This window comes from Lissotriton helveticus, chromosome 8 (genome assembly GCF_964261635.1).
Source record: "Lissotriton helveticus chromosome 8, aLisHel1.1, whole genome shotgun sequence".
Classification (NCBI taxonomy): Eukaryota; Metazoa; Chordata; class Amphibia; order Caudata; family Salamandridae; genus Lissotriton; species Lissotriton helveticus.
Window position 1 is genome coordinate 1,725,985,759 of NC_136069.1, and position 243,793 is coordinate 1,726,229,551.

At 46.3% G+C, this 243,793-nt stretch overlaps 1 pseudogene; it reads right to left on the reverse strand.

Annotated features, from left to right (window-relative positions):
- Positions 1-85,635: 85,635 nt before the first annotated feature.
- On the reverse strand, positions 85,636-241,334 carry LOC144772190 (TRPM8 channel-associated factor homolog; annotated as a pseudogene).
- Positions 241,335-243,793: the final 2,459 nt, after the last annotated feature.

Sequence of the window (243,793 nt, forward strand, 5' to 3'; positions counted from 1 at the left end):
ACTACCGCATTTCCCTCAGGATGGAATGGACTAGAGTACCACAATGCAATGGCCATGCTGGCCATGGCCTCCTTGTAAGCTCGAGAGCTAAACGCAGGACCCTGGTCAGAATGTAGCATGCCAATTGCGTATATGCCGATAAAGACTCGCAGATCTTTTATAACGGTTTTGGCGTCAGCCGAGCGCTGGGGCCACATCCAAATAAATCTCGTACAGGAATCCACTGCGACCATGATATATTTATAGTTGCCATCCCTTTGTAAGGGACCACAGTGGTCCAGGTAAACACACGCTAATGATTTATCTGAGATTAGAGGGGCATCTGTGCAGGTCGTTTCACTGTTGATACTTTCATTCTATGGCATATTTCACATTCTAGAACATAGGTTCTAGTTTGTTTTCTCATGCGTGGCCACCAATATCTCTGTTTTAATAACGATACTGTGGCGGAAACACCTGCATGTGCAGAGGCTAGCCCTTCATGTGCCGCTAAAATTAGTCCTAACCTGTGTTCCATGTTTGGAATTGCTCTATCCCCCACTCCAGGGATTACAGCAAAAGGAACATTATTCGCATCAGTTTTGTATGAGTACTTTACAGGAAAGCCTTTCGGGAGTGTCTTACCACTGTCTTTTACTGAAGCACTGACAGCCTGCATTATTTCGCTGTCTATTTTTGTTTTTGACCGGGTGATGGCAGCTACGGAAGCCGTTTGCACAGCTGCTTTCGCGGCCTCATCAGCCAATGAATTCCCTGCAACGTGAACCCCATCACGTTGATGACTCAGTGTATGTATCACGTGAGTCTTTTGTAGTTCTTTCTGCAAAAGAACTACTTGTTCCCAAAGCATTTTATGCCTGATTGTGCCAACTTTTGCATCTTTAAAACCGTTTTCAACCCAGTTCTGCAAGTATTCATTGTAAGACTGAACGCAGTAATATGAATCGCACACTATTAGTGTGGGAAATTCGCGATCGGTATTTTCAAGCGCCATCTTAAAAGCCTGTAGTTCAGCTCGCTGATCTGTACAATTTCCGAGTGATTGAGTTTTAGTGACCAATGGTCTAAATTTTCCTTCGTGCCAACGACCTTTGACAATCGCGCACGCAGCACTATATGCTTGTTTACCCCCAACTGCGGGTTATGCTTAACCGTCTGTATATATTATACATCCGTAATGTTCGAGAGGCAGGATTTCGGTCGGTAGAGGAAATTCATATTCGTATTGGAGAAATTCTTGTGTTTTTAAGTTAGGATCAAATTTGTATATTACGTCTGATGCAGCAAGAGAATTAACCCATTGTATCCATCTCGGATGTAGAGCTTTAGCATTTGGATGCTTGCTCTTGTTACCGCTTCTAGGGCAGGTACCGGTGTAATGATTATTATTCGTTTACCTTGTGCGAGGGCTCTTTCTTTTGCTACAGCAGTTTGAACCGCAGTCAGAATTTTCTCAGTAGAACTGAATTTCATTTCAGCTTGTGTGTACAAGTGTGATTTGTAAGCTATTGGTACCGTTTCTCCCTCATTAGAGGTTAGGTACGTGAATCTGCATCTTCCTGGGATGACTCGGATTACAAGGTTGCGTTCATTTGCGCGTGTTTGAAGTTTTGTTTTAGTTAACATATCTGTTTGTAATAAACGTAAAATTTCTGTGTGTTTCTGAGTCCAATTAATTTGTTTGAAATTAGGTTTTATTAATTCGTAGAGAGGTTTAACCCTCTCAGCATAATTTAGAATGTATGTTCTTCCGAAATTCAGGAAACCTAGAATTGATTGTAAGTTCTTCGGCGTTTTTGGAGCTTGGAGTACTGCACATTTCTCTAAGAAGTTGTCTGCTAGGCTTTTGCCTTCACTTGATAATTCATATCCTAAAAACAGGACAGTTAGGTGGGCAATTCGTGATTTTTTAAAGGTGAATTTGTACCCTTCAGCTGCGAACCCAAGTATTATGGTGTTCACTCTTTTCAAGTGTGTCTCCAGGTTGTCGTCTGTAAGATAGAAGTCATCGACATAAGATAATGCCTCATCTTCATACACTTGTAGTAACTCGGTTACCCTTGCTGAGAATAATCCTGGACTATTCTTGAATCCCTGTGAGAGACGGCAAAATTGTTTTTGCGCCCCCATTGTGAGAAAGCGGTCAAATACCTGCTTTCAGGTGCAATGTTTTGAGATATCTAATGTTGTTTTATATTTTTTGCGCACAATGTTATTCATTAGTGCTGCACTGTGTGAGTTTTGTACTGCAAATGTTTTGCAGCATGAGTTTAGATGTCTGTAATCCAAAACTAGACGATATGAATTGTCTGGCTTGGAGACAGGAAACAGAGGATTGTTCATTTGTGAGGTGCATGTTTCAATCACCTTGATATTCAAGTTGATCTAAGATCTCCCTGACTTGTTTTTTAGCTTCCTGCTTAACTGGATACTGCCTCTGTGCAGTAGGTTGGTTTTTTAACTGGATTTTATGGTGAGGAGAATCCTCATCCCATCCTACCTGATTTTTATATAATGCAGGTGCTTGGGTCACTGCCCATTTTCTTGCAAATGTGTATTTTTATGAATTGGGATTTGATTTGAGAAGGCAGGCATAATAATTTCTTCGCCACGTGGGCACTCCCTGACAAACTCTGGTGGCCAGTCTTTTTCTGCTAGAAGGAAATCATAGCCTTTAGATAGGTTCTCCCAAAAGAGACCTCTTATTTTCCTAGTTTTGTCCCCTTCTATACGTAATGTTATTTCATATATTTTATGAGGCACGCTAACTCTGGTGTCTGCAGTTTCCACTTGAATGTATTCATTCAAGTCCACTGTCTCCAGAAGATTCATCAGGATCTTGCGAGCTATGGTCACTTCTGCTGCGCTGTCTTGCATTGTCTGGGCCCACTCTCTTTTTTTAAGTTGTGTCCTCAGTATCCTCGGCATGTTTAATTATTTTAATACTGGCTACCTTCTTTCTTGGAAATTGTAATTTTTTACTTTGATGAGCAGGTTCCTTGTCTTTGGACTTGACGTGCTCTTCCTTGTGTTCTGACCGTTCATTTCTTTCCGATTTCTGTGAGGAAATCTGAAAAGACCGAGAGGGACGTGTATCAATATTTTAATATCTGTCAGGTTTTCTTAATTTATCCCTATCTCTAAGGTTGTATCTTTTCTCAGAGGGCTCCCTCTGGGGAGACTTGCCTCCTTGTTCTGGAGATCTGTCTCTCCGTCGACCTTCCTCTGGGCTGAAATTGTTTTTCTCTGGGAGTGGTTTGTTTATTACCCTCCCACCTCTTTTTTGGAGTGTTGAGATTATTTTTGATAAATGTTTTTTCAGGATTTTCAGTTAGTTGGGGTTTTACTGGTTTCCCACCCAAACTATCTCTACCTAGTTCTTCATAGGATTTTTCTAGGATTCTGGCAAGTTCAAAAGGTTGTTCTGCTATATCTGTTTCTTTCAATTTCTGTCGGATCGCCACAGATGCTGCTTCTCCTTTTATGTTGGCTAGTAATATAGCCGAGACCTGTTTGAAGTCTTTCAGCAATTTCATACCTAGAGTTAAAGCAGGTTCTGGACCGTATTCATTTTGAATCTGTCGTAGTACATCTGGTATAACCGCCATAGACGGAACACCATGTGTTTTCGTGTAAATCGAAGCAAAGACTGTGCCCCAAGTGTCACAGTCCTCCACATGTGGTGCGATCCCCATTGGAAGACAGATAGTCAGAATTCTGTGTTTGTCATGAGGTGTAGTTTCAGGAAATACTGCCTCTTTTTGAGTTATTTTCTGAGCTAACCAGAATGGAATTTGTTCCCATTTTGCGGGTATTTTGCCAATCACTGATTGTATATTCTGTGGTGTGATTTTATTTGTGTTCCCCTGGTGAGGGGTCTGTTGTGGAATTCTTATTGCTGGTTGGACTGTTGAAGTCCGCATGACATATTGGACCAATTGTCTATGTATTTTAATTAGTTGTTTTAGTTGAGCTAAAAGTTCTCGATCTGACATTTTTTCAATGTCAGGATGTGGTGTGTAGCTGGCTAGAACCGGCCATGTGGCTCCTGGTCTACCTAGTGGACCGAGCCTGGTGATGTGATTTTGATGTTTTAGGGCGCCATTAAACCAGAGCTCATGCTCTTGGTATGATAGTGGAATTTCAACGTCCTCGAAAGGAGCGTATTCCTCTGGAGATTCCTCTATTTTGTAAGTTCATTCTGTACTTCAGGAGTTCTTGTTCAAATCAAAACAAAAGCAGGGGGAATTCCCAGGCTGCTGGAGGCTTGGTTTGTTTAAAGAACACGTTGTACTTTCTAGGAGTCTATGTGAGTAGCCTTGCCGTATTTGGACTGCATTGACTATGACTAAATATGGATATGATTCTTATGCCTTTATAAGGATATTATTTGTTATAACCACATAAGGGCATAAATCGGGAATATTTAATTAGGGTCCTAGATACGTTCACAACAGTGTAAGGTGTCATACGCTTTGGAACACTACCCCTTCGCCAGTCCTGGCGACGGGGGCAGCATTCCACCCTTCTAGAGGGATAAGACATGTGGGTAACAGTAAACGCGGTTAAAACTAACCAGAGCCTCAGCATCACAAAATGGATGCTGCTGCCACAGACACATGTCTGGCCTCCTGCTGCTGACCAAAACTCGGGCAGGGGAGGCCTGGACAAATGGTATCCTGTCACAGGGAGGTGTTACACCAACCCAGACAGGAGATAGTGGATTGAGGCAGGCAGGGCGAGTGAAACTAGACAGTGCCTGGGGGGCACAAGGCTCCCCATGCATAGCCCAGTTCAAACCGGTGCTGGGGCACTCCAGCCTCAGCGCGAAACTGGACAAGAAGAAAGGGGTGTAACCACCCTCTTCCTGGGTCCCACCCATAGGAGGGACCTAGCAGGTAATCCAGCCCCTTGATTTGGAATAAAGGTAGGAGCTGTTCCCATAGGCTTTAGACTTATCCTTACTGGAACTTGGAAATGAAACTCTGGACCCTTCGACATCCTACTCGACGTAGAAGACTGAGGAATCTCCCTTGTGGTCAAGGAGTGACCACCCTGTGCAAACAGGCACCATCCAGCGCCAAACAGTTTGCTTTGTTGCAGTTCCCGCCGGAACTCGAGCGACAGAGATTGACAAGAACCAGCTTCCCTGACTTCCAACAGCCCGATCCACAGTCCCAGCAAGTCTGAGACCCGTAGAGGCGACGTGAGGCCGGCCATCTTTAAAAGACTGCGAAGTGCTGACCGTGCAGCTCCCGAGGCCCCCTCGAAGCTGTGCATTGGGGTTTGAGAAGCCACAGCCCCGAGCAGCTTGTGCACCAAAGATCTCCCCTCCACACTCACCGAGTGCTGCGTGGGGCCCTTTTGCATTTTCCTGATCGACGCGTCTGTCTGGTCACTTGCTCGTTAGGTAGTGGCCCCTACAGCGACGAACTTTTGAAACTACACTGCTGGTCTGGTTGCGCCACACTGGCCCTCGCTCCCCTAAAAAGGAGCCACCTCTCTGAACTTGCTGGTCCGAGTAAGAAGCGATCTTCCAATCCTGTGTGGGTTGCCTTTGCCAAGGCTTGTTGCCTCCAATCCGGAAGCCGACACCGCCGAGAGCGAGAGCCTTCGTGAGACAGCTCGTGATCCACTCCTGGACATCGTCGATGCCCCAGAGTCCACGTGGCAGCGGAGTCAAGCTTCATGACAACCACCTAATAGCGCCCGACAACGCCTGGTTCCTTCCTGGTGCCATCCTGGTCACTGGCTAGTGACCCAGACTCTGTCCCCTCTGCTTTCAGGTACTCTACATCTTCGATCCACCCTTGGATCTAACCGGACTCTTCTCTTCTGGCCGCCTGCAGCATCTTTATCTCCAGGCTCCATAGATCTTCACGACGAAACCCGACACGCTTTTGCACCTGTGCACCCGCTTCCTGTGGGTGAGGTAACGATCAAACACCGGTGCTCCTGTAGTGGTTTACACCTCTAGTGTCCTAGTTTAAAGTGACTAAGTTCTAGTCCAGTCGGAAGACTTCCAAAACAGTAACATTTTAACTTTAACACACCATTGACTTTGCACTGGTGCATGCTTGTGCTTTAGGCGCTGCACCCGAATCCCGCAGGCTACTCCCGTCCTAACTATTGTTAGTCCAGTGTAGTCCCAGCGATTCCCAAGGCCCTAGGTCTTACCATTGTTCGCAAAGTGATTCTTATACCACTTATTTAGTATATGGTTTGAGCGACCCCCGGGCGTATCCATAATCGTGCAACTTCTGTATGTTTATTTGTGCTTTTGTTTAAACGCTTGTGCCTCTGGCCTCAAAGAGTACAGAGGATTATTCTAGTAATAAATACATAGATTTTTATAATATATAACGTGTGTGGTTTTCGGTTCATTTGGTATTACAGGATTGCATATGGTAAAACAGCTTGCTTCACATGTCCTCTTGAGTTAAGCTTTTAAGGCTGCTTAGTCCATGCTACCCCTAGGATAGCTTGTCTTTTAAGGTTGACTTACAACCACCACCATGAGGGTTTGGACTGATACAGGGTGCCCACAGAACTGTGGACATCATACATCAGGCCAACTTCTCACAAACACCAAACACAATGTTCTACGCGTCACCTCAACCGAAAATAGCTCCACATACTCAGCCTAAAGTAATGCAACTCAGCCTAAAGTAATGCAACTCAGCCTAAAGTAAAGCAACTCAGCCTAAAGTAATGCAACTCAGCCTAAAGTAAAGCAACTCGGCCTAAAGTAATGCAACTCAGCCTAAAGTAATGCAACTCAGCCTAAAGTAATGCAACTCAGCCTAAAGTAATGCAACTCAGCCCAAAGTAATGCAACTCAGCCCAAAGTAAAGCAACTCAGCCCAAAGTAAAGCAACTCAGCCTAAAGTAAAGCAACTCAGCCTAAAGTAATGCAACTCAGCCCAAAGTAAAGCAACTCAGCCCAAAGTAAAGCAACTCAGCCTAAAGTAATGCAACTCAGCCCAAAGTAAAGCAACTCAGCCTAAAGTAAAGCAACTCGGCCTAAAGTAATGCAACTCGGCCTAAAGTAATGCAACTCGGCCTAAAGTAATGCAACTCAGCCTAAAGTAATGCAAGTCAGCCTAAAGTAATGCAACTCGGCCTAAAGTAATGCAACTCAGCCTAAAGTAATGCAACTCAGCCTAAAGTAAAGCAACTCGGCCTAAAGTAATGCAACTCGGCCTAAAGTAATGCAACTCGGCCTAAAGTAATGCAACTCGGCCTAAAGTAATGCAACTCGGCCTAAAGTAATGCAACTCAGCCTAAAGTAATGCAACTCAGCCTAAAGTAAAGCAACTCAGCCTAAAGTAAAGCAACTCAGCCTAAAGTAAAGCAACTCGGCCTAAAGTAATGCAACTCAGCCTAAAGTAATGCAACTCAGCCTAAAGTAATGCAACTCAGCCTAAAGTAAAGCAACTCAGCCTAAAGTAATGCAACTCAGCCTAAAGTAATGCAACTCAGCCTAAAGTAATGCAACTCAGCCTAAAGTAAAGCAACTCAGCCTAAAGTAAAGCAACTCAGCCTAAAGTAATGCAACTCAGCCTAAAGTAATGCAACTCAGCCTAAAGTAATGCAACTCGGCCTAAAGTAATGCAACTCAGCCTAAAGTAAAGCAACTCGGCCTAAAGTAATGCAACTCAGCCTAAAGTAAAGCAACTCGGCCTAAAGTAATGCAACTCAGCCTAAAGTAAAGCAACTCAGCCTAAAGTAATGCAACTCAGCCTAAAGTAATGCAACTCAGCCTAAAGTAATGCAACTCAGCCTAAAGTAATGCAACTCAGCCTAAAGTAAAGCAACTCAGCCTAAAGTAAAGCAACTCAGCCTAAAGTAATGCAACTCAGCCTAAAGTAATGCAACTCAGCCTAAAGTAAAGCAACTCAGCCTAAAGTAAAGCAACTCAGCCTAAAGTAATGCAACTCAGCCTAAAGTAAACCAACTCAACCTAAAGTAAAGCAACTCAGCCTAAAGTAAAGCAACTCAGCCTAAAGTAATGCAACTCAGCCTAAAGTAAACCAACTCAACCTAAAGTAAAGCAACTCAGCCTAAAGTAATGCAACTCAGCCTAAAGTAAAGCAACTCAGCCTAAAGTAAAGCAACTCAGCCTAAAGTAATGCAACTCAGCCTAAAGTAAACCAACTCAACCTAAAGTAAAGCAACTCAGCCTAAAGTAAAGCAACTCAGCCTAAAGTAATGCAACTCAGCCTAAAGTAAACCAACTCAACCTAAAGTAAAGCAACTCAGCCTAAAGTAATGCAACTCAGCCTAAAGTAAACCAACTCAACCTAAAGTAATGCAACTCAGCCTAAAGTAAAGCAACTCAGCCTAAAGTAAAGCAACTCAGCCTAAAGTAATGCAACTCAGCCTAAAGTAATGCAACTCAGCCCAAAGTAAAGCAACTCAGCCCAAAGTAAAGCAACTCAGCCTAAAGTAATGCAACTCAGCCTAAAGTAAAGCAACTCAGCCTAAAGTAAAGCAACTCAGCCTAAAGTAAAGCAACTCAGCCTAAAGTAAAGCAACTCAGCCTAAAGTAATGCAACTCAGCCTAAAGTAAAGCAACTCAGCCTAAAGTAAAGCAACTCAGCCTAAAGTAAAGCAACTCAGCCTAAAGTAAAGCAACTCAGCCTAAAGTAAAGCAACTCAGCCTAAAGTAAAGCAACTCAGCCTAAAGTAATGCAACTCAGCCTAAAGTAAAGCAACTCAGCCTAAAGTAAACCAACTCAACCTAAAGTAAAGCAACTCAGCCTAAAGTAATGCAACTCAGCCTAAAGTAAACCAACTCAACCTAAAGTAATGCAACTCAGCCTAAAGTAAAGCAACTCAGCCTAAAGTAAAGCAACTCAGCCTAAAGTAATGCAACTCAGCCTAAAGTAATGCAACTCAGCCCAAAGTAAAGCAACTCAGCCCAAAGTAAAGCAACTCAGCCTAAAGTAATGCAACTCAGCCTAAAGTAAAGCAACTCAGCCTAAAGTAAAGCAACTCAGCCTAAAGTAAAGCAACTCAGCCTAAAGTAAAGCAACTCAGCCTAAAGTAATGCAACTCAGCCTAAAGTAAAGCAACTCAGCCTAAAGTAAAGCAACTCAGCCTAAAGTAATGCAACTCAGCCTAAAGTAAAGCAACTCGGCCTAAAGTAATGCAACTCAGCCTAAAGTAAAGCAACTCAGCCTAAAGTAAAGCAACTCAGCCCAAAGTAAAGCAACTCAGCCTAAAGTAAAGCAACTCAGCCTAAAGTAAAGCAACTCAGCCTAAAGTAAAGCAACTCAGCCTAAAGTAATGCAACTCAGCCTAAAGTAAAGCAACTCGGCCTAAAGTAATGCAACTCAGCCTAAAGTAAAGCAACTCAGCCTAAAGTAAAGCAACTCAGCCTAAAGTAAAGCAACTCAGCCTAAAGTAAAGCAACTCAGCCTAAAGTAAAGCAACTCAGCCTAAAGTAAAGCAACTCGGCCTAAAGTAATGCAACTCGGACTAAAGTAATGCAACTCAGCCTAAAGTAAAGCAACTCAGCCTAAAGTAATGCAACTCAGCCTAAAGTAATGCAACTCAGCCTAAAGTAATGCAACTCAGCCCTCAGGTAAGCACAATGTAAGGAGTTTAACACATCATGCACGGAACACACAACGCAACACAAGACTGTGAGCGGAGAGTCCGCCGTAAGTCTGAAGGGGAGTCGCGGCCTTTGTAAAACTGCAATGTGGGAGGAGAGAAAGAGACTGGGAGGGGGGGGGGGGGCTTCCTTGAGTGTATTCCAACAGGGAAGAGATAAGGAAAGTGCGTGTAACTACAGACATGTGATTTCAAGTCTGAAAGTGAAATAAAGCTGGTTTAATTAGGGAATGAATAAAGACGGCCCCAGAGATGTTGCTGTTGAAGACAATAAAATGGTCGTGCAATGAGAAAGCTGTGTCTTAGGAGGCAAAGGCATCCTGCCAATGTTTATTTAAAGCGTTCTATAGCGCTAGCTCGAGCCGTAGGTGTCAGAGCGCTTTACATACCCGCAGTACACAGCAGGAGGCCAATGCACCCACAGTATTTTATAAACATCCGATTATACATTTAAGAATCCAAAATAAAAGACAAACGCTGAAATATGCAAATAAAAGCGGCACCGAACCTTCAGTTTAATGGGGATTTCTACAGTGTTGTTCCTTAAATCACCGGCCGCCGGCACAGGAAGTGTCTGCGGTGACGGGGAGAGCCAGGCCGAGTCTGAGGGTGTCAACGCTTTTATGAAACTTGAGCAAACGTGGGAGGAGAGAGGCCGCGAGCGAGGGGACTCCGCGCACTTGTGTTTAAGTTTAACAAAGGCCGCGATTGTTGGCGCTACTTCTGTACCTTTCTCTCATGTATCGTGGCTGGTTCTACTGCGCAGCGCTCCGACGCCTTCGAGTAAAGCGCGCGCTTTACAAAGATGCATTCAATAAATAAATAGACACAAATGAAAGGCGTCACCCACCGGCGGTCAAGTGACGGACGAGGGGTGTCCGTCAAAGAATCCTTGGATGACGAGCTTTACGGAGCGCCGGTCACCGCCGGGAGGGTCCGCTCCGCCGCTCGCAGCGCCCACACAGCCGCGCAGAGCCGCTTCAAGGCGCCTTGAGAGAGCGGGAGCTGCAGTCACAGCGGAACCAGCCGCGCCCACATCTGGAAGAGGCGGGGGGGGGGAGAGGCGCTTCCTGCAGCACTATAGACTGCAAGCGTAGAGGGGAGGAAACGAGAGAGCCCGCAGGGGGCCGCCTCTCTCGCTCCATCGGGCCCCAGGCACCGCCTTTGGTGCAAATATAGCTAGGCAGCTTCGAAAGTGCAAGCACAGGGGCTGAAGTACACAGAGCACGTCCTCCAGACTCGAGCAGGACACACGGAATAAAAGTACTAATGCCAGTCGGGGTTATCCATGCAACAGCATGCGTGATTGTATACATTTTATGGAATAAAAAACGAAAAAGTACTTTACTAAATATTTGAAAGAGTTCTCTTTTTTGTAAGTGAGCAGAAAAACAAAACTGGGATAAAAAATATTTGGCCCAAAAAAATCGAGCCACCGGCACCCGCCAGATCCAGCAGCAGATTCTCAGAAGTGACACTTACCTGCGTCGCTTCGACTCTAGGGCGCTACTTTCGTTTCCTCCATTTCAGTGCCGGTCCTAGGCCTTCTGAGGCCCCAGGCGAAAGGGAAGATGTGAGGCCCCTCTAAGTGACATCACAGAAAGTGACGCAACGGCGGCGTAAAAGAGGCGCAAGGGGCTTTTAAATCTGCCACTTAGTCTCTAGTAAGTGGGCTCCTTGGCTTCTTCCGTTTATAGGTGGAAATGAGTCATATTTGGGAGCAGCAAGCATTTAGCTCACAGATCCATACAGCTGGTTTTTGGGCGCTTGGCAGTCCAGGTGCTCAGCGAGTAGTGTCTGCTGTCAGAAGCGAGAGATTGCAGGTTCTTCTTCAGGTTGTTTCCATCCTGGTGGATGTGACAACCCACATGTGGCTTCCCTCTGTGGGACACTGTAACCAGCTCTTGGAAAAATATTGTTGTGGAAGTTCAATATACTCTTAAGGGTTCACACTCAAAATTATACTTTTAAACCAAGGCATAATCCATGGAGGTTTCTGGTTTACTGACTTCAATTTGGCGAACTGAGGGCTTTTTGCGGTCCAAGAAAAATAAAAGAGCAGACTCCCCTCTGTCCCTCTACTAATGGTCACACATTAATATATTCATTTAATCTCCAACAAAGATACTGGTATAAATCATGGAATGGTGCCCTTGCGAGCACATTGCTAACCCAAATAATCAACAATAATCAATAGCACTAGACTAACCACTACGCTTGGATTCCAGAACAGAGTTTTTTCCCAATTAAAACGCTTCAACACCTCTTCAGGGGAAGAAAGCACTACATGAATGCACTTGCAATACAGTACGATAACCAAAGCATTCTGTTTGTGCTCTCTTCACTACTTTTTCTGAACAGAATTCATGTCTGCTTGTTGTGAATTAATTCCTAAATCTACATATCAATCAAATCAATAAAACATATATTTATTTACATCACTGGCCTTTAAACAACACAACATAACATTTATATCCATTACATTACACTATATAAATACCTTATAAAACATTATTTTTATAAGAAGAGAGCAAATACATATATAAAATTCCATCTAATAAGACCATAAACAACTACCCATGTAAAATACATTTTCCAATAACGGTGAGTTAAATAAGTGTCACCCCTCCCCGCAGTCTCGTCCAGAGAGATCTGAGTTGCTTTCCCTCGAGAGGATTTCTAGTGCAGGCCTGTGCCCTCTCTGTCGCTCAACTCCGCTCTGGGATGTGTTGAATGGTCCCTTCGGGTCACACAGCCATAGCTACCTCGAACGACATGAAGTACAATGAGCTAGAGCGGCCTGCCGAAGATCACACAAAGTGTGTGCATGCCACGATAACATCTAGCTCGCTCGTCTAAATGCCACAGACCCAGGGTGGTAATTTCAGGATTACAGGATGCCAGCGAGGGGTCAGGGGTGAATAGGAACTCTACCCATCGACCAGTGATGCCCAGCTTCCACACGTGACAAAGGCTTGGGAGATTTCTCCAGCCGGCCGGTGTTTTTGCATCGGGAAAGGAGGGGCCAGGGGGCGGGCGTTCCCCGGTGGGGAGATGGCATTGAACCCCAGGCTCTTCTCTGCTCTCAATTACCCTCTTTCTGTTGTGTACCCCCTTTCAGGATGCCCCCCCCCTGCTTGCAGGTGTCTCTCAGCAGGAGCGGCGGATAATTTGGGAGGGGATTAGTGTGTGAAGGGGGTGTCCTGGTTGCTATTAACATGATAATTCTGGGAGGAAATGGCACCTTAGGTAGACGAGAGGAGAAGACGTGTCTGCAGAGCTTCGCGCTGCACGTGACGTCCAGGTCAGGAAATCAGGGTCTCTAGGCCAGGGGGGCATTTCTCGGTTTTATACTTGCACTTTAGTGCTTCTCGTCGGTCCTGGTCATACACCTCAGATCTCACACTGCAGAGTAGCCCTGGATAAAGTGCTGAGCGGGGGCTGGCCATAAAATCATGTCCAGGGCTTTCGCGCGCTACCAATGACGGCCCTGGGACCCACTGTCACTCACTCACCCGCATCATGAGCAAGGCCGGCCGGCGTCACGTCACCACCACCAAGCTAGGTGGCGGGGTGCATGCGTCACGGTGCGTGCAGTGCTTGCGCAGTCGCAGACAGTGTTTTTCCCCTGCCTCCTTCCCTGCCTTACTTTTACTGCCTGCTGCGGCCCGGCCCCTGCGCGAGCGCGACAAGAGTCCAGCAGCGCTTATTGCTCCTGCCCATGATTATAATTTATTTATTCCCGCTGGCGCTGCCCGCAACTACGGGGCCCCCCTGAGCGCGAGGCCCTGGGCAGCTGCCCATAGCGCCCATGGCTAGGACCGGCCCTGCCTGTAACAGTTCCCTCTTGTAAGGTATCTGCCTCTATTGTACAACACTCTCACAACTTCGGGTAAAGTCCGCGCTTTATAAAAATGCATTAAATAAAATAAATAAATAAGAAACGTACCTGGCCTCCGGCAATCATACAGGGCAGATTTACAATTACTGGCGCATCCCTGCAAATTAGCAGGGATGCGTCAGTGATTGTGCGCCATGCCTCCGCCACCATTGTTGCGCCGCATTAACAATGCGGCGCACCATGGGGCAAAAACGGACAGATGCGTGACGCATCTGTGCCATAAAGGCGGCACATTGCTGGAGTTGCGTCACGAGCACAACGCAGCTCCAGCAATGCTCTGGGGGGCTCTATCTCCACAATGCTGCGTCAATCCTTACGCCTGCTTCAAGCAGGCGCAGGGTTTTGACACAGCATGGGCCCAAAAGTGACTGAGCCAATTTTAGGAGACGTTCCTGCTCCGGAACGCCCTCCCCTGCTCCGGAACGTCTCCTGATGGCGCAGGGCTTTACAACGTGACACATCTCCCAGATGCATCACGTTGTTAATACCCCGCACCATGACGCATCTTTTGCGCTGCCGCTGCGTCACAAAAGTAATGCAACGGCGGCGCAAAAGAGGCGCAAGGGGCTTGTAAATCTGCCTCAGACGGTCGAACACAGCACTTATTCATTGTGACTGACACGTGTTGGAAAAGTAAACATTCCCTCCGGAAGAAATGAAAGTGGAAGTCTATTTCCCCAGATGCAGGCAGACAGATGTGTCTGGGTGCAATACCAGGGAAGCCTAAAGATATATATGATCAGACTCAAGGGTGAAGTGAGTGCTGCTGAGATGAGGTCAGTACCAACGCTCCAGGGAATGTCCCGCCACCAGAGCGGTCACAAGAACTGGCTGAATGTTGATTGGAGGTGTCTTTTTTGTGACAGTGATTCTTTGGTGAAAGGTGCATGTTCAACAGAAGTGCGGTGCCCTCACGCCTGTCCATCATGACTGCTCAGTCAAGTCACAGGCAGTTCTGGCTGCTCACGGCCGATGTTGTGACTGTTAATCCACACCCAAGCCTGGCATCCCACCACAGCTTCTCCTGTACACACACCCAGTCAAGTCACAGATCACGAAACCCCACTAGAGCGACAGAACCATTCAGAAGAGTGAACGGACTGTGGCGGTCACTTGTGCAGCAGGTGCAGTGGCACCGGGGCGATGGCGTGTGAGGAGACCACTGCTCTCTAATCAGGCCTGTTTTAGGACTAAGACACGCAGTAGGAGGAATTTTCCTTGCTATGGGACTGTTTACAGCGTTATAATGAACAAAGGTCCTTAGCTTATTTGAGAATCAAGAAAACAATACTGTATACAGAAACACAATGGAAAGCTATACGTTATAAAGTTTCCAAACCCAGCCGGGAAAGGAGTTTATTTATCAAGAAACAATGTTCAATCCTACAATACAAACGTAATAACAAGACACAAGCCTGTGCCGTACAAAAAAGAGGGAAAGGAAAAATAGGATAAAGGTGAAAGCGGTGTCTATCAGGAAAAGGAAGAGAGCAAGGACAGGGCACTGTAAATAGGTAAAAGATCAATAACAGTGTCGCCTGGAGTGGAGTATACACAATCTTATTTGACAATATTGTAAATGTAAACCCACTCATGGGTGTCGACGTTTCGATCCCTATTGCTCAACTAGATACATGGGATCATCATCAGGACTTTTGTATGAACAAAACATGCCTGATTGTGAGAAAGCCTGTTAGGAGAAACGAAGAGAAAAAGGATTTTTCAAACACTTAAGAGTAGTTTGCAGATGTATGCCAACTATGTAACGAATCCGCAGTGTGTGACCAAGTGCACGGTGTTTGTGACCTAATCAAACACATAATAACAACATTTACATACTCCTCGGAATCGCAGTGACGTGCGTGAAGAGCTGCGACGACCAGTTGTGCCGTGATAGTGATCAATTCAGTTTGTAGTATACTGGGGAACCGGGATTTCCATCGTGAAGTGACGGTGCAGGTTCAGTAGTTGCGTGGCTAAGGGTGAATGTGTGATTGGGGATAGCCCTGTGGATTCTAAGTAACAATAAGTGTAATCATACCTCAGTAAATCTATGCTTGAAGCCTCACATGGGAGGTGTACTTCACTTCAAGGTTTATGGCCGAAGAGATCGTGCTAAAATAGGGGTAGATTTAAACACAAGGTTACGAATTCAATGGTGAACCGTGATGTAAATTTAAACACATACCACGTAGTAAAATGTCGTGGAGGTCTTTTCTGGGGGTCCAGACGAATTGTTCGTTAAAGAATTACTGGTACAATTCGTAGTTCGTTTCCAACTGCATACGATGGCAGCGCTGAAAACAAAGCGGGAATTCTGTGTCAAGGTGCAAGGGGGCTACGAACTAAGGTGGTAAATTATAGAAGGACCTTCCTTACCTTACTTAGCTCATCAGGGGAGCGGGGTAAAGATTTTACGTGTAGGCAGCAGTGGCCATACACGGGGGTTGCCAACAATGTGGCGTTCAGACGCTGTAATAAAAAGGAGGGTGCATATCAGCACATAGCCTAAGAACGGGCCATAACCGGACAGGATTGATATTTGAGAGTTACTTACAAAGTCAAGGTGAAGACTCGTCTCTCCCGTGGCTTCTCGGTCAATGCCGGTTGCAAGTCAGCGGACTGAGAGTACGCGCGGAGTTGTCTACAGCCACGCTGGTCACGTGACCGTCATTGCGGGTGCCATTGTAGAACGGCGAATTGTCTTGGTAGGGGCCATCTTGGAGTGGATGGCTGTGCGGGCTAATGCTACCAGTGTGGGGGAGTGCACGGACAAATAGGCAGTGATGGTGACAATGTGACATTAAAAACGATGGCAAGTATAAAAATTAATAAATAAAACACATAACGTTTTGCTCCCAAGCGACCAGATTTCATGTCTTCCAGCCAGTTATGCATTCCATCATAGAGTATTTATCTGGGACCACAACCCTTTTGAACAAAGCGCTCATTCCGTTACTGTTTCATGATATAGTCTCATTGGTCATAGGTTCAATCACAGTAGCGTAGTCCAGTCCTCACTGCGATTGAGCCCTGTGTGAATGGTATTGAATTGAATGATGGATTTCAATTCCTCACGGTTTAGTAACTGCTGTAAGTTGCCACCTCTCTGTGGTAATTTGATGGATTTCAGGACGGTCCATTGGAGGTCATCAGCTGTATGGTTCATGCTGGCATAATGTTCAACCAAAGGGCGTTGGGAGTACCGCACCTTATGCGACTCCGATGTTGACTTATTCTGGTCTTTATTTTTTGTGTAGTTTGTCCCACATACATCAGAGGGCAAGGACATAGAATTGCATAAATCACATTGTGACTGTTACAGTTTGTGAAATCTCTCATATCAATTGTGATGTTATTGTGACTAAACGTGCGCCCCTCAAGTGTCAGATCACAAACAATACAATGTCCACATTTAACGTGACCTCTCAGCGGGGGCAAGCCCCAGTTTGACTCAATCGTATTTGTGGGAGGTGGTGGGGGTAGGGCAGCTCGAACCAGATGGTCTTTTATATTTCTACTTTTTTTGAAAGCAAACAAGGGTTTGTCAAAAGTTAGTTGGCCTGAATTTAGGGTTGGCCAGTGCCGTAAAATTGTTTTGCGGATTTTATCAGAGATTGGGGAAAAGGTTGTGACACAGGCAATTCTCTCTGAGCTGGGCCTTGTCTTGGGTTGGAGCAGGACCTCCCTAGGACAATACCATGCCCGTTTCGAGGCATTCCTCACTATTCTGCTTGGATAACCTCTTGATTTCAGTTTTGAGCACAAAATACCTGCCTCTTTGAAATAATCAGTTTTCGAGGAGCAATTCCGTCTAATCCGCAGGAACTGCGAATAGGGAAGTGAATCTTTTAGAGCTTTGGGGTGGTTACTGTTGTATCTGAGTAAAGTATTACGCTCAGTCGGTTTCCTATAGAGGCGAGTAAGTAACTCCCCTGCCTCATGATAGATCATGAGATCCAAGAATGGTATCTCTGTTTTGTGATATGAGAGAGTGAACTGCAGATTGTCGCAGTTATTGTTCAGCCAGTGTAGGAACGAATTCAGACCTTCTCTCTCCGAATTCCAAATTAGAAAAATATCATCTATGTAACGGCGCCAAACCCCAATGCTGGTTCTGAATGGATTTGTGTCAGCTAGGATTGTGCCGGTCTCAAGCGCATCCATGTACATAATGGCCAGATGGGGAGCAAAAATCGCTCCCTTCGAGCAACCTTTTATCTGTTGGTAGAAGGTCCCGTCAAAGACAAAAAAGTTTTTCGTGAGACATAGTTCTAGCAATTGCAATATGAACAATGTCGGTACTCTATGTGGTCTAGGTCTGGAATCAAGTATTCTTTCAATGACCCGTAGAGCCGCTCCCTGGGGTATATTAGTGTAGAGCGACTCTACGTCCAGTGTACATAGTGTTTGACTGTTGGGATCAAAGGGCTGGTGTTCAACAAGATTGATCATTTCCATGCTGTCACGGACATAACAGCACGTGGAAGGCACAAAGTCCTTAATGAAAAAATCCACATAGGACCCTAATGGTTCCAAAATTGAACCACAAGCCGATACTATCGGTCGGCCTGGCGGGTTCTCACTGTCTTTATGAACCTTAGGGAGGGTGTAGATGACTGGAAGGCGAGGACACTTAACATTAAGGAAATTATATTCCTTCTTGCTAAGAAAACCATCGTCCCTGGCAATCGTGGTAATCTTTTTTATCAGGGCTTGGATTTCAATCGTTGGATTGCGGCCAAGTCTCAAGTAATGTTCCCTGTTATTCAGCTGTCGGTTAATTTCGTTCTTATAGGTATCAATATTTTGCAGGACAATGCCCCCACCCTTATCCGCGCTCTTGATGATTAAGTTAGTGTTAGATTTGAGTGAGTCTATTGCCTCCTTTTCGATTTTGGAGATATTGTACGGAATGTACAATCTCTTCCTTTCGAGAATCTCAAGTTCTTTGAGAATAAGTTTCTCAAACGTGATGATCTCTGGCGGAATCATGTTCGCCGTTGGTAGGAAAGTGGAAGGGGGGGCGAAAGGGGTGTTACGATTTAGTTCAGGCGCTGGGTGCAATTGAAAGAATGCTTTCAGCCGAACCAGTCTGAAAAAACGAAGTAACTCTGTTTGTAATTCCATATAATTTGGGCGCACCGTGGGGACAAAAGAAAGTCCTTTCTTCAAAAGTTCTAATTCAGAATGCTGCAAAATATGGTTAGATAAATTAAAAATCGGTAATGTTTCAGTCAAATTCGCTGTTGTGGGTATTACCACTGATAAAAGTTGTTGCGGGTCCTCCGCTCCCCTGGAGCGTTGAACCATGTTCTGGGTTTCTTGGCCCTCCCTCTCTGCGGGATTCCTGGCTGGCCTCTGGCTAAAAAATTGCCTTGTGCACCACCACGCCCTCTTCCCCGGTTGCTACCTCCCTCACCTGGATCTGAGTTGTCAGATGAGTCTTCTGAGGTGTCTGAAAACCCCACTATGTTCTGTCGTTTGTTAAAACGACCCCAGGGTCTATTCTGCGGGTTGAAGTATGGTCTGTTAGTGTAAAAATCTTTATTCAGATATGGATAAGTAGTCTCGGCGCTATAATTTCTGATATCCTTTTTAATTTTATTGGCCTTTTTGTTCTGTTCAATACGGTAATAATCAGCTATTGTTTTCTCTACTTGTTCCAGTAATTTTTTACACTCAGCTGTGGGGTCCGAATCATTAATTTGTTTAAGCAAGTCAGCAATTTCTATCTCAAGTGTTTTTAATGTCTCTGTAGCAATATCAATGCCAAGCGCCAACCACTGCCTTGAGCATGTGGTCCCAATATGACTGAAGTTAGTGATATATTTGGGATTATCCGTAAAGATCCCGGGGATATTACGCACTTGTAAACCAAGTGGGATTACTCCGGATTTGAGATAATCAGTTAGCATTAATATCATCAATTTTAATCTAACCTGTTTTTTCTGAAGCTTTTCTAACTGTTCTGGAAAACTGGACGCTGCAGTTGTTGGAGCATCTGGGGTTTCTGATAAGAGTGACGGTAATGTGCATAAATGCTTAATATGGTCTATCGTATACAAAGGGGCATGGTCTGACATCTCCTAAGGCTAAAAAAGAGAAAAGTAATTTCGGGAATATACAAGTGTGTGTACAGAGGCACTAGGAAGGTCGACCTCGGTGCCGAGGTAAATTGAGTTTAGAACTCAATGGGGACTGTTTACAGGCAAAACAGAAATACAAGTGTAGATATCCGCGCTCAGAAGCTACTGTTTGGGTCCGTCAGGCGCTTTGCATCACACCTACAATGTGTATGACTGACGGGAGCTATCAGATGGACTTTTTTGCCTATTTGAGTGAGCAGTAGGTGAGTGTCTGGAAGGGAGGGGCCTGAGTGAGACAGGATTGGGCGTGTATATTACGAGAAAGAGCCATTGCAGCGCACATCAGCAAATGTATGAGGTTTTAGAAAAACACGAGGATGAGATGGGGTGGGGGAAAGCAGAGCAGGCAGGCCTCGAGTCGGGGTACCACACGGGTGGATGGCGTACCCCCACTTATTTTACCGGGGGGACACCGTCCCCCCTGCCAAACAGCTGGACTTAACTCTTTGGCCTCTCTGGGACGAGGAGCTCGGCACCTTTCGTGACCTCACTTCCTGCTGTGACGTCACTTCCGGTGACAGCGTCCCCCAACTTCTTTTTTTACGACTTGTGCCCCGGGAGCAGGAGGTCCCGAAAAGATGGTGAAGGGAGCCAGGGCTCCTGGGTAGGAAACGCAAGAAGAAAAAGGGGTCGAATCCGATCCGGTAAAAAGCGCTCCGAATCGTTGTACGGAGCGTTTTTTCCCCGTACGAATCGTACCCGTAAACGTCCCGTACGTACGACGAAGTACGATTCGTACCAGGAGCCGTACTCTGTACGATTCGTACAGAGACCGTACGACTCGTATCCCCGTACGAATCGCCCTCGGAACCCGCTGTACGCGACTTCTGTACGGTTCGCGGCTGCTTTTTCCGACCCGGCAAGTACGATTCGTGTTGGGTACGCTCCGTACGACCCTTTTTCTACGGGAGCTGAAAACTCCTGTAAAAGCAGAGTTCGCCCCGAAACACGCCCCCCCCCCGGGTACGGCGCGTACACCCCATGATCGCAGGGGTACGGTGCGTACCCCTGCGATCATGAGGGTACGGAACGTACACCCCAGCGTACATGGGTTACGCACCGTACCCCATGTACTGTGGGTGTACGGCGCATACCCTATGTACGCTGGGTGTACAGCGCATACCCCCCATGATCGCAGGGGTTCGTGCCGTACCCCTGCGATCATGGGGTGTACTCGCCGTACGGTGTGTATGTGATTGTGCGCTTTTCCGTACGAATCGCCCTTACCTGACGTGGACCGTACGACTCGCGTCCTGATACTCCGGTCCGGATCGTACTCTTCGAGTCGTACGGAGACGGCTCCGGATGCGAATCGTACGGATGGTAATTTTACCGGATCGGAATCGGCCCCAAAGTGTCAGTGAGAGAGGGTTGGAGAGGCAAAGGTGAAAGAATTGTATGAGAAGGAGGAGTGAAGAAAGAATGAAAGAGATGGGGAAAGTGGGCGATGGAAAGAGGTTAAAAATGAAAAAGAACAAAAATAGCGTTAATACAGAGCAAAGGCGACCATTCCTAAAACACGGGCTGAGCAGATAGCAGCTAAACGTTACCTCCTTTAATACGTGGTGGGTGAATGTTGTGAGGGGTGGAAGGGAGGGGCTCTGGAAAAGAGACTTGACGTGAGGCTCTTTAAATATAAAGTGAAACCGCTTGTCCTACACTGCTGTGTAACAAAGATAACACACTCCCTGTGTGCTCACGAGGGCTGCGGGGGATGGGGGCGCTGAGAAGCAAAAGGGAAGAAGGGGTTAAGGGTGAGTGCGTGGTGGGAGGGTGAGTGGGGGTCGGAACAGATTTAAAACCCCCAAAAAATAAAATACTGGCAGCAGAGATGGACACTGTATTTTTTTTTATTTTCTTTTTAAAGTTTTATATAGCGCTAGCTCGACCCTTAGGTATCAGCGCACATTACATACACACAGTAAACAGCACAAAGGACATTACATTACATAGCAGGCCGGCAGTAAGGAAGCAAACCAAAGAAAAAATTACAGCATGGGAAATAAATATGCAGTGCAGCGGAGCGGGAGAGGGCAATAAAAAGAAAAAGGTGTGAATGACATAGTCCGGTCACCCACTATCCTTGAATGTCCAGAGAGAGAGGAGACAACTCGGATATAGAAGACTAGGTTAGTTGACGTTGGTCATGAAAGTATTTGTTTAGGAGATGGAGTTTCAGGTCCCTTTTGAAACAGGAGAAGGTGGGGTTGCATCTGAGGACTCCAGGGAGAACGTTCCATATCCTGGGAACGTTGCCAGAAAACGATCGGTATTGGGTGGTTTTCTTTTTCAAGTTTCCGAGGAATAAGAAGGAGTGAGTTGGAGCTTCTCAGCGTTCTGGATTGACCTGCTCTTACCAGTTTGTTATTTAGGTAGTTGGGGCAGGAGAGTGAAGGGTTTTGTGTGTGATGCAGGCCAGTTTATAGATACATCTCCCTTCCATGGGAAGCCTTTTGAGGGAGTTGAGAGCTGGAGTGATGTGTTCAAATCTTTTAACTCCAGATACGAGTCGAGCGGACATGTTCAACACTGTCCTTAGAGGGGCTAGGTGAGCTTTTGGAATCCCTGTAAGGATGGCGCTCCCATCGTCGATCTTAGAGAGAACTAGGGATTGGACTACTGTCTTGAGGTCATCGTGGGGAAGAAAAGGTTTCAATTTTTTGAGGTGTTTTAGAGAGAAAAGAACACTTTTTGCAGAGTTTTTGATGTGGGCCTCCATTGATAAGTTCTTGTCAAGCATGATGCCTAGAGACTTAACTGAGTTGGATAGAATGAGGGGGCAGTTTAGGGCAACGAGATTCTTGCGCCACTCTTGGATTGGACGATGGTTACTTTTTGGAAAGAATAGGATTAGTTCAGTTTTGTCTGGGTTGAGCTTTAAGCGGTTAACATAGAACCAAGATTGGATCTCGGTTAGGGTGGTATTGAGGAGTTGGATGTCGCTGGGAGACTTGATCCTGAAATAGATTTGGGTGTCGTCCGTGTAAAGGTGGTAATTCACTCCAGCTTTTTTCAATATGATTGTGAGGGGCTCCATGAAGAGATTGAAGAGGGACGGGGAGAGGATCGAGCCTTGTGGGACCCCAAGTGTAACTTTAGCTGGCTTTGAGAGACAGGAGTTGGTTTTAATTTGTTGCGAGCGGTGTTGAAGGAAGGAGGCAACCCCTTTTAGTACTGTGCCATTTATGCCGGAACATTTCGACAGGGTCTCCAGAAGGGCTGGATGGTTTACTGTGTCGAATGCCGCAGAAAGGTCAATAAGGATGAGTAGGGAGGCATCACCTTCATCTAGGGCCTTGTGAATGTCGTCAGAGACGTTGAACATAGCTGTTTCCATGCTACAGCCTTTTCTGAAACCAGATTGAAAGGCGTCAAGGAGGTTGCACTCATCAATGTGTTTATTGAGTTGGAGGAGAACACATTTCTCCAATTTTTTTGCGAAGAATGTGAAAGGAGGTAAGTCACCACACAGTAGTTCGTGAGGAGGATACTTTATTAGCTCCAGCCATAGGAACTCCCCGGCAGCAACTGCCGATGTAAGAACACACCACACAGTATGTTCCACGCAGGGAACGTTCATGTACTAGGGTTCCCAGATAAAGGACCAGATGCCAACACACCTCCCCTCCTTCAATTAAATGACCAAAGACAGAGAAAAAAGAAAAGAAAAGATAAAAGAAACAGAAAAAGATGAAAATGGAAAATGGAGAAAACAAAGATTCATAAAAAAGGGAGAAAGACAGAAATATCAAAACCACAGACTATTGCATATTATATTGCATATTATAATCACGAAACTTGACAGGTAAACGCTTTGTCCTGGATGGCCTGGATGACACACATTTAGGAGGAGCACGACCTGAAAGAACAACATCATCCCTACCAAGAACATCAGAGGACAGCTCAACGGCGGGGGAATGTGTGCCCAATCTTCTGTTGACCTAATCAACCATAGATTTAGGAACAATGTAAATGCAAGACTTATTCCACACTCTACCATCCATCAGCACCACCACCCATTCTTTTGCCACAGACACCCTTTTAGGAGAGGAAAAACGAGATTCACCTTTGCGGAGAAAACCAGGTTTTTTTAATCTCACCCAATCACCCACCTTAACATCCAGGGAATAACTCGCACCAGGCCTAGTATCATACTTCAACTGTACAGCAGCTCTGACATCAGTTACACCAAACAATTTACTAGAATCGACGATTCTCCTAGACATCCACTCTTTATTAAGTTTGGAACCAGCCACCCTACCACGAAGCAAAGTGAACGGGGCAACACCAGTGCTAACATGAGGAGTAGTTCTCACAGCCCACATCATATCACATAGTGCCTCGCGCCAATGCAACCCATTCACCAAAGCAAGTTGCACATGTTCCTTGATGACACGGTTGAACCGTTCAACCAAACCATTGCTGCGTGGGTGATAAAGAGATGAACAAACATGCTTAATTCCAGCATCCTTGAAAAAACCCTGCATTTCAAATGACGTTAATTGAGTGCCATTATCAGAAACCAATTCTTCCGGAAAACCCTCCCTAAGAAAAACATCAAGAAAGAAACCAATGATGGATGACGAGTTGGCATTATCAACAAACCTCACTTCAGGCCATTTAGACATATAATCAATGAGAACAAGAGCATATTTAGGAGAGCAACCAATGAGACCAAAAGGACCAGCAATATCAAAAGCAAGTTTAGTCCAAGGTATATTCTTTACAACAATAGGTTCAACAGGAGAAGGTCTTGTCACTTGACACTTGTCACTAGTGACACATGTACAACAGTCACGTACAAAATGTTCCACACCCTTATCAATTGCCGGCCACCAAACATCCTGTCTAACCCTACGCTTCATAGCACGAATGCCAGGATGGCCCTCGTGAGCCAAATCAAGAATTCAGCAATGAATGGAAAAAGGAACCACAAGTAAACCACCCCTACGTAACATACCATCCACAACAGACACTTTGTCTTTGACTCTTTTATAAGGAACCAATTCAGAAGGACAATCCCTGTCACACGGCCACACACCAGATAAACAGTCAATGACCTTCAAAACTACCTCATCTTCAGTTACCCCATTCAACCACTCTCATTCAGAAAGAGCACAACCAACAGTGTCATTTAAAGAACACACTATCTCCAAATCATCACGCACAGGAACATTATTCTGAGAACAAAGAGGCAACCTTGACAGGCAATCCGCAACATGATTTTTAATACCCGGCACATACTCAAGACGATAGCGGAACTCTTGCAACCTAAACTGCCATTTGTCAAACCGTGGTGCGGCCCTACCACTTCCCCTTGTAGTGAATAAGTCAACTAAAGGTTTATGGTCGGTCCTCAAAATGAATTCATTACCCCAAAGAAAGTTTTTTAAATGCTGTACACCCCACCACAAATCCAAAGCTTCCTTTTCAATGGTGGAAAAAGTGCCCTCTGCACCCCTCAAGGTTCTAGAAGCGAAAGCAATTGTTTCCTCACGACCATCACTTCTTTTTTGAAGAAGAACAGCACCTAGACCCACGTTGCTAGTATCAGTTGAAATAATGCATAAGTCATTAATATTGAACAGTTTGAGAGGGCCAGCTTGTGGTTGAGTTCTTTTATGATTGCGGAAGGGAGGGGGTCCATAGTGTGGGAGGAAGGTTTTAGATTGGAAATGATATTGAAGACCTCGTTTGCTGACATTAGCTCAAAGTCGGACCAATGCGCATTGTTTTTTAGCTGGAGGTAGGTCTGATTGTCCTTGTTAAGAGCTCTTTCCGAGAGGTCAAGGGAGGTTGAAGGGGGGCAGGTTAAGGGGGAGGGAGGGTTAGCAGTTTGTAAGAAGGATTGATCAATTTTAGAGACTTTATTGGTGAAGAAGGTGGCAATTTCTTCTCATCGCTCATTGGTGGCTTCGATTTCTTGACAGGGAGTGCAGTTAGTTTGGCTTTTAGCAATGTTGAAGAGTTCTTGTGGTCTGTTTTTCACCAGATCTAGTTGGCTGTGGAAAAAAGATGCCTTTTCACTGAAGATGTGTTTTTTGTATGACTGTCGAGCAGATCTAAGATGTGTTAGGTGCAGGGATGATGGGTTTTGTCTCCAAGACCTTTCCGTTTGTCTGAGTTGACGCCGTTCATCTTTCAGCTCCACCTTAAACCAGGGTTTTGATTTGGTTTTCCTCAGTTGTTTGAGTTTGCGAAGAGCTACTTGGTCAAAAACCTCTGTCATTCTTGAGTTGAAGTGAGAAGTGAGGTCATCAGCCGTCCATGATGAGGGATGGAGTTGAAGATGGGGATGAATCTTGGCTTCAAGTTCGGATAAAGGTATTTCTTTGATGTTTCTGGTTAAGAGTTTAGGTTTGACAACACAAATAGGTTGGAGGCTGGCAGGTGTGTCGAACAGAATGAGGTGGTGGTCGGACCAGTCTATGGGAGTAATCTCTCTCAAGGAGAGCAGATCGTTGTTTGTTATGATCGCGTCTAGTGTTGCACCTTTGATGTGAGTTGGTTAATGGCAGAGTTGCTTGAGGTTATATATTTCCAGAAGGTTGGAAAGGTTCAGGACAGTGGAGTCTTCTCGGTCGTTCCAGTGGATATTGAGGTCACCCAAGAACACGTCTTTGGTGTCTTTCAAGGAGAATTGTGTTATTAGATCTGTTAGTTCTTCGAGGAAAAGGGTACGCTCTCCAGGATGGTGGATGGTGTGGGATTTGATGGGTGGGGTGCCTTTGGTGGTGAGTTTGACGCCTAGGTATTCAAACGATAGGTATTCTGCAGGTTTGAGTTTGGTACTCTGTATTCCATCTCTATGAATGGTAGCTAGTCCTCCCTCAGTTTTGATCGGCCTATTTTATCTGATGAAGTTGTACCCTGGAGGGGTGAGAATGTGCAGGCACACAGTATGAGTCCAGATTCCATTCCATAAGCTTTTATACACAGCATCGGTGGAGGTGTGGGGTTTTGATGAGTACTGCCTCACTGGGGAAAAGATAGACTCACTTCGCAGAGTGCCGGAGCAGCCTAACACACGAAAAAAGGTGCCGGGTGTGAAGAAATTGGTGGGGGTTGGATGCCTAGCTGGGGAAAAGGAAGGCTCATGTTGGCAGCGCGCTGTTAAAAAAGAAGTCCTCAGTTAAAGACATCAACACCTACGGCGTAACAATATAGTACTTAGGAAGTGCTGCATTGAGCCGAAACGGAAACGAAAAGGAGGGACATAAAGGGAGGATTACCCATTGGCAAACAAGTTTTTGTGAAGGACAGTAACAGAGCTAAATAAAAAAATCATCTGGCAGCAATGAGAGGAGTTTATCTGCTAAAGCATACACAACAGGTCAGTCGCTAAGGGACAGCGCAAGTGCTGTCTACGCTCGACCTAAAAATGGCAATTCAGTGAACAATCATGACACAGACATGCGTTAACTGGTACTCTGGTTTATTCTATTGAAGGCTCCCGGTTTTTCGTTGAAACAGATTATTACATATAAATAGAGACTGATAACGTTTTGTTTTTGGTCTGTATTTATAAGTAGAAATGGGAAAATACTGACAAAACAAATTCTCCTACCTCCTCTCTGCTTCTCTAAGAAACCTGTGTTGAGGCGCACAGCGGCTGCACAAGAAATCTGAAACTGCGGCCCACAAACTGCTGCTCTGGAGAGGGGTGAACAAGTGCAGCTGGGAGCGCCGTGTCTGCAGAGACCCTCCAGGACCCCTCGCGACAGCGGTGGTCAGGCAAGGTGCAGTGTGGGAGCAGTGCAAGCAGCCGATGTCCATTAAGAGGAGTGAAAACATCCCACGATGCCGGCTGCAGCCCAGCAGCATTCTGTTGTATGAGAGGGGGAGAGGTTTATGGGGTAGGACACGGGGCAGACGCGCCTCCAGCCGCCACCAGTGTAAAGCCGGGGTGCATTGAGACTGGGTGACAGGGGTGATGATTTAATTTGACTTAGCAAGTGTTGAGTAAATGATTTCAAGAACTGATCTCTGGCAATCAATGTAACAGACTGATGGCATTTGTGGTGATATTTGAGACATCTTTTTAAATGGAGCGGGCTTTACTTTAGGGAAGGTTTGTCAGGAATGTCAAGCAGCATCTGGAAGCAACGACACCGGTTGATCTGACGCGGGGGTTTAAGGCTTCGTTTAGGAACCAGAAAGGTCAGACATGGAAATTACAGAACACGGGAAGCTGGAGCCTGTCATACTTAGTAGCCATTCTACCACTTCCGGGTTAGAGGTGGAACATACGAGGAAGCAAGGCAGAGCTAGAATGTATACATCTTGCATTCACCCCGCAGGGGCTGGTAACGGGGCTTGTTGTTTTGTCTTTCTGCTTCCGTATCCATCTGTCAGGGGCCTTCCGTTCCCTACATTTTGTTGTGTTCCTCTTTCCTGGTTCCCCATCCCCTTTTCTTCCTTCTCACCACATTGGGCTTCTGTATGGTCCTTGGTGTGACTTCTATTGAGTTCTTGGTGGATCTTCAATGCTGCCACCTACTGCTCAATGCCGTCCAACCTACGGCCTCCAGTTATTGCGCCGTCCATCCGCGTGGTACCCCGACTCGAGCGAGCCCTGCATTTAAGACACATCAGTCCTGCGCTTCACCCTCCAGTCGGTACACAAAGTTGGTAATGAGCCCCAGTATTACCAGAACTCTGAGGAGAAGGAGCATCAAAGGAGCCACACATTCACTCTTTGGCTTCTCTTGTGCAATCGGATCTAAGGGGTGAACGCGGGGAGGCGATGAGTCTGATGGTGCACGCCACCTTTCGTGACGTCACTTTCTGCTGTGACGTCAGTGTCCGCCCTCTTCTTTTTTTAGGACTTGTGTCCTGGTTAAATGCTTTACATTTGTTATAGAAGAAACGTTTTCTAAAGACAATGCGCATTATTCTTGCTTTGTCAATATTTGCAAGCAGTAGTTCTGTGACGAGCCGAAGCTGTGGTCTTTGCCGCCCCAAAACGGTGTCCTTTGTACCTTACCCTTTACCCCGGTTCCTGACAGGGATATTGCTCTTAATGGCCTTGACTGGGAAGGGAAGACACCTGAGCTTTCAACTATATCCCAGGGGCCGAACATATCCCCACAAAACTGCCAGTTCGCCAGGCTGCGTATTCTTCCCCACTATGGATGCATGTCAATTCAAATAAATGAGGAAAAATGCGAGCTGCAGGGTCTTTTTTTGCTTGTGCCAAAAATAAATGTGGATAAATAAAGATCAAATGACGAAAAAATAAATATGCATCAATACCGACAGATATGGTAAAAAAAAAAATTGATTACCATAAAACTCGGAGCCCTAATTATAATATTGTTGGAAGCTTTGGAATTCGCTCCCGCTTCAGTTACGAAAGGAACCCAACTCCACGGCCTTCCGTAAAGTTGCTCAAAACTCGGCTCTTCCGCAATGATCCTCAGTTGGTTCTGCCCATAACACTGGGATGCCTCCGGGTAACCACGCGCTTTACAAATGTTGTTTTATTCATTCATTTCATTATCAGGATGCTATGCTATATAATTTCATTTTGCTATTTCTATATTATTTGTTGTCACTTCCCGCCAATATTGACAGAATATGTCTACGCTGCAAGTTTAAGTGGCACATCTCTTGCCACACCACTGTAACACTTTCTTTTTGAGTTTAAACGCATGTATCTGTTTTATGCAATGGAACTGGTTCTATTGTAAAGCGCTCTGATACCTTTGGGTAAAGTATGCGCTATATTAAAACGTATAAATAAATACATTAAAATCGTAGTTGCTCTGTGCACCTTTGTATATCGACACATAGCCGAGGAAAGGAGTGTGTGGCTTCCCTGACATGGGACGCTATCATTGTTGTTACTCATTAATCCTAAACAGCTAACAACCATTTACAGAGCCAAATGTACTGACAGGTTGTGGGTGTATGTCAGTTGTTTTGTTGTATATCTGGATGCAATAACATATCATAAAGAAACCAAAATACTGGTCAGGTGGCTCACTATGGGAACCAGGGAAATGTCATTTACATGTTCCCTTTTGGAGAGCCCCCACTTTCTTCATCCCACTTACAGACCTATTGACTTCAAAAAGATGACCAATTGAGTCAGTTGAGACAGGATTGCAACATGCGTCCTACCTGTTATAACAGGTTATAACAGGATACAGTTTATAACAGGGTACAGATAAAACAGGATACAGGATACAGGTTATAACAGGATACAGGTTATAACAGGATACAGGTTATAACAGAGTACAGATTATAACAGTATACAGGTTATAACAGGATACAGGTTATAACAGGATACAGATAAAACAGGATACAGGTTATAACAGGGTACATGTTATAACAGGATACATGTTATAACAGGGTACAGGTTATAACAGGATACAGATTATAACGGGATACAGGTTATAACAGGATACAGGTTATAATAGGTTACAGATTATAACGGGATACAGGTTATAACAGGATACAGTTTATAACAGGATACAGATAAAACAGGATACAGGTTATAACAGGATACAGGTTATAACAGGATACAGGTTATAACAGGGTACAGATTATAACAGTATACAGGTTATAACAGGATACAGGTTATAACAGGATACAGATAAAACAGGATACAGGTTATAACAGGGTACATGTTATAACAGGATACATGTTATAACAGGGTACAGGTTATAACAGGATACAGATTATAACGGGATACAGGTTATAACAGGATACAGGTTATAATAGGTTACAGATTATAACGGGATACAGGTTATAACAGGATACAGTTTATAACAGGATACAGATAAAACAGGATACAGGATACAGGTTATAACAGGATACAGGTTATAACAGGATACAGGTTATAACAGGGTACAGATTATAACAGTATACAGGTTATAACAGGATACAGGTTATAACAGGATACAGATAAAACAGGATACAGGTTATAACAGGGTACATGTTATAACAGGATACATGTTATAACAGGGTACAGGTTATAACAGGATACAGATTATAACGGGATACAGGTTATAACAGGATACAGGTTATAACAGGATTCAGATTATAACGGGATACAGGTTATAACAGGATACAGGTTATAACAGGATTCAGATTATAACAAGATACAGATTATAACAGGATACAGGTTATAACAGGATACAGGTTATAACAGGATACAGTGTATAACAGGATACAGATAAAACAGGATACAGGTTATAACAGGGTACACGTTATAACGGGATACAGGTTATAACAGGGTACAGGTTATAACAGGATACAGGTTATAACAAGATACAGATTATAACGGGATACAGGTTATAACAGGATACAGGTTATAATAGGTTACAGATTATAACGGGATACAGATTATAACAGGATACAGGTTATAATAGGTTACAGGTTATAACGGGATACAGGTTATAATAGGTTACAGATTATAACAGGATACAGGTTATAACAGGATACGGGTTATAACAGGATTCAGATTATAACAGGATACAGATTATAACAGGATACAGGTTATAACGGGATACAGGTTATAACAGGGTACAGGTTATAACAGGATACAGGTTATAACAAGATACAGATTATAACGGGATACAGGTTATAACAGGATACAGGTTATAATAGGTTACAGATTATAACGGGATACAGATTATAACAGGATACAGGTTATAATAGGTTACAGGTTATAACGGGATACAGGTTATAATAGGTTACAGATTATAACGGGATACAGGTTATAACAGGATACAGGTTATAACAGGATTCAGATTATAACAAGATACAGATTATAACAGGATACAGGTTATAACAGGATACAGGTTATAACAGGATACAGTGTATAACAGGATACAGATAAAACAGGATACAGGTTATAACAGGGTACACGTTATAACGGGATACAGGTTATAACAGGGTACAGGTTATAACAGGATACAGGTTATAACAAGATACAGATTATAACGGGATACAGGTTATAACAGGATACAGGTTATAATAGGTTACAGATTATAACGGGATACAGATTATAACAGGATACAGGTTATAATAGGTTACAGGTTATAACGGGATACAGGTTATAATAGGTTACAGATTATAACAGGATACAGGTTATAACAGGATACGGGTTATAACAGGATTCAGATTATAACAGGATACAGATTATAACAGGATACAGGTTATAACGGGATACAGGTTATAACAGGGTACAGGTTATAACAGGATACAGGTTATAACAAGATACAGATTATAACGGGATACAGGTTATAACAGGATACAGGTTATAATAGGTTACAGATTATAACGGGATACAGATTATAACAGGATACAGGTTATAATAGGTTACAGGTTATAACGGGATACAGGTTATAATAGGTTACAGATTATAACGGGATACAGGTTATAACAGGATACAGGTTATAACAGGATTCAGATTATAACAAGATACAGATTATAACAGGATACAGGTTATAACAGGATACAGGTTATAACAGGATACAGTGTATAACAGGATACAGATAAAACAGGATACAGGTTATAACAGGGTACACGTTATAACGGGATACAGGTTATAACAGGGTACAGGTTATAACAGGATACAGGTTATAACAAGATACAGATTATAACGGGATACAGGTTATAACAGGATACAGGTTATAATAGGTTACAGATTATAACGGGATACAGATTATAACAGGATACAGGTTATAATAGGTTACAGGTTATAACGGGATACAGGTTATAATAGGTTACAGATTATAACAGGATACAGGTTATAACAGGATACGGGTTATAACAGGATTCAGATTATAACAGGATACAGATTATAACAGGATACAGGTTATAACGGGATACAGGTTATAACAGGGTACAGGTTATAACAGGATACAGGTTATAACAAGATACAGATTATAACGGGATACAGGTTATAACAGGATACAGGTTATAATAGGTTACAGATTATAACGGGATACAGATTATAACAGGATACAGGTTATAATAGGTTACAGGTTATAACGGGATACAGGTTATAATAGGTTACAGATTATAACGGGATACAGGTTATAACAGGATACAGGTTATAACAGGATTCAGATTATAACAAGATACAGATTATAACAGGATACAGGTTATAACAGGATACAGGTTATAACAGGATACAGATAAAACAGGATACAGGTTATAACAGGGTACACGTTATAACGGGATACAGGTTATAACAGGGTACAGGTTATAACAGGATACAGGTTATAACAAGATACAGATTATAACGGGATACAGGTTATAACAGGATACAGGTTATAATAGGTTACAGATTATAACGGGATACAGATTATAACAGGATACAGGTTATAATAGGTTACAGGTTATAACGGGATACAGGTTATAATAGGTTACAGATTATAACAGGATACAGGTTATAACAGGATACGGGTTATAACAGGATTCAGATTATAACAGGATACAGATTATAACAGGATACAGGTTATAACGGGATACAGGTTATAACAGGGTACAGGTTATAACAGGATACAGGTTATAACAAGATACAGATTATAACGGGATACAGGTTATAACAGGATACAGGTTATAATAGGTTACAGATTATAACGGGATACAGATTATAACAGGATACAGGTTATAATAGGTTACAGGTTATAACGGGATACAGGTTATAATAGGTTACAGATTATAACGGGATACAGGTTATAACAGGATACAGGTTATAACAGGATTCAGATTATAACAAGATACAGATTATAACAGGATACAGGTTATAACAGGATACAGGTTATAACAGGATACAGTGTATAACAGGATACAGATAAAACAGGATACAGGTTATAACAGGGTACACGTTATAACGGGATACAGGTTATAACAGGGTACAGGTTATAACAGGATACAGGTTATAACAAGATACAGATTATAACGGGATACAGGTTATAACAGGATACAGGTTATAATAGGTTACAGATTATAACGGGATACAGATTATAACAGGATACAGGTTATAATAGGTTACAGGTTATAACGGGATACAGGTTATAATAGGTTACAGATTATAACAGGATACAGGTTATAACAGGATACGGGTTATAACAGGATTCAGATTATAACAGGATACAGATTATAACAGGATACAGGTTACAACAGGATACAGATAAAACAGGATTCAGGTTATAACAGGATACAGGTTATAAAAGGATACAGGTTATAATAGGTTACAGATTATAACAGGATACAGATAAAACAGGATACAGGTTATAACAGGGTACAGGTTATAGCAGAATACAGTTTATAACACAATACAGGTTATAACAGGATACAGAATATAACAGGGTACAGGTTATAGCAGAATACAGTTTATAACACGATACAGGATACAGATTATAACAGGATACCAGTTATAACAGGATACAGGTTATAGCAGGATACAGGTTATAACAGGATACAGGTTACAACAGGATACAGATTATAACAGGATACAGATTATAACCGGATACAGGTTATAACAGGATACAGATTATAACAGGACACCTGTGACAGGCAGGTTACACCTTCAGAGGTGCGCACTTCGTTTTGTCGCCCCTGGAGCAACACACCAATGATCACCTGGGGTGCTACGGCCTCCATCTTGAGGCTCACGCCTCCATTTGCTAAAAGAATGCAGTGGGTTTTCATATGGTTTATTTATATTGAGCATCAAGTGGACTTTGTTCATTTAAAATCTCCCTGGCCTCCTGTAGGTATGACGCTCTATGCACACTGCCCTGGGCCCGCTCCGCCTCATCGTCGTTGATGAAACCAGCTCAACATTGAACCTTTGCATTTCTAATAAAAATTGTAAAAAGCCAACTTAATAAACATAAGTCTCTGTTGGTCGATTCTTGTGGCCTTGCATTCGGTTTGTCTTATACTAAGTAAGGCAAACAGTACATATGATGCACATTTTAGGGTTCGGTCAGAGTGGCAATAGCAGTACCAGGGGGTTAAACTAGTGCTGGCCCCGTCAGCAGCTGGCACCACTTGCAAGAGTAACGAAGAAACGATAGATCAGCGCTGCGCGTCCCGGGAGGTGAGCCATCAGCCCCCCCATTCCCCCGCTCCCCCCTACCCCCCGGCCCTGTCCGGCCCGAGCCCCCTCTGTGCCCAGAGGCCTCGGTGGATCCCACGAGGGCGCACAGCACCGGCACTTCCAGTCTCGGGGCCGTGGGCAGCATCATAAGGGGGCAGGGAAGAGGGGGCATCATTTGGGGCACATTCATCACACCGGTGCGAGAAAGGTGAGAGTGCTGTCACCGTCAAGAAATGAAAGCCTGCCGCCCATTGTGCGCCGCCTGCTGTGATAGGTTGGAATCATTGCAGGGCCGGGCCTGCCCTTCATGCCTCCGGCGTCGATAGCGTTATTATGGCTTCGTCGCGTGACACAAATACCGATCAAAAAAGCACCGGAGCAGAGAAAGGTAGAGCATACGAAAGGGTGGATGGATAGATTATTTTATAAACTGTATATCATGGAATATTCTGGATATAATGGAGACCGAGGCAGATCACACCCATTGATAACTACCACCCCTTCTCAGACCGCCCCCCCCGCCATGGCTCCTCAGACCGCCCCCCCGCCATGGCTCCTCAGACCGCCCGCACCCCCCCTCCGCCATGGCTCCTCAGACCGCCCCCGCCATGGCTCCTCAGACCGCCCACCCCCCGCCATAGCTCCTCAGACCACCCCCCCGCCATGACTCCTCAGACCGCCCCCCCCGCCATGACTCCTCAGACCGCCCCCCCCGCCATGACTCCTCAGACCACCCCCGCCATGGCTTCTCAGACCGCCCCCCCGCCATGCCTCCTCAGACCGCCCCCCCCGCCATGCCTCCTCAGACTGCCCCCCCGCCATGGCTCCTCAGACCGCCCCCCCGCCATGGCTCCTCAGACCGCCCCCCCCCGCCATGACTCCTCAGACCATCCCCCCGCCATGGCTCCTCAGACCGCCCCCCCGCCATGCCTCCTCAGACCGCCCCCCCGCCATGCCTCCTCAGACCGCCCCCCCCGCCATGACTCCTCAGACGGCCCCCCCGCCATGGCTCCTCAGACCGCCCCCCCGCCATAACTCCTCAGACCACCCCCCCGCCATGGCTCCTCAGACCGCCCCCCCGCCATGGCTCCTCAGACCGCCCCCCCCGCCATGACTCCTCAGACCGCCCCCCGCCATGGCTCCTCAGACCGCCCCCCCGCCATGCCTCCTCAGACCGCCCCCCCGCCATGACTCCTCAGACCGCCGCCCCCGCCATGGCTCCTCAGACGGCCCCCCCGCCATGGCTCCTCAGACCGCCCCCCCCGCCATAATTCCTCAGACCACCCCCCCGCCATGGCTCCTCAGACCGCCCCCCCCGCCATGGCTCCTCAGACCGCCCCCCCGCCATGACTCCTCAGACCGCCCCCCCGCCATGACTCCTCAGACCGCCCCCCGCCATGACTCCTCAGACCGCCCCCCCCGCCATGACTCCTCAGACCGCCGCCCCCGCCATGGCTCCTCAGACCGCCCCCCTGCCATGACTCCTCAGACCACCCCCCCGCCATGACTCCTCAGACCGCCCCCCCCGCCATGACTCCTCAGACCGACCCCCCACCATGACTCCTCAGACCGCCCCCCCGCCATGGCTCCTCAGACCGCCCCCCCGTCATGCCTCCTCAGACCGCCCCCCCGCCATGGCTCCTCAGACCGCCCCCCCCGCCATGACTCCTCAGACCACCCCCCGCCATGGCTCCTCAGACCGCCCCCCCGCCATGCCTCCTCAGACCGCCCCCCCCGCCATGGCTCCTCAGACCGCCCCCCCCGCCATGCCTCCTCAGACCGCCCCCCCCGCCATGGCTCCTCAGACCGCCCCCCCGCCATGCCTCCTCAGACCGCAACCCCCGCCATGGCTCCTCAGACCGCCCCCCCCGCCATGCCTCCTCAGACCGCCTCCCCCGCCATGGCTCCTCAGACCGCCCCCCCGCCATGACTCCTCAGACCACCCCCCGCCATGGCTCCTCAGACCGCCCCCCCGGCATGACTCCTCAGACCGCCCCCCGCCATGGCTCCTCAGACCGCCCCCCCGCCATGCCTCCTCAGACCGCCCCCCCCGCCATGACTCCTCAGACGGCCCCCCCGCCATGGCTCCTCAGACCGCCCCCCCGCCATGGCTCCTCAGACCGCCCCCCCGCCATGACTCCTCAGACCGCCCCCCCCGCCATGACTCCTCAGACCGCCCCCCGCCATGACTCCTCAGACCGCCCCCCGCCATGACTCCTCAGACCGCCCCCCGCCATGACTCCTCAGACCGCCCCCCCGCCATGACTCCTCAGACCGCCGCCCCCGCCATGGCTCCTCAGACCGCCCCCCCGCCATGACTCCTCAGACCACCCCCCCGCCATGACTCCTCAGACCGCCCCCCCCGCCATGACTCCTCAGACCGACCCCCCACCATGACTCCTCAGACCGCCCCCCCGCCATGGCTCCTCAGACCGCCCCCCCGCCATGCCTCCTCAGACCGCCCCCCCGCCATGGCTCCTCAGACCGCCCCCCCCCGCCATGACTCCTCAGACCACCCCCCGCCATGGCTCCTCAGACCGCCCCCCCGCCATGCCTCCTCAGACCGCCCCCCCGCCATGGCTCCTCAGACCGCCCCCCCCGCCATGCCTCCTCAGACCGCCCCCCCCGCCATGGCTCCTCAGACCGCCCCCCCGCCATGCCTCCTCAGACCGCCCCCCCCGCCATGGCTCCTCAGACCGCCCCCCCGCCATGCCTCCTCAGACCGCCTCCCCCGCCATGGCTCCTCAGACCGCCCCCCCGCCATGACTCCTCAGACCACCCCCCGCCATGGCTCCTCAGACCGCCCCCCCGCCATGACTCCTCAGACCGCCCCCCGCCATGGCTCCTCAGACCGCCCCCCCGCGATGGCTCCTCAGACCGCCCCCCCCGCCATGCCTCCTCAGACCGCCTCCCCCGCCATGGCTCCTCAGACCGCCCCCCGCCATGACTCCTCAGACCACCCCCCGCCATGGCTCCTCAGACCGCCCCCCCCGCCATGACTCCTCAGACCGCCCCCCGCCATGACTCCTCAGACCGCCCCCCCCGCCATGGCTCCTCAGACCGCCCCCCCCGCCATGGCTCCTCAGACCGCCCCCCCACCATGGCTCCTCAGACCGCCCCCCCGCCATGACTCCTCAGACCACCCCCCCGCCATGACTCCTCAGACCGCCCCCCCCGCCATGACTCCTCAGACCGCCCCCCCGCCATGACTCCTCAGACCACCCCCCCGCCATGGCTCCTCAGACCGCCCCCCCCGCCATGACTCCTCAGACCACCCCCCCCGCCATGGCTCCTCAGACCGCCCCCCCCGCCATGGCTCCTCAGACCGCCCCCCCACCATGACTCCTCAGACCGCCCCCCCCGCCATGACTCCTCAGACCGCCCCCCCCGCCATGACTCCTCAGACCGCCCCCCCCGCCATGGCTCCTCAGACCGCCCCCCCCGCCATGACTCCTCAGACCACCCCCCCGCCATGACTCCTCAGACCGCCCCCCCCGCCATGACTCCTCAGACCGACCCCCCGCCATGACTCCTCAGACCACCCCCCCGCCATGGCTCCTCAGACCGCCCCCCCCGCCATGCCTCCTCAGACCGCCCCCCCGCCATGGCTCCTCAGGCCGCCCACCCCCCCACCATGGCTCCTCAGACCACCCCCCCGCCATGACTCCTCAGACCGCCCCCCCCCCGCCATGGATCCTCAGACCGCCCCCCCGACCATGGCTCCTCAGACCGCCCCCCCCCATGACTCCTCAGACCGCCCCCCCCGCCATGGCTCCTCAGACCGCCCCCCCCCGCCATGACTCCTCAGACCACCCGCCCGCCATGGCTCCTCAGATCGCCCCCCCCCGCCATGACTCCTCAGACCGCCCCCCGCCATGACTCCTCAGACCACCCCCCCGCCATGGCTCCTCAGACCGCCCCCCCCGCCATGACTCCTCAGACCACCCCCCCGCCATGACTCCTCAGACCGCCCCCCCCCCGCCATGGATCCTCAGACCGCCCCCCCGCCATGGCTCCTCAGACCGCCCCCCCGCCATGGCTCCTCAAACCGCCCCCCCCGCCATGGCTCCTCTGACCGCCCCCCCGCCATGGCTCCTCAGACCGCCCCCCCCGCCATGGCTCCTCAAACCGCCCCCCCGCCATGGCTCCTCAGACCGCCCCCCTACCCTCCCCCCCGCCATGGCTCCTCAGACCGCCCCCCCCCACCATGGCTCCTCAGACACAATGGGCCTCATTTATGAAAAGTGACGCATGGCTGCGTGAAATCAGCGATGCGTCACTTTTCACTGCGCTCTCCCTGCGACATGATTGATGCGTCATATTTATAATATGACGCATCATGTCGCAAGGAGCATTTCTGACATATCTGTAGGCGCAAAAGTGGCGCATTGCTGGAGTGTGTCACAAAAGTGATGCAACTGCAGCAATGCGTCCTTTCACAGGGGGCAAGCCCCATGTGAAAGGGCAGGCGTCAGTCTTACGCCTGCTGTGAGGCAGGCGCAAGATTTTGACGCAATGGCGTCCTAAAAGGGACGCAGTGAAATCCAATAGATTTCACTGCGTCACTATTACGAGGCTTCTTGCGGGGGAACGCCCCCTCTGCATACATTATACCTGACGCAGGTATAATGTAGCTGTGAGAAGTTGGCCTGATAGGTGATGTTTCCAATTCTGGAACCACCGATTATCAGACCAAACAATCCCTTATGGTGTCTGGTTGTAAGTCAACCTTATTAGACAAGCTATCCTAGGGGTAGCATGGACTAAGCAGCCTAAAGGCTTAACTTAAGAGGTCGTGTTAAGCGAGCTGTTTTACCACATACAATCCTGTAATATCAAATGAAAGGACACCACACAAGTATATATTATAAAAATATATGTGTTTATTACTAAAAACAATCCCCAGTATTCTTTATGAATAAAGGGGCACAAGCGTTAAATCAAAAGCACTGTTTAAACATATAAAGTTGCACGATTATGGATGAGGGCGGGGGCCACTCAAACCATATACTAAACAAGTGGTATAAGAGATACCAATCGAACAGTGGTTAGGCCTAGGGCCTAGGGAATCGCTGGGAGCAGTCAGGACAAGCAATGCTGAAGTCGGGAATAGCCCACGGGATTCGGGTGCAGTGCGGAAAGCGCACGCGTGCACCAATGTTAACCAATGGTGCGTAAAAGTTGTAAAGTTAAAGTTTAAGGACACTTCCGCTGAACCTAGAGGAACAAAACTTCAGACACAGACCCTAGAGATGTGCACCAGTGTGGGAACATCGGCGGAGCAAAGTTACCTCACCCACAGGAAGCGGGTGCATAGGGTCGAAGTCGAGTCGGGTTTCGTCACGCAGGCTCTTGGTGCTTGAAGCTGAAAGGGCTGCAGGCGGGGTGAAAGAGAAGTGTCCGGTGGAGTCCAAGGGTGGACTCAAGTCGAAGGGTACCTGAAAGCAGAGGGGACAGAGTCTGGGTCACTCAGCAGTGACCAGGGTGGAACCAGGACGTAACCAGGCAATGTCGGGCGCAATCAGGTGGTCGTCGAGGCGCTTCTCTCCGCTGTCACGTGGGCTCTGGGGCATCTGCGACGTCCAGGAGCAGGTCACGATCTGTCCCACGCAGGTTCTCACCATCGGCGCTGTCGGCTTCAGGATTGGAGCAAACAACACTTGGCAAAAGCAATCCACGCGGAACCGGGAGATTGCTTCTCACTCAAACCAGGAAGGTCAGAGTGGGGCCTCCTTTTCAGGGGAGCTGGTGCAAATCTGGAGCAACCAGATTCACAAGTCGTTTTTGTAGTTTCGTCGGCACAGGGCCCACTAGCCGGCTGGCAAGTGACCGGGCCAACGCGTTGAGCCAAATGGAGCAGAAGGGCCCCACGCAGCACTTGTCAAATGTGGAGGGCTGAACTTCGTTGCAAGAGTGGCTCAGGGTGGGGGCTTCTCAAACCCCGGTGTACAGCTTCGAGGGTCACTCGTGGGCTGCACGGTCAGCGTCTCGTGGTCAATTCAAGATGGCGTGCCCCACGCTTCCGGTCGCCTCCACGGGTCTCAGCTCTGCAGGGACTGTGGATCGGGCTGTAGGAAAGCAGGCAAGCTTGATCTCGTCGATCTCTGTCGCTCGAGTTCCGGCGGGAACTGCAACAAAGTAGACGTTGAGGGCTGGAGGGTGCCTGTTTTCACAGGGTGGTCACTCCTTGACCACAAGTGAGATTCTTCGGGCTTCCACGTTGAGTAGGAGGTCCAAGGGTCCAGAGTTTCGTTTCTTATGTTTCGTTCGGGAAATCTAAAGTGCATTGGCACTGCTCCCACTCTTATTCGGATCTGGGGGGCGTGATTACCTGCTAGGTCCCCCCCTATGAGTGGGACCCAGGAAGTGGGTGGATACACCCCCTTCCTTTGATCCAGGCCGCCCTGGCACGAGGGCTGGAGTGCCCCAGAACCGGTTTGGCCGGATTATGCAAGGGGCAGCCTTGTGCGCCCCAAGCAGTGTCTGGTTTCTTTCAGACCTCCCTGCTACAATCCACTATCTCCTGTCTGGAGGGTGGTAAAACCCCCCTGCGACAGGAAACCCTTTGTCCAGGCCCCATTTGGCTGAGTTTCGGTCAGCTGCAGGGGTCCAGACCCGTGTCTGTGGCAGAGGCATCCATTTTGTGGATCTAAGGCCCTTTTAGAAATTAACCGCATTTAAGTAAAGTAACATGTCTTACCCCTCTAGAGGGGTGGAATGCTATCCCTGTCGCCAGAACTGGCGAGGGGATAGTATTCCAAATCGTATGACACCTTACACGACATGTTTTGATAAAGCCAAACCAAAGAAGCTATATAACCGCGAGGATTATAAGGCACTTAAGAGTATATGGTATGGCGTTACCCTGAAACAGCTTAGGGAGTTGTTCCCGACGGCTGCAGACAGGCTCAGCTCGTGCTAGAGCTCCATCTCACATAAAACCACGCACTCTGCCTCCAGGATTGATGAGGCCTTCCATAGGAGTGGCTCACAGGTTTATATGTGTCCAGATATAGGTTTAGACATAGGTATACTATATCTAAGTAAGGGGTGCTTACACCACCTTACCCCAGCTGAGTGATCAGCCAGTTGTGTCAATCTAAGAACCAGCCAGGGGTGGCAAAAGATATGCTGCAGCCCCTGGTAGGCCTTGGTGGCCCCTATGCCCTGGGCACCTATAGTGCATTATACAGGGGCTGACAAGGAGTCCATTTCCAATTGTGGTATGTACCTAGGGTACATGGAATCCATTTTACAGAGAGAGCAGATGGCCTGGGGCCCTGATTAGCAGGGAACCAGGTCAACTAAGTCAAAAACCAGCTAAACACAAGGCAAAAAATCGGGGGTAACCATAGTCAGGTAGCCACCTTCCTACACAACCCCCCCCCCAAACGAAAGGAGATAAGGCTATCCTTGGCCAGGTAAGCCTATATTGCCTGAGTGGCCATATAAGGAAGTACCTGCACTAGCATGGGTACCCCCTGTCTCATGGTCCACTAAGCAGTTCCTCACCCTTGGGTTATTAGAGGGTCTCCACCATAGGGAATCACTACCTTGGGTGTGTTTATGCAAAGTCAAAGGCTGGTTTGCATATGGAGTATTGAAGTGAGGCTCTACTAATTTAGGGCTTAGCTTCCTCCAATTATCTTCCACCATGTGTGCCTTTCTTTCTTTAACTGAGTTGCACTGTGCTCTCAGGGTCAACCTCTGGCTACCTAAAGCTGGAGGCTGGGTCCCTCTGTTTGGCTTGCTGGAGGGACAGTTCAGGTTTGGGCCCTTTGGGTCCCAGGTTTGGCTGTGCCCAACAGAATCCATCTGTGGGAGGTCCCTAACTACTTTTAAGGGGGCTCGCTCAGGAGTTTTTAAAGTTTTCACCTCACTAGGGCTACTAGTTTTGGTGCCCCTAATCTGTTGATGGGGGTGCTTTATTTGACAGGGGGCCCACTGGGTCTCACTGTCCTTCTTGTCATCTGCAGCCCTGGGCTGGCTAAGGCAAGGGAGAGAGGGGCAGGTTACCTGCTCCAGACTGGGTCCCACCTGAGAAGGGTCCACTGACATCAGGGGTTCTGTCAGGCTAGGCCCAACCACCTCTGGGGCAGTTCCTTCATCAGGGGTAAGATCAGTTCCCTGAGGAGGCTGATCCTGTCCTAAAGTCTGGTGAGGGGGAGATTTCTCTTCCTCCTCCATGCTCTCAGTTTGTGTGGAGTTATCCATCTTTTCAGGTTTCACAACACACATATCAGTTTGAGTTTGGGCTGTGGCCATCACAGCCCCACCAACCTTTTCAGGAGGAGACTCAGTTTGGGTTTCTGCTGTTATCATAACTGCTTTGCTATTCTGTTCAGGAAGAGCTTTTGCTAAAGATGGGGCAGAGAGTTTCTCAGCCCTACCAACCTTTTCAGGAAGGACATCTTTGATTGGGGCTGTTGCCATTACAGCCCCACTAATCTTTCCATTGGAATTCACCATTCTAGAATGGGTTTCCTGTTCAACCTCAGCCCAGGCTGAGATTTCCAAATCATTACCAAGTAGGCAGTCTACAGGCAAGTTTGATGACACTGCCACTCTCTTTGGGCCAATGACACCTCCCCAGCTGAGACTTACTACTGCCATGGGATGATTGGTTTTGACGCCATCAATGTTTGTTACCTGGTATGTGGCACCTGGTAAAAGTTGTTTAGAGGGGACTATACAGTCAGCCACCATGGTGATGCTAGCCCCTGTGTCTCTAAAAGCTTCAACTTTCAAACCATTGATGATGGGTTCTTGTCTATACTTGCTCAAGGTATTTGGGCAATCAGAGAAGTTGGCAAACCCCCTGCCAGTCTCATAAACAAGATCATTGGGTGATGGGGACCTGGATATGCCAGGGTCCACCTGAGCTCCAAAAGTAAACCCACCCAGATTCCTGGGTGTGCTTCCACTTCCTGGGGGATTACTGCTGACAGTAACAGGAGGTGTTGAAGCTGGCTTTGGAGGTATATTTTCTTTATTGTTATTCTTGGGACAACAGTTGTCTGTTTTGTAATGCCCAACCTGTTTACAGGCATAACAATAAGGCTTTTTCTCTGTTGAAGAAGTGTCTTGGGACCCACCCCCATTCTTGGAGTTTTGGGGCCCTGGGGAAGTCTTTTCTTTATTTTTATCCCCACCCTTATCTTGAGGCTTGGTAGACTCCTTCTTCTGGTTACTATCCTGATTCTTAGGCCTAATCCTGGTTCTGACCCACTTGTCTGCCTTCTTTCCCAATTCTTGGGGAGAGGTCAGATCAGAGTCCACCAGGTGCTGGTGTAAGAGCTGGTTCTGACAATTACTTAGGATCTGCTCCCTCATAATCAAATTATACAATCCTGTAAAGTCATGTACTTTGCTGCCATGTAGCCAACCCTCCAGAGCCTTAGTTGCACAATCAACAAAATCAGTCCAGTCCTGTGTCTGTGTCTTCTGGGTGTCTCTGAACTTCAACCTGTACTGTTCAGTGGTTAAGCCAAATCCATCTATCAGAACATTCTTCAGGACTTTGTAATTGTTTGCATCCTCATGTCTAACAGTGAGGAGCTTATCTCTCCCTTTCTCTGAAAAGGAGTACCATAAGATTGCTGCCCACTGTTCCTCAGGAACCTGCTGTACCATGCAGGCTCTCTCAAGAGCAGTTATCCACTTGTGGATGTCATCCCCTTCCTTGTAGGGGGGCACAATCTTTGTCAGGTTTCTACTATCATAGGACCTGGGTTTCTCTTTAGGAATATTGCTGCCACCAGTGGCATCTAAGCCACTCAATTTCTGCTCTCTTGCCAAGGTAAGTCTAGCTTGAGCCAAGGTAAGTTTAGCTTGAGCCAGGGCTACCTCCTCCCTCTCTATTTGGAGTTTGACAGCCCTCATTCTGGCCCTATGCTCAGTCTTTTGAGAGGCAGTCATACCTCTCCCAGATTCTCTTGAGGCACTAGAAATATGAGAGTCCCCTGAGGGAGATCTCACTCTTCTGTTGCCTGGGAGAATGTTATAGGGTCTGGGGAGGTGCTGGCCCTCTCCATTCCCCAGTAGGTCTAAGTTGGCCTGGTTAAGCCTGGCAACTTGGACCTGGCTACCCCTCTGATCCTGATCTTCTGTGTCCTCAACATCTGAGTCCTCATCCCCCTCCTCTCCTTCTTCCTCCTGAGGGGTACCAGTTACAGAGGGGTTCTCTCCATCTCCTGACTCTAAGGGAACTTCATTCGCCTTCTCTAAGTCATCCTGTTCTAGAATGGCTATCAGGATAGGACAGGTGGGACTTCTGCCCCTTTTTAACCCTCTTGAAATGCACAAGGCAATCAAGTCCTTTCGGGTTAATTTGTCATAGCTGGAAGTTGCCTTGGTAAGGTCAACTGTCACAGGGGTAGACCCTGAGGCCACTCCTGTGTCAGACATGACTCTAGTGTGGTGTAAGTGGTGCACTTACCTACACTAAGTGTTTTCCTACTGTACCTTACTAGTGAGTTGTAGTCAGGGTGTGCTAATCCCTTTAATCTACAACTACTAAGTTCAGTAGAACTTAATATGCTAAGCTTTTGATTTATATGTACCTAGAGGTACTTGATGTGATCTTTCAATTTGATAAAAAGATTGCAATGGTAAAACAACAGCAAGCTCAAATCCGCACCGCTGCTCACCAATGTGAGAAGTTGGCCTGATAGGTGATGTTTCCAATTCTGGAACCACCGATTATCAGACCAAACAATCCCTTATGGTGTCTGGTTGTAAGTCAACCTTATTAGACAAGCTATCCTAGGGGTAGCATGGACTAAGCAGCCTAAAGGCTTAACTTAAGAGGTCGTGTTAAGCGAGCTGTTTTACCACATACAATCCTGTAATATCAAATGAAAGGACACCACACAAGTATATATTATAAAAATATGTGTGTTTATTACTAAAAACAATCCCCAGTATTCTTTATGAATAAAGGGGCACAAGCGTTAAATCAAAAGCACTGTTTAAACATACAAAGTTGCACGATTATGGATGAGGGCGGGGGCCACTCAAACCATATACTAAACAAGTGGTATAAGAGATACCAATCGAGCAGTGGTTAGGCCTAGGGCCTAGGGAATCGCTGGGAGCAGTCAGGACAAGCAATGCTGAAGTCGGGAATGGCCCACGGGATTCGGGTGCAGTGCGGAAAGCGCACGCGTGCACCAATGTTAACCAATGGGGCGTAAAAGTTGTAAAGTTAGAGTTTAAGGACACTTCCGCTGAACCTAGAGGAACAAAACTTAAGACACAGACCCTAGAGATGTGTACCAGTGTGGGAACACCGGCAGAGCAAAGTTACCTCACCCACAGGAAGCGGGTGCATAGGGTCGAAGTTGAGTCGGGTTTCGTCACGCAGGCTCTTGGAGCTTGAAGCTGAAAGGGCTGCAGGCGGGGTGATAGAGAAGTGTCCGGTGGAGTCCAAGGGTGGACTCAAGTCGAAAAGTACCTGAAAGCAGAGGGGACAGAGTCTGGGTCACTCAGCAGTGACCAGGATGGAACCAGGACGGAACCAGGCAATGTCGGGCGCAATCAGGTGGTCGTCGAGGCGCTTCTCTCCGCTGTCACGTGGGCTCTGGGGCATCTGCGACGTCCAGGAGCGGGTCACGATCTGTTCCACGCAGGCTCTCGCCGTCGGCGCTGTCGGCTTCAGGATTGGAGCAAACAACACTTGGCAAAAGCAATCCACGCGGAACCGGGAGATTGCTTCTCACTCGAACCAGGAAGGTCAGAGTGGGGCCTCCTTTTCAGGGGAGCTGGTGCAAATCTGGAGCAACCAGATTCACAAGTCGTTTTTGTAGTTTCGTCGGCACAGGGGCCACTAGCCGGCTGGCAAGTGACCGGGCCAACGCGTTGAGCCAAATGGAGCAGAAGGGCCCCACGCAGCACTCGTCGAGTGTGGAGGGCTGAACTTCGTTGCAAGAGTGGCTCAGGGTGGGGGCTTCTCAAACCCCGGTGTACAGCTTCGAGGGTCACTCGTGGGCTGCACGGTCAGCGTCTCGTGGTCAATTCAAGATGGCGTGCCCCACGCTTCCGGTCGCCTCCACGGGTCTCAGCTCTGCAGGGACTGTGGATCGGGCTGTAGGAAGGCAGGCAAGCTTGATCTCGTCGATCTCTGTCGCTCGAGTTCCGGCGGGAACTGCAACAAAGTAGACGTCGAGGGCTGGATGGTGCCTGTTTTCACAGGGTGGTCACTCCTTGACCACAAGGGAGATTCCTCGGGCTTCCACGTTGAGTAGGAGGTCCAAGGGTCCAGAGTTTCGTTTCTTATGTTTCGTTCGGGAAATCTAAAGTGCATTGGCACTGCTCCCACTCTTATTCGAATCTGGGGGGCGTGATTACCTGCTAGGTCCCCCCCTATGAGTGGGACCCAGGAAGTGGGTGGATACACCCCCTTCCTTTGATCCAGGCCGCCCTGGCACGAGGGCTGGAGTGCCCCAGAACCGGTTTGGCCGGATTATGCAAGGGGCAGCCTTGTGCGCCCCAAGCAGTGTCTGGTTTCTTTCAGACCTCCCTGCTACAATCCACTATCTCCTGTCTGGAGGGTGGTAAAACCCCCCTGCGACAGGAAACCCTTTGTCCAGGCCCCATTTGGCTGAGTTTCGGCCAGCTGCAGGGGTCCAGACCCGTGTCTGTGGCAGAGGCATCCATTTTGTGGATCTAAGGCCCTTTTAGAAATTAACCGCATTTAAGTAAAGTAACATGTCTTACCCCTCTAGAGGGGTGGAATGCTATCCCCGTCGCCAGAACTGGCGAGGGGATAGTATTCCAAATCGTATGACACCTTACACGACATGTTTTGATAAAGCCAAACCAAAGATGTTATATAACCGCGAGGATTATAAGGCACTTAAGAGTATATGGTATGGCGTTACCCTGAAACAGCTTAGGGAGTTGTTCCCGACGGCTGCAGACAGGCTCAGCTCGTGCTAGAGCTCCATCTCACATAAAACCACGCACTCTGCCTCCAGGATTGATGAGGCCTTCCATAGGAGTGGCTCACAGGTTTACATGTGTCCAGATATAGGTTTAGACATAGGTATACTATATCTAAGTAAGGGGTGCTTACACCACCTTACCCCAGCTGAGTGATCAGCCAGTTGTGTCAATCTAAGAACCAGCCAGGGGTGGCAAAAGATATGCTGCAGCCCCTGGTAGGCCTTGGTGGCCCCTATGCCCTGGGCACCTATAGTGCATTATACAGGGGCTGACAAGGAGTCCATTTCCAATTGTGGTATGTACCTAGGGTACATGGAATCCATTTTACAGAGAGAGCAGATGGCCTGGGGCCCTGATTAGCAGGGAACCAGGTCAACTAAGTCAAAAACCAGCTAAACACAGGCAAAAAATCGGGGGTAACCATAGTCAGGTAGCCACCTTCCTACATGGGCACTTTTAGTTAACCTATACATAACTATAATAACCGAGCGTTAGCAATGCCGATAGTTTTGGCTTTTGTGTAGTGAAAGAATCTTACCAGGGTTCATCAACTTGTAAAGAGGAATCCATTCACACCCTCAAAGAACTGTAATGGAAGCTTCCCTCACATGCAAAAGGAAGTCTCTGCTGCTCCCATCACCTTCCTCAAGTGCCTTTTGCTCTAGAAAAGGAGCAATGTGATGTGATTGGGATGTTTGGGTAGCGTCTGGTGGACTGGTTGTAAATGTATTCATAGTTTACAGTGCGTGTCTGGTTAGGGCTTACAGAAGCAGTGACACCACCCTTGTGCAATAGGAAATCTGGCCCTTTTGCGAGCGCATTTACCTTCATGAATCAGGCTGTTAGTTACAAGCTCCGTGCGCTGCTGGACGTCATTTTTTGTGACGTTCTGGTGGCGCACAGGGCTCAGCCATATCTACAAGGCCACGTAGAGCCGACCTGTGTGACTTATCATGGATTTACGGATTAGGAATGACGCCACGCGGCGCAAAAGCTGCATTTCCTCACTTTGCATGGGGGAGGCGTGCCATGAGCGTTGCAGTGAGTGTTCCAATGCAACAACCATAGGTTTTGATGCTCTCCCAGATTTACAAGATGGCGTAGATCTGGGAGTGCGTCAAAACCGTGCGCATCCCCAATGCGTTTGGCGTAATGAAGAGAAATAACATTATATCTCCTCGTTTTTTTCCTATTTCCATGGAAAGAGGGAAACTCCTCCAATGATTGTTTTTGTGCAGGAAGGTGTCCCTTCCTGCACTAAGACAATCATGCCAACAATGCAGGCATCCGTGCACCATGGTGCAAGGGTGCCTGCGTTACTGCACAGCTGTAAGTTGTGCACTGGCAGAAAGGACAGGAATGCAGCGTATCTTGTACATACAATGCATTCCTGCTATTTTGCATCTGTGTAGGGCAGCGCAGCAAAGATACCTGCACGCTGCCCTAAGCCAATCCTTTGTGAATGAGACCCTCAGACTCCTGCGGTGTGAAGCATGATGGCGATTGTGCAGGACACCTACCCCGGGAATTATGACGCGGCCTTTGTAAGCTGATAGGGAGAGTCCCATCTCCCTTGGTGTCTTTTGCAGAGCTGATAGTCTTGCTAAAAATGTGCATGATATGACCTTGGCAGATCTGGTTTACAATCAAAGGTTTCAGAGTTATGGAGTTCAAGAGGAAAGAGAGCTGCATTGGGCGCTCAATTCTTGCAAGAGTAAGTGATCTGCTCTGCCGAGGGTTGAATTGTCCACTTTATGGATCAGTGGTGGTTTGACATTTTCACCTGATGTAAGAGGGAACTGGTGGACTCTCAGTGTTGCCGCTTTATAAATGCTTTACATTGCCATTCTTCCAAACTTTCCATATGACGTGTTGTAGGAAAATGTTCAATGCTATTTATTTACCTGTGTAAAGGTTTTAAATAGCGCTAGCTAGACCTGAAGGTTTCAGAGCGCTTTACATAAGATGAAGATCGTTCAATTTAAGTAAATACATATATACAGATCACGATAAACTTTGTGCAGTAAAGGTAAATACAATATGAGGACAATTAGCGCATCACAAGATAGTGGTAAAAATGAAATAGAAGAAGATTCAGCAATCAAATGCCCTCCTTAATGGGTCAGGAAGGATTGAGAGTGATCTCTGGGAACATTACTTAGATTGTTTGGGATTTAAGGGATTTCTTTAGCGGTAGGTATTGAAGGTCCTGTTTGAAGCAGGAAAAGGATGGGTTGCAGCGGAGATCTCTAGGGAGTGAGTTCCAGATCCTGGGAACATTACCAGAGAAAGAGCAAGTACACAAAGATTTCTTTTTCAGTTTGGGAGGAATGAGAAAAAGTGTGTTGGAGCTTCTCAAAGCCTTGACTCTTCCTGCTTTGGAAACTTTGGCACCAAGGTATATTGGGTTGTGAGTGTGCAGGGCTTCATGTGTAATGCAAGCATTTTTGTAGATACGTCGTCCTTCAATGGGGAGCCGATTGAGGCTCTTGAGGCCCGGTGAGATGTGCTCAAATAGTTTAACACCTGTTAGTAGCAATGCAGCTGTGTTGAGAACAGTTGTAAGGGGGAACGGTGGGATTTCGGAGTTCCTGTGAGTATAGCGTTGCCATAATCCGATTTTGAGAGGACAAGTGACTGCACTACTAACTTAAAATCATTGGACGGAATAAAAGGTTTGATTTTCTTGAGGTATTTAATAGTGTACAGCACTACTTTGGCAAAGTTGTTGATGTGGTCCTTCAAAGACAAGTTTTGTCCAGAGTGATCCCCAAGGACTTTACATAGTTGGGTAGTGTAAGAGAACAGTTTAGGGCATCGAGGTTCGTGAGCCAGTCTTTTATTGGTAGAGGGTTGGTTTTCGGTGAGAAAAGCAGTATTTCAGTTTTGTTGGAGTTCAACTTTAAGTGGTTGTTGTTAAGCCAGGTTTGTATCTTGATTAGTGTTTCGTTCAGATGTATGATGTCACTCAGTGATTTAATATTAAGTACAGTTGAGTGTCATCGGCATATAGGTGATATTTGATAATGCTATAATGGGGAGACGATTCTCTCCTTGGAAATATAATGTATGCATCTTGAGTTTGTGTCAGTTGCACCTGTCCCAGGTGGTGCCCCAGAGCTCTACGGTAAGCCTCACGCTATTTTACATCTATATGTGGCCCCTGGCAGATGTCATCGACAAAGACAATGTCAAAATGGTGTCTTATGTAGATGACACAGAGTTGGTCGCCACTCATGCTCAGGACGAAGGAGGATCTGCGATGTATTTTAGGTCCTGCCTGATAGAACTGGCTCACAGGATGAACTCTAGTTGCCTGAAGCTTAATGCCAACTAAACATAGGTTCTCATCGTCGACAAGTAACCCTCTGTGTGGTCCTCAGCGTAGTGGCTGAAGGTATTAGGTCCCACTCTTAGCCCAGAGCTTAAGGTAAAAGACCAAGGCATACGGTTTGATAAAAACCTCTTTCGACAGCCAAATAGCCAGCCTGGCCAGAAGATGGTGCACCATTCTTAAGAAATGTTAGCCAAGATCTCTGATCTTTTTCACTTGGCAGCTAGGAACTCTGTAGTGCAGGCCCTCGTAATCTCAAGACTAGAGTCCTGTCACAGCCTCTACATCGAAGCCAGCCAGGGTAGGACCCAGAAGCTTCAGAGTGTGTAAAATGCATCTGCCCAACTTCTTTTGAAGCTCCAGAGACGGGCACATGTGTCCCCGGCCTTGGATGAACTACACTGGCTCCCACTGGAAACATGTATTATCTTTTAGGCTATGTGCCTCTGTCAAAGAGGGCCGCACTATCTTTCCAAATTGGTTAAACCCTACTCACCTGTCCGTAGCCTCAGATCCGATGGAATAGCAGTTGCAGTGATTCCTTGTGCTAATAAAGCCCGGATGTGTGGTTTTTCTTTTGGATTACGAGCCTCCAAGCTTTGGAACACTCTTCCACCCTACTTGAGACTAGAACCTGCTTCCGCAACCTTCAGAAAAAATGAAACACCTGACTGTTTAGACAGTTAAAACCCTATCAGTCTTATGCCTTGGGTGCCTCATTATTCATTTTAGGGTCTCAGGTCGCTTATTGCCACATTCTTTTCCTGCCCCTTTCGGGTACCAATCCTAGTGTGTGGACATTCCAGCTGGAGTAATCTGAGCACTTTAAAAACTGCTATCATAGGAGCGCCACGTATCTGGTGCCAGCTGAAAGTGGATAGAATGCAGCTCACTGCCATAGATCGAGACAACGCAAAATAAGCGGCTCTCCGTTGCGCCACTCATTTTTTGTTGGTGGTGACAAATGCTTACGGCTCCTAGCACACAAACTACGGGAATCACGGCTGAACGATGGGGTACAAGAGATTATTGATGAAACAGGCCAGGTACACACTGACGACACTGACATTGCTGAGACTTTCCGTGACTTTTACACCCATCTCTACGATGCACAGTGTTTAAAGTCGACAGCCATAGACTCCTATTTGAATTGGGTTGTGTTCTCCTGCTTGTCCCAGGTGCATGCTGGAACGGGAGATCCGCCAAGAGGAAGTCATCTCAGCCATCTCGCGCCTAAAAATAGCTAGATCACCGGGCCCTGATGGGTACACGGCAGCCTTTTATAAACAATTCTGCCCCACACTCACCCATCTTCTCACGCGCCTCTTCAATTCCTTTGCTTCTTCAGGGGCGATTCCCCCCCTCCATGTTACAAGCAGACATAGTAGTTATCCACATGCCCGGTAAGGACAAGAAGCTTTGCGCGGCATAGCGGCCTATCTCTCTTTTAAATATCGACCTAAAGCTGTACACCAGCATCCTTGCGACTCGCCTAGCTCCCCACTTACCTGGGTTGATCGACCCGACCAAGCCGGGTTCATCCCCCAGAGACGGACCAGCTACAACACAAAGCGGGTGCTTCACCTCATCGAAAAAGCCTCCCGAATTCCAGGTGATTACATACTCCTGGCCGTCGATGCTGAAAAAGCATTTGATTGAGTACACTGGACCTACTTGGAGCAAGTGCTGTCCCGTTTCGGCTTGGGGGAAAAGATGAGGAACCGTATCCTTAACTGCTACCGGAGCCCTGCGGCTGTGGTGAGAGTGAACGGACACTCGTCTACACCCTTCCCCATCCACAGAGGCACTATTCAGGGGTGCCCTCTGTCACCCCTGCTCTTTCCCTTATATATGGAACCCCTGTAGCAACGAGTCCGTGAGCATCCTGGAATTCCAGGAATACGCTTTGGCAGTGACACCCACACCATTAGTTTGTCCACGGATGACGTTCTGGTCACTTTGACAGAACTGGCAACGGCTTTGGTCGCCTTCCTGCAGGAGCTGGACTTCTTCGGGGAGGCGTCAGGTTTAAAGTTAATATTACCAAGTCCACGTCCCTCAACCTTTCTATGCCTCCCCCGATGCTAGCGGACCTACAGGCTCGCCATTCCCTACAGAGGTCTGTCGATACGGTCTCCTATTTGGGGATCCAGCTGGCCCCCACACTTCAGGCGATGAGGGTGGCCAACTATACCATCCTGCAGTCCCGCATCCGCGCGGATCTTCGACGATGGAAACATTACCCGATCTCTTAGCTTGGCCGTGTTGCTGAAGTCAAGATGACGTTTCTCTCCAAACTTCTCTATCTATTTCAAATGCTCCCCCAGCAACCCCTCACCGGCTGGCTTCAGCGGGTGCAGTCAGAACTCTCTCAATTTATCTGGCAGGGTCGCAAACCGAGGATCAAGCAGACGGTCAGCTTCCTCCCCCCAGATGAGGGGGTTATAGGATCCCGCATCTTGTGTTGTATTATAGGTGGAGTGGAGCCGAGCCGAGTCTGAAAAACACTGGCTCTTTCAGGACCGGACTATATTGGGCACCTCCCTGATGAAGATCCCTTTCCTTTGAAAGGCCCAACGCCCCCCAAACCTCTATGCTTCTCATATCACCCGCACGACCCTGTTGGTCTGGTACCAGACAAACAGGTGACATGGACTGACAACCTTCCCTTCCCCGCTCACTCCTCTCTTTGGACCGGAGATGGGGGAGACCTCCTTCCCCCATTGGAGAACCACCAGATGTCGTGCACTTGGTTCACTCTATGACGCCAAAGGAGTGGTACCCTTTACACAGCTGCATGCAGATTACGGCCTCTTGGAATCTGAGCACTTGCATTATTTGCAGTTCTGACATTGGGGTTTGCTTCCAGAGGTTAAATCACGGGTCCACAGACACCTCACCCAGTTTGAGCGTTGGCTGATCACACGCACTTCCGACAAGAAGCTCATATCAGACCTATATAGGATGCTCCTATCTCGTTACATTCACACCTACCATGCAGTGCGGGCCCAATGGGAGAGGGACCTTGTTCGTGATTTCACTAGCAAAGAATGGGAGGGGATTTGCTATAGGGCGCGACACACTGCGACTCATGTAGGCCTCAGCGAAACTTTCACGAAACTTGCGTACTATTGGTATTATACTCCTAAGCGCATGCATCGCATTGACAGAGGGGATGCTGGAGGGGATGTGGGAAGGTGGGGAATCTTGTCCACACTCCTCTGGGAATGCGAACACCTGACACACTATTGGACCCAGGTGCTCGACAACATCGACAACATCGACGATCGTTTAGATACGGAGATCCTCCGACTTCCAGAGTATGTACTTCTGGGAGTTCCCAACCTGCTCACTTATCCGCTGAAATCCATGAGGGGAAACAAATGTGCCTTGCATTGGGCTCTGCCACACAAAACATTCTCTCCCACTGGAAATCTACACGTACTCCAACACTCACAGGGTGGCTCCACCATTTATGGAACATTTTGGGTATGGAGAAGATCTCGCTTACTGCGGCCGGCAAGGGCTCAAGCTTTAACAACTTATGGCAGCCTTTCCTGACTCTACTAGCACAGGACTTGAGGGAGCTCTCATGCCAGAGATACTTGCGCCTTCTGCTCATGGTGCCAGTGGACACTCCTGCGCCGAACCCTGCAGTTTAATCACCACCTGTCTTTGGCCGGGCGAGGGTAGGGCTATGCGGGTGGCGGGGAGGGAGCGCACATTCTTATTTTTCACCCTTTTCTTCTTCTATTCCAAGGTTAGGGTGGGAGGGGGTTAAGTATATTGGTATTACTTCATTGTTTAATTTTTTGGTAACATTCTTTGTCATTCGTTGGCATTGGAGCCCTGCGTGGCCCAACTGATTGTATTGCAGTTTTGCAAATTTGCAGTATTTTACATTTATTTCAGTAAAAAGATTTAAACCTAAAAACAGCTATCATAACATTGTGAGTAGTTTCCTAATATAAACCTATGCATTAATCTGCTTTAAAATACATGGTGGGACATTCATTAAATTACCTCCCTAAAGGTTGCAGAGGTCAAGTATTGCACATGGGTGCATTTTATGGTGTGTGTAAAGTTCCACCATGTTTGCTTGTGCTAGGGCTATTATCACAGCAGTTCAGATGGTGCAGGAAGTTTGGGCAGATTCCAAGCATTAAGTATGGAGATAAGTCTAGCACCTCAATGTTGTAGGAGAGGTGCTTTTGTAGGTTGTACTGCTGCTGGTTTGAGACAGCAGTGTTGTTCTGGGGATGGTATGGTGATTGCAAATAAGCTGTCACCAGGCAGGTCGCTCCCCTCACCGCCGCACAGCCCCCCTGTGTGCCAGTGCCCCGCCACTGCTGCCGCTCGTTTCTGGAGTGTGCCACTTGTTGGGTTTGTGCCTGCTTCCTCCTCTGCCATAACTGTGTAATCTGTGCTGTTGTTACTGTTTTGTTGTATTTCTTGCTGCCTTGCCCCCTTTATTTTCTGTCCCTCTTTCGCCTCTGTGACCCCTGTTCACCCCTCCGTGGTTCCCTCCGCTGCATCCCCTGTGGCCCCGCCCCCCTGTATTCCCATTGGCCACCCCGCTTCCACTTCCCAGCTGCTCCTCCCTCCCATATTCCCTCATATGGAGGCCGCGCAGCGATAGAGAGAGCAACCCTTGAGCCTGTCACCAGGCAGGTCGCTCCCCTCACCGCCGCACAGCCCCCTGTGTGCCCTGTGCCCTGCCACTGCTGCCGCTCGTTTCTGTAGTGTGCCGCTTCTTAGCTTTGTGCATGCTTCCTCCTCTGCCATAACTGTGTAATCTGTGCTGTTGTCACTGTTTTGTTGTATTTCTTGTTGCCTTGCCCCCTTTTATTTTGTGTCCCCCTTTTGCCTCTGTGACCCCCGCTCGCCCACTCACCCCGCCGTGGTTCCCGCTGCTGCGTCCCCTGTGGCCCGCCCCACTGTATTCCCATTGGCCACCCCGCTCCTGCCTCCCAGCTGCTCCTCCCTCCCACATCCCCTCATATGGAGGCCGCGCAGAGGCCGCGCCGCTGGAAAGGCAAGCCCGTCTGCGCCCATCCGCATCTGGACCGCGCCCTGCGCCAGAACACCTGGACCCCGGAGACGCCACGACGCCCTTCTGCGCTACAAAGCCAGCACCCTCCATGCACTCAACCCTGGCCGAGAACACACCTGCTACCGGGCAACCCCAAAGCGCACCCAAGACCCCTTCACCTGCCGGATCTGCAACTTCACCAGCATCCGGCCAGCCAAACTGCCCACCAAGGAACCCAACTACCTCAGATGCATCCTCCTCAACACCCGCTCCACCCGCAAACACGTGGTCGAGCTCTGGGACCTCCTCGACTCTACCTCCCCTGACGTCGCCTTCCTGACAGAGACCTGGCTGAACCCTGCCTCCACACCCGACATCGCCATTGCCATTCCGGAAGGATACAAGATCACGCGCAGGGACCACACCAACGGAACAGGAGGAGGAATCGCCATCGTCCACAGGAAAAACCCTCAGAGTATCGACCAACACCGACGACACCATCAGCACCGCTGAACACATGCACTTCCAGATCCACACCGATCCCAACACCACCCTCAGAGTAACCCTCATCTACAGACCCCCCAGACCCCGACCATAGTTCAGCGACTCCATCGCCGACTTTGTCAGCATGCACACCCTCACCTCCATGAACTACATCCTCCTAGGAGACCTGAACTTCCATCTCGAGAACAACAACAACACCAACTCCACCGCCCTGCTCACCAACCTCAGACTCAGACAACTCGTGACAACACCCACCGACACCGCCGGCCACACACTCGACCCCATCTTCACCGCAAGTGCCCAGGTCTCCTTCAACTGCATCACCAAACCCTACTGGACCGACCACCACTGCATGCACTTCACCTTCAGGAACCCCATCACGCACCACTGCACCCAACTGCTGCCCCGACAATGCTGGAGCAAAGTCACCGAGGACCAGCTCACCACCACCCTCGCCCAGAACCCACCCACCGACTCCACCGACCCTGACACTGCCGCCCACAACCTCAGACAGTGGATCGACGACTGCCCCAGCACTCTTGCCCGCTCAAGACACCCTCCAACAACCACACCAGCAAGAAAGTCACCTGGTTCACCGGAGACCTCCAGGCCTCCAAAAGAATATGCTGAAAACTGGAGAAAAACTGGTTCTGAGAACGATCATCGGTCTGCTACACAGCCCACAAGAACGCCGCCCGCAGCCATCACAAACTCATCAGAGCCGCTGAAAGGACCTCATTCAAGGACCGCCTTGACAACTGCACACACAATAGTAAGGAGCTCTTCAACATCGTGAAGGAACTCTCCAACCCCAGCTCCAACGCCAACGACATCCCACCTTTGCAAGACCTATGCGACTCACTGGCTACATTCTTCCACCTCAAGATCACCGACATCCACGACAGCTTCAAAGCCACAACCGCACCGAAGACCACCACACGCACCAACCATCTACTCTCCTGGACAAGCGCCAACAACAAGGACAACAGCAAGATCATGAAGATCATCCACTTCTGCTCACCGCTAGACCCATGCCCCAACCACATCTTCAACAAAGCCAGCGCATCCATAGCACCCCATCTCAGCAAGGCCATCAACATCTTCTTCAAGATAGCAACCTTTCCGTAAGCTGGAAACACGCCGAGATCAGCGCCTTACTCAAGAAACCAAAGGTGGACCCCAAGGACTTCCAAGAACCTCCGGCCCATCTCCCTGCTCCCATTTCCAGCTAAGGTCATAAATAAAATTGTCAACAAACAGATGACCCGCTACCTCGAAGACAACAAAATCCTGGACCCATCCCAGTCTGGTTTCCGCAGCAACCAAAGCACCGAGACTGCTCTCACCTCCACCACAGATGACATCAGGACCCTACTAGACAACGGATAAACAGCAGCCCTCATCCTCCTGGAACTGTCAGCCGCCTTTGACACGGTCTCCCACCACACCCTACGCACACGCCTACATGACGCCGGAATCCGAGGGAAGGCCCTGGACTGGGCCACATCCTTCCTCTCCGGCAGAACTCAGAGCGTCCGCCTCCCCCCTTTCACTCCAATGCCACCGAGATCAGCCCGACATTATTCAATATCTACATGGCACCCCTCGCTTACGTCGCCCATAACACAACCTCAGCATAATTTCCTACGCCAACGGCACCCAGCTGATCATCTCCCTCACCAACGACCCCCCACACTGCCAAAACCAACCTCCACAAAGAAATGAAGGCCATCGCCGACTGGATGAGGAACAGCCGACTGAAACTGAACTCTGACAAAATGGAGGTCCTCATTCTTGGGTCCACTCCTTCGGCCTGGGATGACTCCTGGTGGCCGAACACACTGGGAACTACTCCGAAACCCATAGACCACGCACGCAACCTAGGGGTCATCCTCGACTCCACCCTCACCATGACTAAGCAGGTCAACACCGTCTCCTCCTCCTGCTTCAACATCCTCCGAATGCTCTGTAGGATCTTCAAGTCGATCCCTATTGAGACAAGAAGAACAGTCACCCAGGCCCTCGTCACCAGCAGGATGGACTACGGTAACGCCCTCTACGCAGGAGCTTCGGCCAAGCTCCTGAGATGGCTGCAACATATCCAGAACACCTCTACACGTCTGATCCTCAACATCACCCGACAAAGTCACATCACTCTCCACCTGAGAGACCTACACTGGCTCCCCGTCAACAAGAGGATAACTTTCAGGCTCCTCATCCACACACACAAAGCCCTCCACGTCAACGGCCCAGGGTACCTCAACAGACGACTCAGCTTCTACACCCCCACCCGCAAGCTCCGCTCTGCCGACCTTGACCTCGCCGCTGTTCCCCGCATCTGAAGAATGACAGCCGGAGGCAGATCCTTCTCCCACCTCGCTGCCAAGTCCTGGAACACCCTCCCCACCAACCTACGGCAGACCCAAGGCCTACTGGCCTTCAGAAGACTAATCAAGACCTGGCTCTTCGATCAGTAGCAGCAACCCTCCTGCCCCCCAGCGCCTTGAGACCCTCGAGGGTATGTAGAGCGCTCTACAAGTGTCCTGATTGATTGATTAGATGTGTTGTATGCATAGAGTTTGCTCATTAGCTGTCTTAGATGTGGTGTATATATGGCGCTCGTGTACTAGCTGTCTTAGATGTGGTGTATGCATGGAGCTTGCATACCACCTGCCTTAGATGTGATGAATGTATTGTGCTCATGTACTAGCTGTCTTAGATGTGGTGTATGGATGGAGCTGGCATACTAGCTGTCTTAAATATTGTGTATGTATGAAGCTTGTGTAATATCTGTCTTAGAAGTGGTTTGCATCTATGGAGCTTGCGTGATAGCTGTCTTAGATGTAGTGTATGTTTGGAGCTTGCATACTATGGCGCTTATTTACAAGCCCCTTGTGTCACCAGCACATCACTATTTATGTGATAAAAAGAGATGCACTGGTGGCCTGGGGAACTTGCAAATAAGTCTTAGATGTGGTGTATATGTGAAGTTATTGTACTGTATTAAATGTGTGTGTATGGAGCTTGTGTAATATCTGCCTTAGAAAGGGTATGCATCCATGAAGCTTGCGCACTAGGGAGCATATTTGCAAGCTCCTATCACCACCACATCACTTTTCTGTACGCTGTGGAGGCGTTAGGGGCTTTGCCTTATTGACAAGGCGGGGTTGAGCTACTTACTTAGCGTGAAAGGGGTGGGTAATGGAAGTTGTGGTAGGCGTACCACGGCGACACCCAATGATTTTGCCGCCTCCCCGTATTTACATGGGTTGCGTAACTATGGGGCAGCACCAAAATGAATACAAGGGTAAACCTGGTCTTACCCTTGTGCCACGCAGAGAAATGTGTAATTTCTCTTCATTTTTGCTGTTTCCATGTGTGCTGTGTTGTGCAGCACACATGGAAACAGCAAAATGCCATTGATTGTTTATGTGCAGCAAAGTGTTCCTTCCTGCACTTAAACAATCATTAAAAGAAATGATGTTTTGCAACTTCTATGTGTGCTGCATTAAGCAGCACACATAGAAGTGTCAAAACACCATTTCAGATTGTTTATGTGCAAGAAGGGACAGCTTCCTGTACATAAGCAATCATTTCCCTCAATGCAGACACTCTTGCTCTATGGTGCAAGGGTGCCTGCGTTGGCGCTACCCAGGTAAATTAGCGACAGCGTAGGGGGACCCACGGGCAGCGCAAGGGGCTTGTATATAAGCTCATATCTGTCTGAGATGTGGTGTATGTATGGAGCTTGTGTACTAGCTGTCTTAGATGTGGTGTATGTATGAAGCTTGCGTACTATTTATCTCCGATGTGGTGTATGTTTAGAGCTTGTGTACTAGTTGTCTTAGATGTGGTGTATGTATGGCACTTGCGTACTATTTATCTCCGATGTGGTGTATGTTTAGAGCTTGTGTACTAGCTGTCTTAGATGTGGTGTATGTATGAAGCTTGCGTACTAGCCTTCTTAGATTTGTTGTATCTATGAAGCTTGTGTACTAGCTGTCTTCAATGTCATGCTATGTGTTTTAGATGTGGTGTATGTATCAATCTTGCGTACTAGCTGTCTTCAATGTGGTGAATGTATGATCCTTGGTACTAGCTGTCTTAGATGTGTTTATCTATGAAGCTTGTGTAGTAGCTGTCTTCAGTGTCATGCTATGGGTTTTAGATGTGGTGTATGTATCAGTCTTGCGTACTAGCTGTCTTCAATGTGGTGTATGTATGATTCTTGGTAGTAGCTTTCTTAGATGTGTTGTATCTATGAAGCTTGTGTACTAGCTGTCTTAGGTGTGATGTATGTATAGAACCTGCACTCTGACAGTCTTTGTCTTCCTACTGTACATATAAAATGTGTGTGGTGTAACATGTGGAACGATACGCCCTCAGTCTGAGGTGGCTGCAACATTTGCAGGTCTTGGGCAGTTTCAGTGTGAGATATGGGACTGGATGTTGTCTTGTGGTTTCTGTTGGATGTGAGGCTTGGGGAGCCTCATGTCATGAAGTGTTGAGAAGTTTCCTTGACCCGTCAGGGAGTGACTGATTTGTTGCCTTTCTGTGTCTGCGTGAGTGTTGTTGCATATACCATGGTTAGTTGGTCTGTTGTCTTTGAGATCTGTTGGATCTGAGCTGTTTCGTCAATCTAAAATCAGCTTTGGACATGGTCCCGAGAGGCCTTTTACGGGCAAAACTGGCCAAATGGGGAGCGCCCCCAAACCTGCTCAAAGCAATTATTAATCTATACTCGGATACCTGGGTACAAATCAAAATAGGTAAGGGTGACAGGAAGACATGAAAGATTCCCACATCCATTGGCCTTAAACAGGGATGCGTCCTAGCCCCGTTCCTTTTTAATATTTATATAGCAGACCTGGACACCCTGTTATCTGAAGTTTCGAGTGACCCTCCAAAACACGGACTAGGACCAGTGCACAGCTTACAATATGCAGATGACATTGCTTTATGTAGCCGGACCTCCATCGGCTTGCAGCACCAAATCACCATTCTACATAGTGTAACTGAATTCCTAGGCCTGAATCTAAACTACAGGAAAACCAAAGTCCTCTGCATCTTGCCAAAAAATAGACAGCAAGACTGCAAAATTCAAATGGAATGTCACTGGCAATAAGATCAAACGGGTGAACACCTACAAATATCTAGCGGTGGAACTGGATTCCAGACTAAACTTCAAAAAGTATTTTGCACAACGAAGGACCTTGGCAAACAAATTGTTTTTTGCACTCAATCTAATAAACAAAACAATGGGCAGTTCGTCTCAGTCATAACTATTGTAAATTATCAGTGCTAAATTTTTACCGTCTTTGACTTATGGCTCGGCACCCCTCAAGGGCAAAGACAAACGATCCTCAACACTCTACAGTTTGTCCTGTTCAAAAGGATTTACCGCGTACCACGACACACCTGCCAAGCACACGTACGCTTGGAATTCAGACTTAAGCATCAGTTCCCGGTGAGAATGGCTTCTCTAATCAAATTGTGCTGGAAATTGAGAGCCGCCGCTCCGGAGTCCTTGGCCGCTTTGTGTTGGTCTGAAATGGAAAGCTATGGGCAATATCTTCGCATCCGGCGCAATTGCACTGAAAAAGAAGAATATTTAAGGCATGCGGAAGTTTTGACAAACAATTTAAAACAACGAGGATACCCGAAGAAACTTCTGAGGAAATCATGTAAAAGAGCTTGGTGGACACCAAGAGAATGCCTGCTTGAAAGGAGACCAAAAAAGACGACAGACAGAATGGTATTTGTATCCACGTTCTGTCCCAATTCAAATAAATTGAAAAAATTAGTCAAACAGAATTGGCACCTATTAAAAAATCTAGATCAAGCCTTCAAAAGCGAGCCGCTGTTCGCATTTAGGAAGAACTACAGCATTTCAAACCATTTGGTAAGAGCAGCATTGCCAACAACTAAGAGACCGGATTTACGTTCCATGTTGTGTTTGCCTCCGCTTCAGGGGCACCATAAATGTGGCAACTGCTCGTGTTGTGACTCCACCAAGGAAGGTAAAGTGTTTACACATAATTCAATCAATTGGAGACACAATACTTTTTCAAACTGCAAGACCCGGTATGTGGTTTATGGAATCTGGTGTCCATGCAACCTCTTATATATTGGTAAAACCAACCAAGAGGTACGCGTCAGGATACAGCAACACAAGTCCAGAATTAAGAACAATGTCGCCAATGCTCCCCTGGTCAATCATTGGAAAGAGAAAAATCACCAAGAAAGTGAATTGACTTGGACAGTCATCTCCAAAGTGGAAAATGACATTAGAGGAGGCGACTTGGATGCCAAATTGATTAAACGTGAGGCCATGCTCATTGTCAAATTCAATACTGTATTTCTGGGATTAAACGAACTGACGGAAATCTTTAAACTGTAAGCCTATGAACATGTCAAGCAATCATCCAAACCTTGTTCCAAAATCAAGGCAACCACATATTCACCACTAAACCTTTTCAAGCAGTGAATCCCGCTAATTCTGTCATGTCTCACCAGCAAAAAACAACAATAAAGTTTGTTCATCCAACAAACTCCCATAAGACTACAATTCCCAGCATCCAATGCTAACCAGGAAGTGCAAACAACCATTGTAGCGTTTGGATGGCCTTGGAGTAAGATGTGCACACACGACGATCTCCCAAGTAAGTTGGACTTCTTCATTCCAAATATTCACGTTAGCAGAATCGGTTTCATTACATTAAAACCGCTAAGACTCCGTTATTTCTTTGAACAGCATACTGACTGGCAACGGGAGTCCGTCGCTTTCAAAAATTACATCGCGCCTTAACTGCCGACTGAGGTAAGCGGCAATCCTTTAATCCTTCAAGCCTTAACTGTTTGACTAATGGCAACATGAAAGGTTAGACGCTAAATGGGTTTTTCCTTTCACGCAGCACATTTACCGACACCGGCAATCCTCTCTAAAAATACAACGCGCCCGACTTGCCAACAGAGGTAAGCGGCTCGTTTTTCAACTTTTCATGTGCACCCCTAACAAGTTCAACGGGTTGTGTATAATGACAGAGCCACCCTTGTACCCTTTTCATTTAGATAGGCGGGACGGGCAGAATCCAAACGCCATGGAATAATTAGAAGTAAGTGCGAGACACAAATGGTTCATTTTGGTGGATTGTATGCTTGATATGCTTCATTGCTGATTGGCTTCTCTTGACAAACTCTCTTTAGACCAAGATTTCACCAAACTTCCCAGCTTTTGTAGCCAAGTGCAAGGTAGGTGAGGTTACTTGAGTATTGGGGTAAGGCAGCATAGAGACGCGGTTTCCCCCCCCTCCAAAAAACTTTTGTTCTTCTATTACAGATTGGTCCTGATGAGAACTACGCAATAATGTTAGTTCGAAATGCGTAGACCTTCTAGTAGCCAAATTGGTTCAATAATAATTGACGCAGAAAAATTTGTTTATATCAAATTTATTGTGAAGTAAACATTGACTTTTGTTGCTGTTTATGTTAACAGCATTTATTGAATCATTCACGTTTTCATAGTAAATTGTTGTTTTGTTGTGGGATGAGTGAGGTATGAATGATGATTGAATGGCAAACAATGAGTTTGTAATCACTGTAAATATTTATTGTTGTGCACTCCAGGTTTTTAATATTTGTATCAGATTGTGGAAATCACTATCAAAATAGAAGTGAAAAATTGAAAAAATATATAAAAATTGGTTTGGATTCATTCAATAAACATATTGTTCAAGTCGTATGTTTATACAAACAAATGTGTACTTTTGAATTTTGCGGCATTTGCACTGTTTTTGTTCATTAGACGCTTGTGGCAAGCGATGCCGGTGGGAGCCCAGACCCAGTGGTTTTGTTTTCATTTATAATTGCAGACAATTGTCTGTGAGGTCCCTCATTCCCAGTGGAACTATCAGAATAGGGATTGTGAGCCGTAGTGCCAGTGATAGACCAGGCAGCAAACCTATAGGTGCTACATTGGTTTTTCGTCATTTGTGGTGTGTGTGTAATCTGGTTGTGTGAGCCTGTGTGAATTCGTCAGAGTATGTCTGAAAATGAAACATTTGCGTACAGCGAAGAACACATAAGAAACCTTTTAGCCGCCCCCCCTTTATTCGTTTCCGCATCGCTGAGCGTCTCGGCGCAAAACCAAAATGAGATAGACAAACTCACAAGGTTAAAAAAGAAGCAAATTCGGACAGATTTGCATGGCCATTTCCTCCTACAGCACTTGAGGAGTGGAACAATCCCAGGAGGATTACAGGTAAAAAATATTCCAGTTATTTTCACGGAAGACCCGATATACAAAAAAGGTTATAGTTATATAGAAACAAAGTGCAGCAGGGACCTCATGGTACTAACCATAGAAACGGCCCAAAGATTGTCGAAAACACAATTGGAAGAAATTCAAGCACTAGAAAATGCGATTTCTACCAATCAACTAATCACGGATGCCAAAACTTTATTGGAAAAAGTCCAGAAGGAAATAGGAGAATTCAAAGACTACACTGTGAATCAAAAAACAGCACAATTTGAAAAGGACAAACTGAATTTCAATTTAGAAAAAGTGTACCCTTTCCTCCAAACTGACTTTTATTCAAGACCTGAATCAAGAAAACACCTACAACAATACCAGGGTAGATCCTACAATAAATTCATAACCTTTTCGGATACATCATCCTCGGGAAGCTCAAACGAAGGGGATAATTCTACCTACCAAAGTAATTACAACAAAAGAGGTGGCCATCAACAACAACAGCAAGGATTTAATCAACAACATCAAGGGCCTTTTTTAGGCAGAGGCCAGTCAAAACAACGAGGCAAGACACGGAATACCCCTCAACCATGGGAGATGTCAACGAGACGGCAAAATTACAAAAATTGATGCCTTCGCCCATATTCAATCTATCAGGGAAAATTCTGACGAAGGATGAAGAATCTATTTTGAGCAAAGGACTAACATTCGTTCCTTCCAAACAGACGGACTTCATTAAACTAAAAACGGAAGTGATTGAATTTTGCCGCAAACTAAGGTTAAAAATATTTTTCTCAGAAAATACGTACCAACCCACAACGGAGACAACAGGCCTACGAAACAAATCGACATTTTGTCCACCCACAAATAAAGTCCCAAAAGAACTGATCACATTTGAGCGTACCGTACTATCAGCCATAGCGCAAATGGAAAATAACAAGAATTGGATAAAATATAACATCTCAAAAGAAGAATCTGTTGCTCTGTCCAATCTCAAATCTGATACGTCGGTCATCATTAAACAGGCCGATAAAGGTGGCTCAATAGTCATCTGGGATAAAGACCTTTATATCAAGGAGGTGACCAGACAATTTGAGGACATTTCATGCTACCGCAAAATTCAAAAAGACCCCACATCTGACCTGAAAAATGAACTTTTCGCTCTGCTGGACGAATGTGAAACTCAGGGATTCCTAGGCAAGAAAGAATTAGAATTCTTGAAAACAAAACATCCCAGAACACCTCTTTTATATGTCTTGCCCAAAATACATAAGGATGCAGCTGCACCCCCTGGCCGTCCAATAGTATCTGGATGCGGTTCCTTGCTGGAACCTATTTCCAAATTTGTGGATTTTTTTCTAAAACCTTTCGTACATCAAGTGAAATCCTACTTACAGGATACAACTGACTTCCTAAATAAACTTTCTAACATCCAGTTTGACAGAAATACTGATATAATGGTCTCTATGGACATTACATCCCTCTACACGAAAATACCACAGGAAGAAGGGATTAATGTCCTAGAAGCATATCTTGAGGAAAGGGAACGACCACATAAAGTTCCAACGTGGTTTATAAAGAAACTTGCGGAGTTTGCCCTCAAGAAAAATTATTTCAACTTCAATGGAGAATTTTTCTTCCAAATAGGAGGAGTAGCCATGGGTTGTCCTTTTGCCCCAGAACTGGCAATTCTTTTCATGGCCAAATACGAGGAAGCATTCATTTATGCCAACAATCCGTTCTCACAATGGATAACCAATTGGTATCGTTTTATTGACGACGTGTTTTTTGTGTGGACTGGGTCAGAAGAGAACCTAAAAAACTTTCACCAATGGATCAACACCAGGGTGCCATCCATTCATTTCAGTTTAGATTATTCACGGGACAAAATGCCATTCCTAGACGTGGAGGTTTACCCCTCAATGGGGGGTCTAGTGACTACACTGTATAAAAAGCCCACTGACCGGAACAAAGCTTTACATTTTGGGAGCAACCATCCGCGGAGCTTAAAAGATAATTTGCCCTATGGGCAATATCTTCGCATCTGGCGCAATTGCACTGAAAAAGAAGAATATTTAAGGCATGCAGAAGTTTTGACAAACAATTTAAAACAACGAGGATACCCGAAGAAACTTCTGAGGAAATCATGTAAAAGAGCTTGGTGGACACCAAGAGAATGCCTGCTTGAAAGGAGACCAAAAAAGACGACAGACAGAATGTTATTTGTATCCACGTTCTGTCCCAATTCAAATAAATTGAAAAAATTAGTCAAACAGAATTGGCACCTATTAAAAAATCTAGATCAAGCCTTCAAAAGCGAGCCGCTGTTCGCATTTAGGAAGAACTACAGCATTTCAAACCATTTGGTAAGAGCAGCATTGCCAACAACTAAGAGACCGGATTTACGTTCCATGTTGTGTTTGCCTCCGCTTCAGGGGCACCATAAATGTGGCAACTGCTTGTGTTGTGACTCCACCAAGGAAGGTAAAGTGTTTACACATAATTCAATCAATTGGAGACACAATACTTTTTCAAACTGCAAGACCCGGTATGTGGTTTATGGAATCTGGTGTCCATGCAACCTCTTATATATTGGTAAAACCAACCAAGAGGTACGCGTCAGGATACAGCAACACAAGTCCAGAATTAAGAACAATGTCGCCAATGCTCCCCTGGTCAATCATTGGAAAGAGAAAAATCACCAAGAAAGTGAATTGACTTGGACAGTCATCTCCAAAGTGGAAAATGACATTAGAGGAGGCGACTTGGATGCCAAATTGATTAAACGTGAGGCCATGCTCATTGTCAAATCCAATACTGTATTTCTGGGATTAAACGAACTGACGGAAATCTTTAAACTGTAAGCCTATGAACATGTCAAGCAATCATCCAAACCTTGTTCCAAAATCAAGGCAACCACATATTCACCACTAAACCTTTTCAAGCAGTGAATCCCGCTAATTCTGTCATGTCTCACCAGCAAAAAACAACAATAAAGTTTGTTCATCCAACAAACTCCCATAAGACTACAATTCCCAGCATCCAATGCTAACCAGGAAGTGCAAACAACCATTGTAGCGTTTGGATGGCCTTGGAGTAAGATGTGCACACACGACGATCTCCCAAGTAAGTTGGACTTCTTCATTCCAAATATTCACGTTAGCAGAATCGGTTTCATTACATTAAAACCGCTAAGACTCCGTTATTTCTTTGAACAGCATACTGACTGGCAACGGGAGTCCGTCGCTTTCAAAAATTACATCGCGCCTTAACTGCCGACTGAGGTAAGCGGCAATCCTTTAATCCTTCAAGCCTTAACTGTTTGACTAATGGCAACATGAAAGGTTAGACGCTAAATGGGTTTTTCCTTTCACGCAGCACATTTACCGACACCGGCAATCCTCTCTAAAAATACAACGCGCCCGACTTGCCAACAGAGGTAAGCGGCTCGTTTTTCAACTTTTCATGTGCACCCCTAACAAGTTCAACGGGTTGTGTATAATGACAGAGCCACCCTTGTACCCTTTTCATTTAGATAGGCGGGACGGGCAGAATCCAAACGCCATGGAATAATTAGAAGTAAGTGCGAGACACAAATGGTTCATTTTGGTGGATTGTATGCTTGATATGCTTCATTGCTGATTGGCTTCTCTTGACAAACTCTCTTTAGACCAAGATTTCACCAAACTTCCCAGCTTTTGTAGCCAAGTGCAAGGTAGGTGAGGTTACTTGAGTTTTGGGGTAAGGCAGCATAGAGACGCGGTTTCCCTCCCCTCAAAAAAACTTTTGTTCTTCTATTACAGATTGGTCCTGATGAGAACTACGCAATAATGTTAGTTCGAAACGCGTAGACCTTCTAGTAGCCAAATTGGTTCAATAATAATTGACGCAGAAACATTTGTTTATATCAAATTTATTGTGAAGTAAACATTGGCTTTTGTTGCTGTTTATGTTAACAGCATTTATTGAATCATTCACGTTTTCATAGTAAATTGTTGTTTTGTTGTGGGATGAGTGAGGTATGAATGATGATTGAATGGCAAACAATGAGTTTGTAATCACTGTAAATATTTATTGTTGTGCACTCCAGGTTTTTAATATTTGTATCAGATTGTGGAAATCACTATCAAAATAGAAGTGAAAAATTTTAAAAATATATAAAAATTGGTTTGGATTCATTCAATAAACATATTGTTCAAGTCGTATGTTTATACAAACAAATGTGTACTTTTGAATTTTGCGGCATTTGCACTGTTTTTGTTCATTGAAATGGAAAGCCAGCATACGATCAAACACAGCTGGCCAACAGTGCTCCACCAAGCTTTGTCATCCCTCAATCTACACGAGACCAGGAAGCTAAACTTTAGCCACGCGGCATTTCAAAAACTCACCAACAAAGCCGCCAAATTAAAATCATGGTCGATGGATAAAGGAGAACTGGTAGGAAAAGAACACAGCTGGTCAGTCTTACAGTCTTACAACAGCTGGGGGCCCCAACCATACCTTATGTGCCACATCTCTCAAACGATCCAGCACCTGTATTTAAAAACAAGAATGGGTGCCTTTCCCTCAAAAGACCCGGTGCCGCCCTGGGAACAAAGATGGTCGAACTCTCTCGGTCGACCTCTCTCGGTCGACTTTGCGGTCGATTTGATAAAAACTTGTTACATTTTCTGTGCATCTGCCCGGCAGTTGACTCTTTAAGACCCACATTACTCTGCCCTGCATTTCGGGCACTCAATATACGATCATACCGCTTTGCAGTGCTGACTTTACTAAACGATTCAGAAAAGGGGGTGGTGATGGACAGCTTGTTTCCTTTCCAGTAAAGAATTGGCTTGGTAGTTTGGTCTGCCCTGTTCCCATGATGCACTGGGCCAGGGACAGACTAATTTGCATATAGCCAGGTTCTGAACTGGGATGGTGCAGTGAGCTAAAAAACGGTGATGGATCAAGCCCTGATCTGTTGACTGGGTAGGAGTGTTCTGATTAACTCAGATACTCTGTCCATCACCACCCCCCCTTTTTGAATCGACTTTACTAAACAGCAAATCAATTCAGTTTTCTTGTAGTGCTGCCAAGTTCCTGCTACAAGTGATTACTTTACTTCTACCAAATGGGCCGAGCATCTTGAAAGCTGTCAGTTGAACCGAGGGTCAATTTCTTCCTATTGCTAAATAAATAACCCTTGTCGTCAAAATTCTTAGAGCACTTAATGGACTATCACCTCTTTTAGACTACAGTATTTTGTAAAGTGCAAGTACAAACAACAAAGTATTATATTTGCACAATTAATTAAAATCATTGCAATTCAGACAAAACAAATTTAAAAACACTGTCCATATTCTAGTTAAAAATAAAGGTATTTGTGAGAGCAAGGGGGGGGTCATAGCTGGTAGGGCAAAGATTCTTGGTAATCATCTTCTGGTAACAGGGAATTATTCTCAGACATGAATCTTACAATATGGGTGGCCATCTGAGCTCATACACTCATCTAGAGCTTCTTGGCATGTCCTGACGTTCAGGATCCGCCAAATTGGATCCAGCACAAAAGTTCGTAAAGGGAGTAAAGTTCTGCAGATGCACAGGATGTGGATTAAGTTTTCTTCCCCGCTCTTACAGAATCTGCACTGTGTGGGCACATTTTCCTTGAATCTCCGGCCATACTTATACGCCCTCAACGGGATTAGACCAAAACATAATCTCATTAGATGGTGTTTGACACGTGGTTTCATGGATGATGACAAATAGTGTGGTAGGATTTTAGGGCCATAGAGTTTTGACGCCCAACTGCCGTGGGAGAGATTCTTCACGTTTAGAGCATCATGTGTGAGTGGCAAGATCTTTGCTTGTTTGGCCATGATTTTTGTGATCGGCCCTATGGGCAGTGAGCTTGTCTATATGTTGAACCTCGAGTGCGTCCAGGCAGAATGTTAAAAATTGGTTCCAGGGAGTGCTAAGGAAATCTAACAAAGACCATATGCAGATCTTTAATGTGAAGTCACAAGCCTTTTTGTTTTTTAAACAATAGGCAATGAATCTTGCTTTCATTACCCAATGTTGGGATGACAAAGAGAACTCCATGCGGATTTGGGCATGAGAGGTCGAGTTGGGTAGGTGGAACACTCTGCGAAAGCACATTGACTGTGCTCTGTCAAGCCAGGTGAGCATTTTGTCTATAAAGGTTATGGCGCCAAAGGCTATTGTCGGCAAAAGTTGGGCGCCTATCCCCTTAATTAGCAGTGAAAAATCTGGAAAGTGAAGGGCTTTCTTGGTTCTTACAAAAGTCCCCTGCAAGCTACGGGCCACTCCCTGCATTGTGGTGATATGCTGAGCCGTTCTCACTTTGTGGTCCATCCAAACTCCCAGATACTTGCATGCAGTCACTATCTCTATTGACTTCCCTTCAATGTACCAAGAGTGCTATCTGGCTCGTGAGTGCGAGACTATCATTGCCTTCGTTTTGGTGATGTTGATCTCCAAAGCATTTGCTTTGCAATACAGGGCCAGAGAATCAAATAGTCTTTGAAGGCCCATCTGGGTTTGATCGAGGAGGATCGTGTTGTCTGCATCGATTGAATTTTAGTGGATTCAATTTGTATTGGGAATGCTCAGGAGACGGCCAGCCACTCGGGCAGGTCTACTAGATATAGATTGAAGAGTAAAGGAGCCAATATGCATCCCTGCTTTAAGCCTCTGTTAGTCATGATTTTATTGGTCGTTGACCGTCTCGAGGAAACTCTTTATGAGAGCTTTCAGGAGGGGCTGCGGTGTAGGAGAGTAGGATGTATGACGTTACAACGCATGCTTTTACCACGCATGCTGTTACAACACAGTTTTTACAACGCAAACCTTTACAACGCATAGTGCTTTGGGGTGCTGGATAGTGAATAGTTTATTTACTATTCCAACTCCAGTCCCCGTGGACACTAGGGAAGGTGTTGGATAGTAAATTAAATCTATTCCCTATCCTCGAGCGCCCCCCAGCGCTATGCGTTGTAATGGTTTTCGTTGTAAAACCAGCGTTGTAAAAGCACTGCGTTGTAAAAGTTTCGTTATAAAGGATGTTTCCCAGGAGAGTAGGGTCTGCTTCCTATGGTCACCCCATTTTTTTGCTTTTTGCTTCACTGGTTTTCGACTTAATGTGGCTGTGGGCCTGCTAATCAGACCCACAGCCCTGCTCTTCTCTCTCTAAATTCACAACCATGTACTTTAGGTACATCACCAATTGGGATTGGGACACCTTATCAGCCCCTGTACAGTGTACTATAGGTACCCAGGGCATAGGTGCATCCAAGGCCTACCAGGGGCTGCAGCATATCTTTTGCCACCCCTGGCTGGCTATCCAAACTGACACAACTGGCTGATCACTCAGCTGGGGCAAGGTCGTGTAATCACCCCTTGCTTAGATATAGTATACCTATGCCTAACCTTATAATCTGGACACATATACACCTATAAGTCACTCCTATGGCAGGCCTTTACAATCCTGAAGGCAGAGTGCTTAGTTTTATCTGAAATGGTGCTCTAGCATGAGCTGAGCCTGTCTGCAGATTTCGGAACCATGTCCTTATAGCTGTTCCAGGATATTGCCATACCATATACTCTTAAGTGCATTATGTACCTCGCGGTCAGTTGCTAACTTTGGTTTGGCTTTATTAAAACATGTCGTGTAAGGTGTCATACGGTTTGGAATACTACCCCCTCGACAGTTCTGGCGACGAGGGTAGCATTCCACCCCTCTAGAGGGAGAAGACATGTTACTTCCATTAATCCCGGTTAAAGTTAACCAGAGCCTCAGCATCACAAAATGGATGCTGCTGCCACAGACACGAGTCTGACCTCCTGCTGCTGGGATTCCTTCCAGCTTGGGGGGCTTGGACAATAGGTTTCCTGTCACAGGGAGGTGCTGATACCACCCCAGACAGGTGATAGTGGATTGGGGCAGGGAGGGTTGAATGAAACTAGAGACTGCCTGGGGCACACAAGGTGTCCCATGCATAGTCCAGTTCAAACCGTTGCCGGGGCACTCCAGCCCCAGCTCTGGCGCAAAACTGGACAAAGGGAAAGGGGTGTAACCACCCCCTTCCTGGGTCCCACCCATAGGAGGGACCTAGCAGGTAATCCAGCCCCTAGATTTGGTATATAGGTAGGAGCTGAGTCCCAAGACTTTAGATAATCCTGACTGAAACTCGGATATGAAACTCTGGACCCTTCGACATCCTACTCGACGTAAAAGACTGAAGAATCTCCCTTGTTGTCAAGTAGTGACCACCCGGTGCAAGCAGGCACCATCAAGAGCTCAACGGTTTGCTTTGTTGTTGCTCCCGCCGTAGCTCGAACTTCAGAGCATGACAAGACCCGGACTTCCAGACATCCAACAGCCCGATCCACAGCCACAGCAAAGCTGAGACCCGTGGAGGCGACGAGAGACGTGGGACCGGCCATCTTGGAAAGCCAGCAAATCGCTTCCCGTGCAGCTTCTGAGGCACCCTCGAAGTTGTGCATTGGGGATTGAGAAACCCCAGCCTCGAGCATCTATTGCATCGAAGATCACCTCTCCACACTCACCGAGTGCTGTGTGGGGCCCTTTTGCATTTTCCTGCTCGGCGCGTCTGTCCGGTCACTTGCCCGTTGGCTAGTGGCCTCTGCGACAACGAATCTTTGAATTTTGAACGCTGGTCTGGTTGCTCCAGACTGGCCCTTGCTCCCCTGAAAAAGAGCAGCCCATCAGACCTTGCTGGTCTGATCCAGAAGCCATCTTCGATTCCGGCGTGGGTGGCATTTGCCAAGGCCTGTTGATTCCGAATTGAGAACCGACACCGCTGACAGCGAGAGCCTTCGTGGGACAGTCCGTTCCCAGCTCCTGGTCGTCGCCGACACCTCCTGGTCCACGTGGCAGCAGAGACAAGCTACAAAACAGCACCTGATCGCATCCCGACAACGCCTGGTTCCATCCTGGTCACTGGCTAGTGACCAGACTCTGTCCCCTCTGCATTCAGGTACTCTTCATCCTCGATCCGCCCTTGGATCCAACCGGACTCTTCTGTCCTGGTCGCCTGCAGCATCTTTTCTCCAAGCCTCCATAGAACTCCACGACGAAACCCGACACACTTTCACACCTATGCACCCGCTTCCTGTGGGTGAGGTAACGCGAGTACTGCGGTGCTCCTGTAAAGGTTTACACTCCTAGTGTCCTAGTTTCAAGTGGTTAGGTTCTAGTCCAGTCGGAAGACTCCTAAATCTTTAACTTTCTAACTTTACGCACCCATTGACTTCTATGTGTGCACGCGTGTGCATTTAGACACTGCACCCGCATCCCGTGGGCCTCCTGCTCCCTAACTACTGTTAGTCCAGTGTAGCCCCAGCGATTCCCAAGGCCCTAGGCCTTACCATTGTTCGTGACGTGGTTCTTATACCACTATTTTAGTATATGGTTTAGCGGGTCACCAGGGCCTATCCATATTTGTGCAACTTTTGTATGTTGTATTAAGATACTTGTTATGCGCTTGTGCTCCTGTGCTCATAAAGAGTCCAGGGGGTTGTTTAGAAATAAATACATATATATTTTGAATATATAACCTGTGTGGTGTCCTTTCATTTGATATTAAAAGGTTTGCATATGGTAAAACAGCTGGCTTCACATGCCCTCTTGAGTTTAGCCTAAGACTGATTGTCCATGCTACCCCTAGGATAGCTGGTCTATAAGGTTGACTTTACAACCATCACCATAAGGGTTGTTTGGACTGGTGCAAGGTGCTCACTGGAATAGTGAACATCATATACCAGGCCAACTTCTCACATGCGGGATGCCCCATTTTGTTAATTTTTCCCAAAGTTTGGGGCGAACAACGCTGTCAAAGGCTTTTCGGAAATCAATGAAGCCCAGATATAGCGATTTTCCTTTGGTAGCGAGTGTACTCTCCATCATGTGAACTAGGCAGATCAAATTATCTTCGATGTGGCAGCCCTTTTGGAATCCTGTTTGTGGGAAAGGTATTAATTTACGATCTTCCACCCAGGAAGTCAGTTCTTGCAGTAGGACACTTGCATGTGCCTTCCCTTCAACATCAAGAAGGGCAATCATCCGGTAATTTTTTAGTAGAGATACACGCCAGGAGTCCAGAATGAGCCCTCCCATTCTAGTTGCCTCCAATAGGGTGGCCAGCAGTGTGGCCCATTTGTGTAGACATTTTGTATATCTGTGTTGGTATGCCATTTGGGCCTGTGCTCCTCCTGGGGGCATTCTCTTTATTATAAGTGCAAAATGGTTTGAAGTTATCTTAATAGTAGATTCTATTTTGTAAAGTGATGAAATCTTAAGAATGCATCAATTATTTTCACTTGTAAATGTGTTTTTTTACCCAGCCATTTTATGTGCATTGCAATGATTTTAATTAATCTGCAAATAAATATTAAACATAGGCGGGACTAGGCCCTGTAAATTCAGTAAGCTTCGGTGTGACTTGTGTGGTAAGCACGACCCTTCAGGGGATATCCGGGGGGGGGGAGTTGTTGTTGTGGGGATATAAAATGCGGAAACAGGTGTATATTTGTGACCAGTCACCCCTACGTAACATACTAGGAACCTTGTTGGACATTGACCTTGCGCCGCCCGGCCTCCGGGATGTGGGCTGATGGGCTGTGTACATTCCAGGAAACATGTGGTACCTTGTGTGGAGGGGGTGCTAATGGTTGCTTTTCTCGATGTTTTGTTCGTAATTCTTGGAGAATGTGCAATCAAAAAGAACTTTGATGACATCCCTTAGGCACTCAAAACAGGTGAAATCCTCCAACAAATTCAATGGGAAATAAGTTCTTTCAATTGAGTTTAATTTTCATTTTTCATTTTTCAGTTTTTCATTATTTTCATTTCAAAAGAAAATATCCACTGCCAAATGCATATTAATATTCAAAATCCATATTAATGTTGCTGCTCCAATGCATTTCGGGCTAACAGCCCTTCATCGGGGAGCCTATACAAACAAAAGACGAACATATCTGTCATATGGTGGTAATTGATTGTCAATTGAGATTAAAAAACGGTGATTGTAAAATGATAGTGATAGTGAAGATAAAACCTTATTTCCAGGTGTTCACCAGGTAACGTGAAAGAAATGGTGTCAGCTACGCGATGCTAGATCTGAGGGTAACTAATGGGTGAGTTCGGCAGAGCGTTAAAATAACGTGGTTCACCGGTGGCTTGTAATGGAACTAACTTGAAATACTACTCAATGCGGAGAAAGTGAAACCCCAAAGGTAAAGGCGTGCTATACTAGCAATGCAGAAATTCTAAAGTGGCGTGCAAAACTTACTTTTCTAGCAGGGTTCACAGCGTTTCTGGAAACGCTGACCGCAGATCGGCGTGTTAGTCCGGAAATGCGGTGAAAGTAAATAAATGGCCGTGAGTGGTTAGTGCTAGGGCACGTGATCGCGACTAATGAAAACAGAAAATGGACTAATGGTAAACATGTCGAACAATAAAGAACACAGTGAGATGCGCCTAAACAATGTATAAAATAAAATAAAATAAAATAAAAAACTGGCTAAACTGAATTAGTAAAATAGTAAATTAGTAAAATGGTAAATTGACAAACGTCTGTGATGAAACCACACTGTGGATTTGGGATCAGAACAGATGCACCCACATGGTGCATTATATACAGTAAACATTGTTACAAATAACACGAAAATTCGATCCGTTCATTTAAACCGAAGGGCTTGATCGAATTTAATTTGTAAATCCAAAAGTTTTCTCTTTGTAGCAATGCCCTGTTGTTGTCTCTTCCTTCCGATTTAGGGACAATTTCCAGTGCCATGAATTTCAGTTGGGCTATGGTATGGTTAGAGTCCAAAAAGTGTGATGCTATGGACGATTTAAGATTTTTAGTTCGAATGTTCGATTTGTGTTCGTTGACACGGGTTTTTAACTTGCGCTCCGTCTTGCCCACGTATACCTTCCCACACGGGCATTTGAGGAGGTAAATTAAATTGGTGGAATCGCATGTAGCCGTGACTTTCAAGTTGATGTTGTAACCTTTCATAGGATGTGATAGTTTGTTGCCTGTAATTACATTATGACAATTATTGCAATTATTGCATGGTCTGGTGCCTTTGTGGATCACTATTTGTTCTGTCGGTTGTTTGAGAATTTCTCCTAGGTTTTTGCCCCTTGTGTGAGCAAATATGGGTTTGGCTTCAAACATATTATTGAAGTCTGTCTCTAACTGTAACATTGGCCAATGTCTTAGGATGATCTTTTTGTACTTCGAGCTGGCATTGGAATATTTGGAGACAACGACCATCCGGTCTTCATCTTTTTCCTTTTTTGAAGGTAGTAGAAGTTTCTCTCTGGGTATTTTGTTGACCTCTTTTTTGGTTTTTACTAAGAGATCATCTGGGTATTCTCTAGCTTTGAAGCGGTTAATCATTTCCTCCATTCTGTTTTCCAAGACAGTTGGATCCGAGGTGATTCTTTTAACTCTCAACAGTTGAGATTTGGGTAGGTGATTTTTTAGAGATGGCTGATGTAAACTCGAATAATGCAACATATTGTTGCGGTCGGTGGATTTTCTGAAAATATCTGTCGTAATTTGGTGGTCTTTTATGGTGATGCGAACATCCAAAAAGGTTATGGTGTTTGAGTCAATGGTCCAAGTAAGTTGGATGCGTTGATTGACTGAGTTTAAAGTAGTTAATGCTAATTCCAAGTTAGCGCGTGATCCTTTCCATAGGATAAACAAATCGTCTATATAGCGTACATACATCTTTAAGTGGTTTTTCCACAACTGATTCTGCCAAATATTGTTGTCCTCAAACTCTCCCATAAAAATATTCGCGTATACTGGAGCAGCTGAATTACCCATGCTGGTGCCCACTAGTTGCAAGAACCAATTGTCTTTGTAGGAGAAGTAGCTATGGTAGAGCGTAAATAAGGTTAATTCCATCAAGAATAATTTCAATGATTCATCTATCTCCAGTTTCATGATGGCTTGTTCCATAGCTTCTATACCTTCTTGATGAGGGATAGAAGTGTATAGTGAGCTGACATCGGCTGTGCACAGCCATAATTGCTCGTTAGGGTCTATTTGAATGTCTTGTAGTCTTCTCAAAAAATCAGTAGTGTCACGAATGTAACTAGCCATTGACTGAACAGTCGGTTGGAGATGTCGATCCAAGTATTGACCTACTGGTTGGTGTATGCTGCCGCACGTTGACACGATAGGTCTGATAGGAGGGTTCATCAAGTCTTTATGAATTTTTGGTACAGCATATATTCGAGGACTTTTGGGGTGTGATTTTAATAGAAAATTCTTAGTTTTTTGGTTGATAACACCCGCTATGTGGGCTTTATTGACAATTTCTTGTAATATCCTCATGAATTGTATGGTTGGATTTCCAGTCAGTTGTGAATACGTGGTCTCATCAGATAAGTGAGCATTGATTTTTTGATGATACATTATTGAATTCATTACGACTAATCCGCCGCCCTTATCGGCTTTGATACATATTATGTCATCGTTGTTTGCGATTTTTTTGAGCGTATCACGATCTTTTTGTGTGATGTTTTTGAAAGGGCTTTTCTTGAAGTTGATGGTTTGTAGGTCTTTTTTCACCATTTGTTCAAATAGGTCGATGGTTTTGTGGCTTTGAGGAGCTTGGAACGAGCTGGTGGTTCTTAAACCCAGGAGCGGGTCAGGTTCATTATCTCCCAATGATGGTACTATGTTGGTAAAGAAGTGTCGTAATTTGAGCTTTCTAATCAATTTAAATGTGCTGATTTCTAATTCTAAGAGATCAGTTCTGGTCGTTGGTACGAAGGAAGTACCCTTTTGAAGTAGTTTAATCTCACGTGAGGAAAAGGTATAGTCAGATATGTTGATAACTAGTTGAGGTTCGTTCTCTTTTTGAGGTCCTTCTTCGGTTGTGTTGTGCTTCTTGTCTGGGGTGGTCCTGATTTTGGTTTTGCTCCTCCTGGATCGTCTGATTCTACGACCTGTTCTAAAAAATCGGTGGTGAGTGAGGAGTTTGATGTACTTGGTGTTTGTTCACTTGTGTTTGTTTGTTTAGGTGGAGCTTCAGGTCTTTTATAACGATTGGATGTGTCACTATCCGATGATGATGTTTCCGTGTTTTGTGTGTAAGGGCGATTTCTTCTTTTTTGGGCATACACCTCTGCCCAGGTGTATACCTCCCCTTGTTCGTAATTCTGCAATAAAAATATACTTTAAAAAAAAAGAAATCTGCAAATAAATATTACTTGTTGGATCTGAGTGAGTGGTAAGCAATAGGCTGCTTCCTTCATATGTATAGAAAAATGTGTTGATTTGTAAGCTAGGAAGTGTGCAGTGTCTTGTGGCCCTCTAGAGTAATTACACTATAATTACTATTGTATCCATCAGAGTTGTGTCAATTCTTTCTTTTAGGATTGCCGGTTACTTTGCCAAGGCAGTATGTCTGACCTTCCAGAATCTCCCAATTTATTTTATTTTTCATTAAGAATCAAACGTGAAGCAACTTTGAGTAAAATGCTCCCAGCTTTGAGGGTCCTTCTCCCTCAGTTTCCAAATGATCTGCGGTTAATAATGGGAGATTTTAATGCCAACCTCATAGAATCAGACTTGGATTCTCCTTTAACTTCATTGGTTGAACAAATGTGGGCCATTCCAGATATAAGTTGTCAGTATCAACAGAAAGACGGCCATGGTACAAAAGTAGCAGCTTATCTAAATCAACTAGGCTTTCACATTTTGAACTGAAGCTCTCAATCTGACTTGCCTGCTGCCTACACACACGTTTCATGGTTCAGAAGGCCACATTGGGCTATATTTGGGTCTCGGTCGCTCACTTCCAAGCAGTCCAGAAATATGCAGTAATATTTTCATTGGCAAGCGACCACGCTATCCTCACTTGCAAAGTGCTTATCTCACAATTCCTTTGCCCAGCATCCTTTCTGATTGGGAAAGAAGATAACTTAAAAATAGTATGGTGGACTATTGATCACCTGGAAGTGATCAACTAGATGGTGGACCATTTCCTCGATAAATGAATTCAAGAACAAAGCAATCCATTGACCGCAATGTCATGGGAAACGGCAGTGGAAGATCTAAGAGAAAACTTAGCAACCAGGATAGTGCCTGAGCCATATAAACCCTCATCAAAAACCCAATGTCTTTTCGGATATAAACAACCAATAGTGAAAATAAAACGCAAATTAAACAACATACTGCATAGAGGCACCCGTGATAACATTGAATACAAATCCCTCCAAGGGAAGCTATCGACTACTCGCAAGGAGTACAGGAAAGCAAGATTCACCTACTAAAGGCTGAAGGAAGAGTAGCATTGAGAATCTGCACAAGAAATCATAAAATCAAAAGACCAAAGGAAATTTTGGATTTTGATGAATAAATGTGTGAGCCTGGACCAACTGTCAACTGCCCCAAACATTGCTCCCACCTAATGGGAGGCCCACAATGAGCCCCTCATTGACAAATGGATCAGATGCCACAGTTTAAAGCATGCCAACTCTCATATAGGAACAGAGACCACCGTAAACATAACATCTACACAAGTCTCTCATACAAAAAACGCGCCCGGTTGGGGGGAGGGCGGGGGATGGCGCCCAGTCTAAATGGCATCCCATCAAAGGCGTACAAAGTCTCAGTGCAAAAATGGGCTTCAATTATGGCTTCTCTATTCAGGGAATGCAGAATGGGTGGATCTATTCCCGACTCTCGTTGAGGATCCCTGCTCGTCCCAATCCACAAAAACGGAACCCGATCCAGTCCCGAAAATTACACGATGATCGTACACCTTGATGTTGAGGGGAAGTGTTATGCCAGCACTTTATTCCAAGAACTGACCTCTTGGATGGAAGAGCATAAATTGATCCCATATACCCTCGTTTTCAAAAGTGCTGTCACTTTGAAGATAACCTGGTTTGCTTCAATCAATCAATCAGGGAATTGTAAGCGGGCTACTCACCCGTGAGGGTCTCAAGGTGCTTAACCCACATGATCGAGGATACGCTTGCAATAAAAGGAAAGTCTTTGTAATTGGGGTTTATTGACTTCCAAACAGCATTCAACAGTGTGGCCCGCCCGAGATTATGGGAAAAACTAAGCAACTGGGGCATCCCGCAATCCTTATTAAACGCTCTTATCATCTTGTACACTGATTCCTGGGTGAAAATTAGAGTTTCCCCTGGATAATCCACTACCAACAAAATCATGACCAATACAGGGCTGAAGCGAGGGTGCATCTAGCAGACCTGCCAGCGTGGCTGCAGATACTAGGACCCACTGCCTCGAGAGGGCGTTCTCGAGAGCAAGGAAAGCCTTGAGTACGCCAGAGTTATCACCGGTAATTTGTGTAATAGGTGCCAAATTCTTATTTACAGTGGCCTACGGCGCGATCATTTTTAAAAGACTTAGGGCCAGATGTAGGTATCCATATACCGGTTGGTAATGCCGAAAATACAGATTTTCGGCCGTTACCGACCGATATTTGGATACGGAGATGCAGGGCCACCAAAAATACAGATTCGGTAATTTTACCGAATCGGTAATTTTACCGATTTGGTAAAATTACCTAATCGGTAAAATTACTGAATCTGTATTTTGCGATGTAGGTAGCACTGTAATCAGTGCTACAGGGCTTTAATAATTCGTTATTTACCACCAACTAGAAGTTGGTGGTAAATAATGAAAAGCCTTGAAAAAGCATTTTTTTTGCTTTTCTAACGCTGCCATGTTGCAGACACATGCCCTTAGGGCATGTATGTCTGCAACATGTGCACCCATCCACGATTGAGGGGTGCAACAGGGTGTCAAAGTGACACCCTGCCACCCTTCAATGTTTCCCCCAATTACCGAATCGGTATTTGCCGATTCGGTAATTGAAATTCCTACAGGCCCATAGGAATGAATGGCAATTACTGAATCTGTAAATACCGATTCGGTAATTACCGAATCTTACCGATTCGGTAATTGAAAAAGAGAAATTACCTACATCCCATTTACCTACTCTTAAATACCAAATCGGTATGATTCGATATTTAAGAGTAGGTAAATCGAGATTACCTACATCTGGCTCAAAATGTCCACCTGGTTAGATAGAATGCAATCTGCCTGCTTCCGCAGAGTGTTCTGTCTCTCAAACTTGACCTCCCGTGCTCAAATCCGCATTGAATTCAACCTGTCTCCTCAACATTGGATTCTGAAAGCAAGATCTGTAGCTTGCTGCTTAAAAACTAAAAATGACAGAGACCATATGTTAAAAAGCCAAATCTGGTCACTGATCAACAACTCAGGGTCCACCTGGAACGAATTTTTAACGCACAGTCTAGATGTACTAGAAGACCATGCATGAGATTTGGTCAAGCTCGCTACCCATAGGTGTGGCTGCAAAACTGTTAATCCACCAAGCAGAGATCATTTCAGCTCTGCACGATGCACTAGCAGTGAAAAACCTCTCCCACGGCAGCTGGGAATCAAAACTTTATGACTGCATAAGGCTAACTCACTATAAAACACCCGCCTTACGCCAACATTGAAATATCACTTAATGAGATTATGATTTGCATTAATCCCTCTGATGTCATACAAGTATGATCAGAGGTACAAGACACGGAAGGCCGCTTCTGTGGTAAAGGGGAAGAAACCTTAATTCATGTCCCATGTATCTGCAACAACTTGTGCAATTGTTCTGGCTGCGCCCTATCTGGCGCATTCTCAATGTACAGACATGCCAAGAGGCCCTCGGGGTGTGCGTGGAGGGCGACTCTGCTCAGTTGGCTGCCCGCTTTGTGAAATTTATGACTGCAATGATATATGTGCTTCCTACAGATCACTCAAAAGTTTAGCCATGTCGCACAAAACTCTCTTTATAAAAAGGCAAAACATTTTTTGTTATCTTTTTTGTAAAATTGCAATGATTTTAAGTAATTTTGCAATAAAAATCTATCTATCTATCTATCTATCTATCTATCTATCTATCTATCTATCTATCTATCTATCTATCTATCTATCTATCTATCTATCTATCTATCTATCTATCTATCTCTCTATCTCTCTATCTCTCTATCTATCTATCTATCTATCTATCTATATATCTATCTATCTATCTATCTATCTCTCTATCTATCTATCTATCTATCTATCTATCTATCTATCTATCTATCTATCTATCTATCTATCTGTCTATCTATCGCCCTCACTCTATCTATCTATCTATCTATCTATCTATCTATCTATCTATCTATCTATCTATCTATCTATCTATCTATCTATCTATCTATCTATCTATATCTCTATCTATCTATCTATCTATCTATCTATATATCTATCTCAAAGCGCAAAGAAAATGGCACATGAACTTGCAGGATTTTATTTGAGCAGATCTTTGGGGAAGTCTCTTTTCTCCAGCTCTCCCTTTTAAGAGGGTTCATAAAGAATTCTGAGGTAGGTACTGAGAGATAACCTTTAGAAAGCAGAGCTGCGCGAATAAATAATGCAGTTTTTAGGCTGCATCGTGAAGACCGAAAAGAGCATTTCCTTGAACAATTACACTCATAACGAATGTATTAAATGTAAGTAGGTAAATGAAATCATTAACTAAAATCGCCCATGGTAAATTGTCTGTTGTTTCACAGTTATGTAGACATACATAAACCCTAGTCTTAATATTAGACATGATTTTAATCTGTGTCCCTGCCAACACTTTAACCAAGCAGTGACGAGCAGCGGAAAGTAAAAAAAAACAAAGAGTTCTCACACACAACAACAGAAGATCCAAAGCGTAAAGACACTGTGCTTTACCAGTGCGCCTCAGCCATGAAGGGACGTGACGTATCAGCATAACCAACCAATTAGAAAGCAGCAAAAAAGACCGACAGTGAAGTGAACCAATGGTAGGTAGCAGGCATGAAAAAAGGTGTAATATTGATCACACCAGGACTTGCAGACAGCGCATGCGTGCTGTAGCTCGACCTAAAAATGGAGGTTATAATGGGGCGTCCAAAAGGTATGTACTGGTCCAAGCAATACATTGTTGTTAAATTGTGTTAGCAATACTAGGGCGATGACATCTGTATGTAAACTCACTATGAGCATTAAGTCACTGAGGGTCAACTCACTGAGGCTTATACACAGCTTGGAAAAGACTACGTAGTGGTGACGCGTCTACCTGTTGTGTCATGAGCACGCAGATAATGATAATTTGCCCTGTAGCCACTTTCCTCCATTAGCTCCTTCAGAAGATCACCCTAGAGGACGGATCCCTGCCCGTCAGTCAGTGTGTGCGGTGTAGGCAGTGCCAGGTTTGCCATACAATATTTTAGGGCATTCAAAGGCATACTGCTGCCAGGCTGCTTTCTGGGGCGTGTATGTTTGCTTCTCTGTGTGTGACACAGGTCTTGAATTTGAAGCGTGTTAAGTTGGGGTCCAACACAGGTTTCTTGGAGTAGGCAGAATGTGAACTCTAGTGTTGGGTAAAGCTAACCCTCTCCTATTGGTTCTGAATGTCTGGAGGTTTTTTTTGAGCATTCAAGAAAACCGGTGCCCACAAAGAGGCATATTTATTAATTTTTCACGCAACACAGGGCAGCACGCAAAGTCACTGTGCTGCATCAAATGGAGAGTGCAAAAATGCTCCTTATCGTTTAAGATATGGCACACTTCTGCTCCCTCCTTGAGCTGGCACTCTTGTGGGCAATTCAGGCATCATTGCAGCTTGTTGCAAGCTCCTTACGTGGCTTTGTAATCTCTACTAACATTTTGCGTCATAGCTGCACCTGACGTAAAATGGTCGTAAATCTGCCCAAAGGTTTTTCCAAAGCAAAGGTTGGAAGCTTTGAAGGAGAGAATCAATGGGATTCCAAGGTTTCAAGTCCCACCGAGGCATGATCTTCAGCAAGCAGATGGTGCATGTGTCTGAGCTTACAACCATATTTATGAACTTGCATCAATCTATCTGAATTTACATCAATCTATCTGAACTTACATCGATCTATCTGAATGTACATCGGTCTATCTGAATTTACATCGGTCTATCTGAACTTACATCGATCTATCTGAATGTACATCGATCTATCTGAACTTACATCGATCTATCTGAATGTACATCGATCTATCTGAATGTACATCGATCTATCTGAATGTACATCAATCTATATGAACTTGCATCGATCTATCTGAATTTAAATCGTTCTATCTGAACGCTCATTGATCTATCTGAACTTACATCGATCTATCTGAACGTACATCGGTCTATCTGAACTTACATTGCTCTATCTGACTGTACATCGATCGATCTGAACATACATCAATCCAGCACTGTGCATATAAATCAGTTAATCAGTCTCTAATGTTGCCTCAGTCTCAAGCTCTCACAAACTGGTTGAACACATGGTCACCATACAGTTCCTACTCTGATGTTGGTATCGTGCACCACTCCCAAAGATCCTACCTCACAACACACGTATACTGAACTCACACATGTATGAGGGAACCTACTCCCTCCAGGGCATTACAGACACTGTTTACTGTCGAAGACCATTATTTGATCACTTACATCATTCTGGGTGCTGTAGTCTTGTTTTGCTTTTATTGAACTTATTAGACAAACACACTGAAATCAATGATTTGTAAGTGAAAAGCTCAGGACTGGAGGCTGTCGTAAGGTGGACACACCACAAATTCATGCATGCCCACAGTAGGCATATATGAAATATATGAAATCAAATTGATTATGATGCAGTCATTAAAGAAGTTGTTAAGTCACGTTGATATCTTGAAGTCAATGTGGAGTGAGATGGTGTGTTTCCATATTTATCGACTTCAAACAAACTTCTTCATTGGGTTTTCCTCCCACTCCGGCAGTGAAGACAGCTTTCCAGAGACACTGTCTTTGATTGGCCAGCCCCACATCTTGAAAAATGGGGCCAGATTCTTCTTAACCTGATTGGAGAACTTTTCTGCCCACAGGTTCATCTTGTAGGAGTTTTCATCTTTAATGTCAGTCATTTTCTGGTAGTCGGAGAAGAGCTGGATGAAGGGAGCCCACCCAAAGCATTCCTGCAGCTGGGAGACAAGAGACAGTACTTTTAAAACACGCAAAGGCAGAACAATAACTATAGAAGCAGAGAGTGAGAACCAATCAGTCTTCAGATCATGACTCAACAGTGTTTGGGGCATTTATGGAGTACAAACCTCGCTACGGAGCAACCGAGTGTTCCAGAGGTTGTTCAATTGGAAATACATGAAAAGGAAGATTTGAAAATAACAGAGCAGAGACAGGTGACTTCTTGGTGGGGTATTTGCATAAGTGACCCTACAGCAGGGAAATCTGAAGCTGGGAGACGAAAGATAGTATTTGTTTACAACACACAAAGGCAAAACAATCACTATAGCAAGGGGAGAGTGAGAATCCGGTAGTCCTCAGATCATGACTCCACAGGGTGGTATGCACTTGGGGTATTTCTAAATCACTGCCCTAAATTCAGAGCACCAGAGTGCTACAGAGGCTTGCAGATTTGATATGTATGTAGGAAGAGAGAAGACCAAAAAAGACAAAGGGTATTTACAAATAACATAGGGAAGAGAAAGGGGACCTCCTGTGAGGCTATTTGCCAAGGTGGCCCTACAGCTGGGAAGGTTGACCTAGCCTTAAGGTGCTGCTGGATGAGAACAATCTTCAGTTCCTTCTGGAAGTAAAAGAGGGTGTGAGATGCATCCGGGAAGAAGGGAGCTCCAGACCTTCCGTATGGAGCAGGAGAAGGTCTTTCATCTTCCCTGTCAATTCCTGCACATTGCATGTATAGTGTCAGAGAGACCCCCTGACATAGACTAAAGACATGGATGAAAGTCTCTGACTCTCAGCTCCTCCAAACATAGCTCAAAGATGACACAGGAGGATACAAGATCACCACTTCCAAAACCTCTCTGGAGATGGACCCGGGATCACAGCTGACTGCACATTGCTGTGAAGAAAGAACACACCATAAGAGGCATCAACAGCTTTCACACCATTAAGTATTTTGATGCTACTCTTCATTTATCACCAAGAAACTGGATGTCACATGGGGTGCAAGGGCTTCCAAAGAGTCACTGAGTCTCGGAGACTTAATATGGCTAGGGGTTGTGGTGATTGAATTTCTTAACCAACTAGTGTTTTTCTCAAAGGCCAATGTGAAAGGAGCATGTGGTCCCCTTCTAGTCGCTCATCAGTGGCGCACTCCACTCTACTGCCACCCACAGAGCCTGCGGCCGCTTCAGGGTGTAGTACTAAGGAGGATGCCCAATGCGAGGCCATTGCCCATTCTGCTGATCCGCAGATACTGTGGATTGTGGGCGGCCCCAGTGAGCGGCAAAGACTGGGCAGGACCCAAACAGTACAAGTCCTTGAGAGGGCCCAGGCCAGTTGTGGGAACAAGGTTACCCCTGGGTGGATATGTTTCGGTCATACTGGCCAGTGTTGTCAGTGTGGTTAACTGAGGGCCCTTTCAACCACATAGGCCTAATCTGTAGCCATCACTTGGGTACAGACCTCAGCATTAGAGTGAAGCCCAGAGCTAGCTGACACTGCACCCCACGGATCACAGCCGCAACAGGGAGTATCGTAAGTGCAGTTCCACGTGTCTAGCTGACCATAAAAATCCACATTTTCATCGGAGAGCTGGGTGAGGTCACAGAGCTCTGTGCTATGCAGCCATCTTGCCTGCTTGAGAAGCCACACCCCCTTGACATTTCATTCATGAAAACTAGAAACAATGGTTTCCTAGGATTCATTCAAAAACAATTAGAACCAACTAATAACTATACCTAGGACCCAACCCAAGGTATCCCCTACACACCATCGCAACAAGAGTTCCCTGGTTGTGAAGAATCACGCATGAAGGTCAATAAATAATAGACTAAAAAACCATGAGCCAAAGAGAAAGAAATATCAAAAAGTGAATATTTCAAAGTCAATCTTGGTATCAACAACATTGTATGCAGGGCTGATGGTGCAGCACACAGTGGAAGGCGAGAGACAGAAATATTTGGAAGACAAACAAGATCATACAGGGTGGGCCAGAAACCTAAACTGGTACAGAGAACAATGTCTGTGGAACCACCAGCCATTTACCAGCCAAACAATACTCGCTGAGCTGCTGACTTGATGCTCAGCCTTTAAAGGCAAAGCAAGAAGTGAAGCTGGAGAGAACCGCATTGACCCCATCCAGACTGGCAATATCTAGAGTTATCAGAATTGGACAGGAGAGCTTGACCCTTCCTATTTAAAGCATGAACGTAGTTATTTGTTTCATGAAGGTCTATCTTCTCATGGATTGCCTGCAGAACCGGAGGGTACTACTTGTTGAGTGCCCAACCTAAGTCAATGAATCAATGTCCATGATTGACTATTGTTGGGTACTAAAGGTAGATTTTAGGTTTTTTTAAGTTGCCAGACGAGGTTTCATTCTTTCAAATCAAGTGCAGTCTCCTCTCTGTCTCTCTATTGAACAATGCAGCGGCAGAAGCAGCATGAGAGGAAAGCTGGTGTTTCTGCTTTGGTTTTACTGCTCTGCAGCGGCCAAAGTGACCCATAATTCCTACATCCAGACGAAGGTAGGTCTGCCATGGAAGGGATCTGAGTCAGAAGATGCCCATGTTTCATCAAACCAGGCAGAGATATGTCTCCTAGATACACTGCAAATGTGCTTTAGTTAACCTGTGATATTGTCACAGTGTCTCCCCACTCATATAAAGGTGAATAATATCAACAAAGGGGTGATGGATATTGAAAAGTCCACTGGTCCAGCAGTCACCTGTTTAAATTGAATGGAAGAGGAGACAGAGAGGAGACTGCACTTGACTTGGAAGGATGACACCAGTGGAGGCTTGTTCCAGAGCAGAGATCCCTGCCCAGTTCAAAGAGAATTCAGATTTCTTTGTGGTCCACAACACAGGAGAACAACAGATCTTCACTAATGCCAGCAATTCCACTTTCCATCCCTTTTCCTGGTCTCAGCCCAGATTTTCTGTCCTGCTGAGTTGACTTGGACTCTTTGATCTCTTGTAAGCATGGGCGGATTTTGCGGATCCACGATTCGCGGATTTGCGTATTCACGGATCGGCGGATTTGGGGCGGGGCTTCTATGCGAGTGCACATGCCTCTTGTGTGTATAAAAGGTCAGAGACCGATCAGAGCAGCAGATGAAGATACAGAAGCTCCTGGCCACAGGAACAGCACGAGGATTGCGCTCGTGAAAGTCAAGGATGCAAAGGCCTCTGTCCAGCATCACAGCTGATTTTCGATGGTATATTTGGGAAGAAGGCACATCTGCCCAGCCTTGACAATGCTCACGATTGTTTTTTGGGCCGATGAATGAGTCACTGAATTTAAGCTTCAACTAGGGCACATGCTTAATTGATATCTGTAAGTGCTTCCGGTTGAGGTTTAATTTTTGTGCCAGGACCATCGTGCCAGAATGAACCCTGCCCTTCATATTTATTCAAGAAGACGCCACCGTTTTGTGCCATACCACTACTCAACTGGAGTACTTTCTACTGGATAATCAGTAAGTGCTACCTCGTTGGGTAAATGTATAGTGCTTTTACTACACTACAGCTGCCTAAAGTGCCAGAGAGTTGTCCACAGCGACCAGGTGTGTGTTACTATGCAATCGCGCCGAAGGGCGCAGGGGTCCCTTTTCAAATACCCAGTGTGCTTGCAGGAACTCCGACTGGCACATTGGCAGGGGTTCCCAGCGTATGACAGGAGGAGGCGGATCTGTCCTACTAGGCAGAAGCTGTACGCCACTCACTGTATCACAACCTCTGCAAGGTCTCTAACCTCCACAACCATCCAGTTGCCGCAGGACACAACCAGCTGGGCCACAGCTCCAAAACCGTTGCCTCAGGACTGCCAGCGCTCCGAACCCAGCTCACAGCTCAGCAGGCATCTCGCCAAGAGCGACGGGAGTCGGGAGGGGGCAGCCAAGACCAAGCCGACAGCATTCTTCCTACTCCAATTCAGGCTGCACCCTGGGCTCTCCCTCCCCAACCACAAGTATTCTGACCGGAATCAGCACACAGTGCAGCCAACAGCAGCGAGGTGGACCATCCTCCTCTGATCAGGCCATCTGTTCAAAGCCCCACACTGACCTCGGGCAGCAAGTAAATGTATAGTGCTTTTACTACACTACAGCTGCCTAAAGTGCCAGAGAGTTGTCTACAGCGACCAGGCGTGTGTTACTATGCAATCGCGCCGAAGGGCGCAGGGGTCCCTTGAGTGAGTTATCATAGTGGGTAAATGGCGGGAAGACGGTGCACACCGCAAGTGTGTGGGCGGGGCCAAACGGACGGGGCTTCCATGCGAGTGCACATGCCTCTTGTGTGTATAAAAGGTCAGAGACCGATCAGAGCAGCAGATGAAGATACAGAAGCTCCTGGCCACAGGAACAGCACGAGGATTGCGCTCGTGAAAGTCAAGGATATAAAGGCCTCTGTCCAGCATCACAGCTGATTTTCGATGGTATATTTGGGAAGAAGGCACACCTGCCTGGCCTGTTGTAACTATTTTACGATGGCGCCGGCAAGCTGCCAGCGCCATCCTAAAATAGTTACTAAATTAGCTTCAACAGGAAGCTCTGATAGATAAAACTAAGCAGGTGCTCGAGCACCTGCTTTATTTTATCTATTAGAGCTTCCTGTTGAAGCTAACTTAGTAACTATTTTAGGATGGCGCTGGCAGCTTGCCGGCGCCATCGTAAAATAGTTACAACAGGCCAGCAAGGCTTGAACTTTTGCCCCCGGAATCGGCCGCTCGCGGATTTGCGAATTCGCGGTAAATTCGCGGGAGTTCGCGGATCGCAAATTTACCGAAAATTCGCAAAATCCGCGAGCGTAACGGATTTTGCGCTCATGCTTAATCTCTTGTTGTTGTCAAGCAACCTCTCCTTCCCAATCATGTATTAAAAGGGGAGGTTAAAGGTAACTTTATAAATCACTGGATCCCATTGGTTGTTAATGTTTTGTTCAATTATTATAGCGGGTTAGAGCAGAGGTACCATTGGTACCATATATTGCTGTAGTGAAGCCTACGTGGTGCTTCCTATCTCAGGTAGGTTGTCAGAAGCCATCCTTCATTGTGTTGTCCCTGCAGGTCCTGAATGGAACACTAGGGTTTCAGTTTGTTGACTGCTTCACTCACTTGTCCAGGGCTTAAAACTGCAACAAGGCGGGATATTTGAAGACTCTGTCCATGTGTAAGATTATAACTCCACATTTACTGAAATCCCAACTTTATCTCCAGGATCCTGTTCTCAAAGAAGGTCATCAATTTTTCACACCACTGATCTGAGACAACTCGGGTATCTTTGGCCATCTCTGGCTTCATGACTTCTAAGAAAAACTAGAATAATTCCCTAGTTGTCTTTGACACCTGTTTGATCTGTGGCAATTGTAAGGGGGGTGTAGTGCTAAGGACGGTTGGTCCTATGTGTGCAGGGATCGCTGCTGAGCTGAGCTTGTTGAGCTGTGAGTGAGGCCTTAGGAGAGGATTGTCATGGACACCAAAGATCACCGAGAGGGTTATTCGGAGATCACTCAATTATTGCTGCTTCTCAACAGACTGCAGAAACCATAGGATTTCACCCATTTCCCCTCAAGGCTCACCTGCAGATACGTCTCCAGAGCGGCCCATAAAGTCCAGTCCTCCAGCTTGGCCCCTTTCTCGAGGTAGTTCTTGATGTGCTGCTCTCTGCACTCTGGGTGAAGGTCTCCATGAGCTCTGCTCCTTGGGATTCCCAGCACCTTCTCGCTCACGTAGACTGACCAAAGGTTGCAGGTGGCCTCCGTGGTGTTCGGACTGATGTTCCAGCCCCAGCACTGCTGATTGTGCCCCAACTCGTGGATGGGACCCCAGATCCCTCCACTAATCAAATCAAAGTTAGTCAACTCTTTAGCGGAGTCTGTGTGGGCCATGATGGGATAGCCAGCGTGCATCCAGCCTGAAAGGAGAAGAAAAAAGATGACAACTGCTGCATCCCACAGAAGAACCATCAAACACTGCACATGAACAACAGCGTTGTACACTCAGACAACAGTCTGGGTTGCTGTCTCTCTTTCTGGGACTCTCTTGAAAGTCAGAGTCAGTAGGTGTCATAAGTGGGAGATGATATCTGTGGTACCCACACATCACTTCCTCCTGTTCCAACACTCACAAGCATCACTGGTTCAGCATGGCTCATAAAAATGATTTCTTTAAACTAGTTTGATGAAAACATACTAGACAGGGGAGTCTGTGCCTATAAAAAACAAATTGACTTCATTCTTCCCTTCCGCTTTACTGATCATTAAAAAGTTACAGGGACTGTTGGCGGCTGTTGAATGGCAGAGACCAAAGTATTAATTAGAAGTGGAAGTAGCTGCATGTGGATGCAGGGAGTGAACCCCTCACCTGGTCGGCCGGCAACAAAAAGGCAGGTCTGTGTCTTGGATTCAGAAGGTTATCCTAGCCCCTGATAACGCCCAAATCCTCTGAATGAATGACCGGCACAGGGTACGGTGTAGTACTCTGGCCTGTTAGCACATCATGATCTGTCTTAATAGGAGACTGCAGAGAGTCTGGGGTAAAGGCCATGTACAGTGTAAGATGTCCCAAATGCAGTCCCCCCTCTGGTATATTAGCAGTACCGGAAGTGGGTGGCAACACATCTGTGCCAGAGGGAAGAGAAACATGAACGATGTGTCAAACTTGTTAAGATGAGGCGAGTAACATAAAGCAAGATGCAGGGGTTTGAGGCCCACTCACAGCATTCATGCAGCGGTCTAGGGTTGCGGGGAACATCCTTTTCAATGCAACTTTTACCACGCAGTGCTTTTACAATGCAGGTTTTACCACAAAAACCATTACAACGCATTGCACTGGGGGGCGCTCTAGGATAAGTAATAGTTTAATTTACTATCCAACACCTTCCCTACTATCCATGGGGACTGGAGTTGGAATAGTAAATTAAACTATTCACTATCCAGCACCCCCCAAAGCAATGCGTTGTAATGGCTTGCGTGGTAAAACTTGCGTTGTAACAGCATGCGTGGTAAAAGCATGCGTTGTAACAACGTACATCCCTAGGGTTGCATATGCACTTGTAAAGTGAAACCCATGCAATTTCACTCATCCTACCCAAACACATTAGTTGTGGATAAGTAGGAGGAAGTTATCTCCTGCCCCCCAACCCCTAGTCTTGTCTTCAGTCAGGCTACTTGAGGAACGTGCTCTAGTAATATCCTGCGAATACTAATGAATATCAGTCTTCAGCTGCCTTCCTACCTAAGTGAGCAATCACAAGGAGATGATGGACGGAGCGCGGACACTTTTCATACACTCACCCCCAGTCACAGATCTGGTTTGAACCCTTCATCGTTCTTTAGCTCACTTCGGCACCCCAGTTCAGACCCAGCCATATTCAAATCAGTCTTGACCCTGTGCCTCAAGGGAACAGTCCAGCCCGAACTGCCAAGCAATATCTGCCCTGAACCGGGAACACACATCCTGGAAAAGGTTTCAGGATAGCACCCTTCATCAGCCAGGCTAGCTTGAATCATCCTGTGGCAAAGTGAGTAAGGGACCCTTGTCTGGGCATTCCCTGCCAACTTGGGTTGAACAAAGCAAACACAAGGAGATGATGGACGGAGCTCTGAAAGTTTTTAGGCAATCACTCCTGGTCACAGATCTGGATTGAATCCATCACCATTCTTTAGCTCACTTCACCACTCCAGTTCAGACCCAGTCATATGCAAATCAGTAATCACAAAGATCTGAGAGGCAACCAGCCCAGCATACACTGAAATGACGGCAAAATTGCCAGGCATAGACAGAAGAAACAAGAGATTATCTTTGATTATTTGATCCTTTATTTCATATTCATTGGAGTACTTGAATACAGCCAACTCATTTCACCCATACCTGAGCTTCTTCAGGGCTGCAATGTATACAAATATGGCCTACATTAATCCATTCATTATTGCAAGTCATGACCACAATTTAAAATATTTACATTCAAATACAGCCTACAAAAGGAAGGATCTATCACGTATTCCAACCCATTCCATCCATCAAACACAGGGAAGTTAATCTTGCTTACCATCCAAGAGTACGAGCTCCTCAGTTTCTTGGCTATTCCCAGTGCAATATCTTTTTAATGAAACAGAAGCTACAAACAAAAAGGATGGAGTCACATATTAAGCCTCACAGATGCTACTCAAAATTCTGTGTTACTCTGTAAAGAAGTACAGGTTCTCTTGACAAGGGAGCCATAGAGAGGGAGCCTGTAACAGAAGTAGGTCATAGTTGTTATTCCCACTACTTCATGGTGTGAAAGAAGGAAAGAGGACTTTGTCCTATTCTGAACCTGCACCTTCTTAGCCTCTTCCTGAAAGAAGAGTAGTTCAAGATGCTCAGGCTCATCCAAGTTTGGTCTGCCCTAGACCTGTAAGACTGGATGGTATTGATTGACTTACAAGATATATATTTCAACATCCCCGTCCTGCCGGCACACAGATGCTACTCACGGGTCACAGTGACCAGCAGCACTCTCAGTTTGCTGTGCTATCTTTCAGCCTTACCAGCAACCCTTGTGCATTTACCAAGATGATGCCAGTGGTCCCAGCTCGTCTGTGGAGGTTGGTGGTTTCAGTCTCCCGCTACCTCGATGACTGGCTGTCGAAGGCGGGCTCTCCCCAGGATCTTGCCAGTCACCTTCAGACTACTGCAGACCTCCTGCACTCGCTGGGGTTCACTATGAACATGGTTAAGTCACACCTGACTCCCGCTCAGATGCTCACTTTCATCTGCGCTCTCCTGGAAACAGTGCAGGTTTGGGCTTATCCCCTGAGCAGGGAGTCCAGGATTTTCAGGCTATTATTCTGATGTTTCAGCTTCTATCCTGAATTTCGGAAAGACTGACCTCTAGACTACTGTTCTTCATGGCTTCCAGCATCCTGCTGGTGACACATACCTGCTGGTGTATGCGGATTCTGCAGTGGGACCTGAAGTCCCAATGGGCTCAACAACAGGGTAATCTTTCTGACATGGCCCAGATCTCAAAAGGAACTGCAAAATACCTGCAGTGATGGTGAACAAACTGCGACTGGGTCAGTGTCCCACCCCTCTCCATTCCCCAAACACATCTAACAGTAGTAACTGATTCATAATTCTTGGGCTGGGGCAGCCATCTTGGAGAGGTAGAGATCAGGGAACTCTGGTCTCCGGTGGAGCCTCAGGTTCCAAATCAGCTTGTATGAGCTTCAGGCAAATCACTTGGCATTAAAAGAATGTGTTAGTCTGATCAAGGGAAGGCTGGTGCATGTCTTCATGGACAACCCCACCGCCATTTGGTACTGCACCAAATGGGGTGGGGTGAGGAAATGGACCTTGGGTCAAGAGGCCCTGAGCCTCTGGAATTGGCTGGAATGTCAGGAAATTTCCCTGGTCGGTTCAGCATCTGGTCGTATCTCTGTACGCCAGTGCGTACAAACTCAGCTGAAGATGCCAAGTGGATTACAAATGGTGTCTCCATCCAGAAGTGATGAAAGGTCTTTTTCAGAAATGTGGAGAGCCTTGGTTAAATCTGTTTGCCACTAGGGGATAGGCGAAGAATTCCTCTCCGCCCGTAGAGTTGCAGAGTTTTATCAACTTCGCGCTCCATGCGGAGTTCATCAAAACTCTGTGAAGCGATACAGAGTGTACTTTTTTCCCTTGCACAGCTCACCAATTGTAATTTGTGAGCACTCACGAGACAAAATTATGTTGGACCTCCTCTCGGAGAGATTTCTCAATGCGGGCAGTTGCGGCAGCTTATCGGCTCGCATTGGGGAAGCTGCCACTCAAGTAGAATGTCTACTTGAGCGGCAGAAAGCAGCAGCGCCCTTCAGTGTGACGTGGAGTGCCTTTTGTGCTGATTTTGAGTGCAGGACAAACTCTCAGCACTTAAAATCAGTGCAAGCAGCACAACTTAACATACTACGCCGCTGGCGGAACTCTACGGAGTACGGAGTGTTTTTCTGTCACTTTGCGGAGTTCCATGGGGTAAAACTGCAAAATCCACCCAGGCCTATTTGCCCCAGCTAAGAATGCGCAATGTCAGCAGGTTTGTGTGCTGGAGTTTCCAAAACGGTTCTCATTCTGAGACACTTTTTGTCTCGAATGGAGCTCCGGCCTAATGTATGCCTTTCCACCAATACCCCTCTTGCCCCGAGTTCTCAAGAAAACAGGAATGAGCAGGCCAACGTCATTCTTGTGGCTCCTGATTGGACATGAGTCTGGCATCCTGAGCTGTTAAATGTGACCAGTGGTCCTCCAGTCAGTTTGCCTCTTGTGGAGGATCTTCTGTCGCAGCAAGAGGGCAGGGTCCCGCACCAAGTCTGCTTCCTCTCCCACTGCATGTGTGGAGATTGAGTGGCAACAGTTAACAGCTTTCAACCTTCCGTCTGAAGTCTGTGATGTGTTTTGGGTAGTCAGGCGTCCCTCCACCAAGCCCGCATATGCCTGCCATTTGTATAAGTCTGTGTCATGGTGTGCTTACCTCGGAGTTGAACCCCTTTCTGCACCTTCATCCAATGTCCTTTTGTTTGCCCTATCTTTGGCTCGGCATTGCTCTACTTTTGGCACTGTCAAAGGTATCTTTTGGCACTCTCTGCCTTCCTGCAGTTGCCAGAACAATGTTCTCTTTTCAAATCTCCTGTTGTAGCCAGGTTCTTTAAAAGTCTGTAGCACATGGTTCCCCCCACACCATTTATCATGCCTCCATGGGACCACAAACTTGTTCTCACTTTCTTGATGTGTGCGCCTCCTAATCTTTGAACAATTGCCATCTTCTAATGCTCACCATTAGGACTGCCCTTTTAGCGGCCATCCTCCCCACAGCTCCCTTTACCTGGAAAAACTGGTCCTCTGGACATGTGCGCCCTTCCTTCTGAAGGTTGTCACTCCCTTCCATGTAGGCCAGAGCATTTCCCTGTTTACCTTCTTTGCTCTGCTTCATTCTTCAAAGGAGGAGGTGAGACTTCACTGTCTCGACCAAAAAGAGAGTTGTTATTCTACCTTGAGCTCACAAAAGTGTTCCCGGAGGATGATCAACTCTTCATGGACTGTGGTTGAGCCAAAAAAGGGAAGGATGTGCAGAAGCAGACCATCTCGCAATGGATCGTCCAGTGCATTAAGATCTGTGACGCAATGGACAAGAAACCCCCCCCCCCCGAGGGCTTTCGGGCTCACTTCACCAGAGCCAAAGCTGCAACCACTGCGTTAGTGCACGGCATTCCTCTCCTGGACATCTGTCAGGGGGCGATGTGGGGATCACTGCATTGATAGACAAAACATTACTGCTTGCACAGTCAGGACAGTCGTGATAGGCACTTCGCCCATTTGGTCCTGCTGGCATATTTGGTCTAATTGGGTTTGCAGACCCACCTCCAGTGAGGTACTGCTTGCCTACCTATCCTAAGGTGCGGAATCTGTGACTAGAAGTCTCTATCAGATTAACAAGTTACTTACCCATCGTGACTCTCTATCTGGTGGAGAGACTTTCCAGCCCCGGATCCTTCACCAACCCTTCCATCCTCCCTGAGAACTGATTAAAGTGTCGGGGCTTTACTGTTCAGTTCTCACTGTGGTTTCTGGCTTGGAAAGTTATGAAAATAACTGACGTCAGTGCATCAAGGTGGTGCCTATATAGGTACTGCGCACGTAATTTCCAGTGAGACCGACATAAATTGAACAGCACCCCCTACTGCTGGACAAGGGTACTGCTCGAAAATCTTATGGATCCATCCTGCCACCTGGGGATATTCTAAGGTAAGGAATGTGAGGATCAATAGCGTCTCTACCAGATAAGGAATTACCAATGGTAAGTAACTTGTTCTTTAGCATCATAAAGCCCTTCCTGCAATATTCTAAAGACAAGGTCATGTTACAGACTAATCTCAAACTTATACCCAAAGTACCAAGTAAATTTCACCTCAATGAACCAAAAGTCCTTAAGACATTGTTTCTGAATCTGACAAATGTAGCAGAAAGAACTCTCCACTCACTGGAAGTTTAAAGGTGTCTGATATTTTATTAAGGCAGAACTAAACAAACTAGAAAATCCAATCAGCTTCTAGTATCATTGTTGGCACCACTGAAAGGTTTCTTGTGACAAAACAGTACATTTCGAGATGGTTAGATGCGACAATAATCTTCTGTCATACAAAAGCAGGAAGGTGTAGTAATCTAGTTTCCATATTCTATGTTTATATTATATTAGAACATTACCATGTCATGCCCATTCCTATGGATACAGAATGTTGGGCTTTGAATACTGTTCTCTGTATTCCTGTTTTGTCAGTTCCTGGGAGCTCTTGTGACTAATGGCTAATAAATGATATTTGTCCCATCATTTGTGGTTGTGTGGGCTTACTTCAGAAGGCCTTTAACGCAAGCAATACAGAAACATTCTACAAGAAGCATTGCATTTTCATCTCATCAGCACCCTCTTCAGGAGTGCCACTGATAGATATTTTAAGAGTAGTGACATGGAGCAGCAGCTACGCATTCACAAGACACTTTTCCCTAGAAGTAGTCGTAGACACAAACGCAGCAGTGGGCAGGAGGTTCTCCGTCATCTATTCAAATAAGGTGAGTCTGTTTTTTATCCCCATTCCGCTCCAAGGTATCTTTCATAGATTCCCATGCGATCTCCCCTCATCTCGACTAGAGGCTCACCTCAGATATTACATTTATGGGTTTGCATTTCTACTCTTATGCAACTAAATCTGAGTTGTGAAGTCCTCTAGAGAGGTGGCTCAAGGAGCGCTCTCATCTTATTGGCTGAAGTGAGGGTCCTTTAGAATGAGGTGAATTGTCTAACGGAGAGGGCACTGCCCGTGGCTTTTAACGCTGTCAGTGCCTGGTACTGCTATTGTAAAGTTACAGAGGGACTCCCACTTCAACGACTGGGAATGATCCAAGAATGTGAATCTATGAAAGACACCAATGCTGCAGAACCACAGTTACTGGTGAGTAACTTGTGTTTTCTATTGTTTCCTCATTGGAGAGGGATAGCCGACAGCTTCTGCTTCCAATTAGAGTGATTTTTACAATACTTCACAGTGGAAAAGAGTAATATCTGAGAGTCTAAATCTTAAAAATGCTTTTTCATATGTGAGTTAATTCTAAAATCTAAATAAAATTATTTTTCCATCACATATGTGGTTTGCAAATAACTTGAGTTTTTGTAGGTTGATGAGTGTTCAATAGTGAGAGAAAATCAGTAGTCTTTACGGATTCCTGTATTACATATTTTGCTGTGACCTGTCAATCATGGAGCTGATGCTGATTAACCGTCTATCAATTAAGGATTGTGGGAGCTCAGGCAATGAGAGAAGCCTCTTTTTTATTAAGTTTTTTAATGTCTGAAGTCATTCAGTTGCTGGTTATTACTGTTAAGTGATTTCTATATAGCACACAAATAAGTTCGTATTATTTCTACTGTAAAACTCCAAAGAGGCAAGTCCTTATTCTAATCCTAATCAACACTGAGGCAAACACATTCTTAGACTAGTACACTTTAAACATTTTTAATGAGCAAAATCTAAAGATTTTTAATAACTTGATTCAAAATCAGCATTCCGTATAAGATCAGAGGGCCTAACTTAGTAGTAGTAACTGTAGTTGATGGTCCAGTTGCTGCCCCAGGCCCATGTTTTCTAGAATAGTGTTTTAGTGACCGAGAGACTCAGAGCATCAACTTGATAAAGGGCCTGTATATGATCTTGGTGGACAGGGTTACTCCGTCACAAACGTGACAGATATCTCGTCCGCCAAATTACAATTCCATTAAATCCTATGAAACTAGTAATACAGTGATGGGATAGCCACCACATTTGTGATAGAGTATTCCATCCGCCAAGATCGTAACCATGCCCAACGTCATGATGTGGGAGTTTGAAGTAAGTTTATTGCCAATTTCAACTCCCAGGATAAGCATGTAACATGATCAAAGCTTCCGCTGTTTTTGTAATGCTCCCACAATCCTTCAAATTGAAGAAGAGGAATATATCGGAGTCCAAATTATAAAACAATTTGTTTTTCATATGCAAGTCAATTTTAGAATCTATATAAAATAATTGTTTTCATCTCAATAGGGCTTTTTGGTCCCCTCAAATTAGCTAGAATAGCGATTGATCGCCCTTGAGACGTCAGAAAGTCTACCTGATAAATTAAATATGTGGAAGTATGAAGCTGATTTCCACACAAAAGAAGTAAAAATGTGTAACATAATCCATTTTTCTGTTTTATTGGAAGCAACTGAACATAGATGTAGCACATTCAAAGCACATCATTATTGTTTCTGTGATTGGCCTTCAGTCTATTTGATATGGTGTATTCCTGAAGTCAATTTAATTATTACTGTTGACGCATTTGTGTACAAGGTATGATCATCAAACCGTCTGCACAGACTAAATGATTGAGGTGTATCTGTGGATGTTAATTAATTAATTAATGATAAGGCCACCATTAATGGTTTGTAAGGTCTCCGATAGAAAATAGATTCATAATGAGAAATTGAGAGTGACCATGCAGCGTCTTTGATTTAAGCTATTTCCAGATAAAAAAATCACTAGAAATGTTAAAAAGTTACCTGTTCAAAATGTTCCTCCCAAACTCTTTTTCCTTCTTTTTAAAGTAAGAGAATTGGATATCTATGTATTATAGGTGTACAGACTGCAGCATTGATAACAATAAGAGTAAGACACTGCGACTGAAAGGGCACCTTGACCCCCATGTCTTGTAGGTGGCATTTTACTCAGTTTTTTTCCCGGCTCCTGCTTACAGGATCCTGCAGCACATATCTGCATTTTGAGTCTTTTTTTCTCTCAGATTTTTTTAATCTGTTGTTTTAAAAAGTGATTTCCTTGACATCCTTTAGAACATAGAGTATTTTTGAAAATTTTCTGAAAAAATTCCAACTCTTTTTGCGAATTGCACCAGAATAGGGAAGAAAATTGGCACAAACAAACCAGTGCAGGATCTGTATCCTATGGTTGCCTAACTTTCATGACCCCAAGACATGCTGCCACTGCAAGAGTCTTTCCAGGCACACTTTGAGAGAGAGAGAGAGTAGATTCACCTCCATGGCAAGTGGAGCACCACGGAAGGCAGGATTCCCTGGCTGGAGCGACTTCTAAAGGGCGAGGAGAGGCTGTTCCCTATGTCGCGCTCAATGGACTCCCAAAGAGGGAGATCCAGAAGGCGAATATCTGGCAAAAAACAATGCTCCAGTTTGACTTCGAGGACATTGATATCAACTGCTTGCTCGCTGTCTGGAGCTGGTTAAGACATATGAGGTCAAGGAGTAGACCACTGTCAACATGCAGAGATACATGTCTCGACATTAATAACTTCGATGTTGAGGCATGGTTCCCCGTCGAGACACTCCTGTCACATCAGACCTCAGTCTGCAGATTGTCTTATCTCCAATTGGGGATACTCATTCTTGACTGCCTTAGGAAGCTATTACCACCGCTATGTTGGTAGCCTGAATCTTCTTGACCTTATCATTGATGTATACCTCTGTAGCGATGTATCCAACGCGGAGGATTCTATAAACCAATTGCTTCTTTCAATGTGTTAACTCACCTTAGTATCAGGACAGTTTTATTCTGCATGTCAAGCGCCATTGCCTGTAGGACAACTTTATAAACATGACGCTTCATCCTACTCAGCAATTTACTCATGTATCAGGAAAGTTTCACTCTGCAGACAAAGCATTTTTATTTGTCCATAGGCCATCCCCTGACGTAGTCCATCCTAGTGGTCCTTTTATTCTTGGATGAGACCAGGTATATATCCCAGCCATCCCCAGGTTCATTTCAATCCTGATGAGACCCTAGTATCTTGGAAAAGGATCAAAATGCCATTGACAAATAAAAAGACAGACCGGACCCATTTGCAAATCACACACTGAGAATCCTCTGTAACTGGCTGTCTTTCTAAAAAACATAATCAATATGCTATTAATGCTCACAGACTAGTTCACCTTTTTCCTTTTGGTTTTGTTTCCTTTCACTTGGGGAGTCCTTCAAAATTCAGTCAAAACATCTTTATCACTCACTCACGTTGTAATATCACGTTATTTCATTGCCTTGCATAACAATATATTTTGATTATGTTAAATTGAATTGAATTAAAAACTACTCACTGTTTTGTGAATTGATTGAATATATAGATTGAATCTAGACAGGACTTTGTAAACAAAATGTCATTACATAGATTTGGTCCGCACGGAAAAGTTTGTGCTATTCTATTGTGTTGATTTGAAATGAGTTCCATGTGAACACTTACTTCAAATTCTACACTTCATTTAGGCTGAGAAACACAGGCTTGAAACTTGAAGTCCAACGCTGAATTCTGAACCTGCCGTTCTCAGGAAACACCTTATTCCGCTGTGTCGAGTTAAATTTGAGCTCGGCACACTGAAAGAGTTCGGATTTGAGTAAAAGTGGGACTATAGAAGACATTCCAATATCCCTATGACAGCTGGTACTTCCACCAGAAGGTTCAAACCCCTCATTGGCTTCAAGGGCAATAAAAACAGTAATCATCTCAACAGTACGGAGACATCAGCATCAGCGCGGTCAATCAAGAGGCAAATGAGATCAGCAATCATCTGCCCAAGCCTCCAGATCAAACGGCGGCAAACAATGAGTCCTCTCTTTTCCCTCTTCAGTTGACCACTACAATATGGGAAAGTGTAACCTGGTATCTACAGGAGTGGCAAAGAATAACCACTGACTAATGGGTTCTGAATATTGTAGAACATGTATACTCTCTCAGATTGAAGTGTCTTACACCATCCCTTCCACCCAAGAATACATCCCTCTTCCATCTGGAAAAATGCAGCCTCGAGATTCTACCAAACAGTCACACTGGGGAATGTTCTCTTCACTGATAGGTCAGGCAAATTTCTTCACACCTTTCCTCTGATTCCTCTGCTACCATCAGTGATCATCAAGCTGTCATGCATGAAAGCCAGAATGATTCTCATTGCTCCGGAGTGGCCCAGGCGGTGATGGTTCACAGGTCTCCTTCACCTTTAAGAGTGTCAACACAGGAAATTGCAATGCACTCCAACCCTGTTCAAGCCAGATACAAACCCAAACCTTCAATTCTTGAGCTTGGCTCCTCAACGCATAAATATAATTACTTGAACCTCTCTCAGGAATGCATGGATGTGTTGAGAGAAGCTAAACTTCCTTCTACTAAAACGTTCCATTCGTTCAAATAGAAGATGTTCTGCATCTGGTGCTCTCAGAGCAACTTCAATCCTCTCACTTGTCAGGAAGAGGCGGTTCTTCCATACCTCCTCCATTTGGCTAAAGCAGAGTTACAGTTCTCCTTGATTAGAGTGCCTCTGGCAGCAATTACAGCTTACCAAAAATGTCCTTCACAAATACGCTTTTTCAGCATACCTTTCAAGAATTTTCTAGAGAGCATTAGGAAAATATATCCTACTCTCAAGAGACCTTCTCCTCCATGGGATTTAAATATTGTCCTTTCTCACCTTGTGGTTCCTCCCTTTGAACCCACTCATAGGACTTTCTTCAGCACCTTACCTGGAAGGATTCCTTCTTGGTTGCCATAACATCTGCTTGTAGAGGAAGCGACATACAGGCCCTATGTTCCCATGAGCCTTACACAATTTTTCATAGGAACAGCGTAGTGATGGGAACCCATCCTAAAATCCTCACTAAAGCAATCTCAGATGTTCATGTCAATCAAACTATTTCATTATGTAAATTTTTTCTGAATCCCTCCTATCCTGCAGAGAGATCTCTACATACTCCTTATGTTAGGAGGGTGCTGAATTTCTACCTAGACAGGACGAAACCTTTAAGGAAGTGAAAGCAACTTTTTTGTAAGCTAAGTTCCCTTATGGACAGGTATGGCCATTTTGAAACAATCCTTGTCTAGATGAATTGCCTCCCACACAATCATTTTTTTCAAAAGGCGAACAAAACTCTGCCTTAAAGACCTGAAGCCCATTCCACTAGATGTAAAACGGCTACTGCTGCATTACTTCAATTCAAATTGCTGAGATTTGTAAACTGTGACTTGGAGATCGGTTCACACCTTTACAAGGCACTACTGTCTTGATTTGGCTGCTATTGTAGCTGCCCAAGTCAGGCAAGCTTCTCTGAGCCCTGTGTTTGCTTATTTATACTGTTCACTTTTATCCCCCCGAGCTGAATTATTGGGGATGAGCTGGCTAATCTATTTAATGCATTTGATGATCAGTGGATGTTTCCTGAGAGAAGGAATGGTTTCCTACCTTTAATCCTAGCTCTTCTCGGGGGACTCTCCACTGAAACCGCAAGCAACCCTCAGTTCTCCTCGAGAGAAGACATAAAATAAGTTTCACACTCTACATTCATAAAGAGCTGGGTAGAGGTCCTCCTACAGGGCATGATGGCACACTGGATGGCACACTGGAGGTCTCGGTGCCTTAAAGGAGCAGCGGCCTAGTCTCAGTGCTTTCAACACCGCAGCCTATACAGCTACATTGACATATATTTCCTCTTCTCTTACTTTAAAAAAAAGCAAAAAGAGATTGTGAAATACTTTTTTAAAAGGTCACTTTGTAATCTTTCTAGTGAATTTTGAAGGCCTAAGCTTTTTTCTTTCAAATTTTAAAGTCAATCAATATATTTGTCAATATAGCCTGTTTTAAGACTACAAAATGTAATTTTTGTGTCCAAGGTAAGGCATAGTAAATGTGATTTCGAAAGAACTGCTCTGGTGAAAAATAAATGTAAATCCAGTACTTGTATAGCACACGAATCACCCCCGAAGGGGTATCTCGGCGCTGGGGGCCATTGGGAAGATTAAGCAAGCTATTGCCCAGAGTCGCATGGTGCTGGCCAGGCCCCTGCCATCGGAGCCGGGGATCAAACCGTGATCGCCAGCGTCCAGCGTGAGTCGCCCTGGCCGCAGCGCCACACCTGTCCCTGCACGTGGGCGGAACTATTCATTGATAATAATTTAAATGGCAATTCCCCTGGGAGAGAACTAGAATTACAGGTAAAAAACTACTCCTTTTTCCTGACCAGTTGCAGTTTAAGATTGTCATGTAAAGGAATGGAATACAGGCCATCTGGGGACTCTTCAGAACTGCCGTGTTTTAAATTTCATAGCAAATTCACAATAAATCCTCCTGTTATGTTTGTAGTACTATTAGAAACTGTTTCAGGCCCTCCAAAAAGGAAGTGATAGCTGCTGTATCACCAACAGTTGAGGGTGATCTAAAGATATTAATTATTAAATGTTGGATGCTGTTTTATCGATATAGCTAGATAGTATTTTGACTTTGTTTTAGTGTAGAGCGCACAATGTTAAGTTTAGTATTAATAGCCTGATTTCTGTGAAGTGTGGGTATCTGCTCACCTCCACCTTACAGTCACTCGCTGATGCTCTTACCACTGAACCTTCATCCAGATGTCTCTTGTCCAGTGAGACTCTCTTTATTATCATATGGCTCCTTAAACTCAAACATAAGTCTCCATTGCTTCCAAGTTTCATTGGCCTAGACCTTGTCATCTTCTCAGATCAGAAAGCTGTCTGATTCCTGTTAAAATTCCTGCGACCTGCAAAATGTGATCTGGAGATCATTTTATTTGTTGCTGCAACCTATTTGTGAAATTCTTCACATATTCCCGGGTCATGACCAACTTTTATTTCCCCGCAACTACACCAGACAAATACAACTAAACAAGTGGTAGGTAGAATGCTTGAATCATTACTCAGCCCACCTTTGAGTCTATTTATCATTTTAACCAGTCATTTCAGTTCACAATGTGTCTTGTCCACCACGCCACCGTAGACAAAGGCCAGCCCTATGGGATTCAGCCTTGGTCCTGCTCCAATAGGAAAAGTTCATCCCAAGCTGCCAGGCAGGTCCACTCCAGAGCACACGCAACCCCAGATCTTAATTGAAAGACCTCCTTGAGCACACAATAGGCTGCTTATGATTTGGTTTATCTTGGATGATAAGACACCCAATTGTTTATTTTGGATGTACTGTCAAAGGAAACTCTGCTGTACCAATTGAAGAAAATTTGATTCAAGGATAAGAAGAAATCATTTATGGACGTTGACCATTACTTTTGGGGACTATAAACAATTTGTGTACTCAGGGAGGTCTTTCATTTCTGATATGTCATCTGCATATGTGGGTAAGGGCAAAGTTGTGTAGGTAACCAACCCTTCTTCCCCTGAGAGCACCATTATAGACGAACTATATTTTGACACTTCGACCCAGATATACAGTTGTGCGACCTGTCGTTTACCTGGTTATCTAGTTTGAGTTCGTAAAAGCCCAGATCTTGCCAGAATAGTTAGCCGTGGAAAGAAGACTTCAAGTGATCCAGCCATCACCGTCTGTTGTAGTGTATCCACCTGAGACACCCTGGTAGAGGGTGGGAGGTTGGCTCTAAGATTATATAGTATCTCAGTCCTCCCACCTACATAGCAATATTTCTGTCCATGTACACATATACTAAATAATAAAATATGTTTGAAAAGGTCGGCCTCGCGATATTGATTATATATTGAGTTATACCCTTTGAATTGAAATGGAGAAGCCTGGTTTCTTTTGATATATTTTTGTTCTCCCTTACTTCTCCTAGTATCAGTTTTCAGGCACCCTTGTGTGTTGAGATCACACTGTAGGTGTACACACGAGTTTTAATGTACTTTTCTTGTGTGGTTAGAGTTTATGGATAAAAATGGACTCCTGACTGCCACAGGTTATGTCATATTGGCCTAGATGTATCAACATTAAGACTTGCAATTTCCAAATTGCCATTCTTACAGAATAACAACTTGTAAATCATAATTCCTAATGTATGATGGTCTTATTTTTAAGATACATCAAACTTAATTCTGAAGCACTCCCTCTTTTATCTTATTTTTAAGATACCAGTTCCTGGTGAGTTGCAAATTGGCCTACCTCATGAATATAAAAGGAAGGCTGCAACAGTGTGTCCCATCAGGAATCACAGCCATCACACGGATGGTGGTCTTCTAGGGTCAGCAGACCAGCATTTCTTTGATTACTTTACAAAGCAAACATTTATTTGAAATGCAGCCTGCTCCTCTCAAAGGAAACTGGACCATGTTTAGAAAGTTCAAGTTCAAGTTCAAGTTCGGGCATTTATATAGCGCACTACTCACCCAGAGGGTCTCAAGGCGCTAGAGGGAGGGGTTCACTATTTGTCGAATAGCCAGGTTTTCAGTTCTTTTCTGAAGGAGATGTGGTTCTGAGTAAGGCGGAGGTGGGTGGGGAGTGAGTTCCAGGTCTTGGCAGCCAGGAAGGAGAATGATCTGCCACCCATGGTGGTTTTTCGGATGCGCGGGACTGCAGCGAGGGCTTGGTTGGATGATCTTAGTTGGCGGGTGGGAATGTAGAAGGACAGTCGGGTGTTGAGGCATTCGGGTCCCAGATTATAAAGGGCCTTGTGTGCGTGGGTAAGAAGGCGGAAAGTAATTCTCTTGTTGACGGGAAGCCAGTGGAGGTTTTTTAGGTGTCCGGTGATGTGCTCTTGGCGCGGGATGTCTAATATGAGTCTTGCTGACGCGTTTTGGATGCGCTGGAGCTTTTTCTGCAATTTTGTTGTAATTCCGGCGTAAAGTGTGTTGCCATAGTCTAGTCGACTCGTGAACAGTGCATGGGTGACAGTCTTTCTTGTCTCGAGGGGGATCCAGCGGAAGATCTTTTTGAGAATGCGAAGGACGTTGAAGCAGGAGGACGATACGGCGTTGACTTGTCTGGACATTGAGAGAGAGGAGTCTAGAATGAAGCCAAGGTTACGTGCATGGTCTGTGGGTGTGGGTGCTGATCCCAAAGCGGAAGGCCACCAAGAGTCGTCCCAAGCTGAGGGGGAGGATCCTAGGATGAGCACCTCCGTTTTGTCTGAGTTGAGTTTTAGGCGGTTCTGTTTCATCCATTCGGCTACTTCTTTCATACCTTTGTGAAGATTGGTTTTGGCGGTGTTGGGGTCTTTGGTGAGGGAAAGGATTAGCTGGGTGTCGTCGGCGTAGGAGATGATGTTGAGGTTGTGTTGACGTGCGATGGAGGCGAGAGGACTCATGTAGACGTTGAAGAGGGTGGGACTGAGTGAGGAACCTTGAGGTACGCCGCAGATGACTTCGGTGGGCTCTGAGTAGAATGGGGGGAGTCGGACTCTCTGGGTTCTCCCAGCTAGGAAAGAGATGATCCAGTCCAAGGCTTTTCCTTGTATGCCGATGTTGTTGAGGCGTTGTATGAGGGTGCTGTGACAGACAGTGTCGAAGGCGGCGGAGAGGTCGAGTAGAATGAGGGCCACTGTGTCTCCGTTGTCAAGGAGTGCTCGCATGTCGTCGGTCGCCGCAATGAGGGCGGTTTCGGTGCTGTGTTTGGCTCGAAAGCCGTTCTGTGAGGGATCCAGGGAGTTGTTGGATTCAAGGAAGGCGGCGAGTTGGCTGTTGACTGCTTTCTCGATGACTTTGGCCGGGAAAGGGAGGAGGGATATGGGTCGGTAGTTTTTCAGTTCTGAGGGGTCTGCTGTGGGGTTTTTCAGAAGGGCGCTGAGTTCGGCGTGTTTCCAGATTTCTGGAAAGGTGGCAGAGTTGAAAGAGCAGTTGATGACATCGCGGAGTTGGGGAGCGATGATGGAGTCAGCTTTGTTGAAGATGTAGTGGGGACAGGGGTCAGAAGGCGAGCCAGAGTGGATTGAGTTCATGAGGCGAATGGTGTCTTCAATGGTGATTGGGTTCCAGGAGCTGAGGTTGTTAGTTGGAGGGGTGGGATCTGAAGGGGGTGGGGCGGGTTGGTCACTGGGAGTATTCTTGAAGCTGTTGTGGATGTCGGCAATTTTGTTGTAGAAGAAGGAGGATAGCGCATCGCAGAGGTCTTGGGAGTTAGTGATGTCGTTGGATGCTGCGGAGGGATTGGTGAATTCTTTGACGATATTGAAGAGTTCCTTGCTGTTATGAGAATTGTTGTCGAGACGGTCCTTGAATGCTGATTTCTTGGCGGATCGAATCAGTTGGTGGTGTTTGCGGGTGGCTGTCTTGAGGGAGGCCATGTTGTCTGGGGTTGGTTCTTTTCTCCAATTCTTCTCCAGGGTGCGGCATGTCTTCTTGGATTTTTTAAGGTCATCATTGAACCAGGGAGCCATTTTGCTGGATGATTTCAACTGGTGTTATTTCAGGGGTGCTAGTTCGTCCGCACTGTGGGTAATCCATTGCCTGAGGTTGGTGGCCGCTTGGTCTGGGTCCATTGCTAGGGAGGGAGGGTTTTGGTTGAGTGATGTGAGGAGTTGGTCGGTGGTAATTTTATTCCATTTTCTCCGGGGAATGGGTTGTGTACGGTTGTGGGATAGGGTGGTTTTGTAGTTGAAGTGAACACAGCTGTGATCCGTCCAGTGGAGAGCTGTAGTGCGATCGAAGGAGATGTGCTTGCTGGAGGTGAATATAGGGTCGAGCGTGTGTCCGGCTGTGTGAGTGGGGGTGTCAACAAGTTGTTTGAGTCCGAGATTGGACAGGTTGTCCAGAAGGGTGGTGGTGTTGTTGTCGAGTATGTTTTCAAGGTGGTAGTTGAAGTCTCCTAGAAGAATGTAATTCTCGGAGGCGAGGGCGTGCGGGCTGACGAAGTCTGTGATGTCGTCGCTGAATTGAGATTGGGTGCCTGGAGGCCTGTAAATGAGGGTGCCTCTAAGGGTGGTCCTAGGGTCGGTGTGGATCTGAAAGTGGAGATGTTCGGCGGTTGCAAGATTGTCGTCAGAGCTGGTTGTGATTTTGATGGTGTTTCTATGGACGATGGCGATGCCTCCTCCAGTTTGAATGGTGCGGTCTTTTCGAATGATCTTGTAAGTGTCCGGTATGGCTATGGCGATGTCGGGGGCAGAAGATGCGTTCATCCATGTTTCAGTAAGGAAGGCGATGTCAGGTGACGTAGTGTCAATTAGGTCCCAGAGTTCTGTTGCATGTCTGTGGACCGAGCGGGTGTTCAGTAGGATGCATTTCAGGCTGTTGAGTTCGGAGCTGAGTGTGGAGGAAGTGGGTTTGGTGAGGGTCCTGAGGCAGTTGAATTTGCAGGAGATGCAGGCGAATGGGCCGTGGGTACGTCCTGGGGAAGCTTCGCAGCATAGTAGGGTGCGTCCGGGGTTGAGGGCGAGGAGAGAAGCGGCATCATATGTGACTCTAGAGGGTTGGGAGCGGCGGGGACCAGGGGGTCTGGCGCTGGGCGCGGTCCAGGCGCGGACGGGCGTAGACGGGCTTACCTTTGGCGCACCTTCGGCTCGAATTGGGCGCGATCGCTGCACATGACCGCTGCGCGTAAAAGCATCTGTCATATGAGGATGGTGGAGGGGGCGGGGGCGAGGGAGAGGGAGGGTCAGCTGGGAGGCGGGCGCTGGGTGTAGGGGCGGGCTGGAAGGCACAACACACAAGATGGCGGTAACAACACGGAAACACGATATAAATGGGGTTTGCAGAGGCGCAGGCACAGACAGGAACAGACGCTATATTCGGCAATGTGGCAAATCAATTAGTACACAAAAGAGCGCAGGCACCAGAGGGCGCAATGTGGCAGCAGTAACACAGAGCAGGTAATGTGGCAAATTAAATAATACACGAAAGAGCGCAGGCACCAAAGGGTGCAATGTGGCAGCAGTAACACAGAGAAAGCAGGTAACGATACCAAATGCTGCAAGCTGAAGCCAGGGAGCGAGGGGGAGCGACCGCGTCTGACGGAGTCAGGACGGTCACGGCGCTGCGGTGAGAGGGGTCGTCGATATCTATGCTGTGGGAGGGAGGGTCAGCTGGGAGGCGGGCGCCGGGTGTAGGGGCGGGCTGGAAGGCACAACACACAAGATGGCGGTAACAACACGGAAACACGATAAAAATGGGGTTTGCAGAGGCGCAGGCACAGACAGGAACAGACGCTATATTCGGCAATGTGGCAAATCAATTAGTACACAAAAGAGCGCAGGCACCAGAGGGCGCAATGTGGCAGCAGTAACACAGAGCAGGTAATGTGGCAAATTAAATAATACACGAAAGAGCGCAGGCACCAAAGGGTGCAATGTGGCAGCAGTAACAAAGAGAAAGCAGGTAACGATACCAAATGCTGCAAGCTGAAGCCAGGGAGCGAGGGGGAGCGACCGCGTCTGACGGAGTCAGGACGGTCACGGCGCTGCGGTGAGAGGGGTCGTCGATATCTATGCTGTGGGAGGGAGGGTCAGCTGGGAGGCGGGCGCCGGGTGTAGGGGCGGGCTGGAAGGCACAACACACAAGATGGCGGTAACAACACGGAAACACGATAAAAATGGGGTTTGCACAGGCGCAGGCACACACAGGAGCAGACGCTATATTCGGCAATGTGGCAAATCAATTAGTACACAAAAGAGCGCAGGCACCAGAGGGCGCAATGTGGCAGCAGTAACACAGAGCAGGTAATGTGGCAAATTAAATAATACACGAAAGAGCGCAGGCACCAAAGGGTGCAATGTGGCAGCAGTAACACAGAGAAAGCAGGTAACGATACCAAATGCTGCAAGCTGAAGCCAGGGAGCGAGGGGGAGCGACCGCGTCTGACAGAAGCTTTGATTTATATTGTTTGTTTAAGAGGAGGCAAAAGGTTCTTTTGTCATTCACAAATGGAAAGAGAACCAATTGGGACCTTTCCCGTTTGCGAATGCATTTCCACTACACTTCTGTAGTGGGTAAACTATTAATAGTTTGGGATTTGAATTATGCCACAAAACATTAATAATTCCCATTACAATCTTGAATTTGGATGGCACACCCCTTGCAATCGTTCTGTATTCGCAATCCCAAATCCTGACTCAGTAATGTGTTACCGAACCACAGTTTGGCATTGATTCAATCCAAAATTCCTGTTTGCATTTACAAACGAACAGAGTTCGCAAAGCGGCAACTTGCAAACACAAATATGCTTGATACATCTGGCCAATGGGCTCTTGGGATCTTTCTTTGGTATGACATACCTCCTTATCTGCAGCCATGCTGACATAGGCAAGGCTTGAGTTTTGCATCCTTTAACCTTTTTGATAAATTTAGTGTCTCTTGTATTCTTCATTCGTGTCCTTCTTTGGTAGTGCATGATTCCTGCATTGCTCTAGCTAGGGGTTTACACTCTGCTTCCCACCCAGTTACCCATGTAATTCTCGTGCCACAGGAGCAGGTAGAGTGCATAGTGGCATCTAGCTGCAAGTCCCAAGATGCAGTATTTCAGGTTTGTGGTGACCTGTGATCCAAGGAAGGAGCTGTAAAAGGGAAAGAGGAAGGAGCATATTCTCAGTGAGAGGGGCATGTGATGTCAGTTGCACCATGGTGATATCAAAATGATGCCCCCAGTGCTGTCACTCCCAGACTGTACCTCTGCAACAGCATACGTGAGCTCACCGATAGCCTTCGCAGGGAAGACCTGGTACGGCAAAGACAATTTGCCAGACATATTACCAAATCTGGAAGAATGCATGATATGAGCCGTGCATCATCGTCGCACCCCCCCCAGGGAGCAACACCGACCCTTAGACACACAAGTCACAGACACAGACAGCCGGCCACCCACACGGGGGCTCTCCACCGCACACTGACCCGACTCTCGCCCTCGGCGCCACACCCCCGACACCGCCCCCACGAGTACACTCCCCCCCCTCTCTTCTTTACCCCTTACATACTCCCCCGTTTACGGTTTCAGACTCCTGCTCTTCCCAGCTGTACTTATAACCGCTATCACATTACGGTAGAAGGATGCCACTAGCTGTACACTCGGCAGCGAGCCCGGGTGCGGGCAGCGTCCATCAAAACCACAGCTAGGGCACTTTCACTGTCTGCTGCACGCGCCGCACGCTGGGTTGACAGTAGGTGAGGCACTTTCGCACACAGAGGCTGTCCCTCATCAGCTCTACAGCTATCTACACATGCGCACCACTGTCCCCACGCTACACTACCACGCTCCCAGTGCACATTGCACCGTCCACGGGGTCATTGGAGTCGTGCATGCCGGAGGGTCACGATGCAGCACTGACACAACAGAAACGCTGGGACACGCTGTTACAAACTGCTTTGTTTATATTGTTTGCAAAGTTAAAGGTTTATTCATAGTAAAATTGTAAAATGAGACGTCATTTATAGAGACGATTGTATGCTGAACAAGAATGACATGCATACACCACCCATGGTCTAGCAAAGCAGAAGGCGAGCAAAAAACCACAGGGCGCCTACTCCTGTAAACAATTGCCCCAATGACCCACCGTCCTGTTGCAGCCGGCCCACAGGGTTGTAGGCTTTGCTATATGTACTGCATTTTTTTTTAAATAATATTAAACGTCTTCAAAAAAAAAATAAAATGAGCCGTGCATCATCTTGAGTCGAGGGGGTGTTGCCAACCTGAAGTCCTGTGGCACAAAGCTTCAAAATTCAAAATATGTTTGATTTCATCACAGCTTAGACTCCATGGGACCGATTCACAGAATTAACTTTAGACAAAATCCTAAACTTACTACTTTTTGTATTCACAGAAGGCATTTAGTAGTAGTTAAGTTAGGATTTTGTCTTAAGTCTGTCTTTAGTCTGTCTTAAGTCTGTCTTAAGTTTTTCTTAAGTCTGTCTTAAGTCTGTCCTAAGTCTGTCCTAAGTCTGTCTTAAGTCTGTCTTAAGTCTGTCTTAAGTTTTTCTTAACTCTGTCTTAAGTCTGTCCTACGTCTGTCCTAAGTCTGTCTTAAGTCTGTCTTAAGTGTGTCTTAAGTCTGTCTTAAGACTGTCTTGAGTTTGTCTTAAGTTTGTCTTAAGTCAAACTTAAGACAAAATCCTAACTTTACTGCTACTAAATGCCTTCTGTGAATACCAAAAGTAGTAAATTTAGGATTTTGTCTTAAGTTAGTTCTATGAATCGGCCCCTGTGTGATCCCTTGGAACCTAAAGGATCGGCGTCATTGACACATCTACCACACAAACCCCACTTATTCAGGCTCATTGTTCTTCAGCCTGAGGAGAAATTCTTTGAAGCTGTGTGTGTCACAAACATAGGGACAATATTCACTTAATGTCCTCCAGGAACACTGGAAGCTGGTATTGTGCGAGAGACTGCTCCTGGCCTCTTGACTGATTATGTCTCACAGTGCCCACTATCCATAACATGCATTTGTAAGGCTCATATTCACCCATAGGCATCTTGGAGATGAATAACAGATGTTTATTGGTACCCCTCTCAATGGTGCTCATTTTAACGATCTTAGATGGATGGATGGCTGGGTGGCCGAGCCAGGATTTGAGCCTGTGACCATGAGGCCGAACACATGCCCCTGCAGTTGATGCGTTAACCCACTGAGCCACCAAACCGGGCCACCTTAGAGTCTTGACAGTCATTTGTGAGGCAGTCAATTCTTATCTTATAATGGAACATATATTATATTCTTGGAGATGTTACAGAGAGTGGTGGGAGTGTAGGGTGCGAGAATCGGGAGCTATGGGGAGAGATGTAAGACGTGACATAGAATAGAAGAGGCTGGAAAACAATGATGGAAATTCAGTTTGTGGCACTTGAAGAGTAGATGACCTATATGCAACTGAAAGCCTTCCATAGTGGATCCTGTATCCCAAGTTATTTACTGTGTTGGAACCCTAAGCTATTGTATTTTTATAGAACTGAATCGCCCACTATGATAATATCTCCCCCACCTAGTATGACAAGGGTCGGCTTCCACCATCAAGGTTTGAACGGGACGTCACATTTAATTATGAACCCCTGGCTGCTCTGCCTCACAGTGGGACACTGAAGTCCTAGAAGAAGTATGACGCAGTAATACAGTAGGGGGCATATGTACAAGGAAGTGACGTAGTGCGGCTTTAGCCTTTAGCCTTCTAGCCATCACTTCTGAAATTCAGGCCTGCACTGTATTTACATCAATACAGATCACCGTGCGTTTCACTATGAGCTGGCACTAAATTTAGCCACCTAGCACCAGCCCAGGCAACTTTGCACCATAGTGCAAGCGTTCCCCTAACTTGAGGGGAGTGATTGTTAGGATGTTTTGTAAATTTTATGTGTGCTGCCGAATGCAACCGTCATTTGTTTTTAAGGATTGTTTGTGTGCAGGAATGGACACCTGGTTTTCGCTGGTCCTAATTTTGGCGCTGCCCCATATTTACGCCACCCTTATAAATAAGGGGCAGCGTCAAAATCAATGGGTGTTGCGGTGAAACGCCCACCACAACACCCATTGTCCACCTCTTTCCTGCTAAGTATAGCTTGAAGAGGGGCCTTATTTACAAGGCAGCGTTCAGCCACGTTAAGTGAAAAGTGACGTTCTGGTGGTGTTAGGGGCTTGTAAATAAGCCGCCAGAGTTGTGTGCAAGGAGTGGGCTACCTCTCTGGTATCTCATTTACTAGTTCCCTGCACCTGCAAGAGTGATGAGCTAGTCTGACCCTCAGGCGCTGCTGGTCTACCCGGAAGTGATACGGAGATTGGTGGGTGAGCAGGTCGGTAAGGCATAAAGTAGAACAGAAAGAGCAGGAAAAGCAGAGATGGAGAATCAGTTTATGGGACTAAAAAGAGATGGTCTCCTTGCACCTGATGCCTTTACAACCAAACCATCCATGCAGCCTGTGTGAATAGATTCCAAAGTTTGTTCCTAGTTGTTAGACCTGTCAGCCTTAGGGTGGTCTCCCCTACATTTTTGCCCTTGTTGCCTCCCATTTTTACCTTACATTTTGTTGGACTTAGGACTCTGGGCGCCTCACCACTGCTAAACAGTGCTGAGGTGCAGGTGCTCTCCCCTAAAACATTGTGAGGCTGGCATATCTGCCACAAGCCCCTGCTACTGCAGTAAGGCTAATTCTCCATAGGCTAGTATTGGGAACCTCTCCTTATGGGATAACTTCTGACAGGGACCTAATAAATCTGTCATGTTTGGTCTTGTTGGACTCTGGGCGGGGAACCCTTTCCAATGATATATAGGGTTTGGACATTACTACGCTAGAGATCCCACTTTTATAAAGGGGATCTTTTCCTGCCTACACTGAGATTAGGGTCTGCAGACTCCCCCCTCCCCTCTGCACACTGATAGCCTGCCTGGGTTGGGAGGTGGGAGTGGTGATTCACACCTTCTTCCCTGGGATGAGCTGTGATGGGCTGCCCACTGTAGCCTTAACGGCCTGTCTCTCGTCACTGTGACAGCTAGGTCAGGGAAGGCAGGGAACATACCAGAACTCCCTGGACTCTTCCAGAAGCCCCTGCCCCCAGACCCTTCCAGAGACTTCCACCACTTTCTAGCCCTTAGAGTGAAAGATATATAAGGGAGGGTCCTGGCCTCACTTCTTTGTTACACTGCTGGACCTGGAAGAATCCCTGCTGGAGTGAGGACTGCTGCGCAAGAGGATTGCCACTGGGAAGGAGGCTGACTGCTCCAAGGAACTGCTGCCCCACAACCTGCTGAGCTGCCCTACTGTCTGCTGATCCTGCCCTGCATGGGAGACTGCAACATCACCACCAGAGTGTCTCCACAACATCCCAAAGGAACTACTTTTCTTTGAACCACATTTTAAAGAATCTTCAACCTTTTAAAGATTGCCTTTTTGGGACTGCACCCTTTTTAAGCTAAAGGAAACTACCTGTCCTTGGACCACAGCGTTTTAAAGACTGCCCTTCCGAACAGCAACAACACTCTCAAGATTTGCCCTGCAACGATGTGCCTGCCCTCAGCACTGCTTGCCCCGTGATCCTCCCGGGGGCTCTGTGATTGCCTCTGCTTCTGGCGCAAGCCGTCTGAAACTGGCCCTGAGGTCACTGCCACTGGGACCGGAGCACGCTGTGTAGCGCTGAGAAGTGAAGCACTGTGTGGCAGGAGGCTCCGTCGTTGCCCCGGACTTGGAGGCACAGTTAAGCGCTGTGCTAAAGGAGCGCTGTGTGGCCGTGACCCCCACCCGTGCAGCACCTGCTGAGCCCGAGGCCCCAGGGGGAGAGGAGCCTCGCACCCGCGCCCGCAACCACCACCCCAGGTAACGCCTCAGTGCAACCAGGCTACTGCGAGGGGGCGGGGTGCGGGTTGGCCGGGTACCTGGAGTGTGAGCTTTGTGCTTGGCTGGGAACCGTCCTTCACTGACCGGCCTACGGGGGCATAATTACTTGGTAATTGACACTGGGGCATTTTTTAAGCATCACCAGCAGCGCCTGGGCAGTCGCACTTCCTACGCTGGGAGCATCATTTCTATGAGAGGCACACTTATTACGCTACAAGGGAACTTTGGCCATCCAAAGACACTGTGAGAAAGACATTACCAGCAGGAGCCCTTGGCAAACATGAGCTTTTGGTGATTTGATCAGGCCTGGGAACTGGATTCATTCTTATTGATTATTGATCTTGCTTGGAAACTGGGATCCTTTTTATTATTGATCAGGCCTGGGAACTGGATTCATTCTTATTGATTATTGATCTTGCTTGGAAACTGGAATTCTTTTCATTTTTGATCTTGCCTGGAGCTGGATTTACCTGCTTTTGGTTCTCGCATAATTTTTAGATAAAGAAATTCTTATTCTTATACAAAACTGGTGTGGTGTTCCTTTTATGAGTGTTCTTATTGCGTCACTGCTGCTGCGTGTTGCACAAATACTTTACACATTGCCTCAGAAGTTACGCCTTTGCTGCTCTGCGCCAAGCTACCAGGTCGGAAGCGGTGGTCCCTACTTGGACTAGGGTGCATACCCCTGCCAACTAGAGACCCCGGTTCTAACACTAGTCACGTACAAGACCTTTGCAGCCTCAAATGCGTTGTCGGGATAGCACAGATGTAGCTGCATTCTGTGGTCTTGGGTGGAGGGCCATTTTATAATTTGAAATAATCGAAGTGATTGTTGAGCTGTTCCTCAAACTTATCCTCAAACTAGACATTCCTCCAACCCCACGGACTGGGAATTAAAACCAGCTCCTGCAAGCTGGAGGTTGCCTAGTTTATACTTAGGTCTAAATATTATGAATGTTTGATTGCTGTCTCTAATAATTTATTCCAAAGTCCCCTTCAAATCAGAGAATGTGTCAGGAGGCAAGTGAAATGTGGAGAAGCGTGGCTCAATGGTTAGATCGGCAGACCCTGATGCAGAGGTCTGGCCCGGGACCAGGGTTCAATTCCCGCCTCGGCGGCTCTTGGACTCAATTTCCCCGGACCTGATAATTCTCGCCTCGGTGCCTAGTCTAATCATGGGTCCCACTCTGTGACTCTGGGTAATAGCTTGCTTAATCTCCACAACGGCCCCAGCAGCGCTTGGATGCCTGGCGTCACCTTGGGGGTGCCCAGGAGTGGACATTTCACAGGATGTCAGGATGGGTTCCACAGCGGTATGAATACAGCGCTACAAGACCTCAGGGTAGAAGTGCGCTATATCAATACAAACACATTTACATTTACAAGTGAAATGTGTCCCATCGAATAGCCTAAGCGCACAGCGAGTGAACTCTCGACTCACCCTCCTGTGTAGCATGCACTGGTGCCACCTGTGAGAGAATTGAAGCTGGAAGTGTGCAGGGCAGATGTATGTGATTGCAGTACTTACCTCCTGATATTTGGACATCTGTCACAATTCTCTCCGGCCTCAAGAAGGGGAAAGGGATGGCGGCCAGCTCAGCAACGGCTGCCATCATGCGGTCCCACAAGGACATCAAGGAGCTGGGCTTCTCCACTGCAAGGGCACACTCTGCAGGGACGGTGAGGATGATGTTCTCTGTGGCAAACTCTGCCCAAGGGGCAGGGTAGTGCCGTACAGTTTCCAGCCAGTCAGAATCAGTGGTTTCTCCTGTAGAAGATTCAAAGATGACATCATGTACTTGTTACCCAATCAGAACACCAGGGCTACCTTGTGCAATAGACAGCACCACAGTTCAAATCTCCATGCATCCAGAGGACTTCAGATCTTCTAAATAGGTGCTGGAACTCTCACATAAAGATGGCAACAAACTGTGAGTAGAGTAGCCCTTTTTCCCTGCGGGCGTGTCTTTTCAACCAGCGCCTCCACGAGCGCACACAGGACACGATTTTGATGCGCATTATCCATTCTTGCCCGCATTAACAGCCTCTTTTAAAATACCATTCTTTTACAGAATACGTTTTTCACGAGGGTAACCTCCCCTGTCCCATGAAGTCCTTGAACACTCCACTGAGAGTGAGCCTTGGTTGTATATTCTTTGTCTGTCTTATGTCTGTGTTGTGTTTGTTTTATTTCGTGTTATACAGTTTACATTGACAATGCATGCACTATCCAAATGGATATAGCCTCGCACTAACTAGTCAGTATGCGAGCTAGTAACACGCGGTGATGATTTTATGTACTGCGTGAGAGTTGTGAATAGAAAAATAATCACAATACTCCCTCTGTGTGCAAGTTGCGGGTAATTTTCACCGCCCCACATTGTGCACCAACACTACCCTCCTCTAGAAGTATGCTGGAGTAGAGTTCAACACCGGTAACGCTAGACGTATGATGCTACCACTGAATTCACCATGTAACTGGGTGTGACAGCATGCTGACACAACGTTGAAGCACTGCACTACGTTACAGGCTTGTAAATATGCTCAATATTGTGACAAATGTCCGTATTTTCTTTTACAGGTGTTTTGATTTTTTTAGCTCACCCATTGTGGAGCGAGCTAATACCACGGGCACATTTTCGCCATTCAGTGGTCCCATGTGGTAGGATTGGGTGCGTCTTTTAGGGGACGCAGACCATCCACCAACTTGGTTTTGAGGTCCTGACGAAAACCTGGTTCACTATAACCGCTAAGGTTGAAACATGTAGACCCAACACATAGACCCAATCAATTACAGAGATACACGGGCTCATCACTGCCCTTATTTTATCTCGCCACGATTTTAACATTGTCCAGTTGCTTGCCAATAAAAAATCTTTATTTTACAAGTTCAAACCAGGACAATTTTTAACACACTGATTTTTTCATTTTTCACGCACCACCACTCACAACCTGCTCCACTGCAATCAGGTGTTGAAGCACACCCTGATGACGCTAGGTCATTAGGGTGGACCCCGATGATGAAGCATGTCATCACTAGGTGATGAGTGAGGGGTTTTTAATAAAAAGAGTTTTCCTCCACCTTGTGAAAACCGTCCTCCCATACAGCGACTTGTGAATTCTCACTGGTGGTACTCCTCCATTTTGTTTTTTCTACTATTGTATCCAGGGGTACAGGAGTACTCCCTGTTCACTCTGGTGAACATAACCCTTGCTCTCTCCATTGTTTTTGTAGGAAATGCCATTTAGCCAGGTCTCCCTAACTCCAGAGTCTCACCCATCAAAGCGAACCTTCATGCGACACTCCCTTCTTCTAGTAAATAAATAAGTAATCAAACCATATAACCACCACTTGTTGAGCTGAGTAGAGGTGCTTATGCTTTATGTCCTACTCAAGGTGTTCGTACCGTACTCACCATGCTTGTAGAAGGGTGCACACACTGCCCCTATGACAGTGATTGACAAAAGTCCAAGCTGGCATCTGCCTGGCACCAGGATATAGATGAGGCCGCCCCACAGGGTGGAGATGGTCAACTTCTCGCTCTTAACCTGGTAGACTTTGGTGACCGTTGGCGGCCTGAAGAGCTGCTGTCTCTTGCTGAGGTCATCCTCTTTACCACTGAGGTTATCCGTATGGCATCCAATCTGCACCTGTGAGGTCAGATAGGTGCAGTCAGCATGTGTGAAAAAGACATTATTATCATGTTTGTCAATCATCCAGAGTGGAGACCAGTGGACTACATTATTAGGTCTCGCCTGTCGATGCGCATGCGCATCGAGCTTGCGAGCCTATTGCGGCTTAAACAAGCTTTAACTAAGAAGCAAGGAATCGTGGCGATTCCTTGCAGTGCCCGTGACTTTTAAGCTCAATGCGCATGTGCATTGAGCTTAAAAGCGCGTGCACAGCCGCCCGCATTCCTCCGACACCTTTGAAGTGAAGCTTAGCTTCACTTCAAAGGCCCGGCTTCTTCACACCCACATGCCGCTCTGCCCCGCTCCGCCCCCTCCCCTGAGTCATCCTGCCTGCCCAGACTTCTCCTCCCCCCTAATTACATCCCGCTTTCACTTGTTTTTTGTTCCGACTCGACGTGCACAGCTACCCTCCCCCCGCCCCCTCCCGCCACGCAATGCCGAGAGCTTGTTTTCCTTCTCGCCCCTCATGCTCAACCTCGTTGTCCCTTGTCCTACCCCTCTCATCTTTTTCTTCAATTCTAATTTATTGAGTGCCCTCCCCGCTGTCATGTTTTATAATTATATCTATCAGAGCCCAGGCCTCTTCTTTTACGTCCTCCCTCCTCTTGCCTCTACCCTCCTTTCCTCATCTCGCTTTCCCTGCAACATTCGTCTACCCTTTTCATTCTTCCTCATTTATTTTGTCTCCCATTTCCCAGTCTTTCCCTTCTCTACTGTCTTTCACTATTCTCTTCTCCCATTCGGTTTTCTCAATTCTTTTCTCCCGTATCATTCACATTCACTTTCTTTTTTCTCTCCATTCTTTCTCACACCTACCCTTTCTCCGCTTTTTTCCTTCTCACCATCGAATTCTTCTGAATATTTCGCTCCTCTTTTCTTTTTCCCTTCTCTCGGACTGTATTTTCTGCACTCAATCCCCTCCTTTCTTCCTCTCTTCTCTCTCTATTCCTCATTTTTTGTGCTCCCTTCTCCAGTCACTCGTCCTTTCACGGCGTCTCCCTTTATTTTACTTTTCTTGTTTTAATTCCGCCCTAAAACACGCAGATATCAGCGTAGGCCTGACAGGGAAATAAATCATAAGCATTTTTTGCCAGTGTATTATGCGCCTTTCTGCAGGCCCTTCCAAACCTAACGATGCCACTTATTAAAAGACTTGCGGTGACGCAGCACAGATGTTTCCTTCCACGAGATTTTAAGTAGCAGGACGTGAGTTCCTAAAACTGGCATACAGGGCATGTCCATTTAGTAAAATGTTCGTTAGCAGGTTGCATCGTTTGCTTTAACCATCAAAAGGTTCGTGTGAGGTTGCAGCCCGGTGTCCGTCATCCTCCCATCAGTGTCCCTGGGTGCATTCACGGCAGTTTTTGGTATTCTTTTACACGCTTTAACGAGCAGTGTTTTTCACCTTTTAAGCCCTCAGTGCTATGTGTGTGACTCTGCTCGGGTTCACCGTATGTGGAGCTGGCATCCCATGACACCTCGGGCCTGGAGTGATTTGCAGTGACGCCATTACATTTACAGTTGGTTCTGGTCTGCTTTATCTGTATGGGGAGGGGAGACATCAAAGGTGTGCAGTGGCTCCCAGCCCCCGAGAGACTGGGCGGGGCAGCTACCTCTTATCTCTCCATCTTTTCACAGGGCACACTGTCTCTGATAGCATCCCGACCTCGGACCCTTTAAAGACGGTCACGTGGTTCGGCTGGACAAAGGGGCCTGAATGTATCTGCCGCCAGCAGCTTCACTTGCGCTCTGCATCAAAGGCTGTCGTCTTCTCTTTTCGAGAGCCTGCGCTGTGCCTCATGATCTGCTAAATCTAGGCAGAATGGCTAGGTTGGAACCGGAATCTGGAAGGGGGCATGGCCGAATCAAGGGCTTGAGGCTTGCATCATACTTTCTATCACACTTGTTTAATTTCCGGAAGACTGTGTGTTCCGTAAACTCCCTTATTAGGTGACTGGATTAAACACTGTCACGCAGTATTTATTAAATGAAGTCTGTTCACGAGCTGCGTGCGCACCAGAGCACAACTCACAAAGAGATGGAATGAAACAATGCAGAAGTTGTTCCAAAAAACAAAAGGGGAGTTAGCGGCTCAACTTTTCAGCTTCTTTCTAACCAGGCCCGCAGGCGCCGCAACACGGCGCTGAAACCTCCAGGGCACAACTAAATACATTTAGGGCAAGCACCCTTTTATCTATGTAGGTGTTTGTACATGAGGCATAGGCGAGTGAAGTGTTGGTAAGTAAGGCATTAGATCCCTTAGGCCCTTATCCTGGTCGTCAAGGTAATACTGGTTCAAGATCGAGCTCCCTTGTAATGTGCATTTACTGGGTGCACAGTGCGTCACCCTCACTCACCCTCAACCCCTCACCCTCACCCTCACTCACCCTCAACCCCTCACCCTCACTCACCCTCAACCCCTCACCCTCACCCACCCTCAACCCTTCACCCTCAACCCACCACTCACCCTCACTCTCACTCACCCTCACTCACCCTCAACCCCTCAGCCTCACCCTAACTCACCCTCAACCCCTCACCCTCAACCCCTCACCCTCACTCACCCTCAACCCCTCACACTCACTCACCCTCACCCACCCTCAACCCCTCACCCTCACTCACCCTCACTCACCCTCACTCACTCACCCTCACTCACTCACCCTCACTCACCCTCACTCACCCTCACTCACCCTCACTCACCCTCACCCTCACTCACCATCAACCCCTCACCCACCCTCACTCACCCTCAACCCCTCACCCTCACTCACCCTCACTCACCCTCAACCCCTCACCCACCCTCACCCACCCTCACCCACCCTCACCCACCCTCACCCTCACTCACCCTCAACCCTTCACCCTCACTCACCCTCAACCCCTCACCCACCCTCAACCCCTCACCCTCACTCACCCTCAACACCTCACCCTCACTCACCCTCAACACCTCACCCTCACTCACCCTCAACCCCTCACCCTCACCCACCCTCAACCCCTCACCCACCCTCAACCCCTCACACTCACTCACCCTCACTCACCCTCAACCCCTCACCCTCAACCCCTCACCCTCAACCCCTCACCCTCAACCCCTCACCCTCACTCACCCTCACAACACATATTGTGTTACAATAGGTGTCACATTTGCGAAAGATAAAACTATCTAGAGATGTAGCATAACGACCAGAGCTGCCATATAAGTCACGTAAATACAAAACATGTTGCATTCCAAATGCTATAGGTGTCACATTCGCAAAAGTTATAACTATTGGCATTGTAAATGACAAAGCCATCAATTTAGCAATTTTAACAACAAAAAAATAAATAAATTATGTCATTTACAAGACCAATAACTACAACTTTTCTAATGCGAAACCTATTGCATTCCAACCCCACTCACCCACGCAACGCCACTCACACACGCAACGCCACTCACACACGCAACGCCACTCACACACGCAACGCCACTCACACACGCAACGCCACTCACACACGCAACGCCACTCACACTCCACTCATCCACGCAACGCCACTCATCCACGCAACGCCACTCATCCATTTGCAAAACGAAAAAAGTTAAACTCTTCTATTGCGAGACCTATTGCATTTTCAATGCTTGTTTTTTGATAGTCAACTCTATAAAGAAATGTTGTCATTGTATAGGAATCATATATGGATACAATTTACATCAGTCAACGCAAAAGGGGACCTGTGGATCACAGACACATTAAGGCAAATGAATGGAATGCACACATTTGGGAGCCATGTGTATGGTACTGTTGGACTTGGCCCTTTTTGCAGGGTCATCCCTGAACTTTTTGCCTTCCTTCTATATTTTGTCTGACCTGTTTTTGTTGGTTTTATGATTTTGGGTACTTTACCTCTGCTGACCAGTGCTATGCTCTCCCTATTATAAATTGATGTGTGAATTAGTGGTTCCATGATTGGCTAATTTGGTTTACTGGTCAGACCCTAGTACAGTGCACTGAGTGTGTCCAGGGTGTGTAAATCCAAATGCTGCTGGTAGGCTTGCAGCACTGATTGTGCCACCCGCAGAAGCAGCTTTGTAAAATGTGTCTAAGGTCTACCAATGCAGAGCCTGCGTGCAGTCTCGTACTGTCATGCTGACTGGGCAAGTGCTCCCACTTGCCAGTCCCTAAACCTTCCCCTTTCTTCATGTCAGACACCCCTATGGTAGGCCCAAGGGCAGGGCGCATTGTAAGTATAAGGTAGGACAAACCCTGATGTGTGTGGCATGTCCTAATATTGAATTACAACCATTTTCGCTTTTTACTATGGCAAGGCTATCTGTTCTCCATAGGCCAGAATGGGTTGTTAGAATTATTACATCTTATAATCCTAACTGACTCAGGGAACATGGTAGAAATTCGAGCTTAGTATGTCTGGACTCAGAATAATAAAATACATCTTTTAGTGAAGTTGGTTTTAACATTCTGTGTTTACAAACACCACTTTTAGAAAGTAGGTATTTGCTTGCCTAACCTTTCAAGCCTGCCTCTGCTAGGTTGTGTATTCCTTGTCTCGAGTTTGAGTGACAGGGCTGGGGGATTCCAGGAGACAGAATGAGTCCACCCAGTGGTGAATAGAGAGATCTTCATCTAGATGGGAGGGAGGGGTTGCACCTGGGACCTGAATAGGACTGTGCCTGCCCCCTACAGTGCTGGCACCACCCCCTGTGGTGCGTCTGATGACTCTGCCCTGCACAGTGAAAGAAGAGAAGGAATCATGTCAACAAAGTCCTCCAGGGCTGTGCTTTCCCTCCACAATGCTGGCTCCACCTCCTGTGGGGCATCTGATATTTCTGCTCTGCACTGTGAAAGGAAAGAAGGAGTCATGTAAACAGAGTGCTCCAGAACTGGGTTGGACTGGACAAAGGCCCCTCTGCCCTCAGAGGACAAAGATTTTTGGGGTATAAATATTGGGACCCTGATCCCAAGAAAGTAGGTCACTTTTGGACTACAAGAAGAAACCTTTACTGAGGAGAGGAACCTGAAGAAACTGAGGAGAGACTATTCCCAAGCTGAAGTGCTGCTTGGGAGATTGGCCTGCAGTAGTTGCCTTACTGCCAAAGGAAGGAGAAAGGAACTTTGTGTACTTTGCTTTCAACTTGCGAAGGATCTCCAAGGGCTTGGAAAAGATCTTGCCTCCTGCTGAAGTCTCAGGGACTATTTACAACAAGGGGTGGTGAGGGACAGAGTCTCTGAATTAAGCAGAATACTCTCACCCAGTCAAGAGATCTGGGCTAGATCCAACACAGTTTTTTAGCTCATTGCACCATCCCAGTTTCGAATGGTGTCGCAAGGAGCTGGAAGTGTGATTCAACGAAATGAAGCGTGTTGCTGCTGCTGCTGCCGTTGCACTTCTGAACAAGGGTGTTGCCGCTGGAGTTGTCGCACTGCACCACATCGAGGGAAGCGTGCCGCAACAAAGAGGAAGCTTGTCGCCGTCGCTGCTGCCTGCCGTCACACTTCTGAACAAGGCTGTCACCGCTGGCGTTGTCGCACTGCACCGAGAAGAGTCTCGCCATGAGGAAGAAGCGTGTTGCCATCGCTGTTGCTGAAGTCGCACTTCTGAACAAGGGTGTCACCGCTGGAACTGTCGCATTGCACCGCATCGAGGAAAGCGCCTCGCATCCCCAAGGAGCGCGCTGTCGTCGGAGCTGTTGCATTTCTGAACAAGGATGTCACCGCTGTAGTTGTTGCATCGTGCGGAAGCTTCACGCATCGTGGGAGAAGAGTGTCACAGCTGAAGCTGTTGTCGTCACACTTCTGAACATGGGTGTCGCTGCTGCAGTCCACGCATCGAACCGAGAACTTCTCGCATCCCCAGAGAAGCGTGACGCATCTGTAAGATCTTCGCGTCTTTATTTCTTTGCACCCAAACTTTGCCGCATTCCCATCGCTGCGACATTGCTTGTCGTGGAAGCGCAACGCATCGTTAGGTACATTGACGCAAAGTGTTGCATCTTAAGAACTGAAATGAACTAAGCTAAATCTACCATCTTAAAGTAACAGTATTGTGTATTTAGTCGTTTATGGTCTTGTGGTAAATCTATATAAATTATACTTATTTTTGTCACTGGGTTACTGTATGTGGTCACAAATGCTTTATACACTGCCTCTGAGATAAGCCTGTCTGCTCGTGCCAAGCTACCAAGTGGGTGAGCAGGGGTTATTTAGGAGTGTAATCCCCTTATCTTGACTAGAGGCAAGGGTCCCTATTTGTCACAAGTACCTACCTGGGCCAACTAGAGACCCCCAAATCTAATGAATGTTATGTTATATTATGACATGTAGATTTGTAGAGCCCACAATTACATAGAAGGGTACCTACTCAAAAGTTAGGTCTTCTGGTTCTTGCAGAATCCAAGAAGTAAGAAGGAGGCTCTTATGTGTGTTGCCAGGTCATTCCATGCATTAGGAGCGATGTAGGAAAAGATTCAACTTAAGGATCTGGTTTTCTGTATTGGAGGCATGTGTGCAAGAAGGAGTTCAGACGAGCGGAGGTGTCTGGGAGTTTTCCGAAAGCAGATGTGATTGTAGAGGTATACTGGGCCAGTGTTATGCTCTGCATTGAAAGTGTGGATGAGGAGTTTGAATTGTACTTGTTTGAGTATGGAGAGCCAGTGGAGCTGCTGCAGCTGTTGTAGTGATGCAAGTGCATCATGGAAGGTTGGGTTAATCTGGCTGAAGATTTCTGAATAGTCTGAAAACAGTTTTTTTGTGATCACTACAAAGAAGTGTGTTCGAATATCCTGTTCCCATGGCGTGAGTGATGGTTTTCCGGATGCTGATTGGGAGCTATTTGAAAATCTTCCTTTGCATCCTCAGGGCATGGAAGCATGAAGCCGTGACAGCTTTGACTAGGGTGGTCAAGTCAAGTTTGCGGAAGATTATGTGCCTGAGGTTCTTGGCATGCATTGTGAGGAATGAATAGTTCTTAGCTCTGTTGGCCACCGAGTGGAGTCCATGTAAAGTGGTCTTCCCAAAGATTACAATTGCACTCGTGTCATTTTTCAGGTTCAGACAATTAACCCACTGGACAATTTCATTCATGCAGGCATTGAACTTGATCCGGGTACTGGGCATCTTATCTGTGAGGGAGTAGGAGAGGACGTTCATGTTGTGAAAGTGGATGATGCTGGCTAGAGGGATCATGTCTGCGTTAAAGATGGTCAGGCTTAGGGGAAGTTCCTTGCAGAACCCAGAAGATGAGGTCACACGCGTCCAAGGTGTATGGTTCCAGGCTGACTGACTGGGTCCTTCCAGTCAGGAAGGAGCGTATCCATTGAGTATGTGTTCTTGGATTCTGATGGTGTGTAGGAGTTGGACCGGGTGGGATGAGCTGGGAGACTGTGGCAAACGCTGCAGAGTAAAGGAGGATGAGGGTCGCCATTCCTCCTCCAACCAGAATAATGTGGATGTCATCTGTGGTGGCGATGAGGGTATTTTCCATGCTGTGGTTGGGTCTGAAACAAGATTGAGTGGAGCTGAGAAGTTGGTGGCCATTGAGGTATTCGGTAAAGCATCTGTTGATGATTTTCCCCAAGATGGTTCATCAGATCACACACAGATTATCTTAGCTCAACTGGGCTTCTACGGCCATGTGAATCCAAGACTCTGCTCTCAGCTGAGTCAGAGCAGCATCCTCATAGCAGTTTGATGGACTTCTCAATGGGTTTAACTAACCCAGCAGGGGCACAATATGTTCTTCACAGACCTCACAGTTAACACGCAGTGGCAGCTCTTTCCATGACAAGCGGTGTCTTACCTTCAGCTGTGCTCCGATGGCTGACTGTGGGAATACCATGGATGCTTTCTGCTTTGGGTAGAGGTAAAGGCCGGTGCTTCTCCAAGCTCCGGCTCCTGCAAGAGGTCGCACATGGTTAGAAGATACATCATGAAGAAATGCCTAATAATACCCACATTCAGTTGAGTGCAAAATGTATGAATTGCAAATGTTCATGATTTGTGAGTCACAGATTTGACGTACACCTCATGCACCGCGCTGAGGACGGGCTGCGGGACGGACTGGACTCTGGTGCCCCTGATAGGTCCCACGCTTTGCTCCGGAGTTACTCATCACTGCAATTATTGTCTCTCAGACCCCCAATACTACCATGTCACTTTCGACTCTCACCTGATGGTCTGTGTCAGTCTCAGGTATGCCATTCGTGTGAAACATCTTTTAATTTGACCTCACAGTCGGTTAGGAAACCCTGTCCTCCCTCTTCGCGACAGACGACTTCACAACCTAGAAAGGCCTACCTGATCAACGCGCGATCTCTAATTAAGCACAATATTTCATTCCACGATTTTGTGAGTATGAGGCAACCAGACTGGGTTTTCGTGACCGAGACGTGGGCCTCTGAGTCCTCAGGTCATGATCTCCTTCTGGCTATACCTGATGGTTACATGCTTCATAGACAGGATAGGGTGCGACGTAGAGGAGGAGGGCTGGCAATCTTCTTTAAGGCGACACTCTCCTGTATGGTGAAGTCTCTATCGGCTCATTCGGATCCTTTTGAGGCTCTATATTTCTGTATTGTCTGCTCTCCTTCGGTTTCCTTCTCAGGAATTCTTGTCTATAGACCCCCAGGACCGAGAACCAATTTTTGTTCCGAGCTCTTTAGGATCTTGGAGCCCTATTTTGGGAGATCTCATTTCACTATTCTTGGTGATTTTAACTTTCATCTAGATGACCTGGAAGCTAAAGATACTTCTACTCTGATTAACGCATTGGAAGCTTGTGACTTCGTCCAAATGGTGCACGGCCCGACCCATAGGGCCGGTCATACCCTGGACGGGGTATTTTCCAATGATGCGAGACTAACAGTTGGCCTGCCCCTTCCGCTGGTATGGTCGGATCATTTAGCAGTACCACTGGAATTAGAATCTTCCCTCGCCGAGGTTAATTACGCTGCCACTAATAAATGCCTTAAAAGAAGCTTTAGAAACTTTTCCAACGATGCTCTGGCCCCCTATATCCAAGCCACTAGCATATCATCCCTGAGGGAGGTGGATGAGGCGGCACATGAACTTGCCGACTCCATCACCAGGGCGGTTGAAGAGTTAGCCCCTACCTCACTTAGATATGTGGCACGACAGAAACCTACAGCCCCCTGGTTCTCGGATTCTCTGAGGCTTCTGAGGCAAAAATGTAGAAGGAAAGAGAGAAGTTGGCGCAAATCCTGGGATCCTACAGAACGGGAGGTATATAAGTGCCAGTTGCGAGAATATAAAGGCAGAGTTATTAAGGAGAAACAGGAATATTTTACCAACCTGACTAGCTCTCTAACTTCATCTAAAGAGCTTTTTAAGATCGTGGACTCCCTTTGCTCTCTTCAGGCACCGGACCCCGTGGTAGGCTCACAGGAGTTGTGCAACAATATCTCGGATTTCTTCTACAAAAAAATAGATGATATCTATATTGCTTTACAATCCCAGAGGAATTCTCTGAATGACAATAATTCCTCTGGAATTATGCATCTTGAATCTTGGACTGGAGATCCTTCCTACACCCTTACTCACTTTCCAGCGCTTTCCCTGGAGGGTCTTAATCGATTGCTTGATAGAACTAAATCAGCTTCTCCTTTGGACCCTGTCCCTCTGAAAGTACTTAAGGAATGTAGGAATATTATTTTACCCCCCCTGTTGGCGATAATGAATGGGGCTATGGAACAGGGCACCTTTCCTATGGTCTGGAAGAAGGCGATAGTAAAGCCTCTTCTTAAAAAGCCCTCACTGGACCCCGGCCTTCTTAAAAATTTCAGACCAATTTCCCTTCTGCCAGCCCCTGCAAAGATATTGGAAGCTCATATGAACTCTCACCTAGCCATCTTCTTGGACTCCTCTGGGTTCTTGGACGGGTCCCAACATGGCTTTAGAAAGTCCCACAGCACAGAGTCTGCTTCGACTAAGGTGGTAGATAACATTCGCCGAAAAGTAGATCTTGGGCAAACTACCGTGTTAGTGCTGTTGGACCTTACTGCGGCGTTTGACACCCTGTCTCCCTCAACTTTAACATCTCGGTTGAGGGAGGCAGGGGTAACTGGGCCAGCCCTGAGTCTCCTGAACTCTTTTTTACAGCAGAGAGAACAGCGAGTGATGCTCGGAGATTTCCTCTCTCCTGCTAAATCTATGCTATGTGGGGTGCCACAGGGGTCGGCCTTGAGCCCGACCCTGTTTAATATCTACGTGGCCCCCCTCGCGAGATTAGTAAGATCACAGGGGATGGAGGTGGTGTCGTACGCCGATGACACGCAGATCATTGTGTCCCTGGCCCACTCTGTGAGTACATCCGCGTCCAACTTTAGGTCCTGCATGCAGCTTGTTGCAGAGTGGATGATTCTTAACTCCCTAAAGTTGAACGGCGACAAAACGGAGGTCCTGGTCTTTGGTAAGGACCAGGACGTGTGGTCAAGTGAGTGGTGGCCCTCATCTCTTGGCACCTGCCCCACTCCTACCCAATCTGCCAGGAATCTCGGCGTCATCTTCGACACCTCGCTCTCTATGGAGTTTCAGGTAAACAGGACAGTTGCCACCTGTTGGGGTGTTATCAGGACCCTTAAAAGAATCCTTCACTACCTTTCCCCCAGGCACGCAAGCAGATTGTGACTGCTCTTGTTGGCTCCAGGTTGGATTATTGTAATTCTCTTTACGCTGGGACCAACAAGAGCCTTCTGCAACGTTTATAGGTGGTGCAAAACGCTGCTGCGCGATTTGTACTGGCCCTTCCATGGCTTGCATCTGCTACTATGGCAAGGAAGAGCCTCCACTGGCTCCCTATCTCCTTTAGGGTGTCCTTTAAACTTCTTTGCCTTACCTACAGTGCCCTCATGGCAGGCCCTTCTGATGCTCTCGGGTCTCTGCTTACTCGCTATGTACCCAGCAGATGTCTTCGCTCTCTAGGAAGGTTAGATGGGGTAGTAGGGCATTCTCCATCTTAGCACCCCAATTATGGAACACACTTCCTTTGGAGATCAAATCTCAGCCCTCATTGGATCTCTTTAAGAAGGCCCTTAAAACCTGGTGCTTCACTAAAGCCTACCAGTAAGTTCCTGCCACCTGCTGACTCAGCTAGACATTGAGCTAGGCGCCTTGTCGCCCATTGGGCTAAGTTGCGCGTTTACAAATCACATTTCATTCATTCATGAGAAAAACTCATTGATGCAAGGCAGGGACTATATATGTATAGTATCACAGAAATGTCTAATAAATCATCAGAGCCGTTTGTCCCGACTTCCTCTGGGTTGCCTTGGGTCCCTTGTGATACAGGTTCGCTTTGGGTTGGTGTGGCCGCATTATCTCCTGAGCGTTCCTCCTCGTCGGGGTTGTCTCTTTCGGCCGCTTCTCTTGAGTCCTGGGATGGTCCTGGGCCGGGCTCTAGTGGTTCGAAGAACTCCTCCTCCTCTCCATTCGGGACTCTCTTAAAGAATGATACATTCCTTGTGACTCTCTCTCTTCCCTTGGCAGCCGTGACCATTGTGCCATTGACGTTGGTAACAGTCCATGGGTCCAGTTCGAACGGTAGACGAAACTTCCCACCTGGGTGGCGGTCTTTCACGATCACTTGGTCACCAACTTGGATGGGGCTGTCGGCAGCTCTTCTCCTTCGGGACGCCTCATAGTTAGTCTTTGTTCGCTGTTCCATAGATCGGTTGTGAGGAGCTAGTGACGACGCCCACGAGCAGTGGTGTGGGATAGTGTCCATGTCGGCCCTGAAAAAACACAGGCGGCTTGGAGGAACCCCAGTGGTGCAGTGGGGTGTCAGCCTGTATTCCCGTAGGAGCTGGTAGAGGGCTAGTTCCAGGTTTTGGCCGTCTGCCAGCGCGATTTGGACTGTCTTGTTCAGAGTCCTCATTAGCCTCTCGACCTCCCCGTTGGCTTGAGGCCATCTCGGAGTTACCCGGCGGTGCTTGATGCGGTGTGACTGCAGGTACTCAGCTAGTTCACTGCTGTTGAAGGGAGGACCATTGTCTGTGCGTAGTTCTGCAAGAAGGCCATGGGTGGCAATTATTTTTTCTAGCTTGGGGATCACCTCGGATGCCGCTGTGGAGGACAGGATTTCTATTTCCGGATATCGTGAGAAATCGTCCACTACCACGAACATGTACTTTCCTCCGGGGAGGCTGCCAATGTCTGCGCTGGTGCGCACCCATGGGGACGTCGGTCCTTCCTCCGTAATCACCGGCGCCGGAGGGTTTGGCAAACTTGTCGCTAAACACACGGGGCATCGCTGGACGACCTCCTCCACAACTTTGTCGAGGCCTGGAAACCAAAGTTTGCTTCGGAGGCGGCTTTTTGATTTTACAATGCCCTGGTGTGCGCCATGGGCTAGGAGAGCTTCTTGTTGGGTGAGACCGTCGGGCAAAATTAGGCAAGGGCCCCTCAGGAGACATCCTTCCGGAGATATGGACAGTTCATCTCAGACTTGGTGGAGTGCCCTTAGCGTCGTTTGGGCATCCAGGGTGCGGTAGGATGCTGGACTCTGGAGTGGCTTCCAGTTGCCGGACGTGATGGCCTGGATGGCGATTTGCAGCCAGTCGTCGTCTTTGGTGGCTTGTACCACGTCTTCCAGGGAGATTGGCAGGGGCCTGGATCTTTCCACGATCAACCGGACATACTCTTCAGTGACATCGGCTTCCGCCGCTTCCGCCTCGTTGACTGGGCGGGCATGCCTTGACAGGTAGTCGGCTGGGTTGCGAGTGCCAGGCCGGTACTCCACTGTGAAATGGAATTCTTGGAGCTGGAGCACCCACTTCTCAATGCGAGGGGGGGGCCGTGAGGAGGTTCCCTGGAAGAGTGGGACGAGAGGTTTGTGGTCCGTAATCACCACGAATGGGTGTCCGTACAAGTAGATGTGGAAATGGCTGCATCCCCACAAGATGGCGATGGCCTCCCTTTCGATCTGCGAGTACCGCTGTTCCGTTGGCGTGAGGGTTCTACTCGCATATGCGACGGGGACCCATTCCCCGCATGCTTGTTGTTGAGTCAGTACGGCTCCTAGGCCTGTTGGGCTGGCGTCCACCACAAGTTGTGATTCGTTGCGGGTTCGAAGTAGGCTAGGGTCGTGTTGGCAGAGAGTGCCGCTTTGGTTTTCTCGAAAGACTCTTGCTGTTCTAACCCCCACTCCCAAGTGGCTGTGGACTTTGTGAGATCGCGGAGAGGGCCGGTGAGGTCTGACAGATCTTTGATGAACCGCCCGCAGTATGTAACCATCCCGAGGAAACTGCGGACGGAGGTTACTGATGTTGGGGCGGGAGCCTCGTGGATGTCCTTGACCTTTTCGGGGTCCGGTCCTACGCCCTGGTCGGAGAATCTGTAGCCAAAAAAACGAATGTCTTTTCGTAGGAATTTGCACTTCTCCCTGTGAAGGGTTAGACCCCGTTCCTGTAGTCTGGCGAACACAGCTTGGAGGCGCCGGATGTGCTCATCCAGGGTCGGCGCGTGAACCAGAATGTCGTCGCTTACATTTAGCATGCCGTCTAGTCCTTGCAGGACATTCTGAATGATGTTCTGGAACACCTCTGCTGCGCTCGATATCCCAAAGTTGAGTCGGGTATACCTCCATAGGCCTGCGTGTGTGGAGAAGGTGGTAATTGGGCGCGAGTCCGGGTGTAGTGGGATTTGGTGGTACCCGGACCTCATGTCCATTTTCGAGAACCACTTTGAGCCCGACAACTCTCCAATGATGTCGTCTATGGTTGGCGTCAGATGGCGCTCCCGCTTGATGGCGAGGTTGGGGATGCGCATGTCAACGCAGATCCGCACGGCGTCGGGCTGCTTCGGTTTCTTGGCTACCACGATGGGTGACACCCATGGAGTGGGCCCGCTCACTCTTTCGATGATTCCAGCTCTCTCGAGTACCCGCAATTCCGCTTCTACCTTGGGTCATAGGTGGAATGCGATAGGTCGGTGCCGGAGGGCCACTGGGGTGACCGATTGGTCTATGTGGAGATGGATGGCGGGTCCTTTCAAACAGCCGATCCCCTCAAACAGCGAGGTGTGTTCTAGCACGAGATGGTCGAGGCTGTGAGCTTGGACTGTGAGTGCGAAGTGTATAAGCCCTAGGTCTTGGGCCGTTCTGCACCCAAGTAGGAATCCTGATCCCTCTTGCGACACGTAGACTTTGGTGTGCAGGTGGGTGGAGTCGTGTGACAAGGCCGTCCGGAAGACCCCACACAAGCGTAGCGGGCGACTGGTGCCGTAGGCATATACTTGTACGCTCGTGGGGTGGAGCACTGGTGGATTGTCCATTGTCCGGTATACACTGGCCGCCATTAGGTTAATCGTTGCTCCGGTGTCAATCAGGGCCGCCACGGCTTGATCCTGCACGTTGACCGTGCACATGGGTTCTGCGGATGGAGTGGATGCCAGGGTGTTGAGCATTCGCACGACGTGGACGGAGGCCGCGTCAGCTTCATCATCGTCCATGTCGCTGCTGGTGGAGGTGTTGGGCCGTGGTTCCAGCTGTCTCACTCTCCAGGGTGGGCCACCTTGTTTTTTCCTCTGTGTCGACAGACATACGCTTGCAAAGTGGTTGGCTTTTCCACAGGCGCTGCAGATCTTGCCCTGTGCCGGACATGTTCCGTTGTGGGGTGTCGCTCCTCCGCACCATGCGCAGGCGCGGTCGTGGGAGGAATGAGTTGGTCTTGGCCGTTCTCGCCGGGAGGGCTTCGTGCGGTTCTCGGCGGCACTGGTTGAGATGGCGCATACCGGTTCCACTTTGACTGCGACCGCTGGTTTCGGTTCCATGTGCGCCGCTCTCGCTTTTGACAACTCCTTGGACCGCCCTAGCGACAGGATGTCGCGCATGGGCATGTTGTCCGTTTCCAGGACTCTTTCCCGCAGTTTCGACGACGCACAGCCTTGAATGAACTGGGCGCGGATCTCGTCGTCTGCATCCGGGAGGGTGCACGTGCTGGCCAGTTTCTTTAGTCTCACGTAAAAGACATTGTCAGAAGGCTCAGGAATCCACTGGAGTCGACGATGGTCCCAATGCCCCACTACCTCAGGAATGACCAGTAGGAAACTATTGGTAACCCCTAAAACAGCGGGGAAAGGGGAAGTGGAAGAGAAAGAGAGAAAACAGTCGCAGGTTGGTGGGTAGTGCTTCTCCGGTATAACTTCTAACTGGATGCGCCAACCCCTGGAAAGAATAACTTAATGCATTCAACAGCTCTATAACATCATTATAGATATTGACAGTTGTAATTATGCAAAATCTCTCACCCCAAAGAAACCTGGACTATGCTTCTCTCTTGTAGGTAGCTGTTGTATGTTCGTCACAGCTCCTGCACATATAACACAATTAGAACACCGTTCTTCCTGTGCATTACTTGATAACCTTTGAATATTTTAAGGGAATTACCTGGGTTTTTAATTAGTCCCTTGTTATATTTTATTCTGGAAAAACTTGAGTGCTGTAATCCTTGGATAAACCTAACCCTCACTATTAGTAAGCTAAGACTCTAAAACCTAATGCTACGCTGCCCTCTAATGAGTGAACTAAACCTACTCTAAGTCATTTGAATGGCAAACTTGAATTCAAAATGAAGAGACTCGAAACGGTGCTTCATACACAAGTCTCTCTCAAAAGTCACTTGCCAGAATCCCTCGTTGAGCATGCGAGTGTTTTCTCAGCCATAAAACATGAAGCGCTGACAGGAACTTCAGGAAAAGGCTTCACACGAGAGCCGCGCTGTGTCTCCGGTGAAGAAGTCAGTTGAAGTGCGCAGATTTCTGAACGAACGTGCGCTTCATTGCCACTGCCGCTCGCGAGCCCAAGAAGACTAGAACTGTCACTCTGCGCAGTTTGCGGGCTTCCTCTGCGGCCATGTTGAAATACACGCTCTCTGAGGTGCTGAAAGCAGTGCTGCATGAACAGAGTAGACACTCGGTGTTGTCTCCTCCAATGCGGGTATTTGGAGGCTTTTTTAAGAGATCGCTGAGTTTTTTCTTGAACTGCTCTAATGCTTGCTATCGTGCCTGGAGTCTTGACAGTACCCCCCCTTCAAGGAAGATCCCCCCAGAGTGGGTTTGTAGGGGAAAGTCCTATGAAATGCCTTAACTAGTCGAGGGGCATGCACATTGACAGATGGTTCCCATGACCGCTCCTCTGGCCCGTAACCTTTCCATTCTATCAAATAAAATAGTTTATTCTTGGTGAATTTTGAATCTAAGATCCTGCTAACCTCATATTCTTCACTGGACTCAACCATGATGGATGGTGGTGTGTTTTTTAATCTGGCCTGGTCTGGGTTCTTCTTTAGTAGGGAAATGTGGAAAGTAGGATGAATTTTCAATAATTTGGGTAGTTGTAGTTTAACTACTACTGGGTTTATGATTTTTACGATTTTGAATGGTCCTATGAATTTAGGCTGGAACTTCCGATTACCCTTTAATCTTAAGTGTTTCGTGGATAGCCATACTTGTTCACCTACTTCAAACTGGGGACCCTGTCTTCTTTTTTTATCTGCCTGTTTCTTATAGGATTGTTTTGCCTTTTTTAAATTCCTCAACGCTCTTTTGTATGAACCCTGTAACTCTTTCATCACACAAGTAATGGCTGGGACCTCTCCATTCTGTTTTCCCAGTGTGATTGTCGGATGTCTGCCTGTATTCAGATAAAATGGCGTAAACCCTGTGGAGTCATGGATTGCATTATTATATGCGAATTCTGCGGTCCACAGTAATTCAGACCATTCAACATCCTGTTCCAACAGATAGAGGCGCAAATATTGCTCCAAATCTTGGTTCAGCCTCTCAGTCTGACCATCTGTTTCAGGATGATAACTGGTTGAATAACGTGTATCAATGCCTAGGTTATGCATAAAAGCCTTCCAAAATTTAGACATGAACTGTGAACCTCTGTCTGATATGATTACCTGTGGAACCCCGTGAGCCCGAATTATGTGCTGGTTAAATGTCTGCACTAATTGAAAAGCTGTGGGTACTGCCTTAAAGGGAATGAAGTGGCCCATTTTGGAAAACGAGTCCACCACCACCAAAATCACTGTGTGACCTTGACTAGAAGGCAGATCTACAATTAGATCTAGTGTCACTGTGTGCCATGGGTATGGTGCATTTGGCAAAGGTTGCAGCAGTCCCTGTGGGGCCTGTCGACTTGGTTTCCCCTTTATGCAAATCTCACAGGTCGAAACATATTGTCTTACTTGAGCTGCCAATCCTGGCCACCAAAAGTGTCGCCTGACCAGTTCCTCTGTTTTCTTTACTCCTTTATGACCAGCCAACCGATCATCGTGGCAACCTTTCATGGCCTCTTCTTGAAGTTCTCTGGTGGGAAGATATAACTTGCCTTTATGATAAGGAAGTCCATTTACGAGAGTTCTTTTCACATCTGACTCTACCCATTTGCGAAGATCATCCTCTGAGCACGCTTGCTGAATTTGTTCATTGAACTCTTTCAAGTGCATGGCTCCAATGATTTGTTTCAACGGAACTATTGGTTCCTCTACTGAGGCTCTTTCTTCGACAGCAGGATTCATTCGTGACAGGGCATCGGCCTTTCCATTTTTTGCACCAGGTTTGTAAGTGATCACAAAGTCGAATTCGGAGAAATACAGGGACCATCTGAGGTTCCGTAAAAATTATTACGATGTTCTGGGCATTGCCGAATATAGACATGTTTGGTATCTACAAACCGCAAATGACGAGTTCGGCAAGTGTGCGAATTTTCGCTACACTACCTGCCAGGGTTCGTCTAATATTACGTGTTCTTCATCTGAACCCTTGGGTTCCATTTTAGATACGGCATCCATTTTGTTTCTTGCCCTCACGTAGTCAGCGAGCAGGTAACTGTTCGCCCCTTGACCCTCTAGTTCCCAAGCCTTGCAGAAGACGCATATTCCTTTCATACATCTTTATGGCCGGAGGAATGACACAGCAAAGGCAGATGGCACAGCTTGAGGGTAATCTGGTTGTACCGGTCTATTGTGACAGCCTTGCAGGCGATGGATCCAATTCTTTTGATCCCACGATCATGCTTCCGATATTACCCCCACACTCTTTTCTCTACACGTGTCTGACTTCCTTGCAGCTGCTCTTGTCTCTTCTTCTTTGTCATTTACAACTCTAATGGGTGTGCCTAATGGTGGGAAGATGTACTTTTACAGTTGGGAACCGGCATGGCTATTGTAATTATGTTCCGGGATTCTGAACACATGAAAGCGACCCTTTTGAAGTCTACTGTGGGAACCGGATTGTAATCTTTTGTCCACATGTTATGCAATGGCAACATTCTGTATAAAAGAGAGCGACCTACATATACAAATTGAAGCAGTCTCCCCAAGTTGCACGTGTTGTACTTGTCGTGACTTCTGTGTTCCCTGCAGTAATAAACCTTGAATCTCTGACGCCGAAGGAAGTGTCCCGTGTCTCTGTAGTTTGTGCGCCGAAACAGGTATCCCATGAAGGTTATAGGTGTTGTTCCCTGGCACCGCTGGTACTGTTAAAAAGTCCAGTCCTTCAGTTGGCGCCCAACGTGGGGCGACTTCAGCGGTACCGGTCCGGTCCAAAGCCTGATGATCGTGAGGAACTTCGTGTGAAATCTCCGAGGGAAGGTGCACCCCGCTTCATCGATCCTGTTGTCGAAATAAGTGGCCCGAAGTTTTTCCCTGCGAAGATTCCCGCCTCCTGACGGCTGCGACGGACCGATGCCCTGACTGTCGACCTGTCTTCGACGCCCGGCGTAGACCTTATGTACAAGCGAGACGATAGACGGGCCTTCCTGGTGACGCCATTGAAGTTCTGAGTTAAGTATTTGTGGGTCGCTCCCAGTCCTTGGTGGTTGTTCTAGCTTTTTGAAAGCTTTGTTGTTAACCTTTAAGGTTTTTGTTGTAATAGCTCACTGAGCTTTGTAATAGCCTCCTCAGGCTTTGTGGTAATAGCTCTCCGAGCTTTGTAATAGCCTTAAGGCTTTGTTGTATTGCATGGTTCCATTGCATTTGTGGTTCTTAGTATTGGTTCTTAGTATTATTTGACAGTTGCAATTGCCAAAAACCGAGGGTTTTGACTTACACGAGGTTTTATTGCTTCGGTAATCCTTGAAGTTTGATACTAGGTTAGTGTGCACGATGCCTAGCCATAGTGATTTGTTTCGTATTTTCAAATGTTGCGCAATGGATACCCGGTTGGAGGACTCATGTCCGATACCTCCAGTTGGAACTCCTATTCATGATCTTTATAGTCGACACGGTGTGGGTCCCATAATCTATAATGATTACTGGATCCGCTATACAAGGAAAGATGGTGACCTTAGATGGCCACCACACGGAACTTTTGAACTTTCGATTTTAGATAATCTTGAGGCTAAATTATTTTTAAAGAAAGCTAGGCCAGCTATGTTTGATTCCTTTCGGATATGGCGTAAAGAGGCCAAACAGAAAGAAATCAAACAACTTAAAAAGGATAAAAAGCAAGAATTTGTTCCGATAATGCAAGCTATAAAAGAATGTAGACAAGACAAAGAAGAAAAAGATATGGAAATCGCTACTAGATTGCATCACATGAAAATAGATAAATGTTACCCAGTCTTACCGAATAATCTAGAAAAGAAAGAAGAAGATTTAAAGGAGGATTCCTTGCTATCATACTTGATGAAATCACCACCTCCTTATGTACAGGGTGCTACTGCTCCTGTAGCTCCTCCTATAGCTCCTCCTGTTGTTCCTCTTGTTGCTCCAGCGGCTGCGGGCCAGCCCGCTGTTAACCCTACGTTTGTTCCACCACCTGTCCTCGTTCCTACTGCTCCTGTACCTGTACCTTTGCAGACTGTTGTTTCTGCTACTCCGACTATCTTGTCCGTTCCTACTATGACTTCCTTCACCTCTAGTGTTGTTGCTCCTGTTTTTCTTTCTCCTTCTGTTCGTAAGCGTGTTCCTAACTCTGTTGCTACCCTTTATTCACCTCTTTCCGGTCCGTTATTTTCGTCTGATTCATCTGAAACTCCTCAGAGACGGAGTCAGATCCCTAGTGGTAGGGAGAAAGAGACGTTAGTAACAATGGCACATAGGTGGATAAGATATCCTGCTAATTACACTCCGCGTGTAGTATTTGATACGTTTTCTCAGTTTAATGAGCCAACGCAGAGATTCGTATTTAAGGAAATGTGTAACTTTTTGAGAGAAGAATGGTACAATGATGAAGTAGAGAATGTACCGTCCGACATAATTGAACTCCAGAGTCACTTTTCGAACGGTATGATTATAGGAGACGATGTACGACGTGCCGTGGAACGCTTATTAGCATTCAGACCCACAGCACATTCTCGGGTGTCATTAGATGATACCACTGAGAACTGGAAAGCGGTTCCTGGTCAGTATCCTATGAGAGAGGTTCCGCCGCTATGGGTACCTGGTGACCCCGGTGCAAACCCTCCGGTTTTACCACATTTTCGAAGGGTGTGGATACATCTTCCATGGAAACGATCGGAAGTTTTGCAAGTGAAGCAATCCTTACCCGATCCGCGTAAAAATCCGGCTGGTTATTATAAGGAGTTATCACAACTGATAGAAGCTTCTATTATGAATATTGCCGACATCGACATGTTGTTTGGCAATGTTGTACCGCAACCAGTTTGGGCTAAAATTCGTCAAGCCAATCACGCAGCTGAATTAGGGGGTGATTGGGCTGCACTGCTAGCAGCTGATGCAATACAAGTCGGTGGGGCTAAACCTGAACAGTTGATCTTGGATTTGCCTCAGAGAATCATTACGCTCATGAAAACTCTCATGCCAGCGATGAAGGTGAACTGGGATAAGTTATCAGCTTGTAAACAAAAGAAAGACGAGAGTGTCTCAGATTTCTTTACAAGGTTTGAGGAAGCGTTTGTCGACCACAGCGGCCAGGACATGGGCGCTGAGGGAGGTCAGCGGTTATTCGTTGACAAATTTGTGTCAAATTTGCTGCCTGAGCTATGCAACAAATTAAAGAATTCAGAAAGTGCGTGGGCAGTTTCAACCCCTGCGCAAATATTAGCAACGGCTCAGTATTATGAGAATAGGGAAAAGGAAGAAAGTGATCGTGTAGAAAAGAAAACGAAAGAGCTCAAAACAAAAGTTTTGTTGCAGCAGGCATACCCTCCACGATCAAACCAAAATGATGCACAACAGCAGTATCGACCACGAGCACAGCTTGATAGAACACAGCCGCGCTCTGACAACTTTGATCCCAGATCGTCACTTGGGTATAATCAGTGCGCATATTGTAGGAAAGAGGGACACCTAAAATATGATTGTCTTGCTTTACGGGACCGTCTGAATGGTGTGTCGACACGAGGAAATCGTGGCGGTGGTCCTCAGCAGGCACCACGTGGTAGAGGTCGTGGTTCATCCCACAATCAGATTGATCGTCATCAAAATCAATCGGATGCAAATAATTATTTCGACCAGCGAAATGCGGGGTCAGTTCGATCTGCACAGTATAATGTTGATGATTATTATATAGACCACGAGACTGTTGTAAATGACCACTACTAGGACAGCCAACGACAAAGAGAGGGAGTAGTGTCAGTTCCGGTCGATCAGAGTGGGCCTTACGTTGCAGTGACTACATCGGGTGTAGTTGAGCCTTTTCTGTTAGACACTGGTGCGACGAAAAGTTCCATCATGCATTCAAAACTCCCTGGCGCACCTTTGTCTGGCTTAACGAACGTTTCCGTTGGATTCTCTGGCGCCCCTGTTAGTAACCCAGTCTCTAATCCTTTGCCTCTTATGATTGGACCTCGTGAGCTAACGGCTCCACTGATTCTATCTACAGGTTGTGGTGAAAATCTTTTGGGCCTGGATTTGTTGAAACGATTATATGCAACATTGTATTGTTCCCCTGAAGGAGTGGAGCTTACATTGGGAAGGAGAGTGATCTCTCCCATGTATTTATCGGTTGATAAATTCCCACCGGAATTGAATTCCCTCCCTGCGTCCTTATGGGCCACAGGTCCCAACGATGTGGGCCTGTTAGACATTCCACCCTATGTGATTCAATTGAAACCAAATGCGCGATTACCGCGTTTACCTCAATATCGTATTTCTCTTGAGGGCGAACGAGCGCTGTTAGAAATCGTTCATGATCTCATTGGAAAAGGTGTTGTTGAAGAAACTCGTGGAAACGTGTGCAATAGCCCTGTATTGCCAATTCTGAAACGAACTGACCCAACTAAATCTCCTGTGTATCGTTTTGTTATAGATTTGAGAGAGGTAAACAAAATAGTGGTTCCGCAATTTCCTGTGGTCCCTGACATTACGGCTTTGTTAACAATGATTCCGGCATCTGCCTCCTGGTTCACAGTGATCGATCTAAAGAATGCTTTCTTTAGCATTCCGATTGCAGAGGAAAGCAGAGACCTGTTCGGATTCTCATTAGGAGGTCGCAGTTTTAGGCTAAAACGCGCTCCACAGGGTTACTGTGAGAGTCCATCAATCTACAGCCAAGCACTTAAAGGTCAGCTTGATGCCTTTGTATTGCCTAAAGGTGCAGCTTTGATTCAATACGTTGACGATCTTTTAGTGGCAGCTGATACAGAAGCTATTTGCAAAACGGCTACAGTATCATTATTGCACTATCTACATGACTTGCACCACAAGGTATCACCTTCAAAGCTACAGTATTGTTGCCAAGAAGTTACCTATTTAGGTCACTTATTGTCAAGAGAAGGGAGAAGGTTGACCCCAGAGAGAATTGCAGCGATTTCCCGAATGACTGTGCCAAAAACCCAGAGAGATGTTCGTGCCTTTTTAGGTATTACGTCCTACTGCAGACAATGGATTCCAAATTTTTCATTGTTGGCGAAACCATTGATAGCCCTTACATGCAAAGATGTTTCATCCCCAGTACCTTGGTCTGAAGAATGTCAGAAAAGTTTTTCTGAATTGCGTGATGCGTTGTGTTCGGCTCCTGTGTTGGGCACTCCTGACTACAGTAAGCCGTTTACACTATACGTTCACGAGAGGGATGGTTGCGCGTTGAGTGTTTTGACACAATCTTTTGGTGGTAAGCAACGCCCATGTGCCTACTTTTCTTCGACTTTAGACCCAGTAGCAAGAGCCTTGCCAAGTTGCTTAAGGGCAACAGCGGCAGCTGCGGCGTCCATTCGACAGTCTGCAGGTCTAGTCATGGATAATATGCTCACGGTAATGGTTCCGCATGCAGTCGACACTCTATTGAACCGAACGAAAACTCAACATCTGACAAGTGCAAGATTGTCTGGATATGAGTTGACATTGCTGGCCAGTCATATACGAATAAAACGATGTAATGTGTTGAATCCAGCAACATTGCTGCCGATCGACGCAGAATCAAGTGGTGAAGCAGTACATGACTGCTACCTCAAAACTGAAGAGGAAACCAAGGGTCGCATTGACCTAAAAGATACTCCATTGACAAATCCCGATGGTACTTTGTATGTGGATGGTTCTTGTTTCAAGTTGCCGAACGGTGATGTGACGACCGCGTATGCTGTAGTTACATTGAGAACGATTGTGGAAAGTGCAAGATTAAATCAAAATTCGGCTCAGGCTGCTGAGCTAATTGCTTTGACGAGAGCGTGTGTATTGTCTAAAGATAAACGGGTGAATGTGTTTACAGATAGCCAGTATGCATTTGGTGTGGCACATAGTTTTGGACGACTGTGGAGAGAGAGAGGATTCCTTACGTCACATGGTACGAAGATTCAGCATGGCCAGCTTGTAAATGATCTTTTAGATGCACTCACATTGCCTAAACAAGTGGCCATAATCAAATGTAGCGCACATCAGAAAGTAACAGATGATGTGGGTCGTGGAAATGCGTTTGCGGATGAAACGGCTAAGGAGACGGCTAAAGATTTGACGAACAGAATGTATGTTACGAGCTCAGTAAGATGGCCAACAGAGACTGGTATGTGTGAAGACACATTTGAAAGTGTGAAAGGAATACAGAATGAAGCCACTGAGATGGAAAGGACAAAATGGAGAGAGAGCACGGGAAGATTGGATGAGAATGGATGTTGGGTTGATTTATCAGAGAAGCAGAGATGGATGTTACCGGATGCGTATGTGCTCGCTGTTGTTACAATGGCTCATGGTATGGCGCACATCAACACGAAAGGCATATGCAAGTTGTTGTCTCATGTATGGAAGAATGATGGGATTACTAAGTGCGCCGAGAGAGTGGTTAAGAATTGTATGGTGTGTTTGATGCACAATCCTGGTAAGGGCACTTCCACTCCACCTGGCCATTTTGCCCCTCCTACGTACCCTTTCGAAGTTATCCAGTTGGACTTTATCCACATGGAGAGATGTAATAATTTGAAGTATGTGTTGGTTGTGGTGTGTGCATTTTCTAGGTGGATTGAGGCCTACCCCCTTAAGGATAATACGGCTTTATCCACGGCAAAAATTTTGCTCAAAGAGTATTTTCCCCGCTACGGAATGCCTCGGGTCGTATGGTCGGACAACGGAAGTGAGTTTGTTGGGAGTGTGATGAAGAGTGTGTGTCGCGGTTTAGGGATTGTACAAAAATTTCATAGTGCAAATCATCCACAATCAGCAGGATTGGTGGAAGGATATAATGGCACTTTAAAACTGAAATTGGCTAAAATTCAGGCAACAACTGGTTTATCATGGCCCGACGCTTTGCCTCTGGCTCTCCTGTCGACCAGGGCAACTGTACACTCTCGAGTAGGGCTCAGCCCATATGAGATTGTGTTCGGTCGTCCTGCTAATGTATGGGGAGTTCCAAGACCTAAGGAATTTGACAGAATTGAATACCCTATGTTGATTGATTATCTCTATGATCTGACTGCTAAATTGAGTTTGATTCATCAACAGGTCTTTGAGTCTCTGCCATCACAAACAGAGGGTCCTGGTCATCGACTTCAACCAGGGGACTGGGTCCTCGTCAGACACTACGGACGAAAACGAAACCTAGAACCAAGATTTGTGGGCCCGTTCCAGGTACAGCTGGCTACGAGGACGGCGGTTCGACTACACGGACGCCGGAACTGGGTACACGCTACCCACACCAAAAGAGTCCCGTTTCCTCTGCCGTCGGACACCTGGATGAGAAGAGGTCTTTCTTCATCTGAGACCGACACTCTACCACGTTTCGTTCCATTCAGCGAAGCCCGGCTTGTATCTGACACCGTTACTGATTCCCCTCAAACAATTTCCTCCACGTCAACCTTGGAAAATTTGACTGTTGAACAATTGCCTGAACAATTGAACACTCCTTTGCCGTCCAATCCATTGTTTGAAGATCAAACTCGCCCTGGAAGTAGTCGGTATTTTCTTCGACCACGAACAAGCCACAAATAAAAAGATTTTTTTGTTTCTAGGTTCTACATTGCTCTGAAAACAGTGGACATTATATATTGTGTATCTTTTTCTTTTTTCGTACAGCCAAGAACATTATTTAGTTAGAACCTACCATCCAGGTTGACCGTAAGGCCGTGCGGGTACTTCTTTCTGTTTAGCAGCTATCGACACAAGGTTGGTTTCTATTATCAATTTCTGGGAACTCCTGGGAATTGATAACCGCTACTCAGAACGAGGTGCGTCAAGAACGTCGCGGACGGTCGTTAGGGGATGGAATCATTATTGTCTGAGCTGTCGAAAGGAGAAGAAATGTTGGCGCAAAGATCTACATTGCAGAAAATATGTCATACAAAATGGTTTTTCTCAAAAGTAATCATACTGTTTCTCACCATATCTATGCTATTGGTAGGAGGAATATATTATGGGTCTCAGTTCTTATTGTCTTCTGCTACACCTACTCTTCCATCTCATGATCAATATTTCGTTTCTACTGTTTCTCCACATTCCTTTTATCCTTTGCCTCAACACGAACAAGTCAGACGTGCGGAATTCAGAAACAACTCTTTTATTCAACTCCTGCATCAGCATCAGTTAGTGGTAAACACTACCAACTGTTGGGTGTGTGGATTAATGCCACATACCATGGATAAGGGTATTCCGTACTTAGTTCTGCCTTATAGTGCACAAGGGTCAGCTCGAGCATTACAAACTATGTTCCGTAGCGCACTAGATTCCTACCCCCATCGAGAACCGCGATCAGCAAACTCTGGTCCTGGCCCGTACCACAAGACTCTGGCGAGAGCTATTGCAGACTTAGATAGAGATATTTTTGACGCATCACTCATCCCAGAGGAAGAGGTGCGAGCATATAAGGAACTAAGTGAGGCTGAGTACAGCTTATCAGTGGGTGAGAGGCAGCTTAAAAGCTCGCCACCAATATGGATTGTACCTCACCTTGGTAATTTCTGCTTGAAAGGTCTTGGTCGAAATCCAAGAGCTCAGTTTGGGGAGAGTGCTTGTACCGAGACGTATGTCTTACCGACGCTCTCTTCCCCTGTCTTCCTGCCTGCCAAGGGTACTTACTTTGTATGTTATGATCGAGCCTATACGTGGTTACCTCATGACTTCTCGGGTACCTGCTATATTGCAAATCTTTTGCCTCCGACTTTCACTGTGGCCTCTGATTACCACAGAAATAGAATTGTAAGAGGTGTGGTTAGCAAAGAAGATACTTCCGGACAAGAAGCGGGAGACTTCTTTAAGGGTTTCCTACCGTTCTGGGGACCGATGGTTAATAGCAGGAACCTGAGACAGTTAACTCGTGTAGTAGAATCAACTGCCAACATAACTGCAAATGCCCTTGGTAATTTGACAGCCGAACTCCAGGCGGATAGACTAATGACGTTGCAGAACCGTATGGTTCTAGATATCGTTCTAGCAGACAGAGGTGGGGTTTGTAAAGTCATCCATTCGAGCTGCTGCATATTCATACCTGATAACGCTCCAACGGTTTATCAAGCCATCTCTAAGTTGCACAAAATTTCGGAGTCCATACACGTGGACGAAGGAAATTGGACGCTTCTGGGATGGTTTTGGGGTTTGATATCGACTTGGGGTTGGAAGATTCTGATGATCATAGGGGTTGTTGTGACATTTCTGTTCTCATGTTGTCTTTGTGTGCAATGTGGTCCTGCCTTATGTGGCCTTTGTGCTACGACGTGTATAAGACAGCCTGTTGTCACCAAAGAGGCATTGAAGGATAAAATAATGTATCAACAACATCTGAGTGATCTGATGAGTATCGAAATCGATTATGATTCCGACTAGTGCTTGCCTACATGAGGGCAAAAGGACCGTCTGAGGTTCCGTAAAAATTATTACGATGTTCTGGGCATTGCCGAATATAGACATGTTTGGTATCTACAAACCGCAAATGACGAGTTCGGCAAGTGTGCGAATTTTCGCTACACTACCTGCCAGGGTTCATCTAATATTACGTGTTCTTCATCTGAACCCTTGGGTTCCATTTTAGATACGGCATCCATTTTGTTTCTTGCCCTCACGTAGTCAGCGAGCAGGTAACTGTTCGCCCCTTGACCCTCTAGTTCCCAAGCCTTGCAGAAGACGCATATTCCTTTCATACATCTTTATGGCCGGAGGAATGACACAGCAAAGGCAGATGGCACAGCTTGAGGGTAATCTGGTTGTACCGGTCTATTGTGACAGCCTTGCAGGCGATGGATCCAATTCTTTTGATCCCACGATCATGCTTCCGATATTACCCCCACACTCTTTTCTCTACACGTGTCTGACTTCCTTGCAGCTGCTCTTGTCTCTTCTTCTTTGTCATTTACAACTCTAATGGGTGTGCCTAATGGTGGGAAGATGTACTTTTACAGTTGGGAACCGGCATGGCTATTGTAATTATGTTCCGGGATTCTGAACACGTGAAAGCGACCCTTTTGAAGTCTACTGTGGGAACCGGATTGTAATCTTTTGTCCACATGTTATGCAATGGCAACATTCTGTATAAAAGAGAGCGACCTACATATACAAATTGAAGCAGTCTCCCCAAGTTGCACGTGTTGTACTTGTCGTGACTTCTGTGTTCCCTGCAGTAATAAACCTTGAATCTCTGACGCCGAAGGAAGTGTCCCGTGTCTCTGTAGTTTGTGCGCCGAAACAGGTATCCCATGAAGGTTATAGGTGTTGTTCCCTGGCACCGCTGGTACTGTTAAAAAGTCCAGTCCTTCACATCTCAACTGACGCGGCGAGAGAGTTTTTGCAGACTTAAGAAATTGAAGATTTCGATGATCTGTAAATACTGTGACGGTGTGTTTGGCCCCCAGTAGGTAATGTCGCCAATCTTGGAATGCCTCTTTGACTGCCAACAATTCCTTGTCTGCGATGGAATAATTACGCTCAGTGTCAGACAGCTTCCTGGATCGGTAAGCAACTGGATGTAGTTGTCCTGTAGTTTTGTTTCTCTGCGATAATATTCCGCCAGTTGCAAAGTCTGACGCATCTGTCTCTACAAAAAATGCTTGTTCTGGGTCAGGGTGCATCAAAATGGGAGCGCTAGTGAATGCAGTCTTCAAGTCTTGAAAGGCTTGTTCCGCATTTGCAGGCCATTCAAATTTCTGCCCTTCTTTAGCAGATGGGTGATGGGAGTGACTTTAGACGAGAAATTAGGAATGAACCTCCGGTAAAAATTGGCAAAGCCAATAAAACTTTGGATTTCTTTCACACTCCTTGGTGATGACCATTCCTGAATTGTCCGAACCTTTGAATTGTCCATCTCGACTCCAGCTGCAGACAACATGAATCCCAAAAACTCCACTTTCTCGGCATGAAATGAATACTTTTCCAACTTCACATACAAATGGTTATCTAACAGCTTTTGAAGAATTGCTCGCACGTGCCGGACGTGAATCTCCATATTGTTGGAAAAAATCAATATATCGTCAATATATACTACAGCCACTCGATCCAGGAACTCCCGTAGGACATCGTTTACGAAGTTTTGAAAAGCAGCTGGGGCATTGCTCAGCCCATATGGCATTACTTGATATTCGAATAATCCATACTTGGTCCGGAAGGCTGTCTTCCATTCATCACCTTCGGCAACCCTCACCAAATGGTAAGCTACGCGTAGATCAAGTTTTGTGTAAATCTTGGCTCCTTTGACTTGGTCCAAAAGCTGATTGATGAGGGGTAATGGATATCGGTTTTTCACAGTGACTTGGTTCAGGGCTCTATAGTCTATACACGTGCGGAGAGTCCCATCCTTTTTTGGCCGGAAGAAAAGAGGAGAGGAAACAGGAGATTGAGATGGCCTTATGAATTCCATTTTAGTATATTCTTCCAAATATTCCTTGAGATAATTATTCTCCTTTTCTGTGAGCGCATAAACCCGGCTACAGGGTAAGTTGGCACCGGCTTCCAACTAAATTTTACAGTCGTAGCTCCTGTGTGGTGGTAGTTTTTCGGCATTCCTTTTGTCGAACACACTTGCTAAATCTTGATATTCCTTGGGTATTTCTTCAGTACTGACTGTGCAAACGTGAACCGATAGTTGAGCCAACTCAATGGCCGGCGATCCTTCACTTTTCTCCATGTTTTTAGCAAGACAATTCTTCTGACAATATTCTGAGTTCATCTTGACCGTTCTTCTCTCCCAATCAATAGTCGGGCTATGTACAGTCAACCACGGCAGACCCAGGATCAGTTGAAACTGGGGCGCATCGATAAGGTTAAATCTGATAGTCTCTCGATGACCCTGTAATCCTTCCAAATGCAAAGTTTCTGTTTCTTCCACGATAGGACCTGAGGTTAAATTGGTACCGTCGACTGCTTTTACCACTTCAAGGTTCTTCTTCTTAACCGCCTTGATGCCCATCTCTTGTGCGTATCTCTGATCGCAGAAGTTTCCGGTAGCCCCCGAATCAATCATAACCGAGACTTCTTTCAATTTCTGAAGTCCGAATTTGACTGTGAAGGACACTGTGAGATGAGGAGCTGCTGACTGTAAGGTGTTAATCAATTGCTGGTGTTCGTGAGTTGACTGTTCGGAACATCCCACCAGGGCAACTCCCTTTACTGATGGGATCTGTCTTTTAACCCTTGGTTATTTTTGGGTTTCTTCGGACATTCCCTCACAAAATGCCCTGACGTACCACAATACAAACATAACTGATTCGCCCGTCTCTTGTCCTTTTCCTCCTGAGTGAGGGGTCCCCTAATGGAACCTATTTGCATTGGTTCTTCTCCAGAACCCGCATCGGGTTTAGAATGTTCAGATTTAATACGGTCTAAGCGTGGCACAAATGGCTTGTAGTCTCGCTTCTTTTCTGACCTTCTTTCAAACAATCTGTGTTCAATTTGAAGAACTAAATCTATCAGTTCTGATATTTCTTGAGGACGTTTAGGAATCTGAGCTAAGGCATCTTTTATTTCGTCCTTAAGACCTCGATAGAATATCGCCGAACGTTTACTGTCAGGCCAGTCCGTTTCAATGATCAATTTGTTAAACTGGGCTATGTACGCTACCAATTCTCGATTGCCTTGCTTGAGATCTAAGAGTTCGTTGTCTGTAGCTTGGTTAGCAGTTCTTCTATCGAATATTCTTAAGAATTCTTTTTTGAAACGGTCAAAATCATACAATGCTGCGTCATTACGAGCAACCAGAGGCATGGACCAGGCAGCGGCGTCTCCGCTCAAATAAGACAACATGAATGCAACCTTAGCTTGGTCCTCTTTGAACACTACTGATCTGCACAAAAAATGTAAGGAACACTGTGTGAGGAAAATTTGGGCCTTATGAGGATCCCCAGTAAAGCGTTCAGGGTTAGCTAAAGGAACAATTGGAGCCACCGAATGAATTACTTGCGTGGCTACTTCCGAACCTGAATTGTGTGAGGAATTGAAACTAGGTAAAGGAGTTGTTCCCGCTACAAGTTCCTCCAATTTCCGCTGAACATGACGAGTTTCTTGTTGGGACCTTTTTACCTCATCCCTAAGGACCCTATTCTCTTCTGCTGTGCGTGTAAGCTGAGTCTGTAATCCTTCTAAGATTCCGGCCAAAGACTTTAAATCAAATCCCTCAGCCATGACGACTCGAGTGGAAAGTGGGCACTTCAATCTGTCAGAAGGCTCAGGAATCCACTGGAGTCGACGATGGTCCCAATGCCCCACTACCTCAGGAATCACCAGTAGGAAACTATTGGTAACCCCTAAAACAGCAGGGAAAGGGGAAGTGGAAGAGAAAGAGAGAAAACAGTCGCAGGTTGGTGGGTAGTGCTTCTCCGGTATAACTTCTAACTGGATGCGCCAACCCCTGGAAAGAATAACTTAATGCATTCAACAGCTCTATAACATCATTATAGATATTGACAGTTGTAATTATGCAACATCTCTTACCCCAAAGAACCTGGACTATGCTTCTCTCTTGTAGGTAGCTGTTGTATGTTCGTCACAGCTCCTGCACATATAACACAATTAGAACACCGTTCTTCCTGTGCATTACTTGATAACCTTTGAATAATTTTAAGGGAATTACCTGGGTTTTTAATTAGTCCCTTGTTATATTTTATTCTGGAAAAACTTGAGTGCTGTAATCCTTGGATAAACCTAACCCTCACTATTAGTAAGCTAAGACTCTAAAACCTAATGCTACGCTGCCCTCTAATGAGTGAACTAAACCTACTCTAAGTCATTTGAATGGCAAACTTGAATTCAAAATGAAGAGACTCGAAACGGTGCTTCATACACAAGTCTCTCTCAAAAGTCACTTGCCAGAATCCCTCGTTGCGCATGCGAGTGTTTTCTCAGCCATAAAACATGAAGCGCTGACAGGAACTTAAGGAAAAGGCTTCACACGAGAGCCGCGCTGTGTCTCCGGTGAAGAAGTCAGTTGAAGTGCGCAGATTTCTGAACGAACGTGCGCTTCATTGCCACTGCCGCTCGCGAGCCCAAGAAGACTAGAACTGTCACTCTGCGCAGTTTGCGGGCTTCCTCTGCGGCCATGTTGAAATACACTCTCTCTGAGGTGCTGAAAGCAGTGCTGCATGAACAGAGTAGACACTCAGTGTTGTCTCCTCCAATGCGGGTATTTGGAGGCTTTTTTAAGAGATCGCTGAGTTTTTTCTTGAACTGCTCTAATGCTTGCTATCGTGCCTGGAGTCTTGACAGACATCCACCGACTCTTCTGGGAGCTGGCGGGCTTGGCGGAGTAGGAATCTTTCATAGTCCGCGCTGGCGAAAGGTTCAAAGTACTCTGTTATGGCGTCGCGTAGGGTGGCGTAGTTCCGGGGCGGGCCTCCTTCCACCACGTCCTTCGAAATGTTGTGGATAGCTTCACCCCCTAGGTGTAGTAGCATCACTCGCCTCCGCTCGACTGCAATATCCGCCGCCACAAAGTAGTTCTCCAGGCGTTCCACCCATTTTCTCCACCGCGCCGCCTGCGACGGGGGCGTGCCAGTGACAGCAAATGGCTCAAGCGGGGGCACGGTAGCCATGGCCATTGAGGGTACTCGCAGAGGTAGTCAGCAAAACTTCCCCACTCAACCAGAGGACCAAGAGCGCAGGAGCACGTTCGGGGCAGCCTCGTGGGGCTGGGGGCGTCCAAACAGCGTCCCACGCGAGATGCGTGAGGATCGGCAGGTCCGTTGCACGCGAGATGCGTGGGAGATGGCCGGGTCTGCCGCGTTGCATGCAGGAAGCGTGAGAAAACGTACGCATGGCGCACGTGGAGGGCCCAGCAGCGTAGAAAGCAGGTGTCGGGCCGGGTGTGAGAGCGTGTGGGCGGAGGGGGCGGCTGCGGCGCCGGGGCACACGGGACACGCACCTCAGGCTCACAAAGTCTCTGTCCTGGCAGGAGAGGCGGGGCGGCCGGCGTCGGGCGCTCCCATCCGTCGGATCGCCTCAGGGCAGCAGTTCGGTGGGTCCGGATGGACGGGGACCGTGGCTGGACTCGGCAGGGCCGCTTTCCGGTAAGGCAGTTAACCGGAGGGCAGGGGCTGCGCCTCTGGCAGGGGGCGCGGTGAGAGCGCCTTGAGGGGCAAACTGCAGGGGGCAGCAGCTGTCGGCTCCGCAGGCAAAGGAGCGGCAGAGCGTGGCACGCGATTGGGTGGCGAGACCACCTCGTCGCCAATGTGGTGTCCTGGTATAAGGCCTAGCAATAACTGGAAGACCACACGTAGTGTATTGTTAGTGGTCAGAACACTGCCTGCCACGCCCAGGGTCCTGGGCTCTTTATTAACTAGGGTGCGTGCCCTCCATCAAGACGTCGGGGCAGACCAAAACACTTCACGCCCGAGGGGGCGGTACATGAGGGTCGTTTCTAGGCAGTGTGCCCTAATGGTAGTGTCCAAACTCGACAACACTACAGGCCGGGAGCTGACGCAACGACCAAAATGCGCAAAGAATGCAGAAGGAAGTGCCTATGGTTTTACCCAAGTTTTAACACTATGCAAGTCACAAAACTCAGAGCCAGCAGTTTTGTCACACTGCATCATTTCATTTTTGCAGTGGTTAATGCGAAATTTGAGAATTTGATGTAAAAAATGTAGCCCAAAAATCTGTTTGTGCCCGACTGGCTTACTCAGAAAAAGATCCTAGACAACACAAATCGTCGAAGGCAAATATCCATTGTTAAAGACCACGCCCCCTACTAATTTATCCGAAATGAAGAACACCAACGGAATGTATCCAACAAGCAGTATATGACAAGTGTGAGCCGGCAATACATTTATGGTTGAATAGGTTATACTCAGCACGCTCACCTTTCATCATTCTTCTGTCTCCGTTGACTCCGAAAGCAATGAAATATGAAAAAAAATAAAAACCAAAACACATGCACCTCAAATCGTGGCACCATGTTACAGATTCAATGATGTTGACATGAAGTGGTTAATTACAGAAGGGCAGAAGAACACGATTAAACAGCTTTGAAGGCGCTTCAGCAACACCAAGGTTCAAGTACTTTATTCAATCAATTACAGGAGGTTCAATTAGATTTCATTTTTTTTCTCCTAAACACGGTGACTTTCGAAGTTCCAGAACTTTACATCTTTGCCCAACACAATTACAAATGCAGGCCCATTCCCTTCAGGCCTGTCGATAAAGGCCAGGAATGCTTGACTGATGTGAAGGGAAATTAATGGAAGTCAGTTAGGACCGCCTGCCCTTCCCCCTTTTGTGCTCTTTGCTGCCCGTGGTGTTGATTTGAGCCCCCGACTAACATTAGCAATGAGAAATGCATAAAAATACAGTATATTCTACATAGAGAGTGAAAATGAGGGTGAAGCATCCTTTTACCATTGAAAGTAAGATGGCATGCATAAAATGGTAAACAGTTTACTATTCTATGTCCCTAAATTCTCTCTGTTTGTCCTGTTGTCCTCGAGTGATACACATAGCGGCATTATGGGATATTCCTATAGTGTCAAAACAAACAAACCACACTTCATAGGCGTAATACTAAGGATATATAACTATCTAGGCTACAACACAAAGTGAATTGTCTGGAATTTTAATTCTATATTCTGCCTATTGGGAACTTGTTTAGTAAGCAGCCTGAACTGAATTGCACTGAGGAGTTTTAATAGGGGTCATTGGCATGGAATTCAGTGCCACTGTTTTTTATATCGGCCTTGAATTGATGAACGTACCTAACGGCCGCCATAATTAGTGCCGACACGCTGGCCCACAAGACAGCCACGTTTCTATAGAGTTGGTAGGTAGGCGAGGAATCACATGTGCCATGTTTATGCACGTCTAATCATAAACAAATTATCAGTGGGCAAAAAAAATCATTCCGGTGAAACTAAGGTGACAGTAAAAATGGCGCTTTTCTTTTTAAAGTTGCGGTGCTATTTTTCAGAACAAAAGTGCAAATTGAGCTGCCCACGTAGCGAGGCAGAATGCCCCCACATTTAAAGACTACCCCAAGACCTGTTGACCTAAACTGACACACAGGAGAACACACATCGTTGTCGTTAGTATGTAGCAGCAAAGACGTGACGCTTCAGACATTTCTGTCTGCCTGTAAATAACTATAGCACTCTGTAGCGCCTAGAGAGGTTCGCTGCTGTGCCACATCACAGCGAGGTGCGCTGTTTACCTGGCAGAGAAGAGGCCAACACAGACAGGGGACCGCCCGGTCCCTTGGGTTGCTTCGCCGGGCCCTGTGTCGTCCTCACGCCGCAGTATCCATTTCCTTGCCGGTGGACCGCAGCTGTCTCTGACCGTGACAGCTGCCGCTTTGGAAGGTATGGCTCGGGTCGGGTGTGCCGGTCGCGACTTACTGTCGCGTGAGCGCTGGAGTTAATGCTTAGTAAATCTTGGCCATCATGTGTTTACAGGGCACAAGTTCTTAACCAGTGGTAAATAATCGTGCGCAGCAGCAGGGGAGGGGGCCTGCGCGATTTCCTCATGGGAGCGTGCGACGATATGGCCCTGCGCGCTCCAGCGAGGAAATCGACAAAACGTGCACGCGTTGCATTAAAATCAATGCAACGCGTGCACGTTTTTGCCTGGAAAGCTAATGCGATCTCAAGAGGTCTCTTTCCTAAGCAACGCATGCGCGCTGCGTAGGCGAGACCTAAAAACTAGACATCTTTGAGAAATGCATTAAAAAGGAGCATTGTTTTTATTATTTCTTCAAACTTCCAACTTGGCATGAAGAGTTTAGAATAATTCAGCAGGCCCAGTGCACAGGCCTTGGAGGTGGCTGACTTTATCCCTGCAAAGGCTTGATTTGCCTCCTGAGTCCAGTCAACATATTCCTGAAGGAGTCTGATTAAAAGAGCAAATTCCATCATCCATTGCCTGCAGTAGCCTTCCATCCCCAAGAAGGTGCCTCCTTGGGAGACCATGACAAGATGCAGTAACTTCTGGTGGCCCAGTGGACTAATGCATCCACTGCTGGGGCCTGTGTTGGACCTCATGGTCACAGGTTCAAATCCCGGCGGGTCCACTCAGCCCTTCATCCATTTGAGGTCAATAAAATGAGTACCATTGAGTTGGGTAACAAAAGACATCTGTTATTTCAGCGCCAAGATGCCCCGTTGCAGGGGTGAACGTGCACTTTACAAATATACCTGTAATGTTATGTTATAAATGGCTTTGATCTGATTGGAGGGCAGATGATTCTTCCCCCGGAAATGTTGTGACTTACATATTTAAGAGGGGGAGATGGAATTGAAGATCTATTCCCCTTCTTAGCTAATTCAGGAAGGAGGTCCATGAAGCACCTTACATTAATTGAGTGATGCAAATGCAAGTATCTAGAGGGGCTGGATCTTGTTTCAAAGCTTGGAAGAAGTGGGATGGTGACCCAATAAAACCCTGTGGAAGTCCACACCAGGTTACTTGACCCCGGGGAACAAGAAGATGAAAGTGAGACTGTGTTTATGAGGAGAGATAAAGAAGAAGGCAAAACAGAGATACACAATATGAAATCATTTGGAAGTAGCAAGAATAATTGATGATGTGGTTACAGTTTTAGGAGCAACACGAAAACTAGGTATTACAACATTATTCATGGGTGCAGACCCTGTACAGATCTGTGCATTTTTATACCAGGTTTTTTATCTGCAAGATCATTTTACAGACACACTCAAAGACGACACAGGGATCCCCTGTAAGGCAGTGATGGTAGGTCAGAATTCAGATTTGGCTTCTGGGCGTAAAGGGTACTATAGAATTCAGGGCAGTTTCTTCAAAGTTTTAAGATTAATCTTAACCTGTGGCTCAGAAAGAACACAGCCTAAAACATGTGTGTGTCCATTCCACAGAGCTTAAGGCACTTGAGAAATATCATTAATAGTTTCAGAAACACTAGAGGTTTTTGAAGATCTTGAACATGAGTTTCAATTTCACATAAAACAGAGAAACAGATAATACACAACAGTGCAGTTTGCTTAAGCGATCTCTCCCTAGCAAGGATAGTATGACACGATATCAAGAAAGGAATATCGAAATGTAAAAAATATCACAAAAATAAAATAAAATATAGAACAGAGTCCTGTGCACACGTATAAGGGTAAAGGTTTTAGTGGAAAAAACAAAAATTCAAATTGTTCTTTTTGTAGACATTAAGCCGGTCGACATCAGAGTTATCATAATGGAGATTTTTAATCCGGATCAATACAGAATGAACAAATCAGCCAACTCGGTTGTGTTTCGTCACAACGTGGTACAATTGTGACTCGTCAGGGCTGTTATGTTAGCAAAGGATCAATGGAATAGCTGTACTGGTGAGAATTCCAACCCGTTTGCGACACAGGTAGTCCACAATAAATATACGGTCTTCGGGAAAGTATTCTAGGAATAATCATCGAGTCCCAATGGTAGTAGGGACGCTGGTAGACAGACGTGTAAGTCCGTGGCCAAAATGTTCTAGGCACTAGAACCCGGCGTGTAGGATTCGTCTTCGGGTCTGGACCTGGTAAATACAAAATGTTTCAAATTTTTGAAAGCAAGTACCTATTTGGATATGCGTGGAGTACTACGGTCTGTCCCTTTCATTCAAAACATGAATGTAAGGGGGTTGTGACCTGTGCCAATAGTGAATTTTATTCCCCATACATAAAACTTGAAAGGTTTTACAGCCCAAACACAGGCCAGGGTCTCCCTTTCAATTACGGAATTATTATGCTCAGCTTTGGTTAAACAGTGAAACGCAAATACTATAATCGTTTCTCCCCTTCTCCTTTTTGAGATAATGTAGCACCCAGACTCTTATTGGATGCACCCGTAGTTAGAATGTTTTTTTTCCTGGGGCCAAATGTTCCTAATGCAGGTGAATTTATTATTTCTTGTTTTAACTGATCAACATTCTTACTATGCTTTGCCTCCCAAACACATTCCTTTTTTTTTTTACCAAATCATGAAGCCATTCACACTTTTCAGATTTTTTTTCTTCAAATTTAGCCATGTACTCAATCAAACCCAAAAAGGATTTCAGTTCCTCCTTTTTTTAGGGTACAGGAAATATTTTGGTCTGAACCCTTCGTGAGATATTGTGTGACCTAAGTAATCCACTGAGGTAACTCGAACTTTGCATTTGTTCTGATTCATAGTCAATCCTGAATCAATCAATTTTTTTAACATCAACCGCAATATACGGTCATGTTCCTCAATCGATGATCTATATATTAATATGTCGTCTTGGAAACAAAGGGTATTGTCCACTCCTGCCATAATCAGATGCATTGTCCTGTGAAAAACTGTAGCGGCAGATGCGAGACCAAAAGGCATCCTCAGGGAAATTTACTCCCCAAATAGTGTGGTAAAAGCTGTAAGCATTCTAGACTCTGGATGGAGTTCTACTTGATAATAAGTCATGGATAAATCAATTACACAGCCATCTTTTGTGTAACCCATGGTGCTGCACATTTCGTTTATGTGTGGAAGGGGACATTTCTCCAACCACATGTTCTCATTTAAACTGCTTAAGTCCACACATAAACAAATACCATCCCCACCAGCCTTAGATGCTATGACAATGGGAGTCAACCATTCCGAAGATTCTATAGGTTGTGACTCCCATCTTACACAACCTGTTTCATTCCTTTTGTAAAGGATCTCTCATCATAAGTGAAACCGGGAGTGGTTTATGCACTGTAGGATTCGCTCCTTGTCTCACTTTTATTTTGTGTTAAAAATGTTTTAACACTCCAAGTTTATCAGGGAATAAATCAGATATTCCTCCCATTTATCTGATGCACCATTACTTCTGTCTACAAGTAGTACTTGATCTTTGTTTCCAGGATCTAATAATATTCCTACCTCTTTCTGATTTTGCCATCCTAACAAATTAGTCCCTTTTTCCACACTGTATACTTTTCCCACCGTGGATCTGCCGTTAAAACGAATGTGCATTCATATTATACCTACCAGGTGTACAGCTTACTTAGTATATCCCTCTGGGGGGATATCAGGTTTACCCATGGTAAGATTCCATCTTCCAAATACCTTCTGAAAATCCGCTTGGTTTAATAGAGTAAACGGGGAACATGAATCTGCATACATCACTACTGATTTACTATAGAGAAATACTGTGCATTTAGGGTTAGTGTCACTTCCTTCACCCTTAACCTGAGGTACACGTTTTTGTAATTGTTCTTCATCATTAGTAACCTTTATTTGAGCATTCTGACCATCTCTACACACCCTAGGCAAAATGCCCGCCCCTATTGCGCTTCTTGCAAGTAACACTACAGGCTGAGCACTGTAAAATATTCGCTAAATGGTTACTGCCATCACACCTAAATCACTTCAAGCCAATGCTCTTTTTGACTGCTTTATTAGCACCTACGTCCTTAACATTAATTTTATGCACCTCTTTTTCTACCACACTATCTTCTACACTGGCCACTATGTCGCACAATGTTTTCATTTGTTTAATGCACTTAGCAATATGTTCTATAAACTGTGCTATATCAATTGCTTCTCGTAACGTGGAGTTCATTGCCAATCATTTTTCCTCTATGCGACTATTATTGGTATACCTGACCCACTTGTCTCTCACAAGAGAATCATTCAGGTGATCAAAATCACGTAACTTTGTTATCCCTCATAAGGCCGCAAGATAATCAGTAATACAATCTTCTATGCCTTGGACCTGTCTGAAAAACTTGTGTAGACCAAGCCCTACATTTACTATATACCCAAAATGAATCTCAAGCTTCAAAAGTGTTATACTGAAAACAACCTGGTCTTTTTGGTCTTCCATCTCTGGCTCAGACCAGGTCTCATACATTTTTTGACCTTGTATACCTACATTATGTAGTAGTATGTGTTGTTTGCACACAGCTGTGAATCTTTCACCTCCAATTCCTATTACATATGACTCAAACAATTTTATCCAATCCTTCCAATTAATTTCAGGTTTTCTAATTTCATTCAACTAGGAAGGTGGGTGATTCATAGCTGCCACAGCCATGTGCTAAGAGTGAAATGTAAATAACGTACAATGTAATAATAGTGAGACAGATACTCTCCTAAAACTACTTCAAGGATAAAATCAAAATACACAATGCAAATGCTACTGGAATACTTCTAAAATGTTACTTCAGTTTACTATAGCAACTCTGTACTGGTAACTTAACATACTCATGCTGAAAACAATCTGTGGTAACAAGAAGACGGTAACACTTCACCTGGAGTTCAGCTACCGGAGCAAATTGTCCACTGGCTTCCAAAACATTGCCATGGTTTAAGATACCACAAAGAAGTCTATCAAAGGCACAGCTGAATACAGAAATTGTAGCAATGCAGAGAGAACACAAAGGGGAGACAACTGGCCTGCCCCAGCGCGGAAATTCACCACTAGTATTGTAAAATACCTCCAAGAATACAGGGAGATATGATTGTAAGCAGGAGTCTTCTGTATTCCAGTCATCCACTCTTCATAACAGTAGTAACCATCACAATATGAAACCAAGTCGAATTTCTAGAGCATCACTGTCCCAATTTCCAGGGGAAAATCCCTTGGGAGGGTTAAGTTTAGCAGAGATCCTGAACTTGCAGTTTGTACTTCAGAAAGCTAAGGCTGAGGAAGATGCGAAAGCCAAAGAGTTTGAGAGTGAGAAGCTGAGACAATTTCATCGAGCATAAGCAGAGAGGAGGAGGGAGAAACAGGAGGAGTGGGCTCGGGAAGAGAAATTGTGAGAGACCAGAGGATGAACATAGAGAAATGGAGGAAAAACACAGAAAGTGGGAAGAGACCAAACAGAAAAAGAAAAGAAGCTGGAAAGGGAAAAGATAGCCCTTGAGCAAGGTAAAATTAGGATGGCAGCAATGACAACTCCATATGTGTTATGTGACTCCACATTGAGTACAGGCCAGGTTGTGGCCAAGGTTCCAAAAGACCATGTGCATGTTATAAGAAAGTCAGGACTCTTGGGACTGTTGTGAGCTTTGAGGACGCTTGTAAAGCGCAGGCCTTAAATTAGGTGTTTAAGGCAGCTGCCTTAATGGGGCTCACGTCATTGCAAGTGACAGCCATCATTGGGAGTATGTTTGTGGCAGACCAGATGTTCTATGAGCGAATAAAGGAAGCTTTCAGGCCGTTAGGGTTGAAGCCAACTCTGTACCTGCAGAGATTCAACGACTGCAACAGAGCGGATGGTGCTCGGTTTGAGACTTGGATTCATGGTGTATTTCGTAATTTGAACAAGCGGGTAAGAAAGATGGAGGCCAAGAATGTTCAGGCCCTTAACCAGCTGGTTGTGACAGAGCGACTCAAGGAGGAGGGCTCTGCCCCACTCAGGCAATACTTATTGATCTGATTGAGAGGGAGCCAACAGATCTTGCAGTGTAAGATGACAAGTGGCTCAAGCTAAAGGTGGAGAAGAACTCTCTACAGACTGTTTCCAAACCTCAGGGTAAGGGCCAGAGTAATTCTCCTGGACTTGAGGCATGCAAAGGAAACATGAAAATGATAATGGTGTACCCGGGAAGGAGCATCAGAAGGGAAGGCAAGGAATCCCTTATTAGTCTAAGGTGGTAACTTGTTATAAGTACCACAAGGTGGGACATTACAAGAGAGACTGTCAAGAGAAGGAATTTGGCCTAGTGACACCCGTGATAGCAAGCATGTTATATGTGGGTGACGGTTTCTGAGAGGGACATGTTGCATTCAACATTGTAGCTATGGACATTTGGGACAGGGACTGAAATACTCTAAAGCACATCCATCCTAATACAATAGGATTTGTACAGTAAATTAAACTCAATGGGAGGACAGGGCCTGTAGTGGGGGATACTGGAGCCCTCCTCACTGTGGTTGAGAAGAAGGGGCATAATTATAACAAAGTGGTGAAGCAAGTCGTTAGGCCAAGAAGGCTAACGACACGCTCCGTCACTTTGGAAAAAGCAGTTGGCAAAAAAAGTCACCCGGTAATAACTAAAGAAATATAAGAGAAAAATTATAAACAATAAGTAAAACTGTATTTCATATTTACTTCAAAAGCAAAATGAAGATTAAGCCACAGACATATGAAAATTATAAGGTACAGGAAAGGAAAAAAGTAAAGTTTTATAAGCAAAGCGTGAAAGACTATTAAAGTAAAAATAAAATACATCTAACCTATCTCTTCTTCTCAAACTACAACAAATGTAATGTAAATATAATCTGTACCCAAAATCAGAAGGAAACAGCCGTATAAAACAAAATATACAACCCAATTGAAGTAAAGATAACTTTGAAAATGTAAGTAAATTATGTAAACCTATAATGTAAAAATATATTTACATATATTTCCAAATGTTAATATTGTATTCTATAACTGATAATGTCAGAAACAGCAAGATAAAATTCTAAAAAAAAGTTCTTATGAAAGATAATTTTTGAATAATGAAAGCACCACCTGAAGCCTGCATGAAGCCTCAATGAAATATAGTGTAATGGTTAAAATAATCACAGAATACCTTTAAGACACTCTCCATATATACACTCTTCATGACACGGTATGTAACTAAACAAAGATTCCCAAAAGAAAAGGGATTTCTCATATGATTAAAGAATTAGAACTTAATTAAGGGAGAACACTGATCCATAATAGTACAATTCTATTATTGCCTTATTCTGGAAATTAACTTTTGATTCTGAAAACAAAACTGCACTTTCGACATGATGTATATACTTTCTCAATTTGAGAGCTACAACATTTGCTTTCCCTTATTGTGCTGCCAACTCCCTTCCCTTGCCCCCCTCCCTTGTCGGTTTCTAACCCTCTCATGCACCTGCGAAAGCCAGGCTTGTCCTGGAGCATGATGGGTAATGGAGTGAAACTAGCGGGGTCCCCCGGGTACCGCCAGACTTCGATGCTCAGAGTTTTGGGTCGCTGGGGTGGCGTCCTCGCGTGTCTCGCGCAGCCCTTTTATGATTGATTGCAGTCCGGGCACCGGTTTCACTGTTCGGGCTCGGTCCCCAGAAAGAGGGGGAAAACGCCTGCTCGAGAACCTCTCCTCACATGTCTCTGGACGGTTTGATGGCATCTGGTCATCTTCTTCCTCTGTCTTCACTCCACCTTCCTCACTTTGTGGGGACCTGTGTCTAATTTCAGGTAAGTTCTCCAACTCCATTCCCTCTTATGTGAGACTGTTTCTGACACAGACCAAGGTAAAAACAAGTGAAAAAGTTTTCTCCTATCATCAAGAACTTAACAAATCTGCATTTCAGTTGCCTGTTTGTCCATATTGGACACGAAACTGGAGCTTGTCGAGAGGAAAGACTGTCCATTGCTAAAATCAAAGTTTTGAGGAGAATGTTCCTGCCTGGATTAAATGTTGGCAGACACAGATGAAGCATCACCGTCTCTTCATGGTAACCACAAAGGCTGCAGATTCTGTCCCTTTTGTCCAGTTTTAGCTTTGACAGGAAGGACTCACCAAGGTACTCCTGCTTTGCTCTAGTCTTGTATAAGGTTATTATAGACTGGTATGGAAGCCTTTCTGTTACCTATCTTGACCAGTTAGAATATCATTCTAATTCATGCTTTGATTGTGCTACCACCAAAAAATGGCATCACAGGAAATGTTAGACAAAATATTAATCTCTCCCATTAGCCCAATATTACAGAAATAGAAGTGAGGAATGACCTGTCGGACCTGGAGGAGGCCAGTACAAGCTCACCGAAACAACTGGAAATTACTTGAAAATATCTTTCCAAATGATCCTGAAAACGCATACTAAACCAAAAAGATTACAATTGCCACAACACTTAGATCATCAAGAGAAAGCACTAGTAGTACCTAAAAGATATGAAGAAATAGACATATCCCATCACTTTCTAACAGCACTACATAAAAGACACCTTTACAAAACGACAACCCCAATATCGACAGACAAATTATAATTTATGGTGCTAACATTGTAACACATGGATCACAAATGGCCCATTTAAAGTCGAGCGCCCCTCCATTTAGTCAAATATACACAATACATGGTGAATACCAAAATACAAACATCCAATGAGTGTTTGGAGAGGAGAGAGTGCTAACAAAAATGCAGTCTATGCAGAACGCGGCCGCCAGGCTCCTAGGGCGAATCCCCAAATTCCATCCGGTCTCACCCACCATGAAACAACTCCATTGGCTTCCGGTGAGGAAGAGGATTAAGTTTAAAACCTTGTGCCTGGTATACAAGGCTTTACACAACGCTGCCCCAGCATTCTTCACCCAGAACCTTACTCCCTACTGTCCATCTAGAGCACTGCGCTCTTCCAGCTCCCTGGACCTGGTGATCCCCCGAACTAAATCTGTCAACTGGGGTGACAGAAGATTCCTTGTGGCTGCTCCAAAACTTTGGAACACACTGCCTCATTCGATCAAGACCAGCACGTCCCTCTGGTCTTTCCGAAAAAACCTCAAAACTTTGCTTTTTAATCAATGATCTCCCAGTCCCCTTGTTGGCCAAACATTGCAGTTACTCAGCGCCGAGATGCCCATGGGCCTTCGTTTCGCGCTTTACAAATGTTTAAAATAAAATAAATAAATAAATAATAAAATAAAGTGTGTGCACAGCTACCTGACAGAGTGCAATTTATATCAAAATGCTAGCTCATGTAAAGCAACAAACTACCAGCTAAAACCCTAAAAGATCTTTGTAATTTTTGACCATGCCAGGATTTTCATTAAACAGAAAACCTATCCAAACCTGTCCTGCAGCTGAAGGGTGCTACTATCACTTCAACCAGAGCATATAGAGGAGCCAACAAAAATCCACTGTGAGCATAGAATACACAACTAACTTTGAAAACACATGGCAAATACAAAAACTAAATGCTTTAGCATACGTCCCTTTAACACAATTCAACAGACAACCAGTCTTGGCCTAGCCAAAATTAAAGACTTAAACAAACCGTCTATTCCAAAGCCAACACCTGACAGTAATAGCACTACAGATGTTGAGATAGACGTATCCCATATTTTTTTTTTTTTTTGAAAACCTTTATTGTACATAGAGTGCTCACAAATACGGGCCTACAACCCACCGGGCTGGCCACCACATAGCAAAAACATCAAGAGCAATACACAGGTTGTCACAGGATACGAAGGCAATGAAACAGGAGAAACAACAAACATCATAGAGCAGTCTCAAGAACAAGCATCAGAAAGGTAGTTTTCTTTTTTAAAGACGGGGCGGGGAGTTTAGGATCATGACGGGCAGTGAGGCAAACCACAGGGGAGGGGCCGCGGCGGGCAGCAACCCAGCGATCGGAGAAATACAGGAGAAACAAATATGAGAAAAATATACCAATAAGCACCAGCCAAAACAAAGGACATAAGGAAAGGCAATTGCGCTCGCTGGCCAATGCCCACCCACCGCGGCCACCACCCGACCCACCAAACATCAAAGAAAGGAACCCCATCGCAAAAACAATACGAAACGCACCCCCACTAAAGGAAGGAAACCCCGCAAAAGGGGGGAGGGAAGGAAAAGGAAGGAAAAGGAAAAGGAAGGGACTCCAACCCAAACACTCGCCCCTGGGCGACAAAACAGGAAAACAAAAATCCGGTACAAAATATACAATACATTTTTAGGAAAACACACATAGCAAATCACAATCACCGTAATACCGGAAGAGAAATGCCACAGAAAGACACCAGGGGGACAAATGACGAGACAGAGCCCCGAAAAAAGGGATACTCAAGGGCCATAGAACCAAAAGGGAGAAAAAGAGTGGGGGAAAAAGACCCCCCAAAACGACAGATCCCCCCACCCCACCCACAAGCCCACCCTGCACCCCTGCAGAAGGCTACGGCCTACCCCCCAGCAGCGTGCCTGTCGCCCTAATTAGAACCCAAAATATAGGAGAACGAGAACAAGATAGAAACAAAGACAAAAAACGGGAGAGGGAAAGGGAAAGGGAAAGTATCACACACGGGAGAGGGCCAAAGGACAGTATTATCTGCATCCATCCCACCACCTGTGAAAAAGGGGGGGTTAAGCCCACGGGAAGGTAATAATATCAGGATAAGTTTCAGGAGCCCCGTAAAGTAACACATCATCATACCAGTGCAAGCCGATTATCAAATCAATACAAGACTATCGCATGTAAAAAGTCGTATCAGCCCTGTCCTCGTTTGTCCAAATTTGTAACCGTCCGAACAAACAAAGACCAAACGGCAAAGAACCAAGGGCACAGGGGAAGATCCAGCGGCAGTCCTGAGAAGAAACGTGAAAGAAAATACAGAAGATCCAGGAAAGTCATGGTACAACGCTCACACCGCAGGCACAGTTCCAAGGACAGTTTCAACGAGGCAAGCCCAGCCGGGTCGGCACAGGCGCCATGGCCGGGGAGCCGATGCGATAATGAACAGGAAGGGTCATCGAGGCCAGGCCAGGATACAATCGGACCGCGGACCAGCGGCCGAGGCAACAAAGCAGGACGATGAAGGGCGTCGGAGATTCGCCGACCCATGGATGTGGTCGCCGCCGAGGGCACAGATCCCAGGAGCACGCCAGCCGCACCCTGCAACGAGGAGGCCAAATCCGATGCCGGGGGCCCGAATAGCTCAAAAAGAGGGTCCGCCTCCATAGCGGAAACAGGCGCAGCCACGGAAGTCTGCCAGGAGTGTAGAGCATCCAGGACAACTTGAAGTGCAGGAGACCCTTTACAAGATCCGGCATCCGGGCCATGTGGCGGGCCCCCAGTGCTCGTCCAGGCCCGGCAGAGACATCCAGGGTCGGCCGCCATCTTAGGAGCCCAGCAAGTCCTCGGCCGCCGGCAGCCCCGGCCGGGGCAACACCAAGGCAAAAGGAGACCAGCCGACCGGCGGCAGGGCACCTCGGGGCAGGAAGGAGGCCCACCAGAAGAAGGGGATTCGGCGGCCCCCCAGTGCCGCCGGCCCCGTTCTCCGAGTCCGGGCGGAAAATTCAAGATGGCCGGACCGGAGAACAAAGGGGGGTCCAAGCCGGATAAATGAGCAGGTCCTTCAACGAGAGGCAGCGCCTCCACCCCAAGGCCCCAGGCCCACCGGGTCGGCCAGCGGGCACAGCCGGCCTACACGCACATCGGCCTCCACGACCACCTCCACTGCGCCATCAAGGGCCGATCATCGTGCTCCGTCGCGTCCCGGCGCCACAAGGAGGTCCAGGCCGGCCCGCCCCGGAGGCTCCGAAGCGAGCGGGATCACCGCACAGGATCCACAGCACCCAGGATCACCGGAGCAACGGGTAAGTGTCTGCAAGGTGTGCTCAATACAGAAACACAGCAAGGAGGGCTTCCCGGGGCAGGATAAGTACAGGATAAACGAAGAAAACAGGCGGGTGAACGGAGCCGAGCTAAAACGCGGCCATCTCGGACGCGAGCTAGGCTCCTCCGTATCCCATATTTTTAACCAAAACAGAACACATCCTGATTGGAAAAAATGGTTGATCTGGCCCACAGACACAAATAACTGTCAAGTTAGATTCCTGAACAAAATACAGGGGTTCAAATTGACCAGGCCAGACCCAAGATACTCCCAGAGACAACATCCAGGGATAATTACAACTTACAGTGTAGGGAAACTCTGCCTCGAATGGCTACAGAAATCCACACTGGCAGAAATTAAGCAACACTTGACTTTACTTAAAGACGGTGCTGACTTGCGTGATTTCATAATGGGACCACGCAAACGGCGTCAAAAACGTTTCATAGCGGCCAGTATATACGCAGCTTACAACGAAGCTTGGAAAGAAACTCAAATTGAAACAGCAGAAAAAATACGGGAAATTGAACGTATTAATTTGGAAAAATCACTTTCTGTTGTGGACAATGGGTTAATGACTCTGTCTTCCAGAATATATTCACTGGACAGTATTGTATCATCTTCTATTGATATAATAGAGCAGGACTTACTGATGTTACAACACGGTCAGTCCCAACTACGTTCTATTGTACAGCTTGGCTGGACGTTACAAAATCTGCGTTCAGGCTACGTGCGCTGGCGTTTAATCGAGACAACGTCATTATTCTCTATCTTTAACCTTACTGATACACAAATCAGCTTGGCACAAAAAGGAGCGGAATATACAATTCTGAGCATTGAAAAACTTGAGAGATTACCATTGACAATGTCAGGACGACCTGTCATTGAATGGATAATACACGGAATCATAACTATTCCGATAACAACTTTCCAATTTAAATACTGCCAAGAGTATATACGAGCAGGCCAGTATGAAAGGTTGGGTAAAGGATACATTAAGTCATCATGGAAATTACCTTACATACACACATGTTATAGTGAAAAAGGACAGAATGTATTTCTTAGTGGTAATAATTGTAAAAGATCACTAAGTGGTATACTTCTGTGTCAGGGTATAAACCTACATGGGGCCTGTGAGGGGACTTCAAATAACCTTTCATGCCACCAGCATGGCACACCTGCAACTCGAATAGAGCCATTTTTTAGATGGGTTTCTAACGGGAGCTACATTCTAATAGTGGACCACAGATGTTGTGGCTTGGTGCCAGGAAAAGCTTATCTAGTAAGCGTTTCGTCCATGGTCACTTGCTGTATGCAAGTATTGTATCCGAACAGCACTCCAGACAGGGAGGGAAAAATTTGGCCCATTTTGAATATCTCTTCTATTCGAATTGATACTTTAAGCAGAATGAAGTCTGTTCTTCTACAGACGACTGTGCCCTTGACGTCATCAAAAGAAACGTATGATCTTCAAATTGCAAGGACAATGGCAGAGATACATACACTTTTATCAACAAATTGCCCCTTACATTTCGCGGAAATGCTAAGCCAAATCCTAAACATGTCTGATACAAATGGTATCCCACATGTATTTAAGACAATTTTTTCGGGACTGTTAACACCCTTCAAAGCAGACCTGGGCATCTTTCCTAATTTTGTCCATTCGGTCTTTGGCGGCCTACCACTCCTGTTGGGACTCGTAGCAGGCATTTTATTTTTGATTCTCCTGCTTCGTTATGGCAAGCCATGCCACAGACAAGACTACAGCAACAATGGAAGAAACGATCCTAGCTACACGCTATCGGGAGCGCATAACTAAAGTCCTTGGATTAGCCCGGCTAAGAGATCTGAATATGACCTGGTTTCTTTCATTCAGACCCATCTGGCAGAATTGTATCTTACCTGTGCTACGATGTATGCTGTGCGGGGAAGAATGCGTGTTGGACATCTGTCTTACACTACAATCAGCAGTACCATTGGATACAGATACTTTGCTAAGTCCTGTAACGGCTCATGCATCGTGTTGTCCCCAGCGGTTACCTATCCTGATGACGGCATTCGTGGAAACTTCACCACTGCGATTAAAGGGTAGTGAAGTGCAAGATGAGAGCAGCATCAACCAGGTACGACCTTCTGTGAGCAATGCTGATCAATACATCGATGATAGCAATCATTCTCACGACTGCATGGTAGCGGCATTTTCCAACTTGATCGAACTTTCACCTGAGGCGGTAAACTGCTTTTTTGAAAGTCAGTCTGTAATGATGTTCTCCCCTGAACCGAAAGAATAACTTTAAAGCAAAGGAGCACTCAGCATTCCCTGAACTCTGAATTCGGCCTTCAGCTTTGATAAACAAAAGCTACTGAAAATATTTGGAACTATTTTTTTCTTCTTCCCCTGAAAAACGAAATAATTTTTTCTCCCGATTCCAAAATATTTATTGTACTCTGCTTAAAGTAGAACTATTCTTAGAGAACAGAGCTTCTATTTTTGGGGACTCTAGAGACAATATATTACCTCAGCCTCTAGCATATTTACAAAGAACTGTATTATATGTGATGAAATGGTCTCGCACTTCTTTTCTGTATAAAGAGCCATTTCATGTGTAATTTTCGCAAGGTCATTCTGCTGATATATATGTGCATCCTATTTTTATGAATGATTACTCTGCTTGAAAAACGTACAGTACCTATACTCATTTTCATGTATTTAACATACACCATTTCAAATGCAAAAAAATTATTTTGGGGTGGATTGGTATACACATGCACCTTTAGATATGTTTACTATTGCTTAGTTTTAGTAATGATCGACATTAATTCGTGGAGTGGGTGTAGTGTGTTTATCTAGGGACCTGATTCGATATTTCTATTTTATGCCCTTGTCCGGTCATAAATCAATAATGTCCATACAACGGCATAAAAACCCTATTTATAATTCAGTCGTGGCACATGCTGTCACATTAAGCAAGACTACTCCTCCAGCCCCCTAGAAAGCACACCGAGTTCTCTAAACAAAACCAAGCCTCCAGCAACCTGGGAAATCCCCCTTACCTTTGTTTTGATTTTGTCCTAGAACTCCTGTAAAGCACTGTAAGAACGACCAGTTCTTAGTGACATCTTTATTTACGTCTTATGACGAGCCTTACGTCAAACCCGGCACCTTTCAGGTATAAATATACCAACGCTGCCTTAAGCAAAGACACGGTGGTGGTGATTATACGGTGGTCTGCAGTTGGGGCACCGATTTTGCTGTTCGGATTTGGTCTCCAAGAAGAGGGGGAAACCGCCTGCTCAGGAACCTTTCCTCATATGTCTCTGGACGGTTTGATGGCATAGGTCATCTTCTTCACCTGCCTTTTCTCCACCTTCCTCACTTTGTGGAGACCTGTGTCAATTTTCAGATAAGTTCTCCAACTCCATTCCCTCTTATAGGAGACTGCTTCTGACACAGACAAAGGTAAAAAAAATGTAAAACTTTTCTGTTATCATCATGAACTTAACAATTCTGCATTTCAGCTGCCTGTTTGTCCATTTTAGACATGAAACTTGAGCTTGTCAACAGGAGCAACTGTCCATTGCTAAACACAAAGAGGCTTATTTATAAGCCTCTTGTGCTACGTTTGTGTCATTTTTAACATGGGAAAAGTGTCGTACGGGTGGCGCACAGGGCTTGTAAACTAGCCCCAAAGTTTTGAAGAGCATGTTCATGCTTGAATTAAATGCTGGCAGGCGCAGATGAAGCATCACCGTCTATTTGTAGTAACCACAAAGGCTGCAGCTTTGATCCCTCTCTCTTTGGGAGCCATGGGAGAAGCTGTTCCATGCTTTTTCTGACATTGCGCTGGATACATCCCAGTTTACGCTTTGACAAGAAAGACTCACCAAGGTACTCCTGCTTTGCTCCAGTCTTGTATAAGTTTATTATAGACCTGGTATGTAAGCATTTCTGTTACATATCTTGACCAGTTAGAATATTATTCTAATTCATGCTTTGATTTTTGGCTACCACCAAAAAATGGCATCACAGGAAATGTTAGACAAAATATTCATCTCCCCCATTATCCCAATATTACAGAAATAGAAGTGAGGAATGACCTGTCGGACCTGGAGGAGGCCAGTACAAGCTCACCGAAACAACTGGAAAAATACTTGAAAATATATTTCCAAATGATCCTGAAAATGCATACTAAACCAAAAAGATTACAATTGCCAGAACACATAGATCATCAAGAGAAAGCACTAGTAGCACCTAAAAGATATGAAGAAATAGACATATCCCATCACTTTCTAACAGCACTACATAAAAGACACCTTTACAAAACGACAACCCCAATATCGACAGACAAATTATAATTTATGGTGCTAACATTGTAACACATGGATCACAAATGGCCCATTTAAAGTCGAGCGCCCCTCCATTTAGTCAAATATACACAATACATGGTGAATACCAAAATACAAACATCCAATGAGTGTGTGCACAGCTACCTGACAGAGTGCAATTTATATCAAAATGCTAGCTCATGTAAAGCAACAAACTAACAGCTAAAACCCTAAAAGATCTTTGTAATTTTTGACCATGCCAGGATTTTCATTAAACAGAAAACCTATCCAAACCTGTCCTGCAGCTGAAGGGTGCTACTATCACTTCAACCAGAGCATATAGAGGAGCCAACAAAAATCCACTGTGAGCATAGAATACACAACTAACTTTGAAAACACATGGCAAATACAAAAACTAAAAGCTTTAGCATACGTCCCTTTAACACAATTCAACAGACAACCAGTCTTGGCCTAGCCAAAATTAAAGACTTAAACAAACCGTCTATTCCAAAGCCAACACCTGACAGTAATAGCACTACAGATGTTGAGATAGACGTATCCCATATTTTTAACCAAAACCGAACACATCCTGATTGGAAAAAATGGTTGATCTGGCCCACAGACACAAATGACTGTCAAGTTAGATTCCTGAACAAAATACAGGGGTTCAAATTGACCAGGCCAGGCCCAAGATACTCCCAGAGACAACATCCAGGGATAATTACAACTTACAGTGTAGGGAAACTCTGCCTCGAATGGCTACAGAAATCCACACTGGCAGAAATTAAGCAACACTTGACTTTACTTAAAGACGGTGCTGACTTGCGTGATTTCATAATGGGACCACGCAAACGGCGTCAAAAACGTTTCATAGCGGCCAGTATATACGCAGCTTACAACGAAGCTTGGAAAGAAACTCAAATTGAAACAGCAGAAAAAATACGGGAAATTGACCGTATTAATTTGGAAAAATCACTTTCTGTTGTGGACAATGGGTTAATGACTCTGTCCTCCAGAATATATTCACTGGACAGCATTGTATCATCTGCTATTGATATAATAGAGCAGGACTTACTGATGTTACAACACGGTCAGTCCCAACTACGTTCTATTGTACAGCTTGGCTGGACGTTACAAAATCTGCGTTCAGGCTACGTGCCCTGGCGTTTAATCAACACAATGTCATTATTCTCCATCTTTAACCTTACTGATACACAAATCAGCTTGGCACAAAAAGGAGCGGAATATACAATTCTGAGCATTGAAAAACTTGAGAGATTACCATTGACAATGTCAGAACGACCTGTCATTGAATGGATAATACACGGAATCATAACTATTCCGATAACAACTTTCCAATTTAAATACTGCCAAGAGTATATACGAGCAGGCCAGTATGAAAGGTTGGGTAAAGGATACATTAAGTCATCATGGAAATTACCTTACACACACACATGTTATAGTGAAAAAGGACAGAATGTATTTCTTAGTGGTAATAATTGTAAAAGATCACTAAGTGGTATACTTCTGTGTCAGGGTATAAACCTACATGGGGCCTGTGAGGGGACTTCAAATAACCTTTCATGCCACCAGCATGGCACACCTGCAAATCGAATAGAGCCATTTTTTAGACGGGTTTCTAACGGGAGCTACATTCTAATAGTGGAGCACAGATGTTGTGGCTTGGTGCCAGGAAAAGCTTATCTAGTAAGCGTTTCGTCCATGGTCACTTGCTGTATGCAAGTATTGTATCCGAACAGCACTCCAGACAGGGAGGGAAACATTTGGCCCATTTTGAATATCTCTTCTATTCGAATTGATACTTTAAGCAGAATGAAGTCTGTTCTTCTACAGACGACTGTGCCCTTGACGTCATCAAAAGAAACGTATGATCTTCAAGTTGCAAGGACAATGGCAGAGATACATACACTTTTATCAACAAATTGCCCCTTACATTTCGCGGAAATGCTAAGCCAAATCCTAAACATGTCTGATACAAATGGTATCCCACATGTATTTAAGACAATTTTTTCGGGACTGTTAACACCCTTCAAAGCAGACCTGGGCATCTTTCCTAATTTTGTCCATTCGGTCTTTGGCGGCCTACCACTCCTGTTGGGACTCGTAGCAGGCATTTTAGTTTTGATTCTCCTGCTTCGTTATGGCAAGCCATGTCACAGACAAGACTCCAGCAACAATGGAAGAAACGATCCTAGCTACACGCTATCGGGACCGCATAACTAAAGTCCTTGGATTAGCCCGGCTAAGAGATCAGAATATGACCTGGTTTCTTTCATTCAGACTCATCTGGCAGAATTGTATCTTACCTGTGCTACGATGTATGCTGTGCGGGGAAGAATGCGTGTTGGACATCTGTCTTACACTACAATCAGCAGTACCATTGGATACAGATACTTTGCTAAGTCCTGTAACGGCTCATGCATGGTGTTGTCCCCAGCGGTTACCTATCCTGATGACGGCATTCGTGGAAACTTCACCACTGCGATTAAAGGGTAGTGAAGTGCAAGATGAGAGCAGCATCAACCAGGTACGACCTTCTGTGAGCAATGCTTATCAATACATCGATGACAGCAATCATTCTCACGACTGCATGGTAGCGGCATTTTCCAACTTGATCGAACTTTCACCTGAAGCGGTAAACTGCTTTTTTGAAAGTCAGTCTGTAATGATGTTCTCCCCTGAACCGAAAGAATAACTTTAAAGCAAAGGAGCACTCAGCATTCCCTGAACTCTGAATTCGGCCTTCAGCTTTGATAAACAAAAGCTACTGAAAATATTTGGAACTATTTTTTTCTTCTTCCCCTGAAAAACGAAATAATTTTTTCTCCCGATTCCAAAATATTTACCTTTTTTTTGGCACTTGTACTCTGCTTAAAGTAGAACTATTCCTAGAGAACAGAGCTTCTATTTTTAGGAATTCTAGACACAATATATTACCTCAGCCTCAAGCATATTTACAAAGAACTGTATTATATGTGATGAAATGGTCTCGCACTTCTTTTCTGTATAAAGAGCCATTTCATGTGTAATTTTCGCAAAGTCATTCTGCTGATATATATATGCATCCTATTTTTATGAATGATTACTCTGCTTGAAAAACGTACAGTACCTATACTCATTTTCATGTATTTAACATACACCATTTCAAATGCAAAAAATGTATTTTGGGGTGGATTGGTATACACATGCACCTTTAGATATGTTTACTATTGCTTAGTTTTAGTAATGATGGACATTAATTCGTGGAGTGGGTGTAGTGTGTTTATCTAGGGACCTGATTCGATATTTCTATTTTATGCCCTTGTCCGGTTATAAATCAATAATGTCCATACAACGGCATAAAAACCCTATTCATAATTCAGTCGTAGCACATGCTGTCACATTAAGCAAGACTACTCCTCCAGCCCCCTAGAAAGCACACCGAGTTCTCTAAACAAAACCAAGCCTCCAGCAACCTGGGAAATCCTCCTTGCCTTTGTTTTGATTTCGTCCTAGAACTCCTGTAAAGCACTGTAAGAACAACCAGTTCTTAGTGACATCTTTAGTGACGTCTTATGACCAGCCTTACGTCAAACCCGGCACCTTTCAGGTATAAATATACCAACGCTGCCTTAAGCAAAGACACGGTGGTGGTGATTCTGGAGCAGCTATCTACTTGCCCGAGAGCCCAGCTGATGCGAGAGCCCATGGACGCTGCCCCTCCCTTTTGACGCGCTGAGAAAAACGCTGTCTTTTCTCCTGCCGAGAAAATCCAGCTCCGGCGTTTCCAGCCTACCCTTGCGGGTGACTGGGATATCGAGTCCTGAGAGAGAGATACTAGCCCTCCTGTTTCTATTACCCAGGTACTGAATTGACTAAACCGTTACAGAGAATTCTTGAGTCAGATTCTTGGCAAAACAAACTTAACTTAAACTGCTACTTACTTACTCCTTCCCACGTATTAGGCTTAGGTCAGGTACACCGGGGTAGGCGTATTTAGAAGCACCAGTTGAGCACGATTAGTCAATGTATATATGTATGTATATATTTTATCTATTTTAAAGTATCATATGGCTAAGAAACCATATCAATGCTTTTACAGTATTATTTGATAATACTCCTTTTACTGTACGCACTTTACTTTACTATAAGTATTGCAATTGTAGCAATTCATTTCTCTTGTATGAGGAAGGAGACTGCTCAATAAATTATACCTTTTATTGAAAACACCCGTCTCTCTTTTCTCTGCAATCTGGTGAAACTAAATACGCACCTTTGACTGAGTGAAATAGCTGTCTTTTGTTTTCACACGACTCTAGAGATATACTATTAATCAGGGAGAGCAAAGTTGTCATGTTTTATGGTTGTCAGAAGCTAATCCCTTCTTGTCTATCCAGGGAGGTTAAACTCCTCCTCGTTTATTCAAGAAAGTTTCTAGTGACCTCTGAGCTAGCTGGCAAACCTTAAGTCTAATATAGTCAGTAGAGACCTAGTCGACCTCAGTCCTACGTCTAAACTGCTGAATATATTATTCCAATGCGCAGAGCCTATTGGGAATATAGGAACTACACTACAGTAGCAAGAATAATTGATGATGAGGTTACAGTTTTAGGAGCAACAAGAAAACTAGGTATTACAACATTATTCATGGGTGCCGACCCTTTACAGATCTGTGCATTTTTATACCAGGTTTTCTATCTGCAAGATCATTTTACAGACACACTCAAAGACGACACAGGGATCCCCTGTAAGGCAGTGATGGTAGGTCAGAATTCAGCTTTGGCTTCTGGGCGTAAAGGCTACTATAGAATTCAGGGCAGTTTCTTCAAGGTTTTCAGATTAATCTTAAAATGCGGCTCAGAAAGAACACAGTCCAAAAAACATGTGTGTGTCCATTCCACAGAGCTTAAGGCACTTGAGAAATATCATTAGTAGTTTCAGACACATTAGAGGTTTTTGAAGATCTTGAACATGAGTTTCAATTTCACATAAAACAGAGAAACAGATAATACACAACAGTTCAGTTTTCTTAAGAGATCTCTCCCTAGCAAGGATTGTATGAGACTATATCAAGAAAGGAATATCGAAATGTAAAAAATATCACAGAAACAAAATAAAATATAGAACAGAGTCCTGTGCACACGTATAAGGGTAAAGGTTTTAGTGTAAAAAACAAAAATTCAAATTGTTCTTTTTGTAGACATTAAGCCGGTCGACATCAGGGTTATCATAATGGAGATTTTTAATCCGGATCAATACAGAATGAACAAACCAGCCAACTCGGTTGTGTTTCGTCACAACGTGGTACAATTGTGACTCTTCAGGGCTGTTATGTTAGCAAAGTATCAATGGAATAGCTGTACCGGTGAGAATTCCAACCCGGTTGCGACACAGGTAGTCCACAATAAATATAGGGCTTCGGGAAAGTATTCTAGGAATAATCATCGAGTCCCAATGGTAGTAGTCAGTAGACAGACGTGTAAGTCCGTGACCAAAACGTTCTAGGCACTAGAATCCAGCGTGTAGGATTCATCTTCAGGTCTGGACCTGGTAAATACAAAATGTTTCAAATTTTTCAAAGCAAGTACCTATTTGGATATGCGTGGAGTACTACGGTCTGTCCCTTTCATTCAAAACATGAATGTAAGGGGGTTGTGACCTGTGCCAACAGTGCATTTTATTCCCCATACATCAAACTTGAAATGTTTTACAGCCCAAACACAGGCCAGGGTCTCCCTTTCAATTACGGAATTATTATGCTCAGCTTTGGTTAAACAGTGAGACGCAAATACTATAATCGTTTCTCCCCTTCTCCTTTTTGAGATAATGTAGCACCCAGACTCTTATTGGATGCATCAGTAGTTAGAATGGTTTTTTTCCTGGGGTCAAATGTTCCTAACGCAGGTGAATTTATTATTTCTTGTTTTAACTGATCAACATTCTTACTATGCTTTGCCTCCCAAACAAATTCCTTTTTTTTTACCAAATCATGAAGCCATTCACACTTTTCAGATTTTATTTCATCAAATTTAGCCATGTACTCAATCAAACCCAAAAAGGATTTCAGTTCCTCCTTTTTTTAGGGTACAGGGAATATATTGGTCTGAACCCTTCGTGAGATATTGTGTGACCTAAGTAATCCACTGAGGTAACTCGAACTTTGCATTTGTTCTGATTCATAGTCAATCCTGAATCAATCCATTTTTTTAACATCAACCGCAATATACGGTCATGTTCCTCAATCGATGATCTATATATTAATATGTCGTCTTGGAAACAAAGGGTATTGTCCACTCCTGCCATAATCAGATGCATTGTCCTTTAAAAAACTGTAGCAGAAGATATGAGACCAAAAGGCATCCTCAGGGAAATTTACTCCCCAAATGGTGTGGTAATAGCTGTAAGCATTCTAGACTCTGGATGGAGCTCTACTTGATGGTAAGTCATGGATAAATCAATTACACAGACATCTTTTGTGTAACCCATGGTGCTGCACATTTCATTTATGTGTGGAAGGGGACATTTCTCCAACCACATGTTCTCATTTAAATTGCTTAAGTCCACACATAAACAAATACCATCCCCACCAGCCTTAGATGCTATGACAATGGGAGTCAACCATTCAGAATATTCTATAGGTTGTGACTCCCATCTTACACAACCTGTTTCATTCCTTTTGTAAAGGATCTCTCATCATAAGTGAAACCGGGAGTGGTTTATGCACAGTGGGATTCGCTCCTTGTCTCACTTTTATTTTGTGTTAAAAATGTTTTAACATTCCAAGTTTCTCAGAGAATAAATCAGATATTCTTCCCATCTTTCTGATGCACCATTACTTCTGTCTACAAGTAGTACTTGATCTTTGTTTCTAGGATCTAATATTATTCCTACCTCTTTCTGATTTTGCCATCCTAACAAATTAGTCCCTTTTTTCACACTGTATACTTTTCCCACAGTGGATCTGCCTTTAAAACGTATGTGCATAATTATTATACCCACCAGGTGTACAGCTTACTTAGTATATCCCTCTGGGGAGATATCAGGTTTACCCATGGTAAGATTCCATATTCCAAATACCTTCGGAAAATCCGCTTGGTTTAATAGAGTAAACGGGGAACATGAATCTGCAAACATCACTACTGGTTTACTGTAGATAAATACTGTGCTTTTAGGGTAATTAGGGTTAGTGTCACTTTCTTCACCCTTAACCTGAGGTACACATTTTGGTAATTGTTCTTCATCATTAGTAACCTTTGTTTGAGCATTCTCACCATCTCTACACAACTTAGGCAAAATGCCCGCTCCTATTGCGCTTCTTGCAAGTAACACTACAGGCTGAGCACTGTAAGTTATTCGCTAAATGGTTACTGCTACCACACCTAAATCACTTCAAGCCAATGCTCTTTTTGACTGTTTTATTAGCATCTACAGACTGGTTCCAAACCTCAGGGTAAGGGCCAGAGTAATTCTCCTGGACTTGAGGCATGCACAGGAAACATGAAAATGATAATGGTGCATCAGAAGGGAAGGCAAGAAATCCCTTATTAGTCTAAGGTGGTAACTTGTTATAAGTACCACAAGGTGGGACATTACAAGAGAGACTGTCAAGAGAAGGAATTTGGCCTAGTGACACCCGTGATAGTAAGCATGTTATATGTGGGTGACGGTTTCTGAGAGGGACATGTTGCATTCAACATAGTAGCTATGGACATTTGGGACAGGGACTGAAATGCTCTAAAGCACATCCATCCTAATACAATAGGATTTGTACAGTAAATTAAACTCAATGGGAGTACAGGACCTGTAGTGGGGGATACTGGAGCCCTCCTCACTGTGGTTGAGAAGAAGGGGCATTATTACAACAAAGTGGTGAAGCAAGTCGTTAGGCCAAGAAGGCTAACGACACGCTCCGTCACTTTGGAAAAAGCAGTTGCCAAAAAAAGTAATCCGGTAATAACTAGAAAAATATAAGTGAAAAATTATAAAAAATAAGTAAAACTGTATTTCATATTTACTTCAAAAGCAAAAAGAAGATTAAGCCACAGACATCTGAAAATTATAAGGTACAGGAAAGGAAAAAAGTAAAGTTTTATAAGTAAAGCGTGAAAGACTATTAAAGTAAAAATAAACCAATACATCTAACCTATCTCTTCCTCTCAAGCTATAACAAATATAATATAAATATAATCTATACCCAAAATCAGAAGGAAACAGCCGTATAAAACCAAATTGAAGTAAAGATAACTTTGAAAATGTAAGTAAATTATGTACACCTATAATGTAAAAACATATTTTCATATATTTCCAAATGTTAATATTGTATTCTATAACTGATAATGTCAGAAACAGCAAGATAAAATTCTAAAAAAAAGTTCTTATGGAAGATAATTTTTGAATAATGAAAGCACCACCTGAAGCCTGCATGAAGCCTTAATGAAATATAGTGTAATGGTTAAAATAATCACAGAATACCTTTAAGACACTCTTCATATATACCCTCTTCATTACACGGTATGTAACTAAACAAAGATTCCCAAAAGAAAAGGGATTTCTCATATGATTAAAGAATTAGAACTTAATTAAGGGAGAACACTGATCCAGAATAGTACAATTCTATTATTGCCTTATTCTAGAAATTAACTTTTGATTCTGAAAACAAAACTGCACTCTCGACATGATATTTATCCTTTCTCAATTTGAGAGCTACAACATTTGCTTTCCATTATTGCGCTGCCAACTCCCTTCCCTTCCCCCCCTCCCTTGTCGGTTTCTAACCCTCTCATGCACCTGCAAAAGCCAGGCTTGTCCTGGAGCATGATGGGTAATGGAGTGAAACTAGCGGGGTGCCCTGGGTACCGCTAGACTTCGATGCTCGGAGTTTTGGGTCACTGGGGTGGCGTACTCGCGTGTCTCGTGCAGCCCTTTTATGGTTGTCTGCAGTCGGGGCACCGGTTTTGGTGTTCAGGCTTGGTCTCCAGAAAGAGGGGAAAAACGCCTGCTCGAGAACCCTACTCACATGTCTCCGGATGGTTTGATGGCATCTGCTCATCTTCTTCCTCTGTCTTCACTCCACCTTCCTCACTTTGTGGGGATCTGTGTCTAATTTCAGGTAAGTTCTCCAACTCCATTCCCTCTTATGTGAGACTGCTTCTGACACAGACCAAGGTAAAAACAAGTGAAAAAGTTTTCTCCTATCATCATGAACTTAACAAATCTGCATTTCAGTTGCCTGTTTGTCCATATTGGACACGAAACTGGAGCTTGTCGACAGGAAAGACTGTCCTTTGCTAAAATCAAAGTATTGAGGAGAATGTTCATGCCTGGATTAAATGTTGGCAGACACAGATGAAGAATCACCATCTCTTCATGGTAACCACAAAGGCTGCAGATTTTGTCCCTTTTGTCCAGTACTAGCTTTGACAGGAAAGACTCACCAAGGTACTCCTGCTTTGCTCTAGTCTTGTATAAGGTTATTATAGACTGGTATGTAAGGGTTTCTGTTACCTTTCTTGACCAGTTAGAATATTACTCTAATTCATGCTTTGATTGTGCTGCCACCAAAAAATGGCATCACAGGAAATGTTAGACAAAATATGAACCTCTCCCATTAGCCCAATATTATAGAAATAGAAGTGAGACTTGGTCTGTCAGACCTGGAGGAGGTAGTACAAGCTCACCAAAACAACTGGAAAAATACTTGAAAATATCTTTCCAAATGATCCTGAAAACGCATACTAAACCAAAAAGATTACAATTGCCAGAACACATAGATCATCAAGAGAAAGCACTAGTAGCACCTAAAAGATATGAAGAAATAGACATATCCCATCACTTTCTAACAGCACTACATAAAAGAAACCTTTACGAAACAACAACCACAATATCAACAGACGAATTATAATTGATGCTGCTAACATTGTAACACATGGATCACGAATGGCCCATATAAAGTCGAGGGCCCCTTCATTTAGTCAAATGTACACAATACATGGTAAATACAAAAATACAAACATCCCATGAGTGTGTGCGCAGCTACCTGACAGAGTGCAATTTATATCAAAATGCTAGCACATGTAAAGCAACAAACTAACAGCTAAAACCCTAAAAGATCTTTGTAATTTTCGACCATGCCAGGATTTTCATTACACGGAAAACCTATCCAAACCTGTCCTGCAGCTGAGGGTGCTACTATCACTTCAACCAGAGCATATAGAGGAGCCAACACAAATCCACTGTGAGCATAGAATACACAACTAACTTTGAATACACATGGCAAATACAAAAAGTAAAAGCTTTAGCATACGTCCCTTTAACAGAAGTCTCTAAACATTATAACATTCTTATTGAAGCCCCCTTTTACCAAAAGCATGAAACAAGTTCCACTAATTGATTATATTGAATATGCTTTGGTTGTCTCCTGCACCAAGCAGGAACCGACTCTAACCCAAGTAATCATATCCCATGGGGGGGAGAAGCAACAATAAATTATATAGTAGAACGGTGGAACAATTTCTACCAAGAAACCCTTGAAAGTAGCAACCTTACACGCTACCATTTTTAGAAATACTCAAAAGAAAGGCACTGAATCCTAGCATGGAATGTTTAACAATCAAGGCCTACCATATCTACATTCTATAGCAAAAACTCTACTTTGAGATCATAACACTAAACAATAGCAGAGTTTAAATATAAAAAATTGAAACACATTGTTTAATATTATTTATTTGTAAATAATATTAAAATTACCTTAATGTCAATCTGATAAATGAAATAAATATTGGAAACATCTGTAAAGACGAGGCACAGGAGAAATAGTAGTTTCCACAATATATTTATTGTCAAGAGAAGAGAGCCGTCTCAACTGGCGCAGGCGCAGATAGCAACTGTCACTAACAGAACACCATAGTATGAACACTCCAGATGACATCACAGCCTCGCCATGATTCTACCAGCATCATCACATCACCACACCTCCCCCTTTTTAACAAAAGAAACAAAACAAATTAATACAGACAAGAAAACAAAAATGAAACAATAGATAAATATAGAAGAAACACATTACTACATAATCTCGTAATCTGCTGGGTCTAACATGAAATCTGGAGCTCTTCCTGACACCACCATCTCCTCCTAAAACATTTTTGTCATTTTTCACATTTTTGTGAGAAGAGCTACGATCCTTTGCCACACAAGAAGTATTCCACCAGTTGCCATTGGTCAACTTTACAGCATTTCTACGAATTTCTAGGACCTGTTGACAACCTAGGAATTTTGAAAAACCTTTCCTAACAGATACAGGATTTTTTACTCTAACCCAATCTCCAATTCTAATTTCATGAGTTTATTTCCCAATGCTGCATTCACTCTTTCTAGTACTAATTTCTTTCAGAAGATTTTTTGTTGGCAGAATCCCACATACTTCTCATGTTACAATCTTGGTGAAAAGAGTTCCCCATCCAAAAGGGGTTGACTTGTGAGGGGGCTTTTCTGCCTCTCATAGGTTTGAATGGAGTAAAATTGGTGGCTACATGAGGAGAAGTGTGGTACGACCAAACAAGATCTTTCACAGCTTGGAAAATACATGATTTCGATCTGTAAGCTGCTTGACGCCTTCTACAACAACTCTATTAAATCTCTCAGTTTTACCATTGCTTTGAGGATGGTAAAGAGGAGTTCTGGTGTTTTGATACCACAGGAGTGCAAAAAAGAATTCATCTCTTATGAAATAAACTGGACACCATTGTCCGTAATAATTTCCTCTGGGTAAACGTCTCTTAGAAAAATTTTGTTAAGACAAGTGATAACACTTTTTGAATTGGGAACACTGATCGGTTCCCCTTCAACCCATCTAGACAAGTCATCAACAAGAACCAAAAAATACTTTGAATTGGCAGGAAGAACGTGAAAAGGCCCAAAAAAGTCCTTCCCTAATTTTTGCCATGCTCTTGCAGGAGGGGATACAGGGACTTCAACAGAACCTTCCAATACATGAACTTTATCGCTAGTACTGCATCGTACACATGGTTTGACCAATTCATCAACTTGGCTGTCCATTTTAGGCCACCAAAAATCATATCTGACTTTTCTTTTAGTAATGGCAGAACCCAGATGGCCAGAGTGAGCAGCCAAGATGATTTTATAACAACAATAAAACAAATGGACTGAGAATAGCATCTTTCTCAATTTCAGCGACCCAGTCATCTTCAGCAAAAGAGGGAATATCATGATTGATTCAAGCCACAAAACATTCTTCGACATCAGTTTCCCAGTCTTGTTCTTCTAGATCATGAATGGGGAGCCTAGATAAATGGCCTGCTTTGCTATTTCTTCCTCCAGGAATGTACTCTACATTGAATGTAAACTCTAACAATTTTGTTGACAACCTGGCCAATCGAGCAGTAGTGCGTATGATATTCTTCCCTGACAAGATGTCAACTGAAGGTCGATGATCAGTTTTAAGAATGAATGATCTCCCCCACAAGTATGACTTAAAGTTCTCAACACTCCAGACACAAGCTTGCAGCTCTTTTCCAATTACAGGGTACTTGCGTTCAACAGGACGAAGAGTCCTAGAAGCAAATCCCCACTGTGTATTCTCTACCCTCTGCAAATTGCGATAAAACAGCATCTAAACCATACTCGCATGCATCAACTGTGACAACAGTTTCTCTACCTTTGACAAAAGGTTGCAGAACCGGGACTTTGACAATATGACTTTTGATGGATTGAAAACCTTTTTCACATTTTTCCGAACAGACAAAAGTTGCCCCTTTTTTAAGTAGTACTCTGAAACACTTTGTATTTTAGCAAAATTCCTTATAAATTTTGCATAAACCTCACAAAGGCCAAGAAAAGACATAAGTTGTTCTTTGTTCTGAGGAGCAGGTGCTTCTATAATGCTTTTTGATTAAACCAGGTCTAGGTTTTATGCCATGTTCGGAAATTACATGACCTAAACATTCAATCTCTTTTACTTTGAAAGAACATTTACTCTTTGTAGAGTCACCCCTCTGTTCTCGAATACAGTGAAAACTTCATGAGGAACTGAGTCATAAACAATCTCATTTTTGGTAAAGATAAGAATGTCATCCTGAAAGACTACAAGATTGGGATTGTGTCTGAACATTTCAGTCTTAAGTCTCTGGAAGACCGCAACCGCTGAAGCCAGCCCAAAAGGTAATAGGCAGAATTGAAAGACACCATCAGGAGTGACAAAAGCCGTAAAGTGTCGGGACTGAGGGTAAAGTTCGAACTGATGATACGCGGCTTTGAGATCCAATTTTGTGAAACATGATGAAGACCCAACTTTAGCAATGAGATCCTCAATGCGCGGAAGAGGAAAACCCAGATGGCCTCATTAAGGCTTCTCAAGTCCACACACGTCCTCAGTTCCTCAGACCTTTTCCTCGCTAAAATGATGGGTGAAAGCCAAAGGGTGGACTCAACTTTCTCAATTATACCTTGGTCACATAGCGTTTGCAGATGTTTAGAGAGATCATCCCTGATGCTTAATGGCACGTTACATAACTTGTTTTTGACAGGATTAGCATTTTCTTTGACTTTAATGAAATGCTGAAAATTGGTAATTCTGCCAAGACGCTCTTCAAAGACTTTACTGAACTTGGTTTCCCAATCATTGTGTGCTTGGTTACTAGAAAGGGAGTGAATGTCTTTAGTAGAATTAATGTGACTACTATTTGATTGTTTGTCGATAAAAACAGGATTGTCCAAACCAGGTTTGAGAGTTAAACCAAATTCAGCTTGGTGAATGAGACCAAGAACATTAATCCCTGTCTTGGGAACATATACTTTGCCTTTAATAGTTTTTCCTAAAACACTAATGGTGGCCCAAAAATACCCTAACAATTTAAATTTGCTTCCTTCAAAAGCTACAGTAAGAATATCAGGTGGTAATAAGATTTTTGAGACCAAAATCTTTGATACTTTTCTTGAGACACAATGGTGATGCAAGCTCCTGTGTCAACCAGAAGTTGAATTTGACTAATTTCAATAATAACATCAAATTCAGGATCAGGAATATGTTGAAGCTTTTCATTGCAGTTTTTAACTACAACAACATATTCCTGATTGGTAACATCATCATCCAATACATCATCACTGTCGTTAAGGACACATCTAAGATTCCTTTTTCTGTTACTCATACAAACTCAGATTTCTGCATCTTTGTAAATCTAAGATTCCTTTTTCTGTTACTCATACAAACTCAGATTTCTGTATCTTTGTAAAAAACTTGTATCTGTGGACTACTATATTCTTTGTTTTGGTAAAATGTTTGTCCAACTGTGCAACAGCTATTTCAAATTCGTCAGGGTCTTCAAATTCGGGTAGATCATGGGGGTCAATGATCAAATACATTTTGTCCTTCAACTCCTAGATAGTAGTACATTAGGTTCTTTTTCCTTTCAGGTCTGTACCTTTGACCATCAATTGCACCTAAGTATGCTTTGAAAGACCTAAACCATAACTTCCATTCTAGAGGAGGTTCTCCAGGATCTAGTCAGAAGGGCGCTGGTGCAACAACGCTCAGCATATTGATAAAAAAAAAAAAAGAAAAGAGTTGTGGAAAGAAAAAGAAGAAATAAGTACAAGGTAAGAGAAGAAAAGAAGCAAAAAAAAAAAATATATATATATATATTTTTAAATGTCAAGGAATCCACTACTTCTGCCAGTGAGCAGATAATGAGGAAATTAAGTCGTGTTGTAAAAAGAAGAAAAACAAAACTAACATTCCTCACAGTTAATAGTGAAGACCGACAAAGATAAAAATCACAGATGGCAGTACATTGTAATTGTTCTACATATAGAGTGAAAAAAAAATGAAATTACATTTAGTCACTAGATGGCAGTATTGTATTAGACTGAAGAGTGTATATTTCCTTTGAGAATTGAAAATGTCTTGAAATACTGGAGGTAAATTGACTTTCTTAAATACAAACACAGATGTTAATGAAAAGCTGTGCGCATCAGTGAATGTAGAATTCAGCTGTGAGCACTTTGCAGTTCTTTTAATGCCAAAGTTGTGTGGATAAATAAATAACACTCATAGAATCGAATAGAAATCTGTATATTCTCGTTCTCCGTGACCAAACTAAGATGAATGCCAAGGAAACGTAACGTGATAACAGCAAGTAGAATACTACTGTGCATGAAGCATTGCCGAAGTAAGGCGGCTCGCACCGTACATTCCTTGTGACGCTTGGACCTCGATCGCTAAACCCTTTGTGAGGTTCCACGACGTCATCATTCAGAGAAGACAGCGATAGAGTGAATACCTCAGATTCCAATGAGTCCGTGAAAAGAAGCCGCACAAGCACAATGAGGTAAGCCGTTTGCCTGACTGTTTTGAAAATTAAACGCTGAGGTATGAAGTGCAGCGAAAGGCGGCAAGGAGCTCTCCGACCTCAAAATTAAACGCTGTTCAGTCACTGAAAATTGAGGTGCAGCGAAGGGCGACAATGTACTCTCTGACCTTTACATGTTCTGCGGCAGTTTATGAATAGATCCAAGTTTTCCAATCGAAAAACAAAATGGGCATGTGTAGTATCCTCAGGATATACATATGTTCCTTTACTCCTCTGCATCTAGCTGCTCAGCCAGTGTGAGCGTTCTGGTTAGAATGTTAGTGTGAGTGGAATGCTTGGGTGCATGAGTGTTGTCAGTTGAGGATGGGCTGAGCAGCTGGGAGGCTGGTCCTGATTGGGCTTGATGTAACTTCTTAATAAACTACATCTACATTTACTTGGCCACGTCTACAGCATCTACTCGTGACTCCTGAACATGTGGGACCAGCTCACTACATCACGGGTCTCTATGGAATATTCAATCGTTTGTAGTAAATAAAAAAAAACAATTTACTCACGGTTGAGTGGCTGGCCAGCAAACAAGACACACAGGTTGTGGAAAATCAGGTGTCAGTGGCAAGTATCCCGTCCTCCGTCGCCACTGTAAAGACGAGGCAGAGGAGAAATAGTAGTTTCCACATATATGTATTGTCAAGGCAAGAGAGCCGTCCCAGCTGGCGCAGCCACAGCGCAGATAGCAACTGTCACTAACAGAACACCATAGTATGAACACTCCAGATGACGTCACAACCTTGCCATGATTCTACCAGCATCACCACAACATCATTATTCAGACATTACAGTAATACATGAATGAATGAATGTTGATTTCGTAGAGCATGAACTTTGCCCAAATGCGTCAAGGCGCTAGGGATAGAACCGGTGGTTGTAAGTTGCAAATTTGGGAAATAGCTGTTAAATTTTTAAGGCCTTATGAAACAGTAGATGCGAGTCTTGACAATAAATCAATCGATGGAGAGTATGCCAAAGTTTAGAGGCAGCAACAGAAAAGGCTCTTCCCCCTCCCCCACCTGGCCCTCCTGCACCTAGGAACTACTAGCCAGTTTGTTACTGACTGACCGCAGTTGTTTGTTGGGGTCATACGTTGGAAGAGTCTTTTAACACCTTCTGAACCACAATTATGCAGAGTCCTGTGGACAAGGCATAGGGCCTTGAACAGAATTCTCTTTTCTAGAGGTAGCCATTGTAGCTTACGAATAGATGCCGAAACTGGTTCTACATAGTTAGAAATTAATACAAAGCAATACAACATGAATAAATGTAAATATCCAAGCACCTCAATAACGCCTATGCAATATTCTAATATAATGAGAAGGCATAGTGATATCTAATAAACCGACATACATAAAAACAACAAATTAACACTGCCTACTCATTAATGTAAATATAGAAAATAAAATTCAACATAAGATTTCACAGCTGAAGTACTGTTAAATGAAATCACAAGTCAAATCAAAAGTCTAAAAAAATTTATCAAAATGTATGCCCAAAAAGATTCCCAAAAAAATGCAAAAATAACTACCCCAAAAATAGAACACCATGTGTGACTACAGTAGTCCCATGATAATATCAAAAACATGAAAAATATTACAAAACAAAGAAATACTCTAGGAGAGCTGAAAATCAGGTGGCCCGAGGCCATGACCCTTTTTACACCTCTCTGCATAGCAACTCTGTGGCGCCTACTGGAGGTACCAGGTGGGCTAGTTGGCCCCCAGGGACCCTCAGGAATGAAATGGAATTAATCCCCCACCTTAAAACCCACCACGTGGCGTGTTTGCACAGTGGTTCAGGGAGGAGGCGGGGCCTGATGTGACATGTGTGTACTTATCCAATCACTCCGCCAAAAGAAGGTCTGCTAACCTGCTAGAAGGGCAGGTCTTTATTCAACATTGTGCGTTTCCAGTTCTAAACTAGGGCCACCTGCTGCTATGAGCAGGCTTTCATGTTGTTTGCAAAGATATCTTGTACAATAAACCCTGTGCAACAAGGGATGAGCAGCTTGCACTGCTCTGGCTTGTGTCTACATCTCTGAGAGTTCAGTTTGATCAGCACTTGTTCAGTGGGGGCAAGGAGTATGTAAAGCTCCAAAGAGCCTGTGCACCCAAGCCTCAAACTGAGATCAAAACTGTCATGAAAAATAAATATTTGCGTAACATCATAAAGCTAAAATGTCCAGTGGCTGTGAGTGATTGTCTATTTTGCTATGAATTTTAAAACCCATCCACCCTCCTGGATTTAGCCATACCTTTATTGTTGGCGTCAATAGACAGGGTGACGTCAGATAAATCAGACAACTTAGGGTGTCTGTAGACCTCGAACAGCTTGGGGTAATGTTCATAGAGAGATGTGGCCAACCCAATCAGCAGTGACTTGTTGGAGTGGTGTTGAATTGGCTTTTGTTTGCTCACTTCTGGAACCCCAGAGCGGTGCAGAAGATCCTTCAACATTTGGTGAATTGAGTGGACCGCTGGAGAGCCTTCCGTGGAGAGTTTCAAAATTTCAGCACAGTCTTGCCCCAGTTTTTTTATCCGAGATGCTGGAGATGGCTCTGTATCCTGCTTTCCACTGCTCTCTTGCAGGAACTTGGAAAGAGCTCTGCGGAAGTGGTAGACCTTCGGTGCATCTTCTGGATCCATTGCTTTGTAATTTTTAGCCAAAAGGGTTTGGCTCAGGATGGAGATTCCAAATGTATTCAGTATTTTATTGCCGGGATAGTCTGCTGCAGCATATTGGCCTGGATGCTGCCTGGCCCACCACCAGGCATGGCCTCCAATGAGCAAGCCCCCTCCTTCAGCCACAAACTCATGGATTTTCTGTGCCTCACAATCACTGTACGATTGACAGCAGTAGACGCTAAGACTTGGGATCAGGTCAGAAATTTCACTTGGCAACTTGTTCTCATTGAGAAGATCATGGAGTCCCTTCAGACCACTCACCATGCCAATCTTCCCCTTCCTCCCTGCATCCAGCCAAGAAACTGCATTCAGGAGGAAGGTCTTAAGACAAGCTGAGTTTAGTTGGGTCTCATGGCCTGCCACGACAACACGGCCTTTACCATAGCGTGCCGCAGCCAGAAATGACCGATGCGAATCATCAAGTCCAACAGGGAAAGCTAGTAGCCCATGGACCAAGAGTTGGGAGGGTTCCCCTCCATTATTAATGTTCAGGTGTGTGACGCCATTTAGAAGATACCTCATATCTTTGGTGATGTCAATCCCATGTCTATGTAGAAAACAAGCTTTTTAAGACACAAGGGGGACCCAACAGATAGCTAAGTACCATGGGTATAACAACGTTATAGTGAACAGAAGGTCCTTAGCTTATTTCAGAATCAAAAACACAATACTGTATAGAAACACAATGGAAAACTATACGTTATAAAATTTCCAAACCCAGCCGGGAGAGGAGTTTATTTTATAAAGAAGCAATGTTCAATCCAACAATATAAACGTAATCACAAGACACAAGCCTGTGCCGTACATAAAAGAAGGAAAAAGAAAAATAGAATAAGAGTGAAAAGGGGTGTCTATCAGGCATAGAGCGAGAGCAAAGACAGGGCACTGTTGATAGGTAAAAAAATCGATAACAGTATCGCCTGGAGTGGAATATAAACAATCTTATCGGTCAGTATTGTAAATATGAACCCACTCATGGGTGTCGACGTTTCGATCCCTATTGCTCAATTAGATACAAGGGATCATCATCAGGACATTTGTAATGAACAGGACATGCCTGATTGTAAGGAAGCCTGTTTAGGAGAAACGAAGAGAAACAGAGATATTTCAAAAAACTTAAGAGCAGTTTGCAGACGTATGCCAACTATGCATCGAATACGCAGTGTGTGACCAAGTGCACGGTGTTTGTGACTTAATCAAGCATCAAATAACAGCATTTTCATACTCCTCGGAATCGCAGTGGCGTGCGTGAAGGGCTGCGAGGATCAGTCGTGACGTGATGGTGAACAATTCAATTTCTAGTCTACTCGGTACAAGGATTACTAACGTAGAGTGTCGGTATCATTTTCAAAAGTTGCGTGACTAAGGGCGAGTAGCAGAATTGGGGATAGCCTGTGGATTATAAGTAAAGTGGGAAGTATGCTAACCCTCGAGGATTTAATCCAAGGAGATACTGCTAAACAAGGAGTCAACAGGTTACCCCAAACCATAGTTTCCAATTAATAATACTAATCATCACCACGTACCACGCAGTAAATTGTCGTGGAGGTCTCTTCGGGGGACCGGAAGAGTTTTGTAATGGAGAATAATTCCAAAGTTTATTGTTATCAACCGCAAACGATGGCGCTGAAAACAGAAACGGGCATTTAGTATCAGGCTAAAGGGGTGCTAAGAATTAGGGCGGCACTCGGCGGAAGGGTCTTGCTTACCTTGATGTGCTCATCAGGGCAGACGGATAAGGAGATAAAAAGTTACCGTGTAGGCAGCAGAGGCCATACACGTGGGGTGCCAACAAGGTGGCTTTTCGACGCTGTAAAGGCAAGGGGTATATATAGATCAGTACATGTCATGGGGCGGGCCACGAACAGACATAAAGGAAGCTCCGCATTTACTTACTTAGTCCAGATGAGGACTCGTCTTTCCCGTGGCTTCTTGGTCGGTGCCGAATGCAAGTCAGTGGACTGCGAGCGCGCGCCGAGTTGTAAACAGCCGCGCTGGTCACATGACCTTCAATGCGAGTGCCATACTTGAGAGGCGAGTTGTCTACTGTGGGGGCCATCTTGGAATGGATAGATGGGCGGGCTAGTGGTGCCCGTGAGCGGGAGTGCAGGGACAAAATTAGGCGGTGATGGTGCCAAGGTGACTTTAGAAACGGTGAATAATATTAAATAAACACAACATAAATTAACCAGTTAGCAATTCACTTCCAGGAGGTCACATTTCTTATCTTCCAACCAGTCGATCATTTCAACATGGAGTATTCATTGCGCAACACTGACCATACAGAAAGGTCATTCCATTACTGTTTCATCTTATAGAGTCATTATTCATTGTTCAATCAAAGCAACGTGGTCCAGTCTTCACTTCGATTCAACCCTTTCTGAATGGTATTGAATTGAATGATGGATTTCAATTCCTCACGATTTAGTAACTGCTGTAGGTTGCCACCCCTTTGTGGTAGTTTGATGGATTTCAGGACTGTCCATTGGAGGTCGTCCGCTGTATGCTTCATGCTGGCATAATGTTCAACCAAGGGGGCATTAGGAGTACTACACCTAATGCGGCTTCGATGTTGACTTATTCTGGTCCTTATTTTTTGAGTAGTTTGGCCCACGTACATCAGAGGGCAAGGACATAAAATTGCATAAATCAAAGTGTGACTATTACAGTTTGTGAAGTCTCTTAATTCAATTGTGATGTTATTGTGACTAAACGTGCGCCCCTCAAGTGTCAAATCACACACAATACAATGTCCACATTTTACATGGCCCCTCAACGGGGGCAGGCCCCAGCTTGACTCAATCGTACCTGTCGGGGGTGGCGAAGGCAAGGCAGCTCGAACCAAATGGTCTTTTATATTTCTACTTTTCTTGAAAGCAAACAAAGGTTTATCAAACGTTAGCTGGCCTGAGTTTAGGGTTGGCCAGTAACGTAGAATTGTTTTACGGATTTTGTCAGAGACTGGGGAAAAAGTCGTGACACAGGCAATCCTGCCTGCACTAGGCCTAGTCTTGGGTTGGAGTAGAACCTCTCTAGGACAGTACCATGCACGTTTCGAGGCATTACGCACTATCCTGTTCGGGTAACCTCTTGATTTTAGTTTTGAGCACAGGATCCCTGCCTCTTTGAAGTAATCAATTTTAGCGGAACAATTCCTTCTAATCCGAAGGAACTGTGAATAGGGAAGTGAGTCTTTCAGGGCTTTTGGGTGATTACTATTGTACCTGAGTAAAGTATTTCGCTCGGTCGGTTTCCTATAGAGGCGAGTGAGTAACTCCCCTGTCTCATGATAAATCATGAGATCCAAGAATGGTATCTCTGTTTTGTGACTTGAGAGAGTGAACTGCAGATTGTCGCAATTGTTGTTCAACCAGTGTAGGAACGAATTCAAACCTTCTCTCTCAGAATTCCAAATTAGAAAAATATCATCTATGTACCGGCGCCAAATCCCAATGCTGGTTCTAAATGGATTTGTGTCAGCTAGGATTGTACCTGTCTCAAGTGCATCCATGTAAAGAATGGCCAGATGGGGAGCAAAAATCGCTCCCATCGAGCATCCCTTTATCTGTTGGTAGAAGGTCCCGTCAAAAATAAAAAAGTTTTTAGTAAGACAGAGTTCTAGCAATTGCAAAACGAACAATGTCGGTACCCTGTGTGGTCTAGGTCTGGAATCAAGTATTTTTTCAATGACACGTAGAGCCGCTCCCTGAGGAATATTAGTGTAGAGCGACTCTACGTCCAATGTGCATAGTGTTTGGTTATTAGGATCAAAGGGCTGGTGTTCCACAAGATTGATCATTTCCATGCTATCACGGACATAACAGCACGTCGAAGGCACAAAGTCCTTAATAAAAAAGTCCACATAGGACCCTAATGGTTCCAAAATAGAGCCGCAGGCCGACACTATTGGTCGGCCTGGTGGGTTCACAATATCTTTATGAACCTTGGGGAGGGTGTAGATGACTGGAAGACGAGGACACTTAACATTAAGGAAATTGAATTCCTTCTTGCTAAGAAAACCCTCATCCCGGGCAGCCGTGGTGATCTGTTTTATCAGGCCTTGGATTTCAACTGTTGGGTTGCGGCCAAGTCTCAAGTACGTAATATCCCTGGGATCTTTACGGATAATCCTAAATACATTACCAACTTCAGCCACATTGGGACCACATGTTCAATGTCCTATGTGGACTTTTTTATTAAGGACTTTGTGCCTTCGACGTGCTGTTATGTCCGTGATAGCATGGAAATGATCAATCTTGTGGAACACCAGCCCTTTGATCCTAATAACCAAACACTATGCACATTGGACGTAGAGTCGCTCTACACTAATATTCCTCAGGGAGCGGCTCTACGTGTCATTGAAAAAATACTTGATTCCAGACCTAGACCACACAGGGTACCGACATTGTTCGTTTTGCAATTGCTAGAACTCTGTCTTACTAAAAACTTTTTTATTTTTGACGGGACCTTCTACCAACAGATAAAGGGATGCTCAATGGGAGCGATTTTTGCTCCCCATCTGGCCATTCTTTACATGGATGCACTTGAGACAGGTACAATCCTAGCTGACACAAATCCATTTAGAACCAGCATTGGGATTTGGCGCCGGTACATAGATGATATTTTTCTAATTTGGAATTCTGAGAGAGAAGGTTTGAATTCGTTCCTACACTGGTTGAACAACAATTGCGACAATCTGCAGTTCACTCTCTCAAGTCACAAAACAGAGATACCATTCTTGGATCTCATGATTTATCATGAGACAGGGGAGTTACTCACTCGCCTCTATAGGAAACCGACCGAGCGAAATACTTTACTCAGGTACAATAGTAATCACCCAAAAGCCCTGAAAGACTCACTTCCCTATTCACAGTTCCTTCGGATTAGAAGGAATTGTTCCGCTAAAATTGATTACTTCAAAGAGGCAGGGATCCTGTGCTCAAAACTAAAATCAAGAGGTTACCCGAACAGGATAGTGCGTAATGCCTCGAAACGTGCATGGTACTGTCCTAGAGAGGTTCTACTCCAACCCAAGACTAGGCCTAGTGCAGGCAGGATTGCCTGTGTCACGACTTTTTCCCCAGTCTCTGACAAAATCCGTAAAACAATTCTACGTTACTGGCCAACCCTAAACTCAGGCCAGCTAACGTTTGATAAACCTTTGTTTGCTTTCAAGATAAGTAGAAATATAAAAGACCATTTGGTTCGAGCTGCCTTGCCTTCGCCACCCCCGACAGGTACGATTGAGTCAAGCTGGGGCCTGCCCCCGTTGAGGGGCCATGTAAAATGTGGACATTGTATTGTGTGTGATTTGACACTTGAGGGGCGCACGTTTAGTCACAATAACATCACAATTGAATTAAGAGACTTCACAAACTGTAATAGTCACAATTTGATTTATGCAATTTTATGTCCTTGCCCTCTGATGTACGTGGGCCAAACTACTCAAAAAATAAGGACCAGAATAAGTCAACATCGAAGCCGCATTAGGTGTAGTACTCCTAATGCCCCCTTGGTTGAACATTATGCCAGCATGAAGCATACAGCGGACGACCTCCAATGGACAGTCCTGAAATCCATCAAACTACCACAAAGGGGTGGCAACCTACAGCAGTTACTAAATCGTGAGGAATTGAAATCCATCATTCAATTCAATACCATTCAGAAAGGGTTGAATCGAAGTGAAGACTGGACCACGTTGCTTTGATTGAACAATGAATAATGACTCTATAAGATGAAACAGTAATGGAATGACCTTTCTGTATGGTCAGTGTTGCGCAATGAATACTCCATGTTGAAATGATCGACTGGTTGGAAGATAAGAAATGTGACCTCCTGGAAGTGAATTGCTAACTGGTTAATTTATGTTGTGTTTATTTAATATTATTCACCGTTTCTAAAGTCACCTTGGCACCATCACCGCCTAATTTTGTCCCTGCACTCCCGCTCACGGGCACCACTAGCCCGCCCATCTATCCATTCCAAGATGGCCCCCACAGTAGACAACTCGCCTCTCAAGTATGGCACTCGCATTGAAGGTCATGTGACCAGCGCGGCTGTTTACAACTCGGCGCGCGCTCGCAGTCCACTGACTTGCATTCGGCACCGACCAAGAAGCCACGGGAAAGACGAGTCCTCATCTGGACTAAGTAAGTAAATGCGGAGCTTCCTTTATGTCTGTTCGTGGCCCGCCCCATGACATGTACTGATCTATATATACCCCTTGCCTTTACAGCGTCGAAAAGCCACATTGTTGGCACCCCACGTGTATGGCCTCTGCTGCCTACACGGTAACTTTTTATCTCCTTATCCGTCTGCCCTGATGAGCACATCAAGGTAAGCAAGACCCTTCCGCCGAGTGCCGCCCTAATTCTTAGCACCCCTTTAGCCTGATACTAAATGCCCGTTTCTGTTTTCAGCGCCATCGTTTGCGGTTGATAACAATAAACTTTGGAATTATTCTCCATTACAAAACTCTTCCGGTCCCCCGAAGAGACCTCCACGACAATTTACTGCGTGGTACGTGGTGATGATTAGTATTATTAATTGGAAACTATGGTTTGGGGTAACCTGTTGACTCCTTGTTTAGCAGTACCTCCTTGGATTAAATCCTCGAGGGTTAGCATACTTCCCACTTTACTTATAATCCACAGGCTATCCCCAATTCTGCTACTCGCCCTTAGTCACGCAACTTTTGAAAATGATACCGACACTCTACGTTAGTAATCCTTGTACCGAGTAGACTAGAAATTGAATTGTTCACCATCACGTCACGACTGATCCTCGCAGCCCTTCACGCACGCCACTGCGATTCCGAGGAGTATGAAAATGCTGTTATTTGATGCTTGATTAAGTCACAAACACCGTGCACTTGGTCACACACTGCGAATTCGATGCATAGTTGGCATACGTCTGCAAACTGCTCTTAAGTTTTTTGAAATATCTCTGTTTCTCTTCGTTTCTCCTAAACAGGCTTCCTTACAATCAGGCATGTCCTGTTCATTACAAATGTCCTGATGATGATCCCATGTATCTAATTGAGCAATAGGGATCGAAACGTCGACACCCATGAGTGGGTTCATATTTACAATACTGACCGATAAGATTGTTTATATTCCACTCCAGGCGATACTGTTATCGATTTTTTTACCTATCAACAGTGCCCTGTCTTTGCTCTCGCTCTATGCCTGATAGACACCCCTTTTCACTCTTATTCTATTTTTCTTTTTCCTTCTTTTATGTACGGCACAGGCTTGTGTCTTGTGATTACGTTTATATTGTTGGATTGAACATTGCTTCTTTATAAAATAAACTCCTCTCCCGGCTGGGTTTGGAAATTTTATAACGTATAGTTTTCCATTGTGTTTCTATACAGTATTGTGTTTTTGATTCTGAAATAAGCTAAGGACCTTCTGTTCACTATAACGTATGTAGAAAACAAGAACACAACCAACTCAGCATGTGCACTGTGGAAAACACAACACAATCATGACGGCATGGGCACTTTGGGAAACACAAAACAACCATATCAACATGTGGACTGCGGGAAACACAACACAACAATCTTAGCATGTGCACTGTGGAAACCAACAACACAATGATTTCAGCATGTGCACTCTGAAAAACAACAACACAATCAGCTCAAAGTGCAATTGTTGTACAGGAGCAGTAAATCATCTCAAAGTGTGCATTATATAACACAAGAAGACTATGCACATTGTGAAAAATAAATATGCAGTCATCTCAGAGTCTTTACTAAAGGTAATCAACAACAGCATCATCCCAGGGTGTGCACTAATGAAAAACATAACCCTGTCATCTTTCTGTGTGCACTATATATTACAACAAGACTGTGAAAAGCATCATCTCAGAGTGTTCACCACAGGGAAACAACCACACACCTTATCTTATTGTGCTCTAATGAAAACAGTAGCAGTCACTGTAGTGTGTGCGATCTGGAAAACAACAGGAGAGTACTGCAAAATCATCTAAAAATCTGCATTAACAAATAACAGCAACACAATAATATCAAACTGGGCACTTTGAAACCAGCATAATATTTCTAATTTCTAATTTAAAATGCTTGTAAAGCGCAGCATACACCTTGCGGTTTCTTGGCGCTGAAGGTTCAGTGGCTGAGGGGAAGGAAGACCGGGGAGAAAATTTAGGCGGGGAAAGCCTGGCTAAATAGGAAAGTTTTCAAATCTCCACGGAAAGAAAGGTACTGAGTTGCGGAGCGGAGGTTATCAGGGAGAGAGTTCCAAAAGGAAGGGGCCAGAGTAGAGAAATTGGATCCACCCCATTTTTTGCGCGAGAAACGGGGGATCAGGAGAAGGGACTTGGAGGAGGACCGGAGATTTCTTGCGGGGACGTAGGGTTTGATAAGTGAAGTGATGAAAGCAGGGGCAGTGCCCTGACGGGCCTGGAAAACCATGCACCCGATTTTGAAGAGGGAACGTTGTTTCACGGGGAGCCAGTGGAGTTTCTTTAGGAGGGGGGTGGAGTGGTGATAACGTGGGAGGCCAAATATCAGTCTGGCCGCCTGGTTCTGGATGGCTTGGAGTCTACGCAAACTATAGGCAGGGATGCCATGGAAAAGAGCGTTGGCGTAGTCCAAACGCGAGATTACCAGGGCGGCCATGATGGTCTTGAGGGCCTGAGGGGTGAAGAAGCGGGAGACAGAGCGGATAGTTCGAAGAGTGAGGAAACAGGAGGAGACCACGGAGCTGATGTGAGAGTGAAGAGTGAGCTGATTGTTCATTTTTACACCCAGTGTTTTGACAGTGGTGGAGGGGGAGGGTGCAGGGCCAAGAGAGGGGGGCCAGAAAAGAGAGTTCCAGGGACTGGACGAACCACCAGTGAGAACCAGCTCAGTTTTATCAGGGTTCAGTTTAAGGTGGTTGTGATTCATCCAGTCCCTGATGAATGTCATAGTAGACTGGAAATTGGAGACCGAGAGAGAAGAGGGGGACAGATCAAAGATGAGCTGGAGGTCATCCGCGTAGTTAAAGACGGTGACCTCCAACTGCTGGAGAGCAAAGATGAGAGGAAAGATATAAAGGTTAAAGAGAAGAGGGGAGAGAGAGGAACCCTGGGGAACACCACAAGTGACAGGGAGGGGAGTGGAGGTGAAGTCGCCTAGACGGACCGCCTGGGTGCGGTCCCTCAGAAAGGAGGAGAGCCAGACAAGGGCTGATCCCCCGATGCCAGCCGCCTTGACACGGGTGAGTAGGATGGTATGGTCCACCGTGTCAAAGGCGGCGGAAAGATCGAGGAGGACCAGTGCCTGGTGGTTGTTGTCATCCATGCCCTTTCTGAGGTTGTCTAGGACGGCGACTACGACCGATTCTGTTGAGTGCCTGGGGCGGAATCCTGCCTGACGAGAAGCCAGCCCCCCATTCGCCTCAATGTGGGTGCTCAGAGCCGCGGTAACATGGCGTTCCATCACCTTGCCCAGAAAGGGCAGCAGGGAGATGGGGCGAAAGTTGGACGAGATAGAAGGGTCCGAGCCGGGTTTCTTCAGCAGGGGTACTATGGTGGCTGCTTTTAGTACCGGGGGCACCACACCCTGTGCCAAGGCGCTGTTGAGGAAGGCAATCGGGGGATCAGGGCAGCTAGAATAGATTTGCTGTAGGATGCGAGCAGGGCAGACATCCGCCGGTGACCCAGATTTAACTTTGGGAAGGATCGACAGAAAGGATTCCTGAGTGAAGGGAGGGATGACAGTGAGATGATTTTGAACTGGGGGGGGGGAGGGATCGACGAAGGTAGGCGAGGGTAGAGGGATATTGGCCTTGATATTGGTGATCTTATCCACGAAGTAGTTGTTTAATTGGTCGCAGAGAAGCTGGGAAGGAGGGATTTGGGGCGAGGCTCGATCTGAGAACGCCAGGTCGTTTACGATGTCAAAAATAGCCCTGGGTTTGTTGGCGGCCGACATTATTCTCGTAGAGAAGTAGTCGGTCTTAGCAGCTAGAATTGCTGATTTGTAATCAGCCAACAGTGTCAGAAAGTGGGTTTTTAATAACGGGCAGTAGTTCTTCCTCCACTGCCTCTCCGCCCTCCGAACGCTCAGCTTAAGTTCTTTTAGATGGTCGTTAAACCATCGGTTAGAGTCCTTAAGCCGGCGGATGGAGATGCGTCGTAAGGGGGCCTCTGAGTCACAGGCTCCAGCCAGCCAGGTGTTAATGGCCTTGGCCTGTGAGGCCGATGATAAGCCAGAGAGGGGGGGGGTGGAATTGTGAAGCAGGGAGGTCAGGGAGGGGAGATCCAGCCTGTTCCAGTTCCGCGCCCAGGTGTTTTTGGCAAGCGGGGTTTTGGGGGATGAGTTGTGGGGGATGGTGAAAGAGATGAGGGCATGATCGGACCAAGGGCAAGGGGAGACCGCCACCGAAGCCAGAGGGAGGTTAAGAGCCCAGACCTGATCAAGTGTGTGCCCGTGAGAATGAGTGGGGACAGAAATGTGTGGGACAAAGTTGAGGGAAGACAGAGATTCGGTAAATTCTTTTGAGGCGGAGCACTCGTGTGGGTCTGAGGGCCAGTAATTAAAATCCCCCAGCACCAAAACCGAGGCAAAGTTGACCGCCAGATTTGCCAACAGGTCTTGGAAGGCAGGTAGAAATGAAGGCGAGGGCTGAGGGGGGCGGTACATGAGGAGACAAGTGATGGGAGGGGCGGTCTGGAGGGAACGGGCCACCAGGAAGTCGACAGGGGCCATAGGGGGAGAGGGAAGTAACTGGAAGTGCAGGTCTGACCTAGTAATTAGTGCGACCCCACCGCCCGCCCTGCCGGCCGGTCGATCGGCACGTAGGGCCACGTAAGACGGTGGAAGGGTGGCCAGGAGAGCGGGAAGGGAGGTATCGCAATACCAGGTCTCGGTCAAGAGCAGTAGGTCAGGTTTCTCGGTATCGAGTAGGACGAACAGCTCGTGGTGATGCTTGACCGCCGACCTGGTATTGAGTAGAATAACGGACAGAGCTGGGGTGGAGGGGGGTGGGTCAGGGCAGGGGAGGCAGGGTGGGAGGGGAGATTGCGGCGGGGAGTGCGGCAGTGCAGGGAGGGTGGGGGCAAGGCCCAATGAATCGACGAGTCTACGGACAGGGTCCGGAAGTGGCCAGGTGCCTTGGAGGGCGATAAGGTCTTTGGAGGAATATGATATAATTTGGGCATAGCGTCGTGCCCCTTGCCCCGTTCGGCCGCGGACGGGCGCAGACGGGCTTGACTTGTGCGCGACTTCGGCGCGAAGTCGGCGCTCCCGCTGCGCTCGTCCGCTGCGCGTTCTATATTGACACATAGATAAAGGCGGCCGTAAGGGCGGGAAGGGGCGTGGCCTGGAGGTGGGCGTGGCCAGCCGTTGGGAGGGCGTCACGTGAGCGATGGATCCGCTGCACGGAGCCCTCGATGTGCAAGTCAGCAAATAGCAGCAGGTAAGGTATAAAAACACAAGTTACACACTTTAAAATACAGCGTCTCCCGGCTTCCGCCTCAGGAGCATAGAACCAAATGAGCGCTCGCTAGCTGGCGCTTAAGAAGGGCGGGAAGGGGCGTGGCCTGGAGGTGGGCGTGGCCAGCCGTTGGGAGGGCGTCACGTGAGCGATGGATCCGCTGCACGGAGCCCTCGATGTGCAAGTCAGCAAATAGCAGCAGGTAAGGTATAAAAACACAAGTTACACACTTTAAAATACAGCGTCTCCCGGCTTCCGCCTCAGGAGCATAGAACCAAATGAGCGCTCGCTAGCTGGCGCTTAAGAAGGGCGGGAAGGGGCGTGGCCTGGAGGTGGGCGTGGCCAGCCGTTGGGAGGGCGTCACGTGAGCGATGGATCCGCTGCACGGAGCCCTCGATGTGCAAGTCAGCAAATAGCAGCAGGTAAGGTATAAAAACACAAGTTACACACTTTAAAATACAGCGTCTCCCGGCTTCCGCCTCAGGAGCATAGAACCAAATGAGCGCTCGCTAGCTGGCGCTTAAGAAGGGCGGGAAGGGGCGTGGCCTGGAGGTGGGCGTGGCCAGCCGTTGGGAGGGCGTCACGTGAGCGATGGATCCGCTGCACGGAGCCCTCGATGTGCAAGTCAGCAAATAGCAGCAGGTAAGGTATAAAAACACAAGTTACACACTTTAAAATACAGCGTCTCCCGGCTTCCGCCTCAGGAGCATAGAACCAAATGAGCGCTCGCTAGCTGGCGCTTATTTGTCTTTCCAACATCTGTATAGTGGTTTTCCAGCCCCTCTTCTCCTCAGAGACACAATTATTTTCTGACCTGCATGGATTTTTACTTTCCCTTCACCTTTTACCAAGGTCAAACGCCCCTGCTTTATTTCAAGTCCTGCTACGGACAGATTTAGCTGTCTGTTGCAGACCTTCTCTTTCCAATATTTTGCCATATATTTACGCATGTACAGTGGTCTTTGGTCCATTATCTTTCTCCTGATTGGATGGCTTTGCTGTATACTTTAGATCCCTAATGTTCATTTGAATGTTTGCATCTTTATTCTTCTGTTTTTCCCACCCAGGGATGGATAGGTCATGTTACAACGCATACGATACATTGCATGCCATTACAACGCAAGTCGTTACAACGACTTGCAGTAGGAGGCGCTCTGGATTTTGGAATAGTATAATTTACTATTCCAACTCCAGTCTGTGCAACAGTAGGGTAGGAGTTGGATTTTAAATCCAACACCTTCTGCCCCCTACAGCAAGTTGTTGTAACGACTTGCATTATAATGATTTGCTTTGTAACAATGCGGTTGTTGTAATGACTGCGTTGTAATGGCATGAGAGTATCGCATGTGTTATAAACAATGTTTCCCCCAGGAATACTTCGGCCTTTTACTGATCTTGGACTGAATAAATTGCATCCTTCCCAGTGATTAATTTGTAAAGTAGTAAGTGCTGGTGCTCAAGCTTTTCCTCATTAGCCCGCGGCCAGCGCTACTGAGTGTTGGCTGATTAGCAAGTGTGTTCTGTCTTGACTCCACCTCATGCCTCTGTAATCCACCACCAGACACTCCCTGCCCTATATCTCACTGCAGGGTACTGCTGTCATTCGCTGTCACGGGTTCCATCTTTCTCTTCATCTTCTTTCCCTCTTGTGTGTTTTTCCCTTTTTTCTGCTGCGTCAAAATCTATTGAAGAAAATATGTCCCGGTCCCCAAAGATGAGTGTCATGGGCCCCCCTTCAACCACTGACTCCCATTGAGCACTGATCCTGCCACTATACTCTATCGCCCCAAGCAGGGAAGTCCATCACGGTGGTGATTGGTCTACCCTGCGTTTTGGCTGGAAGGGGGTTGTGTTGGACTTGGCCCTTATGTCAGGGACTACCCAGTTGGGCTAGGTTCCCGTGTAGTGACCATGGTGACACCACTTCTGTTCTGGGGGATCTTTGCGCACTGTCAGGTGGACAGGGGACGGGAGATCTGTGCCAGACAGACAGTCACATGACACATGGGTCCTGTGTCAGCCTCAGGGGGATGGCGTGTGAATCCCCAGAAGTCCTGGAGTGCCAGGCAATTGTTCCACCAAAGGTTTTAGACCAGAGGTTGGGAGGCCAGGTTCAGGATCAGCCTGACCTGAAGGGTAGGACGACTGTAACCAGTGTACTGACCGGTTCTTCTTCCAGAGGAACTTCTCCAGTTGGGAGAGGGCAGACCACTGGAAGGGGGTGCAGAGGGTGGGAGAGCCCACCTCCGACCCCGGTGCAACTTGAGTGGATAAGCCCTGGGTTGGAATGGCGTTCTAGGTGTACCCCTCGTCGGAGTGGAGGAACCCTAGAAGAAGAGGTAGGGGGAGGATAGCCTTCCCCGAGACTCCTGGTCCGCCTGAGGTTGTAGGCCCTAGGCTGGAGAACCAGTGGCAGTCTAGTCCTGTCTTGCAGACAGGAAGAGTGGAGAATGGCTCCTATGTGCCAGGGGTTACTACCCCCCGCTCTGCGAATAGGCAAGGACCGGTGGCACCCGGGTGGCCAAGGGCCTGGTCCTGGCCGCGGACAGCTTGGGAGTACCAGTGGGGTAGCCCAGTTGGTCCAGACAGTTGTTTTAGAAGGAATCCCAGGGGTTTACCATGGCGTAGAACAGGAGGGTGTCCCTGCAGTTGCGGGCCCGCGTCCGTGTTCTATCGCCCCAAGCAGGGAAGTCCATCACAGTGGTGATTGGTCTCCCCTGCGTTTTGGCTGGAAGGGGGTTGTGTTGGACTTGGCCCTTATGGCAGGGTCACCCCTAGACTTTTTGCTGGTAATGGTGACCTGGTGATGGTGATTTTTGGGTTCTGCGCACTTTCACTGTGTCCCAGTGGAAAGTGCGTGCGCACTTTGAGTGCATGTGATGAGCTAGGCCTGCCCTCCGATAGGAATGCATGGGGAATGTATGTGTCCCTGGTAGTTCCTGATGCGTGGGGAGTGCGGGCTCGAGTTTGGTATGTGTGAACTCGTGGGAGGGAATGCTGCACGATGGTATGTGCGGCTTGTATGTGTCTAGTGGGGAAGCGCCACTTCTATTTTTTTTTTTTATATTTTTATTGAATAATTTTTTTCCCCTTTTTTACATACAGGGCACGGCAATATATTACATATAACAAAGACATATCAGACATTTAGAGATAGGGGTACAGTAATTTTAAGTCCACACAAAATTGGGAAGTATCCCACCAACTAAGCAAGGCAACAAAAAACATAAACATAAATTAAACAGTTTGATACACATTAGACATATATATTGTTCAAGCCTTTCAATCTATACTCTCTTCTTTCCAACGAGTAATAGGATCCCAAATCTGTTTGCCAAGTTTCCTTCCCTTTTTCCGCTTCCTTGCATAAATCTCAATCTCCAAATTATATATCGTTAATAATTTAGCCAACCATTGATGAAATGACGGTGGCAAAGGGTCCAGCCATACAGATGCAATGCAAAATCTCATGACTGACATAGCTAAAAATATAAAAGATTCCCCTCCGCCAAGCTGTTGTCCCTCCTCCTCCTCCTCTACACCCAAAAGAATTATTGAGGGTGTTAGAGGAATATCTGTTCCTAATACTTGATTTAAAAAACCCTCGATGTCTTTTATGAGCAAGTGCCACTTCTAGACATGGCTGTGTGTGTGCAGTGAGGGTGCTGGAGCGTGATTGGCTGGAGCTGGCTGGCTTGCCAGGCTCCAGGAAGGCTGGATGAGTCTGCCCGGTGGTGAGTGGGAGATTAGCATGCTGATGGCTGGGGAGGAGTGTACCTGTGTCCTGAATGGGACTGGGCTTTCCCCATCGATGCTGGCTCCGCCCCCTGTGGTGCGTCTAATGACCCTAGCCCTGCCAATGAATGAAAAGGGTAATTGAGCACATCCAGGGTGCTCCAAAACCATCTGCGACTGGTTTCTCCCCCACCCTGCACCTACAGACAAAGGAATGTGGTGTATAAAAATGGGGCTGTGTCCCCACACAAACTGTTCTCTTCCAGGATCCTGCCAGAGGGGGCTGCTGCTGCTGCTGGGCCAGAGGACCGCCACTTGGACTGTCTCCCTGCCTGGAGACCCAGTGAGCTGGCTCTGGTCCCAGCCTTGCCCCCCTACCTTGCTGAAGGACTTTGCCTGGACTTTGCTGGCTTCCAGGGCCTGGAAGCGCTGCATCTTGACCTCTAGCGCTTGAGAGCACTCAATTCTGCCCCTAAGCGCTTGGGAGCGCTTTTTGCACAGCCGGTGCCCACCCGGCATTTGCCCGTCTATTTTGCTGATTTTGAAGCCCCTGGCGAGTGCCCACCTCGCTAGGGACCTTGCCGCTATTTGTTGGTGGCCCCCAGATCGAGTGCCCACCTCGATTTATTGTTTATTAAAGCCAGTGCCCACCCGGCATTGCCCCGTGTTTTCACCGCCGCCAGCCCCGCCTCCCTACCCCAGGGCCGCGCTGCGATTGGCTGCAGCCGCGACCCGGAAGTCAGGCAGGCCGGGGGGCGGGACATCGAGACAACCGGAAGCGGACGGGAAGCCACCCCGCGCTCCGGTGAGAGGAGAAGCCGGCGTCTTTCCTTTCCACCTCCCCCGGGCTCCCAAAGTGAGGGAGAGCCCAGGAGAGAGAGAGAGAAGTGTGCAGAGAGCTCTCGTGAAGCCGCCCGGCGGACCGAAGCAGAGGCAGAGGAGCCGGTACTGGCTGGTGAGTACAGCTGGGTCCGGTGCTGTGCTGGCGAGCCCCCGAAGGGTCAGGGGGCATTTCTTTAGAGCCGGAGAGGCTCTACCTTGTCGGGGCATATTGTCGGTGCCCGTGCCCCCCCCCCTACGGTGTTCAGAGCCTGCGAGGCTCACGGGCATTTTCTGTTTGCAAGCCACGAGGCTCTTGGGGGCATAGTATTTGTTTAGAACCACGAGGGCTCTGGGGCCATTTCCTTATTTTGAGTCCCCAGGAGAGGGATTCCAACGGTGGGGGCCATTTTGTACGCAGAGCCACGAGGGCTCCAGGCGGCATTCCTCAAGTTTCCTTTGTGGTGGGTCCTGGGTGTTGTTGCTGGGGTGCGTGCGCAAATACTTAACTTACATCGCCTCCAAATTTAGCCTTGCTGCTCGCGCCACATTACCTAGAGGGTGAGCAGGGGTTATCTTGGCGTGTAACTCCCTTGCCCTGACTTGGGAGTGGTGGTCTCTGACTGACTTTGGCGCAAGCCCTGGCCAGCCCGGGGTCTCATTTCTAACACTATTTAATTGTTTCCCTCTGTTCCTGTCCCTCCCCTGCTTTACAGCATTTGCATTGCATGGCTGTCATGTTAGGTGGTAGTGGTTACTTCACAACCACTTTCTACAATCAAACTTTAAGTAAATCTTACTGTTGCTGAAACAGAAGATTGCTTGTACATGCAAGTGAGCGAATTTAGGTAGGATTTTAGAATGATTTCTTGCAGAACATACAGGAATACATTTAAAGCCATGATAATAAATATTATTATTGCTATCAAGTGGTACAATATTTTCTTGGGACATGAAAAATCACCACAATTCATACAATGTTGCAGGCATGCCCACTCTGCAATCTGACCTGCTGAAATGAAAAGAACAGTCAGCATGTCGCAATGTTTGTACCTTCAATTGACTTAGAGCTTCTACTTGACCTTTCAGAAGTGAAAGCTGGGGGGACGGAGCTTGAGTGGCGCTGAAGTGTGGAGTGCAGCAGAGAGCAGAGTGTGGGTGGTGTGGCGCAGAGTGTGTTTGGAGTGGGGCAGAGCATAGAGCAGAGTGCCTGCAGTGAGGCATGGAGCAGAGAGCTGAGTGTGTGTGGTGTGGCCAGAGTGTGTGTGGTGTGGTGCAGAGTAGAGTGTGTGCGGTGTGAGGCAGAGCATAGAGCAGAGTGCATGCGGTGTGGCATGGAGCTGAGAGCGGAGTGAGTGCATGCAGTGTGGCATGGAGAAGAGCAGTGTGCCATGTTGCAGTGTGGCATGGAGCAGAGAGGAGAGAGTGTGCTGGGAGACATGGAGAAAAGAGTAGAGTGTGTGTACTGTAGCCTGGAGCAGAGTGTATGCTGTGTGGTGCAGAGCATAGAGCAGACTGCGTGCAGTGAGGCATGGAGCAGAGAGCAGAGTGCGTGCAGTGTGGCACGGAGTAGAGATCAGAGTGCGTACAGTGTGGCATGGAGCAGAATGTGTGCGGTGTGGCATGGAGCAGAGAGCAGAATGTGTGCGGTGTGGCATGGAGCAGAGAGCAGAATGTGTGCGGTGTGGCATGGCATGGAGCAGAATGTGTGCGGTGTGGCATGGAACAGAGAGCAGAGTGCGTGCAGTGTAGCCTGGAGCAGAGTGCATGCTGTGTGACGTGGAGCATAGAGCAGAGTGCGTGCAGTGTAGCCTGGAGCAGAGTGCATGCTGTGTGACGTGGAGCATAGAGCAGAGTGCGTGCGGGGTGGCATGAAGCAGAGAGCAGAGTGCGTGCAGTGTAGCCTGGAGCAGAGTGCGTGCTGTGTGACGCGGAGCATAGAGCACAGTGCGTGCGGGGTGGCATGGAGCAGAGTGTGTGTGGCGTGGCATGGAGCAGAGAGCAGAGTGCGTTTGGTGTGGCATAGAGCAAAGTGTATGTGGTGTGGCGCAGAACAGTGTGTGTGCTGTGTGGTGTGGAGCATAGAGCAGAGTGCGTGCGGTGTGGCATGGAGCAGAGAGTGTTCGGTGTGGCACGGAGCTGAGTACGTGCTGTGTAGCACGTAACAGCGTGCGTGCTGTGTGGCGCGAAGCATAGAGCAGAGTGCATGCTGTGTGGCATGTAGCAGAGAGCAGAGTGTGTGCGTTGTGGCATAGAGCAGTGAGCAGAATGCTTGTGGTGTGTCAAGGAGCAGAGAGCAGAGTGTGTGTGGTGTGCTGCGCTGTAGAAGTCACCAGACACAGACTGCTTATGGAGTGAGAGGAGGCTATTTGGACAGTAGATGGTTGTAGGCAGCTGTCATCCCTGCCTGCAGGGCCCACCATGGCCATGGGCAAGCTGGGCCCTGGCCCTTGGCACCAATGTTTTGATGGGTGCAGCAGGGAGCTGCCGGATTTTTATGTCATGCAAACAGCAGCTTTTCCATCCCATTTGCTTTCTATCGGGTCCTGTTAAAGATTTTGTAATCATAATCAGCCATTAATTCACCTCAGTCTAATTGTTAGACCCCCCCATCAACACCCTGACCTCCCCCATCTTACACCTCCTGCCGTCAAAGCGCAGCGACCCCCAGCCTGTATAATAAAGACCACATTTTCATTCTGCCCAGGGCGCTGTCCGGATCAATCCGATTTAGGCCGTCCCTGCTGGTGCCTTATATACCGGACTTGTAAAAACTACAGGAGTAAGGACCCATCAGGTGCGTTGGGATTGGGGTAAGTAGTATATAGTAAACATAGGATATCCCAACTGGTATTATTTCAAGACAAATACACTGGATAAGTAAAAAACATTATCAGAGAGGGAAAAAAGGAGACTCATATGGAGTTATGAATGTGCACATGGCATCATGTTTATCCAAAGCAAACAAACGGAATTCACAGTTATATCAGCACTGTAAGTAAATAAATAAAAAACAACCCAAATTGTACTTGGTGCTTCTGAGGGTGCAAGTGAGGTGCACGGTGGCGATGCAAGTGACAATGTGCAGGGCACAGACGGCGCAAAGTGACTGGTGTAAGAATATGTACAATGAATAAAGGCAACAATCTAGTTTCTGTTGAGTTGTGGTCTAATTTGTTCTGAAACCCTCGAATTTTTTTTTTTAAAAACAGACCCCAGATCCCTCAACTGCTGGAACATTCTGTGAGGAGAAAGTTCAACCTTATGGAAGTCTTTGTTTAGGAGAATTCCAATCGTTTGAATTCAAAATTCCCCATTATACTGTGGATTCACCCGAGTTCGATCATGCAACTGCCTACATAACTCAGTCAGGTAAGCACATGATTTATATTAAACATTTGCATGTCCTACTGGTAAATAGCATGCTCCCTGCCTTCTTGGGAAATTAGGCACTACTCATATAGATAGGGAAAACTATTTATAAGTGTGCCTAGATTTTTACAAAAAACATGAAGAGTAACACAGTAAAGCCTTGGAAGTGCTGCAGTACTTTAAAAAGTTACAAAATGAAAAACACGGTGTAGTACACTATATTTTGAAAATATAGTCTATTGATATAGTATATTGATAGTGGCTGAGCAGCGACAATGAACAGAAGAACTTTATGTGTGAAAACACACCCACAATCCAATTGTTAGAAGGATTTCTGCCATTCCATCTTCTACTAAGGGGTCAATAGTAGCCGAGGCTTGCACAACTCCAAAGGAGGTCCCCAAGTCACAGCAGGGCATCATTCCTTTAAAAAGATTAATGATCGTAGGGCAGGGAAACAGCCTGCATTAGATCAGCACATTATTATGTCAAAGGGGTCTCAGAAATTAAACCAGTGAATGAATCAAGAGAAGGACACAGCTCACATAAAAGAAACTATCTTTCAACGACCTTTTCTTAGTCCTTCCCATCAAAGTAGTGTTTGCTTCTGCATATCTGTCAAAAGGGAGACAGAACATCTTAAACTGTGGTAATCCAGTGATCCTTCCAGAGCTTGAAAACCATGGAGTCTGCAGACTTTAGCTCCACAAAATTCTAAAATCCCAGAGGGGACCAGCAAGAAGAACCATCCCAGTCACACTCTCCTCCAAGGCAGTTCTTGATGTCAGAGAAGCCGCATTAAGGCACATATGGGATGAAGATCACACGTTTCCGTCAATATAATTGTCTCCAAAGCAGCACAGGGAAAGCAACCATTTAAGGAACGTTTCCTTTCCAGAGCATAAATATGGCGTCATGCAGAGCCAAAACAGTGAGACGGTGTCACCCAGAAATAAATGTATTATTTAAAAGAATAAAAAACGGTATGAGGTGAAGCGGAAGCGGAGCAATGAGGAGACCTCAAAGCAGATCCACAAGAATTTTAAGAGTTAAAAAGTACCAGGCTCCATATTCAGTTTTAGAATATGCCAGAGGTAAGGAAATAACTGGTCGAAACTCTGGCAAACTGCAAATGAAGACTCTTAGTTACAGGCTTACGGAGAACCCCAAGTGGGGAACATGCGTCTTAACATAGACTGGTTTGATTTCCTGCAGCTCTGACTATGGAAGAAATGCATGAATCCTCCCAGGCAAAGAAACGGATAAACCCCGGGCATCCAACGTGTCATCTGATACCTCAGCTCCCTTGAGTACTTCCTTGATATAACCCGGGCATCCAATACATCATCTGATACCTCAGCTCCCTTGAGTACTCCCTGATGTATCTACCCCTGGCATCCAATGCATCATCTGATACCTCATCTTCCTTGAGTACTCCCTTGATATTCTCTGGGCGTCCAATACATCATCTGATACCTCATCTTCCTAGAGTACTCCCTTGATCTACTCTGGGTGTCCAATGCGTCATCTGATAACTCAGCTTCTTTGAGTATTTCCTTGATATACTCCGGGTGTCCAATGCGTCATCTGACACCTCAGCCTCCTTGGGTATTTCCTTGATATACTCCAGGTGTCCAATGTGTCATCTAACACCTCAGCTTCCTTGATCATGGAACACTGGAGGTTTAAGATCTACAATAAATGATTTTGATCTGTTGGCAAGACTTTGAAGTGATCCCACTCCAGGAAACCTGGACAGTGACGTTGTCGCCTATAGCAGGTGTTGCAGAATGTATAGTCTCGCGGACAGAGCTAACCTAAAGAGGCAGCCAAGAGGAGGCTTAGCAATGTATGTGAGTGTAAAACTCAATATATCGATTGAATCAGTGGACATTACTAAAAAGTGGGTCCAGACAGTAAAAGTAATAGGATTGTTGAATTCACTAGAAGATAGGAATGCAATGCATACAGTCAAGCAATGGATAAAGGAGACCTCAAGTTACCAAACTGGGGGATATAAGAACTAATGGCCTGATTTAGATCTCGGTGGATGGGTTACTCCATCCCAACAGAGACGGACATTCCGTCTGCTGAAATCTAAATCCATAGGATGTAATGGGATTTATATTTGGGTGGACTGGATATCCGTCACCGTCCGCCGAGATCTAAATCAGGCCCTAAGTAAATATTGACCATCATAAAGCTCATCTGTAAATCAAAAGAGATTTTAATTCTAATCGACTCCTGGGAAATCATGATGAAAGTATTGTGTTGCACATTCCCCGACAGGAAAATCTGAAGAGGAAAAGCAGAGATGCAGTGGGTGAAAAGCTGTTGGTAACATGCACATCACTTGCTTTAGGAGTAACAAAAAAACACTTCATGGATAACCGGCCACCAGCCTGGATGCATCTTAACTCAAAGTCAAACTCAATCATCAGCTTTACAATAGCAAGTCTATCCCTACTTCAGTTACAGCACTGGACATCTGAGAGTGACCACTTGCCCCAAAGAAATATAGTCCAGACAATCGTGCATTCTTAGGTGGTCTGGAAGAAATGTCTGTTGTCATCAAAACAAAGGATTTTCATTTGTATTTAGATAAGAAAAAGAAGCACAAATGACAGAATTGTGAAATGATGTTGAATCTCTCTCTGTGACCTGAACTGTTCAAAGCAAAAGCACAGTCATTCTTTTCCCATTGATTCTTTACGCTTCGAGCTAAAAACATTCAAGGGCCTCTGCTCTCTTCATGAGTCTTTGTCATCCTGAGACTGGGCTGTGGTGGACACCTGTGTGATCTTGAGTATCTGCATACAAACCTCCTGCCTGAATACAGGAAGCAGACATGTGTGACTCCAGAGATCTGGATTAATATCCTAAGGGCTGCACACTGCTTCAGAAAAGGTTTCTATTCAACGCCAGGGACAATGTCACATTGCTTTATCATTTTCAATTTATCTGTGCTAACATTGCATGTCATTGTTATCCTTTATTACCCCCTCCCTGTGCTCTACTCTCTCACTGTATCGCCAATTCCCCTTGAGTGTTTTCAAATACACATGCCTGGTGTAAGCTACAAATGCTGGAGTGACTTCTTCCAGAACATATATGAACTTAATCAGCATTATGTTATGTTATGTTATGTTATCAGTTTTGTTGAGCGCGACAGCTGCCCCCGCAACGGGGCGTCCCGGCGCTAAGAACCGAAGCATAACCAGCTGTGGAAAAAGGGGGGGAGGGAAAGGGGGAGGGGACTACAGAGGAGGAAAGAGGTGCGTTTTTACTGCTTTGCGGAAAGCAGACAGATTGGTGAGGTGACGAATGTGGAGGGGCAAGGAATTCCATAATTTCGCTCCCTTTACTCTGAAGGAGCGATCTCCGATACGGCAGAACTTCGTTCGAGGGACCACCACTAGATGTTGACCCATGGAACGAAGGTTGCGTTGGGGGTTATAAGGAGTAAGCAGCGATCGGAGTAGATCAGGGCCATCCGTTCTAAGGATTTTAAAGGCGATGATAAGAGCCTTGAACTGGATGCGAGCTTCTATGGGCAGCCAATGGAGCCTCTGAATGGTGGCTCTGGCCGAACATCTTCTGGGCAGGCCTACAATTGCCCTGGCTGCTGAGTTCTGAATACGTTGGAATCTGGATAGCTCAGCTTTATTTGCGCCTAGGAGGAGGACGTTAGCATAGTCCAGCCGGGCAAGGATGGTGGCTTGGACAATGAGCTGCCTTGTCTTGGGGTCAAAGAAGCCCAGGATGGGGCTCAGGCTTCTCAGCAACCCAATACAAGTAGCTGCCACTTTTTTTGTGTGCGACTGGTAATTCAGTGCAGAGTCCAGCCATACTCCTAGGTTTTTTTACCAAGGATTTTGGCGGGGGGTAGGACCAAGTAGGGGGGGCCACCAGTGGTCGTTCCAACCGCTAGTGTTCTTGCCCAGGAGTAGCACTTCTGTTTTTCCTGCATTGAGTTGCAGACAATTTGCAGTCATCCAGTTGGCGACTGCGGCCAGCCCATCTCTAAATTTAGTGGACGTGGCAGAGGGAGCTTCTGTGAGGGTGATTACCAGCTGGGTATCGTCAGCGTATGAAACTAGTGTAAGGTCCCATTCTTTGGCCACAGCCGCAAGCGGTTGCATGTACACATTAAAAAGGGATGGACTAAGGGCAGAGCCCTGGGGAACTCCTTGGCCTATTGCATGGGGTTGGGAAATAAAAGGGGGGGCTGACACGCGAAAAGATCTGTTCGTGAGAAATGACCGAAACCATTCCAGTGCCAGTTCACTGATCCCTATGCTCTCCAGGCGACCCAGTAGGATATCATGGGAGACAGTGTCGAATGCTGCGCTGAGATCGAGCAATATCAGCGCAGCACTCTGACCGGTGTCCATAATCCTCCGGAGGTGTTCTGTGGTGGCAAGAAGGGCGGATTCCATACTGTGCCCAGGCCTGAACCCGTGTTGGGAAGGGTCCAAGATGTTGTTTTTGGCCAAATGGTCAGTGAGTACGGCATTCGCATGAGCTTCAGCTAATTTAGATACCCACGGAAGCAGTGAAACTGGTCTGTAGTTTTCCGGTTTAGCAGGGTCTAGAGTGGGTTTTTTAATAATGGGAGTAACCCAGGCCTGTTTCCAAAAAGTGGGCACAGTAGCTGATGCGAAAGAAAGATTAAGGAGTTTAGCCAATGAGGGTAGGAAGAAGTCCAATGCCTTTAAGAAGTGGGCTGGTCTCATGGGGTCTGAGGGAGAACCCGATTTCACCTTTCTGCAGATAGTAACTAGGGGCCCGATGTAGGTAAAAGGGAATTTCCGATTTCAAAATACCGAGGCGGGCCGAATCGGTATTCTGAAATCGGAAAACGAGATGTAGCAAACAAACAGCGAAATAATAGGGAATCGGTCGGCATCGGTAATGTGAATCGGTACGTACCGAATCGGCATGGACCGAATCGGAAAGTACCGAATCGCCTACCACCGAATCGGAACTAGCCGAATCGGCTACCACCGAATCGGAAATAGCCGAGTCGGTAAAATCAGATTCGGCAATTACCGATTCGGAGGTATGAAAACACACCCATGGCCAAAAAGCCCATAGGAATGCATTGCAGAAACCGAATCGGTAAAATCCCAATCGGATGATACCGAATCGGATTTCACCGATTCGGTAATATCCGAATCGGATACAGCCGATTCGGTAAAAGCCGCTTCAGCCAATGAGGTGGCTCCCCCTCCCCCACCCAAACAGGGAGTGGCAACCCTGGCAGGTGCAGCCAATTAAGAACTTTCTGGAGAGCCAGCCTGAGCTGAGCAGTCACAGTTAGCAGCAGTGGGAGTAGGAGGTAGTGAACTGTTCAGAGCAAGATGGCAAACCAGAGTGAGAGCCAGAAGTCCAGCCAGAAGAGGAAGCCTAAGTTCAGCAGCACCGAGCTGCAGGTGTTGGTTGAGGAGGTGGTGAGGGTGCACCGGCAGCTATTCGGAAAGCTGTCCCTCAATGTGCCAGACAGCACCAAGAGGAGGCTCTGGAGCCAAATCGCCCAAAAGGTCAACGCTGTGGGTGTCACCCCCAGGTCCCTGGATGAGCTGAAGAAGCGCTTCTACGACATCCGCAGCCTGACCAAACGGAAGATGGCAGAGATCCAGAAGCAGGCTGGAGTCACTGGTGGTGGCAGGAACCCGGCGCCACCCCTCACCGAGCTGGAGGAACTGGTCTCCAGCACCATTGAGAGGGAGAGCGTGACCGGAATTGGGACCCTGGACAGCTCAGCCAGAGCTACAGCTACAGGTAAGAGGCATGCACATCAGGACACACCCTACCAGACACCTCCCCATTAGACACAATGCATAGCCAAACCCCAGCACAGTACTGTAACCAACATACAAGAGACAAGCATCATGGTACATCCAGTCAGCAGAAGGTATCAAAATATGGCAGTGCAGAATCACAAGACATGAAACAGTGGAACACATTCTACGGAGATGCTAGGACATGTGGAATGCTTTAATTGTACTGACTGTAATACATCGGCACTCTATTTACAAATGCTTCTTTGTACCTAGGGGCACCATCAGACGCACAACCACTGCCAAAGGAGGCAGCAGCACCATCTACCACTGCACTCGCAGGGCCGAGCACGAGTCAGGCTGCCGAGGAGGAGGAGGAGGAAAACACCATAGGGCTGGGTATTGAGGGAGACCTGACAATTGACTTTGATGCACTTCACTCCCCACAAATGCAAAGCACACCCCCCTTGCAGTTCTCCCCAGAGAACTCCCCGACAAGGGAGCTCTTTCCACCTACACCAGCTCCTGCCACTGTGGCTCCAGTACACCCTGTCCTGGGAGCAGGGGCTCAGGCCCCGGCCAGCACCACACCCCCACCAGTGGCACCCCAGCCCACTCAGCAGGCGGGCAGCAGCAGTACCCGGCGCCGTGCCATTCCCACCACTGCAGACCCAGCACGGGAGGCCAGTGTGTTCCGGGGCCTCGAAGGTAATATGGTGAAGATCCAAAGGCAGCAGGCGAAATCCATCATGGCATGCCAACGCCAGCTCCTGCAGCACAACCTGCAGATGGGGGAAATGGTGAAAGGATTTCAGGCCTTTGTGGATTCCAACAAGGAGGCAGTAGCAGGTTTAGCCAGGCTAACCACTGCCATCACACAGTTATGTGGCAGACTGGAGGAGCAAGAGGTGGTGCGCAGGCGGGATGCCCGGGTGCAGAACCGCTCCTTAAGCCGCCTTGCTGCAGCAACGGCACAACTCTGTCAGCGCGGTGCCAACATGGAGTCTAGTCTAGCACAAAATACCGCAGAGTTGACAAGGGGAATGGCCCGCATCACGACAGCAATGGAGGCCTTGATCATCTCTAACACTGCCGCAAATCCTGCCCTGGACCTGGGGGATGCTGGGGACAGCAGCAGCCGCAGCAGCCCGGCCAGCGCTGCGTCAGAGCCACGCAGGAGCACCAGGCGCTCCGCAGATGCCGCTGGTCATTCTGAAGGGGGTGAGGGACACCACAGTGGAGCTGCAAAGCGCTCAAAGAAATAGCCTAGCAAGGGCGGGTGAGGCAACCTGGACCCTAGACTTTTGTTTTCATTGCTATTACACCTTTTTTTTGTTGCACATCAGTGCAGTAACTGTGTAGCAACAGTATTAAAAATTGCTTATTCAACACAACCATTCACCTGTCTGTGCATTTGTACTCACTCAGAAATAGTTTGCTGTTATCTCCTCACGTCTATATCTGCCATCACTTGGCGTACAAACCCCAGCTGGCTGTGTTAGTGGCACAGCTTCGTCGTCATCATGGTCCTCGTAGTCACTCAACTCCACCTCAGTGCCCTTCTTCACCGCAAGGTTGTGTAACATTGCACAGACAGCTATGATTTTGCAACAGGTGATGGGGGTATACTGCCTTGCACCTCCACTCTTGTGCAGGCATCTAAACCTGCTTTTCCAGATGCCGAATGTCCTTTCCACAACATTCCTGGTGCTTTTGTGGGCACGGTTATACCTCCTTTGGCTGGGTGTAGAGGGGTTGAGGTAGGGGGTGAGAATGAATGAGCGGAGGGCATATGCACTGTCGCCTAGAAGGAAAAGGGGTAAAATTACTTACATGCATACATGTATTTCACTTTGCTGTTTTTGGTTATGGGGGGCTGATGATGTGTCTCACCTAGGAGGTATCCTTCTCCAAATTCCCCAGCCATCAGCCGTGCATAGATGCCGCTCTGTTGGAAAATATAGGAGTCGTGGGTACTACCCGGAAATTTTGCTACCAGGTCTGTGATGGTGCATTTCGCATTGCAGATCACCTGTACGTTGATGGTGTGAGTGGACTTCCGATTGCGGTAGATGTATTCTGTGTCAGATGGTGGGCAAATCGGAATGTGTGTGCCGTCTATGCAGCCAATGATGTGGGGGAATCTTGCCATCTGGTAGAAGTCTGCTTTGGTCTGTACCAGTTCTGCCTGGGTTGCAGGGAAGGAAATGTAGTGGGCCATCCTCTGGATCATGGCATCAAGGAACTTGTGGAAGAACCTTGACAGGCTGCTCTGGGTCACCCCTCCTGCCACAGCGACTACACTTTGATAGCTGCCAGAAGCCAGCAGGTGTAGGCAGCATAGCACCTGCACCTGCACAGGGATTGCGTGTGCCCTTGGGGTGGGGTGCTGCAACAGGGGTTGGAGGTCCCTAATGAGGTCTGTGATGGTCTCTGAGTCCAGCCTGTACCGCTGTAGGATCTCTGCATCTGTCAGCATGACCAGGGTGATACGCTGTCTGTATACCTGCTCCTCTCTTTGCCATTCCCTCTCTCCTTGCTGCTGTAGCCGTAGCCGCCTCGCTATGACATAAAAAGCTGCCATCCTGCAAGTTGCAATGCATTTTGGGGCTGTTTTTATGGGTTGGAGTTGGTTACCACCTGATCGTAATCCATGGTAATTACCGAGTGGATTCTACCGATTTTGAGCCAAAATCGGTGTTTCTGTGCCTCCCTACATCTCCCCATCTGTCCGAAGCGGGGATTTTCCCGATCGGTGATTCTACCGAATTGGTAGGTTCTCCGATTTGGCTTCTGTCCGATTCGGTGTCTCTACCGAATCGGTACATGGACCGATTCGGCTTATGTCCGAATCGGTGTCACTACCGATTCGGTACATGCACCGATTCGGCTTATGTCCGAATCGGTGTCACTACCGATTCGGTACATGCACCGATTCGGCTTATGTCCGAATCGGTGTCACTACCGATTCGGTACATGCAACGATTCGGTGTTTGCATCCGATTCGGTGTGTTACCGATTCGTACAGTATCCGATTTTCGGTATGTACGTATCGGATTCTTTTACATTCGGTAATCATTCCGATTCGGTTTTCGCTCCGATTTGTACTTTTTTTTTAGCCCTACATCTCGATGCCAGTATACCGATCGGTAAGGGCCTAAATCGGTATTTTCGGCCGTTACCGATCGGTAACGGCCTACCTACATCGGGCCCTAGGTTTTCAAGAGAGATAGCCGGTAGGGAGGTGAGTTTAGAGCCTCAGAGGGCCTCACAGGGATCAGCGGTTCCGACAGAGGGAGTATGAGAGAAGGTGTTATAGATCTTCCTCACCTTTTCTGTGAAAAAGGTGGCCAGCTCATCGCACTGTTGAGTGGACGAGAGGCATGAGGCTTGGTTGCCACCGTTTTGTAATTTTTGCACCAATTTAAAGATAGTTTTCGTGGGGTTGGGGCTGGACTCAATTTCTTTAGCATAAAAAGAGGCCCGAGACATGCGGATAGCTTTGTGGTATCGCTTGAGTTTGGCCAGATAACATGCTTTCTCCTCGTCCCTATAATCTTTCCTCCACTGGCGTTCAGCCTTTTTACACTCTTTCCTGATATTTTTCAAATTCTCATCATACCATGGATTAGAGGGGGTACTTCGTCCTCTAGTCCATTTAGCTGGTATGGTAGTGTCAAGTCCTTTCGTAATCCACTCTTGAAACGCAGCGTATGCCATATTGATGTCACTCGCACTATCCAGATTAGGTTCACCTAAACTGGCAGGGAAGTCCGTATTGTGAAGTTTATGCCAGGGCCGATTAAAACGGGAGACGGGCAGCGCTTTTTTGGGCTGAGTGGCGGTCGTGATCACAAATGTGACCAGAAAGTGGTCTGTCCATCCCATAGGTTTGGGAGGGTCCACCTCCACTTCCAGAATATTGGTAAAGACCGGGTCGAGTAGGTGGCCAGCCGAGTGAGTGGGGGATAGTATACGAGGGGTCAGTTGAAGTGCAGTGAGGTCTGTTAGGAGGTTACTAATGGTCGGATCCTCGAGGGCATCAAAATGGAGGTTTAAATCCCCCAAGATCGTAAGGTTAGGTGAGCTGGCAATTAGGGCATGGGCTGTCTCTAGGAGTTCCTCTATAAATTTGGAGGTGGGTCCCGGGGGTCTATAGATGAGAAGTCCAGTTAGGGAGAAGTGAGGGCTAGTAGTAATTTTAAAGCGAGCGCACTCGCATCCCGTAATGTCTTCCTTCACAAAGGTACAATTATATGACGTTCTATGTATTACCGCAATACCGCCTCCTCTTGAGTCTCTATTAATAGAGGTCATCGAGAATCCAGCCGGCAGCGTGAGATTAGGGATGCTGGTGAGTTCATCTTTGAGCCATGTTTCGCTTAAAAACAAGATGTCTGGGTTGTCCTCTGTAAGGAGCGTATGAACCTCAGGATGATGTTTAACTAGGGACCTGACATTAAGGTGAGATATTGTCAGCGAGGAAAGCTTCCTACTAGTAACCCTGAGTCTTGGGAGATTAGGTTCTGCAATAAGTAAGTTACAGGACTTACAACAGAGGGCGGTCTGTCCCAAGCAGCCTTCTAGTTTGTCACATCGTTGGCCTGGGTTAAGTGCCAAGAGTTGACTTTTCCCATAACAGTGTGTCACTCGCGTATTTTGAGCAGAAGGTCTGGCGAGAGGCGATGACTTGGCGAGGACGGGCAAAGACGGGCTTGCCTTAGGGGCGCCTTCGGCGCGCAAACGGCACGCCCGCTGCGCCCAACCGCTGCGCGTACGGTAGTGACACATGCTTTTATGAGGAGGAAGGGAGGGGCGTGGCCTCCAAGGGGGCGTGGCCTAATCGCACGCCGGCAATGGCGCCGTGTTGGTGAGGGACCCGCTGACAGCGCTGGGCAGCTGTGCGGTAAGTTTTGCAGGAAGGAGTCGTGTAAAGCCAGGTGATAGGTGCTATTAAAATCAGCAAAGCAAATTATTCGTGACACACAAAAGTTAAAAACAGTGCTATCTATCTTCCGGCTTTTCGCCTCAGGAGGTTCAAAGGTTCTGGCAGGTGACGCTATAACTCAGCGCTTAAATACCTGCTCGAGGAAAAGGGGCATGGCCTCCAAGGGGGCGTGGCCTAATCGCACGCCGGCAATGGCGCTGTGTTGGCGAGGGACCCGCTGACAGCGCTGGGCAGCTGTGCGGTAAGTTTTGCAGGAAGGAGTCCTGTAAAGCCAGGTGATAGGTGCTATTAAAATCAGCAAAGCAAATTATTCGTGACACACAAGAGTTAAAAACAGTGCTATCTATCTCCCGGCTTTTCGCCTCAGGTGGTTCAAAGGTTCTGGCAGGTGACGCTGTAACTCAGCGCTTAAATACCTGCTCGAGGAAAAGGGGCGTGGCCTCCAAGGGGGCGTGGCCTAATCGCACTCCGGCAATGGCGCCGTGTTGGTGAGGGACCCGCTGACAGCGCTGGGCAGCTGTGCGGTAAGTTTTGCAGGAAGGAGTCCTGTAAAGCCAGGTGATAGGTGCTATTAAAATCAGCAAAGCAAATTATTCGTGACACACAAGAGTTAAAAACAGTGCTATCTATCTCCCGGCTTTTCGTCTCAGGAGGTTCAAAAGTTCTGGCAGGTGACGCTATAACTCAGCGCTTAAATACCTGCTTGCGGAAAAGGGGCGTGGCCTCCAAGGGGGCGTGGCCTAATCGCACGCCGGCAATGGCGCCGTGTTGGTGAGGGACCCGCTGACAGCGCTGGGCAGCTGTGCGGTAAGTTTTGCAGGAAGGAGTCCTGTAAAGCCAGGTGATAGGTGCTATTAAATCAGCAAAGCAAATTATTCGTGACACACAAGAGTTAAAAACAGTGCTATCTATCTCCCGGCTTTTCGCCTCAGGAGGTTCAAAGGTTCATTATATATTTCTTTAGATCTGGAGAAAGTTCCAATTGCTTTTTTTCTTGTATTGATTTTCTACTCTTTTACATTTAAAGCTCCAATGATTGAACATCAAGCATCATGATGTTTTCATTTCTAGCCGACGCATGTTTGAAGATGCGATTCAATTTGCCAAGACCTCAGACATTGCACGTCACAATTATTTGCTCTTTGGAGCCCATGATAAATCAGTTTGAACTCTGGTACCCATACACAGGCACTGTGATGGAGATATTGAAACAGTTTATTCTAGATGGGTCATCAGCACTCGTTGGTCAATGGCTGGTAGGCAGACATCTTGTTTCGAGGTGTGCACATAGCTGAAGCAGATCATTTGAAGGCCATTCTGACATCCAGTAGAAGGCTGAGGAAGGTGGTGAAGTGGAGTGGTAAGAGGATTGAGCAGAGAATTGGTGAGAGGCATTGGTGCAAGAAGTGGGGAATAAGATACAAGCTCTAACAGAGATAGCAGGATGGTTCAGTGAATGCCAAGTTTCTCAAGCCTGGTAGGATGGAGGAGTAGAGGACTGTCTTTGAAGTGATGAGATAAAAGTGCAGCAACTCAATTTCTGGAGCTCTTAGTTATCCATTTGGCACAGATGGAGAGGAAGGTCGATTCTCTGGTGATGAAAACCTGTTTGATGGTCTGAAAGTAAGTTGGTTTGTTCCCTGAAGTTGGACATTCAAGTAAAGGAAGCTTCTTCAATCAGCTTTCCTAATCATGGGCCTGTATGTGGTTGGGTCTGCTGGATCAAGGTTTTCGTTGAGCAGTTTGATGCACTTGAGATTAAAAGGTAAGGTGTCTGGCATTTGAGAATTGGTAACAAAGATTCTTCCTGGGCTGGCAGCAGATTATGAGAGCAGGATATTCTTGGAGGTTTGAGCAGGATATCATCCTAGTGGGAATTTCAATTGTAACTTTGCAGTCATTTACATCGGTCCTCTATATCAATTATGTGTCAATACTATTCTGTGGCCTTATAGAGGTCAGAGCATTTGGTATTAGGCAGGGTTATCGTCCCAGATTACGCTTCCCAGGATGCAGTGCCGTTTGTGCACTGACTATAGCAGTAATTGCTAGCTCTTGGCCTCAATTACGCCGACGCAATTTGACCTTCTGGGGTGCACCTGGGCTGTTGTTAGGGGGAAGGTCTTCTTCAGGACAAATGTTCTGGTAGGACTTGTTTAGCTGGTTGATAAATGGATTGGAGCCTTATGTTATGGACTGGTCCTTACATGGAAGTCTGTCTATCCTCGTTCCCCTCGTTCCATTCAGGTGTCGTCCGATTAAAAGTTCAGGGTGGGAGGACGTCAGGATCACAGACAAGGTCAGTCTGCGCAAGCAAGACATGACCCGCAGCGCCAATTTGATGTAAACGTCAAGCAGGATGTACCACCTCTATAGCGTGCCCCATTTCAGTAGAAAAAAGTTGCCACTTTGACTGCAAAGTATGCCTCAGACAGTGAGAACTCTGCTCCTCAACAGGAGTTGGGCGGTAACCCTCCTCGATGGTGCAGCAGAAGATACCATAGTGCGGCAGACACTCCACCAGCGTCTGAAGGCGAGAGCAACTGACACTTTTATTACAGTAGAGACAGCTGATGATCGAGTCGCTCCTCCTGATAGACTTTTTGAAGTAATTCTCCAAATTGAAGGTGATATTAAATGAACAATTAAAGCAGTGTTTTTTGGAAAACATCACTTCTTCTTATGCTATTTTGTTGGTGGAGGTTGATTAGCCTCCCTTTTTTGTCCTAGCTTTCACTGCAGGAGAAGATATTATTCTTCCTAGTTTTTCTCAATATGTTCCTGATGATAATAAAATGGCTTATGCCTCAAAATGGGCATTATCCTTAGCCCTGGCGTTATATCGCAATCAGGCAGGTTGGGACAAGGGTTCCCCCGCTCATGTGATTCCTTTGCATTGCACACCTCAGCCCCATCCACAGTGTCCAATCAAATGGGACTCTAAGACATCTGTAATTGAAATCTTGACTTAGTTGGAATACCAGCGTGTGATTGAACCCAGTGTTTCATCAATGAATAATTCTCTTGTTCAGATATTGAAACCAGTATGGTTCAAATCGCATATTTTTAGATTACAGACATCTAAACAGTCACGTTTAAACCTTTGCAGCTCAGAACACACATAGCTCTGTGTTAGTGAATAACATTGTTTGCAAAAAATATAAAACCACCTTGGATATTTCCAACGTCTTCTTCAGCCACTCTTTGGCTCCTGAGAGCCGTGATTTGACCACAGTCAGTGCGTTTGGCAATCAGCGCCAATATGCGAGATTGCCTATGGGATATAAAATAGCCCTAGTGTGTTTGCGGCATGCCTCTAAACAGGCCACGCCCCCCCTCTTATAAATCATGTGTTTTCCCCGTACGCGCAGCGGACGGGCGCAGCGGGCGCGCCAAAGGAAAGCCCGTCTGCGCCCGTCCGCGACCGGACTGCGACCGCGGCCGGCCATGCTGTTCGGGAGGTGCACGGTGGGGGCCGGATTGCCTGGTTATCTGCAGACCTGTGTGCGCTAAACATCGACCAAGGCTGCAGAGATCACCTGATGATGTTGGAAGCGAGGTCTTCATCTAAGACATGCGAGCGCTGTGGGTTCACCCTAGGGGCTTACGGTAGGGTGGCTGATGACACACCTGCTAAAACAGTAGCGCCAAGGTCCGTTTGCTTTAAAGCAGCCCTTTTAAATTGTAGATCGCTGCCAAGGCACGCGGCCGACATTTGGTCACTCCTCGAGGATCATGAGTGGGACGCTCTGTTTTTAACAGAGACCTGTCTCAGGGAGGATAATATGACGGCTATTGCACTAGCTATACCTTCGGGCTATAAAATGTGTTTTGCTAATCGATGTGAGGACAAGAAAGGTGGAGGTGTAGCAGTGATAATTAAGGCAGCTTTCACGCTTACCTCATCCACCCCTATCCAGATATCAGGAGCGGAAGGCCTACATTTTGGTATCCAGATGGGCACTCAGGCCACACTAGCCGGGCTATTAGTATATCGCCCCCCGGGAGGTTCCATCTCCAGCTTGGAATCACTGCTGGATATGATTGTTCAGAGCTCACTCTTACACTCCCATTTTCTTTAATTAGGGGATTTTAATGTCCATGTGGATAGGGATAATTGTACCTTAGCTGAAACTTTACTGTCCACTTTGTTGACTGCAAATCTGACGCTATGTAATGAGGGCCCCACACATAGCGCTGGTCACACGTTAGACTTAATTATTAATAATGGGGATATTGTAAAGGTTGAGCCGGCCATGCCGCTGACTTGGTCTGATCATTTCCTTATTCCCTTTACGGTGGAAATAGTCCCGTCTAGACCGGCTTGGAGTAAATGTACTTTTATTAAAAGGCATTGGAACAAGCTAGTCCCTGTGGCTATGGGTCCGGCCCTGGGCCTGAAAAAACCTGTTTTAACTGCTGACAGTAACACGGATGCGCAATTATTCAATGACTGGATCAAGAACATGGTGGACTCAGTTGCACCCGCCAAACTTGCAACTTCACAAAGGGTGTCTCCATCGGCCCCCTGGTTCTCGAGTGATCTTAGAGCCGAAAAGAAGGCATGTAAAAAATTAGAGAGGTTATGGAGAGTAAGGTATGGAGAGGCAGAAAGGGACCTATATAAGGATGCACTAAAAAATCTACAGAAGTCAGTGAGAAGGGCCAAGAAAGCCTTCTTTGCGACCTCTATCCGAGAAGCAGAGCACTCTAGCAAGGAATTTTTTTAAGTGGTGCAATCCTTCTTTAAACCTAGCTGCATAGAAAGGGAGGTTCCCCATCCCTATCATTGTGCAACTGTATCTCGGAGTTTTTCTAGGGTAAGATCCAAAAAGTGTACGACTCCTTTGGCCCGGAGGTTAGGACGGAGAAATCAGATACAGTAAAAAAAACAGTGCCAGGGGTAGCACTCGAGCAGTTCCTTCAGATAGACTTAGATTCAGTCATTAAGGAGCTCCAAAAATGTAAATCGGGTTCTCCCGATGATCCCTGCCCGCCTAAACTCTGGAAATCTATAACTGAATTTGTGGCTCCCACCCTACAGTCCATCTGGAATGGGTCCATTACTTCAGGGGTATTCCCGGACGCTTGGAAGCATGCCACTCTCCTCCCACTAAAGAAAAAAGCAAATGGGGATCCGCTGGACTTGGGTAACCTGCACCCAATCTCTCTTTTGGCGGCCCCAGGAAAAATGCTTGAGAAGTTAATCCAGCGCCAGCTTAACAAATTCATTGAGGACAATGATGTCCTACATGAGACTCAATCAGGCTTTAGACCGGGCTTCAGCACGGAGACTGCACTCATTGAAGTGGCAGAATCAGTGAGGTGGTCGATGGATGCAGGGGAATCAGCTATGCTGGTTCTCCTGGATCTGTCGGCCGCCTTCGATACGGTGGATCATGATAGGCTTATACAACATCTGGCAGAGATAGGGCTAAAAGACCAAGCACTGGGATGGGTTCAGTCATACCTGTCACTGAGAACACAGAAGGTGGCATTGGGTCGTTTGGTATCTAAACCCACCAAGATAAAATGTGGTGTTCCTCAGGTGTCGGCCCTGAGCCCGCTTCTATTTAATGTTTACTTGGCACCTCTATTTACACTCATTTCAAACTGGGGGGTCAAGGCAATATCTTATGCGGACGACACCCAGCTGGTGTTTCCATACTCGGAGGTGTCGGAAGAAGATTTTGCAACTTTTAAGGGGTGCCTCCGAGATGTGGCCAGCTGGATGAACGCTAATAAACTTAAATTGAATGCTGAGAAGACAGAGGTCATCTTCTTTGGCAAGGGATCGCCCCCCCCTGCAGAGTTTTGGTGGCCGAAGGAAATGGGGACGCCCCCGTCGCCAAGCCAGAGCGCAAAAAATTTGGGAGTCCACTGGGATAGCAGTCTCTCTTTTGTTTCTCATATTCGGCAGGTAGCAGGATGCTGTTTATCCAAGCTGAGGAACTTTCGCAAGATCCTGAGACTTCTACCAGAAGAGTGTCGCAAGACCGTAGTCCATGCCACAGTAACATCGAGGCTGGACTACGCCAACGGACTCTATCTGGGTCTTCCCCAATATCTAATTCAGCGATTACAGTTGGTGCAGAATGCGGCTGCGAGACTGCTGAGGTGTATTCCCTTCAAGCACCCTGTCTCTCCGCATCTTCGGGCACTGCACTGGCTTCCAGTGGCCAGTAGGATCAAGTTCAAAACCTTGACGCTGGCCTTCAGGTCCCTGTATGGCATCTGTCCTAAGTATCTGAGAGCCAGGCTACCCAGGTATCACCAGTCGAGGACCCTCCGCTCCAATGGGCGGGTGCAGCTTGTGGTCCCTCGAGCGCGAAGAGTGCGGCTGGGTGGAAGAACCTTCTCGGCCAATGTGGCGGAGTTATGGAACTCTCTCCCCCCCGCATTACAACAGGCCCCTTCTGAAACTTGTATTAAACGACTGCTAAAAACTTGGCTATTCAATACACCATGCTAAGATCCGCTATTTGACATGGGTTGGTCTGTTCTCACAGCGCCGGGACACCTCCATGTGAGGTAGCTGTTCGCGCTTTACAAGACTCCTTATTATTATTATTATTATAGTTTCCCTTTTGCATGAGATCGACCCTGATGCCTACTCGTATGTCGATGACATATTCTTGACGGATGATGAATTACAGCAGCATCTCTTGCTTGTAGACCACATTATTACACATTTTGCAAATTTTGGTTACAAATTTACACCACCTTCTTGGCTGACCTTTTTCTTGGTTACGAACTCAACAATGAAGGGAGGGGGTTGGCCCCCTACTTGCTGGAAATTTTTTCTCACTTGCAACCTCCATCTACACTTAAAAATGTTTAATCTTTGCTGTTATTTTTTAATTTTGGGAGGACTTACATTCCTGATTATGTCCAGCGCAACAGCTTAGATTCATTGTTGCAACCTTCTTTTTTGGCTTTCAGTTGGCTTCTGTAACATACCGTGATTCTTCGGTCTTTGCAGCCTGATATGCTTATGACAAATTTCTTGTTAACACGTGACAATTCTACAAATTTGGTCATAAGCATTGTACCAGGTGCGTTAGGTTTTACCTACTTGACTTTCAATGAAGGGTACATGGTCCCCATTGCTTATAAATCACATTTGTGTACTCCAGTTGGGATGCGTTTCTCCTTTAATGAAAAAATATTGACCGCAGTTCAGATTGCGATTCTAAAGTAACTCTCTCTGGCGCAAGGTAAATGTATTCATATGAACTCGCCAGTACCTGCTTTGGAAGCAGTTACAAAGGCTAGTGTTCAGAATTCCAAAGCCTTGCATCCATTTTGGATCCGATGGGCTAGCTCTTTGATGTTGGCTGATGTCAACTTTATTATTGACCCTTCTTTGCAGACGCAGGTGTTTTTACAATATGAACATGTTCATCCACCTCCTTCGTCCTTGTGTTAGGCTTGAAAACCCCATTCTCGTCATGCACTTGTCCCGTATTATATTAGGTTAGCAGTGTGTGGCTAAATTAGACACCATTTGAATTCATGTCATGTAACCCACTGAGTTATCCCTGCAATGTGTGAGCTTCAGTTAGCGAGCGTGACTCCATTTTGTATTTCGCAATTCCTATTAGACTGTGTCTGAACTAGGCATCGTTACTTGTATTGCTTGCCTCAGCAGAACACTGTATTCAGTTATTATTTCCTTTCCTGCTCAAGGTTGCCTTCTGACTGACTAATGAATAGGCCATCCTGCCATCGCATACCTCTCCGTGTGTGTAGCTCTGCTCCCATGTTAGGAGACGCTGAGACCCAGCATGGCAACCTTGAGACTGTGGTAGTGTGTACCCCTATAGCAGGTGGTAACCCATCCTTCTGCGTCTCTTTGTTCATGTCGGGCCTAAGCTGGTAAGTTTCCACGGCGGGCTTGTTTGGAGGTTCTTGGAGGAATGATTATGTGTTGCAGGCTGTTGGGGAGCAGTTACATAGTTAACAAAGACATTGTGAATGCTGGCGGCACCATGGAAACAGAAAATGTAGAAAAAATATAATATTTACAAATATAACAAAACTTTTTAAAATTTCTAAATACGATGCAACTTTAATCCTAACTTTAAACAGTGTTTACATTTATTTTGTTTCACTACGGAACTATATTTATAAATGATAATGACATTTACTAAGTAAAACATACATTCTCTGTCCACAAAATGTTTTGTACACAAGCAAATCATCACACATCAGCCTGAAACTTGGAAAGCGCACCATGATTCAATACTATACTGTTAAGTGAAAAAATTGTACAGAATTGTCAAACAGAGTTATACACATAGTATAGTCAAACAAGATTTTTAAAATACCAAAATGTTTTTGCCTATGACTATCTGTGGGTCAACTCTTTCTATGTTGAAAAACCTAAGAAATAACTTTAAAAAGCAAAGGATACATAGATGTTATACTTGGGAAATACAATTGAAAAAAACATAGAAATTCACTGAAAAAAACAAAGGTGACAGGGATGTTATAGTTAGGAAATAGATTTTTTCTTTTTTAACTTAGAAATTCAACTTTAAAAACCAAAGATTACAGGGACATTATAGTTAGGAAATAGAATTAAAAATAAATCTTAGAAAATCACTGAAAACAGCAAAGATTATAGGGACATTATAGTTAGGAAACAGAATTTAAAAAACCTTAGAAATTCACCAAAAAAAGCAAAGGTTATAGGGACTTCATAGTTCGGCGCAGGTTTCATTCATACAAAACAACTGAAATTCAGCAATTATAGTTAGCTAGCCTAACTATAACTTGCGCCCCCGCAATGCACTGCTTATGACCGCACATATTACATCTCTCATGACATTGCCGGTGACATCACTGATGACATCTGAAATACTTGTGTGAGTTTCCATTGTGAATCAGAGTGATCAGGGAATTCATGAGCAAATGTGATGAAAGGTGTAAATATATTTATTTTCCACAATTATCTGTATGTATAGGATTGTGGAAAAGTGACCAATTACTATAGTTTTCATTTGGTTTGTAAGAAATAAGACATTTTAGTAAAAGTATCACAAAAATGAAATAAAGACAATTTCAAATGTAATCTTTGTGGCACAATCTGCTAACTCTAAAGGCGTATTTTATGCAGGGATGAAATACTTACATATATTTAAGAAACCAGTCATACACAGCAGTGACTTATACATCTTTCTTACTAAAGACAGATGTTACAACTGCAGAAACTGGGTAGTTCTATTAGTAAGGAAACAAGACATAGCTCACACCTGCCTGCAGGTTTTGCTAATTTGTGATGTAATTAATCTTTTTTTGTAAGCATGGCTCACATAGATAATGAGATTCATGTGTGAACAAATACCAATCTGACATATTTCCTTTGTATTAAAGTATGTGCAACTCTGCCTACATAATACATACAAAAGCAAAATTGCATCTTTGAATCAGGAGTTTATCAAATTGTCAATCACCTCAGTTTAAGTATAAGGTCTTATATTCACTTACCCAACAAGCAATGGGCAAGGAGGAATTTCTTTGGAGATTGGCAAAACTCCACCCTCAACCCCGTTGGATGTGAAATAGATGCCAGACACATTGATCACTTGGTTTCCAGGAAATTCAAAGCAGACTGTTTCTGTGCCGTTCTTGGAGGCCCAATCCAAGGCTTGACCTGCGATGAGGAGACCACCTCCGTTCTTCACGAATGCAATAAGCTCTTTCTTCTGATTGGCATTATAAGCGTCCATGCAATACACGCCAAAGGATTCCAGAAACCCACAAGTGGACTGCACCTTGATGCCATGATCAGAGAAGGTCTTCACCAGAGAGTCAAAGGTAGACTGGACTCCAACCAGAGCATCTGCTGAGGGTTTCAGCCAGTGGACAGCATTGAGGAGAAGCTTTGAGAACTTTGGGCTATTGAGGTAGGACTCATGAGAGATTGCCACGATCCGACCCTTCCCGTAGTGACTAGCTGCGATAAGAACTTGGCCAGAGTTGCTCACGAGTAGAGGGAAGGCTTTATCCCCGACCAGGAGTAATTCGCAGGGAATGGAACTTCCTTTAAAGTACAAAGTGTCAATGCCTTGAGTCAAATCTGCATAAGATCCTTTGAAACTCATTTCAATGTAGTACCAAATCCTGAAAAAATATAAATAAAAATCAGAATTTCCATTAGCCATCCTTGCAACATCAGCAATGTACTGTGAATACATCCATCCTAACATAATAAAGAGAGAGACCAAACCTTTGAGGCAGGTAAGCTCCGGAACCACAGCGCCAACCGGAGCGCCGCATGCAGCATTGGAAAGGTGACGCAAAGCAGATGGGCATAGGCTATGCACCGGCGCAACATATACTTTGGAGGGGACAAAGCACGTTGTGTGACAATGTAGTCCATTGGAAGTAGCACCGGCTCTGAGGTGGGCGTGTGCGTACGTTTGGAGCGTGTGAATAGCGTTCTATCGAGGTGGCTGAGTACGCCGTCGGGTGACGTTTGGATTGTGTGAATAGCGTTCTATCGCGGCGGCTGAGTACGCCTTCGGGTGACATTGACGCAGCATGTGGCGTCTCAGTGCATCACGCCGTGTTGTGGATGCAGAGCCCGGGCACGATGTGCATGGCAGGAAGGCAACAGGCATATATCTCTGAGGCAGACTGTGAGGCCAGAACTTCAGAGCAGGTACAAACGCGTCGGTGCATGCACAGATCGCTGGGGCGCATTCTAATTGCAGACATGTCTGTCATACCCGGACAACGTCGGGTCGGGCCGCTAGTTACATATAAAAGTAATGTGTTTTAATGTAACACTCCCCTTTCCAAAAGAAAATGTGCTTCTTCTGAGGGAACATTATCAACGTCTGTGTTTAGGAGAAGTCTCTGGGGAAAATTTCTCTCAGCGCTGAGAGATTTGAGGGAATTTTGCACTCACACTGGTTATTTCCCACCTTTCTCTAACTCATAAACTCCTCAGTGCCATTATTATGTTTAGTGCTTTACCCCCAAACAGGTCTCCGTCTCTGTAGCCCAGATGCTTGTAGTTGGTCAATCTTGCACTAATTGTCAACCAGCTGCTGCTGGGAGGGTAGAGGAAGGGATTCCAGTCTAGCAAGCTCCCATGAGTGATAAACATCCTGTACTGTCATCAATGAATATTGGTTCAGCCGGCAGACACTTGCAATACTCTGCCCACTTGAGCAGATGATCTGAGTGTATCCCTGAGCTCAGGAGTCCTCAGAGTCTCCAGGTCAGTTGTTTGTCAGCAAAGAGACATGCAGCCCTGAAATGGGCACCAATACGAGGCAACCAGAGGTGGTAGATGTGCCCTTTGGCACCCTTGGCACTGCTCCTACAATATCTGCCACAGACTTAAGACAGACTTAAGATAGACTGAACACAGACTTAAGACAGATTTAAGTCAAAATCCTAACTTTACTACTATTAAATGCCTTCTGTGAATACCAAAAGTAGTACGTTTAGGATTTTGTCTTGCGTTAGTTCTGTGAATTGGGCCCTATAAATTGCTCTTGTCCCAAAGCATAAAATGATCCTATTACCAAACATGATGGACAATCTACTTTTAGATGCCACTTTGGGATGCTTATTATTTATTCATTATTATTATTATTATTATTATTATTATTATTATTATTATTATTAATATGGACTTTTAGTTAGTGCTCACCTACCCACTTGGGGTTTCCCAGTGATCAAACAGTAGGTCAGGTCTATCCAAGTCTCTCTAACTCAAAACCACCAGGTCTTCAGCTGTCTTCAGAAGGTCATAGCCAGGGATAGCTTTTGAAAAGTTCTGAGTTAGCCTTCCACAGCTTGGGGCCCTGATATGTAACTGACCATCCTCCCATATGTGTGCATTCAACACTGGGGACACCGCACAGGGAAAGTTAGCCAGAGCAAAGGCGGTGGGCTGGTGTAAGGGATTTAGTAAACTCATAAAGATACTCTGGGCCCACTCTGCCCTCACTCTGTGCACATAGCACGAGGCTTTATAGTAAATCCGCTTCCCTACCATAAGCCACTGGATCAAGATCCGAGAGGCAGAAACACGTTTCGGGAGCTTATAAGGCATCGTTGCCGTTCCGGACTACCTACAACTATTTGATGGAGGCTTTTTGCCGCCCCCCAGATAAAGCACGTTGCTGTAATCCAGTCTTGACACAGTGAGTGCTCGAATAACCATCCTTTGAGTTGGGAATGGGAATAGCCACATGATTTTCCAAAGTCATTGAGTGCTGCAACGCTGATTTGGCGTTGCAGCGCGTGCAATGTCATTTGTTTTATTTATTTATTTATATACACAACTCAGTTTGGCCGCATTCCGGAGTTTACTACCCCCCACCCTGACCCTCCCCCGCCCGCTCCACCACACCGCCCAGCAGCACTCACTCGAAGGAGCCGCCACTGAGTATAAACATATATGTAAGAACCCAGAAGCGTCTGTGTGCTTCACATGTGGTACAAAAGTGATATCTATACAAAAATACACAGTGGCAGCTTCCCTACTGGGGTATTTTTGTGTGACTTTCCTCCCTTTCGCTCTGTCAGCCTGTGACCAGCTTCAGACTCCCAGCGGCTTTACTAAAAGCACAAACCACACATGTCATGGTCCCGCAGTCAGTCACACTGTTTGTGTGTTTCGAGTGTTATGTTACATTATATTGATTTTTAAAGCACACCAATCATCCAAGAGGGTATCGAGAGTGCAGACAGGCAGTGCTCGGATTGCACTTCTCAGCACTTTAACCAATGAGAAGCCCACCTGTCATACGTAGAGCGCGATTGACCGCGCAGAACCACATCAGGCCAGGCACTCTCCATCACCCTGTATAGGCCCCTGCAAGCTGAACACAGTGGGGGCTTTAACCCCTTCGACGCTTATGACGAGCTCAGCTCGTCATGAGGCACAGTGGAGCTGTGCGCAAGACGAGATGACGAACTGAGCACGTCATAACTGCCGTGGATGGCCCACACAGGCCTAATTCCCCGCCTTTGCGGGCGTACCATGGGAGTGGGTGGAGTCGTGATGATCTCGCGGGGGAATTAGCCCTGCATGGAAGGGTTTAAAGAGAGGGAGCCGCTTACCTCATGGTGTACATGGACTCTGCTTCTCAGGACCTGAGGCACAGCACTGACTAGCGGCAGAGGCCATGAAAGTAAGACGCAAATGTCAAACACTGGTGCGTTCATGTATGTGTGTGCTTGAGAGAGAATGAGTGGCAACGAGTGACTAAGAGTGAGTAATTGAGAAAGTAAGAGGAAGTAAAAGAGTGACTTAGAATGAGTAACAGAGCAAGTGAGTGAATGAAAGAGGGAGTAACTAAGAAATTATGGGGCATATTTACGAGCCCCTATCTCCACCACTGCGTCACTTTTAATGACATTCCTGTGGCGATACGGGCTTCCCCTTATTTACAAGGCAATGGGCTTAAAGCTGCCTTATAAATAAGGCACGCTATCACCCTATACTTATTTTGAGACGGGTGGGCAATGGGTGTTGTTTTGGGCGTTCCACCACAACACTCATTTATTTTGACGCTGCCCCATATTTACAAGGGTGGCGTAAACATGAGGCAGTGCCAAAATTACGACCAGAGAAAACCTGGTCTTACCCTGGCAAAACAAGGAGACATTTTTAATTTGTCCTCGTTTATGCTGTTTCCATGTGTGCTGCGTTGTGCAGCACACATGGGTGCAGCAAAATGCCCCTGATTGTTTATGTGCAGGAAGGTGTTCCTTCGTGCACATTAACAATCATTAAAAAAATGACGTTTTGCATTAAGCAGCACACATAGAAGTTTCAAATCGCCATTTCAGATTGTTTATCTGCAGGAATGAACACCTTTGTGCACATAAACAATCTTCCCCAGCAGCGCAGGCACTCTTGTACTATGGTGCAAGAGTGCCTGGTTGCTGCTAGGCAGCTAGATTTAGCACCAGCGCAGGGGAAAACACAGGCCTGCTCCGTATTCTTGTAAATATGGTGCAGCCCTGCATTTCTAAAGTGATGGAGCGTGGTGTTAGCCTTCATGGCTTAGCGGCACGCTTTGCCACTTTGCTTGTAAATATGCCCCTGAGTGACTGTGAGAGCTAGAGTGAAAGTGAGCAATTGAGTGAGTGACAGTGAATGTGAGAGTGAGTTACTGAGAGTGAGTGAGAGAGTGACTGGCAGAGAATGAGTGGACGAGAGAGTGAAAGTTCATGACAGAGAGTGAATGCCATGAAAATGAGTGAAAGTAAATGATAGAGAGACTACAGCTGTGAGTGCGCGCTGAGGAGCACATGCTTAGAGACTCCTGAGACGCTTAGGATTGGAGTGCACAACCAACATACAATGCACCCCTCAAGGGAGTGAAGAGTTCAAGAGCAGGTACGAGCGAAGGTGCGGGGACAGTTCAACAGGGTACAGAGGTGAGGAGGCTGGAGAGTGGGGTGGGGAGCGCGAGTGCAGGGATACTGGACTGAGGAGGAAAGGGTGCTAGGGTCTGAAGGACCACAGTTGGTAAGCCTCAAAAGGCAGGTGCCTTTTACCACATTTATGTGAAAATGTACTGTAGAATGCTCAGTTTGAGGCCGTATTTTCAAAATATTCACAGGGGGAAACTCCCTCCTCGAACCCTCCCTGTAGGTGGACTCTGTAACTCACTTTCTTCACTCCCTGATTGACATTCATTGCACAGTGATAAGTCCAACACTTCCAAAGATTACCAGGTGCCACTGTCAGTACAATGCAAAATTATACAACACAGTACAATATAATAGGACACAATACAATACAACACAGTACAATATAATACGACGCAATACAATACAACACAGTACAATATAATAGGACGAGGACACAATACAATACAACACAGTACAATATAATACGACGCAATACAATACAACACAGTACAATATAATTAGGAGGGCGTGGCTGGTCGATCGAAGCTGGCGTTTGGGAGCGTAGAAGTTGAGGCGGCTGTTCAGGTGTCCTGGGACTTGGTTGTGTAGGGCTTTGTGTGCGTGGGTGAGGAGCCGGAAGGTGATTCTTTTGTTGACCGGGAGCCAGTGCAGATCTCTCAGGTGTCCGGAGATGTGGCTGCGGCGGGGGATGTCCAGGATGAGTCGTGCTGAGGTGTTCTGGATCCGCTGGAGTCTCTTCTGGAGTTTGGCGGTGGTTCCGGCGTAGAGGGAGTTGCCGTAGTCCAGTCAGCTGGTGACGAGGGCCTGGGTGACCGTCTTCCTGGTCTCGGTGGGGATCCACCGGAAGATCTTACGTAGCATGCGCAGGATGTTGAAGCACGACGAGGAGACGGCGTTGACTTGTCTGGTCATGGAGAGGGAGGAGTCCAGGATGAAGCCCAGGTTGCGTGCGTGGTCTGTTGGTTTGGGTGCGCTGCCCAGGGCGGGGGGCCACCAGGAGTCGTCCCAGGCGGAGGGTGAGGATCCCAGGATGAGGACTTCCGTCTTGTCCGAGTTCAGTTTCAGGCGGCTGTTCGACATCCATTTGGCTACGTCTGTCATCCCTTCGTGCAGGTTAGCTCTGGCGGTGGCGGGGTCGTTGGTGAGGGAGACGATCAGCTGGGTGTCGTCGGCGTAGGAGATGATGTTGAGGTTGTGCTGGCGTGCGATGGCTGCGAGGGGGCTCATGTAGACGTTGAAGAGTGTTGGGCTGAGCGAGGAGCCTTGAGGAACGCCGCAGATGACTTCGGTGGCCTCCGATCTGAACGGGGGAGGCGCATCCTCTGTGTCCTTCCGGCGAGGAAGGAGGGGATCCACTCCAGTGCCTTCTCGTGGATTCCGACGTTGCTGAGGCGCTGTACTAGGGTACGGTGGCAGACAGTGTCGAAGGCCGCGGAGAGGTCCAGGAGGATGAGGGCCGCTGTTTCTCCGTTGTCGAGCAGGGCTCGGATCTCGTCGGTAGCTGCGATCAGGGCGGTCTCGGTGCTGTGGTTGACCCGGAAGCCAGACTGCGAGAGGTCGAGGGAACCGTTCATCTCGAGGAAGGCGGCCAGCTGCTTGTTGACGGTCTTCTCGATTACTTTTGCCGGAAACGGGAGCAGCGAGATGGGGCGGTAGTTCTTGAGGTCGGTGGGGTCGGCTGATGGCTTCTTGAGAAGAGCGCTGAGTTCGACGTGCTTCCAGCTCTCCGGGAAGGTAGCGGTGTCGAAGGAGGTGTTGACGATGTCCCGCAGGTGGGGTGCGATGACAGCATCGGCCTTGTTGAAGACGTGGTGAGGGCAGGGGTCGGTCGGAGATCCGGAGTGGATGGAGTTCATCGTGCGGATGGTGTCTTCGGTGCTGATCGGGGTCCATGCGCGGAGGGTGGTGGTGGGGGGCGGTGGCTCGGTCGTGGCGTGCGTCGGTTGAGTGCTGAAGCTGTTGTGTATGTCCGCGATCTTGTTGTGGAAGTAGGAGGCGAGGGAGTTGCCGAGGTCTTGCGAAGGGGTGATGTCGTTGTTTCTGGCGGTGGGGTTGGAGAGCTCTTTCACGATGTTGAAGGGTTCCTTGCTGTTGTGTGCGTTGTTGTCCAGTCGTTCCTTGAATGCGGTTTTCTTGGTGATGTGGATCAGTTGGTGGTGTTTTCGGGTGGCGAGCTTGAGGGCAGTCATGTTGTCCGGTGTTGGGTCTCTGCGCCAGGTTTTCTCGAGTGCTCTGCAGTTCTTCTTGGAGCTCTTGAGTTCTTCGTTAAACCATGGGGCTTTCTTGCTGCCGGGTCTGCTCGGCGGGGTCTTCAGAGGGGCGAGGTCGTCTGCGCAGTCGCTGATCCACTTCGTGAGGTTGGTGGCCGCTTGGCTGGGGTTCGTTGTGCTGGTGGGAGGGTTCTTGCTCAGGGAAGTAGCGAGCTGGTCTGCAGTGATCTTGTTCCAGCTTCTGCGGGGAACCTGATGCTGGTGATGGTGGAGCGTGGTCCTCCTGAAGCTGAAGTGGACGCAGCTGTGGTCCGTCCAGTGGAGTCCCGTCGCGTGACTGAAGGTGATGCCCTTGCTGGAAGAGAAGACCGGGTTGAGTGTGTGTCCGGCGCAGTGGATGGGGGTGGTCACCAGTTGCTTGAGTCCGAGGTTGGCGAGGTTGTCCAGCAGGGTGGTGGTGTTGCGGTCGTTGTTGTTCTCCAGGTGGAAGTTGAGGTCCCCGAGGAGGATGTAGTCGGCGGAGGGGAGGGCGTGTGGGCTGATGAAGTCGGCGATGTCTTCGCTGAATTGGGTGCGTGGTCCCGGGGGTCTGTAGATGAGGGTGCCTCTGAGGGTGGTCTTGGGGTTGACGTGGATCTGGAAGTGCAGGTGTTCGGCGGGTGCGAGGGTGTCGTCGGTGTTGGTCGTGATGCGGATGGTGTTCTTGTGGATGATGGCGATGCCTCCTCCTGTCTGGTTGACGCGGTCCCTCCGGATGATCTTGTAGCCGGCCGGGATGGCGATGGCGATGTCGGGCGCTGAGGAGGCGTTCATCCAGGTTTCCGTGAGGAAGGCGACGTCTGGGGCTGTGGTGTCGAGCAGGTTCCAGAGCTCGACGGCGTGTCTGTGGACGGAGCGGGTGTTGAGCAGGATGCACTTCAGGTGGGTGGTGCTGGAGTTCGGCTTGGTGTGTGCTGGTGTGGCGTGGGTCCGGTTGCAGGTGAACTTGCAGGCGTTGCAGCAGAAGGGTCCGTGGGTGCGTCTCGGGGTGGCTCGGTAGCATCCCGGGATTCGGCCGGCATTGAGTGCGTTGAAGGTGGCTGCGTCGTACGTCCGGCGGGTGGGCTGGGGTCTGCGAGGGCCAGGGGTCCTGGCCCTGGGCGCGGTCCAGGCACGGACGGGCGTAGACGGGCTTACCTTTGGCGCACCTTCGGCGCTCAATCGGTCATAAGAAGGGGGACGTGAGGGCGGGTCAGCTGGGCGGTGGGAGCGGCTCGGCCAATGGGCCGGTGGTGGGCGGGGCCTGGGCGAGCAGCGGCGAGAACTGGCGAGCGGCCGGCTCTGCAGTGGCTGGGCCGCTCGTGGGACCAGGGGGGCGTCTGCGGCGGCGGGAAAAGCGGCAAGGTAGGCTGGAGCAGGAGGCGGCAGGAGGAGCAAGGGGGTGACCCGGCCTGGTGAGAGGCGCAGCGGTCACTGTACCTACCATTCGGCCAGTTTCTACGCATACGTAGAAACTATACCAGTATCACAGATTACAAACAACAATCTGCGGACCTGGCCATCAAACTGGAAAACTGTGGCTACCCAAAAGCCATCATCCGCAAAATGCAGAAAAGGGCTAGAAATCAAAACCATGATGCCCTACTTGACAATGTCACAAAGGAGGACCAAGAACAACCCATCACCTGTGTCACCACCTACAACACAATGTCTAACGAAGTAGCAAAGGTCATCAAAAAACATTGGAGAATAATCAACTCTGGACAGAGGACATGGGACACCCCGAGATTTGCATATAAACGATGCAACAATCTCAAAGACCAATTGGTCAGCACCCGACCCAGACCACAACAAAAACACAGACGAACACCGTCCTGAATGCATGGGGCTTACCTAAGGTCACAGGACATTACCCCTGCAATGACTGCAGCGTGTGTCACCTTACGACACACACAAAGACTCTGGACTTGGAGCCCAATAAAATCTGGACCCAACGTAACCATACCAACTGTAACTCACGCAATGTGATATACCTTCTCACATGCACGTGTGGTCTCCGATAATTGGGGATGACAACACGCAAAGTCAAGACTAGAATAACAGAGCATCGCAGTATCATAAGATGCAAGAAAAACATCAGCAGACTGACCAACCACTTCATCACCCACTGCCACACACCCAACGACCTAAACTGGACGGTTATTGAGCAAATATCAGAGAGCACAATTGACAACGACAAAAAACTACTGAGCAAAGAGCAGCGATGGATATATCGCCTTTCCACGGCTACCCAGGGCCTTAATGACGCCATCCCTGGGAATTCCCTGACATGCCCATGACACTAAGAAGTATACCTACAGCACCACCCTGTAAACCCACCAGGGCTGACATTTCTCCGCCTACCACAGATTACAAAGAACCCCCTTGTAGCATATCTCCCCTGAGATAGAGCCCCACAGTTCTTAATACTGGTTTAATGGTGCCCCCATGATCATGTTAATAGAACCACCCTCCATCCAGCACCCTGGCAGTACGCATTCCCCGCCAGTGGCTATGGTTTCAGTGCATCTCCCAAGCACTTCAACCTAACCCCACCATTGTGCCAACAGTTCAGCGCATTGGCAAGGTACATTTACTCATAATTAACTATTCCGCGCGCCAGCGGTTTTTTTGCCTCCTGCCAGCGCCAACTACCCATAGCAACACCTTGGCACTTCATGAGCCAATAACTCAGTGCCCCGCTCCCACGCAAGCGCAATGGAACGCATACGCGCGCTTCTCACAATGCGCATGCGCGAAGATAAGACTAGCGCCCGCACATGCGCTCTGTTGCCGCTGGCAACACGCATGCGCGAACGCGACTCGCGTGTAGCAGAGAACACCCGGGCGCCCCCACGAGCACCATGACTCACCAGTTTGAGTCTCTCTACTCTTTCCTCCACCATACAGATGCAAGCAATAACCCAATTAACCATGGTATAAAACACTTGGCGATACCGGTCATTCGCCACCGGTATGCGAAGGAGGCACAACAGGTTCAGAGCAGGTCCTACCCAGAAAAGCTGTGAGTATGACTGAACAACCACCACGACCACTGGTAAGCGCTACCTTTTCTCCCTTACAGGTCTCCTAATCCAAGTGGCCAAAACCTTTCTTTCCTACAGGGTCAACCCCTTGCCTCTTCACAACCTTGGAGCATAATACTGCTTAAACTAGCGTAAGAAACAACCTTGCGTCCTTTCTTCACATATATGCACTATGGTTGTTATTACCGTGTTTTAGCAACTCCACCCCCGAACTATAAGTGCGAATCTCACCCTAATGGTACCACCAATACCATTACACTAGCAGCCGCCTATAGCCTGCACCCTCCCCGCTACAAAGCCGGCAGTCAGATGTATATAATGGAATACATTCAAGTGACTCTTCTTTTCCCCCTGTGTGTTTTGTCCTCGTCTATTTGTTACATGTACAGGTGTTTACAGAAGGGAATCCCCCTCTCACACAAAGATAAACACTTTAGGGCGTGTATACACATAGTCTGAATTACACACCCACTAGTTTAATCACATACACTTACTTTTATTTAGTCCTGAAGAAAGCCAGCATACTCATAAGGCACTGGCTGAAACATGTTGACTTACCATGGATGTGGGAGGTCGTAACTTGCCTCCAACATCCTACAGCCTTATTTTTAACCGCTGACGGTGGCCCAGGTATTAAAGTCTAATTCACCTTCGGGTACTGGGACCATCGCCAAGCCGTTTTAACATCACATTCACAACACTCTTCACCGCACACTCAGCGACATACCTGCTCCGCTGTAACCAGGCGCCGAAGCACACCCGGGACACGCTAGGTGTCACTGGGTGGGCCCGATGATGAAGCATGCCACCAACCAGGTTGGTGGGTGAGGGCTTCATGAGCACACTAACCAGATGCTCCCATCCCATGACAAAACATACCTGAGTCCTTAAACTTTTTGTCCTACCTATAATGCATAAGCTAGTCTCTTTTGATTAACACTATATATAAACCCCGGGGATAAGGACTAGCTTTCTGGTCCTCTCTCTCTCTCTTGATACGTAGTACAATATAATACAACACAGTACAATGTAATACAACACAATACAAAACAAAACAATGCAAAACAATATAATACAACACAATACAATACAATACAACACATTTCAATATAAAACAACTCAGTTCAATATAATACGACACAATATAATACAACACATTAAAATATATGATAACGCAATACAATACAACACAGTACAATATAATACAACACAGTACAATATAGAACAGTGAAGTACAATATAATACAGCACAATATGAGACAACACAGTACAATACAATACAACGCAACACAATATAACACAACACAAAAATACTTTAAAATAACTAAAAATAACAATAAGTAAACAGACCGTGCTCGGACTGGGCTTCACACTGCCCCCACCACACCCCGCCCTCTATGCCTGCTGCACCTTCTGCAGCTCTGATTGCCCTTGCACTCACCTGTTGGAGTGGGTAAAGTGCCTGGTAGGCAGCACTCTAAAGTGTGGAGATGAGTCTCTGGGCTCTTTTGAGTAGAGTGTGAACTGTTGTGTGCAGTGGTGATCGGTGAGGGAGGAGCTGCTAGGTGTGCAGTGGTGGTTAGTGTGGAGGTATAACATTTGTAGTCATAGTAAAGGATGTTGAGCAGCTTCTCAGGCTCAGATCAGAGAAGATCACGTAGTCACCCCCCTCCCACAGCCTTCCCCGCGGCGTCTATTTGCAGCAGTAAAAGGACAGGCCATGTTTGTTTAGCTCCTGGGATCCAAACTGAAGCTGGCAGTGAGTGGCATGCAGCCTCGTGGCAGCAAGCAGCTGCCAACAGCTTGGAGAGCTAGGGAGAGTCCGTAGCATGGGTGTTTTCTAGAAACCCTAATACCAAGAAGTTGTAAAACCACTGGCGTCCCTCGTGGGCATCACCTGTTCAAGCAGGGCACGTCGTAGGGCTGTTGCTGGGCTCACCACCTCACACCAATGTCAAGGCTGAGAATGGACGCAGGAAGAGGGGTGTCAGCACATTGCTTTTCTTTCTAATTGTCTTTCCAGACATTTTTTCTGGCATGTGATGTCTTTTAGCATTATGCTTTCCTCATCCAAGAAGGGCTAATCTTAGCTCAGCAGCACTGAGGTGCTTGCTTTTGCATTTGAAAGGCTCTCTCTGCCCTCTCACCTACATAGCCTGTTCTTAGCTTGATTACCTACATCTGTCAATCTTGGCTTTTCAGACATCAGAATTTACTTTCAGCTCAAAACTCCAGCATTCAAAGTGCTGTCTTTAGCTATAATTGGGCGAAAGTATTATACCTAGCATGAACCATTCCTCACCTATGTTTTCAAATTTTCCAAAGAGCCTAATTCAAAGTTTGCTGGACTGGGTGCTCCATCGCAAGCACCATGCAGCATCATTTGTGCTAAACTATCGGGCAGTCCTCTTAATTTAGAAACCAGCGAACCAGCGAAGCTTGACTTTTCTTTCCCCGGAGTCCTTATTGGCTGTACTTTGTGGAATGGTGTGTTGCTGAGAGTGCTGTGAGACACTCTATCTATTACACTACAATGTGGACTGTAGTGCAGTGTGGTGCAGTGTGGTGCAGTGCAGTGCAGTGCAGTGATCCATGTACACCCCCCAGAGATTAGCTGAGTGGCTATTTACAAGGTGTACTTGGTGGAATGGTGTGTAACTGAGTTTTTTGTGAGTCATTCTATCTATCACAGTAGCACATGGACTGTGGTGCAGTGTGGTGCAGTGCAGTAAAGTGTAGTGAAGTGATCCTAGTACAACCTCCCAGAGATGAGGTAAGTGGTTCTTGACAAGGTGTACTTTGTGGAATGGTGTGTAACTGTGAGTACCGTGAGTCCTTATATCAAAGTAGCGCAAGAACTGTGAAAAGGTAACAGCAGATACTTAAAGTGCACTGAGTTGTGGTGTGTAACTGCAACTACAATGACACTTTATAGAACAGCAGCGAGTTTACATTGAGGCATTCGCTAACCCCGACCTGATGGGGACCTCCAGGGAGCTCCCTGCTGTGTAAACTCTATACTGTCGATGACCCATCAGAGATGCTGAGGAGTCGAAACTGATGCAATGATTGGGTTTCATTAGTAGACTGAGTCAAATTAAGAACATGAGACAAAGTACAGAGCATCTTAGACACTTTTCCATTTTCTTGTGTCATTTAATTATGAATTGTTACTACACCGAATGACAGTGCAGAGCACAATAGCTTTAAGAGATGAGAATCTTATATTATGAATCCACACTGGTGATATATCTCATAAGACAGTCATATGGTGATATCATTCTGAAATATTGGCACATCCTTTTACAGCTCAATATGTAAAAGTTATGAAACATGCCAGCATTAAACTCCAAATGCAAATACACAATCCTCAGAACCCACATGAATATGATCTGCGGTGTGCCATGGCCTTAGATAGGCTCTGCTGGGATCCGAAAGCTGTACGTTGATGTGCGCTTCAACAATGCACAGTGGAGCATCGAAGACCCGGCAGGACATTAGCAAAGAGCATCAGGTCACAGCACGATGTGTGCTGCATTGTATGACCCAGAACTATAAGGACCGGTGACATCGCGCTCCACCCCAGTCTCTGGGAGGCTAATGGACCGGGCGCGGTGGGATTCCCTGCACGGATGCTCGTGCTCCTGTCTGGATCTCTGCCTCATTTCAAACATTCAGGTTTGACGTTTCTGTATGGAAGCATAGAACCCATTGGGCCTCATGTATGAGAAGTGACGCATCGCTGCGTGAAAGTGACGCACTGCCTCATAAATAAGACCCATAGTATCTTACCTGAATGACACACATGCAAGGCTTGAACCTTAAAGGTTTGTTTTAGAATGATATGTTCTACGGAAATCAAGTCATGTAGTCGAAGTCAATTAATCAATAACGCAGAGAGCAAAGCTCAGTCAGGTACAGAATCAGTCGGAAGCACTCTGTAAAGCTCAGATCAGCAAAATACAAAACAGAAAA